This window comes from Geotrypetes seraphini, chromosome 12 (genome assembly GCF_902459505.1).
Source record: "Geotrypetes seraphini chromosome 12, aGeoSer1.1, whole genome shotgun sequence".
Lineage (NCBI taxonomy): Eukaryota > Metazoa > Chordata > Amphibia > Gymnophiona > Dermophiidae > Geotrypetes > Geotrypetes seraphini.
In genome coordinates, this window is record NC_047095.1 from 58,490,137 (window position 1) to 58,778,494 (window position 288,358).

At 44.9% G+C, this 288,358-nt stretch overlaps 4 protein-coding genes and 1 pseudogene across 12 annotated transcripts in view; 3 read left to right on the forward strand and 2 right to left on the reverse strand.

Annotated features, from left to right (window-relative positions):
* Window positions 1–12,963: 12,963 nt before the first annotated feature.
* GPX7 (glutathione peroxidase 7) lies at window positions 12,964–45,406 on the reverse strand. Its single transcript, XM_033917027.1, has 3 exons — window positions 45,128–45,406; window positions 17,251–17,512; window positions 12,964–13,600 (listed from the first exon to the last, which is right to left on the reverse strand). The coding sequence occupies exons 1-3, from the start codon at window positions 45,302–45,304 to the stop codon at window positions 13,437–13,439; spliced, it is 603 nt and encodes a 200-aa protein (XP_033772918.1). The 5' UTR covers window positions 45,305–45,406; the 3' UTR covers window positions 12,964–13,436.
* A 5,047-nt stretch (window positions 45,407–50,453) lies between these two features.
* TUT4 (terminal uridylyl transferase 4) lies at window positions 50,454–207,703 on the forward strand. 7 transcript variants are annotated; one of them, XM_033916100.1, is made up of 30 exons: window positions 50,456–50,712; window positions 51,696–52,307; window positions 60,064–60,230; window positions 69,790–69,906; window positions 83,976–84,153; window positions 85,721–85,809; window positions 87,021–87,072; window positions 90,697–90,766; window positions 93,588–93,714; window positions 97,213–97,332; window positions 105,153–105,377; window positions 105,958–106,132; window positions 107,804–108,528; window positions 125,902–126,052; window positions 128,043–128,129; window positions 129,378–129,481; window positions 132,820–132,877; window positions 139,049–139,152; window positions 157,764–157,853; window positions 160,226–160,339; window positions 160,965–161,042; window positions 161,142–161,319; window positions 165,371–165,418; window positions 165,515–165,597; window positions 166,245–166,360; window positions 170,041–170,195; window positions 174,288–174,388; window positions 193,920–194,457; window positions 203,266–203,451; window positions 205,995–207,703. In XM_033916100.1, exons 2-30 carry the CDS (start codon window positions 51,806–51,808, stop codon window positions 206,078–206,080), a joined length of 4,824 nt encoding a protein of 1,607 aa, XP_033771991.1. In that variant the 5' UTR covers window positions 50,456–50,712; window positions 51,696–51,805; the 3' UTR covers window positions 206,081–207,703. The 7 variants fall into 7 exon arrangements, with proteins under 7 accessions (XP_033771997.1, XP_033771994.1, XP_033771993.1 ...); XM_033916101.1 differs by lacking the exon at window positions 50,456–50,712 and adding an exon at window positions 50,867–51,136; XM_033916103.1 differs by lacking the exon at window positions 157,764–157,853 and having other exon boundaries at window positions 50,455–50,712.
* Window positions 207,704–227,244: 19,541 nt separating this feature from the next.
* Window positions 227,245–249,488, reverse strand: PRPF38A (pre-mRNA processing factor 38A). Its single transcript, XM_033915997.1, has 10 exons — window positions 249,309–249,488; window positions 246,814–246,973; window positions 244,823–244,944; window positions 242,397–242,482; window positions 241,037–241,147; window positions 238,428–238,540; window positions 231,661–231,687; window positions 231,470–231,567; window positions 228,180–228,228; window positions 227,245–227,447 (listed from the first exon to the last, which is right to left on the reverse strand). Exons 1-10 carry the CDS (start codon window positions 249,436–249,438, stop codon window positions 227,405–227,407), a joined length of 939 nt encoding a protein of 312 aa, XP_033771888.1. The 5' UTR covers window positions 249,439–249,488; the 3' UTR covers window positions 227,245–227,404.
* Window positions 249,488–288,358, forward strand: part of ORC1 (origin recognition complex subunit 1) — a 74,858-nt gene continuing 35,987 nt past the window's right edge. The window contains exons 1-11 of one of the 3 annotated variants that reach the window (XM_033915994.1): window positions 249,488–249,738; window positions 254,537–254,697; window positions 259,270–259,397; window positions 262,196–262,374; window positions 264,888–265,284; window positions 265,921–266,227; window positions 267,690–267,803; window positions 269,181–269,267; window positions 271,060–271,146; window positions 274,111–274,294; window positions 281,709–281,815. In XM_033915994.1, coding sequence (XP_033771885.1) covers window positions 254,600–254,697; window positions 259,270–259,397; window positions 262,196–262,374; window positions 264,888–265,284; window positions 265,921–266,227; window positions 267,690–267,803; window positions 269,181–269,267; window positions 271,060–271,146; window positions 274,111–274,294; window positions 281,709–281,815 — 1,688 coding nt within the window. In that variant the 5' untranslated portion in view covers window positions 249,488–249,738; window positions 254,537–254,599. The remainder of the gene's footprint in view (window positions 249,739–254,536; window positions 254,698–259,269; window positions 259,398–262,195; window positions 262,375–264,887; window positions 265,285–265,920; window positions 266,228–267,689; window positions 267,804–269,180; window positions 269,268–271,059; window positions 271,147–274,110; window positions 274,295–281,708; window positions 281,816–288,358) is intronic. The other 2 variants (XM_033915995.1, XM_033915996.1) reach the window with 2 other exon arrangements.
* LOC117346964 lies at window positions 259,673–259,836 on the forward strand (annotated as a pseudogene).

Sequence of the window (288,358 nt, forward strand, 5' to 3'; positions counted from 1 at the left end):
GTTCAGTACCTCCAACAAGGTTAAGAACCACTGATCTACCAGAAACAACAACCTGTTTGCATACCCGAAAATTCGTTGGCTGCAGATATCGAACCTTCCTGGACAGAACTTTCAAGTTTCAAGCTGGTAGACAGCAATCATGGCTAGACTATCTCATCGATACCGCTAGGTTGACCTATAGCATCTTCCGGAAAGAACTAAAGACCACTTTGTTTAAGAAATTCTTGTCCTAGCCAGACACTCTCCCACGAACAGTTTCTCTAATCTCTCACTGTACGGCAACTCCTCCAGTCCCTTAACCATTTTAATCGCTCTTCTCTGGACCCTTTCGAGTAGTACCGTGTCCTTCTTCATATAGGGTGACCAGTGCTGGACACAGTATTCCAGGTGAGGGCGTACCATGGCTCGGTACAGCGGCATGATAACCTTCTCCGATATATTTATGTAAAACACTTGTATCTATGTGGATAACAACACTACGTACATAATTAAAACAAAACATGACAGACTATTATAAATTAAAAACATACAGTAAACAGCCTTAAACCTATACATTACAATAATTTAAGCCAAGCAATTACAAGACTGCAAAGTGGCCAAATTTGAAAAGGCAAGTCGGGGGGGGGGGGGGGGGGGGGGAAAGGCTTTCAGGCTTTTTCGAAATGTCAGGAAATTATGCCCTGCTGGTCAGTGCTTTCAGATGAGAGCATGCTAGTCAGGCATGCTCCTGCCTCTTGTTTAATAATCCCTTTCTAGATGGATTCTGAGCACAGTCTGAGAGCAAAAATGCAAAAACCCTCTGTCTTATGCTTTGCAGTGTAAATTCAGTCTGGTGCTTCATGTGGTGATTGTTGAGAGGACCAGAAAAAAGAAGAATAGAATCTCAGCAGATATCCCAAGGAAAAACACAAAGGATGGACAAACAGAGACGTGGACCACAAAGCCAAATGACCCTCAGCTCAGTGTGTGGCAGTGGCTAAGAAAGCAAATAGAATGTTAGGAATTATCAGGAAAGGAACGGAAAACAAAGATGAACATGTTATATTGCCTTGGTATCGATCCATGGTGTAGCCACGCCTCGAATATTGTGCAATTTGGTCGCTGCATCTCAAAAAATATAGGGGTCCTTTTTTTAAGGTGTGCTAACCAATTTAGCGCACCCAGTCCCTCCTGCCGGGACCCCAAAGCCAGCTCCCCACCCCCAAATGTCCACAGCAAGAGTGCCTAATTCCTCCTGCTGCCACCCCAACACATCCCCAGCAGGAGGGATGCCCAGTCTCTCCTTCCAGACATCCCCGAACACCCCCAGAATGACCATGGCAAGAGGGATGCCGAGTCCCTCCTGCAGACACCCCCCACCCTCCCATAAAGGTAGGCCACCCTAGCTAGAATCCTAGCCCAGCCGGACCACTCCCCCTTAACCCATTCAAACCCCCCCATACCTTTAGTAGTTGGACAGATGGATGGATGTTTCCTCCAGTCGGCAGGCCCACCTTCATCTGAATGGCGGGCCTACCCCTTCTCGGTGAATTGTGGGATGAACCAGGGAGGGGCCTAAGGGCCTGATTGGCCAGGCACCTAAGGCCTCTCCCATAGAAAGGGCCTTAGGCTCCTGGGCCAATTGGAATCTTAGGCCTGTCTCCCAGTGCATTGTGGGATGCTCTGGGAGTGGCCTAAGATTCCGATTGGCCTGATCCCATAGGCCTAAGCAACCAGTTACCAATTTATCTTTTCTGAGGCCAGGATCCAGTGGGATAAAGTCAGCATCAGTAGGAACCTTAAAGCCAGGAAACACAGATTCAGAGCTTGCATGCAGGACAAACAATGCTACAAGCAGGAAGCCAGTTGAAACAGGCATACAACTCTCAGGAGTCAGCTGATTAAGGAAAAGGCCACACTCCTAGTAAAGGAAGGCAAATGGGAGGAACAGGGAGCAGCAATGGGCAGACTCAGAAGGTGAAGCCTGAAGCCATACCACATTTGGTGGAGAGAAGCATAACTCCAAAAGGAACCAGGTCAGACAGCTACATGAGTTTGCATTTTAATATCCTGAAATTGAAATGCAGGAAGATATCATGGCAGACTACTCGGAAAGTAATGGGTCTTTGAGTCAGGAAGAGCCCATGCAGTTTTCTGAAGCCAATTTAGATTACTCACATTCTGAAAACCAAATGGAAATTTTTAATGAGTAAATGTGGATAAGTTTGTTAAAGGGGAAGCATTGTGGCAATATTCAAAGCTGTGATTCACCTGAGTTGCTAAAAACAGAAGCTTAAAGCTTGAAGTTTTTGGTCAAGCATTGTTCTAAGAATGTCCTGATAAAATAGAGGCTGTTTGCTAACATTTTGCTAAAGCTGCTCATTCAGGAAAGGAGTATAAAACCAATGTCATTGTTTTCATGAAGAAGTACAAGAACTGTTTGTAACCTTACATCAGGGTGAGAATACAGGGCAAAGAAGACCTTTAAAAACAGAAAGGAACTATGAATAACGTCAAGCCTGCTGTAAGAACTTTGAATTATTAAAAGCCTGAATGGGATCTTTGGGGAGGGATCATAATAACTGGTCATTGAGGGAGGATGATCCCAAAGCCATTGAGTTTTGGCCCTACAATAAAACTCATTGGTGATTTTCAAGTAGTGCCTGCATTGAGCTATAAAGGAATTTAGAGGAAGGCATAATTTAGAGAAAGTTGGGATCCAAGATGGCGACAGCATAGGTTGGCTGTGCGCTTGCTCCTGAGAGTCTCCTCTTGCCAGTTACTTTTTTGGTATTCTAATACAATTTCCTACCTTAAGGATGCCGAAGCAGAGAGGGAGAAGAGTCACTGGGGCCTCGCGACGCTCCGGGACTCCTGTGATCTGCGGAATTAAGGAGCTCATCCGGCGCATGCAGGGCATGCCGACAGTGTCAGAGTTACCCCCGCTAGAGATGCTGCAGGGAAGCAGCATGCAGCAGTCCTCCTTGGGGCTTGAGACGACCTTCAGTCCTGACACGCGAGCACCGCCCCCGCATCCCCGGACAACCAGTTTCCCGAGGGAGGAGGAGTTTCCGGGAGCCGGAGTGCTTCCTCCTCTGGAGGCAGTAGAGATCGGTGCGGGGAGTGGAGATTCGGGCTCCCAGCTTTTTCAAAGGAGCCTGAACATGGAGTTGGATGCTTCAACATCTATGGGGGCTGGTTTGGTCCAGCCAGAACAGCAGTGGAAAGACTTGCCTGTGGGTGAGCATAAAACTATACATTTACAATTTCCTCAACTTAACAAGCCCCAGGAAGTAACTTTGGATGCTCTGTGGGACTTGGTAGCTACTATTCCTAAAACTATAGCCTCTCAATTTTATCAAGTGGAAGAACGACTTAAAGACCATGATAAAGATATTTCTGGATTGAAGAAAATTACATGTGATTTTAAATCACAAGTAGAAAATCAACAAGGCATTAAATCTTCTAAATTAGTACAGGAGACACTAATTAAGGACAATACGAACTTAAGAAGAAAACTTGAATCACTTGAAAATTTTTCAGGACGTAATAATCTTAGACTAATTAACTTCCCTAGGATTGTTACAACAACTCCTAGGGAAATGTTGAACCGGTATTTAACGGAAATATTGGAAATTCCTGAGTCCTCTATTCCACCTCTTATACAGGTTTATTATCTTCCTGTTAAAGACCTTAAGGACCAAAAGAATCCACATGAAGTGATTCAAGATCCACTGGACATACCAGCTTTATTAGAGGCTTCTGATAGGGAAGTAGCCACCCCGGCTACCTTGCTTCTTTCAGTCGCCCTTACCTTAGACAAAACATGGCTATTGAAATTATACTTTAAAAACAAACATAAAGAGTTCTTAGGACTGAAAGTTCAAATGTTTCCTGACTTGGCCAGGGACACACAGAGGCGTAGGAAATAATTTTTATTATTAAGACTAGCTATTGCAGCCTTGGGTGCTACCTTTTTTCTTTGATACCCCTGTAAATGTATTATTCATTACTAGTGTTTAAACCCGTTAGATTAGCGGGTGTTAGATGACCGCCTCTCCTGCTTTTGAACCTGGGCAGGGGCAGGGGCAGAGGGCAGAGCCGGGGCGGGAGGGAGTGACGGTGGGAGAGCAATTTCAAAGCCTCGGAAGCGGCGGCTCCTTGACCAATCCGTGCTTACAACGTCCCCACACTCGCGGTCTGGCTGGCTCCCCCACCAAAGTCCTTCGCAGTGGCAGCCCCTCCCGCATCCATCCCCTCGTCCCAAGCCTCTCCGAAGGCCGGCTCCCACAAAAATGGTACCCCTCTGTCCAAAGCCGCGGCGGCAGCCTCCCTCAAAACACATTTCAAATCTGACATATTGTAATCACAAAACAGAAAATAAAATTATTTTTCTTACCTTTTGTTGTCTGGTCATTATTCATATCATGTAGGGGTCCCAGGCTATGGTTGGCTTTTGATAACTCGCTTGCCAGGGCCCCTTCTTTCTTCTTCCCTCCCTCCATCCCAGCAGCTGAAGACAGGCACCTCCCCCCAGTGGTCTGAGACAGGAGGGAGCAGTTAGGAGAGGGTCTGAGGGCAAAGAGGGGCTCAACAGCGCCCAACCACCTTTCCTTCCCTCCCTCCATCAGGTGCAGTGAATCCACCAATGTTAAAAGGAGCCGCGTCGAAATCGGAGGCCTGCCACTGCTGTAGCACGTTCCCCTCTGCCTTGGTCCCTCCCCTTCTCTGACATATGGGACCGCGGCAGAGGGAACGTGTTACGGTGGCGGCAGGGCTCCAATTTCAAAGCAGCTGCTTTTAACATAGACGGAGCTGAACTGACCTGATGGAGGAAGGGAAGGAACGGTGGGCCAAATTTCGGCAACGGCAGGAATTGTTTGGCGGGCCAAGCACCGGTTTCTTTAGGCAGCCCCGGTTGTTTACTTGGATTAAATGTGAGCCGTGAGAGGAAGGCCGCCGCAGCCTCGCAGCTAGGTAGGGGGACAACAATGGCGCTTATGCTCAAGCCCCCACCGCAGCTCCTCTCTGGATCCTGGTGCGGTTCGAGAGAGGAGTCGTGGCGACGGCTTGAGCATAAGCGCGATTGTTGTCCCCCTACCTAGCGGCGAGGCTGCGGCGGCCTTCCTCTCACGGCTGGCGGCCGGCGAACCCTAATGCTGACATTGAATCCAAGTAAACAACCGGGGCTGCCTAAAGAAAGATGGTAATCATATTCTGTTCTGAAAGGCCCCGCCGCAGCTCCTAGGCGGTTGAGGGGGGAAGGTTGTGGTCGGAGTTGCTAGGCTGCAGCGGATGTGTGAGTTGCGAGTGTGGGGCCTGTAGCGGCGCGAGGTGGAGAGCAGGCTGTGGTGACGTAGTAGGCGCGCATGCGCACTCGTGTTTCCGCGACGGGACCAGGGAACACGATTTTTTTAGTGCGCATGCGCGTCCTATCATTTTATTATATTAGATAAGTCACATAAATTTGTTTTCTTTGAGCCCTCACAACTGACAACCAGTGTTCCCTCTAAGCTGCGCTGGCGTGCGCTGGCGCACAAAATATTGCCTCGCAGCGCACAATGTCACGTCACAGTGCACGGCGTACGGAGATGGCAGGCCGCGGCGAGAGGAGAATCGGGTGAGTTGGCGCTGGCGCCCGATATTTTTAGCGCACGGGGAAAAAATTTTGCTCACACCACCCGCCCGCTTAGAGGGAGCACTGCTGACAACATTCCTGTCTCTGTCGAGGCTGGAGAATGCTCAATGAAGGATAGATGACTGCCCTTAGCACAGATTAATCTATAACTGTTTTTTCTTCTTTTAATAATTAATTGCTTAAATTCCATTTAATTCAATTTTGGATCCTATATGAGGACTTGAGCGAGATTTAAGATAGGATTTATTTCTTTGAATTTCTATATCTTGTTTTAGATGGTTTTCCTTTATTTCTTGAATCTTGCTTTCTGTACAAGTTAAACTTGATTGTGTATATCTGAAAATTTATAAATAAATACATTAAAAAAAAAATTTTTTTTTGAGAAAGTTAACTTGCCTAAACCAGTTTTGGCTCAGCCTGCGTAGGCCAGACTAAAGCCTACCAAAAGGTTAGTGGAACTGTGATGGCAGAAAGAAAAGTATTTTTGTGCTGAACTCAAATCTGGGGGTTTTGAGCTTTAAAAGGAACCTAGATTGGAGAAGACGTTCTGGTTTGTTGTTTTGTGAAACTATTTTTGAACTGTTTGAGGAGACGCCTATGTTCCAAAATAAAGGTACGTAATTCAGGAAGCGTTTGTGACTCGGGATCTTATAACTTTTCCCCAGTACCATATTTTCTTCCAACTCCAATTAAGAAAAACAATCCACTCGGTTGAGGTTTGTAAGCTGGGCGGGTACAAGCCTCACCTACTGAGGCCTAGGTCACGCGTGGCCACAATATCCACAGATCAGATCCCTTGAAGGACTCCTCAACTTTAGGAAAGCAATCAAAACATACCTCTTTACCTAAATCCCCTGCCCATGACCAAAGAATTACAAAGAAACGTACACTGGGACCTGGCTTTTCTCTAATATATAACATCTCCTTCCTACTTCCCCCTTTTCATATGCCCTTGTAAACTCTCTCTCCCCTCTTCTTGTATTTTTAAGCTTTGTAAACCGTGTCGAGCTCCGCTTCCGTGGAGATGATGCGGTATATAAACTTAAGGCTTAGTTTAGTTTAGTTTAGTTTAGTTTAGATCCCTGGTATTGTCACATTAGGATAAACACTTGTATTGAAAAATCTTGCACGTTAACTGTGGCAAATTTAACCTGTAAACTGTACATTATGCGTGTTTAATCTGTAACTTGTTCTGAGCTCATTGGAGAAAACAGGAGCGAAAATGAATTAAATAATACATCGGTTTGGGTGTCATCACTGAGGCCCCGGAAGAAAAAAATACTAAAACAGTAAACTGAAGGTGTTGATTAGGGCAGTGTTGATTTTATGATTTGTTGCTTATAGAAAGCTGGCATTTACACGTAAGAAAATGAGTTACAGGTGTAAGTGCGCACCACACACTCCATGGTATTCTATAGGAGAGGCGTGTAACCCGCTTAGGACTAGATTTAATATATGGCACCCAAATGTGAGCACACACACAAAAAAAATTCACACCGAGCACTATTCTATACACTTCTCCCTCCGTATTCGCGGTGGATACGTTCCGGCTATAGGCGTGAATATGGAAAAAACCGCGAATAACTTTTCAATATGTTATTTGCGGTTTTGGAGAAAGTGACATCATTATTGCTATTGAAACCGCGAATAAGAATCCCCAGCGCTAATAGAATTGGTATGGGAGCTTAAATAAACTTACTGCACCTGCACACCTGCTATGAATCCCCTCCCCTCAGCAAAAGACTCCAAACTTAACTTTTGAATGCTGGTCAGGGAAAGCTGCCTCCAAAGCGGAGAAGAACAGAGAAGAGTGGAAACGCTTGGGCGGTGCAGACTACACTATAAGGCGGAGCAAAGACCTAAAGAGCCAATCAGAAAGACGAGTGAGGGAGGTGTCCAAAAAAATGAGGGAGCCAATAGATTGTTCAATCCACTAAAGTCCAAAGGTAGCTGTTCAATTACAGACCGCGCGCTGCTTCTAAACCAACTGCTCCACTCCACCCCGCTCGCCTCCTTTATAGGGACGGTGTCCTACGAGTCTTGATGTTAGTGTTGCCAGTGGGGAGTATTTCCCCCCAAATTGGGCTACTTTTGAGGACCTGAGGTAGAAAATTTGTGGCACTGGCGGATCAGGCTTTTTTGTGCTACTTTCCTGGAGCGTGTGTGTGTTTTGTTTTTTTTTGTCGTATTCAACCTGGTGTTTCGGTCGTCTCTCTCTGAGTTCTTGTTAGCACTGGGGATTCTTCTCCTTTAAAATTCATTATATATTATTATCTATTTGTTCCTGCTATGAGAACCTGAGTTTAATGATGATGCTTTGGGGGCGGAGTCAGCCGACAAAAAATTGCGAATAAGTGAAATCGCGAGTGCCGAAACCGCGATTACGGAGGGAGAAGTGTACATGGTGCTACAGGTTGGGCACTGGTTATAGAACACAAATACAATTTGTATACCGCTAATATCTCCATGAAGTTCACAGCGGTTTCCATAAGTAATTATGGTGATGAAAATTAAAAAAACTAGTGTTACAATATTTAAGAATTATTAGTAACAAATTCATGGAATAGATAGGTCTTTTTTGAAACATTTAAAATTAGATTGCTGGTTAATATTAATTGATAATGCTTTCCACAGTTTTGCGGCTTGATATACCCATATGGAGTTAAAAGTTCTATTGAATCTAATGTTCCTGTTGACTGGATACCCAAAAGTATCATTGTTTCGTAGGTTCAAAGATGGATTATTAGAAAATTCAACGAGATGTGGCATATAATCAGGAGTTTCTCCAAACCGTATTTTATTTAGATTGCAATAGAATTTCTAAAGTATTCTCCCTTCTTTAGGAAGCCAATGTAATTCTCATACATAAGGTGTAATCTTATCGCTTTTTTTCAGTCTGATGATTAATCCAATGGCGGTATTCTGAAGCGTTTGTAATTTTTCTTTAAATTATAAATTTAGGGCAATCTAAAAAGGTGACATTGCAATAGTCCAGTTGAGACAAAACTAAAGATTGTACTTATAGGCGGAATTGATCGTTATCTAAGTACTTTCTAATCCTTCTAAGTTTCCAGAAAAGACCAAATAAACTTTTATTAACAAGTTGACCTGAGGTAATCGTGAAAGGTTGTGATCAAAATGAACTCCTAATGTTCTTATTACTTTAGCCAGTGGATAACCCATCTTATTTATGGTTAATACTTTAGTTTCACAATTCATATTAGGAAGATTTAATAAACATAATTTTGTTTTAACCTTATTCAATTTAAGTTGATGATTTGACATCCAATGCTCTTAACAGCTTCATACAATAACTTAGGGCTCCTTTTATGAAGGTGTGCTAGCGTTTTTATTGCACGATACACGGAAAATACTAACGCAAGCTCTATGGAGGCGTTAGCGTCTAGTGCGAGCGGCCTTCGTAAAAGGAGCCCTAAGTTTTAATTTAATATGATCTAACGAGCAGGACAAAGGATACAATGGCAAGTAGTGCTGGGTTCCGTGCCCAACTTTCTGCGTGAGGATTTACGCCAATCGAGACCCGGTGTGAATTTTTAGAACGTTGTCCAATTAAGACCTGGGCTTCAGTGTCTCCCTCTTTTGTTTTTTAATTTTTAGTTTTATTTTGCTGTTTTTAACTTTATTTTGTAACTTTCATCTGCTTTATTTATAGTTTTATGTGGTTCTGTTCATTTTACTTTTAATTTTACCCTGGAGTTTAACCGTTATAGAACCTAAAGGCCTCGAACGGTTAATCTTTAGCCGAGGCCTTTCCTACCTGTGTTTGGTGACGGCTGAGGATCGTTGCAGGATCGCAGCTCTTCTTTTCTCTCTTGGATGCCGAGGTTGTGATTGTGAGGAGCGGCTGCTGTGTTTGGGCCCAGTTCTGCCCTGCGCTCTCTCTTCTCGTCTTCTGCTTGTTGGCTGCACTGTGGATGCCGCTGCTTGCATCGGGCACTGAGTTGGAATGGTTCTTGGGGACCGCAGTGTCCCTTTCATGCTGGCAGGATTGCGTTGTGCCTGATGGCTGCACTGTTGGCTCCTTCCTTCCGGCACCAGAGATTTCTGGCGGGCCGGGACCAAGCACAGTTGACGGAGGCTGTGTTGTTGGCTTGCATCGGTGGGGCCTGCCTGGATGGTGTGCAGTAGGTCGGATGACCTTTGGTGGCCTGCCTCTTCTTCCTGGTTTCTTTGCCTTCTGCTGTTAGGCCCCTCTGGCAGAGACGGCCCCACAGCCCAGCATCACTTCTCTGTGTCGATCCTTCCTTGCAGATGTGGCGCTCTATTGGTCCGGATTGATGACTGGACAGCACCAGACTGGAATTTATTTTGCTCAATCGCCAATCTCTTAAACTTATTTTATATTTTTAATTTAATTCCTTTTATTTCTTTTATTATTTGATTACCTTTCCCTCACAATTCTTGGAATTTTGTTATATCTTTTCTAGATTGTGAGCCTTCGAGACAGATAGGGAAGTTCTAAGTACCTGTATTTTATTGTAAACTGCTTAGATCTGTAATATGCTTAAGCAGTATATCAAATGTTAATAAAACATCAAACATATTAGACATGCATCCCCCAGATTCTCTAACACGGACCCTCCTATGGCCATGCCTTCTTTTCAGTTGTATGCGCATCTTTATAGAACAACTCTGAGCAAGAGGCCTGAGCAAATCCTACGTGGAACCAATTAACTGCAACCGTTGGTTGTTACCGCTCAATTCAATCGTGCACAAGGGGTTTTAGCTGTGCGATGGGGCTTGGATAGGGGATGGGTGGATCTCACTTTTGTATGCATAACTTAAGAATACTGTTGGGTTATGTGCTAAGGGGGAAATTCTACAAACGGTGCCCTCCTGGCACCTGTTAATTGGCAAACGCGGTTCATAGACATAATTGTGGAAGACAAAGGCGCACGCCAACAACTGAGCGCAAGACGGAGGCGCGCGCCGAAGAAAATTACTGTTTTTAGGGGCTCCGACGGGGTTTTTTGTTGGGGAGCCCCCCCACTTTACTTAATACAGATCGCGGCGGCGTTGTGGGGGGTTTGGGGGGTTGTAACCCCCCCCCACATTTTACTGGAAACTTAACTTTTTCCCGAAAAACAGGGAAAAAGTGAAGTTTTCAGTAAAATGTGGGGGGTTACAACCCCCCAAACCCCCCACAACGCGGCGCGATCTGTATTAAGTAAAGTGGGGGGGTTCCCCGCCACACCCCCCCGTCGGAGCCCCTAAAAACAGTAATTTTCTTCGGCGTGCACCTCCACGCTGCGCTCAATTGTCTGCGCACGCCTTTGTCCCGGCGTGCTTTTGACCTGACACCGGCAAACACTATTTAACATGGCAAAAATCCCCCATAAAAGCTAAAGTGCTTACTAGCACCTAAATACAAGGCACTGGAATCACACCTATATAGGCACTTTATGACACGTAATGCCACTATGAGCGTGGCTAACGCTGGAAGTGGCGTTAAGCGCCGTAAAGCACCCACGTGATTCACGACAAAAACAGGTGCCTGAAACGTAGGCCTGGAAAACCCTACATTTCTTGGGCTGGCCTACACTTCCGGTGCCTATCTCTCCTGAAGGCGCAATTCTGTACACGTTATTGACAAGTGTTATTGACAAGTCGCGTTATTGACAAGTGATCGGCAGCCACCGATATCGGCGTGCCTAAAGTTAGGCACCCCGATAGAACACTCTAAGGCCCTGATTCCGTAAATGACACCTAACCCCCCTTTTACTAAACCACGATAGCGATTTTTAGCGCAGGGAGCCGCGCCGAATGCTGCGCACGGCTCCCAACGCTCATCTCATAGGAACTCTATGAGCATCGGGAGCTACGCGGGGAGCATTCAGCGCAGCTCCCTGCGCTAAAAACCGCTATCACGGTTTAGTAAAAAGGGGGTTGGGGTTAATTATTTAGAAAGCTTAATCAGTGCCAGTAACGAGCAATTATCAGCTCATAATTGGCTTAGATTAAAATTAATTGGAAGGTAGGCGCCTACCACTTTCACGAAGGCGCCTCGTCCAAAGGCAACTACCAGAAAGTAGGCGGGGTTAGGGGGCAGATCACAGGTGGATTGTGGGGTGTTTTGCACCTAGGAGCCTAAAGTGGACTTGGGGGCTGGTAGGTGTATGAACCTTAGGCGCCCCCTATTTATGCCAGGGTTTTCTTGGCCTAAATACCGTCATCATTAGGCACAACAGCACCCAACTTAAGATTGGCATGCACTAAGCACCACGTTGCTAAGCGCCTATGATTTAGGTGCCTTTTACAGAATTGAGCCCTACGTGGAAATTCTATTACAGCAATTACAAGTATAAATTGTCATTATACTAAAGAATACATAAGTGTCCAATTACATGAGCCAATATAGACATAAGCACTTACACCAGCTCAATGGATGACTTAAGTGCACACGTCTACCTGATGTCCATGAACTCTACCGGCAACTAAGTCCAACATCCATCAACGCCTAACTGACTTAGCAGGGGTCTCCAAAGTCCCTCCTTGAGGGCCGAATCCAGTCGGGTTTTCAGGATTTCCCCAACGAATATGCATTGAAAGCAGTGCGCGCACATAGATCTCATGCATATTCATGGGGGAAATCCTGAAAACCCGACTGGATTGCGGCCCTCAAGGAGGGACTTTGGAGACCCCTGCTCAACAGACTCCCAGGTGCATAGGCGCGCCGAACCACTCTTCATCCATTACCACCAAGGAACCAAGTACTCAGCTAACCATTAGTTAATGACGGTAACAGACTCTATCTACCTTATGACATCTTTCATCGTACCATATTAACTCCCTTGTTGTATTTATTCCTCTGTATTGCACGGTGCGACAATCTCTACTTCAAAGAACCCCAAAGATCTTGATGTATCTCTAGTGCTTCCTTGTACTGTAATGTATATCTAACCTTCCTCGCTCTGTACTAAACTGCTCTCCATAAACTGCACTGTATGTCGCGTTGAACCTCTGTAGGTATAGAACAACTCATAAATCCCAGATTGGATTAGATGTCTGTTACATGCGTGATAGTATTCTGTAACCTGGGCATGCCCCTGACCACCCAAGCTCCTCTCATGTCCACACCCGTAGAAGTTACACACCATTCTGGTTGCAACTTCTAGAATACCAACTAAGGGTAGTTGTGCACTGTAAGTTATGGCCTATTATTGCTCGTTAACACCAATTAGCTGCTCATTAAATTAATTTGCACACACAATCGACCTTAATCTACAACTTGCATGTGCAAATTTGCATGCTAAGCGTAAATTTGGATGCCCACCTTTATAGAATTTATGTGTAAGAAAATATCCTTTAGAAATCCCAGAACAAAATGTAGTTACAGTATCTCGTTTATTTGTTGTGTGTCCATTTTTTAAGGTCTTGAAGGTTTCCTTCGGCTCCCCCGAACTCCTCAGTGGGAATCATGGCTGGGATCCAGGGCCTACAAGAGAACTTTGAATGCCACAGAATATTTCGTTTGTACATTTTGTAAAAGATTAATCTAAAAGAATGGATCTTGCATAAATCTATGAGCGGGATGACAGATATTGACGTGGTCCATTTAGGAACTTCTGATTATCTCAGGAAACTGCATTAGAAATGTTGTTGCAGAGCAATGGTTTCAAGCCCAGGGACTCGTGGAACAAAACATTCATATCATATCGTGGAGAAAGACCTTATCCTTGGGAACAATTTACTTCTAGAATAAGGGATAAGTCTGACACCTCTCTACAACTGAACGTCTGCTCCGTCTGGTTGCTCTGATTTCTGTCTAGGGGCACAGTGACATGTTTGCTGTTCACTGTTATAATTCCTGCTTCTTTCTGAGGATAAGTTTCCTCACCAGTTCTGTGACGTGGGGCCTTATCTCCTCAATGGAAATACTGGATCCCCAGGCCTTTACCACTTTCCCATCCTTGTCCACCAGATACTTCCAGAAGTTCCAGTCTGGTTCCTTTCCAGAGGATTCTTTAAAGACAAAAATGCAGAGACATACGTTAAAAAGACATCTCACATGAAACAAAAACAATGCTCTGCTATCAAGACAAGTTTTTATAAAAGAGGAGAGGAACAACCAGTTTCCTTCCACAGTGCAGCTTCCCAGATTATTCAAAGCCAACTCCAATTGGGACTACACCATCATGGGATTGAAGCCATTTGTAATCTCTTCCAGTCTAACCAGTCTTACATAGCACCCAAATGAATTGGCTTTGTGGCAGTTTAGATACCACAGGTGATGGCAATTGTGGGCCTTCCCTCGGCTGCAAAGCCTCCGAACACTTTTCCAACAACAAACAAATAAACAAAATCAGATGTTTTGCGAGTACCTTGTTCAGGCCTCTTTTCTTTCCTTGAGGCTGAAAGCTTTCCTTCCTGCTACGTTGTCAAAATGCAAAACCTAAGTCTGTTTGCTTTCAAGCCTCTCTCGCATTGTGCTGCCCTGGAGATCTCTCTCTCCCTTGCAGGCTTCGGGCTTTACACAGAGAGCACTTCTGCTCTCTCCCCTTTAGCCTTTTGGGGCTAACCTACCTCCCTTACGCCTAGGGTTACTAGACGTCCGATTTTACCCGGACATGTCCTCTTTTCAGATGATTGTCCGGGTTTTGAAAAGCTGGTAAGATCGGGTCACCCCGAAGAGACAAGGTTTGTGTGGGGCTGGGGTTGGGAGGTGAGGCAGAATGGGGCGGAGCCACGTGTCCTCCTTTACCAGATGCATAGTCTGGTAACCCTACTTACGCCGGCTTCCCAGGTATGAGGTTATTTTCTTCCTTTCCCCAAAGGCTGTTTTAAGCTTGTACTCCTGGTATGTGTGTGTGTGTGTGGGGGGGGGGGGGGGGCTAGGAGAACTCGTCTTATTAGAATTACTAAACTTTTCCACAGTTCCCCTCTCCCAACCTTTAGATAACTTTCTTTCTCTTATTCCAGGGCTGCCCAAATCCGATTCTCGAGATCTATTGGCAGGCCAGGTTTTCAAGATATCCACAATGAATATGCATGAGAGAGATTTACATACCAAGAAGGCAGTGCAGGCAAATTTCTCTCATGCATATTCATTGCAGATATCCTGAAAACCTGGCCTGCCAATAGATCTCGAGGACCAGACTTGGGCAGCCCTGCCTTATTCTATTCTGTGGCTGACTTTCCCTTTCAGCACCCCCTATGCACTGCTGCTGGCTAGGGAATACTCCCTCCCAATCCAGGGATTCCATTCCAGGTACCTCCTTCCACCCTGAGCTCTAAATCTCCCCAGAACTCTAAGGTCCACATCTCAACACACTCTTAATGTCCCTTCACTAAAAATAATTGGCACTCGCCATGCATACATTTTTTCGGTAATTTGGAACTCACTTCCTTTATACTTAAGAGCAGAACAAAGTCTGGATAAATTTAATGTTTTCTTTTTAAAGATGCCTACAATTGATTTATCCCATGCCTTTTTTAATTTATCTTCACTTTTTAAAATTTAAAGATTTCCCAATCCTACCCTTGTTTTTATCCTCTGTTTTTATTTTTTTTAAATTGTAATTTTGCCCCTTCTATCCTTTTTGTTATACCCTTTCCCCCACCCACCCCCACGTTAGTCTATCTTGTACGGTTTTTGTTTATTTTAAATTTTAATGTACAACACTTTGAAATTTTATGTTAAACGTTTAATCAAATTTTAATAAACTATAATAACTATATGTTAACCAAATGGGAAAAGACAACGGGGATGCCGCAACTGTGCCTTAATCACCACACTCTATTTTTACCTAATATGTGTACAGCTCAACCACAGAACAGATCAACCTGTCTCTAAAGTTCTTTTTTTTATTGTTGTTTCATGCTTTCTTTCTTTCAGTATGCATGTTGTGCCCTTTCTCTGGAAACCCTAAACCTTGATATTTAAACCAGGAACATAGCCAAGGGTGGGCCCAGGCCCACCTACTTTTTCCCCCGAGGCACACAGAAAACCGGTACACTCTGGCCACTCACGAACCGGCATCCCTGGCTGGCTCACTCCCTTTCCTCCACTTCAACCCCTGTCCCAACACATATCTCTGTTTTTCTCTCCCTTGCTTCTACCACAGTGACTCCAACTGGCATTACTGGTGCGACCCAGCAGCCATTCACTTAGGCGAACTCCAGGACCTTCCTTGTACTGCTCTAAACAAGAAGTTGCGTCAGAGGGAGCAGAAAGTGAAAGAAAGCATGCTGGAGAGAGATGGTCCTATTTGGATATATTGAACCAGTGTATTTCAGATTCGTGAAGATTAACCCGTTTCTGAACTTGTTGTGGCGGGCAGTGTGCTTGTAATTAGAAGACTGATACTTGTGCCTGGCTACACCCCAATCGGTTCCCCTCACAGGCCTAAGCAGCCTGAATGCCAGTTCTCCCTCGAAGGCCCAAGTTGGGCTGATAATTCCTACAGAATCCTGGAATCTCTGAAGAAACGCGTCAGAAGGGAACTGGTGCAGCAACGCCATTGATTAAGCTAAGTCTTGATTATAAAAACATATGATTATTATTGAAACAAACGATGAAATAAGAATGAGATATAGTTAATTAATGACAGTATACGAATCCACACACCTAAGAAAAGGGGAACCGGTGAGGAATGACTAGTCTGTTTTCAAACGATTGTGAATGTCTTCTTGTAACTCGTTCTGAGCTTCTGGGAGAACGGAATAAATATCAAAATAAATAAATAAATAAATGATCTTATGATCTACTTGCTTAGATGGTAATCTGGGAGAACGGAATAAATATCAAAATAAATAAATAAATGATCTTATGATCTACTTGCTTAGATGGTAATCTGGGAGAACGGAATAAATATCAAAATAAATAAATAAATGATCTTATGATCTACTTGCTCAGATGGTAATCTGAGGATCCCCGGTGTGATAAAAGGACTACAGTAAATAAAAACTAAAAAGAAGGCTGGTTGGAAGCATGAGAAAACCAGTGCTATTTAACCTGTGCTAATACTGTTATATTAGACTGCCCAATAATAGTGTGATATTCAAATACCTACATGGCATAAATGCGCATGAGTCGAATCTCTTTCATTTGAAAGGCAGCTCTGGATTGAGAGGGCATAGGATGAAGTTAAGAAGTGATAGGCTCAGAAAGGGTGATAGATGTGTGAAACAGTCTCCTGGAAAAGGTGGTAGAGACAAAGACAGTGTCTGAATTCTCTTAGGGAGAAGAGGAGATAGTGGATGCTGCAGATGGGCAGACTGGGTGGGCCATTTGGCCTTTACCTGCCTTCGTGTTTCTATTACCATAAAGCTTTATGACATCACAATGCAAGTGTAAAAAGCCTTAGCCAATAGGAAGAGCAGGAGATAGTGGATACTGCAGATGGGCAGACTGGATGGGCCATTTGGCCTTTATCTGCCTTCGTGTTTCTATTACCATAAAGCTTTATGACATCACAATGCAAGTGTAAAAAGCCTTAGCCAATAGGAAGAGCAGGAGATAGTGGATACTGCAGATGGGCACACTGGATGGGCCATTTGGCCTTTATCTGCCATCATGTTTCTATGTTACCAAGTAAGGCCTCATTTATCGAATAAGGCTTAATGCCCCTTGGTAAAAGGCCCCTAAATTCTTAGAACACTTGTTAACTCACCAATTAAGTACTTGAAAGCAGCGTTGGCACCCATGCCGGTGACAGCTACTTTGCTGAACATGGGGAATGTGGCGCCAAAGTTCTTACTGGCAAAGCTTTCAATCTCTTGGTTACTGCCCGGTTCCTGTTGCCCAAACTGGTTACATGGGAATGCCAGCACATTGAAATGATAAGAGCCCAGATCTCTCTGCAGCTGTTGTAGGGCCTTGTAGTGGCTCTCGGTAAATCCACATTCACTTGCCACATTCACCACCAGTGATATCTAGGGAGGAAGAAGAAAATGAAAAACTTCTCAGCACTTCATAAGTATTATGTTGCCATTGTATTGTATCTGTGCTATTGAATTTCAGAGCGGTTAAATAAATATTTTTTTTTTTAAATTGTTTCATGGAAGTCCTATTATTAAGTTTCAATTTGCTGATTTTGAGTTTACCTTGTTCATTATATTTGGTCATTTTACAGTTGTTATGCTGTTAACCAAAATTGTAAGTTTTAGGTCGAACTGGAACAGGCTGCCTGAATCGATACGTCGTGCTCCCTCCCTGGCAGCGTTCAAATCCAAGCTAAAAGCCCACTTTTTTGAAACTGCTTTCACCTCTTCAGTCCCACTCACTGCTGTCAGATACCTAGACCCACTGTATCATTTCCTCTACCTTAATCTCCCCAACCCTGAAATGTCCTGTCTAAATTAGATTGTAAGCTCTTCTGAGCAGGGACTGTCTATTCTATGTTAAAATGTCAGATACCTAGACCCACTGTATCATTTCCTCTACCTTAATCTCCCCAACCCTGAAATGTCCTGTCTAAATTAGATTGTAAGCTCTTCTGAGCAGGGACTGTCTATTCTATGTTAAAATGTCAGATACCTAGACCCACTGTATCATTTCCTCTACCATAATCTCCCCCACTCCAACCCTGTCTAAATTAGATTGTAAGCTCTTGTATGAGAAATAATTAATAGTAGTAGTGGTACTTGCTGTATATCACCTTGGGTGAATCTTTTCATAAAGGTGGTTAATAAAGCCAAATAAATAAATTTTAAACAAGTAGCACTAATTGGATTGTTCTTTAATTAAGTTGCATGCACATATTGGGCATATTTCCAAACTTGCACACACAACTCCACCTGCCATTTTTTTTAGTTTGGGAGGGGACAGTGGTTCGGGGGGGAGGGGGGGGGGCATGGCAGGAAGGAGTGAGCATCCCTCTTGCCTATTTTTGGAGAAGGGGAAGGGATTGGTTCGGGGGAGTCGGTGGTGCAGGGGGGGTGGCAGGACCAGGTGGGGGCATGGCGTGGGGATATTCAGCCAGGCAGGAGGGAGTAGGCATCCCTTCTGCCATTTTCACTGTCATGGGGGGGGTCATGGTGCCAGTTCGTGGGGGGGGGGGGTGTTGGGGAAAGGCATCAGCGCGGGTGAGGACTTTATTCTTTTTTTTTTTTTAATGGGGTAATTACATTTGTGCTATAAAAAAAATAAAGAAGCCCTGACAGCAGTGACAGGCTGTTAGGGCTCTGTGCATGTGTCAGTCGCTCACTGAGCAATTGATCTGTCGGGTATGCATGCAAATCACTTGCATGCAAACTTGATAACGCATCGATTACTCGTTGAGAATCGGCCAGAGAACTGGCCAGCAGCGATCCAGTCGGTATCTTTAGTGCATCCAGGCCAAAGACTTTTGCAAATATTAGTAGCTGGTACAAACTTCCAGAGGCAGATTGTTTTTTAACATCACTTGGTAGAGAACATAGCCCTGGGGCCTTGGTAACATTGCTCTGGTTACAGGTAGCAACTCGGATCAGGTTAAAGACGTTTTTATTACTTCTTAAAGTCATTGGCCCTGATTCTGTAAAAGGCATCTAAGGCTAGGCACCTGGATTGGTGGCACCTTGTCAATATCTGTGCAGAACATTAAACATTTTTTTAATTGGCCTAATTTGTGTCATAATTGAAAACACCATTAAAAACCAATTTGAAAACACTTAAAAAATGATTAACGTTCCGCGTGGAAATCAGCAAGGCACCTAATGGCGCCCACATCGGAACACCTACAGGCAAAGCAGGTGGGGTTAGGGGCGCAATTTGAGCAGGGAAAGTTTCCAAGTTTATTTTAAATTTTCCATTCCGCCCTAGGGAAAAACCTTCAGGGTGGCTTACAATCTAAAACATAGGGCTCCTTTTACTAAGCCGCGTTGGGTACTTAACGCGTGGAATAGCACGCGCTAGACCTTAATGCCAGCATTGAGCTGGCGTTATTCTAGAAGCGTACCGCACGGAATAGTGCGTGGTAATTTTGTGCGTGCGCCAAAAACGCTAGCACACCTTAGTAAAAGGAGCCCATAGTAAAATAACAGTACAGTGTACGAAATTAACCCATACAAATTGCAGACAATACGAAGTTATTCAGAGTAGTGAAGACGCAGGGGGATTGCGAAGATCTGCGACGTGACATCATCAGGCTCGAGGAATGGCCATCGACATGGCAGATGAGGTTCAACGTGGATAAGTGTAAAGTGATGCATGTCGGTAACAAAAATCTCAGGCACGAATACAGGATGTCCGGGGCGGTACTTGGAGAGACCTCCCAGGAAAGGGAAGTTCTGATCAACAAGTCGATGAAGCCGTCCGCGCAATGTGCAATGGCAAAAAGGGCGAACAGAATGCTAAGAATGATAAAGAAGGGGATCACATACAGATCGGAGAAGGTGATCATGCCGTTGTACCGGGCCATGGTGCGCCCTCACCTGGAATACTGCGTCCAGCACTGGTCGCCGTACATGAAGAAGGACACGGCACTACTCGAAAGGGTCCAGAGAAGAGCGACTAAAATGGTTAAGGGGCTGGAGGAGCTGCCGTACAGCGAAAGATTAGAGAAACTGGGCCTCTTCTCCCTCGAACAGAGGAGATTGAGAGGGGACATGATCGAAACATTCAAGGTACTGAAGGGAATAGACTTAGTAGATAAAGACAGGTTGTTCACCCTCTCTAAGGTAGGGAGAACGAGAGGGCACTCTCTAAAATTGAAAGGGGATAGATTCCGTACAAACGTAAGGAAGTTCTTCTTCACCCAGAAAGTGATGGAAAACTGGAACGCTCTTCTGGAGTCTGTCATAGGGGAAAACACCCTCCAGGGATTCAAGACAAAGTTAGACAAATTCCTGCTGAACTGGAATGTATGCAGGTAGGGCTGGTCTCAGTTAGGGCATTGGTCTTTGACCAAGGGGCCACCGTGGGGCATGATGGACCACTGGTCTGACCCAGCAGCGGCAATGCTTATGTTCTTAAGTATCTTTATTTTCTCTTTTGTTATGGTTGTACAATTCCAGGAGGCTTCTGCTGCCAGACAAAGCCCTTGAGAAGTGGTACTTCACCGAGTGCCACCAATTATTTCATCCATTAAATTAAGGAGTTGGCATTAATGAAAAAATGTACTGCACAGTATTAAGTGAATTGTTTAGCTTAAGACTTAAATGACTTCCAGTCTTGGCTTGTTTGTTTCCTGCTGGAAAAATAAACCAGTGGAAACAGGAGGTTCAGAGAGTTTCCTAAATTAGTGCAAATAGGAGGTTCACAAAGTTCATTGAATTATTGCTATATGAGTGTACAATACAGCAAGGAAGAATGTATTAAGCATTATTGAGAGAAAATATCTCTGTCCTGGAGGAAAACACTGACTCTTTATTTGTTCAATTTTCTATACTGTAGCTCAGAATGGTTTTACATGAATTTATTGAAGTACTCAAGAATTTTCCCTGTCTGTCCTAGTGGGCAATGGAGGGATTAAGTGACTTGTGCAAGGTCACAAGGAGCAGCGTAGCTTTGAACCCACAATCTCAGGTGCTGAGGCTGAAGCTTTAACCACTGCACCACTCTAAAAATCAAAATGTAGTAGAAGTGAGCCAAGTACAGTACAGGACAATCAAGCCATTGTGACATCACTGATGAGGTTGGCTCTTAGGCATTGGTGGAATGAGGCATTATGATGTCACAATACCAGCTCTGGTGATCAGAGGCTGAAACTTTTCACACTATTTATTTATTCAATTTTCTACACCGTTCTCCCAGGGGAGCTCAGAATGGTTTACATTAATTTATTCAGGTACTCAAGCATTTTCCCTGTCTGTCCTGGTGGGCTCACAATCTATCTAATGTACCTGGGGCAATGGGGGGATTAAATGACTTTCCCAGGGTCACAAGGAGCAGCATAGGATTTGAACCCACAACCTCAGGGTGCTGAGGCTATAGCTTTAACCACTTTGCTCCCCAATACTGTAGTTATTTACATGGCTATGAACTTTTACAGCAGTGTCTCTCAAACTTTTTAAGCTACGGCACACTAAAAGAAGCAAATGTTTTTCGCAGCACATTATAAATGTAATTCAGAGGCTGGGGAGAGAGAGAAAGGGGCAGGGGCCAAAGACAGGTCTGGGGAGGGGAGAAGGAGAGAGATAGCTAAGCAGATGCTGGAGAGGGAGGCAAACAGTGGGAAGGGAGGGAAGAAGGGAAGCAGAGGCTGAACAGAGGGTAAGCCAGGTGCTGGGGATGGAGGGAGGTAGACATTGGGAAGGGACAGTGCCAGATGCTGAAGTAGACGTAAGAGGATGGGAGAAGGGAAAGATTTGAAATGTGACAAACACAGAGCCATGAAAGCTTGTCTGATTCTCTTCCTGTTTCTCCAACCATTTCGTACTCCCCCACCCCTTCATCTGGCCAAGCAAGCCAGCATTAGACGAGGAAATATTTTTTCACTCAGAGAATAGTTATGCTCTGGAACACGTTGCCAGAGGATGTGGTAAGAGCAGTTAATGTAGCTGGTTTAAAAAAATATTTGGAAAAGTTCCTGGAGGAAAAGTCCATAAACTTCTGTTGAGACAGACATGGGAGAAGGCACTGCTTGTCCTGGATCGGTGGCACAGAATGCTGCTACTATTTGGGGTTTTGCCAGGTACTTGTGACTTGGATTGGCCTCCGTGAAGACAGGATACTGGGCTAGATGGACCATTGGTCTGACCCAGTTAGGCTATTCTTATGTGAGCCAAGTATAGGACAGGCAAGCCATTGTGACATCACTGATGAGTTTGGCTCTTAGGCATTGGTGGAATGAGGAATTATGACATCACAATCTCAGCTCTAGAATACTGCTACTATTTGGGTTTTTGCAAGGTACTTGTGACTTGGATTGTCCTCCATGAAGACGGGATACTGGGCTAGGCGGACCATTGGTCTGACCCAGTAAGGCTATTCTTATGTGAGCCAAGTATAGGACAGTCAAGCCATTGTGACATCACTGATGAGTTTGGCTCTTAGGCATTGGTGGAATGAGGAATTATGACATCACAATCTCAGCTCTAGAATGCTGCTACTATTTGGGTTTTTGCCAGGTACTTGTGACTTGGATTGTCCTCTGTGAAGACGAGATACTGGGCTAGGCGGACCATTGGTCTGACCCACTAAGGTTATTCTTATGTTCTTATTGAGGCGTGAGCATTTGAAGAGCAGAGTCCCTCAAGTAGTTCAGGGGATGGGTAAATATACATGAAAATGGATTGGGTGGGGATACAGAGTATAGAGAAGGCATTGAAAAAATGCAGGGCAGGGTATCGAAAGAGAGTGATAACAGCCTTGGTTTGTTACACAATTCAGTTACCTGACAACTGTGGTGAGTGAGAGAAAGCAAAAGCAGGATGGCCTAAGAATAATAAATCCATTCACACCTTTAAACCTGTCGAAGACAGTTTAATGTGTTACTTTCAAGGGGAAAAAAAAAGTAAGAGTGTCTTTTACACATATTTTGGAAGATGGATATCCCAAATGCCAACATGAAAGAAGGGATACCGGTTGATAGCTGTTGGAAGGAATTCTCTGCTGAAGATGTATCTGGGTGGTTGAGAAGGCTCTCAAAAATAAAATCCTATTACTTAGACATTTGCTCAGCTAAACTGCTGGAACATATTCCTTCTGGCTTCTTGCTATGGCTCAATTTAATCCGTGGGAGTAAAATTCTCAAGAATTTAATCTTCAAAACTTCACCGTAGAGGATTAATACACTAATACACACTGTCAAATACAATATAAAAACTCCATAAATTTTAAAGTATGGTGCTCAGTGAAAGCCAAATAGCTTGAAGTATGTTCTTGCTGTGGCTGACAGATTTTGTTAACATAGTGTGACAGGCAAGACTCTGTCACGTTCACAAACCCTGCTGTTAACCCAACCTAGGCCAAACCAATGCCCATGCCTAGGGAAAGAAATAGGGCTTTAAAATCTAGCAAATAGGCTGCAAACACATCAGAAGTGCAGGTGATAGGGAATAGTACAACAGGCCAAGGCTGCACTTAATTGCCCTATCATTCCTTTTATAAATTTTCTGAAAGAGGCCCCTTTAATTCTCCAGCAGTGCTGGCTGACAGAGAAAGGGGTTAAAGGGAGGGGTGGATCCAACAGAGATGATGCATTCCAGGAAGTGCTGGAACCCGGTAAGAATAAATCCCCTAGAGATGAGTTTGAGGGAGGAGAAGAAGCAGTGCACCTTTTACCTATCATCAGTCCAACTGATTCTATTACTGGCTTCTTGCTTCAAATATATCTAAAAAAAAAGTTTTTCCCTCTCTGACTGCCTCCTGCACCTCCAAGGCTGTCATTCTAGCCATTGAGATTGGACAATGCAGCCTCCTGCCAAAAAGGCAGGTGCTTGCATTATACAAGGGACCTTCAAAATGTTTCTGCACTTTTGGGTTTTTTTTAAACACTATTAAATATCTCAGAACCAAAATTACATCACTTTTCAACATAATCACCCCGTTTTGCGATACGTTTTCCCCAGCGTCCTACTAACTTCTTAATGCCACCAGAAAAGTTTTTTTTTTTTTTTGGTTGAGTGTGAAAATTTGAAAGTGCAGAAACTTTTTGAAGGACCCTCGTACATTTAGGGGTAGATATTAGCCAGCAGCAGCGAGTGGGGTTTTTTTTTAGTTGACGCTGGCATTTTCACCAGACGTTCAATGCTGAGCCATGTCCACTTTATGTGGCCATCTACCTCTTATGTGGTTAAGTGTGATATTCAGGACCTAACCACCTAAGGGACACTGCATAAAGACAGGACTGAGTTTTATGTTGTTTGATTTGGCCGCTTAGCTTAGGGGGTTAAGTGCTGAATATCACCCTTGGACTAAAATGGCCAGCTTTCAGTTTAGTTGTCAGATTTTCTTTTCCTCAATCCCCTAACTGGGAAGTAATCTATGTATTACAATTTGAGTTCTGCCAACTAAAAGTCCACTCTATCCTCTCAAAAAATCCCAGCGTGTATCCAATGCAACATCCTGTTATCACCAGTTGTGATGCCTGCAAGACCCAGTATATGCATATTTAACCCATGTATTTTCACTTTGGATACGGTATATTGAAAACCCAACTTGCTGTGAGGTCAGTCTAGGAATAACTACTTTAAGATTTCTTTTAGAATTTCACTAGGGACCTCATTTCCCTCACAGAACTTGCAAGGCAAAGGGTTATGTATTAATAAGGGCCTGACATCCTATAGGATTTGCTCTGTTGGTTTGTAGTAAGAAAAAAAAATAAAGAAATTTCTGAATCAGCCCAAAAACCTGCTTCTCTGAGTTGGGGTTTTTTTTCCCCCATTTTTCCTTTCTTCCCAGCTCTCACGGATTGTAAGACAAGATCGCCCCCTGGTGCTTGTCAGGTCAGGACATTATCAGCAGTATAGTTTATTCTGTTCGGAGAATGTTTGTTTTCTCTTTTTTTTCATGACCGATGCGTGATTAGTAATGTAGTAAATGATGGTAGAGAAAGGCCTGCATGGTCCATTCAGTCTGCACAACTATCACATTCATTACAGATCATAACCACTTTTAATTCTTAAATATGTGGTCTGGGCAGAATAAGTACTCAGGCTGAGATTCTCCTGCATTATAAAGTTTGCATTTATTTGTTTGTGTGGGGGGGGGGGGGGGGGGGGAGGAACCTTTGAAAACGGATTCCCTCTCTCCGCAGGGAAAAAGGGCACTGTCAGAGGTAGGCTCAGTCAAGCCTGCACGGGAGTTTCATTGCCTGAAATCCCTCTGCCTGCTTTATCTTGCATACTTTATCTCATGTATTTTGCAGGCGCAGAGCTCTTATGGCATCAATTCACCTCAGCATTTTCAAAGGGAGTCTCACCTTGAAAATCACCTGGCAGGCCCGCAAGTACAAAGGGCTAGATTCACTAACCTGACTCTCCGTGCCCGATCTGTGCAGGCCCGACCAATTCATGAACCCAAAAAAATTAAAATGAGGGCGATCGGAGGAACGCCCCCCTCCGACCACACGGATCGCTAGTGTGCGATCCTGACGCATGCGCAAACCATCTGCTTTCCCTGTAGATGGTCTGCGCATGCGTTTGGTGTCCGTTTTCGCTGGGTTGTTTGTTTGTTTTTTTACTGGCCTCGACTCTCCTGCTCTCCCAGGGAAGGGCGATCTCCGGCGACAGCAGCCTCTTCCCCTTCGCTGACACTACCCCGGCTAGATTCACTAGCTCTGCTCTCTGCTCCTTCACTGCGGGGAAGGGCGGCAGAGAGCAGGAGAGTCGGAGCGGCAAGAGCAGGCCTCGGCTGGAAGGGGCAGAGAGCAGAGTGGCATCTACAAAGACCAGGTGTATAGAAGGAAATAAATTAAAAGCAGATAGACAACTCTTACAATCTGTGGACAGCATTTGTTCTGTTCTAAAACCGCCTAAACAGGAAAAACACATCTAGACCAAGGAGAACTCATGCACACTTTATCCACCCCCCAATCAAAAGGTATACAAAGCAAAACAAATACACGATGGACTATTAGTCACCAGAGCAGCGAAACTAGACCGCCACCTCTCCAATCTGCTGGCTATAACGCCCAACTACAAAACATTCAGGAAAGAACTTGAAACCTTTCTATTCAAAAAATTTATCAAATGATCTATCTAAACCTGATCGACCCTCCACAGATCCCGACGCATACTACATCTGTTAACCATGTATTCTCCATGGAAATGCCCAGGCCAACTCTTGTTGTAAACCGCCTAGAACTGAAAAGGTATTGGCGGGATAGAAGACACCAATGTAATATAATGTAAAACACCTGAATTGTGAAACTTCAAACCTCAGGCTACAGCCTCTGAGACATCGCCAGACCCACGGCCTAATCTAAAGTTTAAGTAAAACTTTCGGATAAACCAGCCACAGTTTCAATACAAAATTCAGAACTGGCTGCCCAAGAGGGATTTCAGGCCGAGGACGTTTGCTTGCGACTGGCCCCCAGCAGTCGCTTCTTGTGTTGATCGGCCAGCCCAGTCGGTTTCCAAGATTTCTTTAGTGAATTGCGTCCCTGCTTACTTTGCATGCCGTTCCCCTTGTTTGCATGCACGGATTGGATCGGCACAAAGGTAAATGAATCGGGCCGGAGTAAAATTGGGTTGCAAACCAATCGGTTTGCTTGGTGAATCTAGTCCAGAGTATCCATGGGCCTGTGAGCAGCACAAGAAGTTTGAACGTGGAATGCCCACTTGCATGTATTGTATAAGTAACATCACCTCCTCAAGAGGCCACATCTTTTCCATTTCTACTACAATCATTTCTGTAGCACTATTAAAGTGCATTCTTGTTGCATTTTCTGTCTTTTCTGAACTGTAAGAGTACAGACTGGCCTCTGAACTTATAAGTAAATCCAGAAAAAGTCTTCTAGTGATGATGTGCTTTTTTAGGTTTATACCAAAAAAGATATAGTGGAATTAGAAAAGGTACAGAGAAGGGTGATGAAAATGGTAATAGGGATGAGATGATTTCCCTATGAGGAAAGGCTAAAGCAGCTAGGGCTCTTCAGCTTGGAGAAGAGATGACTCAGGGGTGATATGATAGAGGTCTATAAAATACTGAATGGAGCAGAATGGGTAGATTTGAATCACTGGGTTACTCTTTGCAAAAATACTAGGCCTAGGGAGCATGTAATGAAGCTACTAAGTAGTAGATTTAAAACAAACAGAAGAAAATATGTCTTTACTCAACGTGTAATTGAAGTCTGGAATTTGTTGCTAAAGAATGTGGTGAAAGCAGATAACTTAGCAGGTTTTAAAAAAGGTTTGGATAACTCCCAAAGAGTAAAACAGATTTTATGCTGCTTATCCTAGGAATAAACAGTGGATTTTCCCAAGTCCTTCTTAATAATGGCTTATGAACTTCTAGGAAATTATCCAAACCGGGTGTTGGTTTTATTTTTTTTTAACCCTGCTAAGCTAACTGCTTTCACCAAAATGTGCTTACTACAGGGTAAAAGCACCTGCAGGGCATGCTCAGGCATCCTGTGGTACTTTTGGGATCAGTGCATGCTTCCCATGCACTAAAAATACTTTATAGTTTTAGAATTGGGGGCGTGTTTGGGGGGTGGAGAATAGACCTGCCCAGTGCTAATCTGTTAGCACAGCTACATCGCTATGTGTTTAACCAATTAGTGCATGGTTTAGGCCGGAGCCCTTACTACCTAGAAAATAGGTATTGGCAAGGGCTCACACACCAATGGAAAAATTAGCTCATGGCCATTAATAGAATAAATGGAAAATGTTATTCCCTGCACAAGAGAATTCCCTGCTAAAAGTGGCCTCGGTGTGCAGGAAAGCCTCACGCTACTGATAACGCTGGCCACTTTTTAATATGTTTTGATTACCACTTAATTTGTTGCACCAATGATTTTCTTGAATCTGATTCTGCAGAAGGGTTTTTGTTCCTGGTGGACATGACAATGAAGCCGACGGCACAGTGCGCAGCGGCCGCCAAGAGAGCGAATAAAATGCTGGGGATAATCAAGAAGGGTATTACAACAAGAACGAAAGAAGTTATCCTGCCGCTGTACCGGGCAATGGTGCGTCCACATCTTGAGTACTGCGTCCAGTATTGGTCACCATACCTTAAGAAGGATATGGTGTTACTCGAGAGAGTTCAGAGGAGAGCGACACGACTGATTAAGGGGATGGAAAGCCTTTCATACGCTGAGAGATTGGAGAAACTGGGTCTCTTTTCCCTGGAGAAGAGAAGACTTAGAGGGGATATGACAGAGACTTACAAGATCATGAAGGGCATAGAGAGAGTAGAGAGGGACAGAAAGAGAGAGAGAAAGGGAGACAGAGAGAAATAGAGAGAGAGAGAGAGAGAGAAAGAAAGAGAGAGAGAAAGGGAGAGAGACAGAAATAGAGAGAGAAAGGGAGAGAGAGAAAGGGAGAGAGAAAAAGAGAGAGATAGAGAAAGATTGGAGAAACTGGGTCTCTTTTCCCTGGAGAAGAGGAGACTTAGAGGGGATATGATAGAGACTTACAAGATCATGAAGGGCATAGAGAGAGTAGAGAGGGACAGAAAGAGAGAGAGAAAGGGAGACAGAGAGAAATAGAGAGAGAGAGAGAGAGAGAGAAAGAAAGAGAGAAAGGGAGAGAGACAGAAATAGAGAGAGAAAGGGAGAGAGAAAAAGAGAGAGATAGAGAAAGATTGGAGAAACTGGGTCTCTTTTCCCTGGAGAAGAGGAGACTTAGAGGGGATATGATAGAGACTTACAAGATCATGAAAGGCATAGAGAAAGTGGAGAGGGACAGATTCTTCAAACTTTCGAATAATAAAAGAACAAGAGGGCATTCGGAAAAGTTGAAAGGGGACAGATTCAAAACGAATGCTAGGAAGTTCTTCTTTACCCAACGTGTGGTGGACACCTGGAATGCGCTTCCAGAGGACGTTATAGGGCAGCGAACGGTACTGGGGTTTAAGAAAGGATTGGACAATTTCCTGCTGGAAAAGGGGATAGAGGGGTATAGATAAAAGATTACTGCACAGGTCCTGGACCTGATGGGCTGCCGCGTGAGCGGACTGCTGGGCATGATGGACCTTAGGTCTGACCCAGCGGAGGCATTTCTTATGTTCTTATGCTTACAGATTTTTATCTTCGCACCAGGGCTGAAAGCAAATATCAGCCCTTCCCATTTCCGAGAAATCACGTTGAGAATCTCTGATGCATAACTTAATACTAAAGAGAAGTTGTCCAAGAAAGGGAACTAAAAGTGTTTTAAGAGTGAAACCTGACCATCAGCTGTGTATTACAAGACTTCCTGCTCTGTACAGGCAACAATTAGCACATGGATGAACCTTGTGAGCAGTACCAAAAATCTTTAAGGCTTAAACCTCGGTGATGCTGTTCACATTCACAAGGTTCAAACTTTCCTAATTCAATCTTTTTTTATTTTTTTTCCAACCCAATGGCTGTTGGAAAGAAATTATACATAAGGTATTGAGAATGTCTAACAGCAAAATAACTCTCCTAAAATTTAACACATTTGGCACAGTGGAAAACCAGTAAACTTACACGGAATTTGAAAATGTGCTACATCATATTGGGGATTCCAGAAAAATAAATGATTAATTGTAAGGTTACCAGATTTTACTTGAATAAAATCCGGAGGGCTACACAGATTCTCTGCACCATCTCACTGGCGTTTATACAGGCCTCTGCTTCAGGTATACCCCAGAACTGCAGATTACATCTTGAGCGGTTTTTGAAGTCTTCTAATGTACTCTCATTCTCGGCTTGTGTCATCTCCATCTCTCTGAGGGGTTCACTGCAACTGCTGTATGTTGGCCCCTTTCTCCTCAGCTCTTGCCTCCATCTCCTCCACTCTCCTCCACTCACCAATCATTACCTGGAGCTCAACTTTAACATTTGCCATTGTCTCTTTCAACTCAGCAAACCGCTATTTCAGGTCTGCACTGATCACTGACTCCCTCAATTCTTCTCTGTCAAATTCCCCCACTCTGGTCTGCCACCTGCTAACCCTGCCCATGTGGCTGGAGTTTCAGGAACTAACATTTAGGCTCACATAGCACCATACACATATGCGAATTCCTTAAGTTCCAACAGTCTCTGTGCCCTCATTTTTTGTTGAAGGGAAATTATAGATGTTTTACATCTTAATTCTTGGTGGTTTAGGTGTCCGCTAAATTGGTAGGTTTAACTGTGCTGATAGGGTCTGCTACACTGCAGTCAGCCTCTGATCACCAGAGCTGGTATTGTGACATCACAATGCCTCATTCCACCAATGCCTGAACCAACATCATCAGTGATGTCACAGTGGCTTGATTGTAGGTTTAACTATGCTGATAGGGTCTGCTACACTGCAGTCAGCCTCTGATCACCAGAGCTGGTATTGTGACATCACAATGCCTCATTCCACCAATGCCTGAACCAACATCATCAGTGATGTCACAGTGGCTTGATTGTAGGTTAACTGTGCTGATAGGGTCTGCTACACTGCAGTCAGCCTCTGATAACCAGAGCTGGTATTGTGACATCACAATGCCTCATTCCACCAATGCCTGAGCCAACCTCATCAGTGATGTCACAGTGGCTTGATTGTAGGTTTAACTGTGCTGATAGGGTCAATGTTGCACTGCTACACTACTAGCAGGGCGATGACATCACTGAAAGTCCAAAGCACAGGCATCATTTAGTCTAACCTCTCCTTGTGTACGTAGAGCAGTATATTGTAAAGGTTAGGCCTGAATACGTTTCTCCTGCTAGAGACTGTGCTCGAAGCAGAGGAAAACCTCTGGCCTACAGTACTTCTACTCCTTCAGTGTCTTATCAGTGACGAATCGAAGTGAAGCAACTGGGACGTTATCATCACGTGTTCCAGCTTGGAGCCTTATTTGGAGCACACTGGCCCTTTTAGGCAACTTGGAACCCAAAATTTCTGGTGGTGATCAGGAGGAGCCAAGGTTCCTGGAATTTCCCTGAAGTAATATCTAAAGAATATTTCTGGAGATGTTCCGGTCAAAAGGTTGGAACAGGAGGCATGGAAAGCATCATCTTCCCAGATAGGAACTGGGTCCAAAAGATTATAAAAATGAATTCCCAAGAGGGCTCATAGCTCCTGGCTATCAGTCTCTAAGAAGGGACCCCATGCTGGTGGTTCCTGACAAAAGACTCTCTAAGACAAGGGCAGGCTGCTGGCTCCTGATCCTGAGGCCTGTCGGCTATCTATGCCTAAGCTTCTATCCTTCGAGTATGGGATAGAGGTCTGAAGGGAGTGGCTGGACTCAGGCTACAGCTACTCCAGTGTTGAGCCTTCCTCCTCCAGAACAAGCTGACTGAGGTAGGACCTCCCCTACATGCACAGGTCATATCAGCTTCCTGTGTAATAAGGGGAAACTAGTTAGGCAAAACGTGTTTACTTTCCCAAATAATCCATACAATAGTAGGCAATTGTATTCCTTTTGCATTCCAGTTTGCTACGAACTAAGAAGTCCCATACCTGATTACTATTATTATTTGCCACTTGTAATATAAATAATATTCTATTCTGCTAACACCGAGCCTGGTCTATTTATTTGTCAGTAATCCTACTGGCGCAGGGGGTTTAGATTTGGATTTTTGAAAATACAGATAAAGAGATGTCATAAACCAGATTGCTACCATAATGTAAAGACTGTATTCCAGTGGCCTGGTTTTTCCGCCCAGCCACGTAGACGGACACGGGATTATATTAGTATTGTATTGTATTTTACTGAATTCTACTATATCCTGCATCTTCACTGATATGCCTCAGTTCTCTAGTTGTGAACCGCCTGGAACTTCTGGTTGGGTGGTATATAAGAAAATAAATTATTATTATTATTATATCGTTTTTGACACTACCTGTACTTGTAAATCCATTTTCTCTTTTTCAGCTCCTTCCATCTTGGACAAGAAAAGTCTATAGCCAAGTTCAAAAATCAAACCTTAAATCTTTCTTGTTTAAAAATGCATGCAATGTATGAGAAAACCAGATCAAGAATGGATTAATATTTCCCCCCTCCCGTTTGTGTCTCCCTCTATCTCTACTTTCTTTCTTTTTTTAATGGTATTTCTTTTCCCTCATTCCATCTGTTCCGTGTTGCTTGGTTGATTATTACGTTCCCTGCAATTGTCTTTTTAATTATTTAATTCTACTGCAAACCGCTCAGACTTTTTGATGAGCAATATATCAAGAATTAATTAAACTTGAAACATACATGACCCTTTTGATAAATGCAGAGCTTTAAATGCCATTTACAAATTTCTGAGCAGTTGGCTACTGGTATTTTATCATTTCTATGGTGTTATTAGTCATACTGGGGACTAGGGATTATACTGTAAATTGATTTGAGTACTGTTATATTGCATTACATTAGTCATTGTTTATATACTGCAAATGGCTTTGCAAAAAGTTCATTGTGCTTTACAAATATTTAAAAATGGAAACATATTCCAGAATTGCAGTCAAAATAAATAAAATACCTAAATTAAAATTAATTCATTGTAACACATATTTAGGATATGTCTTAAAACGCTCTTCTAAAACTTTTATAATTAGTCAAAGAAGTAAAATGAACTGGCAAGTTTTTTCAAAGATTTAGCAGTTTGATAGGTAAACATTGCAATTTCTTTCTTTCTTTCACCTACGGAAACTGAAATAGAGATTTTGCTCTTCAATAGTGCTTTCCGACCATAGGAAAACATATGAAAGAGATCATATAAGTTGGTGCGTTGTCATAATAAATTTTGAACAGACAATAACCCCCCCTTTTACAAAACCATGCGAGAGGATCGCTAAAAACCTCTTGCATGGTTTTGTAAAAGGGGGGGGGAGGGGGGTATTTAGGAATCCCATGCTACTTTAATAAATACAGTGAGATTCTGTCTCCCTTTCTTAGCCTAAAAATCAAACTGCTGTGTTTCATAAAGTCTGCAATCTAAGTACAGTATAATCTCATTATAACGGACTCACTTAAAATGGAATATCGTTTATAGTGGACAAGGTCCGCTGATCCCGGCCATGCAGAACATCACCGCATATAACGGACTTTCGCATATAACGGACAAACAATTTGGTCCCCAGAGCCTATTTTAGCTGTAGTTTTGTACGGCTATAACAGACATGCAGGCTCCGCCTACAAGGCGCGTGGTGTACCGGTGAAATAGTATCAAAATGCACACAAGGATAGTATGACGCAGGATCTGATCACGTTGGAAAACTGGTCCTCGACATGGCAGCTGGGCTTCAACGCTAAGAAGTGTAAGGTCATGCATCTCGGCAGCAGAAATCCATGCAGAACATACAACTTGAATGGAGAAGCACTAGCTAGGACTTCAGAAGAACGGGACTTGGGAGTAATCATCAGTGCAGACATGAAGGCTGTCAAACAAGTAGAGAAGGCCTCATCCAAGGCAAGGCAAATGATGGGATGTATCAAGAGAAGCTTCGTCAGCCGCAAACCTGAAGTCATAATGCCACTTTACAGAACCATGGTGAGACCTCATCTGGAATACTGTGTGCAATTCTGGAGGCCACATTATTGTAAAGATGTGCTTCGAGCCGAGTCGGTCCAGCGGATGGCCACTAGAATGGTCTCCGGACTCAAGGGTCTCTCCTACGAAGAAAGACTGGGCAAATTGTAGCTCTATACTCTAGAGGAGCGCAGGGAAAGGGGTGACATGATTGAGACATTTAAGTACGTCACAGGTCGTGTTGAGGTGGAAAACGACATATTCGTTCCCAAGGGACCCTTGTTCACAAGGGGGCACCCGCTCAAACTCAGAGGAGGGAAATTTAGTGGTGACACCAGGAAGTACTTCTTCACAGAAAGGGTGGTAGATCACTGGAACAAACTTCCAGTGCAGGTGATCAAGGCCATCAGCGTGCTTGACTTTAAGAATAAATGGGACATCCACGTGGGATCCCTACGAGGGTCGAGCTGAGGAACTAGGTCATCAACACTCAGACTTAATGGGGTGGGTCAGTAGAGTGGGCAGACTTGATGGGATGTAGCCCTTTTCTGCTGTCATCTTTCTATGTTTCTAAGAAAATGACAGATTATTTTTCTTTCCATTACAGTACGACAATGCTTTAGAATATCTTTTCGTGTTCTGGTTTTGCAATTATTTCGTGCCATACCAATGTTTTGCTGAGTTTTGTTCTTGATGTTGCCGATACGCTTGTGCAGTGACTGTTGTTCATTGATTGTACGTTGTTTCAAGTTGACCTAAATTAAATTTTTTATGTTTAAATCATTTTTATTAAAGCATAAACATAGCAATGAACAAAGCATAGCACAAATTTCAAATAGCAGACAAAGCCAATCCCCACCCACCCAACCAACCCCCCCCCCTCCCACCCTCCCACCCACCCCGGCAGCAGCGGTAACAAATCAAGAAAGATAAAGCAAAGGGGAAAAAAGAAGTCAATTAAGTACCCCAAAGTTGGTGTTGAACATAAGGAGTAAAAGTCAAGCTAAAAGGGTACCAGCACTGAGTGTATAAACGTCCAGCTTTAGTTGACAAATCCATCACTTCACGACGTTCCAGTAGCATTTGGTGTAACATTAATGCTCTCCATTGAGGGACAGTCGGAGGTTGTGGTGAAAGCCATTGCAGCAAGATACATTTTCGTCCCAGTAATACAGTTTTCCTTAAGAATGCTGCACAACCTGGTCTAGGTGGGTGGAATCGAATCTGCATCGTGAAAAGGAAAGTGGGGTGCAATCTCCAAGAGCAATGCCAAAGTCGTGCCACTAAAGACACTAGCTGCATCCAAAAGGAAGAGATCATGGGGCATGACCAAAACATATGTCCAAACGAGGCCATAGAACCAGCACATTTCCGGCAACTGTGGTCCGCACTTATCCCAATCACATGCGCCCTCTTGGGCGTACAGAAGGCTCTCAGCATAAATTTGTAATTTCTTTCCCTCTCAATCGAGGACACCGTCGTGGTCCTTCCTGCACGAATGCCTCTGCGAATCACATCCGCTGCAATTGGTAATTGAAGATCAGCAGACCACCTCTGAGCCAAGGCAAGAAAGTCCAATTCACCCGCCCGTTTCTGTAGCCCCTTATGGAAGAATCTGAGGGACATTGACTCCGGAGCAGTGAGTGCAAGCGCTTCTTGCAATCTGTCTTGTATATCCTCCTGCAACCTCCCCGTTGTCAAGGACTGTAAATAATGTGTAAGCTGTCGATACGCAAACCAGTCCATAGATGATAGCCGAAACTGCGTTTGTAGGTCTCTGAAGGGGATCGGTGAACCATTATCTTGTACGGTCTGTGACACATATTGGAGGCCCGCACTAGACCAGCGTCTGAACACTGCAGAGTCCATGCCAGGTAAGAAATCACCATTTCCAATCAATGGAAGGCAAGGTGTATGGTGAGGAGAAATCTGCAAGCCCTTACACAACAACCTCCACGCTGAGCGCATCGCTGGTAAAAGTGGATGGGACTTCAGCTGAGGTAAGTCTGGTAACTGAGGAGCATGGAGAAGATAGCTAAAATGATATGGCTGGAAGGAAAAATGTTCAATCACAGGCATAGAAAAATCAGAAGTGTCACAGAACCAGTCATGGATGTGACGTAATTGACATGCTAGGTTAAACCGAGATACACATAGTAATCCCAGCCCCCCTTGGTCCACAGGAAGCCTCAACTTAGCCAAAGAAATCCTCGCTCTTCTACCCTGCCATAAATATTTAGAGAGATGGGAGCTATGAAGTGCGGTGTGAGATGTGGTTAACATGAGAGGGAGCATTTGTAGGACATATGTCCATTGAGGCACAACCATCATGTTATAAAGAGCTATTCGGCCTGACAGGGAAATAGGGAATGTCCGCCAGCCATGCAGTGTATTAGCAGTGCGATGAAGCAGGGGTGTTATATTTGCGGAATAGAGTCTATTCAAATTTTGGGGGATAATTACACCCAAATATGTCAACGAAGAAGTAGCCCACTGTAGTGGAAAGTCCCCCGGCCAAGTGTATCTCACCTCTGGTAAAGTGGGAAGTGCTAAAGATTTTTGCTTATTCAACTCCAAGCCAGAATAAATGTGAAACTCATCCAATAGTTCTAACGCTCTTGGTAATGAGCTGTGTGGAGTATCCAATGCCAATAAAAGGTCATCCGCAAAGGCCAGCACCCGTAATTGCGACGTGCCCTCAGGTAAACCCACAAGTATATCATCCTTTTGTATAGTGCGCAACAATGGGTCTAAATACAGCAGAAAAAGCAAGGGGGATAGTGGGCAGCCCTGTCTTGTCCCCCTACCAATGGCAAAGGGAGAAGATCTCACTCCATTAACCAGCACCGAGGCCGTCGGGCCATTGTAAAGTGCTTGTACAGAGGAGAGGAAGCCCGCGGGGATCCCGATATAGTTTAAGACCTGAAACAGATAGTGCCAGTTAACTTTATCAAAAGCTTTTGCTGCATCTAACCCGACAAGCAGTCCAGGGCGTTGTTCTAATTGTGCACGGGAAAGAGCTAAAAGTATGCGCCGGACATTAATGGTGGAATGCCTGTTGCGAACAAATCCCACTTGTTCAGGCACTATTATGGAGGGCAGAATAAGGGCCAATCTATCAGCTAGGACTCTAGCTAGTATCTTAACATCAACATTCAGTAGAGATATTGGTCGATAGGATTCTATGTCGTCTGGGGGTTTAGATGGTTTTGGAATCAAGGTAATCAGGGCGTCATTACTGTGACGGGGAAAAACCCCCTGTTCCTGTATAGCTATGTAATAATTCAAAAGAGAGTTACCTATACAGGGGGATAAGATCTTGTAAAACTCGGGGGAGTAGCCATCCGGGCCCGGTGCTGTACAAGATCGCAGCTTTTGGATTGCCAAGGTCACCTCCTGTACATGTAGCGGCCTGTCTAATCTGGATGTCTGGGCCACTGTCAGTCGAGGCAATCCCGCATCTGCCAAATAGTCCTGTACATCGGGACCCGTGTACAAGCCAGGGGATGCATAAAATGCCTCAAAATATTTCTGAAAACCCCCCGCAATATCCACTGACGAAGTCAAAAACTTCCCCGAGCTATCCTTTATCATGGGTATGTATCTGGACCCCTTCCAACTTTTTGTTATAGCCGCTAGCAATTTACCCGCCTTGTTACCATATTTATGAAATTGAAATTTACGGTAAAACAAAAGTTTCTTGGTGCGTTCGTGGATGAGGGAATTAAGCTCCACCAACGCCGCCCTATATGCCTCAGTATTAGCCTCAGAGGGATCGCGCAACAAGTCCTGTTTCAACAGTGTCACTTGTCGTTCCAGGTATATTATGCGGCGTGCTATTCTACGGGTTCTAGTAGTGACATAAGCAAGAATATCCCCGCGCAATACCGCTTTGGCCGCATCCCAAAATAAAGTTGGGTGGTCAACATGTTGGGCATTATGTGTACAGTAAGCCTCCCATTTTTCTTGTAAGAATTCCTGGAAATGAACATCTTTGTGTAAATAGGAGGGAAATCTCCATCCAGTTCCCGGACCCCGGTGACCTCCCAGTGCCACGTCAATCCAGATCATATTGTGATCCGATATCTCTAAAGGGCCTATCGTGGCCTCCGCGACCCTAGGAAACAAAGTCTCAGAGAGTAAGATGTAATCTAGTCTAGAAAAAGAACCGTGTGCTCTAGACTGGTGCGTATAATCCCGTTCGGTTGGATGTAATAGTCTCCAGGAGTCCACCAACCCCAAGGCTCTACATAAATAGGGAATGCCCTTCGTTTGTTTCACTCTGGCCATACTCGGCAACCCAGAGCGGTCCATAGTGGGATTATGTACTTGATTCAGGTCACCCACCAAAATCAGAGGGCAGCCCTGATCCCGTACACAAATATTCACCAGATTCTGAAAAAATGCATGTTGATAGCTATTTGGACCATATCCCACCAATAGTCGGAACGTCCCACCAGGTCCCTCCACCCGCACCAATAGATACCTACCCTGAGGGTCACGTCGCAATACCCGCACTGTACCCAAGAAGCCCCTGCGAATCAATATAGCCACCCCAGCTCTCCTCCCTGGTGCAGAAGCAAAGTGTAAATCTCCGACCCATCCTCTCTGAAGTTTCCGGTGTTCACTATCAGTAAGCCTAGTCTCCTGTAAGCAAGCTATATCTGCAGAGTGATGTTTCAATTGAGAAAGTATTTTAGTGCGTTTTACGGGAGACGTTATTCCTGAAACATTCCAGGAAAGAATACGTAAGTTACGATCACCCGTAAGGATCCCTATCCCTTCTATCAATAACACCACTTCTAATAGTACTAAGAGTCCCGGGACGCCCAGCCTCGCCCCGAGACCACACAATCCACTCCCAAGCAAACCACCCTCTCCGCTGGAAACCATGCAATAAAACAAAAAAGGCAGTAAACATACAAACATCCCCAAACCATACCGCTGCTGCCCCCAAGATATCCCCAACCCCCTCTACCCCATTTACTAATCCCAGAACCCCCATCTGGAGGAACTAGAGGCACAAAATGATCACCCCCCAGGGCCTCCCTGACCTTCAAGTATCTGTCTATCTAACATAATGTATGTAGAATATTGTCCCTGCAAACAGCAATGAACACAAAAGTCTTATGCAGACACCAACCCTACCCAGCCTGTGTCCAAACCCAGGTTAGTCCGCTCCCGGCTTCTTGGAGCCCAGTTGCTGCATGTAGACATCCGCCTCCTCTGGGGTCTGAAAAGTTTTCCAGACTCCATTGCAGTGAATCCTCAATGTAGCTGGGTAGTTGAATTGAAAACGCTGTTTCAAATCCGCCAGGCGTGCACATAAGGGGTAATAAGGTCGTCGCCGCTCCTGCAAAGCTATCGAGAAATCCTGGCTCAGTCGGACTGGCTGACCATCGTAATTCAGGTCATCCTTCTTGGCTCTGTACTGGCGCAGCAACTCAATTTTGTGTTGGAAGTTTAACAATTTTAATATCACAACACGCGGGCGTCTATCTAGGCCAGGTCGGGAGCCCAGCCGATGCGCCCGTTCTATACGTAAGGGCCCCAGTGATGGTCTCAAAGTGAATTCGTCCCGCAGCCAGGTCTCCAGTAATTCAGGTAAGGCTCTCTCCGGCAACGTCTCCGGAATGCCCATCAGACGCAGGTTAGAGCGACGAGATCTGTTCTCAAGATCATCAATCTTATCATTCTGGGCCCTAACCTGCGCCTGCAGCGTGCTAATATCTGTGTCCCGCGCCGTCGAGGAGTCTTCCAGGTCAGACACTCTGCCCTCCAGCTCCGCGGTACGAGCCGCCGCCGTAGCCAGCAAAGTCTCAATGTTAGCAATTTGGGAGGTGAGAGTCTCCATTTGGGGCCCCAGTACCTGTGAGAGCGCTGCCTTAATATCGCTCAAAGCCGATTCAGACAGGCTGGAGACCGCCGCCGCGGGACTCGCCGCCATCTTGGGCTCCACCGGTCGTGCACGTGGTCCGGTTTTTTTCGCCGATTTCTGCTTCTTTATTTCCTGGGATCGGGTAAGATAACGATCCATATAAAGAGGGATCGTACCCGGCGTTTCACGCTGCGATCGGGTCGGCAGGGTGTCAGCAATTTTGTACGATTCGGCAGGGCTGCCCCGGAGTGAACGAGGAGACGTCCTCACTCGTTCATATCATCACGTGTCTCCCCTAAATTAAATTTAAAAAAAAAATGCAACTCTGGATATAACGGACTCTGGATTTAACGGACTGTTTTTCCAGGTCCCTTGAAGTCCGTTATAATGAGATTATACTGCAATAACAATTTTGAATAGTCTAAGTGAATAATGTTACATATATCAAAGACAAGAATAGAGATTGCATTAATAATGTTCTCCCAAAAAGTTTCTAATTCTCCTGAATTTCCAAAATAAACCAAATGACTTTTTTCCGCACTAACCCCCCCTCCCCCCTTTTACTAAACCGCAATAGCGGTTATTAGCGCAGGGAGCCACATTGAATGCTCCGCGCTACTCTTGACGTTCAGAGTTCCTATGAGCATCGGGAGCAGCGTGGAGCATTCAACACGGCTCCCTGCGCTAATAACCGCTATCGTGGTTTAGTAAAAGGGGGGAGGGTTAAATTAATATGAGGTTCCAGAGATAAATTTTTGCCTATATAGACACCCAAAATCCAAATTACTGATGAGATGGTAAAATCAGTATTATTTATGGACAATGGTTTTGGACATGTGATGAGGGCGAATTCACTAGAAAAGGAGGTGCTACTCGGAATGGTCAGTGGTAAGAGGAAGCAGGGGAGACCAAAGGCCCGTTGGCACGGGAATGAACATCAAGCCATTGAAAGAAGTCGTGGAAAACAGGGAAGCATGGGGAGGACTGGCCTATAGATTATACAAGGGTCAGACATGTCTGAATGGATAGGAGAAGTAGTTCATGTTTTATGATGTTTATCCTGTTGTTTTATTATGTATATATGGAAAAAGAAAGTGGAACTAGTATCTTGTTCATGCAATTTATTTAAAAAAATGGTACAAAGGTAACACAATCAAAAACACAATGACACGAGTTACACAGTATAATTGTGGCATAGGCTCGACACGGGCCATGTTTCGATCTTAACACCAACCTTCTTCTGTGGTCCGGTCTTGCTGTGAGCCACAAGCTTAAAAATGTAAAAACAATACAAAAATTGTGTTCGTAACAAACGTAGTATACCTGTTCTGAGCTCTTCTGGCAGGACGGGATATAAATCCAAAGAAATAAAATAGCTAAGCATACTGCGAGTATGGTGTGGGGCGTACTATTTTGAGGCCCTCGGTATGTTTATCATAATCACAAAAGTATGCAAAATTGTCATTTCTTTAATAAGACATTCACTATTTTTTTCTGAGGCCCTCCAAGTACCTACAAATCCAAAATCTGGCCCTGCAAAGGGTTGGAGTTGGAGACCTCTGGCTAAACTTTAACCATGACATCCTTTTTGTCTTTGAGAAGCAGAGCTGAGATTGTGATGTCATAATGCCTTGATAAGAGCCAGTCTCATCAGTGATGTCACAATGGCTTGATTGTCCTGTTCTCCCCTCTGCCCTCCAACCCAGCCAGCAGATTAACTGTTCCCCTTAACTCAGTGGTCTCAAACTCACGGCCCGCCAGGTACTATTTTGAGGCCCTCGGTATGTTTATCATAATCACAAAAGTAAAATAAAACCGTTTCTTGATCATATGTCTCTTTAGCTATAAATGACAATATTATTATTAAGACTTAGCCAAAAGGAAGGATTTATAAACTATAAAGAGTTTTACCTCATGCAAAATTGTCATTTCTTTAATAAGACATTAACTATTTTTTTTCTGAGGCCCTCCAAGTACCTACAAATCCAAAATATGGCCCTGCAAAGGGTTTGAGACCACTGTTCTATGCCTACCCACAGACTTCCATATGAGGGCGAGTAAAAAGAACTTGCCTACTGTAAAGGGTAAGGGGATCATGGATTTGATATACCACTTTTTTGTGGTACAACATTTATTATGTGCAGGTACTTTCCCTGTTCCTACTGGGCTCATAATCTTTAAGATTCTGTTATTTTGATAATGGAGGGTTATATATATATATATATATATATATATATATATATATATATACACTAGTCTTTAAGCCCGTTACATTAACGGGTGCTAGAATAGAGTGTCTGTCTGTCTGTGTTTCTTTATCTCTCTCTCCTTGGCTGCTGTCTGTGTCCTTCTGTCCCGCCCCCCCCCCCCGAGCAAAGCTGTCTGCCCCCAGCATACACCTCCCACCCAAAGCAGCCCCCTTTCCCTCTCCCTATCTCTCCATGGCCCCTTCTGTCTCCCCCCAGCACACCCCTCCCCCAAAGCAGCCCCTTTTCCCTCTCCCTATCTTTCCATGGCCCCTTCTGTCTCACCCTAGCACACCCCTCCCCCAAAGCAGCCCTTTCCTTCTCCCTGTCTCTACATGGGCCCTTCTGTCTTCCCCCCAGAGTAAAACTGTCTGTCCCCAGAATACCTCCCCCTCAAATCAGCCCCCTTTCCCTCTCCCTATCTCTTCATGGCCCCTTTCCCTCTCCCTCTGGCCCCCTGAATTAATCCCCCTGCTTACCTGGCCTGCTCCTCTTCAAAGCAGGCCGCGATCGTGGTGGCCGGCCCCAGCGAACTTCGCAGGCCGCTCCCCAACCTGGAAGCACGCTTCCCCCGACGTGATCCCATGCGTCAGAGGGAACGTGCCACCAAGGCCGGAAAGCGGCCCGCGAGGTCCGCCAAAGCCGGCCACGATCGCAGGCTGGCCCGAAAAGGAGGCTCAGCGGCAGCAGCGGTGAGCAAGGGAGGGAGGTATGGTTTCCAGCTTGGTGAGGTGAGGGCGGGAGGTCTGCTGAGCTTCCTTCGGGTTGGTGAGGGCAGAAGGAGGGGCGTGGCCAGAGTGATCATTGTCTGGGTTCTAAAATGGAACACGGCCACGGATCACACACCACGGCCACAGTAATCACGCTTTTTTAAAAGCGCATGTGCCACTAACCTTTTATTATATAGGATATATACATTTAACATGTGTTTTGTGAGGCTAGAAAAGATTAAACAGCCTTTGAACCTGCTGTGATGTGCACTTTTTATTACTAGAGGATTTTTTGTGGCCATCTATGCCCTGACTGGGTTACCCTCACATTGGGGTGTAGGGGGTGGGGAGGAAACAAAAAAGTCATCATCGTTTAAAATGCCCAGTAGCCAGATTCAAGCCTTATGATTGCTGGGTACCAGAAAAAGCCCTAGAACACAGCCCACAGTCCACCTCCACAGCCCTATTTTATTTTTGCTTCTGAAGTCAGAAGCAAGTTTGAGTTAGTCAGATTCAGTAAAAAATGCACCAACTGATTTCTGTTTAAAAATGTTTAAAAAAAATAATATATGGTAAATTTATATAATTTCATACTTATATATGCATATCTTTGTCCTAACCATAAAGTTATATTTATCAGTACTTTAGATCCAGAACAAAATATTTAATGCATAATATCTGTAGGAGTCGCAGTCGGACATTAGAAAAATGGAATCCGTCAAAGGCTTGGTATACTGACTCCACAGCCCTTACAAAATGAAGAAAATGCATTAAACTGCTAGATAGTTTGGGGTTTAGAGAAGGGGAGAGGCTGGATACTTGGAAGTATGGAAAGGTGATGATGGTGGACATGGACACAGGTATTGTGGGCAGGAGAGATAATGCACATGAGGGGGAAGGGCTTAGACCAGTGTTCTTCAATGCAAGGCCCGGGGGCCAATGGTGGACCCTGGAGATCTCTGGGGTGACCCCCAATAATATTTCATGGTTTTTTTCTGTTACATAGATCTTTTTGGACCCCTATTAGGTTGCATAAGTTAGACACTGGATCATCTGTTTTTCTATTGTCTTTTGATACTTAACTTTTGATCCCCTATGGATCAATATAAAGGCCATCTTTTCCTTATAATGACTGGGATAGCCATCCAGATGATAACTCAAAACTGGAAGAACTGTGATCGTTTCAATTTTCCTTTCTGGTGGACAAATCTTTGCTCCAGTTATAGATTTGAAAGGATGAACGCTGATAGTTTGGGGTATGGTAATATATTTAAATTGGTATGGGGCCCATTGACATCTTATGTTACCTCACTATAATAGGGTTTTTTTAAATTGCGAGTCAGTTCTTGTTTATTTTGATGCACATCCAGGGAAGGGGGGGGGTATTTCTGTCATAATTTGATTTTTAAATATTTACACTTGGGATGGGTGGGAGGATGGAAGAATATGGCTAACAGGGTAAGGTTATTGGGGAAATCTATATTTCTGCGTTTTATTAAATGATCATTAGATGGGTGGGAGGGAGAGAGAAATTGGATGGTTATGTATATTTGAAAGTTAAATGTGCTTATATTGACTTATTATATATGACATATTTATGTATTGCACTATTGAAGATTGGAAAATCAATAAAGATTAAAAAAAAAGATTTCTTTTTTTTCTGCTACAGCGTGTTTCTCTATTCAAGCTCCCTATGGAAATTAGAAATTGTATTGAGAAGAGCTGCATGCTTGAAGGACGAAACCGAACTAGCGTTTTTTAGCGCAGAGAGAGTGCGCTGCTCCCGATGCTCATTGAGTTCCTATAAACGGCGGGAGCAGCGCGGCTTCCTGCGCTAGAAACTGCTAGTAGACAAGGGGGTTAGCATTTCTCAATGAGAGAGAAGCATTAAGTGCATTTGGAAATGCTCACCCGCATGCTGATCGGTAATATCTCATGGGATGATATTTGGTGGCTCTCCTTCAGTTCATTTGGATCCAGAGTGGACCCAACTTAAAATCTTGGCATACTTCAGTGGGATTTTAGGACTAGGGTGAGGGGATTTCTGGACCATTGCAGATAGGATGGAGACAGGTTCACAGACAAAATGCATCCGTCCAACTTCAAACATATTAAACACACATATACAAATATACCATAAAAGGAATGGGGGGGAAGGGAATAGTGGGGGGGGATGTAGCGAGGAATGAAATAGGTCATATGGAAATATATTTTGGAGGAATGATAGAAATATGTCTGAATATATTATAATTGTGAATCAAATTATAATGAATATCTCTTTATTTTATTGTATATGTAGTTGATTCCTTCAATAAAAAACCCCACATATACACACACAGAAGTTTACATGAAAAAGCAAAAGTTAAAAGACCGATAGAAATGAATGTTCCATATGATCGATCACCAACTTTCCTCTGCAACAAACTCTTTGGCAAACGCAGGGGACGCCAGCTTTGACATATTTGCCAATGCTAATGCCACACACACTTTTGGAAACGACCTTTTTTTCAGAGGTTTGGCTTGAGATTTTGCGCATGCATTTCTTTTTAGGAAACTGGAAGATTTGCATAGAGACCCCGTTGAGAGAGGAAGAAACGTGCCACGTATGCAGGAAATGGAAACGAACGCGCACTAGAGGGTCAGTCAGCGCGCAAAGTTTGCGTTCCAATCCAGGTCGGGCGATAGACATCGCTCAGGCGAGCAGAGGTTGGCATGCAGGGACGTCAATCCGAACTTACCGATCCTCGGTATTTCTCCAGCGAGACTAATTTGCCCCTGATGTTCACTACTTTGAACGTATAAAAGTCTTTGCTTTTCTGCTCGGAAGCCGCGAACAGCAGGAACAGGAGGGCGGAGAGTGCGATCAGCATGGCGAAACTTAGGCAGAAGACTTTGAGTTTCGGCAGCCGTAGCATCCCAATCTCTCGGGGGAGGGGGGGGGAGGGCTCTCCCTTCCCGGCATGCCTCGGGCCTGTTGCTGCCCCTCCTGCTCCCTTGCAGCCACGTGCTCAGGTCCGGCAGCAACCCAATTTCTCTAGTGAGGGGGGGGGGCATCTTTCTCCCGGCATGCCTCGGGCCTGTTGCTGCCCCTCCTGCTCCCTTGCAGCCACAAGCTCACGTCCGGCAGCATCCCAATTTCTCTAGTGAGGGGGAGGGGGGGGGCTCTCTTTCCCGGCATGCCTCGGGCCTGTTGCTGCTTCCCCTCCTGCTCCCTTGTAGCCAGGTGCTCACGTCCGGCAGCAACCCAATTTCTCTAGTGAGGGGGGGGGGCATCTTTCTCCCAGCATGCCTTGGGCCTGTTGCTGCCCCTCCTGCTCCCTTGCAGCCACAAGCTCACGTCCGGCAGCATCCCAATTTCTCTAGTGAGGGGGGGCTCTCTTTCCCGGCATGCCTCGGGCCTGTTGCTGCTGCCCCTCCTGCTCCCTTACAGCCACGTGCTCACATCCCGCAGCATCCCAATTTCTCTAATAAGGGGGAGGGCTCTCCTTCCCGGCATGCCTCGGGCCTATTGCTGCTGCCCCTCCTGCTCCCTTGCAGCCACGTGCTCAGGTCCGGCAGCAACCCAATTTCTCTAGTGAGGGGGGGGGGGCATCTTTCTCCCAGCATGCCTTGGGCCTGTTGCTGCCCCTCCTGCTCCCTTGCAGCCACAAGCTCACGTCCGGCAGCATCCCAATTTCTCTAGTGAGGGGGGGGCTCTCTTTCCCGGCATGCCTCGGGCCTTTTGCTGCTTCCCCTCCTGCTCCCTTGTAGCCAGGTGCTCACGTCCGGCAGCAACCCAATTTCTCTAGTGAGGGGGGGGGGGCATCTCTTTCCTGACATGCCTTGGGCCTGTTGCTGCCCCTCCTGCTCCCTTGCAGCCACGTGCTCATGTCCGGCAGCAACCCAATTTCTCTAGTGAGGGGGGGCTCTCCTTCCCGGCATGCCTCGGTCCTGTTGCTGCTGCCCCTCCTGCTCCCTTGCAGCCACGTGCTCACATCCCGCAGCATCCCAATTTCTCTAATAAGGGGGAGGGCTCTCCTTCCCGGCATGCCTCGGGCCTATTGCTGCTGCCCCTCCTGCTCCCTTGCAGCCACGTGCTCAGGTCCAGCAGCAACCCAATTTCTCTAGTGAGGGGGGGCATCTTTCTCCCAGCATGCCTTGGGCCTGTTGCTGCCCCTCCTGCTCCCTTGCAGCCACAAGCTCACGTCCGGCAGCATCCCAATTTCTCTAGTGAGGGGGGGCTCTCTTTCCCGGCATGCCTCGGGCCTGTTGCTGCTTCCCCTCCTGCTCCCTTGTAGCCAGGTGCTCACGTCCGGCAGCAACCCAATTTCTCTAGTGAGGGGGGGGGCATCTCTTTCCTGGCATGCCTTGGGCCTGTTGCTGCCCCTCCTGCTCCCTTGCAGCCACGTGCTCATGTCCGGCAGCAACCCAATCTCTCTGGGGAGGGGGAGGGTTCTCTTTCCCGGCATGCCTTGGGCCTGTTGCTGCCCCTCCTGCTCCCTTGCAGCCACGTGCTCATGTCCGGCAGCAACCCAATCTCTCTGGGGAGGTGGAGGGTTCTCTTTCCCGGCATGCCTTGGACCTGTTCCTGCTGCCCCTTCTGCTCGCCTTGCAGCCATGCGCGGCATCTTTTTTGGTTCCATTTTAGGGGTGCAAGGGGCTTTCTTGTTTTATTTTTGCTCCCTTTTCCCAACGGCTAAGAGACGGGCATTTCGGCTTTTCTTCTCTCCTGCTGTTATGACTTCTTGTAAAATATCTGGTTCTTCTTCCGCCTCAGTTTCCAGTTCAATTTCCCCAATGTTATCCTCTTTGCCTTGTTGGTGTAAATTTTCCTCTAATTCTTTCCATCTCTTTTTAATATTTACTGGACTAGCACAAAACCGAATTGGTTTTAGATCTTCAATTCGTCATGTTGCTAGGACTCGAACATAAGAATTGCCACTGCAGGGTCAGACCAGTGGTCCATCCTGCCCAGCAGTCCGCTCATGCAGCGGCCCCAAGGTCAAGACCAGTGCTCCAAATGAGTCCAGTCTCACCAGGGATGTCGTTTCGGTGCTCGGGGGGTTGTAGGATCGCAGGGGGGGGATGTGAGTGGTGGGGGGGATGCCCGGTCGCTGGGGGGGAGGGATGCTGGATCGCGGGGGGTGGCACTCGTAAATCAAGTCAAACTCGGTTTCCAAGGCGCCGATTTTGCGAATGTTTTGCTCGTCTTGCAAAACACTCGCAAACCGGTGCACTCGTAAACCGAGGTTTGACTGTATTTAAATTAGGGATGCAGTCATGAACTTTTCAGTTCAGACCCACCCAGCAGCTGTGCATACAGTCCATCGTAAAAATACAGCTACACTCATTGCATTTTTTGTGTTGGAATTGGATTCTTCAGTTGTATTTTCGATTTAAAGATATTCAGTTTCTGGGATATTCAAGGCTCATTTATGAAGGTGCGCTAGCGTTTTTAGCGCATGCACCGGATTAGCAAGCGCTAGCCGAAAAACTATTGCCTGCTCAAGAGGAGGTAGTAGCAGCTAGTGCGGCCGGCAAATTAGCGCACACTATTATGTGCGTTAAACCGCTAATGCGGCTTCGTAAAAGGAGCCCTTTGTTGCACTATTCCAGTTACCACCACAAATCTTTGAGGAAAAGTATACCAATTAGCCAATTTTTAAGGCTGAGAAGATTGTGCTCTAATATTGAAGAATATAAAAGGCAAGCAAATGGGGAATAAGTTTGTTGAATGAGGTTATCTGATCGGGTAGTCAGGAACGCCTATAAGTGAACCTTAAATAGCCATAGAGACTGGTTAATTCCTAGAGAACATAATAAGGAACCCCAGCAGGTGTGTTTTACCATAGTCAGCTGAGTCACATAGAATTAGGAATACTGTATTCCCTCCCTTTTATGAAGCCGCATTAGGCTTTCTTATTGCTGGCCATGGTGGTAAAAGCTCCAACGCTCATAGACTTCCTATGAGCATCGGAGCTAATACCGCCGTGGCTGGCGAGAAAATAAAGCCTAACTCGGCTTCATAAAAGGGGGCCATTATTTGTAAATATTGGCCAGTACTTCATGCTCATCCACAACTGATTGAATATCCTAAGAGCATAAAGAGTTGCCATACTGAGACAGACCGAAGGTCCATCAAGCCCAAAATCCTGTTTCCAGCAGTGGCCAACCCAGGTCCCAAAGTACCTAGCTAGATCCCAAGTAGTAAAGCAGATTTTATGCTGCTAATCCTAGGAATAAGCATCAGATTACCCAAGTCCATCTTAATAATGGCTTATGGACTTTTGATGTAGGAAATTATCGAAACCTTTTTTAAACCCTTAGGTTTGGATAATTTCCTAAATTTGCATACCAAAGGAGTATAAATATAGGGAAGATTTTGACAAGCTCAGGTCAGTATAATAGGCAAGGTGAAAACAAGGGCTACTAAGAATAGGGCAATTGCATATATTGTGATTATGTTATAGAGACTGACCATGTCACCATCCCTCATAGCTGAATACTATTTTACTTGCAGACTTGTCCTAACTGCAATTCAGCACAAGTAGTGTAATGCATTATTTGTCCTCATGAGTTTCAAGTTTATTTAAAATTTCATATACCGCCCAATCAGCCTTCTAGGCGGTGTACACTGTCTTAAAAACATATATGAGATAACAATATATCATTTAAAACAATAATAGTTATTTAAAACAATTTTAAACACAAGGGAAACAGGGTAGAACTACAATTTTCAAGTAAAAAGAGAGAACATATAGGGAAAAAAACAAAAGAAGGTGGTGTCAAAAGGTAAAATAAAATTATGTAGCCCTGAAGAGGACATTTAGGTCTTGAAAGCATCAAGAAAAATAAATATTTTTAATTTCGTCTTAAAATGATGAAGAGTTGTTTCTTCCCGTAAGTAGGCCGGAATATATACAGTAGGACAGACAAAAAGATCCATCGAGACTTGAATAGCAGAGCATTCAAGTTGTATAAGAACTCGGTACATGCAGGCACCATTTGCTGAGCATTGGATGAAGCACAATCGTAGTGAACAGAGTTTAAGATATATAGCGTTGCTGCAAATATGTCGTCACCCCCTAATGAAGTTATCTTGATGTCTGGTATGTTAGGAACGACCATACCATATCGCCAAACTGCGTCAGACAAATATGCAAACATATCCACCTATTGGTTGTAGTCCCTCCGCGAAAACTGTTCAAATTGACATATGGAGCAGTGGTTAAAGCAAACAAAAAATTGACCCTTTAGTCCAGGAGTGTCAAAGTCCCTCCTCAAGGGCCGCAATCCAGTTGGATTTTCAGGATTTCCCCAGTGAATATGCATGAGATCTATTTAAATGCACTGCTTTCATTGTATGCTAATAGATTTCATGCATATTCGTTGGGGAAATCCTGAAAACCCAACTGGATTGTGGCGGTTTGGCGCGCGTTAAATCGCTAATGCGCCTTCGTAAATGGAGCCCTTGAATTGGAATGTTTGGAGATATGATGGAAACGATGTGCAATTATCTTTGTATATACATCTCTGCACACACTGGGAGTGGGGTTTGTTTTTTGGGTTTTGTTTTGTTTTTAATAAAAAAGTTAAATCATCCCATAGATGAAAGATTAAAGACAGATAAGATTTTGACTCGCCCAACTGAAAAAAAAAAAAAATACACTCAAGAATAATAATAATAAATAGAAAGAAAACATTCCTTTCCTACTTTGTTCAATGGTTGTGAACCACTTGTAATTTTTAATAAACAAATGTGAACCGCCTAGAACTCCCTGGGTATGGCGGTATACAAAATAAAGTTATTATTATTACTACTAACTCATTTTATACACGTGCTTTTCTTTTCATAGAGCTAGCTATGAAACACTAATGGGGCTTCACCTCTCCTACGCTTTTACTAGAGCTTTAAAGCCAACCGGAAAGAACCATCAGCACCCGGAAGTGCTAAAAGCAATACTTCCTCTACGCTTGCCTTTTTTTTGTCGTCGTTGTTGTTGTTTACACACTCCCCAAATCCCACAAAGGCGGCGGCGGCGCACGTCACACTGGCGCTGGAGGAGCCTTTGGTGTGACGTCAGCTCGCCCGTGACGTGATGCGTGCGTGCCCACGTTCAATCCCCTCCCCCTTCCCTCCCCCCTCCCCTCTCCGGTGTAGCAGAGGAGGAGAGAACGGGGCCCTCGGGCAGCCATTACCAAAAGCACCGGTGCTGCCGGCTGCCACCCCCGGGGGGGCCGTTGCCGCTGGCTGGAGGAGGAGGAGGCGGCGGCGGCTGCTGCTGCTGGCGAGCGCCTCGTTGTAATGCAACGAGGCGCGTCCTGGCTGAAGTGAAAAAGACGGGTGAGGGAGAGGAGTAAACAATGTATTTTTGCGCGGGGGGAGGGGCACTTACCTTCCTTTGTCCCCGCCCCTCCCGTGTTGGGTATTTTTTTTTTTTTTTTCCCCCGCGGGATGCGCGTTCTGCTGCTCGGTTATAACGGTGTTCACGGTCCGGGCCCCTGGGAGTGTTTCCAAGTGTCCCGTTTGTTTTGATCTGCTCGGGGAGATCAGGCTCACACGCAGCTCTTCGAGGCCTTCTTCCCACCCCCCCTCCACCTCCACCTCCTGATCATCTTCGTTCTTTTGTTTTGAAAAAGGATACCTAGAAGTGGGGGATCGGTACTTCCGGGCTAAGATTGAAGAAGACGAGTCAGTGACGCTTCGCTATTGTGCTTCACCAGGCAGGGAAGGCTGAGGACCATTGAATCACTAGGGCTTATTTTGGGTACCCTTTTTTTTTTCTTCTTCGTAGGACAGGTTAGCAGGGTGTATATTTTATGTCCAGTTTGGTAAAACTGGAGATCTATAGGAACTAAGTAACTTTTTGTGCTTCTCTTGTTGATGGCTTCATTATGGAGATGTTTGCAGTTTTGTTTTTTTTTAGGTTATCTGGATATAGATTTTTATTGTGTAGCTTTTTGAGCAATTCCAGCTTCAGATATAATGTATGTTATGGTTTTATGTGGGGTGCATCTTATTCAGATTTTATTCTGGATTGTAGGAAATGTTTGTAATTGTTTACAATGATGTGTGTCACAGTAAGCCTCTCTTGGTGAACTGTGATTCGTAAATTAAATTAATAAATCAGCCACAACCTAACAGGAAAGAAACCGTCTTCACAGATTTGCTTATTTAGGTGAAAAGTAAAATGTGAAATAGCTCAAACCCATTACACAGTGGACATCTTAATACATTCATCTTCATATTTTATATTTTTTCTTCAAACTATTTTGTATTTATGATTTCCCTAACATTAGAATAACTTGTATTGTTTTCTTCCTCAGGTATTGAACTACTTACCCTGTCTCAACTGTAGATCAAACATAATTCAGGTCATTGAAGAACTGCATTTTAAGCACTTGGACATTGGCAGAAGAGGTAGATCTTCACAATAATGGAAGAGTCAAGGAGCTCAAAAAATGGGAATCATGAATCAAAGAAGTCTGCCCGTGCTGGCCATGGTGAGGGCAAAGGTGTAAGAGTTGTAAGCAATCAGAAAAGCAAACAAAAGTCTGATAAATTGGTTAAGGACGCTGGGAACAGTAGCAACAAAAACAAACAAAATGATGGATTTTCAGATAAACCAGGAGGAATAAAATCATGTACAGTAAGTACTCTTAATTGTGTAACTGACTCAAATGATTTGGGATCGTACCTTAAGGACGAAAGCCGTGTGAAAGGAAAGAAGCTGCTGAATTTGTTGACCGAATCAGAAAGCACAACATTGATTTCAAAGAGAGAGGAAAGTGTCCTCAGCGGACAGGATGCAAAGAATGATGGCAGGAAGGAACTCCTAGAAGGCATCTCATCATCAGAAAGTGCCTCAGGAATGCACAAGTTAAAAGTTGAGAGTGTTGCAAATGATGACAAATCAGAAGACAAACTGGAAGATTCAGGTAAGGATTATGCTACATTATGTTCCCTTTTACTAAAATGCGCTAAGCAGTTAGCATGAGAATTGGCACATAGTAACTGCAGCAAGTAGTAAATTTTTAAAACAAGTTGGAGAAAATATTTCTTCACTGTAATTAAACTCTGGAATTCATTACTAGAGAATGTGGTAAAACCAGTTAACTTATGACGGTTTAAAAGAGGTTGGACAAGTTCCTAAAAGAGAACTCCGCAAGCCGTTATTAAGATGGGCTTGGAAAATCCTCTGCTTTTTTCTGGAGCAGCATAAAATGTGTTGGACTCTTTTGGGATCTTGATTAAAAAAAAAAACAGCAGAGAAGACCAAATCAGAGAGGAGAAAAAACTCTAAACCAAAGATTAAAAAAAAGAAGAAGAAACTTTTGATTTTTGGTGCAGTTTTTTCTTTCTTCTTTTTTGGGGTTTCTTTTGGGATCTTGATTTAAAAAAACAGCAGAGAAGACCAAATCAGAGAGGAGAAAAAACTCTAAACCAAAGATTAAAAAAAAAAAAAAAAAAGAAGAAACTTTTTGATTTTTGGTGCGGTTTTTTCTTTCTTCTTTTTTGGGGTTTCTTTTGGGATCTTGATTAAAAAAACAGCAGAGAAGACCAAATCAGAGAGGAGAAAAAACTCTAAACCAAAGATTTTAAAAAAAAAAAAGAAGAAACTTTTGATTTTTGGTGCAGTTTTTTCTTTCTTCTTTTTTGGGGTTTCTTTTGGGATCTTGCCAGGTACTTGTGACCTGGTTTGGTCATTGTTGGAATCAGGATTTTAGGCTTGATGGAACTTTGGCTTGTCCAAATATGATGATGCTTATGTACATAAAGTACCACATTAGCATGACAGCACATGCTGATTCATGCTCAGTCTAAGGCCTGGATTCTCTAAACCGCACCATTGTCGGTAGCCACCAATTGCGTGTCAATCATGCAACTGCGTCATTTAGAGAATCGTGCCTCCAGCAAAGGTATGTAGGCCAGGGTTTTCAAGGCCTACATTTCCAGCGCCTACCTTTAACATGAATCACGCCTGATGCTACTTCCGGCGTTACAGTGGTGTTAGGTGCCATAAAGCATCTTCAGAGGTATGATTCCAACGCTATTTTTTTAGACCAGGGCTGCCCAAGTCCGGTCCTCGAGATCTACTGGCAGGCTAGGTTTTCAGGATATCCATAATGAATATGCATGAGAGAGATTTGCCTGCACTGCCTTTTTGGTATGCAAATCTCTCTCATGCATGTTCATTGTGGATATCCTGAAAACCTGGCCTGCCAGTAGATCTCGAGGACTTGGGCAGCCCTGTTTTAGACGCTGGTCCAGGCCTTAAAAATAAGTTTAAATGGCGTTCATTACTGGTGCCTAAAAAAAAACAGCACACTTTAGAGAATCTAGGCCTAGACAGCTATTATGATAAGGGGAATAAGCTTTAACTGTGAATAAACTTTAATTGTGCATTGTAGTTGGTGCAGATTTGCTACTGTGTGCTAGTGATCACTGGTGCTTGATCACTGGTGCAAATATTTAGCGCTTCCCCTGCAACTACACTTCATGGTAAAAAGATTGCTGTGTGATAACTATATACGAATATGCTATTTGCTAAGAGTGTTCCCAGCAATGTGCAGTGCCAACAAAAAAGCAAACAAGATGCTAGGAATTATTAAAAAAGGGATGGTTCACAAGACTAGGAATGTTATAATGCCTCTGTATCGCTCCATGGTGCCACCTCACCTGGAGTATTGCGTTCAGTTCTGGTCTCCTTATCTCAAGAAAGATATAGCGGCACTAGAAAAGGTTCAAAGAAGAGCGACCAAGATGATAAAGGGGATGGAACTCCTCTCGTATGAGGAAAGACTAAAATGGTTAGGGCTCTTCAGCTTGGAAAAGAGAAGGCTGAGGGGAGATATGATTGAAGTCTACAAAATCCTGAGTGGAGTAGAACGGGTACAAGTGGATCGATTTTACACTGTCAAAACTTACAAAGACTAGGACAAGGGTAGGGAACTCCGGTCCTTGAGAGCTGTATTCCAGTCGGGTTTTCAGGATTTCCCCAATGAAAATGCATGAGATCTATATGCATGCACTGCTTTCAATGCATATTCATTGGGGAAATCCTGAAAACCCAACTGGAATACATCTCTCGAGGACTGGAGTTTCCTGCCCCTGGACTAGGAGGACACTCAATGAAGTTACAGGGAAATACTTTTAAAACCAATAGGAGGAAATCTTTTTTCACTCAGAGAATAGTTAAGCTCTGGAACGTATTTTATTTATTTATCTATTCGATTATTTAGCCCGTCCTCCCAAAGGAGCCCAGAACGGGTTACAAAGTACATCCACAATGTAATCGAGACAGGACAGAGATGACATAATTTACAATATAGACATGACAGTAAAACATATACACTAAGCAGCATCTGGTGAGAGTAGGTGGTGTAGGAGTGTTGACTCTGATGGCATTTCTGGGTGCATGTCCTTAAGGTGCTGGGTTTGTGAAAGGGAAGGTTTTCATGGCCTTCCTGAAGCTCCAAAGCCCATCTAGTGTTCTAACAGATGGGGGGATGGTGTGCCATAGCCTGGGTATGAAATGTGAGTAGGAACGTTTGCGGGCTGTTTCAGTTTTGAGGGAGCGGCCAGTCGTTTTTCTCCTTGGGATCTCAGTGGTCACTTTGGGAAGTAGATTTGTAGTTTAGTTTTCATGTAGTGAGGAATCGTTTCATGGAAGGTTTTGAAAGCGAGGACCCAGGGCCTTAAAGGTGCAGCGCTTTTAAATGGGCAGCCAGTGCTTGGAAGCTAATGAAGAGGTAATGTGGTCGTTGATGCCTGGGTTTTTCAGGAGGCGGATAAGTGATCTGTCATTGATAAGTTTGAGTTGAGAGTTACTCCAAGGCTGTGGATGTTATCCTTGGGTATAAGGGGGTTTGTGCCCCATGTAAAGGATAGACGGGGGTATACGCAAAGATCTTTGCAGATCCACTTGTTCCCGGTCATCTAGGTTTTTATTTCAGTTAAGCAGGACTGGAGATTATTGATTTGTGTGTCTCGGTGTCGGCCTAGGGGGAGGTAGGGTTGTAAGTCGTCTGCGAAAGAGTGGATTCTGATTGTGTTTTTCTGCTATGTTCAGTTCTGGTTTGACATAGAGGTTGAAGAGGAATGGTGATAGTAGGGCTCCCTGAGGCACTCCATATTTGAGTTGTTTAGGTTCGGATAAGGATTTTCCTAGTAGAATTCTCTGCGATCTATCGTTCAGGACCTTGGATAGTAGAGCGGTGAAATAGTCTTTTTTTTTTTTGCTTCATATATAGATAATTTGTAGTTTTGCAGAATGTTTTTTATTGCCAGAGGTTGTGGTAAGAGTGGATAGCGTAGCTGGTTTTAAGAAGGATTTGGACAATTTCCTGGAGGAAAAGTTCATAGTCTTGTTATTGAGAGAGACAAGGGACAAGCCACTGCTTGCTCTGGATCGGTAGTGTGGAATATTGCTACTCCTTGGGCTTGGGCCAGGTACTAGGGACCTGGATTGGCCACCGTGAGAACAGGCTACTGGGTTTGATGGACCTTTGGTCTGACCCAGTAAGACTATTCTTATGTTCTTATGTCCATTGTGGTTTATCAATTCCAGGAAAAGATTGTATTCTGCTGAGGTTAGGCCGGTACCAAGGGAAACAAGCATGGGATTTGGATGTATGTTGCTGTTGTGATGCAGAACATCAATGCTTCAATGCAGAGTGTCCATGCTTGGATGTAAATCGTCGATGCTTTGAAGGAGAGTGCTGATAAGATGCAGAGCGGAGCCTCGACCTGGATCGGCCATCGTGAGAATGGGCTTCTGGGCTTGATGGACAATTGGTCTGACCCAATAAAGCTATTCTTATGGCAATCTAATATTTAATAATTTGATATTTAATTATAATCAAGCAAAACCCAGTATTCCAGAGAATATACATGACTATTGTCATTTTATATTCTCTGACATGCTGGGTTTATTGCATGTTAAAATTTGACAAGAGTGATCTTTTGTTTGATCATTTTTATCTTGAAATTAATGCACTACCTAATAGCGTCATGCACCTATACTTTGTTCTGTAGAGGCGTGGTTTAAGCTGATTGTTAGCTGGTGGTCATTTTACTCCTGATGGAATTCTGCGCAAAAATTTTGAAAATTCTGCAAAGTTTATATGTCGTGTTTTGTATAGAGTTCTATCCTGAGGCCTGAAATTCCTTCCTGTCTTTTTCCTCTCTCAGATTCCAGCCTCCTCAGTTCTCTTTTTAACTCCAACTGCAGTACCTTTATCCCTCTAAAGCCCACCCCTCTCTCACTTGCGCCCTGAATCCCCTACTTGGCATCTCTCTCTCCCTCTCTCCACTGACTAAGAATATATTTCTCCTTTCCCATCCCATTTCTAGTCTTGGATCACTCTCTCTTCCTCTGTCTACCATCCCCCCAACCCCCACCTTGCAAGTCCAGCATCCTCACCCCACTTTACCACCCCGCTTGCACTCTGAATCCCTTCCCCATTCCCCTTGGTCTGACATCTCCCTCTCTCTTCCTCTCTCTATGATCAATCATCTCTTCCTCTTCATCCCCCTTTCTAGCCTGGGTTTCCTTCTCATCCGCTTTCCCCTCTACGTACTGGTCCATCATCCATGTCCCTTCCACTCTCTTCTCCCTGTAGGTTTAGCATCTATGTTCCCTTTTCCCCTCCCCGACTTGCAGTCCAGCATCCATGTCCCCTCCTTTTCCCCCCTCTTGCAGTCCAGTATCCTCTTCTCCCCCCCTGGTTACAGGCCTAGCATCCATGTTCCCTCCTTCCCACCTCAAATTGTGGTCTAGCATCTATTCCTCCTCCCCCACAAGGGTCTGACCTCTCTCCAACTGACCGAAACACCCCTTCCCCCACTCCATGAGATCCAACATACCTGTGGGCCTCCCAGAACAGCAGTAGTGGTGGCAGCCGGCTGGCAGAGGCAGCACTGTGAACAGGCTGCTCACAGCCGGCCCTGCCATGTCTTCCCTCTGCCATGCCATCCATCTACAGGAAGTGATGCGGCAGAGGGAAGGCCTTGGCGGAGCCGGCTGCGAGCTGCCTGTTCGCAGCGCTGCCTCTGGCGGTCGGCTACTGCTGCTGCTTTAGAAGACCCGTAGGTATGTTGGATCTCCCAGTGGGGGGGTTGGTTGGAGGAAGAGAGACCAGATTTGCGCGGGGGGGGGGAGGAGGGGACAGGAATATGGGCAAAATGGAAGATTTGTGCAGAATTCCACCAGGAGTAACATTCCTAATGCGTGTTGAACATATGCGATATGCTGCACATGCACAGGTTGTGTGTGGTCCCTTTGCGTGTTGTCCCTTTTCCTTTTGTGAAACATGTAAGACAGGTCCTATCGTACTCAGGAAGCACTGCTTAAGAATATTTTTATTCAGCCGGAGAGAAAGAAAACCACAAAAAAGATTGTTTCATTTAAATTTTATCGCTTATCAGCATTTCTAAGCATTGTACATTAATAAAATGTGGGATACAGTTAAATACATACGACAAACTCATGTAGACCTAAATAAACTTACAAAAAAGAAACATAAGGGAAGGGGAAAGAACTACAATATTTATAGTAAGAGAGACATTTAAGGAATGAATAAAGGGTTGGGAAACGTAAAATAGTATTAAAAAGGATTGCTAAAAAAAGATTTTTTTTTTTAATTGACTGGGCTCTAGTCGTATATATAAAAACCATCCTTGAAAAGAAAGGTTTTAAGGGAACCTTTAAATCTATCTAGAATGGTCTCTTCCCTGAGATGGGTAAGGCGTTCCAGAGTTGTGGAGCTTTAACTAAAAAGATCTCTATGGGCTCCTTTTACAAAGGTGCGCTAGCAGTTTTAGCGTGCACTAAAGTGCCACGCCCGCTAGCCGCTACCGCCTCCTTTTAAGCAAGCGGTAATTTTTCAGCTAGCGCGCGCTAATCTTGTGCGTGCGCTAAAAACGCTAGCGCACCTTAGTAAAAGGAGCCCTATATGTCTTGTATTGATGATTTTTAAGGATGGAATTGATAGTTGGTGGTGTTCATTTGACCTTAAGGACCTAGAAGGAGTGTGTGGAAGAAGAAGTCTATCAAGAGGGTTTGAGTTAGAAATCTAGTTAGAATTTTTTTTTTAAGGGTTGCCATACTAGGATAGATCAAATGTCCAACCTGCCCAGTATCCTGTTTTCAATAGTGGCCAACACATGTCACAAGTACCTGACAAGATCCCAGACAGTAAAACAGATTTTATGCTGCTTATCCTAGGAATAAGCAGTAGATTTCCCCAAGTCCATCTTAATAATGGCTTATGGATTTTTCTTTTAGGAAATTATTCAGCCCTTTTTTAAACCCTGCTAAGGTAACTGCTTTCATCACATTCTCCTGCAATGAATTTGAATTTAATTACACGTTGAGCGAAGAAATGTTTTCTTCAGTATGTTTTAAATCTACTATTTAGTGGCTTCATTGCATATCCCCTAGTTCTAGTGTTTTTGGAAAGAGTAAATAAGCAAATTATTCATGGTGAGAAAGACTTAATGTGCCTATTGGATAGAGCACAGAACAGGGAACAGGAACCCATTCCATAGAAACAGAAAAGGTAAATAAAGACTCTAATCACTAGATGCACTAAAAATGGTGGTTAAGACCATGTGGATCACTGTGGACTGATGTTTTTTGGGGACCGATTTCCAAATGACAATCAAAGTTCAAACAGATGGGCAGACTAGATGAGCCATTTGGCCTTTATCTGCTGTCATGTTTCTATGACTTCCCACACAAATTTTGTGGAGGGCAGCCATAATCCCATATGATCGCGCATTTTGAATGTGACTCTTGCACATGTGCAGAGCCGGCATGGGAAGTCTCAAAGCAGTCTCCAGCCACTCAGCTGTTTGGGTCTTTTTTTCTTTCTGGTTTTTTTTTATGGCACAGATGTTGTGTGTTTGTGTTACAAATGTACAGTACCTGTCTCCATTTACAGTTCCTGTCTCCATTTTAAAAAAAAAAACATGCTGGCTACCTCCCAGATTCCCCAACACTCCTGACTCCTCTCCCTCCAAAGATCACAGGCCCCTCACAAGGATCCCTGGCAGGAGGGATGCCCACTCCCTTCTGCCTTGGCACATTTTAATGCATCCGGCTCCCCCAACATGAAGGACTCCCTTCCGACCCTTCCACCACCCTACTAAAGTTCCCAAAAGAAGGGTGTGGTGGGCTGTAGGGGGTCAGGTCAGATACCCTCAGCTCAAGGATACCTCCAACCCCCACACTCCCTTCTCACCACCCCACCAAAATCCCCAAAAGAAGGTCCTGGTGTGCATGTTTTATTTTTTGGGGTGGGTGTGGTTAGGGGGTTTCCTTGAGCAGGGGGGGTCTGGCCTGATGCCCACCAGCCCACCAGGGCTTTCTTTTGGGGACCTTGGTGGGGGGTCGGAGGGTCAGAAGGGGTGTGTGGTGGGAGTGGGCATCCCTCCTGCCAAGGATCTTTGCGGGGGGAGTCGCGATCTTTGGGAGGGGAGGGTCAGGATGTGTGTGTGTAGGTCCAGATGGCACGATGTTGTGGGTGGAGCACACTTTGGCACAACCTTTTTTAATGGGGACAGATATTGTATATGTGTAACACACACATCTGTGGCCAAAAAAAGAAAAAATAGGGCAGACCTATTGGTAACACAGACAGTGTGTTTGCTCTTTGACTAATCTGCATAATTTTCATTTTCCATATGCAGCTAAAATGATGAATTCAGGATCAAGTAACAGCGTATCTAATTCAGAGACTGATAATTCAGCAAATGAATGCAAGACTAGTGAATCTGCTTCTATGGCAGAACAACAATTGGGCCTGAAACAAGCCGAAGAGAGACTGGAAAGAGATTATATTTTCCGAATAGAAAAGGTAATACAGCTTTGCCAAGCTCTCTAAATATAAAAAACCTAAGGTATGCAATTTGGAAAGCGATTACTTTCCATAGCTTCACTCTGTCAACAATGTATTTAACATATTTTCAATCACTAATGCCAATCATAATTATGTCATATATTTAAAGCATCCAAACTGTTCTCTTCAAACATTAACTTTGACTTTCTGGCACATATATACAATATATCTCATACACTTCTCCCTCCGTATTCGCGGTGATAGGGGCATATCAAGAGCGCAAATACCGAAAAACTACAAATAACTTTGTAGCCATTGTGGGAATCAGCGATTTTCTTTTTGCATCTAGGAATCAGCGATTTCTCTGTGCAGTTCTGGGAAACAGAGATTGCTCTGTGCAGTGCTTGGAATCAGCGATTTTATCTTTAAATGCTGGGGATCAGTGATTTTCACTGTGAAACTTGACATCAGTGATTTTCTCTGTGCATTACTGGAAATCAGCTGTGCATGCTGGGAATCAGCGATTTCTCTGTGCAGTGCTTGAAATCAGCAATTTTATCTTTAAATGCTGGGGATCAGCGATTTTATCTTTAAATTCTGGGAATCAGCAGTTTTCTCTGTGCATTACTGGGAATCAGCAATTTTTTCTTTACTTGTTGGTAATCAGTGATATTCTCTGTGCAATTTGGAATCGGCGATTTCAGTGATGTAATTGGGGGGGAGGAGCCAGCATACTGAAAACCGCGAATAATCAAAACCTCAATTGACGAAACCACAGAGGGAGAACTGTATTAGTATTTTAAGAAGCCCTCAGAAGTGGCTCTCTACGGGAAATACTTTAGCTGCTGGGATTTTCACAGGTCCACAAGCCTCCTCATCAACTTCAGATTTTAACATTAATATGTCATACTTTATTCTTATTTATCGTGTTATTTAGTTTAAAATGTGCACCTATCTTTTAGCCATCATTTATCAGCTACTGCCAAACCCTTATGCCGACATACATGTTTTGCAATCTGCGTCAGGGCTAGGGTTTGTTTGGTTTTCACCCTAGTTTCCTATTCAACAATATGGCAATAATGTACTAATCTCACTAAACAAGGGAACTTTAATAAGCAAAGGTGATCACCTTAAAATATCATAATATATAAATAATAACTTCACAATCTGATAAGTGCTTAATAGTGAACGCTATGACCCACAACTATAACCCAGTGAAAAATCAGTAGCTGTGTATAGAGACCATAAGAGCTTGTTCATAGTCTAGGTGTCAGGTCAAAAGCGCGCCGGGACAAAGGCGCGAGCAGACAACTGAGCGCAGCGTGGAGGCGCGCGCCAAAGAAAAAGACTGTTTTTAGGGGCTATAGGTCACTGTTATTAGTATAAGAGTAATTTTGAAGTGTCCAAAATCCTTTATCCAGGCAAATAGTCTTGGTTGAAAATTGCTCACCTTTGGCCAACTTCCATGTTGTGCATACTTTTGTAAAATTGAGGAGATATGTTCCCAGAGGCAGAGAGAGTTATATAGACTAGCTTGCTAAATTACAAGTACATTTTTTTCCTAGTGAATGACAGGTGTGAAGTGTGTGGATGCTTCAGCTCATGAACATTGAGGCAGCTTTTACATAGGTTCTTTGCAATAATGCAGGTTATTTGAAAAATTGTTCCATGTTCATTAATGGATAAATTTGTATGATCTTGAATTGACTTTTTTGGGCTGATGGAAGTAGATGCTACTAGAGAAGTGATCTCGGGTAGCAGGAGAACCATGAAACCTTCAGCCTTCCAGGAAGCTTCTTGTCCATTCCTTAGAAGCAAGGCATATTCTCACAGCAGGGCTATGGAGTTGGTACACAAAACCTTCCGACTCTGACTCCTTTATTTATGGTATCTCCTCTTCAGCTCCTTTATTTATATATCTATATAGAAGCTCGGAAGGATGGGGGTCAGAGCTTGCAGGGATGGAGCGGTGACAGGGACAAACTTTGTCCCTGTGTCATTCTCTAGGTGCCACTTTCACTGATATTATATCATTAAATATATTAAATTTGTAATCATCAAAGAACTTGATATCAAAATATATTCTAAAAGTAAAACATATCTTAAAACAAATGGGCTAATCAAATTTATTATCTGTGAAATACGAAATTTTAAGTTTTATAATATTTGTATATAACACAGAGAAAAGACTTCTCAGAATGAAGGTCATAGTTAAAGATTTAAATAAAGTTTAAATACTATATGTAGATACACTTTAGCATACACTCGGATATGTGTAATCCGGCCAAAAGCCTCAGCTCCTATAGTCGGACCCACCATCCCATCACTGTGTATGACAATTAAGTGGTAGAGTAGAGTAATATTCTTAAATATCTACAAAACTTTTCAGTGGCAAAATAATTCCTACTTAACTTGGAAATGTATTAATAGGTCCCGACATGGGCCATGTTTCGGAATCTTTTTCAAGGAACCCAAAGAAAAGGGTTAATAAGTTCAAATGCCAAAGAAACGCTGGGTGATGTAGACGAAATGATTCTAAAAAATAACAGAGAAATAACAGAACTTTAGAGTGATTGCAGTGTATTAGTATAATAACATATTTAAGAAACTGCAAAAGGCTACACAGGTTAGGTACTTGCTATAGGTTGAGAAGGCAGGTACCTAACCTGTGTAGTCTGCACAAATCTATTTAGCAAAGTTGCTTATTTGTAATGGAAGCAGGGAAATGCAGCCAGAAAACATGCAGGAAGGATGTTGATGTACATACTCAGAGGTAATTATCTGTAAATCACCCTCACTCTCATGCAGTCCCACCCCTGGGGTGCCCAGGGAGGGAAGCTGAAGCTTATCTGGATTACATCAGCAGTTCCCAAGAAGGGGGTTGGGAGGTAAGAAGCCAAGCTGGTGAGTCCATGGTGGTAATGAATGAATGGGATTACAATTCCAGTGATACAAGATGGGAAATGAATAGTGTGTATGAAGAAGATTTAAGTTCACCTGAGGAAGGAATGGAGTTGTAGCCTAAAGTTAAACAGAGGTAAGGTTATGCCACTGTTGTAAAGTTTAAGCCTGGGATAGTGTGTGTGCACATTGCATTGCTCACAGGAAAGGGGGGGATGGGCAGCGGTCCTCTTCAATGGAACCTTTCCTAGCAAAATAGCCACACAGTCCCTGAGCTACTGCTCGCTGGGGGTTTTCAGGGAACAGTTTGGGAGGGCCAGAAAATCTGTGGTATAAGGGTGGCTTGTTTCCACACAGTGCATAGACCAGGGCTGTGAGTGAATCCTGAGCAGGGAAAGAAAGTGCTTGGAGTAAAAGTTGCAAGAAGTTGTTTGGAGGAAAAGCTGCAAGAAAATGTTTTGAGTTGGTTACGAGACTAATTGTTTTGGCCCTGGCTGGGACTGTGAGAGTAAGGGGCAGCCAGCAACCCAAGCGCCTCAGGGGAGAACCCAAAGGGGGGGGGGGGGCATTCATAAGTTTGGATTTAGCCATTGGCAGAAGAACCAGGGGTGCGGAATACCCCAAAGTATGAAATAATGGTCAAGTGCTAATAATCTTGACTGGATGAAACTGAACTATGAAATATGTTTTGGGAAAGCTGAATTCTTTTGTGCTTTTATACAATAAAGGCAACAATCATTTTTTTCTTCCTTTCTGTGGTCTGGGTTAGGTTTCCTCATCGCTGGGGGACCCCAGTAATGAACACCCCAGTAACAGTCCCTATCATAATATATTAAGCAGGTTAGAGGTCTCAGGGAGGGAAAGCGAGGCAACTGGCAACTTTTCTTTCTCTGAAGAACTAAAAATACAGCCATGAAGGTTGATAATTCCAAAGCTGAGGGGCAAAGAAAATTAAGGCCAAGAGGATTTGGAAAAAGATGTCTAACTGAAGAAATTTCAGGGGACAGATTGCCGAAATGCACCATGAAATCTTGAAAAGATATCTAGACAGTAGTGTTTTTGCAAAGGTGCGAATCGAGGCTTAGGCTGTGTGGCATCCAGATTAGCCATAGATTCTGCTTTCGTTTTACCTGACGATTTGTGACTCATCCTGGAAATTCCAAATCTGCCCAGTCTAGCAAAATTCTATACAATGTTCATTCCAGTTGGAGAGAGTGCATTTCCTAACATGCAAATCCAGATTTTTCTGGCTGATGCAAGCAATTGAAAAGTTGTTAAGAGATGTTGTATATTTTAAATGTAGTAGAGTAAGGTATGTTTGCAGCTTAACTTGTTTAATGGGTCCACTTCTTTGTAAGAATGTGGTTTAGGAAAAAGTATGGTATTCTCAAACAAGTACTACTTGTTAGGGAAGAACTGAATATATGAGAAAATGTACTAGAGCTTTGAAGTTCATTATCATGGTTTATTGAAGTAATCAATTAGGAATAGTGTTAGGAATTTCACAGATGCTTGACCCATAGTTCAAAAGGAGTGCTTAGTGAAAAAGATAACGGTCATGGATTTGATATACCACCTTTCTGTAGTACAACCAAAGCTTAGCTGTCCCCTATTTATAACAGGGTACACACATCCCCCTCCATATTCACGGGGAGGGGGAGGGGGGGGACACAAAGCCGGCACACAAATAACTTTAGGGTTAATTCAGACCCACTCCCTCCTGCCTCCCAGACCACTCCACTATACTACCGTATTTTCACGCATATAACGCGTGCGTTATACACGATTTTTACAAACCGTGCATAACCTTGCGCATTATACGCGTGAGCGCGTTTTACAACGTTTTTTTTACATAGTTCCTCCCCCCCCCCGACGTCCAATTCACCCCGCAGGACCGCTTTCACCACCCCCCTGACGTCCGATTCACCCCCCCCCCCCCCCGCAGGACCGCTCGCACCCCCACCCCGAAGGACTGCTCGCACCCCCCACAGCCTCCCCCCCCCATCATGGAGAAGCTCCTACCGTTCTCCTGCTGCTTCCTCTGCCGGCGGTCCCGGGCCTTCTGTGAGCCCTGCTCTGAAATGCTTCCTCTTCCGGCGGTCCCAGCCCTTCTGTGAGCCCTGCGTCTGCGCTGCTTCCTCTTCCGGCAGTCCCGTCCTTTCTCTGACGTCATAAATTACAGTTTCCCGCGCGCTATACCCATGTGCGCGGTATATGAGTGAAAATACGGTATAAGATCTAGCAGTAAAGCAGGGCAGGCGCGATCTTCCTGCGTCCCTGCCCCGTGCAGAACCGGGAACAAAAATGGCAGCCTAGCAAGCAGATTAACCTTAACTGTATCCATGGCATCATGTTTCTGTTTTGTCTGTTTAGATTGTTAACTCCTTCGAGCAGGGATTGTCTCTTTTGTGACTTTGTACAGTGCTGCATATTGCTATAGAAATAATTAATAGTTAGTTTTAGGATTCAATTTAAAATATTAGTACTTACTCATGAAGCACTTCATACCTAGCTATCTGAACTCATTGACTATTCCTTATACTCCAGGGCGTACACTAAGTTCATTGCAAGATAATAGATTGGTTTTGCGTGCAGTTTGTAGACTAGGATGGGAGTTTATTCGTCACAAGGCTTTTTTTTAGTTTGGCACCCAGTCTGTGGAATCAACTTCTGAATTATATTCAGTCTGAAGTAAACTTTAAGGCCTTTAAGACATTGTTAAAAACCTATTTATTTTTCAATGAGCTTTCGAACTGACTCCCTTCCAATTGACCATATTCATTAATTGAAAGGTTATCAGGCATCCCTTACGTATCAAGATATAATTGCACGTTACTTTTATTCTCTTGTACAATTGTATTTTCTGTTAGGACTGTCCTATTTTTTATGGCGTTCCTTTCTTTCATTTTTATTCTTGTAAGATTTGGCGGGATATCAAATTTTAATAAACATGAACGTAGTGGTATCTAAACGCTATGTCTGTAAAACTATCTCATTAGTTTATTGAATCTGCACCCAAATCTTGAGAGTTTGCTACTTTTGTATCTAAGGGCTCCTTTTATCAAGGTGCGCTAGCGTTTTTGGCGCACGCACAAGATTAGCACGTGCTAGCTGAAAAATTACCGCCTGCTTAAAAGGAGGCGGTAGTGGCTTGCGCGCGCGGCATTCCGCTAGTGCACCTTTGTAAAAGGAGCCCTAAGTGCTTGGGAGATTTTTGAAACGGAATTAAATGCTGCAAATTTTCAGGAGAAGATAGTTGAGCAGTCTTATCTTGAAGTAATTTCAGGACAACCAGGAGCAATAGCAATTCTGTTTATCAAACTGAGGCATCAAATATTGGTTCTGCAAGTTATTTATATACCACTTATAACCTAAATGGTGTACATTCAGGTATTCAAGCATTTTTCCCTATCTGTCCTGCAGGCTTACACTCTTATCTAATGGGGGATTAAGTGACTTGCCCAGGATCACATGGAGCAGCATGGGATTTGAACCCACAACCTCAGGGTGCTAAGGCTGTAGCTCTAACCACTGTGCCACACACTCCCTTCAAGTTGAGAGTGATAGCTAGATTGTGAGCCCACCGGGATTGTAAACCGCTTGCATAATAACCTTGATAGGTGGTATATAAATACCTAATAAAACATAAAAGATCAGTTTCTGGGGTTCCTTTGCCATTAACTTGTTTTAATTTGAAAATTAATTGGGTCCAGAGCATGCATTTTAGATCTACAGTGGTACCTTGGATTACGAGCATAATCCATTCCAGGAGCATGCTCGTAATCCAAAATGCTCGTTTATCAAAGCGAGTTTCCCCATAGGAAATAATGGAAACTCGCTTTGATAGGTTCCCCCCCCCCCCGAGGCCAGCAGCGCTGCTCCCCCTCTCCATGAGAACCGGCATTGCTCCCCCGAAGGCCCCCCCGCGAACCGGCACCCTCCCCCCCCCGCGATCCGCATCCCCCCGCCACCATCGGGCACCCCCCTGCCGCAACCTGAGGTCCCCCCAACCCACCCGAACCCTCTTCTTACTTTGCTGTAGCCTCCGCAGCGGCACCGGCACCAGCATGTCCTGTGCGTTGTGCTGGTGCCTGAAGATCTGCTTCCTGTGCTGGGCCTTGAGAGTTCACGTTCGATGTAAGAGTTCACGTTCAACGTGAACTCTCAGGCCTTTAGCATACGCTCATGCTCAAGGCCCAGCACAGGAAGCAGATCTTCAGGCACCGGCACCACACACAGAACATGCTGGTGCCGGTGCCGCTGCGGAGGCTACAGCAAAGTAAGAAGAGGGTTCGAGTTGGTTGGGGGACCTCATGTCGCGGCGGGGGGGTGCCCAATGGCAGCGGGGGGTGTCCGATGGCAGCGGGGGGGGGCCCGATGATGGCGGGGGGGGTGCCGGATCGTGGGGGGGAGGGTGCCGGTTCGCAGGGGGGTGCTCGCAAATCAAAGCGCGCTCAGTTTCTGAGGCGCCAATTTTGCGAATGTTTTGCTCGTCTTGCAAAACACTTGCAAACCGGTGCACTCGTAAACCGAGGTATCACTGTATTTAGTAAAATGTAGTCCTACAAAAGATATCCAAGTTAAGTGCTGCTTGTGTAGATTCTGTGAGTGCAGTGGTGATCACACAACCAGGTTCTCGGATGGAAATGAATTTTTTGATCTTTGACACAGTGGGATAGATGTATTTGTACTTCTATTTCCTTAGCGCCGGCAACAAATGAATCCAGAGACAAGTGGGATAGCACACATCTACCAGCAGGTGGAGATAGAGAACTGACTTGCAGGTGTATATCTTGGATGGAATCCCTCCTGGCCAGCCAGTATGCTCTATCTACAGATGGCTGGAACGAAAAAGCCTCTTAGAGCCTTCCCGGTGCATGTGGCCCTGCAGGGATTAATATCGGATCAATGGACCGCTCCGGAGTCAGGTGTCAAGGTAGCTAAAGTTATGAGGCAGTTGTATCCTGTGACTTAAAGATTCACAGGACAGAATGCTCGAGTCTACCTTGAATGCTTCATTCAGTGTGGCAGCCCTGACTTTGCAGATGGCTGTGTGCAGCTATGCGGCACAGGCCTGTCTTCAGTGGGTCCAACAGATCACGGATGGTATGGTAGAGTCCGGGGTGGATCTAACCCTGGACTTTCCGGATGTGGAGTCAGGGCTGGCAGCAGATGCCTTATATGATGATATTAGGGCCTCAACTAAGCAAATTTCCGTGGCTGTAGTGTCTAGGCGGCATTTATGGCTGTGGCATTGGGCTGTGGACACGGCCTCTAAATTCTGTTTAGTACATTTGCTGTTTAAGGGTCAATTGTTGTTTGGAGAGGACCTGGAGAGGTTAGTTAAGGAATTTGAGAACTCTAAGTCTCAGAGGTTACTGGAGGCTAGACCAAGGATTTTGTCTTGGTCGCCACCCTCTAGGCCACGTTTTAGGGATACCAGGAGGTATAGCCCAGGGAGATTGACGTATAGGGCACATCCTACAGTGACAGGTCAAGGTTTGCTCAGAAGCGATTGGTCGTCCACCCAAGCTGCCTTCTGCCCAGTCAGACAGTCTGCTAATTGAAGGATCAGGGGATCCTTCTGTTGATTGGGTAGGGGGGACGGCTGGCCGCCTCTGGAGCTGGGGGCCAGTTGGTATAGGACATTAGGTCCTCATTGTTATTTTTGCGAGTTAAGTGTTGAATTCTTCTCTCGCAGCGTAGATTGTGTTGGGATCCCCCATCTTCTGATTATCTGGTGGGATACAGGAGGTCAAGCAGGTCTTACTTCCTCCTAAAGCTTGGGTTTTTGTTTTTTCAGAGTTTTTTGATGAAACGACTTAAAGCGCTCTATTACTACTATTAATTATTTCTATAGCGCTACCAGACACACGCAGCGCTGTGCAGAGAGTCACAAAGAGTAAGAAAACAGTCCCTGCTCAAAAGAGCTTACAATCTGAACAGGCAAGATAGACAAACAAGATGTCATGGATACAGTTAAGGGGAACAGTTAATCAGCTGGCTGGGTTGGAGGGCAACGGAGTAGGGTTAAGGATTGAAAGCTATATCAAAAAGGTGGGTTTTCAGTCTGCTTTTAAACTATCTGTATGTTCTTTATGATTTCGGAGATCAGTTCTCCTCTTTATACTCTTCCTGGTAGTAGGAAGGGCTGTGCGGCCTCTGAGGCCTTAGAAGTTTTCATCTGTCAGGAGGCGGTAGGTTTTTCCCATCCGGTTTCAGGTTTGCTTTGCTACATCCCACTGGTCTCTAGATTCATCTGCTGCTGGTACTAAGGAAGGTAAAATTATGTCCTACCTGTTAATTTACTTTCCTTTAGACACAGCAGATTAATCCAGAGCCCCACCCTGGTGTGTTCTCGGAGCTGGGGGGAGGGGTGGTTTTTCTCTTGCAGGTTGGTTTCCTTAGTGGATCAGGATGTTCTTTTTGCTTATGGGAAAGAAGTTTGTTGATATGGGGCTGAATTGTTCCTGATGCTTTGGCAAGAGCAATACTGGCTGGGCAGGAGGGATTCCATCCAAGATATGGACCTGCGAGTCAGTTCTCTATCTCCACCTGCTGGTAGATGTGTGCTATCCCACTTGTCTGGATTCATCTGCTGCATCTAAAGGAAAGAAAATTAACAGGTAGGACATAATTTTACCTTAGTTAAATGTCTTTTAATTTTTTTTTTCAGCGCCCTCCAGAATACAACAACTGCCAGTATCTATGCAAACTCTGCCTAGTTCACATTGAAAATATCCAGGGTGCTCATAAGCATATCAAAGAAAAACGCCACAAGAAAAATATCATGGTAAGTGACTGATTATGAGAAGAGCAGCTAATGGTAAATCATCACTGTACATGTATGTCCCACCCAATTAATAGTATAAAGACATGCAAATATAATAAAATCGTTCACACATTGTTAAAAGCAAGCTCAAACATGGAACAACCTTCCCACATCAATAAGGACAGAGACTAGTTACTGGTTAGTAGAGACTAGTCAGGAAAAAGCTGACAACGTTCTTGATTGATAAATACCTTCCTACTCAGTGACTCAGCCTCCCTTTAATGCTACAAGCCTTCTGCGATTGTTACCACTTCTAATGTAACGATTACAGTCCCCATTCTCCACTTGCCATCCCGTGATTGCCTACCTCTCCACTGTCTTTTTACCTCCCGTCAATGCGGCATTTCCTTTCCCTGCCTCCCTTTCTACTTGCAACATTGTATTCTTCTCTTTCATGTGATGTATCTGCCATTCCCCATGCTTCCTCATGAGAATCTCAACATATAAATTGCCTTGAACCTGTACTGGATAAGTGTATTACAGAAAATTAGATTAGATTAAGCACATGATGTTGTATAACAAAACTGCACAAAGGGCTAGATTCACAAAGCAAATTGTTCGTGTACGGATCGGTTTGCGACCCCTTTGTGACCAGATTTCCCTCCGGACCGATTCACTAACCTCTCCTGCGATCCGCTTCCAATCTGTGCATGCAAATGAGGGGAAACAAATGCAAAGTAGACAGGGATGCGGTTCACCAATGACATTTTTTAAATCGACTGGGCTGGCCGACCAGTCGCAAACAGCTTTCCGACTCTCCAGCTCCATTGAAGCCTTGTTCTCTGCACGCCCTGCTCTCTGCTGCCCTGAATCTTTCCTGCCTGCCGCCCTGATGCTCTTCCCCAGATCTTTCCTGCCTGCTCTGCTTTGAATCGCTGCCCTGCTCTCTCCCAATCTCCTGCCTGCTCTGCCCTGAATCGCTGCCCTGCTCTTCCCCGATCTCTTCTGCCTGCTCTGCACCGAATCGCCGCCCTGGCCTGCTCATCCCCAGATCTCTCCTGCCTGCTACCCCAAATCTCTCCTGCCCTTCCCCGCACTGCGAGCCCGTGGTTTTAACCTGCGGGTTTAAAGTGGGTTAAAACCACAGGCTAACTGGGCTAAAAAGTTTTTAAAAAATTGCTGCTCGGACAGGCATGCGTTGGGATTGCACACCAGCGATCCATGCCGGCAGATGGGGGCATTCCTCCGTTCGCCTCTATCTGGATATTGAAGTTTGAAGAATCCATCGGACCTGCCTGGATAGGACACGGATCGTTCCCGATCGTCAGGTTCGTGAATCTAGCCCAAAGAGATGGAACAACAAAAGAGTAGCTAGTGTAGATAATAATAATAATAACAATTTATATACCGCAGGACCATGAAGTGCAAACTGGACAGTCAAAATACAGAACCAGCTTGAAAGCAACAGTTGGAGGTGATAGACCAATAAAAGATTTAAAAATCATTACTGAAATCCTAAACAACATGGGAGGGGACTGGCAACCAATGCAACTCAATAAAAGCCAGAATAATAGGATCAGTAAGGGCACACCCAGTTAATTCTCTGGCCATTGATTTTTGCACCACCCGCAGTGCTCATAAGGTAGACTTTGGTAAGCTTAAAAAGAAATCATATAATCTATATAAGGAAAAAGAAAAGCTTAATACAGAACAAAAGAAAAGATAAGTTCGTACTCAGCACAGCATTTGCAATTTATAAAATGTCTTAACATATGCCTCAAAGCCACATGGCAGTGCCAAAGATTCCCCAAGAATTTCACCTATTCTTTAGCACTCTCCAGACCAGTAGAGGTTAATCTTTACAAATGGGTATATATCCAATCATGACCAGCAGGTGGAGACTGAAAACAAAACTGTGGGACAGTATATAATATACTCCCTTCTCTATTTACCCCAGTCTTCTTTCAGTCTCCAGCAGGTGTTGATGTGATCTGTACCCATCTCCCTTGGTAGGGCTGTTGGAATTTGTTTAGGGGGTTTATAGTCCCTGTTTTTAGCCGGATGGAGCTTGGGCGGGCCCTGTTTGGGGGTCCGTCCGACCTCGGGGGTGTCAAACCCGGCGGGTCTCGAGCGGGGTCCCTCCCCCCACTTCCTCCACCTCCCCACATTTTTCTAGAGGAGCCTCAGCAGTAAGCCTTGCCCCCTAAATCAAGCAAGGCATATTGCTTCGAAAGCCTGTGGAGTCTGTTCTGTAAAAAAAAAAAAAAAAATCCTGAGGTAGTGCTGGTCTGGAGGGTTGTTTCCCTTTAAGAAAACTGTATTTTACTGTATTTTTTCATCTAACCGGCACTTTTTTATAGCTAGGTCGCGTATGGAGCAATGAGCACTTCTAAAGGGAAAAAGTGCTCATTGTGCTCCAGGCGCGAGGCACTCGCGGCCGGCCTGTGCAAGCGGTGTTCAGGCCGGTGCGGTGGAGGAGCTCCGTCGGCAGCGGCTGCAGGCGCCCAGAGCTCCCCGCCGATGGTGCCTCGCGGGTCGGCTGGGAGCAGTGGGGAAGCCCGGTCTTCCCCAACCACCCACGGAGGGATTCCCCGAGCCGCCGACGGTCGGGTTGTTGGGGATTCCCTCTCAGCTGATATTTTGACAGCTGATGCCGGCTTGCCTGCTTTAGCGGCTGGGACTGTTTAGGCTTCTCAGCCGCTACAGGCTATGGAGGGAGCATTTTTGGCGGGAAAGCCGCCATCTTCTCAGTCTGGCCCCTCCATTTTGTCTTCCACCTCAGGTGACCTTCCCCCTGTATTGGAAAAACAGGGGCAGGTTTCTGCTGGGTCCCCTGCTGTGGCAGGGAGTCCCTTGGGACCCTCGGGGGGGTTTTTCTCCTGATTTCTTTTTTTCCTTGTGCAGAGCCTATTTTCAGGCGTCTGGGGGTCCCGGATGCGCTCAGGGGGTTTCGGGGAGTGGGGTTTCTCCGCGCTCCCTGCGGCTTTGCCTCTCTCGTCTGTTGTGGCGTCCCCTCCTCCTCCTCCCTTGTCCAAGCGTCCGCGGGTGTCGTGGGACGAGGATTTATGGTCGGAGGAGCGTGTCGGTCTGGATGAGGACCTGGACCTTTCAGAGGATTTCCAGGACCCTCTCGAGGGGACGGCCGCTGGCGGCGGGTTGTCGGGTTTCCCGTCCTCCGGCGAAGAGGCGTCCGTGGTGCGCCTTTTTCAGAGAGATGAGCTGCCGGACCTGATTCAACAGGTTTCTTCGGTGTTGCGTTTTGAGGATGCGCCGCCGGAGACTCCGCGTGTGGGGGACCCTCTGCTACGGGGGATCCGTTTCCCGCTCTTTTCCTATGCATCAGGATATTCGGGATATTATTCTGGAACAGTGGAAAACGCCGGAGGCGCCGTTTCGGTTGGCGCGCAGCATGGCTCGTTTGTATCCCATCCCAGAGGGGGATCGGGCTACTTTAGCATCGCCAGTCGTTGACACGGTGGTCTCGGTGATTTCTAAGCGGCATACCGTGCCTGTTGAGGGCGGTTCTGCCTTGCGGGACTCTGAGGAGCGCAAGTTGGAGAACATCCTTAAGCAAGATTTTCAGGTCTCTGCCTTTGGGGTCCAGGCGGCTATTTGTGGGGGGCTGGTCGCTCGCGCCGTGTTTCGGTGGGCTGAGCGTGTCCTGGATCGGGAGTCTGATGACTGGTCTCTGGTGGATCAGGAGGTAGCGAAGATTGAAATGGCTGCCTCGTTCCTCTCAGATGCTCTTTATGACTTGGTGCGGATCTCGGCTAAGTCTATGGCCTTTGGCGTGGCCGCGCGGCGTATTTTGTGGCTGCGCGCTTGGGCGGCGGATGTTGCGTCCAAAGCTAAGCTTACTAAATTTCCCTTTCGGGGGTCTTTTTTGTTTGGGGAGGAATTGGATAAGTTGCTTCAGACTCTGACGGACTCGAAGGTGCCCCGTCTGCCTGAGGACCGTGCCCGCCCTGCGTCTCGGGGTGGCGCTGCCCGGGGGCGTTTGCGGGAGTTTCGCAAGTATCGCCCTGGGCGTGGGGCTGCTTCTTTCCAGGCTCCGGGGTTTTCCCGGGGTCGGTTCTTCCAGCGCATGCAGCCTTTTCGGGGGGCCCGTCGGGGGGCAGGGAATCCCTCCACCGGTTCCCCCGCTTCCTGTCCTGCACAATGACTCCTTGCTGGCGCCCCCTTTGGTTCCGGTGGGGGCCCGGCTGCGCGAACTTTTCCCCAAATGGGCCGAGATCACGTCCGATCAGTGGGTCCTGGAGGTGGTGCGGGACGGTTATGCTCTGGAGTTCGCCCGCTCTCTGCCGGACCTTTTCCTCGCCTCTCCATGTCAGACTCCGTGGAAGATGCAGGCTTTTCGCCAGACCCTTCAGCGCTTGCTAGATCTCAAGGCAGTTGTTCCAGTGCCCCCTCCGGAGTGGGGCACCGGCAGGTACTCCATTTACTTTGTGGTGCCCAAGAAGGAGGGGACCTTTCGGCCCATCCTGGATTTGAAAGGGGTCAACAGGGCTCTCAAGATTCCCTCTTTCCGCATGGAAACTCTGCGCTCGGTCATTCTGGCGGTTCAGCCGGGGGAGTTTCTCACTTCTCTCGATCTGACGGAGGCCTACTTGCATGTTCCCATTCGGGCCTCTCATCAGCGCTTCCTTCGCTTTGCGATCTTGGGTCGGCACTATCAGTTCGGTGCACTTCCCTTTGGTCTGGCCACGGCTCCCTGGACGTTTACCAAGGTGATGGTGGTCGTCGCGGCAGCCTTGCGGTCGGAGGGCATTCTGGTACACCTCTACCTGGACGACTGGTTGATTCGGGCAAAGTCGTTGAAGGAGAGCTCCTGGGTTACGGCTCGGGTGGTGGAGTTTCTCCGGTCGCTGGGCTGGGTGGTCAACCTTTCCAAGAGTCGGTTGGTCCCGGCTCAGCGTCTGGAGTACCTTGGGGTTCTGTTCGACACCTCCTTGGGGAAGGTCTTCCTTCCAGAGGCCCGGGTGAGCAAATTGCAATCTCAGATTCGCCTGCTTTTGGCGTCCCGGTGTCCTCGGGCGCGAGATTTCCTCCAAGTCTTGGGGTCGATGGCGGCGTCCCTGGACGTGGTGAGGTGGGCGCGGGCCCACATGCGTCCTCTTCAGTATGCTCTGCTCCGGAGGTGGTCTCCCCAGAGGCACGGTTTGGATGTTCCTGTTCTCCTGCGAGGCATGGCGCGCTGCAGTCTGCGCTGGTGGCTCCGGACCCCTCACCTGGTCCAGGGGGTGGGTCTGGATTTCCCGCAGTGGACGGTGCTCCTTACGGATGCGAGTCTCCTCGGTTGGGGGGCTCAGTGTTTGGGTCACTCAGCTCAGGGCACCTGGTCCACGGAGGAGGCCTCCTGGTCGATCAACGTGTTGGAGACCAGAGCGGTCCGTCTGGTGCTGTTAGCTTTCCACTCCTTTTTGTTGGGCAAGTCGGTCAGAGTCCTGTCGGACAATGCCACGGCGGTGGCTTATGTCAATCGTCAGGGGGGCACCAAGAGCACTCAGGTGGCGCAGGAGGCGGCTCGGCTCATGGTTTGGGTGGAGTCCCATCTTCTGGACCTCTCGGCCTCTCACATAGCCGGGGTAGAAAATGTTCAGGCAGACTTCCTCATTCGTCACTTCCTGGATCCAGGAGAGTGGTGTCTCGGCGCCGTGGCATTTCGGTTGATAGTGCAGACTTGGGGGCAGCCCCTGATGGACCTGATGGCCACGAGTGGCAACGCCAAAGTGCCCCGCTTCTTCAGTCGTCGCAGGGACGGTCTGGCCGAGGGTCTGGATGCTCTGGTCCAACCGTGGCCAATGGAGGGGCTGTTGTATGTGTTCCCTCCTTGGCCATTAGTGGGCAGAGTACTTCTTCGCATTGTTCACCATCCGGGTCTGGTGGTTCTGGTGGCTCCGGATTGGCCTCGACGTCCGTGGTATGCGGATCTGGTGAGGCATCTGGTGGCGGATCCTCTTCCTCTGCCTCTCTTGGACGATCTTCTGACGCAGGGTCCCATTCCCATGTTCGACCCGTCTCCCTTCTGTCTTACGGCTTGGCTCTTGAAAGGGGTCGCCTTAGTAAGAAGGGATATTCAGATAAGGTGATCTCTACACTCTTGGGGTCCTGGAGGCTTTCTACCTCTCGGGCTTATGTGCGGGTTTGGCGTCTCTTTGAGGGGTGGTGCCGGGCGCGGGGAGTGGTCTCTTTTCGCGCTTCCCTGCCTAACATTCTAGAGTTCTTGCAGGATGGACTGGATAGAGGCCTGGCTTGGTCTTCTCTCCGGGTTCAACTTGCGGCCCTGTCGGCTTTTTGAGGGTTGGTGACAGGTCAGCGTTTGTCGGCCATTCCTGATGTGATACGCTTTTTGCGGGCGGCCAAGTTGCTCAGGCCTCCCCTACGGCCCTCTGTTCCCTCGTGGGATCTCAATCTGGTTCTCTCTGTTTTGGTGCGCCCGCCTTTCGAGCCGTTGGATGGCTGTTCTTTGAAGGACCTTATTCTGAAGGCGGTCTTTTTGGTGGCCATTACTTCCACTAGGCGTGTTTCTGAGCTACAGGCTTTCTCTTGTAGGGCTCCCTTCTTGGAATTTTCGAGGGAGCGGGTTGTCTTGCGGCCTGTTCCTTCCTTTCTGCCGAAAGTAGTTTCTCCTTTTCATGTCAATCAATCGGTGGTCCTCCCGGTCTTGGGTAGTCGGGAGGGCTCTTCTGAGCAACTGCAGCTGCGCAAATTGGATGTCGGTCGGGTCCTCCGCTCTTATGTGCAGCGGACCCGGGAATTCCGGAAATCCGATCATCTCTTTGTCCTTCTGGCGGGTCCTCGTCGGGGAGCTGGCGCTTCTAAGGCTACTATTGCGCGCTGGATCAAGGAGACGATTGCTTCCGCTTATCTTCTGAGACAGAAGCCTGTTCCGGAGTTTCTCAAGGCTCATTCCACTCGGGGTCAGGCAGCTTCTTGGGCTGAGTCGTCGCTCGTGCCTCCAGTGGATATTTGTAAGGCTGCGGTTTGGTCCTCCTTGCATTCCTTTGTTAGACATTATCGGGTAGATGTTCAGGCGTGTCGGGACGCGGTGTTCGGTGAGCGTGTGCTGGTATCAGCCCTTCGGGGGTCCCGTACTGCTTTGGTACGTCCCATTTGTAAAGATTAACCTCTACTGGTCTGGAGAGTGCTAAAGAAGGAGAAATTAGGTTCTTACCTGCTAATTTACTTTCTTTTAGCTTCTCCAGACCAGTAGAGGTCCCCACCCTGTCTGTTGTTGTTGTTGTTGTTGTTGGGGCTGTTTCGCGGGCAGTTTTTGTTTTTTGCTGCGGGTTCTAGTATTTTTCTAGGGCCGGGGAGAATTGAAGAACAGCGGCTGTGGCTCGGCTGGCTTAGCTGGCAAGCTGTGGGGACATTTTCCTTCGGGTATTTCTCCTCTGCATTTTCCAACAGCACTTGGGTATGTTAATTGTTACTCCTGTTCGGAGTATTGTTTTCTTTCTGTTTTCCAGTTCTTGGTTCTGCTTGGCTATTGGGCAGACTGAGGTAAATAGAGAAGGGAGTATATTACCGTATTTTCACGCAAATAACGCGCACCCGTATAAAACGCGCACACGGGTATAGCGCGCAGAAATCACGATGATATGTACAAAAACTTTGGTATACCGCGCTCACGGGTATACCGCGCATGCTGCCCGACGCTCCTTTCGCCCGCCCTGACTTTCCGTGCGCTGTCCCGACTCTCCGTTCACCCCCCCTGACTTCCGTGCACTGTCCCCCCTTGAAGGTCTGTCCCCATCCTGAAAGCCTGATGCCCCCCCCCGACGTCCGATACATCCCTCCCCCCCCCGAAGGACCGCCGACTCCCCAACAATATCGGGCCAGGAGGGAGCCCAAATCCTCCTGGCCACGGCGACCCCCTAACCCCACCCCGCACTACATTACGGGCAGGAGGGATCCCAGGCCCTCCTGCCCTCGACGCAAACCCCCCTCCCCCCAACGACCGCCCCCCCCCCAAGAACCTCCGACCGCCCCCCAGCCGACCCACGACCCCCCCACCCCACTTCCCCGTACCTTTGGTAGTTGGGCCAGAAGGGAGCCCAAACCCTCCTGGCCACGGCGATCCCCTAACCCCACCCCGCACTACATTACGGGCAGGAGGGATCCCAGGCCCTCCTGCCCTCGACGCAAACCCCCCTCCCCCCCAACGACCGCCCCCCCCAAGAACCTCCGACCGCCCCCCCAGCTGACCCGCGACCCCCCTGGCGACCCCCACGACCCCCCCACCCCCCTTCCCCGTACCTTTGGTAGTTGGCCGGACAGACGGGAGCCAAACCCGCCTGTCCGGCAGGCAGCCAACGAAGGAATGAGACCGGATTGGCCCATCCATCCTAAAGCTCCGCCTACTGGTGGGGCCTAAGGCGCGTGGGACAATCAGAATAGGCCCTGGAGCCTTAGGTCCCACCTGGGGGCGCGGCCTGAGGCACATGGTCGGGTTGGGCCCATGTGCCTCAGGCCGCGCCCCCAGGTGGGACCTAAGGCTCCAGGGCCTATTCTGATTGGCCCACGCGCCTTAGGCCCCACCAGTAGGCGGAGCTTTAGGATGGATGGGCCAATCCGGCCTCATTCCTTCGTTGGCTGCCTGCCGGACAGGCGGGTTTGGCTCCCGTCTGTCCGGCCAACTACCAAAGGTACGGGGAAGGGGGGTCGGGGGGGTCACCAGGGGATCGCGGGTCGGCTGGGGGGCGGTCGGAGGTTCTTGGGGGGGGGCGGTCGTTGGGGGGGAGGGGGGTTTGCGTCGAGGGCAGGAGGGCCTGGGATCCCTCCTGCCCGTAATGTAGTGCGGGGTGGGGTTAGGGGGTCGCCGTGGCCAGGAGGGTTTGGGCTCCCTTCTGGCCCAACTACCAAAGGTACGGGGAAGGGGGGTGGGGGGTCGTGGGGGTCGCCAGGGGGGTCGCGGGTCGGCTGGGGGGGCGGTCGGAGGTTCTTGGGGGGGGCGGTCGTTCGAGGGAGGGGGGTTTGCGTCGAGGGCAGGAGGGCCTGGGATCCCTCCTGCCCGTAATGTAGTGCGGGGTGGGGTTAGGGGGTCGCCGTGGCCAGGAGGGTTTGGGCTCCCTTCTGGCCCGATATTGTCGGGAAGTCGGCGGTCCTTCGGGGTGGGGGTGCGAGTGGTCCTGCCGGGGGGGGGATGTATCGGACGTCGGGGAGTCGGCCGGGCAAGAGGGCTTGGGCTCCCTCTTGCTCCGATCGTGGATGCGGGTGCGGGTGGGAGCGCGTGCGAGCGGTCGTTCGGGGTGGGGGTGCGAGCGGTCCTGCTGGGGGGGTGAATCGGGCGTCGGGCGGGGTGGGAACTATGTTTTAAAACTTTTGTATACCGCGCTCACGCATATAACGCGCGAGGGGTATGCGCGGTAGGTAAAAACGCGTATAACGCGCGCGTTATATGCGTGAAAATACGGTATATACTGTCCCACAGTTTTGTTTTCAGTCTCCACCTGCTGGTCATGATTGGATATATACCCGTTTGTAAAGATTAACCTCTACTGGTCTGGAGAAGCTAAAAGAAAGTAAATTAGCAGGTAAGAACCTAATTTCTCCTTCTGTGATAGAATCGCAAAGATCAGACAATTTAATTGAATAATATGAGACCATTCTTTAGAGAAATAAGAACCTGTTTTCTTAATATTAATGATTAACTCCTGAACAGCATTCGGTGTCTGCAATGCATCAAAGATTGATGAGTTCACAACCACAAATTGGTGAAAAAGAAACTTAACAATATCCCTCACCTAAAAATAAAATGACGTATCAGGATCTAAGAATGTTTCATAAAGGTCATAGTAAACAAGAAAATGCAAGGCAGATGAACAAGAACCCTAATGGACTGTTGCACTCGATCCAATCAGAACGAAATGAACCAATCTTAATCTGATGCTGCCTATTTATTAAATAAGATTGGAACCAAAGCCAAAACAGTATCACCTGTCTCAGGGGCAGTGGAATGCCTTTAGGTTTGAGGGTGCCCTACCTCCACCCCAGACCCCGCCCCCATAGTAATAGTACTAATTATAAGGCCATTTCTTCCATTCATTCTTCATGTACATGCAATATAATCTTATTAACAATATATAATGGTAACCAGAAAATTAAACTACACAAACATCTGCATTCCTTAATGACAAGTTCTGAAAGGAGTTTTTTTCCCCTCCCTCTCTCTTAACGCAGCTAATACAACAAGGTTAATCAACCCCATTCTACCTGTTTAAAATGTAATAAAATTCACACCTAGATCGTCAAATAAAAAAGTCTCTTCTTTTTCAGTCCCCAATGAATGCTGCTGTAATAGGAATTCCATCTGCTAGTTTAACAGTATTTAATTCAGCTGTACCATTCCGTATCTAATTAACTCAAAAAGGTGTATGTGACACTTGAAAAATGAAAATGAAAAATGTCAGGCTACGGAAACATTTCTTTTACTATTGATAACTTATGGGCAGACTGGATGGACCGTTCAGGTCTTTATCTGCTGTCATTTACTTTGTTACATTCTAGACAGATGGGTTGTGTCCACTCTGGATTTTCTTTCTCTGTGCTTCTGCTGTACTTCACTGGGATCCTTAGCTCCACCTACAGTTTTTCCCTTCTGCATGCTTGCCAGCAAGAGTGTGTTTGTTCTGCTCTTTCCCTTTTATTATTTTGTTCAGTGGTGTTTTTTTTTTTGGTGTCCCTTTTTTGGGGGGGGTTTCTTGTGCTCGGAGCGACTATTCAGCTCTGCCTGCATTGAGATCACATAGACTTTGGTCTGCAGCTGATAGACCATTCCCTGGCGGTACCTGTTAGCCAGCCTGCATTTACTTCTCAGGAGCTCAGGGCAATCCCCTTCTTTCTCCTTATGCCAAAGGTTTGAGCGCAGGCTGTTGGGCATTCGTAGGAGAATCGGTGGTGTCTCGCAGGGTGCTGGCTGCGTCTTCTCACCTCCGCCTATCCCTGAGCGTGTCCGTCGGTCCGCAGGAGTGGAGGTGCAGTCAGGCATGACTGGGAACCTGAAGATCAGCGTTGAAGAGGCAGTCTCAGCATAAGGCAATAATTCTCTGATTCCAGCTACTATTAGAGAGTTGAGGCAGGCTGCAGCACATTACGAGCACAGGTCAAAGTGAGTAAAAGACTCGCAGCTTGTGAGGTGAATTGGAGGTTTCTGCATGTCTCCTTGTGTTCCATCACCTGAAAAAATCCTAAAATCTCTTTTTTGTGAACAGTGAAAAATATTGAGATTTTGGTGTGAATTTCTTAGTGGCAGCCATCTTGGATTTTTAGCAGTCTTTTTTTCTAAAGCTCCCTGCTTCTCCAAAACTGCAGTTTTTTCCTCAAAACTTGTTGAGATAGAGTCCTTGCGCTCTCATAATGTGAATTCTTGCTAGGATTACACAAATTGAGTGCCTTAAGAGCATCCTTGCATCATGTGCTCTGTGGTACAGCCAGGATAGGCAGCAGCATCAAGCTTAGCCTCTCCCATTCTTAAGCAGGTGACAAAATGCTCAGCTAGCCCTGTAGGGTGACCTTCTTTATTTTCAGGGCTTGGCATGGCTGCTAGTTCCATGTGCCTGGCTGTGGATCCTCCACAGCCTAAGAAACACAAAGTTAAGTCATCTGAAGGTGACTAAACCTGGGAATTGGAGGCTTTCTCAGAATTTATAAAACATGTGTGAAATGAGTTTCAAAGCTGCCGTTCTTCCCCTGCGCAGTCCTGCTCCATCTCAGATGCATCTCTCATTGGTGTTGCTTCTATGGGCACATCTTCAGCTCAGTTAGCAGCTGTTCTTGTGCTGCCTGATTCTATTCTGGGAGATCCTTATGATAATGACTAGCTTGCTGACCCCAGGGTTCCAGGGACTATGTGCTGGATCTGCGGATCCCTCAGGGGTTTTGGAACCTGGGGATGTTCTCACGTCTCAGTGTTTATTTAAGTCAGCGGCTTTGCTGGTTCTTATTTCAGAGTCTTTGCAGGAGTTGAATTCAGTCACTCTGCTGGCTCCATCCACTTCTTCCTCCTGGCTTTGTGCTGTGCACTCATAGTCTTCTTTCTTTCCCTGTCACCCTGATATGAACGTTCTAATCTCAGAGCAGTAGGACTCTCTGGAAAGTGCTCTTAGGATAGCATGAGCCAAGTCTTGCTTCTATCCTCTGGCACAGGAGTGCCAGCAGCTTCTGGGTCACCCTAGAGTGGATTCTTTGGTTGTGCAGATGACTCATGAATTCTGTGGTGGACCATCACCCTAAGACCCTAAGACCCAGGACTTCTAGAAGTTCAGTCGATCTTAATTTTCATGGCTCCTGTCGATCCCACCCGTATGTGAGTGCCACATAGCAGAGATTTTTCAAGGACTCCTAACAACATTATTACATCTACAGGCGATCCCAGTCCTCCGCCTCCCATTCTGCACCTTCTGCCAAAAAAGCTCCTCTACAGATAGGGGGCAGACTCTCAGCATTCCTGCCCTCTTGGGTTTGCATTTTGTCTGACCAGTGGGTCTTGGACATTATTCGGTTGGGCTACAAGCTGAAATTTGCCAGCCTAGTGCTGCCTGACCTGTCAGACTCAGGCAGATACTCTATATACTTTATCATGCCAAAGAAAGGCTCCAAAAATTGGAGGCCTATTCTGGATCTTCAGCACTTGAATGCGGCTCTTAAGGTTCTGCGCTTTCGCATGGAGATGGTGCCATCGGTCATTGCAGCGGTGGCCCTGGGAGAGTTCCTCACCTCTCTGGATCTCACAGAAGCTCACTTGCACATTCTGATATTTCCAGCCCATTGCAATTTCTTGCAGTTTTATGTATTGGAACATCATTACCAGTTCTTGGCTCTGCCCTTTGGACTGGCAATAACTCCCTGTACCTTCACAAAGGAGATGGTGGTCATGGCAGCTTACTTATTTACTTGGATGACTGGCTAATCAGGGCTCCCTTGTTGGCTGAGGGTTGGTGCACGGTGGTTAACCAGCCGTTCCTTTCCTGGGACCTCAATCTGGTGATGTCTAGCCTCACCAAGGCTCCCTTTGAGCCCCTTCGTGATGCTTCCCTCTTGGACTTGATGCTCAAGACCGTGTTTCTGGTTGCTATTTGCTCGATGTGTCTTGGAACTTTAGGCTCTTTTTTGTAGGGAATCATTCTTCCACATCTCAGAGACTGGGATTTCCCTATGTATGGTTCCTTCCTTTTTCTGAAGGTGATTTCGGCTTTCCATGTTCCTCAGGAAGTGCTTTGTCAGCCTACTAGTTCCAGAACACAAGATCGCTTTTTGAGGAAATGTGATGTGCGCAGAGTACTTCTTCTCTACTTGGAAGTCACTAACAAATTTAATCTATCTGATCATCTGTTTGTGCTGACTCATGTTCCTCCTGCTTCCAAGGCTACAATTTCCAGATGGATCTGTAGGACTATTTTGTCAGCCTATATTCTTTCTAGGAAACAGTCTCCCGTTTCCGTCAAGGTGCGTTCTACCAGGAGTGTTCAAGTTCAATTTTTTTCATATACCACAAATATAAAACTGGGATTAAAATCTCAGCGGTTTACAATATAAAAAAAAATATAAAAGGGGAGGAGATCTGCAGGGCGGCAACATGGTCCTCTCTACCCACGTTTGCCAAAGTTTACAGAGTGGATGTGGCAGTGAGTCAGAACCTCTGCCTTTGGGTCCTCGGTCTTAAGGGCCTGCACAGTAAGCCCATCCTAGCTTTTTAGGAACTGCTTTTGTACATCCCATCTGTCTAGAATGTTTCACCTATTTAACTGGAAAAAGATTATGTACTTTCCCTGGATTCAAAGGATAAAAATTGTAAAAGGACAGTGTTTATGGCTAAAGGCTTTACTGTAACTGTAACAGTCTATTGCTGTTATGATTTTTTTATGAATGTTTTTTGCAAATTAAATGTGTTTGTATAACACTGGCTTATTTTGTTTTGTATTTGGAGTTTGAAAATGACATTATTAATAAAAATCTCTTTTATGTAGACAATGGGCAGTTCACAGAATAGAAACATATCATTTATTTAGCATTTTTATATATAAATGAAATACTAATTTCTTTCACCTTTTTGAAACACTGAAGTGGTGCGTTTGCTTTGTTGCTGTTAGGAAAAACGAGAAGAAAATGAGCTACGCGCCCTTCCACCTCCTACTCTTGCACAGGTGATTGCCCTGCAGTCTGCAGTGATGGAGGCAGCAAAAGAGCAAGGCATCTCAGAAGATGACTTCAAAGTGCGTGAAGAAATTGTCAAGCAGATGGAAAAGACTGTTCAACTGCATTTAGCAGGTATTATGAAAGGCCTTTTATTTTGTCCACTTTTGAATTCCCAGTGCAGCACAGAATTTGTACAGAATTCTGCACATGCTATGCAGAATTCTGTGCAAATCTTCTGTTCTGTCTCTGTCCCTGCCCCCTCCTACTCCCCTAACTGACCTCCCACCTCTGTGGGTCTGCAAGGAAGCAACAGTCACGGCAGCCAGCCAGCAGAAGCCACGCTGTGAACAGGCTGCTTGTGGCCAGTTCCGCCAGGGCCTTCCCTCTGCTGCATCACTTCCTGTATATAGAAGATGTGGCAGAAGAAAGGCCCTAGCAGGGCTAGCCGCATGCAGCCTGTTCACAGTGCTCCTGCCGGCAGCTGCTGCTGCTGCTCTGGGAGATCCGCAAGTATGTCTGATCTCGTAGGGGGAGGGGGGTTTGGTCAGAGGGAGAGAAACCAGACCTACACAAAGGAGGAGGAGAGGATGGGGACATGGATGCTGGACCACAATTTGGGAGGTGAAGCAGGGAACATGGATGCAAGGTTGGAGGAGAGGAGGGGACATGGATCCTGGACTTGCAGGGGGAGGAGGGGACATGGATCCAGGACTGCAAGTGGTGGGGGAGAAGAGGGGACATGGATGCTAGACTTGCAGGGGGAGGAGGGGAGGAAACATGGATGCTGGATCCTTAAGTAGAGAAGAAAGGGAGTAATAAGGAAACCCAGGTCAGAAAAGGGGGGGGGGGGGTGAGAAGGAAGATATGTTTGACTGTAGAGAGAGGGAGAGAGTAGGGAGTAGGGAAGGGATCTAGGGTGCAAGCAAAGAGAGGTGGTAGGTGGGGTGAGGTGACATGGATGCAGGACCTGCAAGTGAGGGTAGGGGAATGGTAGAGAGAAGAAGAGAGAGTGACCAAGACCAGAAAGGAGATGGGAAGGGAGGAAGTGATTTTTAGCCAGTGGAGAGAGGGAGAGAGAGATTCCAGACTATAGAGGCCAAGGAAAAGATTCAGGGTGCAGGTGAAAGAGGGGTGGGTTTTAGAGGGAAACAGAACTGCAGTTGGAGTGAGAGGGAACTGAGGAGGCTGGAACCTGAGAAAGGAAAAAGGCAGGAAGGAATTTCAGGCCTCAGGATTGAATAATTCTATGCAAAACACTGCAAATAAACTTTGCAGAATTTTGAAATATTGTGCGCAGAATTTTCGTGCAGAATTCTGCCAGGAGTAACATTATTTCCTTTGCATGCAAATTTTTAATGAATAGAAACAGAAATCCCCTGAACAATCTGTTTGGTCCTATATATTTTATTCATTGGTGCTATCGATGTACAAAAATCCAAACGGGACACTGTCTGCTGAAATGTGACATAAAATCCTGCTCTTTAAAAGTACAACTTGTGTAATATTGGCAGGGAAATCATTTGTGTGAATGTAGGTTTATCCTCATGTGCCTTCCTTTTTTCTCAATTACAAGCCGTCAAAATTCATTATAAACACTAGTAAAATTCATTAAGAAGTTTGTCAATAAAGTGTGTGTTACTCGTATTATTGGACTTCATATAAGTAATGTGGTTGTTTTTTTTTTTTTTTTCTTTTTCAGATTGTTCATTAAGAATGTATGGCTCCTGTTTGACTAGATTTGCTTTTAAAACCAGTGACATCAACATAGATATAAAATACCCTCCTAAGGTATGTGGATTGAGAAACTGTATGTATCTTTTATGTGTTCTTTGTTTTTATTATCTAATATTTAACTAGCTGTAACCTGCAGAACATTTTACATATCCCTCTATCCTGCACTCTGTGCCCACTGCACCTTTTGTCCTCCCTCCCACATTCTCACTTCCCCCAGCTCCGCACTGGCAGTATGTGCTGCCTGGCATGGCAGTATTGTGTGTCCTGGGGGTATTTTCCTTTAACAGCTTACAGGAGCCCCATGGCAACCACAAGAGAACCACCGCTAAGGCTATTATTTGTATGGATAATATGAAATGGCTAGGTTTGGGAGAGGGCAGTCTGAGCAGCTAAGGGCCAGCAAAAAGCATCTAAAGACTCTTGGCACATCACTAAGGGGAGGTGGGATGGGGGGAATAGGTTGATGTAGGGGTGCAAGGGGAGTTCAGGGTGTTTTCTATGTCTATTTTGCCAGATGCCGAAGAATGACAATATGTACTGTTTATTTTGTGACCAACAAACCATTTCTAACCGCTTTTGTTAATATTCTGAAAATTTAATAAAAGTAAGAGTAACTAAAAGCTAACTCACAAACTGGACGCCAGAATTTCACCTTGCAGCACAGGAGACCCATTATCTTCTGTCCAGGGTTAGAGGGGGCAGGGAGTGCCATAAATATGGCACACTTGTAAGGGGGTTCCTTGATTGTTCCTGCTGGCAGTGAATGGCACTCTAAAGCATGAGCCCACCCGGCTGTCACATGAAGGACTATAGAAGTCTTTTTAAACCAAAGAGAGCTGGATAGCTGGTGGAGTGCTTCTAGGACGAAGAGGGACCATTGTCTGGCCTTTTCAAATGCTAGAGAAGGAGGGTCTAAGCAGTGGGGAGAGCTCAGTAGCAGGAAAGAACACCGAGGCTGGGTTTCTTACAATCCATGCACTGAGGAAGGAGAGAAATAGGCAGATGGAATATATGGGTAAAGAGCCTTTTAAAAAAACCCTTACTCCAGGGGTTTGTTCTGATGGGGGACAGGAAGACTTGCTCCAAGGGTTTTAGTGTAGGGGTCCCCTAGCTAAAGGGTCTGTGTCACTTGATCAGTGATGCAAAGGAGGGAGGTATTCTGCTGTAGATAATTTTCTTTGTTTGCTTTCATCATAGTTTTCAAAGAGAAATAGAACTTTGTACAAAAAGAACCTGAAAATGTCATTTTCTGATCACTTTTTTAGATGAGCCAACCAAGTATTCTGATACAAGTGCTTGAGATTTTGAAAAACAGTGGTGAGTTTTTTTTTTTTTTCATTTGTTTGTTTCGGTGTGTTCTGTTTCTGCTTCTCCGTTTTAGGATTGTTTTTTTCATCTTTAGTCAAAACCTCAGGTGTTCTATCCACTAAAGTTGTTACTCATTATAGTAAGTGCTTAGTTGAGAACCAAAATTCTTTTGGGCATATAATAAAAACACTTTGCTCCAGACTGTTTCTTCAACTTGGGTGGATGCCAACTAATGAAACTTGGCAGCCAAACCTACGTTCCATTGGTCACCCACTCCCTAAATTGTACCAGCTTATCTTCAGCTCCCTGATGCGTTTCATCGTACTTTCAATAGTAACTCTCGCCCTTGCTCAGATACTCACGTGACCCAGAACACAGAGCAGCAAGTGTGCTGTAGTACAAGTCTTTTATCATACCAGTAGAACATAATTAATTGTAATTAAGTGTGTGTAAATCTGATTGTTACTGTTATCTGGGTCTTGCCACATCTGAGTAAGTGGAACATTCGTACCCAAAATTCAGTTTGTAACCGATGGCATTTCCTGTCTCCAGTGTCCTGCAAAAATTTCCCACCTTCCTGAGGAAACCAAATGCTCAGGTTTGAGAACTTGCTATTTAAAAAAACAAATTGCAGACCTCATAGCATACTCTAAAGAAAGCTATAGCACAAGGGCTGAAAAATCGGTTGCACTTACTCAGACACGGCAAGACCTCGTCAACTGGAACAATTATCCTACCAGCCATGGAAAAGAGCTTGTATAAACCTACCATTCCTGCGAGGACTTGTAATGCTGTGGTTCAGTAACTCACAAATGCTTTTTGTTATACCATGTATGTACTAGTGCTGCCCGATTTGACGATTTGAATCTATTCATTTTCTTAAAAAATCGGGCTCGCTGATTCAGTGACCAACCCTCCTCCCCGCATACCATTGGGCCTCCGAAAGCAAGGGCAGCAGCACTCTAGCAGCGAAAAAGCCTGTCCTAAGTGCTGCCTCTTTCTGGACATCCACTACCGCTGCTGCTCCTTCTTTAGGAGGCCCAATGTTAGAGCTCACGGTGGTGGTGGTGGTGGGGTGTCAGTCGGGATGTGCGGCATAGGCACCAGCGCTGTGGGTGCCCGAGCACCCCCAATATTTTGGGGGCCTCACGTGACACGTTACTCTCGGCCCCATAGGTTTAGGGGGGCTCCCTGAAGGCCGGCATGTTTTCCCCCTTCTCTCCACCATCATCCGGTTTCCCCCTGGCCTCCCGGTCTCGCTTTAAAAACTAATTATGGGCTGTAGAGGATTGCCAGTGCTGTCGCGATTCTAGAAGGCTGCCGTTGGCCTCCACTGCATGTTTCCTCTGCCAAGGTCCATCCCAGACCAAAAACAGGACATCACGTCAGTGTAGGGGCGGGACTGCAGCAGAGGGAATGTGCGACAGAGGCCAACTGCAGCCTGCTAGAATCACTATAGCACCGGTAATCCTCTGCAGGCCATAATTAGTTTTTAAAGTGAGACCGGGAGGCCAGGGGGATGACGGTGGAGAAAAGGGGAAACATGTTGGCCTTCAGAGGGCCCTCTGGTGTAGCTATTAGAAGTACCTGGGGAGGGAGGGGGAATCCAAAGAGAAGGGCATATGCCGGACAGAGGGTGGGGGAAGGGGAAAGGAAAGAAATAATGGGTCTGAAAACAGAGGAGAGGGAGAGAGATGGTTGACAATGGGATGAAAGGAAGGAGGGAAAAGAAAGGGAGAGAAGTTGGATCCAATGGGTGGTGTGGAGGGAGGGGGATAGAAATACTGGATAGGAGGGTAGTTGGGAAGAGAAAGGGAGAGATGGTAGACCCTGGGGTGGTGGGGAAGGAGGAGAGATGCTGGATGAAAGGGTAATTAAGAAAAGGAGAGATGGGGATGGTGAGATCTATCGCTACAGCCGCTCTTTTATTCTTAGGGCCATCAAAGCATGAGTGAAATAAACACACTGCCTTCTGCATCTGGAAGCTTTCCCTCTGCTACTGTTTCCTGGTCCCGCATAGGCGCAAAGCAGTAGCCAAGGGAAAGCTTCATTCATGGTGCCGGTGGCCTAAAGGTTCAAGTTTACTGCCTTATCAGATCCCATGGAGGAGTGGAACACAGGGGTGGGGTGTCGCTGGAGGATTACCGGGGGGGGATGGGTGGGAGTGGTCATTACAGAAATGCTGGACCATGGGGATGGAGACCAAAAAAAGGAAAAATGCCAGACCTCCGGGGGAGAGAAGGGAAACAGAGGGGGAGGACAGAAATGGAATATGGATGGGGATCATGGAGAAAGAAGAAAATGTCAAATGGGCAGGAGACCCTGGCAAGCGAGTTAACAGAAAACAAACAGAAACCAGAGCCTGGGACCAACATGATTTGAATAATGACCAGAGAACAAAAGGTAGAAAAAATAATTTTATTTTCTGTTTTCTGATTACAATATGTCAGATTTGAAATCTGTATCCTGCCAGAGTTGATGTTAGACAGCGAGCGTGAGCTAGGACCTAACAGAGAAAGGAAAATGCTTTTTTTGTTTATTTTGTTTACACCACAGTGCCAGCGTGGGTAGGAGAAGGCAAAAGGAGTGGGGTGGGTGAAGAGGCTACAAAATAAACCTGCCAGGACATTTGAAAAAAACACCCAATTGGGCAGGAAAATCAAATTGAAAAATTGAGTCAGTAGGTTGAATCTAATTGAAAAATGTTTCTCTGAATCGGGCAGCACTAGTATGTACTGTCTAGAGTATTTTGAGTTGAAAAGTGTCTGCTTTTAACTCCTAACCTCACTTGCTTATATATTACCCATACCTGAGAAATTCCCTAACCCTCTACTTTCCCATCCAAGCTAAAAGCCCACTTTTTTAATCTTTTTTTTTGAACTTCTAACTCCCACTCACTTCCGTCAGATACTTAGACCCACTTGTATCATTTCCTCTACCATACTCTCCCCAACCCCGAAATGTCCTGTCTAAATTAGATTGTAAGCTCTTCTGAGCAGGGACCGTCTATTGTATGTTAAAATGTACAGCGCTGCGTAGGCCTTTCAGTGGTTTAGAAATAATAAATAGTAGTAGTACTTGTCCTCTGTCTGTTGATTAGATTATTAGCTCTATTGAATGTTTTAATGTACAGTTCTGCATACATCTAGAAACGCTATAGCAATGAGTAGTAGTAGTAACAAGAATCCTGCAGAATTGAAAGAAAATATAAGATTGTATGACCCTTTAAGTATGAATGTAAGGTTCTGTTAATTGTATTGCCATTGTAGTTACCAACATAAACTTATTTACCACATGTATTGGACATTTTACTTGTAGATAAGCTAAAGTTACATACCCAAGAAACTGAAGAATTGAAAATTGGTATTGATTTCAGTTAGAATTTTATTGGATGAACTAGAGCATCGGTTATATATGTTTAAAAATATTTAAATTAATATATGAAAGTTCATCTCTACCAGAACAATCATTATGAACCATAATCCATTCCTACATATCAATGCACTTAGTTAGGATATAAAATAAGCCACACTAAATCAGACCCTGACCCATTGAACCCAGTATCCTGGCTCCAATAGTAGCCAACTTGATTACAAATTGACTAATTTTTTTCCCCTTCTCTCTTTTGTGCAGCTCTGTATTCAGATGTGGAGTCAGATTTTCATGCGAAAGTTCCTGTTGTCTTTTGCAAAGAAATTAACAGGTTTGTGCAGTTAAAAATCAGATTGTGGAAAACTACCTTGATTTTCTGATTGTCAATCAGAGCAGAAGAAATGGGTTTTGCCCTTCTACTAGGACAGGGGTAGGCAATTCCGGTCCTCGAGAGCCGGAGCCAGGTCAGGTTTTCAGGATATCCACAATAAATATGCATGAGATAGATTTGCATCTCAAGGAGGCAGTGCATGCAAACCCATCTCGTACATATTCATTGTGGATATCCTGAAAACCTGACCTGGCTCCGGCTCTCGAGGACCGGAATTGCCTACCCCTGGACTAGGAGATGAAGACAGAATAAACACGTGTGAATCCTGCCCTTTATAGGCTTTGTGCAGCCAGTTCCTCCTCAGTTTTTTCTCTTGTCTCCAGAACATGGTAGAAAAAAAACAAAAGGAATTGACCCCAAAATATTAACAAAGAAGAAAATCCAGAGAAAACCCAAAAAAACTCTGTGGAGTGATGATGTTCCTAAATGGACTTTATTTGAAAGTATCAAAGTTCCAAAGGTACACTGAAATTATCTACATAAAATAATTCCATCCACATAAAAGTAAATCATCCACATAAGAGCCTTAAAGGACCTAGTCCGCTAGGGATACAGGACCCAACACGGTCCGCGTTTCGACATAAAGTCTTCTTTAGGGGTCACTTCGGCTCACCACACAATTGTTTCCCACGTACTCACCTTTATAGGACCCCCCAGGGACCCCTGAAGAAGAGATTTTGTCGCAACGCGGACCGTGTTGGGTCCTGTATCCCTAGCGAACTAGGTCCTTTAAGGCTCTTATGTGGATGATTTACTTTTATGTGGATGATTTCAGTGTACCTTTGGAACTTTGATACTTTCAAATAAAGTCCATTTAGGAACATTGTCACTCTACAGAGTGTTTTTGGGTTTTCTCCAGAACATGGTAGACCAGTATTCAATGAATGGTTGTACTAGATCTGGGTATAGTCATGGGGCCATCTGGAGAACTGATTGAGAACTGGTTGAGTTCAGACAGTCATGAGATACTTCAATTTCCACCATGCTTATCTGTCATATTAGCAAAGTTTGGTGTGAAAGATCTCAGAACTGCGTGCTGTATATCGAGATCTTTCATGTCAAACTTTGCTGATATGACAGCTAAGCATGGTGTAAATTGAAGTATCACTCTCCATTGTGTAAAAGTCAAGCACATTGGGACACTTTACAGCTGTAGGTGGTCTATGTCGGGACCCGTGAGACCCCCATAAGCTAAGTTAAATTCATATTATTATTTTTTGTTTTCATTGGGAACTTAAGGGCTCCTTTTACAAAGCCGCGCTAGTGGGTTTAATGCGCGTGACTTTTCAACACACGCTAATCCCTGCGCTGGCCAAAAACTACCGCCTGCTCAAGAGGAGGCGGTAGCGGCTAGCGTGGCTTTGTAAAAGGAGCCCTAAATAATTAAAAAAAATTTTTTTCTTGTTTTCAGATAAATAATTCATACACAATGATTGGGTGGTGGGTCTGGCTATAGGGACTTCGGCCTTTGGTCAAATTACACAATTCTGAGAGTATGAGTTTTCATTAAAATCAATAGCATAACAGTTAATTTTCTTTAGAGATCTGTTAGTTTTTTGTATATTGTGGTCGAGACTGATGGCGTGTGACTATTAGGGACCCAGCCTTGAAAAAGCTTTTTGTAGCGAAACATGTTGGCGAAAGAAAGTCCCTAACAGAGACCACAACAATAAATCTAAGTCTTAATAACTTAAGTTATATATTTAACTATTTATCAAGCATTAAAATTTAGAAAGTTTATAATTAAAACATGATGAATTAAAATATAAAGTTGATCCGGTGAAGATAATGCACATCAAGCTTAACGTAATGAAATAAGTTTGAACGTGGAGTGGTGCATCTGAGGATCGACTGGTTTCTAAAGAGGAACGAGTTAAAAGAGAAAGTCATATGTGAATGAATGCTCATTGAATTTATAGAATAAGAGTGCAGTAACATCGATTAATTTAAAAAAGGCCATAGGCAGAGGGAATACACTGGTGATAAGGTGTTCCGAGGGATTTCCTGCCTCAGGAGAAAGGTGAAAGTGTGTTTGGAGCAATGGGTGTTCAAACTTAACTGCAGTTGCCTCTTACAATAAGAGCACCAGTAAAATAATATGGGAGTAATTTAGGGGTCCTTTTACTAAGGTGCGGTAGCCGATTTAGCGTGCGCTAAATGCTAACGCATCCATTGTATTCCGTGGACGCGTTAGCATTTAGCGCGTGCTAAGATGGGGTTAGTTTGCAATTAGAAATATGAGTTTTGGAAGATTCATTTTAATATCAACAAATTGAAGCCGAGATACTTACCTAAATCCTAAGCAGGCATCACACTGAGTAATAAATTTAGAATAAACAACTGGGGATCCAACGCCAAAATAATACTGAATAATATAGAGGACAAAATTGTAAAGATCTATGAAACAGGAGAAAAAAAAAAAGGGGGGGAACACGTTAAAATAAGAGATGAGGAAGCCATGGAGGCCAAGATGGAATATAAATTAGAATAGACTAGTAGAGCCTAGTTCCAGGAATCTCTGAGCACAGGCATAAATCCAAAAGAAAACTACTTCTGCTAGGATACCAGTGAATACCCTGGCCTTGGCAATTTGGTGTGAGCGAGATGCTAAATTGCAGAGTCTCTCTCACACACACACACACACTGCTGACTGCCTTCTCTTCAGAAAGTAAGTTGAAAACATGATGAACTGAACTAGTGCCACTGCTCTGGCATGTGTCTTTATGCTCTGAAAACCTTTTGTCCCCCTCTTAATTGGCAGTGGTTTAACATGCAAAGTGAGTGCTGGAAATGACGTGGCATGCCTTACAACCGATTTGCTGTCTGCAGTCGGCCAACTGGAGCCTGTTCTTGTGCCCCTTGTGTTGGCTTTCCGTTATTGGGCTCGGGTAAGTTTCATAATGAGAGACCACTAGTTCAGACCAGTTTATTTTATAATTCTGCCATTCGGAACAACATTTTGTATGTTGGGCTAGCCTTTTTTATTTTACAAGCCAAAAAGAATAATTAAATGGCAATTATAGAACTTGACTTTTCAAATTCTCATTGATGCTACAAGATACATTTAAGATTTTTTGTCCCTTTATGTAATTGGTTTAGTTTGTCAGATAATAATATACAGAATTATGAGCCAGTGTTAAATTTGAGATCAGTTGAAATATTTAAACGGTTACCCTGAGATTTTAGGTTAGAGGTCTCAGGATAAAACATTTTCATGGGCAATACTAGAAGGGGAACAGTTTGCCTTGGGAAATGAGTGACTGGAAGATACAGACAACTTGATAGTTTGAGGAATGGGAGAGAATTTATGGTGTGGATAAGAGATGCATAAATCATATATTTTGTTCATAAACTGAAGGTTGGTAGAAGAGTAGAAAGTGAATTATCGGGGATTGATTAAAATTGAAGCTGATAATTCATTTTTCTTGTTTATGCTTTGACTAAATATAAATCCTATCTTTAGGTGAAGCAGTGATTTTTCATTTTTACATTTATTCAACTTATTTACAAGAAATGTGGTTGAAGTACGAGTATATAAATTATCATTTTTAAAAATGGTCATGCCGACGTGGCCCTGGCACCACCCAGCGGCTTTGAAGGCAGAGTTGTCCTGAGCTTCCTTCACTTTCCCTATGAGATACTTCAGCAGGACCTCAAAACTAAAGCCAACGCCTGCAGTTCCTAGCTTTATTTAACATAAACATATTAAAAAAAAGAACCCAAAATACAAACCAGAATTCTTCCCCCTCAAAACTTTGGTATTTTCCACAGCCAAACATATTACTTAAGCACAAATATTATAGCAAAAATATCTCTTCTTTACAAATGTGGGGTGTATTTTCTTGTGTATATGATGCCTCTTTGTATCTGCGCTTTTGCTATTATGGTTGTTCCTGCTACCCGGTTGTACCGTTTCTAATAAAAATGATTACCAAAAAAACCCCAAAAACAAATGTGGAATAAATACTTGAACCTACCCCTCATAACACATATTCTCCCCCACTGTAGCTTTGGGGTTTCTGCTTTTAATCTTTAAAACTAGGCATCATAACTTTACATGGTTCTTTTTTCACCTGCAGTTCCAACTTAACCTGCAGTGATTGAGTATCCACTATTCTCACCACTTTTCATTTTTCCCATCTTATTAATGAGACAAACTCTTATATATATATATATATATATATATATATGTCATATATATAAAATGGAAAAAGTATTGGCATTACAACAAGGTTATATTAAAAAATTTAATAAAATATGGGGACCATTGACAAATTATTCTACTGATCAGATATAATAACACATGTATAGAACATATAGAAGGGGTAGGGAGGGAAAACTATTGTAATATTAATAAGATATAAAATTCTGATAAAGGGTTTATTTAATTCACATTGTAAGAACATTTAATAATAATTTCAAGTGTTTTTTCATAATTGAATGTATTACATGTATTTCACTTGATGTAAGAATTTAAAAAAAGAATAAAAAATATTAAAAAAAAAAAAAAATGAGACAAACTCTTACAAGACTGAAATAGTACCGAAGGAATTGGGGTGCCATGCAGTTCAAATTCACTAAAAAGTCATGTGTTGCTGGTCAAAAGTATATCAGGTCTTCAGGGACCAAGGAGCCTCTGCAGAAAATATAAAGTGACTAAAACTGGAATGAGGGTCACTTTGAAGTATAGGAAAGATAACAGTTGGAATTGAGACTGGTTTGGGTGGAGGGAGTAGACTTTGTAACACTGGCTTCCCTTCTGTTCTGTTTCTAATTTATAAGGGTTGATATTCATAGTGATTTAACCAGCCAGAAATGGCTCCTGACTGATTACATTGAATGTTTGGGGCTATCTGCTGATACTTGGGTTAGTGCCACCGAATATTACCACAGACTGCTAAACTCCAAAGTGGGCTAATCTGTGCTCCAGCTATGGATATGAGAAATTAAATGCAGAAAGTCTGGGGCACGGTATTCTTTCTCAATTGGTTTGGGGGGTCCGTTGGTATCTTATGTTACTTCTCTATAGCAGGTCTCTGATTATAAGTCAGGTTTTGTTTACTTACATACACATCCAAAATAGGGTGGAAGGGGGGGATATTTCTGTCCTAATTGGACCCTAGAGTAGTTACACTTGGGGTGGGAGGAAGGGTGGGAAGATATTAATAATATGAAGAGGGTAAGGTTACTGGGCAAATAAATGTCTCTATGTTTTATTGTATAATCATTGAGTGGGGGGTGGGAGAAAATGAGTGGTTATATATATATATATAATTGTAAGTGGATGTGCTTAAATTGATGTTTTATGCGTTATATATTCATGTATTGCGCTTTTGAAGTATGGAAAATCAATAAAGAATTATCAGTGAGACAAACTTGTTTTTTTCTGTTGCATAGAGCATTCTGGACCCCTGTTCGTTTACAAAAATTGGATAGCTCTAAGTCTAATAGATGTTGGCATTGTCATCTTGAGGCAGGGACTCTAGATCATTTATTATTTTATTGTCCATTCATTTTGGCTTTTTGGAAATCAATATGAGGCCAAATAAATTCTTTATTAGAAAATCCGGCGGCTTTATCATATGATACTATTTTATTTGGAATGTCAATGAGGAAAAAAAGTAAAATTTCTGCAAAAAATAATAAGTTATTACTTATTATGACAGGTGTAGCCATTCAACAAATTACGTTTAATTGTAAAAATTGGAGTAGACTTAACTACAGTTTCTGGTGGAACTCTTTGTGTCATATATATAAGATGGAAAAAACATTAGCTACGCTAAAAGGAAATTTCAGTAAATTTGAGGAGGTTTGGGGTCCATTAATAGAATATTGTGATGAGTAAATATCATTTTTCCCTTATTGGTACAATTGTAAAGTGAGGGATGGGGAGGGAGGGCTTTCTGATTTGATCTGATATTAAATGTTTAGAGTATTAGAAATATTATACAATATATTATATGATATATAAATTAGTAGGGATGGGAGGGATGGTTTAAATTCTATAATTTAAGTTGTACATGAAAGCTAATCAAATGTTATTGTATAAGTTCAAATGATATTCTCTGATACATTTGTTGTAAGATGTAAAAATGAATAAAGAATTATAAAAAAAAAAAAGAAAAAAGAATTATGCATATGTACCAGGTCCCAAAGTTGGCTCCTTGCTGAGAGGATTTTCATGGCGATGGCCGAGTGGAAATCTCAGGAAAACTTTGGTGACCATGGAGAGGGGTTGGGTGGCAGTGCATGTTCTGTGGAAGGATGCAACTGGGCTGGAAACTCCACTGTGCACAGATGTGAGCTGAGCTCAGAATAAAGGTAGCAAAACTGGTTGTCTATTTTCCTTCTGTAAAAAGCACTGCTGTTTTTGGATTTTTTTTCAGTTATGCCATGTGGATTGCCAGGCAGAAGGAGGAATTCCCTCATATTCTTTTGCCTTAATGGTCATGTTTTTCCTTCAACAAAGAAAACCACCAATTTTTCCAGCATACTTGGATACTCGGGTGAGTTGCCATAAAAGAAAACAAGAAAAACAAGGTGAAAATTGCAGAACAAGCGGTTTGGCCCTGATTCTATAAACCGTGCCGAAATCATAGGTGCTGAGGAACATGACACAGTGCATGTCAGTCCTAAGTTAGGCGCTATTTATTGAATTAGGCACTCCCTATTTATGCCAGGGTTTTCTTGGCCTAAATGCTGATGTCTTAAGTCCAGTTTAGGCACCTACCATGCCAAATATGGCCATGATCCATCCCCTAACCATGCCTACTTTCTGGTAGGGGCCTAGCATCCAGTTAATTTTAATTTTTCCCAACTATGAGCTGCTAATTGCTCTTTGGCGCCAATTAAGTTTAAAAAAATAAAGGTTAGGTGCCTCGATTGAGTGGGCGCGCTGATCTAGGCACCTGGCTTTAGGCATCTTTTATAGAATCTAAGCCTTTGTGTTCACGCTTGGATTGACTGCAGTGCTCAAGTTCAGAAGTGAACTCATTACTGTTCTGCCATGTCATTCTTTGGATACAGCATACCTTGCACTGAATGATTTGAAAACCCATCTGATCAGATTTTTAAATTAGAAAATTCACCCGTTTACTAAATTCTACAGCTGTCCTTTGCAATTAGTATGAGAGAGTCTACTATATTCTCTTGATACCTTGCACAGTGTGTTTTTCTGCAATTAAATTAAGGCTAAAATTGAATGAACTACATTGTCTGAGCAGACTTAAAAGTGCATATATCATTTTAGGAGGAGTGATTGGTGGCATTGCTGTCCTGGGACCACCAAGCATGTAAACAGGAGGATAACTCGCACAGAGTTAATCTTCTTTGGTTATTAAAATGCTCTTCTTTAGCACTCTCCAGACCAGTAGAGGTTAACTTTACGATTGGGTATATATCTAATCATGACCAGCAGGTGAAGACTGAAAACAAAACTTTGGGACAGTATATCCTAGCCCCTCCTCTCTATTTCCCTCAGTCTTCTTTCAGTCTCCAGCAGGTGTTGAGTGATCTGTACCCATCTCCCTTGGTAGGGCTGTTGGAATTTGTTTAGAGGTTTATTGTCCCTGTTTTTAGCCGGACGGAGCTTGGACGGCCCCTCCATTTTGTCTTCCACCTCAGGTGACCTTCCCCCTGTTTTGTCTAAGCAGGGGCAGGTTTCTGCTGGGTCCCCTGCTGTGGCAGGGAGTCCCTTGGGACCCTCGGGGGGTTTTTCCCCTGATTTTTTCTTTTCATTATGCAAAGCCTATTTTCAGGCGGCTGGGGGTCCCGGTTGCGCCCAGGGGGTCTCGGGGGGTGGGGTTTCCTCCGCGCTCCCTGCGGCTTTGCCTCTCTCGTCTGACGTGACGTCCCCTCCGCCGCCTCTCTTGTCCAAGCGTCCGCGGGTGTCGTGGGACGAGGATTTGTGGTCGGAGGAACGTGTCGGTATGGAGGAGGACCTGGACCCTTCTGAGGAATTCCAGGACCCTCTGGAGGGGACGGAAGCTGGCGGCGGGTTGTCGGGTTTCCCGTTCTCCAGTGACGAGGCGTCCGTGGTGCGCCTTTTTCAGAGAGATGAGCTGCCTGACCTTATTCAACAGGTTTCTTCGGCTTTGCGTTTTGAGGACGCGCCGCCGGAGACTCCGCGTGTGGGGGACCCTCTGTTACGAGGGATCCGTTCCGTTTCCCGCTCTTTTCCTATGCATCAGGATATTCGGGATATTATTCTTGAGCAGTGGAAAACGCCGGAGACGCCGTTTCGGCTGGCGCGCAGCATGGCTCGCCTGTATCCCATTCCTGAAGGGGATCGGGCTACGTTAGCTTCGCCAGTCGTGGATGCGGTGGTCTCGGCTATTTCCAAGCGGCATACCGTGCCTGTTGAGGGCGGTTCTGCCTTGCGGGACTCTGAGGAGCGCAAATTGGAGAACATCCTTAAGCAAAATTTTCAAGTCTCTGCTTTTGGGGTCCAGGCGGCTATTTGTGGGGGACTGGTCGCTCGCGCCGTGTTTCGGTGGGCGGAGCGGGTCTTGGATCGAGAGTCTGACGACTGGTCTCTGGTGGATCAGGAGGTAGCAAAGATTGAGATGGCTGCCTCATTCCTCTCGGATGCTCTGTATGACTTGGTGCGGATCTCGGCTAAGTCCATGGCTTTTGGCGTGGCCGCAAGGCGTGTGTTGTGGCTGCGCGCTTGGGCGGCGGATGCTGCGTCCAAAGCTAAGCTTACTAAATTTCCCTTTCGGGGGTCGTTTTTATTTGGAGAGGACTTGGATAAGTTAATTCAGACTCTGTCGGACTCGAAAGTTCCCCGTTTGCCGGAGGACCGTGCCCGCCCGGCGTCTCGGGGGGGTGCGGCCCGGGGGCGTTTGCGGGAATTTCGCAAGTATCGCCCTGGGCGTGGGGCTGCTTCTTTCCAGTCTCCGGGGTTTTCCCGGGGTCGGTTCTTCCAGCGCATGCAGCCCTTTCGGGGGGCCCGTCGGGGGGCAGGGAACCCCTCCGCCGGTTCCCCCGCTTCCCGTCCTGCACAATGACGCCTTGCCGGCGCCCCCCTTGGTTCCGGTGGGGGCCCGGCTGCGCGACTTTTTTCCCAAATGGGCCGAGATCACGTCCGATCAGTGGGTCCTGGAGGTGGTGCGGGACGGTTATGCCCTGGAGTTCGCCCGCTCTCTGCCGGATTTTTTCCTCGCTTCTCCGTGTCAGACTCCGGGGAAGAAGCAGGCTTTTCGCCAGACCCTTCAGCGCTTGCTAGATCTCAGGGCAGTAGTTCCGGTGCCCCCCCCGGAGTGGGGCACGGGCAGGTACTCCATTTACTTTGTGGTGCCCAAGAAGGAGGGGACTTTTCGGCCCATCCTCGATTTGAAAGGGGTCAACAGGGCTCTCAAGGTTCCCTCTTTCCGTATGGAAACGCTGCGGTCGGTCATTCTGGCGGTTCAGCCGGGGGAGTTTCTCACTTCTCTCGATCTGACGGAGGCCTACTTGCATGTTCCTATTCGGACCTCTCATCAGCGTTTCCTGCGCTTTGCGATCTTGGGTCGGCACTATCAGTTCTGTGCGCTTCCCTTTGGGCTGGCCACGGCTCCCCGGACGTTCACCAAGGTGATGGTGGTCGTCGCGGCAGCCTTGCGGTCGGAGGGCATTCTGGTACACCCCTACCTGGACGACTGGTTAATTCGGGCCAAGTCGTTGCAGGAAAGCTACCGGGTTACGGCTCGGGTGGTGGAGTTTCTCCGGTCGCTGGGCTGGGTGGTCAACCTTTCCAAGAGTCGGTTGGTTCCGGCTCAGCGTCTGGAGTACCTCGGGGTGCTGTTCGACACCTCCTTGGGGAAGGTCTTCCTCCCAGAGGCCCGGGTGAGCAAATTGCAGTCTCAGATTCGCCTGCTTTTGGCGTCCCGGTGTCCTCGGGCGCGAGATTTCCTCCAGGTCCTGGGGTCGATGGCGGCGTCCCTGGACGTGGTGAGGTGGGCGCGGGCCCACATGCGTCCTCTTCAGTATGCTCTGCTCCGGAGGTGGTCTCCCCAGAGGCACGGGATGGATGTTCCGGTTCCCCTGCGAGGCTTGGCGCGCTGCAGTCTGCGTTGGTGGCTCCGGACCCCTCACCTAGTTCAGGGGGTGGGTCTGGATCTTCCGCAGTGGACGGTGCTCCTTACGGATGCGAGTCTCCTGGGTTGGGGGGCCCAGTGTCTGGGTCACTCTGCTCAGGGAACCTGGTCCACGGAGGAGGCCTCCTGGTCGATCAACGTGTTGGAGACCAGGGCGGTCCGGCTGGCGCTGTTGGCTTTCCACTCCCTTTTGTTGGGCAAGTCGGTCAGAGTCCTGTCGGACAATGCCACGGCAGTGGCTTATGTCAATCGTCAGGGGGGCACCAAGAGCACTCTGGTGGCGCAGGAGGCGGCTCGGCTCATGGTTTGGGCGGAGTCGCATCTTCTGGACCTCTCGGCCTCTCACATTGCCGGGGTAGAAAACGTTCAGGCGGACTTCCTCAGTCGTCACTTCTTGGATCCGGGAGAGTGGTGTCTCGGCGCCGAGGCGTTTCAGTTGCTAGTGCGTGCTTGGGGGCAGCCCCTGATGGATCTGATGGCTACAAGTGGCAACGCCAAAGTACCCCGCTTCTTCAGTCGTCGCAGGGACGGTCTGGCCGAGGGTCTGGATGCTCTGGTCCAACCGTGGCCAACGGAGGGGCTGTTGTATGTGTTCCCTCCTTGGCCATTAGTAGGCAGAGTACTGCTTCGCATTGTTCGCCATCCGGGGCTGGTGGTCTTGGTGGCTCCGGATTGGCCTCGTCGTCCGTGGTATGCGGATCTGGTGAGGCATCTGGTGGCGGATCCTCTTCCTCTGCCTCTCGAGTGCGATCTTCTGACGCAGGGTCCCATTCCCATGTTCGACCCGTCTCCCTTTTGTCTTACGGCTTGGCTCTTGAAAGGGGCCGCCTGAGTAAGAAGGGATATTCCGACAAGGTGATCTCTACACTTTTGGGGTCCCGGAGGCTTTCTACCTCTCGGGCTTATGTACGGGTTTGGCGTCTGTTTGAGGAATGGTGCCGAGCGCGGGGAGTGGTCTCCTTTCGCGCTTCTCTGCCTAACATTCTGGAGTTTTTGCAGGATGGCCTGGATAGGGGCCTGGCCTGGTCTTCTCTTCGGGTTCATCTGGCGGCCCTGTCGGCTTTTCGGGGGCTGGTGACAGGTCAGCGTTTGTCAGCCATTCCTGATGTGATTCGCTTTCTTAGGGCGGCCAAGTTGCTCAGGCCTCCCATAAGGCCCTCGATTCCCTCTTGGGATCTCAATCTGGTTCTCTCTGTTCTAGTGCGCCCTCCTTTCGAGCCGTTGGATGGCTGTTCGTTGAAGGACCTTACGCTGAAGTCGGTCTTTTTGGTGGCCATTACTTCCGCTAGACGGGTGTCGGAGCTACAGGCTTTCTCTTGTAGGGCTCCCTTCCTGGAGTTTTCAAAGGAGCGGGTTGTTTTGCGGCCTGTTCCTTCCTTTCTGCCGAAGGTAGTTTCTCCTTTTCATGTCAATCAATCGGTGGTCCTCCCGGTCTTGGGTAGTCGGGAGGGTTCTTCTGAGCAACGACAGCTGCGCAAGTTGGATGTCGGTCGGGTCCTCCATGCTTATGTGCAGCGGACCCGGGATTTTCGGAGCTCCGATCATCTCTTTGTGCTTCTGGCGGGTCCTCGTCGGGGGGCTGGCGCTTCTAAGGCTACTATTGCGCGCTGGATCAAGGAGACGATCGCTTCCGCTTATCTTCTGAGTCAGAAGCCGGTTCCGGAGTTTCTCAAGGCTCATTCCACTAGGGGTCAGGCGGCTTCTTGGGCTGAGTCGTCGCTCGTGCCTCCGGTGGATATTTGTAAGGCTGCGGTTTGGTCCTCCTTGCATTCATTTGTTCGGCATTATCGGGTAGATGTTCAGGCGCGTCGGGACGCGGTGTTCGGTGAGCGTGTTCTGGTATCGGCCCTTTGGGGGTCCCGCCCGTGAGAGGGACTGCTTTGGTACGTCCCAATCGTAAAGTTAACCTCTACTGGTCTGGAGAGTGCTAAAGAAGGAGAAATTAGGTTCTTACCTGCTAATTTACTTTCTTTTAGCTTCTCCAGACCAGTAGAGGTCCCCACCCTGTCTGTTGTTGTTGTTGTTGGGGCTGTTGCGCGGGCAGTTTTTGGTTTTTGCTGCGGGTTCTAGTATTTTTCTAGGGCCGGGGAGAATTGAAGAACAGCGGCTGTGGCTCGGCTGGCTTAGCTGGCGAGCTGTGGGGACCTTCTTCCTTCGGGAATTTCTCCTCTGCATTTTCCAACAGCATTTTTTGGGTATGTTATTGGTTACTCCTTTCGGAGTATTGTTTTTTTCTCTCTGTTGTTTCCAGTTCTTGGTTCTGCTTGGCTATTCGGCAGACTGAGGGAAATAGAGAGGAGGGGCTAGGATATACTGTCCCAAAGTTTTGTTTTCAGTCTCCACCTGCTGGTCATGATTAGATATATACCCAATCGTAAAGTTAACCTCTACTGGTCTGGAGAAGCTAAAAGAAAGTAAATTAGCAGGTAAGAACCTAATTTCTCCTTTTTGCAGGGCTGGAGTAAATGATTCGGTGGTAGAAGAACAAGCAATCATGCAGTAGATTTTGTTTGCTTCTCAGACTATCCTGATCTGAAGATTTCCCTGGATATTTATGAAAATATGTTGCTGTGAAATATAGGAAAATATACAGGGTGCAGGAATTTAAATTAAGCAAAGATTGGCAAAACACATAAAAATACATAAAATAATATCCAAATTGCTGGTCCTAATGTTCGCGTGGACTGGACCCGACACGGTTCGTGTTTCGAAGAAACACTCCTCCTTCAGGGGTCCCAATTGTTGGTATGTAGAATATGAGAAAACCAGATTGGATAAAATAAACAATCTAAAATGAATCGGCGTGAAGATATCCTGTATGAAGCACTGCACTACAAAGCGCTTCATACAGGATATCTTCACGCCGGTTCATTTTAGATTGTTTATTTTATCCAATCTGGTTTTCTCATATTCTACGTACCAACAATTGGGACCCCTGAAGGAGGAGTGTTTCTTCGAAACACGGACAGTGTCGGGTCCAGACCACGCGAACATTAGGACCAGCAATTTGGACATTATTTTATGTATTTTTATGTGTTTTGCCAATCTTTGCTTAATTAAAATTCCTGCACCCTGTACATTTTCCTGCAGTTTTGTTTTGTTTGCTTGTTGTAACTGTACTGCAGGTTGTGTTGGTTTTTCTTTTGCTTTGCTTTGAAATATAGTCAGTAGTTTATAATATCAGATGCAAATAACTTCTTGGCTAATTTTCCTTTATGAATGTATAATTCTATAACTACAGCCTCACAAAAATGATAGACTTCTTATAATTTTATAAGTAACCATTAAGAAGTGCAGCTATTAACGTCTTTATCTTTTGCTAGTTGTAACTGTTGGGTGGTATGGTGTTTTTTTGATTTCGGTACTTTTTATCAGGAATTTCATTACTGGTCGATTATTCAACCTTTGTGGGTCTATACGCTGCTATTCAGTGGCATTTGATTGGCTAATGTACTGACGGCTAAACTGAAAGACAGCTAATTTGTGGGTGAGCCATTTTGTGGGTGAACTAGGGGCAGATTCGGCACTTATGCGTTTAAATGCTGTTAATCAACACTTAACACCTGAGCTAAGTGGCCAAGTCAGACTGTGTGAAGGTGCATCTTATGTGGTGTCACTTAGGCGGTTAAGTGTCTGTCTGTGATGATTGAAATCGTTCCTATCAATTGATATTATTCCATTTCTCCAACATCTGTTTTTGTTTCAGTTTTGTAAACCACTTAGATACTTTGGCAGGACAGGTGGCACAGTAATTTAAATAAATTATAATAACTTAACTGCATAAGATAGCAGGCTGCATGAACCAGGATATTCACTTCTGGTGCCTAGACATGGCCTGGCATTGAATATCAGGGCCTGGAACAGACTTCCTGAGTCAGTATGTCAAGCTCCTCTGGCAGTATTCATATCTAGGCTAAAAACCCACTTTTTCAAGGCTGTTTTTAACTCCTAACTCCCACTCACTTGTAAAGTACCCATGTCTGTTTTATCTTTTTCTCTGTGAATAATTCTCTAACCCCTATTTATCCTGTTTCTCTGTTTTAATTAGATTGTAAGCTCTATTGAGCAGGGATTGTCTCTTACATGTTAATGTACAGCGCTGCGTACATCTTGCAGTGCTTTAGAAATGATAAGTCGTAGCTGTAATAATGTTGTTGGCAGTTAAAAAAGCACTCATTACCATTGGCTGAATATTTACTCCATAGTTTATAATACATGTAGCTTGTGTGTTTCTGTTTTTGTTTTTTCAGATGAAAGGTTTTGATTTAAAGAGGGTAGATGATCTCCATCTGAAGGGCATAGAAGACGAGAGATTCTTAAAATGGGAATATAAGCCATCTGGTTGTGGACAGTCAAAAAATTCTGATTGTGCAGAAGGCAAAGCTAAACCAGAACAGCAGGAAGGCGGTTCCAGGAGGGCAGCCAGCTCGGAGATTAAGAACCAAAATAATTCTGTAAAGGAGAGGCATGGCAAAGTGAGTCAGTTCAATGTATAAAGTTGGAAACTTGGTATGCCTGGTTAGGTGACGCGTCAAAACCGCAGAGGACAATGGTGCGCTGACATTTGAGAGCAGGAGAAAAGCACACTTCTACTTCTACCACTTTGAGGCCTTCCCTCACACCCACACCACTACACTTAGCTCCCGTTGGGGGGGATGTGAGGGGGAACCTCTTCCCCACTACACTGAAAACTCACGAAGACCAAAAACGGGAAGGAGAACGGGAGTTTTCAGTGTACTGGAGGGGTTTCCTCCCCCAATCCCCCCTCCCGGCAACGGGAGCACGAGGACTTAGTTGGGGGGGTTTCCCCCCAAACCCACACCCCCTCAGAGCATAAAACGGAACACCTCAAAGCAGCGGAAGCAGCGGCGTGCTTTTCTCCTGCACTCAAATGTTGGCGCGCCATTGTCCTCCATGCCTTTGACGGCGTACCTCCTGGTTATATAAGCGAAGATTGAAATGTGTGATCTAGGTCAAATTATTCTGCCACTATTGGTGCGTCAGAATCTACAGCAGTTGCTTATTTCAACTTTTTCTCTCTCCCGCACCCTCCAGTCTCCTTTGGTGTTTGAAAAAGCACATCGGGTGTCCATTGGCCAGTTATGGCTGGAGCTGTTAAAGTTCTACACGCTGGGGTTTGCTTTGGAGGAGTATGTCATCAGCATCAGGGTACAAGAACTGTTAACAAGAGAGAACAAAAACTGGCCTAAGAGGCGAATAGCTATTGAAGGTAGGACAGCATTTTTAATCAGACGCAGAAATACTAGAAGACTCGGTATTTATTTTCTACTATTTTCACTTCTGTAGCCCTACTTGGTGAATGCATCATTTTATACTTAAGTATACAAGTTCCTGCTCAGCAGAGTTTAGTGTAATCCAGATAACCATATAAGACATGATGCAATGCAATGTAATGCAATGTAATTTATTTCTTATATACCGCTAAACTCCGTTAGGATTCTAAGCGGTTTACAGAAAATAGACAATAGTATGCATTAAAATTATAAGTAATATAGGTTTACAGAGAAAATATACATTAAAGGACATGACATGACAGAGGTTAGAAATTAAGTTACTGTAAGAGTTGAAACAAGGCTATAAGTGGTAGTTGAAATATATTCCACAGTTCATTTAGACCCAGCCATCAAGTAGTAGATTTAAAAACAAACCGGATAAATTATTTCTTCATAAACATATAATTAAACTCTGGAATTCGTTGCCTCTGAATGTGGTGAAATTAGTTAGCTTAGCAGGGTTTAAAAAAGGTTTAGAAAATTTCCTAAAACAAAGGTCCATAAGCCATTATTAAGATGATTTGGGGAAATCTGCTGCTTATTCCTAGGATAAGTAGCTTAAAATCTATTTTACTCCTTGGGATCTTGCCAGGTACTTGTGACCTGGGTTGTCCACTGTTGGAAACAGGATACTGGGCTTGATGCATCTTTGGTCTGTCCCTGTATGGCAACTCTTATGTTCTTATGTAAGCTACACAGTAGCTGTCACTTCAGAGTGATTACTGGGGCTCTTTTGAACACTGCCTAGATACCATCCCGTTTGACTCAAGCAGCTGGAGTTATTATTGGGAATGTCAGTGCTGCTTATGGGTTATGACGCTCAGAAGGAACCATTTTAATCTTTATCCTGAAAGGAGACAATAGATACAAAGTAGAGGAGTAGCCTAATGGTTAGAGCAGCAAGGTTTCAAAGTTTTATTAAAAATTTGATTAATCGCATATAAATTAAAATAATTAACAAGAACCAAAGCCTGGACAAGACCAACAGACAAACGGGAGACAAGGGGACAGAGGGTGAAATACAATATTATCAGAAAAGAAAACAGTTAAGGGTAGGGAAAGGTTATTTGAGAGCTGCCTTTTCAAAGATTGTGAAAGAATGCTGAGTTATGGAGTAAAAGCATCTCTATAGAAATCTTGGGGAAACGGGTTCAATTCCCACTGCAGCTCCTTGTGACCCTGGGTGAGTCACTTAATCCTTCATTGCCCCAGGTACAAAAAACTTAGATTGTGCCCACTGGAGACAGAGAAGATACTTGCATATAATGTGTACAGTGCTATGTACATCTAGTAGTGCTATAGAAATGATTAGTAGTAAAGATCCTTTCAAAGAAAGTGAACAAATATGGTTTTGGATAATAGATTTGATGGCAGACTTTAAAAAATGGATACATGAAACAGTAGTTAGAAAATGATTTAATTTTGTTATCAGTTTTGACCAATAAAACTTTTCCCGATCTTCCTATTTTTCCTCTTTCTTTCTTTTTGCAATGTAAAACTACTTATAGGCTTTAAAATATATAAAGATAATGTGATTTGTAGAGAACAATGGTTAGCGATAAAAATCTGGAATGCAATTAAATCATGTTTCATGTCACCTGTTGTAGATCCTTTTGCACTAAAGAGGAATGTTGCACGGTGCCTCAACAGCCAGATGGTATTTGAATACATTCTGGAACGGTTCAAGACAGCATATAAATATTTTGCCTGTCCTCAAACTAAAAGTGGAAATAAATCTAAACCCGATATCCGGAAAAAAGAGAAAACAAAATTGGACATCAAGAAAACGTCAAAATCTGATGACAATGTGACCGAGGATTGCCTCGTAAAAGTGGAAAACACTTGTGGGAAAGAGAACACAGAGAATGGACATGGGACAAGTGTGTGTGAGCGTGTTGAATGTAATGAACTGGAATGCACATCCAGCCAGTGGAATGATAAGCAGACAGACAGTTTGGTGATCAGTAACCTGGATGTAGGGAGTTCTGATACTGATGGACTGGAAATCATGCCTCTTACTTCTCACGGATTCTGTGAAGGGGAGCAAAAAGCACCCCAGACAGGGGGAAATGTAGAGACTTCAGGAATGGAGGAAAAGCCAAGTCACAGCTATAATAAACATAGCTCCCTTGACTCAAAAGCTAGTGAATCTGCCGTTAATGGTCCTAGTTTAGAACTTTTGTATTCTCAGAAGGACTCCTCGGCCTGCTCGCCAGCTACCTCACACTATCACAAAGTCACAGAAGAAGCTCAAGACCTTCAAGATGAAGAAAATTTCTCTGATGAAGAACTACATTATGTGTTTGATGAGCTTATTTTAACATCTGGAAAGGTAGGCTATTGTTTTCTAAACTTTTGAAGTCGGCTTCTGTGAAATTAGTCTATTTGCATAATAGATACCTAGCTTACAAGCAGAAACAACCTCTAGAGCAGGGGTGTCAAAGTCCCTCCTTGAGGGCCACAATCCAGTCGGGTTTTCAGGATTTCCCCAATGAATATGCATGAGATCTATTAGCATACAATGAAAGCAGTGCATGCAAATAGATCTCATGCATATTCATTGGGGAAATCCTGAAAACTCGACTGGATTGCGGCCCTCGAGGAGGGACTTTGACACCCCTACTCTAGAGGGTTCTTAAGCAGTATGAGCTAGATTCACAAACCTGCTTGATCGGGACTGATCCATGTCCAATTCAGGCAGGTCCGATGGATTCTTCAACCTCCAATATGCAGATGGAGGCGATCGGAGGAACGCCTCCATCTGCTGGCATAGATTGCTGGTGTGCGATCCCATCTGTAAATGATCTGTGCATGCGTCTAAGACCTGTCACTTTTTTTTTTTTTTTTTTTTTTACTTTTTAGCCCAGCGAGCCTGTGGTTTTATCCTTCTTTAAACCCGTGAGTTAAAACCATGGGCTCGCAATGCAGGGAAGGGCAGGAGATATTCGGGACAGCAGGCAGGAGAAAGCCGGGGACGAGCAGGGCGGCAATTTGGGGCAGAGCAGGTAGGAGAAATGGGGAAGAGCAGGGTGACGATTCGGGGCAGAGTAGGCAGGAGAGATGGGGACAAGCAAGGTGGTGATTCGGAGCAGAGCAGGCAGGAGAGATCCGGGGAAGAGCATCGGGGCGGCAGGCAGGAGAGAGCAGTGCGTGCAGAGAGCAGGGCTTCAATGGAGCTGGAGAGTCGGAAAGACTTTTTCGACTGGTCCCCAGCAGTCGCTTCTTGGGTTGATCGGCCAGCCCAGTTGGTTTTAAAAATTTTGTTGGTGAATCGCGTCCCTGTCTACTTTGCATGCATTTCCCCTCATTTGCATGCACGTATTGGAAGTGGATCGAAGGAGAGGTTAGTGAATCGGGCCGGAGGGAAATCTGGTCACAAAGGAGTCGCAAACCAATCGGTATGCTTTGTTAATCTAGCCCTATGTCGGGACACTAGTGTATCACCAAAAATTTGACACAAACAGCAAAAACCTCTGCTTATCTTAACAATCACATGTGCCAGCAAGCTGGGGAGAGTACAAAGCAGGGAGCCAGAAACTTGAAATCCTTACAACGGTTCCCTTATTCTCCTTTCTCTCACCCCCCCCCCCCCCAACCTTCAGTGATCACTGTTGCTGCCAGCCCAAGCTGGAAATGCTCCACTGGCAAACTATACCACTGCATGCTGAACCACTGTGATCACCACTACCACCAGCCTGGGCAGGAAATGCTACATCTTGGTCCCTCCCCTCTGGCCACAATTGCTTTTAATTAGCCTGGCCTAGAAATATGGGGTTCAGTTCACTCCCCTGTGACTGGCTGCAGAATAGATGACCTGAGAATTCACCCTCCCCTAGCACTCCTATTTCTTCTGCCTACTCTGATAATTGGGTGGAGAGGGTGAGGTGTTTTTTTTTTTAAAGTGGGAGAAAAAGAGCATATATGAGAGAGGTGTGGACCATGAGGGGGTTGAGAGAGATGTGAGCCTAAGATAAATGAGAGATGATATGACCCAGGTGTAGTAGACTTGCTATAAGAGAGCGGCTCTTAAGAAAACATAAGAATAGCCTTACTGTCCATCTAGCCCAGTATCCCATCTTCACAGTGGCAATCCAAGTCACTAGTTTGTGGCAAAAACCCAAATAGTAGCAGCGTTCCATGCCACCGATCCAGGGCAAGCAGTGGCTTCCCCCATGTCTACCTCAACAGCAAACTATAGAGTTTTCCAGCTATGTTAACCACTCTTACCACATCCTCTGGCAATGCATTCCAGAGTTTAACTATTCTGACACCCTACTACCGGCAGCTGCATTGGCTGCCAATGGAGGCACGCGTAAAGTTTAAATTTGCCTGCTTCTGCTTCAAAGCACTACACGGACTTGCCCCTAAATATATAACTGACCTTTTCGTCTTCTCAGCCAACAGACACAAGAGAAGCTCACTTTCCAACTTCGTTTTCCCCCCAGTGAGAGGTTGTAAACTGAAAAAACACCATGAACATCTTCTCTCACACCAAGCAGCATCATGGGGTAAAGACCTAGAACAATTGCTTTCGCCCACTACTTATGAGGAATTTAGGAAACCTGTTCCTAAAGTATCTAGACAACTGATCCTCTCTTCTCTCTTCCCTCTCCCCTCTATAGCGATTAACTTGTTCTATTGATCACTCTCTCCTCAAAAATGGATTTCCTGTCCTATTAACCCTCTTTCTTCCTCCCCTCTTAAAGTCAATCAATTTGTACCTTTGCTTAATCTTTGTAAACCGCATAGAACTTCACGGTATTGCGGTATATAAGCTGTTAGCCATCTCTTTTCCAAACTGAAGAGCCCTAACCTCTTTAGTCTTTCCTTATACGAGAGAAGTCTCATCCCTTTTATCATCTTGGTCGCTCTTCTGTGAACCTTTTCTAATTCCGTTATATCTTTTTTGAGATACAGCAACCAGAATTGAATGCAATACTGAAGGTGAGGTTGCACCATGGTGTGATACAGAGACATTAAAACATCCTTAGTCTTGTTTACCATCCCTTTTCAAATAATTCCTAGCATCTTGTTTGCTTTTATGTCCACCACTGCACATTGGCAGCCAAAAAAAGCATTTGCATCTGTCCACATTAAATTTCACCTGCCTTTTGGATGCTCATTCTTCCAATTTCCTAAGGTCTGCCTGCACTTTTTCAGTCTACAAGCATTCTAACAATTTTGAACAGTTTAGTGCCATCTGCAAATTTAATCACCTTACTTATCATCCTGATTTCCAGATCATTTATAAATAAGTTAAATAGTACCAATCCCAGTACAAATCCCTGTGGCACTCTACTATTTACCCTTCTCCATTGAGAAAAATAGCCATTTAACCTCTGGTGAAGGGAAGAAGGAGAGGAGATGCCAGGGCGTGGATGGAGAGGGAGAGAGAGAAGGAGAAGAGAGAGATGTCAGGTCATGGGTGGGGGAGGTGAGGAGATAGAGATGCCAGACTGTGGGAAGGAAAAATGTAAGAGGGGAGAGATAAGAACATAAGAAGTTGCCTCCACTGGGTCAGACCGAGGTCCATCTCGCCCAGCGGTCCGCTCCCGCGGCGGCCCATCAGGTCTGCGACCTGTGAAGTGGTTTCTGACCACTTCTATAACCTACCTCAAGTTCTATCTGTACCCCTCTATCCCTTTATCCTCCAGGAACCTATCCAAACCCTTCTTGAATCCCTGTACAGAGTTCTGGCCTATCACTTCCTCCGGAAGCGCGTTCCATGTGTCTACCACCCTTTGCGTAAAAAAGAATTTTCTAGCATTTGTTCTAAACCTGTCCCCTTTCAATTTCTCCGAGTGACCCCTAGTGCTTGTGGCTCCTCTCAGTTTGAAGAATCTGTCCTTATTTACTCTCTCTATGCCCTTAAGGATTTTGAAGGTTTCTATCATGTCCCCTCTAAGTCTCCTCTTTTCCAGGGAGAACAGCCCCAGCATTTTTAACCTGTCAGTGTATGGAAAATTTTCCATACCTTTTATCAGCTTAGTCGCCCTCTTCTGCACTCCCTCGAGTACCGCCATGTCCTTCTTGAGGTACGGCGACCAGTATTGAACACAGTACTCCAGGTGCGGGCGCACCATTGCGCGATACAGCAGCATGATGACTTCCTTCGTCCGGGTTGTGATACCCTTTTTGATGATGCCCAGCATTCTGTTTGCTGTCTTTGAGGCTGTCGCACATTGCGCCGATGGTTTCAGTGATGAGTCGACCATCACCCCCAGGTCCCTTTCCAGGTTACTCACCCCTAGCAGTGTTCCCCCCATTTTGTAGTTGAACATCGGGTTCTTTTTCCCTACATGCATGACCTTGCATTTCTCTACGTTAAAACTCATTTGCCACTTTTTTGCCCAGTCTTCCAGTCTCATTAGGTCCCTTTGTAGGTCTTCGCAGTCTTCCGTGTTTCTAACCCTGCTGCAGAGTTTGGTGTCATCAGCAAATTTGATAACCTCACATTTTGTCCCCGTCTCCAGATCGTTAATAAATATGTTGAATAGTAGAGATCCCAGCACCGACCCCTGCGGAACTCCGCTCGTGACCCATTGCCAATCTGAGTATTGGCCTTTAACTCCAACCCTCTGTTTCCTGCCCGCTAGCCAGTGTTTGATCCATCAGTAGATATCCCCTTGCACTAGAGAGTTGCGCGGGGACAGAAATCCCACCCGTCCCCACCCGTCCCCGCCAAAATCCCACCCATCCCCACCCGTCCCCATGAGGAATCCCTCCGTCCCCGTGAGGAATCCCTCCGTCCCCACCCGTCCCCGCGAGGAATCCCCTCCGTCCCCACCCGTCCCCGCGAGGAATCCCCTCCGTCCCCACCCGTCCCCGCGAGGAATCCCCTCCGTCACCATCCTTCCCTATAAACTTCAGAAATAGTTATTTTATTTAATTATGCTACTGAATTAAAGGCTCTGGTAGAGACCCATTTACAAATAAGCAAAGAGACTATTAATTTGGAAATATTAATTGGGAAGAATACATACTTTGTAAATGGGTTTCTACCAGAACCTCTAATGTAAATATAAAATATAAATACTCAGCTGATGAGAACCCACAAACTGTCAGCTGAGGACTTCCTTTGCAGTTGGCCTGGGGTCCCTTTTGCCAAGCTTGGCAGGCAGCAGTAGCGTCCCTGAGTCACAGATGCTGGCACCTCAGTGGCTCATGGATGCTGCCAGCGACTGCTGCGCTTGGTGGAGGGGAGTTCTGACCATCTCTAGAGGAGGTCCTCTGCTGGCGGTGCTTGGGGATCCCCACCAGTCACAGCAAGGGCCAACAAGTACTTCAACACTGTAGAAATAAAACCAGAAATGCATTTCCTTTTCTTTTGAACACAAAACAAAGATATCTGCCATATACATTTCCCAAGGCAGATGACTCTATGCAATGTCACCTCGGTAACAAAATACAAAAATAGACAAATACACCCCCTCCCTTTTTACTAAACCACAATAGTAGGTTTTAGCACAGGGAGTTACGCTGAATGCCTCGCGCTGCTCTCAATGCTCATAGGCTCCCTGCGCTAAAAAACAATATTGCGGTTTAGTAAAAGGGAGCCATTGTGCAAAATATAGACAGCAGATATAAATTCTCAAAACAGACACATTTTGATCACTAAATTGAAAATAAAATCATTTTTCCTATCTTTGCTGTTTGGTGATTTCATGAGTCTCTGGTTGCACTTTCTTCTTCTGACTGTGCATCCAATCTTTCTTCCTTTCTTTCAGCCTCCTGTATGTTTCCTCTCCTCCAGACCTCATTCTCTCCCCCAACTTTTTCTTTCTGTCTCCCTGTTCCCCCTTCTTTCTGTCTCTCTGTCTGCCCCCTTTCTTTCTTTCTCCGTGCCCTCCCCCAAGCCACTCGGTTTGCTGCCACCGCCATCGGGGAATAGTCCCCAAGCCACCGCTGTCCCAAGCTTTCCCTGCAGAAGCGTCGCGCTGACCAGCATTCCGCTCCCTGACGTCAATTCTGACGTAGGAGAGGAAGTTCCGGGCCAACAAGGCATTTCTCCTCATTCCATCCAGCCTGAGCCCCATCTCTCCTTGATCCAGCATTTCCCTTCTGTGTCTGTCAGAATTACCATTCCACCTATTTTCCAGCATCACCCTTCTTTGTGTCCATCTCACCTATATCCCTATCTCACCACTTTTTCAGAATCTTCATTTGTCTCTGTCCTTGTCTTTACCCCATATTCACCATTTGCCCTTTCAATGTCTTTATCTCCCCCCCCCACACACACACTTTTTCAGCATTACTTCTATGTCTCTATTTCACCTCCTCTTCATGTCCCCTCTGTATCTCTATCCTTATTCAGAAGGTCCTGCTTACCCTTTCTCTTCTTTGTGTCACTATCTCCATTTTCAGCTTTCCCCCCTTTTCCTTTGTTACTGCACCCTGTAGCCAGAATCTTTCCACCCTCTCTCCACTCCGGCCCAGCCCAGTATGAAATATTTCCTTTTGTTTCTCTCCCCTCTCTCTTCTCCTCCCTCACCCACGAGTCCTGCATCTGGCCCTCTCCCTTCTACCTGCACCTGGCAACACCCCCCTGCTCCGCGGCTCTCTTAAGCAACTCGTCAGCAGCGGTGATCAAGACAAGCTGCCGACATCGAGGCCTTCCCTCTACGAGTCGCACCTTTGTGGAAAAAGGAAGTTGAAACAAGCGGGACTCGCAGAGGGTAGGCCCCGACGTCAGAAGCTGCTGCTGAGTTGCCGAAGAGAGCCGCGGAGCAGGGGAAGGGAGAGGGAGATAGGAAGGCTGTAGAAGCTCCGGAGCATGACACCGAACCCGGCCAGGATGATTTCTTTTTCAGGCTGCTGCTGCCGCTGCCATCCCCCACCCGAAATGACAAAAAACAGCCTAATGCCCGCGTCGGGAAATAGCCATGCTGAGCAGTGAGCTCAGCACGTACACAGATGAAAGCCTTGCTTGCTGATTGGTCCGGCGGCACGGTGGGGCGGGGCCGCCGGACCAATCAGCAAGCAAGGCTTTCATCTGTGTACGTGCTGAGCTCACTGCTCAACATGGCTATTTCCCGACGCGACGCCAGACTTAGCTGCATCGCCAGAATTTAGGTAGGTTGTTTTCATCCCCGTGGGAGTCCCGTGGGCAAGGGGGCGTCCCCGTGGGTCAGGGGGGCATCCCCGTGGGAGTCCCGTGGGCCAGGGGGCGTCCCCGTGGGAGTCCCGTGGGCCAGGGGGGGAACCCGCGGGATCCCCGCGGGATCCCCGCGATCCCCGTTCCCGTGCAGACCTCTACCTTGCACCCCGTGGTTCCACAGTTTTTTAAGTAGCCGTTCGTGAGGTACCTTGTCGAAGGCTTTTTGGAAGTCAAGGTAAATGATGTCTATGGATTCACCCTTATCCATCTGACTGTTTATTCCCTCAAAGAAGTACAGCAAGTTCGTGAGGCACGACCTTCCCTTGCAGAAGCCATGCTGGCTCGCCTTCAGTTGTCCATTGTTTTCTATGTGTTCGCAGATTGTGTCCTTTACCATTGCTTCCATCATCTTTCCAGGAACCGAGGTCAAGCTCACAGGCCTGTAGTTTCCCGGGTCACCCCTTGATCCCTTCTTAAAGATGGGCGTGACATTTGCTATTTTCCAGTCCTCTGGGATCTCCCCAGTTTTTAGGGAGAGGTTACATATTTGGCGAAGTGTCTCTGCTATTTCGTTTCTCAGTTCTTTTAGTACCCTTGGGTGGATGCCGTCCGGGCCTGGTGATTTGTCGCTCTTTAGTCTGTCTATCTGTCTGAGGACATCCTCTTTGCTTACCTCTAGTTGTACCAGCCTTTCGTCGTGTTCTCCGTTTATAATCACCTCGGGTTCTGGGATATTGGATGTGTCCTCTCTGGTGAAGACCGACGAGAAGAATTTGTTTAACCTATCAGCTATCTCTTTTTCCTCCTTTATCGCTCCTTTCCTGTCTCCGTCGTCCAGTGGTCCCACTTCCTCTCTGGCTGGTTGTTTCCCTTTCACATACCTGAAGAAGGGTTTGAAGTTTCTTGCTTCTCCTGCCAGTCTTTCCTCATATTCTCTCTTTGCCTTCCTGACCTCTCTATGACATTCTTTCTGGTGTTTTTTGTGCTCTTCCTGGTTTTCCTTAGTTGGATCCTTTTTCCATTTCTTGAAGGATGATTTCTTGTTGCTTATCGCCTTTTTAACCGCAGATGTTATCCATGCTGGGTTTCTAGTTCGATTTTTTTTGCACCCTTTCCTAAACCTTGGGACGCACAGGTCTTGTGCCTCGAGCACTATGCCTTTAAGCAGTGTCCAGGCTTCCTTTACGGTCTTCACCTTCCCTGAGTTGCTGCTGAGCTTTTTTCCTACCATTTTCCTCATGTCCTTGTAGTTTCCCTTTCTGAAGTTGAGTGCTGTCGTTTTGGTTCTTTTCACCTTTGATGTTCCCATGTTTAATTTGTACTGGATCATGTTGTGATCACTGTTCCCTAATGGTGCTATTACCACCACTTCCTTTGCGGGTCCTTCTAGCCCGTTGAGGATTAGGTTTAGAGTGGCATCCCCTCGCGTTGGTTCTGTGACCAGCTGCTCCATGAAACAGTCCCTTATCGCCTCCCTTATCCATGCCAGAGCATGGAGGACAGGGTGGAGACAGAGGAAAATAGAGGGAGAGTAGCTGAAATGAATCATGTATAAAGGAGAGAAGGGGCACAGGATAGATAGTTTATGAAAGAGGCATAGAAAGAGGGAAAATGCCATATGGAAGGGGGAAAAGGCAGTCATCGGATGGAAGGGAGAGAGAGAGAGTGGACAGTGGATGGAAGGGACAGAGAATGAGGGCAGATGCTACATTGAAGGGAGAGAGTGGACAGATGCTTAATGGAAAGAATAGAGTGGAGAGAAGGTAAGAAAGCACAAACCAGAAGTGACAAAAGGTAGAAAAAAGATATTTTTTGTTGCTTTAGAATAAAGCAGTATTGTAGCTGTAAGGATAAACATTTATAACTAGAAAACGGAAATAAGGTAATCTTTTTATTAGACTACTAACTTTTTGAGACCAAAGCCCCCTTCCTCAGGTCAGAACAGGATATCGTAATCTGAGGAAGGAGGTTTGGGCCTCTAAAAGCTAATTGAAAAATGGATTAGTCTAATAAAATGGTATTTTCTTATATTCTATTTGTTAATTTGTAAAGTATTTTCAAATTTACATCTGCTATCTTTATATTTTAGCACAGTATTAGTGGCCAAGTGTCACTGTTTCTGTGATGCTGCATTGTATGCAAAGTCTGGCCTCTTGGTGGTTCAGTTGAACTTTTGTCAACTTATTTCTATTTTTAGTTTGTGATTACTTATTCCATATTGGGCAAGGATGCATCTTTGTTCTGTGTGTATGAAAAGTACATGGTTTTCCGTTAACATTGACTTTGCACAACTGATCTATATTAGTCTGGCTTGTTTACTTTTACAATGGGTGTACTGATATTCTAGTGCTCGCTGCAGTGTTTAAGATGACGCCTTTTCCTAGGTGCACCCTTGATGTGTGACTTGTGGATTATTATGAAAAATAATTTGTTTATATAGAAGAGGGGGGTGTTAAGAATGATCAACCCCGGGTGTCAAATATACTATGTACATCACTGGCAACTGGATAGAGGTGCGTTTATGTGTTAAATGGGCTGAGGTATGTGAGACAAATCATGGAAAGGGACCTCCCCCCACTTAAGTTAGTACTGTTGCTGCTGCCATTGGGGGGTGTGGGTGGGGTGGATGTTTTTCCCTAAAAAAAGGGGAAAATGCCTCTTCCCTCTATAATGGGGGGTTCCTCCCCAAACACCCCCACCCAACGGCAGCGCAAACAGTACTAACTTAACTGTGGGGGTTCCCTCTCCAAACCCCCCCTTGGAGCACTTTAAAATTAAGTTTAAGTCCAGCGCGCTGATGTCCTGCGCGCGATTGTCTGCTCCGTATTGTCGGCACTCGATTGTTCTGCGCGTTTTTGACTATGAACCAAGTATAGTAGGTGAAACCAGGGAGTGGGGATGAGTAAAGGGCTAGGAAGGGGGGTTCAGTATAAAGGGCTGGAAATGGGGTTCTAGAGATTAAGGACATGATGCACTAAGCTCTGACACCATGGTAAAAAAAGATCCCTTGGTGGGAACAATTTTTTCTTAATGAATGATACTCGGCATGAATAACATGCAAATTATATGCATGCTACTCATGCAGTGCAGTCCTGGTAAAAGGGGAGGAATTGTTCCTGGGCACAACTCCTCCTCCCATCTCTCCTGTAAAATCTTTTTCTTCTGCTGCTGCTGCCGGCTCAGTTGATCGGGGATTCCCTTGCCGCATCAGCTCAGCTGTCATGGAGAGCAGGGAGTGACCCCTCCCTCCTGAGCCTCCCCCCAGCTCAAAGGCCTTCCCCCCCCACACCTGGCTGTATGGACTGTGCCCCCCCCGACCTACCCCCTGCAATCTATACAAAACTCTGCTGCATGCAACCTCGCTGCACTCACCTCACCCCTCTCCTCAAATTACTTCACATATAATTCAGACTACTGTTACTAACCTACAAGTGTGTTCATTCTGCAGCCCCTCAGCATCTCTCCTCTCTTGTTTCTTTATACACCTCTCCGAGAACTCCGTTCCTCAGATAAATTGCTTTTATCTGTACCCTTCTCCAGTTCCAATTCCAGACTTAGTTCCTTTCATTTTGCCACCCCAGCTGCCTGGAATAAACTATCTGAGTCCATCTTCCATGCCCCTTCTCTTGTTGAAAAGTAGACTGAAAACCCACCTTTTTGAGACAGCCTTCAACTCATAACCCGACTCCCTTCTACCCTCTGCTCACCACCCTAACCAGTAGTTTAACCATCCCCTCTAACTGTAACCCCTACCCTGACATCCTGTTTGTCTGCCTTGATTGTTTAGATTGCAAGCTTAATCGAGTGGGGACTATCTCCTTTGTAACTCTGTACGTCTGGTAGTAGTAGGATGCCCACTTCTTCCTGCCTCAAGGCCCGCCTCTTCAAAATGGCAGCCCTACCCGTGCAAACTTTAACTGGGAAGGACTTAAATACCTCATATGGTATTTAGTCCCCTGCTTTTGCTGCCTTTGTAGCTGAGCCAGCAGCCCTGGCCGACTCAGCTGCAAAGGATTTTTTTTTTTTTTAAATGGGGGCAGCTGTTGTATGGGTATTGTGTGCTCGTAGAACACACGCATAGCAGGAAAATTTTGACTCCGATTATTCAGTCCTGGTGGGCGTTCCTGTTTGTGCATCACAAGGAAGTTCTTTGCGGTGGGATCTATGATGATCAGTAGTGGCCACAGAGAACCATCAGGAGGAGAGCTTTCCTTGCCAATAAGACTTCTTTAATGAGTCTTACTGCCACAGAAAGCTTTTGAGCATCGGGGCCTGAGTGAAAAATGAAGAATAGGCCAAATTTTGATGTTTACGATTTGAAGAGAGAATTGAAGTCTAATCTTAAAGTAAATGAGGATCAAGATATGAAGATGAAGATATTAGGATGGAATTCAGCTTTGCAAAAGTCACTAGATGGTTAATCATGGTTAAGCCAGGATATAAACCTAAGCCATGGATAACTGCGCCCCTTAGACAGTTGAGGCAGGAATTACGACAGAGTGAAAGGGTGTATACGAGATCTGGTGATTCAGATGATAATGAGAGTTACCAAATTAAGTTGAAGGAATATAAATGGATATGTGATGAAAGAGGAATAAGTTCTTTAAAAATAAGATCCATATGGCAATGCATAATACAAAGGAATTATTTCATATGGTACATATGATGGAACAGTTGTAGAAGGTTTGGAACCTGTTGATTATGCAAGATATTTGAAGGAGAAGATGATGAATGTAGACAGATGTTTAATAAACAAACTGAGCCCTTAGGATGGACCTCAAAGTGATAAGCTGGGTCAGAAACTGGTTGAATGGAAGACAACAGAGGGTAGTGGTCAGTAGAGATCGCTCTGAGGAAAGGGATGTTACCAGTGGTGTATCTCAAGGTTCTGTTCTTGGGCCTGTTCTTTTTTAACATTTTTATAAGCAATATTGCTGAAGGGCTGTCAGGTAAGATTTTCCTCTTTGTGGATTGATACCAAAATCTGCAATAGAGTAGACATCCTGGATGGTGTGAATAATTATTTCTATAGTGCTACCAGTCATACACAGCACTATACAGAGTCACAAAGAAGAAAACAGTCCCTGCTCGAAAGAACTTACAATCTAAACAGCCAAGACAAGCAAACAAGATGTCATGGATACAGTTAAGGGGAATGGTTAATCAGCTGGCTGGGTTGGAGGGCAGAGGAGTAGGGTTAAGGATTGAAAGCTATATCCAAAAGGTGGGTTTTCAGTCTGCTTTAAACAAGGGTAGGGGCTTGGCAGACAAACTCAGGTAATTTATTCTAGACATAGGGGGAAGCTAGATGAAAGGAAAAAAGTCTAGAATTGGCAATGGAGGAGATGGATACAGCTAAGAGCAGCTTATCTGAGGAACGGAGATCAATGAATTCTGAGGTTTCTTTAAGAGCTCAATTGTTTCCTGTTGAAAAATTTTAGGCATAAGTTTCTGCTTCAGTAGGACATTTTGGGTTTTTTGGAAAAATACTGGAGGTTCCATTTTTTCTAGAAGGAGTAGCCTAGTGGTTAGAGCCACAGTCTCAGCACCCTGAAGTTGTGGGTTCAAACCCCATGCTTCTCCTTATGACTAGGGTTACTAGATGTCCAGATTGCCCTGAACAAAGACCTAGCGAAGCTGGAAGAATGGTCTGAAATTTGGCAGCTAAGAAATGCAAGGTCATGCATTTGGGCTGCAAAAACCTGAGGGAACGGTACAGTTAGGGAGTGAAGAACTTATGTATGCAACAGAAGAGCAAAACTTGGCTCTGATTGTATGTGATGATCTTAAGGTGGCCAAACAGGTTGAAAAGGTGACAGCGAAAGCTAGAAGGATGCTAGGTTGCATATGACTAGTAGGAAAAAGGAGGTATTGATGTCCCTGTGTAAGACTTCGATGAGACCTCATTTAGAATATTGTGTACAATGCTGGAGATCGCACCTTCAAAAAGATCTAAAAAGGATGGAGTTGATCCAGAGGAAGGCTACTAAAATGGTGCAACATTAAGGCGTATGGGGACAGACTTAAAGATCTCAATCTGTATACTTTGGAGGAAAGGCGGGAGAGGGACGAGATATGATTGAGATGTTTAAATACCTATGTGGTGTATATGTGCATGAGTTGCTTCTCTTTCATGTTTCTATGGATGAATTTTTGAATGATATGGAAGATGATGTGGATCAATATTCTCATACTCACGGGCCACATACAGCCCTCCCCAGGTACTATTTTGGGGCCCGCGGTCTGGCCGGCTCCCTTGCTGAAGACATTTTTCAGTTCAAAGCCGCCGCCACGGCTCCTCGCACAATCCATGCCTGCATCAGAAGCCTCTCTGACATCATCGAAGCGGGCTGGCCTAGCAAAGGCCCCGAGGCTGCCTGATGGAACCACTTCTAAACTAATGCTAGCGGCAGCTGTGTGGCGAAGTTAAAAGCACACTGAGCTGCGCTGCTGGTCTGGGGCTGGGGAGAGAAGACGAGGAAGGCAGGAGTCCTGGCAGATATGCGACAGCAGCAGAAGGCAGGAGTCCCGGCATACGTGACGGTAGCAGGAAGTTTGGAATCTTCAGGCAGCCACTGCACAGCACAGGCCTGCCCCAGAAGTAGAATGAATTGTTCCAGGGCAGGCTTGCTCATTGATGTGGCAGTTGCCCAAAGATTTACCAGGAAGTGGGTGGGTGGGTGAATGGACAGTAGGAGTTCACCCTGGTGCGGGCCGCAGTGAGAGCCGTATCGGGCCGCATACGGTGTGCAGGGCTGATTTAGATGTATGGAATTTAGGTAATTATAGACCAATTTCAATAATGCTTGTTGTGTCTAAAATTATTGAACGAGTGGTGTTAAGGGAGTTGGTAGAATTTGTAGAAAAAAATGAATTGGTTAGATAAACATTAGTATACGGCTCATAATTAAAACATAAATACGTCTAAAAACTCACCCAAATCGGCACTTGGTTGTCCTAAAAGACAGGTCGTCCAAATGCTGCTAATTGAAACAGCTTTTTGGACGTATCCAGGGACATTTTAAGCCTTTAAATTCCACTGTGTGCCCAGAGCTGAAAGGAGTGTTTTTGGAGGAGTAGTTAGGGCGGAATGTGGGCCGACTTAGACTTAGTCGTCCTGTAGGGATAATCGAATGTTTGACGAGACTACCTAGATGAAACTTATACAATGTAAAGACAGGTATAAGTGCCCAAAAGGTATCCAAAGTAATCAGATAACCACTCGGAGAACAGGTGTCGGGCAGGAAGGCACTCACGCATGTGCATTGCGGACAGTCTCAAAACTTTGTTAAAAGCTTAAAGTGACAGTATATTTACTAGTGCTGCCCGATTCAGTGAAAAATATTTTGATTCGATTCACCCTGTTGAATCGATTTTTCGATTCAGTTCATTTTCAATGACACAGCTTTTTAAGTTTAAACATTTTATTTAAACAAGGTAATATCAAGGAAATCGGGCAGCACTACCGTATTTCCCCTCCCCAGCCCCCCTCACCGATTTTCAGCTTCCCCAGAGCATCCCCAAAGAAAGGACCCTATATTCCCCCTCCCCAGCTCCCCCGATTCTCAGCTTCCCCAGGCCCAGAGCATCCCCAAAGAAATAGGCCCCATATTACCCCTCCCCAGCCCCTCTCCCCAATTCTCAGCTTCCCTATAGAAAGGTCCTCAGCTTCCCCCCTCCCCCAATTCCATGGCCTCAGGAAAAGAAGAGAGCACTGCAGCAGAGAGATCTTTTACTTATGCTAAAAGTTAGATGCGGGGACTCGAGAGGAGAAATGCTTTTGGGAACAAGCCGGCCAAGAACCAACAACTACAAAAAAAATCAACGTGCTTGCAAGTTGCTGTTGCTGCCGCCACAGATCACACACTCACACAGGCGCATGCCAACGTCCTTTCTTCTGATGTAATTTCCAGTTTCGCAAAACCGGAAGTTACATTAGATGAAGTACTCCGACAGCCGCGGCAGAGGGAAAGCCCGAACGCGAGAGGGTCTCAAGGGGGCCGACCTTTGAATTGGTGAGTTCAATTTTTTTGTGCAAATGAATCGATTCGAACCGATTCACCCGAAGTGAATCGGTGAATCGATTCAAATCGTGAATCGGACAGCACTAATATTTACCACTGTCTGTACCAGGCTCCGTGGATGACATCACCAACCACATGTGAGAATATCTGCCTGCTGTTTCTGGATAACACCCTACATGCCTCTGGACATTCCAGACTTTATTTCATATGCTGTGCATCCACTCCCTCTTGGCATGGGGAACGAGACATTTCTTAAGCTGCTCAGTTTTACAAAACTCTATGCCTGTATCGAGCAACTTAACGCAACCTCCATAGACATGACTCATACCATCACTTATGATTTGGACAGATTGCACAAACTGTTGAAAATTTGCTACATTTTTCTACTTATTTCTCTATTTGGGAACTTTTCTTTGGGTATTCACCTACTGCTGATCATGTGTTTAATATTTTTATTCACCTATCATTATCTTAACTGTTGTACAACTTTTTGCTATGCATTATTATGATTTTCCTATGCTGTAAAATGAATCACATATACAGTGGTGCCTCGCATAACGGACGCCTCGCACAGCGAACGCTGCGCATAACGAACTTTTTGTCTTGCTCCCTATAACGAACTTCGTTTCACACAACGAAGTCGCCCGAGGGGCCCGGGGGGGGGCGGAACTACTCTCGCCGCTTCCTAATGTGAGCCGGGAACAGCAGCACCCTCCTGTCTGAATGCAGTGTTCCATCATCTCCCTCCACCTTACCTTAGATACCGAGTTTTCCGGCTTTCTTTTTCGGCCAGCCACACACTTTCAAAGAGCAGCACATGCGCGCATGCTCTGTTGTTCAATCTTCTCCTCTGACGCAACCGGAAACCGGAAGTTGCAGGAGAGGAGAACATTGATCAACTTCAGCAGCTGCGCGTGCACAGCTTTTTGAAAGCGTGCGGCTGGGTGAAAAAGAAAGCTGGCAAACTCTGCATATAAGGTGAGGTGGAGGGAGGGAAATGTAGGGCTGCAGAACGAATTATTTTGTTTTACATGTATTCTTATGGGAAAACAGGGCTGCAGAACGAATTATTTTGTTTTACATGTATTCTTATGGGAAAACGCGTTTCACACAACGAACGTTTCACATAACAAACTTGCTCCTGGAACGGATTAAGTTAGTTGTGTGAGGCACCACCACTGTACATCAACCTTACAGCGCATTTCCTACAAAACGCCATCAACATTTTAAGATAGTTAAACTTGATTTTCCAGCATCTGTATCTGATACCTAACTAATTTGGCTAAGTTGGCATTGTCTACTGCATTGCACATCAGAGTCAACTATAGTATATGGCTTCTTCCCACACCCTAATATTCCCACTCATGGCATCCTGGTACCTTTAGGCCTTAACCTTCTCAGAAACTTGCTTCATACCATATACACTGTTTATTCTCTCTGTATCGGGTATTGAGGTGGCATATTGGGTTTTCCCGCTCAGTAGTGGCTTCCTTACCTAAGATACAAGGTTTGGACTCATAATGGGAATTGACTATCTCCATAGCCATGGAGACAATACTGTGCAGTAAAACAGTCCAGAAGCATAGAAAACACCCCCACGAATAGACAAGGCAAACCAAAGGAGTGAGGAAGGGACTGAACACATCAACTCAAGGAACAAATACAATTTTATTATAAGCAAAAATAAACATCAAATCATATATGTAAAACCGTGTTTCGGCTTCTGAAGAAAAGCCTTCCTCAGGGGTCGGCCCATTTTTGATGCTGTGTGCAGATTTCCACGGCGTCTTTGGTAGCTTATATGCCCTATTTGATCCTGTTTTACCAGTCTTTAAGCCTTGTCATTTGAAGAGTTTTTCATTGAGCGCCACCTACTGGGCCGACCCCTGAGGAAGGCTTTTCTACAGAAGCCAAAACACAGACCATGTTGGGTCCATTCAATCCACAAGACTTGGACTTTTTATAAAGCTTGGTTTTACATATATGATTTGGATGTTTATTTTTGCTTATAATAAAATTGTATTTGTTCCTTGGGTTGATGTGTTCAATCTCTTCCCCACTCCTTCTTTGGTTTGACAATACTGCGCAGAACAGGGGACCTGCTGATATAGCAGGATACTATTGGAGGAACGAGAGACATCATATTGCGGTATATAAGCTGTTATTATTATTAAATGGCAACGTGTGTTTTCCAGTATTTTTTTACCCAACTTTACTGAGTAGATTTTTTTTATCCCAAAACTGAATGGAACCTATTTACTAAAAGTTTGTCCTCAATTCGTGGGCTCCTTTTAATAAGGTGTGCTAGGGCTTTAACGCGTGGAATAGCGCGGCCTACATTGCCGCGCGCTAGACCTTAACACCGGCATTGAGCTGGCGTTAGTTCTAGAAGCGTAGCGCGCGGTAATTTCCTGCGTGCGCCAAAAACGCAAGCGCACCTTAGTAAAAGGAGCCCCGTGTCTCTGAGAAGTTTGATAAATAGGACCCATATACCTTATGACTTTCATCCCACCTTCTGGAGCATAATTGAAAACACTTGCCGTCATCTGCTATTTATTCTACTGTTTATTCCTCTCTTGTGTAGCTTCCAACCATAGTATGCAGCATCTGCAAACGTGAAGGCCACTCCAAGACAGACTGTCCTGAGGATTTTAAAAAGATTGATCTAAAACCGCTGCCACCAATGACAAACAGATTTCGAGAAACACTTGATAAAGTTTGTCGAAGATGTTTTGGTAAGTTCACTAGAGTTAGTTACAGATGTTTTAAATATTCAGGCCTTTTAAATTTTGAGAATGGAATGGTTTTCAGACTTTTGTACAGTCGTATTTTGCTCCAAGTCTGCCAGCAGCAAAATTGGCATATTGTGTTACCAACCCATCAAAATTGAATCAGACAATATCAGCAATGTTTGGTACTTGTGCAGAGAACTTCTAATAATGCTTTTTTTGGTGACTGGACAAAAGCGCGCGGGACAAAGACGCGCCGACATTTGAGCCCAGACAATTGGGCGCAAGACTCCAGCGCACCGCCAGAAAAGTTAATTTTAAAGATCTCCGGTGGGAACCCCCCACTTTACTTAATATTGTTCGTGCTGCCATTGGGGGGGTGCAACCCCCCCATTATACAGCAAACTTAACTTTTTCCTAAAAAATCGGGAAAAAGTTGTTTCCTCTATAATGGGGGGTTCCAACCCCCAAACCCCACCTAACAGCAGCGCGAACAGTATTAAGTAAAGTGTGTGTGGGGTTCCCCCCACACCCCCCATCGGAGATCTTTAAAATTAACTTTTCCGGCAGCGTGCTGGAGTCTTGCGTCCAATTATCTGGGCTCAAATGTTGGTGCGGCTTTGGCCCTAAACTAAACTAAACCTTAGGTTTGTCAATCGTGGAGCTCGGCACGGTTTACAGGGCTGAGATAAAAAGGAACTCCAATGGAGGGTTATAGGATTAAGTGTAAAGAAGAAATAGAGGGTTTTAGGGTGCCAGAGAGGGGGAGAAGTGTTACATTTTTGAGAAAAGCCAAGTTTTCAGATGTTTATGGAAGAGTTGGAGGGAACTCGAATTTCGGAGTGGGGATATAAGGTTGTTCCAGAGCTCAGTGATTCTAAAGGGGAGGGATGTCCCTAGTTTTCCAGCATGGCATATATCTTTTATAGAAGGGAAGGATAGTTTTAATTTTTGGGAGGATCTGGTGGAATTAGGATTTGAGGAATTCCAAGATAATGGGAGGAAGGATGCCGTGTAGGATCTTGAAAGTTAGGCAGGCACATTTGAAGTGGACCCTGGAGATTACTGGAAGCCAGTGAAGTTTGGACAGGAGTGGTGAGACATGGTCAAATTTACTTAGCCACGGCATTCTGAATCTGTTGGAATCTATGGAGGCTTTCTTAGTTAGGCTTAAGTAGATAGAGTTGCAATAGTCTAATCTGGAGAGGATGATGGATTGTACAAGGACGGCAAAGTTTTTTTGATGGAAACAGGATCTCACTTTCCTCAGCATATGAAGGCTAAAGAAGCATTTTTTTTTACCAAGGAGTTGAGGTGGTCATTGAAGGATAGTGAAGAGTCAATGAACTTTGCTTGAGAACTTTGCTTGAGAACTCAAGCTGTAGTGTGGAGCCGGAGGACAATGGGATGGAGGTGGGTAAATGGTCTAATATTGGGCCGAGCCAGAGTAGTTTTGTTTTGGATTCGTTTAGTTTCATTTGTACAGTGAGGGCCCAGGATTGGAGGTTCGTTATACATGAGGATATGTTCTCAGAGAGGTTAGTGAGGTTCGAGTCGGTCTCGAGGAGGACAAGGATGTCATCAGCATAAGTGTAAAGTGTTTCTAGGGGGGATAGATGAAGGAGTTTCAGAGAGGACATATAGACATTGAATTAGTCTCCGTTAATAATAGAATTTGAAGTGTACTCTTGCTTGTACTGGGAGCCAGTGTGAGTCATGGTGTGCCTCTATGATGTGGTCATATTTTTTCAATTGCTGGATTTGTACTTTCTATGACTTTTGTACAGTTTTTGCACATTTGGTTCTTAATAAAAAAGATTTATGATGAAATACTTTTTTTAAAATGGAAGGACATAAATTCTGCTAATTTTTTGTTTATTTCAAATGCTAACTGGAAATATTGAAGACCTTTTGGTTAATACCACTTTTTTAAATGTTAGTCTTTCATATGTGAATATAAACTTTTTCTTTTCTTTTTTTTTTTTTTTTTGCATAGAATTATTATCACCTCATACCTCAGAGCAACAAAGCAGGGAGCAAATCCTAATCTATTTGGAAAGGTTTATTCAGAAGGAATTCAATGGTAAGTAGTGATATTTAAAGTTTTCATTATCCCTTATTGAGATCCACTGCTGCAATAACTAGGCTGTAGCTAAAAGAGGCAGAAGATGGCTTCGGCAGAAAGCACTCATAAATTTATTTACGGTATTTTAGCCCATCCTCCCAAAGGAGCTTAGAACGGATTATAAATCCAGTACTCAAGTATTTTCCCTCTCTGTCCCAGCGGGCTCACAGTCTATCTAATGTACCTGGGGCAGTGGATGATTAAGTGACTTGCCCACGGTCACAAGGAGCAGTGCTGGTTTTGAACCCACAACCTCTGGGTGCTGAGGCTGTAGCTCTAACCACTGTGCCACACTCTCCTCGAATGCAATGCCAGAAGTGAACCAAGTATAGAATAATAAAGCCATTGTGACATCACTGATGAGGTTGGTGGAATGAGGCATTATGATATAAGGGACTGGGACTTGTATACTGCCTTTTTGTAGTTTTACAAGCACACTCATAGTGGGTTACTGACAGGTACTTCTAGCATTTTCCCTGTCTGTCCCGGGGGGCTCACAATCTATCTAATGTACTTGGGGCAGTGGAGGATTAAGTGACTTGCCCAGGGTCACCAGGAGCAGTGCGGGGTTTGAACCCACAACCTCTGGGTGCTGAGGCTGTAGTCCTAACCACTGTGCCACACGCTCCCTTTAAGTTGAGAGTGATAGGTAGATTGTGAGCCCACCGGGACAGATAGGGAAAATACTTGAGTACCTGATTGTAAAACCGCTTAGATAATAACCTTGATAGGTGGTATATAAATACCTAATGAGCTGCTGTTATCTTTGTATCACATTCCATGCCTCCCCCAGCTTGCACTAAAGTTCAGCTGTGTTCTCCCTTTTACATTCCATATCTCTTCCCTCAGCCTCTTCCAGCAACAGTGTCTTAGCAACTTTCAGTCCTGCTTTTCCCTGCAGCCCTATTGGCTGGCTAAAAGAAAAGTAAGTGTGCCATAAATTGCCCTTTACTGGAGAATAGGCAAACCTGGAGGAACCAGAAATGAAAGACAGCCATTGTCATCCCAAATTAAAATAAAATTCAATGCATTATGCCTCAAGTTTGCTTTCTGCAGCTTAAGACATGCCATTTATGGCCGATGCATAAGCTAGATGCAGTATATGGTATGATTTTGTCTGTGGGGTGACATGACGCCAGCCAGAAGAATGTGATTTAATTGGGTTTTACACTAACCTAACATTTTTATTTTTGCTTTTTTAACCAGAGAAGGCCAGACTGTGTTTGTTTGGCTCTTCAAAAAATGGATTTGGATTCCGTGACAGTGATCTCGACATCTGCATGACTTTGGAAGGCCATGAAAACGCAGAGGTGGGCTTTAAGACACTTTGTATGAAGATCAGACTGCACTCGGCACTGCTACATTGTCACCTCAGCCTGACATACGAGTTGTTTTCTCTGATAATTTGGGGGCCAGATGCAGAACTGGACTTTTCACCTTTCTTGGGATCGCCTGATTCTCTGATATACTACAATTTCTACTTCTCCATAGGAGGTGCCTTAGGTGTCCGGGCCAATCAGAGCCTTAGGCCCCTTCCCAGTGCATCCAGGGAGGGGCCTGATGCTCTGATTGGCCCAGGTTATATAAGACCCATTTTGAAAGAGCCAGGCCAGCTGGCTGGAGGCAGTAGGCATCCTTCCAGTCAGCCACCTAATTAAAGGTATGGGGGACAGGAGTCAGAGGCAAGGTGTGGGGGGGGGGGGGTGTTTTGATGCAGCAGGAGAGACTGGGCATCTCTCTCGCTGCTGGGAGGGGGGGGTTCGCTTGGCAGTGGGAAAGAGTGGGCCTCCTTCTGCAGGGGGGGGCGCTTGGCAGCGGGAAAGAGTGGGCATCTTTCCCACTGCAGGGGGGTGTTGTGTGTCAGAGGAGAGAATGGGCATCTCTCCCACTGCTGGGGGGGGGTTGCTTCTCAAAATGGCTTTTCTAGCAGTCTCTGACACTGCCATGCCGGGGTTTTAAACAGTGCTGTCACTGTACCGGCAACCCTGGATCAGTCACTGATTTTTGTCGCCAGAAGCCGATGCCGTTTTTGGAGAATAGCTCGGCGATTTTAAAGAATCCACCAGAGTGCTAATTTTAATGTTGATGAGCCCATTTGCATGTCAATGTCAGAGACTGCTAGAAACCTCGCTAAAAACAAGAGATAATCTGCCGCTAACATGCATGCAGGCTAAACCATCGGAAAACAGTTTAGCAACGGCGTTAAACTTTTGAGAATCTGGGCTTCAGTGATTACTACAGTTAGAGAGCGGTTGCTGGGCTGGGTCTGCCTTTGGTCTTAGTTTATATATATAAACAGGAGAGACTGACTCTATTATGTTAGTACAACCCAAGAGCAGGACCTGCTGTGCAAAAATATGGCTCAGAAAAATGTAACTCTAAAGAGGGAGAAGCAACCCCCTCTTAAGACAAGAGTTTTATCTTTTAATCATTGCTTAATAAATGCAAAGGCAAGTCCCACTTAAGGTTGTGAGTTGTAAAAAACTGGATAAATATCTTAATGTGTATATTCAAAAAACTTCTGAATAATTTCAAATCTTGCATTCGGGTTGACACTAGACACTTTTGCAATCAAAAAGGTTGAAAAAATAAAGGTACTTATCAGGGTCCCGACGCGGCCCCGTTTCAGTATCTGCCTCAGGAGACCCCGTCTGATAAACTGCTAGAAAGGGTAACAACCATGAAAAAATTCCAAAAAGTGTCTGAAATGCAAAGACAAACATTTTAAAATGCAATAGATGTGGACTAAGACGTTCAAAAGCCACAACCCATGCATATTTCATAAGAAACTTGCGGCTAAACTTAAGGACAGGAGCAAAAAGCAGTACATACCGTTCTAGAAATGAAACATCTCTGTGCAACACAGAACGCCGGCAACCGCCGCGGTATTTAAACCGGCAAAAAGGCGGGAAACCGGACGTGCAGAACGTGATGACGTCACAATAATGCTGAATCGGACAAAAAACTTCAAAAATACATCACAAGTGCCAGACATGATCAGAGGAACGCTGCCCACTCGATCTCATTATTGAGACCATTTGGATGAAGGGTGTTAAGATCATAGATCCATTTTTGTTCCTTTCTCCATAATGCACGAGCTGTGTCTCCCCCCCGGGTGTTACTGTAATGATCCAAAACTGTAAATCTCAGATCTGTTATGGCATGATGTGTTATTTGCCAATGTTGTACAAGGGGGGCTTCCTGCACTGCAGTGCGTATACGGCTCATATGTTCACCAATCCGATGTTTCAAGCTGCGGGTAGTGTTCCCCACATAAACAAGCTGGCACGGGCAGGATATGGCATAAATGACATGATGGGAATCACAGTTAGTAGCATGCTGAGTATACTTGCGTCGAGAAGGCAGTGACATTTGTTGAATAGTGACACTGAACTGGCAATATTTACAATGGCCACATGGTGAATGCTGACCTCCAGTACAGTTAGAAGCTGCAGAACTCAAAAATTGTGAGTGAGTAAGTTGTTGTTTTAAGTTGAGAGGTTTGGAAAAAGCAAATCTCGGAGCTTCTTGAAAAACCTCATGATACTGTAAAATAGGCCAATGCTGTTTGATGATTTTCTTGATTTGAAAGGCATGAGTCGAATAAGGCAAAACACACACCAATGGGTTGACATCAATTTTTTGTTGTGGTTGCAACAGTAGCGATCTATTAGCATATAACCCACGTTTATAAGCTTTCTTAAGCACAGATGAAGGATAGCCTTTTACTAAAAATCTGTATTTCAGTTCATCCGCCTTAACCACATATTCCTCCACCGTAGAACACAGTCTGCGGAGACGTAAAAATTGTCCCGTGGGTATGTTGTTTCTCAAGTGTTTGGGATGAAAGCTATCGTATTGCAACAAATTGTTTCTGTCTGTGGGTTTGTCTGTGGTCTTAGTTTGGCATCTTTTACGTTCTTATTAAATGTCTCTTAAGTGGAAGGAGTGTGACATTTAAAGAATATCTCTGCATCTGACTGTTCTCTTAGGCTTCCATAGCTGGTATCATGATTGTTATAGTTGTCCAGGTCTTGCCACATCTGACTAAGTGAAACCGACATTTCAGCCATCATGCTGTGGCTTTCTTTGTGGTTCCACTTAGTCAGACATGGCAAGACCTGACAAAGGCAACAATCTGCATCTATTTGTTATTGATCTACTTGTTTCCAGCGAAGCTTTATTGAGACATTTCCCTGGTAGGTTGTGTGCATGAGGTTAGGGACTTGTTGCTTTCTGCTTTGTGAGAAGCGGCTACAGAATAAAACTGGCCTAGATTATTTACATAAAGTCGAGCAGTTGCAGTGCTAGTCCACCTGAGTACACGGAAATAAAGGGTAACAAAACCAAATATGATACCTGTTCTTTTTACTTACATGAAATGGATCTTTGAAAACTGACAAATTACAAAGTTAGTAGATTTACTGAAATATCAGTTGCACTGTTTTCCAAGTACAAGTTAATCTGTGGAGTAGCCAGTTTTGTCATGAATGGAATTGTATCTGAGCTATCAATTTGAAAAATGCTTGTAGCTAATTATGTTGCTTGGTTCTAGTAAGATAAAATGCAATGCTTTTGTTTGGAAAATAATGGGGGACTGCTGTGACGCACCTTTTCATACCCGTTTTCTTTTCCTTTTTTATCTTAGAAATTAAATTGTAAGGAAATAATTGAAGGTTTGGCAAAAGTTCTTAAGAAGCATCCAGGTATGTTTTCTGGTTGTGTCGATGACATGACATTTGCTTGTACTGTATTTGTTTTTTTTCTCCTGAGGGAATTCTGTGCATAATATTTTACAATCTTGCATGCACTATTTGCCAAAATAACACATTGTCAAGCAGAACGGACTCAGACTCACGAGAGAGTGACATCATCTGATGGCATCAGCTTTCCCAGAGCTCAGAGCTAGTGCAAAGTTTGGAGTTTGCACAGTCCTTCTCATGCATAGTAGAGCCCTTGGTCTCCTTAGTTTTGTGGCCCCACTTTTGAACAGATGCTGAATCAAAACTCTGCTACTTTTTCTTTAGTCTTCTGTTTCTGACATTGTTTTTTATCAGGTTTGTCTTTTAATTTATAGACATTTCTCTGAAAAAATAAATTCTCTATTTGAAACGAGGGGACAAAGGCTCAGGGAAAACTGGACTTCCCCGTCCAGTGCTTCAGGAGAAAGATAGCCTACTATTTATTTGGGTTCAGAATCACTTCAACCTGCTTCATGTCCTCCATGAGCTAGAGGAGATAACTCTTAAAAAGGAAGGAAAATAGTGTAGTTAAGCAACTCCTTTTCTCTGTGTTACATCCTTCCTCTCTCATATGAGGAAAGACTAAAAAGGTTCGGGCTCTTCAGCTTGGAAAAGAGACGGCTGAGGGGAGACATGATTGAAGTCTACAAAATCCTGAGTGGAGTAGAACGGGTACAAGTGGATCGATTTTTCACTCCGTCAAAAATTACAAAGACTAGAGGGACACTCCATGAAGTTACAGGGAAATACTTTTAAAACCAATAGGAGGAAATTTTTTTTCACTCAGAGGATAGTTAAGCTCTGGAACGCATTGCCAGAGGTTGTGGTAAGAGCGGATAGCGTAGCTGGTTTTAAGATAGATTTTGGACAAGTTCCTGGAGGAAAAGTCCATAGTATGTTATTGAGAAAGACACGGGGGGAAGCCATTGCTTGCCCTGTATTGGTAGCATGGAATATTGCTACACCTTGGGTTTTGGCTAGGTACTAGGAACATGAATTGGCCACCATAAGAACAAGCTACTTGGCTTGATGGACCATTGGCCTGACCCAGTAAGGCTATTCTTATGTTCTCACACAGTGGTTTCAAAAGTCTCACTGAGACACAGCAGCACTAATAATAATAATAATTTATTTTCTTGTATACCGCCCCACCAGTAGTTCTAGGCGGTTCACAACAAGGAAAACAGACATTTCAGTGAAAAAATACAGTTTCAAAAAACATTGCTACTTTTAAATACAATATCAGTTAAAAAAGTACAATTAAAATGCATATTCCTAAATAAAATACACCATTGTAAATATGCTGTTAAAAAAAATTAACATTCTTGCTTATCATATAGGTACGTTTTCAGTAATTTCCTAAATGTAAGATAAGAATAAGCTTGGGCAATCAAAGGGCACATCCAGGAATTCATCTTCCCTGCTTGATATTCTAGTGGTCTCCATAATTGCACACAATATTCCAAATGGGACCTCACTAGAGACTTATATAACGGCATTATCACCTCCCTTTTCCTACTGATCATTCCAAGCATCCTACTGGCTTTAAACATCGACTATTCTACCTGTTTTTCCACCCTGAGATCATCAGACACAATCACCCCCAAGTCCCACTCTTCTTCCGCACACAGAAGTACTTTGCCTCCTATACTTTACTGTTCTCCTGGATTTTTGCAGCCCAAGTGCATGAACCTGCATTTTTTAGCATTAAATCTTAGTTACCAATTACCAGACCATTCTTCAAGCTTCCCCAGATCCTGCCTCATTATATCCACACCCTCCAAAGTGTCTACCCTATTACAGAGCTCAGTATCATATGCAAAAAGATAAACTTTGCCAAACAGTCCTTTCGCAATATCACTGACAAAGATGTTAAATAGTGGGTTGGGCACAGTTTTTTCCCCACACAGTTGAGAGAAGATATCAGTCTGCTTCCTACACATTTCTCCCCAAAGACCTCTCATTTTGTCTTGCTTATTACAGTTCTGTTCCCAGCTTCTTCAGGACAAGTTTTGTCTATTGCTACAAGCCAATGTCATCCTGTGTCATTGTCAGAGATTTCTTTAGAGACATTCACACTGTTAGGAAAGAGGATATGCTATTTGATAGGTAATTTCAATTTGCCAGTGTCATCTAGAAGTAGGGCGACCCTAGATTCTCTACAGGGAGAACTATTCCAACGATATAAAACGGAATCTCGGTCTGGTGCTTATGAATGGGGAAAGTATTTTTGATGTCAGATTGCTTCCAGAAATTGCTGGATGGACTGGCTGAATATTAGCCCACAGGTGGAAATGGTTCATTTTGTTCTAGACTTCAAGAAGATTAACTCTGCCAAGATGAAGGAAAGAGCTGTTAGCAGGGTGGGGGCATCTGGAGGAAGTAGAAAAAGCAGTGGACAAAATTGAAAGGAGATACTTAAGGGCTAAGAATCTTTTCATTAGAGTAAATAAAAGTAAGAGGAAAAGGAGGCAATTGTGTTCATAAGAAGTAGCTGAATAGATAAGGAAAAATAAATTAACTTCTCATACAAAGAGGAAGACTTAACAATATCCAGATAACCTAAGAGAAACTGATAAAAGTAATCAGGAAACAAATATGCAAATGGGGTGGGGGACCCTCAAACAAGATTTTTTTTTTTTTTTAAGATATGTACTGACAAGAGGAAATGCAAAAGTGGCAGCGCTGCTCCGGGAACCTTCTTGCCGCCGAGTCCCTCCTTCCGATGTAACTTCCAGCCGCCCTGGGAAGTGTGAAGGGGCTGTCCCAGGAGAGTTGAGGGTTTGTTGTGTTTGGGGTTTTTGTTTTGTTTTTTGCCACCAACGTTCAGGGAGGGAGGGTGTGAGGGCTGTTGGATCCGCGAGAAGGAGGGAGGGGGGCTGCTGGACTTGTGAATAGGGCTGGTGCTGCACCCACTATCGCGAGGGGGTCTGGTGACCAGGAGGAGTGGGAAGGGAGGCAACTCATGGCAGATCCTTTACCGTGGGAACAAGGCCATTCACCGCTATACAGGGCTAGCCGCGGGAAACAGTCACCATGTCATTCTCTAGTCTGTCCCCCTCTTTCTCCACACAATAAATCTAAAGCGCCATTCAACCTTTTCCCCTTATCGGGCCATCTCCCTCCCCCTCACCTTTGCAGACGCTTTCCAAAACCAAAGTTCTCTCAGACGGGCCTTGACGTGGAAGCCGTTCTCACTAGTTGCACGCGGCTGCCTCAAAGCTTCTCCTTTGATGCAACTTCTGGTTTCTGCCGAATCGCATCAGAGGACAAGCTTCGGTGCAGCTGCAAGCATGCAACTAGTAAGAATGGCTGCCGTATCAGGGCCCCTCTGAGAGAGAAAACTGGTTTGGAAAAGCGCCGTGAAGGCGTGAGGGGAAGGGAGGGAGATGGCCCAAGGGGAAGAGATGCCCAGACATCAGGGAACAGGGCAGGTGCCCTGTTTGCCCTCACCTAACGTCAGCCCTAGTCATAGCATTGCATCAGCCGGGCCCCCTGATGTTTTTGGGCCCGAGGCACGTACCTACTGAGTCTACCCTTTAATCTGGTCCTGTCTATGCTCAAAATTTTAAACTGGTTTTGAGTTCTCAAAGCTGTTCTGACTTTGGCATTGTCTGATGATGTCATTTACTTGTGTGATTGATCCTGCTGTCTACAGAGAACATCCGTTACAGGTAAGCAACTTTTCTGTCTCTTCATTGTCTTTGAGTAGAAATTAATTAAAAATATAAGTTGGAAGTGCACACATAGGGTGTCATAATAGCATGCTTCCCCTTCCACTATTGGTAGATGTAGGCTTGTCTGTGTGAGCAACTTGATAAGGTGTGGTATGATAAAGTGTTTCTGCAGGGTGACAGGAGGGTTTAAGTGGCAGCATGTATGTTTGTGTCTTTGAGGAGTGTGTCACTAACTGTGTATTAGGTAAGAGGGGGTGGATATGTGGAAGAAGAGATGGGACCCAGTATTTATGAAGTAAAGTGGCGTGGGAAGCTGAGTGAGAAGGTTATGTCTGACTCTCGGTGTGCAGGGTGGGGTAATGTGATATTGGGGAGAGGAGAGAGTAGAGAGTTGCACGGGGACAGAAATCCCACCCATCCCCGCCCTCCCCACCAGGATCTTCTCCGTCCCCACCCGATCCTGCCAGGATCCTCTCCGTCCCCGTCAGGATCCTCTCTGTCCCCACCTGTCCCCGTCAGGATCCTCTCTGTCCCCACCCGTCCCCGTCAGGATCCTCTCCGTCCCCACCCATCCCTGCAAGGAATTACCTCCATCCCTGCCCGTCCCCATAAAAAGCAGCAATTACTTCTGACAGGATCATCAATTCCACAGTTTCTTTTGCTGTTTTCCTTGTGGAATCTCTTTGGCGGAACCCTTTTTTTGTTTTCTGTTCAGGTAATTAACTTATAAACCCCCTCTTTTACTAAGGCTGATGTGTCCATTATATTATATGGATGAACCCTGCTTCCAAAGCCTTCCATCCCCATGGGAGTCCCGTTGGCTAGAGGGGGGTCCCCGTGGGAGTCCCGTGGGTTAGGGGGGGATCCCTGCGGGACCCCCGCGATCCCTGTTCCCTTGCAGACCTCTAGGAGAGAGGTAGGATGTGAGGAACATGAGCCCCAGGCAGGTGGGATCTGAGGGATATACTTATCCTTAGGTCTGTACTGGCTGTAGGAGGAGGAAGTATGCCAGCAAGTTAATTGCTGCTCTGCCAAGCCAGGCCTCCCTATCAGAGTGCTTATACCTATGTTTAGGTTCTGTTGTGAAACACACCTAAAATAGTTTCCCTAAGAGTGCATCATTTGGCTTGGTATTCCCCCAACTTTAGGTTTGAACCCTCAGCTAGATCTCTTGTTGTCTTTTCCTACAACCCACGATTTAAAATTAATCCCACAAGCTTGTACTCTTCCTCCTCTGACTCAAATCCGGCTCACTCTCTTTTTCATTTGCTTCCCCATCAAGTTTCTCCCTAACCCATCTCTTTCACCTACTCCAGATTGAAAAATCTCTGCTCTGACTTTGTTCCTCACTACCCCTATTTCATGCTCAATCCTTCTGTCCCTCTCTTTTTTTAATTCTCTTCCACAACCTAACCTTGTGCATAACAGCGTATCATCACCCTTCCTCCAACTCTGTCTTCTTCCCTACCTCCCATTGCCCCCTTCTGACTAAAATGTCCCCCAGCCACCCCAGCATCCTCTTCTTGCTTCCTAATCTTCTTCCCCAGGCTCACACTTCCACCAAGTTCAGCTCCCATACAACAAGAAGATTTAACCCCCACCCCCCTCCCAAATTCATATACAACTAAAATATACCACATGAAAATAATATTTTATGTCATTCATAAATTCATATTATGTTGGGGGTTTTTTTTTTCTTTCCCTCCTTCCCTCCCTTTAGCACTCCTCTCTCTGCTTCCTCCTCTATTCCAGCAATATGGAGCAATGCAGAAGCTGAGGCTGCAGCTGGGTTCATAGACAACCCCGCGAAAGACAAAGGTGCGCGCCGACAACTGAGCGCAAGACGGAGGCGCGCACCGAAGAAAATTACAGTTTTTAGGGGATCTGACGGGGGTTTTTGTTGGGGAGCCCCCCAGTTTACTTAATAGAGATCGCGCCGGCGTTATGGGGGGGTTTGGGGGTTGTAACCCTCCACATTTTACTGTAAACATAACTTTTTCCCTAAAAACAGGGAAAAAATGAAGTTTTCAGTAAAATGTGGGGGGTTACAACCCCCCAAACCCCCCACAACGTGGCGCGATCTCTATTAAGTAAAGTGGGGGGATTCCCCCCCACGCCCCCCCGTCGGAGCCCTAAAAACAGTAATTTTCTGCGGCGCACACCCCCGCGCTGCGCTCAATTGTCTGGGCGCGCCTTTGTCCTGGCATGCTTTTGACCTGACACCCTGCAGCTGCCTTCATCTAACTTTCTCGAGGCCAGTATGCACCAGTGCTGTTACCTTTCTTCTCATGCAGTTGAGGCAGGCAGTTAATCCTGTTACTGCTTCCTGACCTCCCACCAAATTTCTGCACACAAAATATTAAATTCTGTGCACATTTGCACAGAATTCCCTCAGGATTTAGTATTTATATATGTAGCACTGTGGTAAGCTATTTTGCATATGCATATTTTATGTTAGGTTTAAGAAATATTCTGCCTATAACAACTGCCAAAGTGCCTATAGTAAAGTTTGAACATCGAGAAAGCGGTTTGGAAGGAGATATCAGCTTGTACAATACATTGGTAAGTACTTTCAATTGTAGAAACTAAACTGACTTTCCATTAACATGTTTGTCTGTGAATTGAAAGCAGAAAATCACTTGAGCACATGGTTTGGATCTAGATATGTACAAAAGATATCTGAATAAATAGGAAATAGGAAAAAATATAGAAAAAGTTGATTTTAAATTATTTATTGTATTTAATTCATTTCTCTCTTGCTCATTGCACACTTTTGAGAGGGCTACAGTGAGACGTTTGAAATAAAATGTGTGAATATACTGGGTTGTGGAAATAAAAGTGCATTTTGGTGTCTGTATGTAAATGTCAGAAATCTAAAAAGTAAGTTTTCGAAAAGATGAAGTTCATAACACTAGAGAAAATATTGATAAATGTGGAATCTCTAAAACCAGATATTCTTGGTAAACCAAAATATTTGCTACCGTGGAACTAAATATCAATTAATAATAGCTCCAGTGTTTATAAACTACTGCCCTAAAAGAAGCTATTAAATGTTACAATGACACTTATCATTTATTGTTAATATTATTAATAAATTATATTCACATCAAATATATTTTATAGAATCATGTCAATTCATGGTAATACAATAACATTGCACAAACCCTACATCAGAAACCTTCTTCCCTTAAGTGTTCCCCTCTCTCTCCTTCTTACTGTAATATCCCTTCCCACCACCCTCAACCTTTTACTTCCCTTCTCCAGCTAACCTCAACGACATCATTCTATGTCAATTGTTCATTATTGTTCGTGCACTATTTGTAATCTCTAATATGTTTATAACTTTGATAAATTGCTGTGAACCGCCTAGAACTCCTGGGTATGGCGGTAAACAAGAATAAAGTTATTATTATTATTCACATAAAACCCAACTTTAAAAAAAAAATTCTTTTTTTTTTTTAATTTCTTTATTCATTTATAACTTACATCAAGTGTACAGTAAATATCAAACAATTATAATACAACATCACTTGAAAATCTATAATATCATACAACAAGAAGATTTAACCCCCACTCCCCTCCCAAATTCATATACAATTAAAATATACCACATGAAAATAATATCTTATGTCATTCATAAATATATTATTAGTGGAAAACCAAGAATCCCCCTCCCCACCCCAAATCCACATGAGTATTAAAATTGGGAAAAGTGTAAATTATTCATTATAATACTTTAATAATGGTCTCCACACATCCTTAAATTTATTATAGTAACCTTTTTGAACTGCCAACGCTTTTTCCATTTTATACACATGACAAACTGAATTCCACCAGAAACAATAATTCAGTCTTTTACAATCCTTCCAATTATATGTTATTTGTTGGATGGCAACTTCTGTCAATATCATCAAAAGCTTGTTATTATTAGCAGATATTTGACATTTAGTTCTCATAGACATGTCAAATAAAATTGTGTCATATGACAATGCTACATGATTTTCTAACAAGCAATTTATTTGATCCTAAATAAACTGCCAAAAAGCCTTAATGAATGGACAATAAAACAATAAAAGATCAAATCATACAGTTCATAAATTCTTCAATTGTGTTCATCCACTGTAGAACATATAGTCTGTATTCAATGTTTTTATCCACTCATTGTGATTGGCCCAATCCTGAAATTCACTCTCTTGTACGCTATTTTATTATCGACAGCTTTTCAGCTCAACACAAGCTGTGTTTCGCCCGGAGGCGTCTTCAGGAGCTGTAAGGGAACAAGGTTCCCAATGGATTCTAAGCATACATAAATACAAATTGCTACCATATAAATTTGTATCATAATACATTTGTAATAATGTTGTGAGCCCGTGACACTGAGAGAGAGACCCCCCTTTTCAAAACCCAGCATGCATCCAAAATAAGAGGGAGAAAAAGCCTCAGATTAACGTATCAGTGTGAAACCAAAAGGTACAAAATAAACTGCCTTCAATACTTTCACTGGGGAAAAAAACTCCCTCACGTAACAGCACAGGTTTAAGAAAAAGGTCAAAGTCAAACAGAAGCACGTTCAAGGACTTAGCTGAAAAAGACGACTCTGAGCTCCGCTGTCATGTCTTTCAAAACTTCCCAACAAGCGACCTTGTTTCACCAAAAAACTTGGCTCATCAGGGGAACAATCCAGCCTTGAAAAGTGCAGCCACACCGTAACCAGCCCCGAAGCAACTGAATACAGACAAACGTGATCAGCACAAGATGAACGTCATTTCCGGTTTGTATTGACCAATCAATAGTCACGCTGACTCGCTTCGAAAAACAGCTGATCCATTCACAAAAAAAAATGCTAAAAACCTACTAACCATCAAAAAAATGCTTGCCACTCTACTCTTTGATTTAACCCCGATGGCCATACCATTTTCAATGAGAAAATCCAGCGTTGTTCACTCTGATAAAGCTTCTTCTTAATATCTCCTCTGCACAACGGCACAGTCACTGAATCAGTGACCGCACATCGAAGATCTTCAAAGTTGTGCTTAACTTGCTTACAAAGCCAGATCAATGCATCGACAACCAATATGATGAGATATGTTGTGCTTATGTTCAGAGAGACGGACTTTAATTGCTGTCGAAGTATGGCCAATATAACATAGCTGACATTGGCAAATCAGCACATACACCACACATGACTAGAAATGCAAGCTGTTAGTCTCTTCAGAGTAATGAATATTCCTTCGTTGTGGGATATCAAAGACAATTCCCTCAATCATAACATCACACAATGGTTGCATTTAAAATGCAATGTTATTGTATTACCAAGAACTGACATGATTCTATAAGAGCTATTTCATGTGAATATAATTTATTAATAATATTAACAATAAATAAGTGTCATTGTAACATTTAATAGCTTCTTTTTGGGCTTAGGTGGCCTACAAACTCTGAGATTGTGATTAAATTTCAAGCTCAGACACATTGCCCATAAGTCTACCTTTGGCATCCCTGGTTTTTACCAGAGCCAATGAAAGGTAAATAGACTGGGTCTAATTTTCAGACCTTTGCTGAAATTACTAAGCCGTCCACTCAAAGAAATTGATAATACAGTGTCCATGCTCAATCACAACATATTCTTGTACAATCCCACTTTATTCCAGGAACAGTGAGTTATTTCCATCTATCCGTCAGGACTTTGTAGGAAGCCTCAAACTTCAGAGACTTAAACCCTCCCCATCTTACCTCATCACTGTCCCTGTAACCTCAGTTTTTCTTCCTAATAGCCAGGCTATAGGAGCTTGTTTTTTTCTGCCTGTGTTTTATTTTGTGTAATTTCAGCCTTTGCGTTCGCAATTTTCGTCCTCGTGCTGCGGAGGTCCCTGCAGCTCCAACTGCAGGAGATCGCAGATCTTTGGGAAAAGTCTGCTTCTGGAGGGTTCCCTGCTTGTCAGTAAGCCCTCTGGACAGCTTGCACATCAGATCAGAGTTCAGGGACCTTTCCCTTGGGAGCTAGCTCACCCCAGGTTCGTCCACTAGTGGGTCGAGTGCAGGCTGCATGATTCCATGGAGGCGCACTCGTGATTGAAGCCAGATTTTGGTCCTCCGCCAGGCGTACTGCGTGGCATGTCCTAGGGTGGCGGAGGTTACTGACCATGGACGTCAGGCCGGTGGGGTAGTCAGAAGATTCAAAGGTCAGCTTCCCAGCAAGTCTGAGGCAGAGGATCTTCCTGTGAACTGTTTTAGCTCTATCTGCAGTGTTTTCCTGTCAGCACATGTCTCTGTAAGTACCAGCTGACAGCTTGAATCAGAGATTTGGGGGGGTCTTTAAAAAGGGAGTTTTAGGTGGCTTCCTTGCATGCCATAATCCCCACCCCTAAAATAGCTTTTATTGAGGGTTTTGTGTGGTTTTCCTAGGCTATTTTTAGTCAAAACAGGCCCTCAATAGCCATCTTGGATTTTTCCACATTTGATTTTAAAGTCCTCTTTGCTGCTCCTTGTGACCCTGGGCAAGTCACTCAGTCCTCCATAGCCCAGGTACAGATAGGGAAAATGCTTGAGTACCTGATTGTAAAAACTGCTTAGATAACCTTGATAGGTGGTATATAACTATGTTAACCAAGTTTTACAGGATCGATGTGGTGGTCAAGCAGGATACTGCTTTTGGTGCCTTCGTTTTGGCATTGGGCTTATTAGTCCCACCCTGATTTTTAGATACTGCTCTGTTATATCCCACTGGTCCTGGAATAAAGTGGGATTGTACAAGAACGCAAGATTAGGTTCTTACCTTTGCTAATCTTCTTTCATGTAAATCCACACTTTATTCCGGGAACCCACCCTGTACCTTGTTGATGCACCGATTATCTGCCTTTCCAAGTACTGGTAACTGGATTTATCCCAGGACAAGCAGGCAGCTATTCTTGACTGATGGGTGACGGCACCGACGGAGCCCCGGTACGGACAATTTTAGAGTGATCTCACTCTAAGAACTTTTAGAAAGTTCTAGCTCGGCCGCACCGCGCACGCGCGAGTGCCTTCCCGCCCGACAGAGGCGCGCGGTCCCTCAGTTTCTTAGTTTCCGCGGAGCTAAGAAGACGCGTTTTCAACGGCTGTTGAAATTTTTTCCTTAACTTGCCTTCCCGCTCGCGTAAACGTTTGATTTCTTTCACCTTTCTTTTATTTTGAAAAAAAAAAAAAAAAAAAAACAATCTTACATTTTTTTCTTCAATTTCGGTTTTTCCCCGGCGGGGCCTTCTGCCACCATCGAAGCCTCGGCCTTCGATTTGGCGGAAGCCGTTTTCCCTTTCATGCCCCCTCAACCGGGTTTTAAAAAGTGCCAGCGGTGTGCTAGGCCTATATCTCTCACGGACCCACACAACTGGTGCTTGCAGTGTTTGGGTCCTGAGCATCAGGCCTCTTCTTGCACCCGCTGTGCTACTTTAAAGAAAAGAACTTTAAAAAATCGCTTAATTCAACAGCGTTTGTTATTCGGTGCCGAGATGTCCGACCCCGTTCCTTCGACTCCGGCTTCGGCACCGCTTCAGTCGGCACCCTCGTCTTCGACGCCGCGTGATTCCACACCGGCATCCCAACAGTCAGGTAAGCCGGCTAAGAAGCCTTCCCCGCTGGAACGTCTTCCGGCCTCGAGTGCAGTGAGCCCAGTCCTGCCGCCGGTTAGACGCCAGCGGAAGCGCTCCGCCCCTATTGAGGTGAGTCCCTCGACATCGGGCTCCTCATCTCCGGGGCGTAGAGCGGCACCGCAGGTACCGCAGAAGAAAAAAGCGGTACCGGTGCCATCCCTCGATGACCGCATTACGGCCATCCTTCATGTGCAGCTTAAGGAGCAATTAGAACGACTCCTTCCTGCTATAATGACACCGAACCTTCCGGTGCCAGTCCGCACCGAACCATCGGTACCGGTTGTACATCAACCCGTGTCGGTACCGGTTGTCGAACCTGTCTTACCTGCTTCTACTGTCTCGGTACCGCTTCACCTAACTTCATCGGTATCGATGCCAGTCCTTGCACCGGAGCCGACAGCTCACCATCAATCGGTACAGACTTCGGCACCGGTGCGACCGATAACATCGCCTGACTCGGTATCGATGAGGTCGGGTAAGTCGGTACGCAAAACCCGACACATGCAAACATCGACACCTGAGTCTCGGGACCATTCTTCCCATGTCAGAGACCCTGATCTGTGGGGGGACTCAGAGGAACCCTTTCTTTCTGAAGGAGAATGTTCCTCAGAGGAGGAGGATTCGGCTCTCCCTGACCCATCCTCCAAACAGACCACTTCCTCTTTCTCCAATTTCTTGAAAGAGATGTGTGAGTCTTTGTCCATTCCTTTGGAGGCTGAATCCAAAAAGTCTAAAGCTTTTTTGGATGCCCTTGATTTTGATCAGCCTCCAAAGGAATTTTTGAAGCTTCCCCTTCATGACATCTTGAGGGAAACTTTCTATAAAAATTTAGAGACTCCTTTAACTGTTCCAGGGGCCCCACGTAAACTGGATTCTCTATACAAGGTAATTCCCATTCCTGGGTTCGACAAGCCTCAACTTCCACACGAATCCTTATTTGTCGAATCCACCCTTAAAAAGACTTCAGGAGCCAGTGTATATGCATCTGTCCCTCCTGGCAGAGAAGGAAGGGCCATGGATAAATTCGGTAAGAGGCTCTACCAAAACGCTATGTTAGCAAATAGAGCTAGTAATTATGCTTTTCATTTTTCTTTTTATTTAAAGCATCTCCTTACCACCATGGCTTCCTTCGAGAAGTATCTTCCTTCAAGAAAACATCCATCTTTTCACTCCTGCTTGTCGTCTCTATTCCAACTTCGTAAGTTTATGGTTAGGTCCATATATGACACCTTTGAACTTACATCCAGAGCGACAGCTATGTCGGTGGCTATGCGCCGTTTGGCCTGGCTTCGGGTATCCGAGCTTGATGTTAACCATCAAGATCGGTTAGCCAACGCCCCATGCCTAGGGGATGAGCTCTTTGGGGATTCCATGGACTCTACCACCCAAAAGCTCTCGGCTCATGAGACGCGCTGGGATACCCTGCTCAAGAATAAAAAGAAGCCTCCTCCACCAAGACCATACAGGCAGCAATCGGCTTATCAACGCCGTTTCACAGCCCGTCCATTGCCTACCACTGCTCAACAACCTCGACGTCAGAGGCAACAGCAACGTCAGCCTCCCCGACAGCAGCAACAGCAGCAACCTGCGAAACAACCTCCTCAGCAGAAGTCACAGCCCTTTTGACTTCATTCTCCGCAGTATAGCCAGTATCCCTGTTCCTGTTCTCCTGCCTCAACCAATAGGAGGTCGACTTTCTCTGTTCTTCAGCCGGTGGGAAGTAATCACTTCGGACCAATGGGTCCTCAACATCATCCGCCACGGCTACTCTCTCAACTTTCAGACTCTCCCACCTCAAAGCCTGCCAAAAGAGTCTGCTTTGAACAGTCCTCAATCAGCCCTCCTTATTCAGGAGGTCCAATCCCTCCTCCTTCTGAACGCTATAGAGGAAGTTCCTCTAGATCAAAAGGGGCAGGGATTCTACTCCCGTTACTTTCTAGTTCCCAAAAAGACAGGAGATCTCAGACCCATCCTGGACCTTCGCGATCTCAACATTCATCTAGTAAAAGAAAAATTCAAGATGCTTTCTTTAGCCATACTTTATCCCCTTCTAAATCAAAACGACTGGCTATGCTCCCTCGATCTCAAAGAGGCTTACACTCACATACCGATCAATGTAACCTCAAGACCATATCTCCGATTCATGATCAATCATTGTCATTACCAGTACAAGGTGCTGCCCTTCGGTCTCGCCTCATCTCCAAGGGTATTCACCAAATGTCTCATTGTGGTGGCGGCTTTTCTGCGCTCTCACCACCTGCAGGTATTTCCTTACCTGGACGATTGGTTGATCAAAGACACTTCTGCCCAAGCGGTCCTTCTGGCCACCAACCAAACCATCCAGTTTCTGCAACTTCTGGGATTCGAGATCAATCTACCCAAATCTCATATCATTCCCACTCAGAGACTTCAATTCATTGGAGCGATCCTAGACACACTCCTCATGAGAGCTTTCCTGCCATCCAATCGGCTTCAGACCCTTCAGTCTCTATGTCACCAGGTACTTCCTCTGCCGTCCATCTCAGCAAGACAAATGATGGTGCTCTTGGGACACATGGCATCCACAGTTCATGTCACACCTCATGCCCGTCTTCACCTGCGCACTCCTCAATGGACCCTTGCGACCCAGTGGTCCCAAGCGTCGGACTCTTGCTCACGACACATATCTGTGACATCATCTCTTCGTCAGTCTCTGCAATGGTGGTTGGTATCCTCAAATCTATCCAGAGGTCTTCTGTTCCATCAGCCTCCTCATCAACTAGTCATCACCACCGACGCCTCTCTGTACGCATGGGGAGCTCACTTGAACGAGTTCCAGACTCAGGGTCTTTGGTCAGCCCAGGAAAAGAAGCATCAAATCAATTTCCTGGAACTCAGAGCGATGTTTTACGCCCTCAAGGCCTTTCAACACCTTCTCTTTCCTCAGGTCCTTCTGTTGTGCACAGACAATCAGGTTGCGATGTACTACATCAACAAACAGGGTGGGACAGGCTCTCGCCTTTTATGCCAGGAAGCCCAAAAGATCTGGAATTGGGCCATAGACCATCATCTCTTCCTGAAAGCTATTTACATTCAGGGGAAACAGAATTCATTAGCGGACAAACTCAGCAGAATTCTCCAGCCTCACGAGTGGACACTCGACCCTGTAACTCTACAGTCTATCTTCACTCAATGGGGCACTCCTCAGATAGACCTCTTTGCAGCTCCTCACAATCACCAGCTGCCCCGTTTCTGCTCAAGACTTTACTCTCCACACCGTCTCACAGCAGATGCTTTTCTCCTCGACTGGTCGAATCTGTTCCTGTACGCCTTCCCTCCTCTACCTCTCATGTTGAGAACCTTGTTCAAGCTCAAGAGGGAACGAGCCACCATGATTCTGATTGCTCCGAGGTGGCCCAGGCAACATTGGTTCTCCCTTCTACTTCAACTCAGTTCCAGGGAACCTTTTCTTCTTCCTCTGTTTCCTTCTCTGCTTACGCAACAGCAGGGAACCCTTCTGCATCCCAACCTCCAGTCTCTACACCTGATGGCTTGGTATCTCTCGGGCTGAACTCGACTGATACTCTTTTGTCTCAGCCCGTTCGTTCCATTCTGGATGCCTCCAGGAAACCAGCCACTCTACAATGTTACCATCAAAAGTGGACGAGGTTTTCTTCCTGGTGTCTTCTTCATCACCTTGATCCCACTTCCCTAGCGGTGGAGACGTTGTTGGATTATCTTCTTTCTTTGTCTGATTCTGGCCTGAAGTCCTCTTCCATCAGGGTCCACCTCAGTGCCATTGCAGCTTTTCATGAGCCAGTCCATGGAAAACTTCTTTCAGCTCATCCCCTGGTATCCAGGTTCATGCGTGGGCTTTTCAATGTGAAACCACCTCTTAAAGCCCCTCCGGTTATCTGGGATCTCAATGTGGTTCTTTCCGCTTTAATGAAACCTCCATTTGAACCTTTAGCTACCTCTCCTTTCAAATTTCTCACTTGGAAGGTACTTTTTCTTATTGCCATTACCTCTGCCAGGAGGGTCAGTGAGCTTCATGCACTGGTTGCAGATCCACCTTTTACGGTTTTTCACCATGACAAGGTGGTTCTGCGTACACATCCAAAGTTTCTCCCCAAGGTTGTTTCTGAATTTCATCTCAACCAATCTATTGTTTTACCTGTTTTCTTTCCAAAACCTCATTCTCATTCTGGGGAACAAGCTCTGCATACTTTGGATTGTAAAAGGGCTCTTGCTTACTATCTGGAGCGTACGAAACCCCACAGATCAGTTCCCCAACTCTTTCTGTCCTTTGATCCGAATAAATTGGGACGTCCTGTTTCTAAACGTACGTTGTCTAATTGGCTTGCAGCGTGCATTTCATTCTGTTATGCTCAGACCGGACTGACACTGGAAGGTTCTGTCACAGCCCATAAAGTCAGAGCAATGGCAGCATCTGTAGCTTTCCTCCGTTCCACTCCTATTGAGGAAATCTGCAAGGCTGCTACTTGGTCCTCAGTTCACACTTTTACATCTCATTATTGTCTGGATACATTCTCCAGAAGGGATGGTCACTTCGGCCAATCTGTTTTGCAAAATTTGTTTTCCTAATGGCCAACCTTCCCTCCATCCCTCTTTTTGTTAGCTTGGAGGTCACCCATCAGTCAAGAATAGCTGCCTGCTTGTCCTGGGATAAAGCACAGTTACTTACCGTAACAGGTGTTATCCAGGGACAGCAGGCAGATATTCTTGCGTCCCACCCACCTCCCCGGGTTGGCTTCTTAGCTGGCTTATACTAACTGAGGGACCGCGCGCCTCTGTCGGGCGGGAAGGCACTCGCGCGTGCGCGGTGCGGCCGAGCTAGAACTTTCTAAAAGTTCTTAGAGTGAGATCACTCTAAAATTGTCCGTACCGGGGCTCCGTCGGTGCCGTCACCCATCAGTCAAGAATATCTGCCTGCTGTCCCTGGATAACACCTGTTACGGTAAGTAACTGTGCTTTCTGTTTTCTGACCAGCCTTTATAAGAGTGCCATCAGAATGGATTTAGCACTTAGTTTGGGGGAGGGGGGTCCCTGGTTCAGGCGCTCCCTTCTGACAGTGCAGGCTGTCTCCTTATAGCACTGTTTTGTCGTTCAGGTTACTAATGTTACATGACCTGTTTTCTCGTTTTTCATTGTTTGCTATTTTGCATTTGTTGATATGAGCAGAATTGACTTACTTGCTGGGGAGTTTCCCTGTTCCCCTCTCTCCTGTTATTATCCTCTACAGATGTTCCTGGCTGCTTTAAGACTGACTAAAGTTACAGAGACAGTGAGGAGGTAAGAGGAGGAGGGGTTTAAGTCTCTGAAGTTTGAGGCTTCCTACAAAGTCCTGGTGGGTAGATGGAAATAACGATCCCAGAATAAAGTATGGATTTACAAGAAAGAAGATTAGCAAAGGTAAGAACCTAGGGCCAGATGCTCAAAACTTTAACGCGGTCGCTAAACTGGTTTCAGATGGTTTAGCCTGCAGGCATTTTAGCAGTGGATTATCAAAACGGTTTATCTCTGTCTTTAGCGAACTTTCTAGCAGTCTCCGACATTGCCATGCAAATGGGCTCTTCAACATTGAAATGAGCACTCCGGTGCATTCTTTAAAATCGTCAAACCATTCTTCAAGAGCGGCGTCAACTTTTGGCAACAAAAACCAGCGACTGGTCCAGGTTGCCTGTACAGTTATAGCACTGTTTAAAACCCCGGCAGCAGGAGAGATGCCCACTTTTTCCCACTGCCAAGCAAACCCCCCAGCCCCTCCGGCACCCTCTCCCCCTTATCTTTATTTAGATGGCTGACCGAAGGGATACCTATTCTCTCTGGCCAGCTGGCCCACCTCTTCAAAATGAGCCTTCCCCTGAGGCTCTGATTGGCACCGGGGAGGGGAAGGCCCATTTTGAAGAGACGGGCCAGCTGGCCAGAGAGAGTAGGCATCCCTCCGGTCAGCCATCTAAATCAAGGTAAGAGGGAGAGGGTGCCGAGCGTTGGAGGCAGAGGGAGGTGTTGTGTGGCAGTGGGAGAGAGTGGGCATCTCTCCCACTGTGGGGGGGGGGATTCACTTGGCAGTGGGAGAGAGTAGGCATCGCTCCCGCTGCAAGGGGGAGGTTCGCTTGGCAGCGGGAGAGAGTGGGCATCTCTCCTGCTGCTGGGGGGTGTTGGTTGGCAGCGGGAGAGATGCCCAGTCTCTCCCACTGCCAAGCAACCTCCTCCCCCTCCTGCAGCGGGAGAAATGCCCACTCTCTCCCACTAACAAGCGAACTCACTCCCCCTACATTTCTCCCACTATTGTGTTTGTCTTTTTTCGTTTGTTTTTTTCTTTTTGCGTTTATTCTGCGCATGTGTCCATTGGTATCACCAGTGATGGGCACATGCAAATTTAGCGAGTCTTCACTATTCTATGCCAACCTCATTTGCATGAGCATTTTTTGGAGAATGACTTGCGTTTTTTAAATTGCTACCAAAATGGCTGCAATAGCAACCCGTCATTTTTTAACACTTTTTTTGAGAACTGAGGCCCTATTTTTTTTAATTTTTATTTTTTACTACCACTGTGCCTGAAACTAGGCCCTGCCATTTCCCTATACTATACTATTCTGAAAAGAAGTGTGGGAAGGCCATAAACAAAGATTATCCCAGGACAAGCAGGCAGGTATTCTCACTAGTGGGTGATGTCATCAGACAGAGCCCCGGTACGGACGTCTCACAAGCACGTGTTGCTTGTAGAAACTTAAAGTTTCTAGATGCCCGCACCGCGCATGCGCCGGTGCCTTCCTACCCGGAGATCCGGGCGTGTCTCCTCAGTTCTTTCTTTTCCGCGGAGCTGAGAAGTTCAACTTCATCATGCGCTAGCTGAATTCAGTTAAATTTGCCTTCCTTGTCCGCGTTTTCGCCTTTCTTTTAATTACAGTTAACAGTTCTTTTATTTTCGTAAAAAAAAAAAAAAAAAAAAGAAGATTATTTCCTCCGGCGGGTCGAACGGGCCGGCCACGTGGCTCAGGCCCACTGGCTTCGACCTCGCGGCGGAGATTTTCCGGCCTATGTCCCGGCCAACCACCGGGTTTAAAAAGTGCAGCAAGTGCCAACGCGCGATTTCACTCACGGACCCTCACTGGCGCTGTTTGCAGTGTTTGGGCCCTGACCACATCCCGAAATCGTGCGGGCCTTGCTCTACCCTTACGGCACGCTCTTTCAAGCGGCGTTGCCTATTGTGGGAATCGATGTTCAAGATGGACGCAGCTAAGGATCCCACAGCCTCCACTTCATCTGATACCTCCCCGGTTCGGGCGAAACCGGCATCGACCACCCCTGCATCGAGTGTGGTGAAACCGGCATCGCTCGCCCCGACACCATCCACGAGCTCGACGTCGGTGCCTGCCCCGGTCTCCTCGGTTCAGGTACCTCTTCCTTCCACAGTGCCACCAATGGTCATCAAAGTGCCGAAAGCTGCTAAGCAGAAGCACTCGACCTCGAAGGAGCGCGATGTCCGTGCAGGAGGACCCCCTTTCGGTGCGGATCCCTCCCTATCGGCTTCGCTACGGTCCGTGCTAGAAGCTCAATTCGTTGAGCTCATGCAGACCATCGGACCCGGGCTCATCGCTGCCATACAGGGTGACCTCCCGGTACCGACCCAAAGGGGCGGTCCGCCCCCTCCCCCTCCCCCACACCGTTCGACCTCGACAACCGACGAGGACGAACGGGGGAGGGCGGCGATGCCCACGCGGCAAACCTCGCTCACCGATATGCCGCCATTAGAACCCATTACGCCTCCGCGCCAACATGGGACCAGACCCCCGCTCGATACTCGAAGCCCTGGGCATAGTCAGGAAGAGTTCTTCCGCACTCCTTACCAGACTTGGGTAGCATCGCAAGAATCCGCATCGCAAACCCAGTTGCGATCCACCGCTTCCAGCCCTATCCACTTGGGGGCCTCGGGAGACCATGCGATGCACAGACGATCCCGATCCCCGTCCCGCCACCGAGACGGGCACCGATCGAGACACTCATCCTGGCACTCCTCACGCCATTCGGAGGTGTCACCGCAGAAAAAACTGCAACGTAGGGGATACTCCTCAACAGAGGCGTCCCCTCCGAGGGGCCCGGAGTACGAGGAGACACCGGTACCCGATTCTCCTTGTCACTCCCCGATGTCCACAGACCTGGAGGCCTCATCCTCCTCCAGCCCGTCCCACAGACCGACGCTGGCGGAACAATTGTCCTTCTCATCATTCCTCCGACAAATGGCGGATGATCTGGACGTGACCCTTGACACGGGCTCCAGATACTCCAAAGAGTATCTGGACACCATGCACTTACCTAACCCTCCAACGGAGTCGCTCCGGCTCCCCTTGCATAAATTACTGGACCAGACCTTCATGCAGTGCTTCGAAACGCCGTATTCCATACCGGCGATCCCCAGCAAACTCGATGCTCGATACCGCATCGTGCACCATAAAGGGTTCGAGGGCCCCCAACTCTCCCACCAATCCCTATTGGTCGAGTCCTCCCTCAAACGCTCTCATCCCTCCCAGGTCTACGCTTCTGTACCGCCGGGCCGAGAGGGAAGAACGATGGACAAATTTGGTAGAAAATTCTACCAAAACTCCATGATGGCGTCACGGGTGCTAAACTACAACTTCTTTTTCTCTTCCTATCTGGAGTTCTTCTTGCCGGTACTCCGCAAGTTCACTCCGTTCATAGACAACCAAGCTCGATTCGAGTTCGAGGAAGTGGTAGCCTCCCTCTCCCAATTACGCCTCCAGCTGATGCAATCCTCCTTCGATGCATTCGAACTCTCGGCACGCGCCGCCGCAAGCGCGGTAGCTATGCGTCGCCTGGCATGGCTCCGTACTATCGATATGGATCCCAACCTACAGGACAGACTCGCCAACGTACCATGTGCTGGAGCCGACCTGTTCGATGAGTCTATCGAAACTGTTACCAAGAAGCTGTCGGATCATGAAAAATCCTTTCAATCCATCCTACGGCCCAAACCCAAACCTCAACAGTCTCGACCTTCCAGGCCACCCCTGATTTACCAGCGGCGTTACATGCCCAGACAAACGCCCGCGGCGAGACAGCCTGCGAAGAGACAACCCCCCCAGAAGTCTCAGCAAAAAGTCCAGCCACCCGCTGTACCTAAGGCTCCCCAGCCCTTTTGACGCCCCTCCCGGGAGCATAACCTCGGCCTCTCCCATAGGGGGCCGCCTCCATCTTTTTTACCACAGATGGGAGGCCATAACCACGGACCTATGGGTCCTCTCCATCATAAGAGAAGGATACTCCCTTCAATTCCACCGGGTCCCCCCGGACCATCCTTCAAGAGAGTATCCTTCAAGCTCGACGCAGACCTCCCTTCTTCTTCAGGAAGTCCAAAACTTACTCCAGCTTCGGGCGGTCGAGACGGTCCCGTCAGACCAATTGAACCGAGGGTTTTACTCCCGGTACTTCCTCGTCCCGAAGAAAACGGGCGACCTGCGACCCATTTTAGACCTTCGGGCCCTCAACAAGTTCCTGGTCAAAGAGAAGTTTCGCATGTTGACTTTGGCTTCTCTATACCCCCTCCTCGAGCAGAACGACTGGTTATGCTCCCTGGATCTCAAAGAGGCCTACACTCACATCCCCATTCACCCGGCCTCCCGAAAGTTCCTCAGATTTCGGGTGGGAAATCTGCACCTACAGTATCGAGTGCTACCATTCGGCCTATCTTCGTCCCCCAGAGTCTTCACAAAGTGCCTGGTGGTAGTGGCCGCAGCACTCAGGGACAGGGGTCTACAGGTCTTTCCATACCTCGACGACTGGCTCATCAAGGCCCCGTCAGCCCCAGAGGTCACTTCGGCGGCCTTGGCTACAACCTACTTCCTCCAGAATTTGGGCTTCGAGATCAACTTCTCCAAGTCCCATCTACAGCCTACCCAGTCCCTCCCCTTCATCGGAGCGGTCCTGGACACCACCCGACTCCGAGCATTCCTGCCCCGGCAACGCATGGAGTCTCTTCTTCACCTCTGCCAGTCGGTGATCACTCACCAAACCATACCGGCGAGACAACTGATGGTGCTCCTGGGCCATATGGCCTCCACAGTACACGTGACACCCTTTGCCAGACTCCACCTCAGGATCCCCCAGTGGACCCTGGCATCACAGTGGAACCAGACAGCCGATCCACTATCCAAACGCATCGTAGTCACACCTGCTCTTCGGCAGTCTCTACTTTGGTGGATGACCTCTTCGAATCTATCCAGAGGTTTGCTGATGCACTCTCCCCCCCATCAGAAAGTTCTCACGACCGACTCGTCGAATTACGCATGGGGGGCCCACCTGGAGGGTCTCCGCACCCAAGGATTCTGGACCAGTGCGGAAAGACTACACCAAATCAATCTATTGGAACTCAGAGCCATCTTCAATGCGCTCCAAGCTTTCCAACACCTACTTCACGACACGGTAATCCTCATTCGCACAGACAATCAGGCTGCCATGTATTACATCAACAAGCAAGGGGGCACGGGCTCGTCCCTCCTTTGCCAGGAAGCTCTACGAGTCTGGGACTGGGCGGTGCGCCACAACGCCTTACTCAGAGCAGTATACATCCAGGGGGAGAACAACGTCCTAGCAGACAAACTAAGCCGTCTGCTACAACCGCACGAATGGACTCTCCATTCCAACCCCCTTCACCAAATCTTCACGCAATGGGGGACGCCTCAGATAGACCTCTTTGCGGCTCCCCACAACGCCAAACTGCCTCAGTTTTGCTCCAGGATCTACACTCCTCATCGCCTCGAGGCAGATGCTTTTCTACTGAACTGGGGGAAACGATTTCTATATGCGTTCCCACCATTCCCGCTGATCCAGAAGACTCTGGTCAAGCTGAAACTCGAACGGGCCACCATGATTCTAATAGCCCCTCGGTGGCCCAGACAACCTTGGTTCTCCCTCCTACTTCAACTCAGCAGCAGGGAACCAGTACCACTTCCAGTGTTTCCTTCACTACTTACTCAACATCAAGGATCACTACTTCATCCCAACCTGCAGTCTCTCCACCTGACAGCTTGGTTCCTCTCAACGTAACCCCTCACCAATTCTCACAAGAAGTGAGGGAAGTCTTGGAAGCTTCCAGGAAGCCCGCCACTCGTCAATGCTACTCCCAGAAATGGACCAGATTCTCCTCATGGTGCGTTTCTAAGTCAAAGGAACCCCAGCGAGCTTCCTTATCCTCCGTGCTGGACTATCTCCTGCACCTATCTCAATCTGGGCTCAAGTCCACATCCATACGAGTCCACCTGAGCGCTATTGCGGCGTTCCACCAGCCTCTACAAGGGAAACCCCTCTCGGCCCATCCGGTGGTCGCCAGATTTATGAAAGGACTCTTCCATGTTAACCCTCCTCTCAAACCACCCCCAGTGGTTTGGGACCTCAATGTAGTCCTTTCCCACCTCATGAAGCCCCCGTTTGAACCACTCAACAGGGCCCCTCTGAAGTATCTCACCTGGAAAGTTCTTTTCCTTGTAGCCCTTACGTCCGCTCGCAGAGTCAGCGAACTCCAGGCATTGATGGCGGACCCACCATTCACAGTATTCCACCATGACAAGGTGGTCCTCCGCACTCACCCGAAATTCCTGCCTAAGGTGGTCTCCGAATTTCATCTCAACCAATCCATCGTACTTCCAGTATTCTTCCCTAAGCCTCATTCTCACCACGGAGAATCGGCCCTTCACACTCTAGACTGTAAACGTGCCTTGGCTTTCTACCTGGATCGCACCAAGCCACACAGAACCACTCCTCAACTTTTTGTCTCCTTCGACCCTAATAAGTTGGGAAGACCCGTATCAAAGCGCACCATCTCTAATTGGATGGCGGCTTGCATCTCTTTCTGCTATGCCCAGGCTGGATTATCACTTCCTTGTAAGGTCACAGCCCATAAGGTCAGAGCAATGGCAGCCTCAGTAGCATTCCTCAGATCAACACCAATCGAGGAAATTTGTAAGGCTGCCACCTGGTCCTCGGTTCACACATTCACCTCACATTATTGTCTGGATACTCTCTCCAGACGGGATGGACAGTTTGGCCAAACAGTATTGAAAAATTTATTCTCTTAAGTCGCCAACTCCCCCTCCATCCCACTGAGGTTAGCTTGGAGGTCACCCACTAGTGAGAATACCTGCCTGCTTGTCCTGGGATAAAGCAATGTTACTTACCGTAACAGTTGTTATCCAGGGACAGCAGGCAGCTATTCTCACGTCCCACCCACCTCCCCTGGGTTGGCTTCTCAGGCTAGCTACCTGAACTGAGGAGACACGCCCGGATCTCCGGGTAGGAAGGCACCGGCGCATGCGCGGTGCGGGCATCTAGAAACTTTAAGTTTCTACAAGCAACACGTGCTTGTGAGACGTCCGTACCGGGGCTCTGTCTGATGACATCACCCACTAGTGAGAATAGCTGCCTGCTGTCCCTGGATAACAACTGTTACGGTAAGTAACATTGCTTTGTAGTGGTGGGGGGTTGAGAAAAGATATAAATAGGGGTCCGTGTTATGGGCTCGACATAGTGTTAATATACCCTTGATAGGGAATGGTTGTTTAACCGTTCAAATAGTACTAAATAGAAGTGATACTCCATGAAACTTACAGATAGCAGGTTTTAAACAAATTGAAAAGATTAATTGTGCATTGGGTGAAAAAATAAGGTTGTGGCTGATACTTGAAGCTTGGCCAAAGGGGTTTGGACAAGTTTCCAAAAGAAAAATCTATAAAAAAAAATATTAGATAGAGTTTGTAAACCAGTTCTTATTTTTGGGAGTGAGCAACAAGATTTGAAACTATCTGAGAACTGCCAGGTACTTCCACTAACCCAAGTTGGCCACAGTTGGAGACAGAGTGCCAGGCTCAATGGACCTTTGGTTTGACCCAGCAGATACATTTTACTTTTTTAGACATAATCGTAAATAGTGTTTAGTCTATTTTATGATTTACAGCTTTAACAATTGTATAAAATTATGACCTGGAATTAGCTTCCACTGTTTTCTCAGGACAAATTAGTAGTTGCATACATAGTTAGATTCTTTCTGGCTGCATTTTCCGCAGTTTCTACACTCTTGCAGCTTTTTGATTAGCTGTCATTAGACTATATGTACTGTACTTGGAAGCTTCTCTTTCAGTTTCATCATTTTTTAGCATCATCAAGGAGATTTAACACCAATCGCTCCTGATAGAGATGACTTCTTAAATTAGGAATTCTGCTAGAGTCAAAGCACTAAAATATGGAACCATAAAACCAACCTGTTCCATGCTCTCTTGTAGCTTCATTAGTGCTGACTCTTTTCAGAGTTTTAAAAATAATTTTAATACTGATATATCTTATTGGCTGTAGAAAGCAGCTTATTTCTGCCATTTCTTAACTGGAATAACTGTGACAGAAACATGTTGCTTGCTATTGCAGTTTTTCTTCAAAGTCAAAATCATTTTTCACTTTTTTTTTCTTTCCTGCTCAAATTATAAAATCTTTCTGAATGAAGTGTATCTTGTTTTCTCAATGGTGACGTATTTCCAGGCACAGCATAACACCAGAATGCTTGCCACATATGCAGCCATTGACCCAAGAGTGAAGTACCTGGGATATACAATGAAAGTATTTGCAAAGGTAATATTTTTCTGTCCTCATTTTCTGATGCGGCCTCTTTTATTTAGCTGTGTACAGAGTATTGACAGCAAACAACTTTTTCAGAAAACTTGCAATATTGATACATAAGGTGCTCTGAAATAGGGACTTTCCCAAGGACACAGCAAAATATGCTAGAGTCCTGGTTTGGGTTCAGGTCTGTTGGTTCCCACTTTGTTGTTTTAATCACTTGCACAGTATCTGTAGTAAAGTAGTTTAGTAACTCGTCCAGAAGTCAGAATAAGCAAAAAGGAAGAAAAAGAGATTAGTATGACATCACATCTTGTCTTTAATATTTTACAGTCTCAACATGTTTGTTTAAAATCTTTCATTCAATCACACTGTCCTCTTTAAATTTTCTCATTGTGTATTCTGCAGTTTCTGAGGAATATTGGCTGTACATTATGTGTATAAGTAAAGTACTGCATACATCTTCCATGTGCCATATTAATCATGGTGATAGTTATTATGATGTAGCAGTAATGCTACCATAGTTATGATTTTGGTGACATTCCTCTAAGTCCCAAATTTCACTTATTTGGCAATGTCACCAAAACAAACCATTCTGCATAAAATTATTTACACATCTCCTTTCATATTCGTGAGGGTTAAGGGCACAGCTCCCTCATGAATATTAAAAAATCACGAATGACTTTAGGGCCCCCACCCTGACTCCCTCCCGTCTCCCGGACCCCTCCACAACTTACCTTTAAAGTCCTGATGGTCTTCCCCTTGAAATGGGCCAAAGGCTCAATTTGTGTACTTGGGAGTCCTAGTATTGGCAGTTGCAGGTAGGGTAGATTTTGTGTTTGGGATAGTTCTGAAATAATGGAACAGTTGTATGGGGTTAGTTTTTGGGTGTGGTTTTGAGTGGGTACTTTTGAGGTGGGAGACTTGCAATGCAAATGAGCAGTTTTCAGATGGTGTGATGACTGGGAGGCAGTTGCAGGTTGGTAGTTTTTGGACTGTGGGGCATTTGGGGGAGTTGGAATGGCAGGGAATTCTACCTTTTAAACTGCCTTACCCTGTTCTCTGTTAGCTACATGTCACTTATTGCTACAAAAGCTTGAACTTCTTTTTCCATAGAAATGCATTGCTCCATTTTTTGGAGAGGGAAGCCTTATTTCTCTGTAACCTCTGGCCTGATTTGGCCTATTTTTGAACTCCATGTGTCTTTTTACTAGGTTTTCACTACATGTCAAGTTTCATCCCACTCCATTAAATTTTAGAGAATTATTTTGTCCCCGGACAGACTTTCTTTACCCCTTTTGTATAATCCTTTCCAATTTTCATTGGGTTAGAAAGAGCAACACTTGGAATTCTAAAATCTGTTTCTAGTTCAATAGGAACGTAAGTTTTGAACCAGTGGGAACTCCCTTCTTCCAAGCATGTCAGTTGCTAGCAGCATATTTGAACCACTGAGGCTATGGCTCTGGCTCAGAGATGTTGCTATTGCCTCCCAAGCTTGGAAAAAGGGAGTTTGAGGCACCTTCGGAGGAAGTCTTCAGCTGACAGAGCTTGACAGGAATACGTTTAACATATTACAAATATATTTTTATTTACAGAATACTCTTGAATTTTTGTTTGTGGTGGTATGTAATTCTCAAAGATGGTTTTGGCTTCTTTGGTCTGTAATCTACTTAGAATTGCAAAGGTGTTGACAGAATACAAATCTCAGTGTTTTAATTAGACGAAGTTTGCCTTCTGTTGTGAGGTCAAGGCTTTAGATCCATTTTCCTGCCCTACACAAAACTGCTTGAGTATCTGCTACACCTTTCAAAGTCAGGTCTGAAGACCAACTCCGCACACTTTAGTGCAGTTAGAGTTTACATTACATTAGTGATTTCTATTCCGCCATTACTTTGCGGATCCAAGGTAATTGGTTTTCTGGTTTTCTCTAGAGCTCTCTGCATTAAGCTCCAGAACTAAAACAAGTTCTCCATTTTTCCTATGTTTACTTTTGTTGAATGAGTAGGAAGGATAAAACCAGGGCCTATGAACTAGACTGGGGCTGAGTTGGCAGCACTGCAATGCAGAGGCATTTGGGTTTAATTTCCAGCTTAGGTCTTCTGTTTCCCGGGTTATACAGTGGTAACACCTAGTACCTGGACTTACGATCAGTGACAAGGTTCCAGAAAGTTCCCTTGTGCATAGATCTCATTTAAGGATTGTTACTGCAACTAATGGAATTTAACATAAGTAAGAAGGGGAACTCAATGTAGAGAAAGTCAGTAAGAGCAAACAGTGCCACCTCAACTCATTACATAAGCAATGGTTTTATGGTAATGAAATATTTTGAATAATTTAACTAACAAAGGAAGCTGAATTCCTTTTTCCCTTCTGCCCTCATACAGCGTTGTGATATTGGCGATGCTTCTAGAGGAAGTTTATCTTCCTATGCATATATCCTGATGGTTCTGTACTTTCTGCAGCAGAGGAAGCCACCTGTCATCCCAGTCCTGCAAGAGGTATGTTTTCTGCAAAGGTTTGGTGCTACAGTGACAGTTGGTGTCTTTCAGTTCAGAGTACAATCGGAGGAGCTTTTACTGAGGAAGTGGGAATTATATGCCATGATGCACCTTCTTGGCCACTTTGTCTGTCTTGACTAGATTGTAAGCTCTTTTGAGCAGGGACTGTCTCTTCTATGTTTTAATGTACAACGCTGCATATGTCTAGTGGTGCCGTAGAAAAGATAAGTAGTAGGACGAATTGTTTTAGGCATTTTCCTGTCAGTGTCTTCACTGTAACAAGATGTTTTGGAACCAGCAACTGTGGTCTAAATTAAGGAGATTTCATTGAGCAGGTGCCAAACATGCTTTTTCTGAATTTATATTTTGTATTCTATGTTGTGTGATTACCTACAATTTTAAGATCATTTGATTTGAACTTGGATTTTAGATCTGAATGCTTAGATTTCCAAATCCAGGTAGCATCAGTTTAAAACTTCCAATTCTACCGAACTGAATTTACCTTTTATAATATTTTTTATACCGCCAAATAACTAATGTTTTGCCAATTTAAAATGTTTAAAACTAATGTTTTGCCAATTTAAAATATAATATATTGTTTTCTTTTGAATGATTTCTTTTGCAGATATTTGATGGGAAACAGATTCCAGTAAGAATGGTAGATGGCTGGAATGCATTTTTCTTTGATAACTTGGAAGAGCTGGTAATGGTTTCTTAATTTGCAGATAGTGAAATATTGTTGACATTATACTTACAGTCTGGTATATTTCTTCATGGGGATATTGTCTTCTATTGCTTGCAGAAGAAGCGCTTGCCCTCACTTGGAAGGAACATGGAATCGGTTGGTGAGCTCTGGTTGGGGTTACTGCGATTCTACACTGAAGAATTTGATTTTAAGGAACATGTGATTAGCATTCGACAGAAAAAGCTTTTGACAACATTTGAAAAACAGTGGACTTCCAAGTGTATTGCCATTGAAGGTACTGGCAGATTACTAACAACTAACTGAAAGAGAAAGTCCTGTTAATTTAAGAGAGGTTACACAGTATTATTTTGTAATCCTGTTCCCATTTTGGCCTAATATTTAGACTGCTTCATTAAAGCACTATTGTTACTCCTCTTCCTCATGTAGCTCATTTAGCAAAGCTGGGATATTAACCCATTTTTTCTCAGGGTTGCAAACTTGGCTTAGAAGTCTAGGATGAAAATAAAATGTGAGCAAAAACAGGTTAACAACATCTTCATTTGTATAGTGCATAACAGATGTACCATGTCTTGTAAAAGCCTTCACATCTTTGTAGGCTTTTCACGTTGTTACACAACATACTCTACACTTACCATTCGAAAGGACAGCTATTTTTAAGACATCAAAAAGCCTTCATTTGCAAAATGAGCTTCATTGCCTTAACAAGGCCTTTAATGAGGTCACAGTAGCTGAGCTAATTCCAGTACTTCTACATGAACATTTTAGCTGTTCCTAATCTATGAAGTGAATATGACTCAAAGATCTGAACATGCTGATTATGGAACTTGAAGATAATGCCATTCAAAGGAACAGATTGGGAGAAGGCTATAAGAAAATTTCACTGCGTTTTGAAAATCCTTGCGGCACTGTCAAGTCCATGATTGTAAACAGTTTGACAATACCAAGGCACTGCCTTAATCAGGCTATCCCTCTAAGGCCAGTATCGGTGGGTCAACGAAACTGCTGAGGATGCAGACTGTGTGATCTAAGGTTATTTTCAAAGAGCCACATACGTTTCTGGCTGAGACTTGACAAAAATGTTGACTGTTCAACAGTTTAAACATTACTTCATAGATGTGACCTGTATGGGAAGGTGAAAGGAAAGAAGTCACTGCTGAAGAAATATGCTGTGTAGCATTAGCAGAAGAAATGGGACACTACACACTTTTGGGAGAAGGTTTAGTAAAACATTTTGGTCTCCCTGCTAGGCGTTGTATATATGGCATGAAAAAAAAAGGTCCAGCACATCTCCCTGCTGCTACTTGCAATCTTACAGTAAAGTTTGGTGGTAGCAGCATTATATTTTGTGGATGGTTTGCAGCAGTGGGGACAGAGAGGCTTGTAAAGATTGAGGGAAAGATCCTGGAGGAAAATCCCACACCAGTAGGAAGAAGATTCATTTGTCTGCAGGACAATGATCCTAAAGTAAAAGCAACAATGAAGTGGCTCAGCAAGGACAAAGTGAATGTATGAGTATTTGAATAGCTTGATCAAAACCTAGACTTGAATTCAATAGAAACCCAGTTGCAGTACTCGAGGACTGCAGTTCAGCTTGAGCTTTTTGCTAAGAACAGTGGGTAAAACTGTACCTTCCTCATTCTGCCTCCAGACTAGTCCAGATGGAAACCGAAAACCACTGGTTTAATGGCATCACCCTTTAAAATGCCCTGTGAAATCCAACAGCTAGCCAGTATTTATCAATCTCCAGCAGATGGTGGGTGAAGCAGTGGATTTTGTATTGGTCTGGCCTGAGGGTCTGTGAGAAAAGCATTCATTTCTTACAATTCTCTTCCCATTACAGAATCCATTTGTACTGATTTGGGGGAAGTTGAAGAGGCAACATTTACAACTGAACAAGTTTGGGTTTGCTATAACAAAGGGTGTGAAAACATATGCCATCAGAACTGTTTGGTTTCTTATTTTGAAGTACTTTTTAAAATATTTCTATAGTCTTTCATTGTGAATGTATAGAGTTTATGTAGGTCAGTGAAACAAGCTCCTACTTTAATGCATTTTGAATTATATTTTTTTAGACAATATGAAAAGCATACAAGAGGGTGAAAATATTTGCAAGGCATTTGTGACATCTGAAGTTACTCAGATAAATCTTGCTCTCATAATGGGCAGTCTTTATTCCTTGGAGGTTATAGTTAGACAAGATACACAGCAGGTTTTAAGTTGAACCTAGAAGGCTGTAACTGTAAGACTGAAGATAGGATTAAACTGAAGAGTGACAACTTTGAATATTAACTTGGAATGATCTCTCAGAGACAATAAGAACAGAAGCCAACCACCCCAATTCTGGAAAAAGCTGAAAACTCTTCTCTTCACCACACGCACCTGTTCTTTTGCTTAGTACAATTAGGTTTCCACTTCCTTTCTTCCCCTTTCCTCCTTACTTCCCTCTTGCCCATTCTACCCTTTTCAAGTTACCTAGAGCCTGTTTAGGTTTGTGCGATTCACAAATACTAGATTAGATTAGATTCTTTATGCTGGTTGATGATCATGTCCGGTGTCCATACTTTCACATTTCTTGTATGTAAGTAAGCCATCGTGTTAGCTATATATCAATCATTTTGTCCTTTTTCTGGAAAGCGGAAGGCTCCTTAGAATCTTTAGTCTTTTGTAATTATCTTTAAACAGCAGTACTGTGTACACACTGAATTGAAATAAAAACAAAACACCAAAATTTTTTTGTTGTATCTTCCACAGAACTTGGCCGATTCCTATGAAATTTAATGTGTCGTGTTCTGAATGAAGTTGATGTAAAATGTTGTAAATATTTCCCACTGCACCACAACACTACCTTATGAAACTGAAGTGTTGCTATGGAATACGCACAGAAACATTACCTTGTGAAAATGAATTGCTGCTATGGGATATGCGCAGAAGCGGACAACAGTTTGTAAACAGTCCCTGTATCAAAATGGTTTTCACTGCAGAAGACTGCATTGTGATAAAGAACTTGGTACTGCTAAAAGGTTACAGCAGTTGACGATTGGTGAAAGAGTTCCCATAGAAGGATTGGAATAAAAACATCCTTGATGTGCTGCTACACAAGATCCGAGCAACAGGCACTGTGAATCATAAGCCAGGCAGAGGACTACTGCACTCAATTCGCACACAAGAGCACATTGACGTTGTACTTGATCTTGTACTGAGCCAGGAGGATGTGCCATAAACACACCGAACAACTCGGCAAATAGAAGAAAAGAAGGAATAAGCCAGATCACTATGGTTAGGATAATTCATGACGATCTGAAATTAGTGTCTTAATAAGCATCATGCCCAAGAGATAACTTTACATAAAAAAGATATACGCCTGAAGCAGTGCAAGCAGCTTTTGACCAAGTACCCAGAGCACAGCATCAGCTTCATCTGGTTTACAGATGAAAATATATTTTCAGTAGCTCCACTGATTAACACACAGAATGGTTGCCTGTATGTACCTTCAACAACACAAAAGCATGAGGTTAATGCCAAACACCTACTATAGACCTGCTCGACCTTCAGCCATTCAGTCATGGTCTCAGTTGCAGACTCGAAACTTGGATTCACAGATCTGTTCTTCATCGATCCTGTGGTTAAGATCAATGGCAAATACTACTGGGACATACTCTTGACACAGAAGCTGTTGTCGGGAGACTACTTTATTTTCCAACAGGACAATACCCCAGCACATCGGGCAAAGGACACCATAGAACTGCTACATTGGGAGACCCCAGACTTCATTGGTCCAACGCTCTGGCCTGCAAATTCACCAGACCTAAACCCAGTTGACTACTGGATCTGGGGGCTGATACAGGAACACGTCTACTAGACAGCAATATCTGATGTCGAAGACCTTAAATAGCACCTCATCTCTGGGCTGAGCTGAAGCAGCGCACCGTTGACAAGTCCATAGATTAGTGACGGCCAAGGCTGAGGGCGTGCCTTCGTGCAAAGGGAGCGTACTTCAAACATCATCTTAATTGAAACATTACTTTTTGACTTTACATTTTTCTGCAAGATATGACATAAAACGTTTCGATGTGTTTTTATTCAATTCACAATTCATTTTCACAAGGAAGTGTTGTGGTGCAGTGGAAAATATTTACAACATTTTACATCAGCTTCATTCAGGACACATTTTGATGTTGTTTTTTGGTTCACAGTGAATTTCTCTTTCATAGAATTATATCTGCTTCATCTCATAATGTGAGAGCATTTATATAACTGGCAATGAATTTTGTATTTGCAGTAGATATTTATGTTCAAGAACTTCAATCTTGTTTTATATTTTTTAGATCCGTTTGACTTGAATCACAATCTTGGTGCTGGAGTCTCAAGACGAAGTAAGGATTATATGAACATATTGCATCAGTCTTCATTTCTTAAGACTTTTGATTGTCTAGCTTTTATTACTTCTTCTTTTGTGTTTTATTCACTAGTGACCAATTTCATTATGAAGGCTTTTATCAATGGGAGAAAACTCTTTGGAATACCATTCTATCCACAGCCTGGAAGGGAAGTTGTAAGTTTCTTTTTTTTCTGTATTAGAGCATTGAGTTTATGATCTTTCCTAACCTAAATGGAACAGTTCAATATTTTTAACTGTGATGTTTACAACACATGTTCAGTAGAAGATGTAGTATGCTTTGAATTAACACACACAAATATATATATGTGTATAGGTGTGGAATAGGTAACATGAACCTTAAATAGTTTGTCATAAAGCTAATGAGAATTATAAAGGAAAGAATCATGTATGACGGAGGGTCACAAAGCAAACAAAGAAGGTGAATGGTTGAAAATACAACAGGTCTTAATGGTATTTTCCGATGAGGTCATACATCATTTAGTATTGTATCTCTGTATATAATTTGCTATAGCTATTAGAAAGACTTGGGCTGTATCCTGGTTATTGTATTTGGCATTCAGCATTTCATTAGGTGAGAATAAGATGCCATGAGCTTTGGCAGACCAGTACAAATACAATATCCAGAGGTCTTTCTAGTAGCTGTGCTTTCTATGTAGAGATGCAATAGACCTTTATAGTGGTCCTGCTTTCCATTCAACGTTTAGATAGGTTGGGCTTCTTTTGAATAGAAGTACCCTGATTAAGTTCTAGGTATTAACTTGTACCTTTTGCAATAAAATGCTTATGTATTTTTTATATAGGAATATTTTTTTGACTCAAAAGTATTGACAGATGGGGAGCTGGCACCTAACGATAGATGTTGCCGTGTTTGTGGAAAGATTGGTCACTACATGAAGGACTGTCCGAAGAGGAGGAGGTAAGGAAACATGATTTCAGCAGGGCACAAGAGGCACTAGTATCCAGTTGACAGGGTTGCTAGCAGCCTGGGAGAGGACATAGGAACAACCTCCCAGCTAGAGAATCTTCTTTTTTGGAGTAATGGAGAAAGAAAAATGGTAAAATTAGAGTGCATAATTTGAGGTTTAAGAAAGGAAGACTTGGGAGCAATGTTAGGAAATTCTTTTTCATGGAGAAGTAGGTAGATGCCTGGAATGCCCTCCCGAGGGAAGTGGTGGAGAGGAAAACGGTGATGGAATTCAAACAAGCATGGGATAAACATAGAGGATCTCTAATTTGAAAACAAAGGATGTAAATTAAAAAATTAAGACCGGTACTGGACAGACTTGCATGGTCTGTTTCCCATATGTGGTGATTTGGTGTAGGATGGGCTGGGGAGGGCATCTATGGGAACTCCACTCACTTGGAACATGAGGATGTTTACTGGCCAGACATTATGGTAGATATCCTGCAAACAGGATGGTTGAATAGGCTGGAGTGAGCTTGGATGGCAACTTCAGCATTTGGAACCTAGGACAACACCAGGTGGACTTTACAGTCTATGACCCAGAAATATCTAAGAAGAGACAAGTTAATTTAATCATGTATTTGTAATGGGTATAACTAATGGGCAGACTGGATGGATGGTTCAGGTCTTTATCTGCCGTCATTTACTATGTTACCTGGCAGGAACCCAAAGAGTAGCTGAGCTGAGATTGTGATGTCATAATGCCTCATTCCACCAATGCCTAAGAGCCAACCTCAGCAGTGATGTCACAATGGCTTGATTAGATGGCAACTTCAGCATTTGGAACCTAGGACAAAACCAGGTGGACTTTACAGTCTATGACCCAGAAATATCAAAGAAGAGTCAAGTTAATTTAATCATGTATTTGTAATGGGTATAACTAATGGGCAGACTGGATGGACCATTCATTTACTATGTCACGTGTTGCTCATTGTCCTTCCAGACCAGTCCAGATGTGTGTGTGTGTGTGTATGTCCCTGTATCAACAGATGGAGACTGAACAAATGATTTGTTGATAGCAGCCTCTGCATACCTCACACACCTAACTTGGTGTTTCTGTATCCAGCAGATGATAGGTTAGTAGACTTATACAGTTTCAAATAATAAGTGAGTGAGCTCAGGAGGATTTTGGGGGAAGAATGGTCTACCTGAATTGCTTTTCCTGGAGAGCATTATGGTTGATCAAGAGTGTTTGGATTTGGTTGATTTTCAGGTTTCGGGCCCTGGTGGTGTAAAATCTACCTGGGTCAAGTCTCTTCGTCTCTTCACCTTCAGCTCTGTTTGGGCATCTGTTTTCTCTTATCTTTTAGGGGTGACCAGTGCAATTTAGGAATAGATGCTTAGAAGAGTAAAGCCCCCCCCCCCCCCCCAAAAAAAAAAGAAAATGTAGAGACAAGAAGGTGAATTTTACAGTTCTCTATATCATTGTGGATGGAAAAGCAGCCTGTGAATTCACAGGAAGTAAGTGACTGGCTCGAGAAATGTCAGGCATGATTTGTATAGCATCTGCTGTATAACTTGGCATCTGAGGAAGATCAAGTGCTGAAATGGTTTAGGAAATTTTCTAAAGCTTTTCCAATTCATGTCCTGGAAGATGAGGCTATAGAGTTGTTCTATGAACAACTTCAAAATAAAATAGATCAAAGCCGAAACAAGATCTGATCATTATGGGGGATTTCAATGCAAAAGTAGGAAGTACACCTACAGTGGTTGGAAAGCACGGCATAGAAGAAAAAAAAATGAAGCTGGTGATAATTTAGTACAGTTTTGCAAAACGAACCAACTTTCAATCGTGAATATGTATTTTCAACACCATAAACATCGCCAGTACACGTGGACCTCTCCAAATGGCATGTATTGAAATCAAATTGAGTACATCTACCACAGGACAGAGATGGACATTGCAGTTTTGACTGCAAGGACTAAACCAGGAGCTGATTGTGGAAACGGCTACAAGCTTTTGACATGCAAGATCAAAGTAAAGCTTTGCAAGAAGAAGATCATTAGAGACCTCCCAAAATATGTCATTGGAAATATTCCATCAGACTATTGGATAAAACTAAATAACAGGAGACAGAGAGTCCAAAGAGTTATGGAATGACATCAAAACCATAATTAGTGAGAAGCTAAAAATAAAAAAAACCTCCAGAAGAGAGAAATCACCTTGGATCACAGAAGAAACCAGAAAATTAGCAGAACGAAGAAGACAAGCAAAACTTTCCAGTGATAGAGAAAAAGTATCATAGATATACCAAGTGTTTCAATGTCAAGTTCATCAAGACAAAGAACAATATCTAAGGATATTTGTCAGAAAATTGAATTGGAACATGTAAAAGGAAAAACCAGATTAGTGTATCAGGAGGTTAAGAGATTGTGATAGAAATCCCAGCCTCGGTTGGGGATGCTTAAAGATGCCAATGGAATGATATTGAATGATCCAGAAAGCATTAAAAAGAGATGAAAAGAATATATGGAAAATCTATACAAAAAAGGCAATAAGGATAACATTGGGGAAATTGAACAGGAAACTGTCGCCGAAAAGGAACCATCTTATTTTGATCACACTGTCAGAAGAGAAAGGTCATTGGAGAAGGACATTATGTTTGGGAAGATCGAAGGAACCGGTGAAGAGGGCGACCTGCAATCAAATGGCTGGACATGTTGAAAACAACCATAGAAATGATGCTGGAGGACCTTACTGGACTAGCACAAAACCAAGCTCTTTTTAGATCTGTAACTCATCAAGTCTCTAGGACTCGAGCACAAGTCGATGCATCTAACATGTCAGGCAGGTGTTGTGGCACCCACTTCTGAATTCGCCATTTTGGAATTAACCTGTTGTTCCTGCGCCAGCCCTGTGTTTGTGAAAAGATTTTAAGTCCACCAGCCATTGTTTGCAGGCATTTAAGCACTGTGGTGTTCTCTCTTCAGGATTTGCCCAATACCCCACAATTGCTCTTAATTTGGGAATAGGTTTATTTTTCTTTTTTTCTTTTTTTTATAATTTCTTTATTCATTTTTAAACTTACATCAAATATCAACCAAATATAATACAACATCACTTGAAAAATTTTCAATATCGTACACCAAGAAGATTTAACCCCCACCCCCCTCCCAAATTCATATACAACTAATATATACCACATGAAAATAATATCTTACGACAATAATCTATATATTCTTAATGGAAAAACAAGAAATCCCCCCCCCCAAATCCACAGGTTTATTTTTCATACTTCTCAGGTAGCCAGCCATTCATCATAGTGACATCACTTCCTCTCCTAAACATATTCTTTTAAATTTACCTATTTTTCATATGGTAATCAGCTCCTGCTATTTCCGACTAGCTCCTTATAGTTTTAGCAGCTTTTTTTTCCTCTATATTATAGACACAGATGGGTTCAGATTTTTCCTTTGGGGAAGTTAGAGGATCGGTGTGTTCTCTTAAATGTCTGGACGGAATGATGATGACATTTCCACTGGCAATTTTTTTATTTTTAATTAATTTCTCTGCAGTGTTCCCACTTGTAAACAGAAAACAGTCTTCCATGCAAAAAGAAATCATAAGTTCTCTGTCATGGAACAAATACAGATTTCTTAGAGTATGCATTAAATATTCTTTCATTGTGCAGAACCAAGAAGAAAGAGAATGACAAAGATGATGACAAAGATGTAAAAGAGGAAGAAAAGGAGCCCAGAGAGAAGAGATGCTTCACTTGTGGAGATGCTGGCCATGTGCGAAGGGACTGTCCAGAGAACAGAGTGCGACAGAGAAACAACAGTCTTGGTGAGTACAGATCCTTGGGAAGCTCTGTTTTCTCTCTTTAATTTTACTGATATAGTGAGGAACAGTGTTTTCACAATTAGGCTCCCATTTGCTATTGCTTAATAAAAAATAATGGTGTTATACACACAAAAAACCTTTAACTACAAATAAATATTAGTTGAACCATCAGAAGATGAGTATGCAGCAGATAAAGTTTTCACCACAAGTTCCTCATTTTTGAAATTACTTTAAGCACTTTACAATTTTATAGAGCCTGTTAAAAATAAATTAAAATAAATTTTCACACGTCACTTTACTAAGACCGATGAAAAAAATCAAAAAGTAGTTCCTTGGGTGTTTGACGTCTGGTAATAAAATTCACTTGATATGAGTTTTTCTCTATCCTATTGAAAACAACTGCCACAATAAACAAAGATTCAGTCGGTTGCAATACCAAGTATAATCCCCCAATAGCCCCCTTCACAACACCTCCCCCCCAACCAGTTACGCTCCCAAATGATAGAACCATATACCATCAAGCCCACCCTAAACATAAAAGGCCAGGAATCTAGTTTCTGATAATTCTCAGAACCCCAACAAAGAAGACAGGACATGATTCCATCCTGTACCAAATACACACATCAGCAATATAAAAGAAAAGCGCACTAGACAATAGAATCATCCCCCAAAACCCCACCAAACTCCCCTCACCCAACCCCTCCCCATCTCCCTCCATCCCTTTCCCCCCACCTCCCATATCCCCTCCAGTCCCATAAATGGCTGGATTATTCTAGACAAAGAAGGCCATCAGTGGCAAGGCCGCCTCAGGAACTCACACTTGCCCCACGCGTACTCCGCCTTCACCCCCCACTCCCCCTTACCCCATCACACATCCAAAATAACTGCCATAAAGAACTAAACCTGACCCTAGCTACTCCTCATACACAATAAAACACCCAATCTTCCCCATACCCAGAGAACTCCAAAAACTCTCCCAAACAAGGATAGAAAAAGTTCAGTCTAACACTGTTCCAAAGCAGCAGCATCATGGTGGTCTCCCAACAGCAGACCCGGTTGCCAATCCACCCTGCTTTCCCGCTGGGTGCACTCTGTCATTTGGCTTTTCGATCACCATCAGGTCGCCCTCCTGCCACACTGCACACTTCCTCTGGTAGAGTATCTCCCAACTGCTCCTTTAAAGCACTCCAGGCCTCCGCCGTGGTTTTAACACGCTTATGCACTGTCTCAATGGTCATCAACATAGCAAAGGGAAACTGCCATCTATATTTGTATCCGTCTTGCCTCAAATATCTGGTAACTCCTTGGAATTCTCCGTTTTTTCAGCGTGATTGCTGCTAAATCCTGATAGACTGTAACAGGCAGCCCATTCCACTTGTAATCACTCTGACGCCTGGCAGTTTGCAAAATGGTTTCTTTCACCCCTTAGGACGTTAAGCAGATAACAATATCTCGGGGAAGGTTCCCTTGTTTCCAGCCCAGTGCTCTGTGTGCTCGTTCTATCTACCCAGCAGGACTTCCAGTGGTCTCCCCCTGGGCCAGGCACAACAGGTCCGCACATATGTCCTGCACATCTTGACATCTTTGTATTTCTCCTCCTCTGGCACTCCTCGCAGCTGCAAATTACATCTATGAGTGCGGTTTTCAATGTCCTCTAGTTTCTCCCAAATATCCGGCCCATCCTTCTGGAGAGAAGCCACCTCACCCTGTATATCAGTTAAGTCCTCCACTACTACATCCACTCTGGTTTCCAATTCTTCCTGCCTCCGCGATACTTCTTGCAGTTCCTGCTTGATATCCACCACTGCTTGCCTGAATCAGTTGTGGGATCTTGCTGCTTGAAAATGTGAGAATATAAAGTATCTGCTTATGCAGATGACATCTTGCTTCATTTGAGGAATCCGGAAACAACAATTCCATGTCTACTGAAGGTAATAGATACATTTGGAAAATTCTCAGGATACAAAATAAATTGGACTAAATCAGAGATTTTACCTTTAAATGTGCATTGTACAAAAGGTATATTTGATTCTTTCCCTTTTATATGGAAAGAGGATGGAATAAAGTACTTAGGTATTTGGTTGAATAAAACACTCGAAGAGACAATGAGAATAAATCAAAAAATTTTATTACAAAAAGTAACAGAGATGTGTGAGCAATGGAATCCTTTACATTTGTCCTGGTGGGGAAGAGTTCAAACTGTTAAAATGATGATTTTGCCTGTGGTTTGCTATCAATTGGGAATGATACCAGTGTTTTTTCAGGGGTCTTTCTATAAAAAATTAAATAGTATTCTGGTTAAATTTATTTGGCTGGGTAAAATTGCAAGAGTGGCTTTAGTGTCTTTGCAAAGACCAATTGAGGAGGGTGGGGTAAATTTTCCCAATTTTTATAGGTATCATCAGGCCTATATCATGCGCCAAGGTATGTATTGGGTCCTCCCAGAGCTTTTGGAACAATTACCAGAGTGGTTAAAGGTGGAGAGATCACTTATCTTTCCACTTAGGCTTGATCTTTTGCTTGGTATAAAAGTGCCTAGAATACGTAAGGACAATAGAGTATTAATGGATACTTGGAAAACATTAAGGTTTATAGACAAATTAACTACTGATTCTATTTTAAAATCGAAACAACAGACTATTTGGGTAAACTCCAAGATACAAATAGGCGGGTTTAAGGTTGTCTGGAAAGATTGGATTAAAGCAGTTATAAGATCATTAACGGAAGTAATTGATAATGGTAAGATGCTTGAATTTTCACAATTGCAACATAAATATGGTCTGAATAAAAAACAAAGTTTTAAGTGGTTGCAATTGAAGCAGGCTATTCAGGTGGGGTTCCCTGAATGGAAATCTTTAAATGATCATTACAGCTTAGAATTCTTATGTTTCCAGGCAGATTTTCTGGGTCATCAGGCCGCAAAGTGGTATAAAATTATATCTAATTATTTGAATAAGAAGCCTAAAAATGGATTAAGAGATATTTGGAGCATTGAGATTAAGCATCAGATTAATGCATCTCAATGGCCACGTATTTGGTCTTGGAGAATTAAAGGTACGATGTCAGCATCTATTAGGCAAACATGGTTCTTTTTGTTGCATAGAGCATTCTGGACCCCTACTAGATTACAAAAATTAGATTGCTCTAAGTCTAATAGATGCTGGCATTGTAAAATTGAAGTTGGAACTTTAGACCATCTTTTATTTTATTGTCCATGTATTCAGGCATTTTGGATATCAATCTGGGATCAAGTCAACATATTGATGGAGAGTCATGTGGCATTATCCTATGACACAGTGGTTTTTGGAATGTGTATGAGGGCCAAATGCCAAATATCTGCAGCAAACAATAAATTATTGATGATTCTTACTGGTGTGGGAATTCAGCAAATAACAACTAATTGGAAAGACTGTTCTAGACTGAATTGTAGTTTCTGGTGGAACTCAGTTTGTCATATGTACAAGATGGAAAGATTTCTTGCAGTACAAAGGGGGTATTTTAAAAGGTTTCAAGAGGTGTGGAGGCCATTAATTGATTATTATAATGATTAAGATTTATTCTTTTTCCTTAGGGGATAATTTATAGAAATGGGGTGGGGTGGGGGGGATAGGATAATTTAGTTAGCTAGCGGTATATTTCAACTGATTAATGGATATAAGAAACATGGTATATAGGTATGAATAGAAAAGGAAAGAGGGTAAATTTATTGGAAATATGTTGTTATGAAATATAAGGGGATATATGTACTATGATGAGATATATATTGTTGTGCATTACTTTGTATAATAAAATGAATAAAGAGTTTGAGGAAGAAAGGGTGGGGGGAGGGACAGATTTAATGTAAGATTAATTGTATTATGAAAGAGGGATGTACAAGTATGTATAAGTTTGGATGAAATATTTTGTTGATATGGGAAGGGATGGGAGGTGGATGGGGGGTATTAAAACATGTATAATAATATTGTTTAAGAATGTCAAGTGAGTTATGTGAATTAATTGTAATAATATTGTACACTTGTTGAAAGAAATAAAAAGGAATAAAGATTAAAAAAAAAAAGAAAGAAAGTGAAAATGACTTTGTTCTTCATGTTTCAGCCTCCCAGTTCTTACTAAACCTGATGGGATCACAGCCGGTGCTTATCCCGGTACCACAGCAACTGGAACGGCCTTCACGGAGCAGACAGAGCTCAGAATGTGTAAGTAGTTCTCCTGAATTTTTTCAAGTTTGCTTGGTGATTGTTTCAAAGGGTGCAATTCCTTTCAATACTATGGTATAATAGAGACAGCTCTAATTTAACACATGCATTACATTACTTTGTACTTGTTAACCGCATATCCATAAGTTTGACGCGGTTTACAAAAGATTATTAACTGTAAACATAATACTGGAATAGAATAAGTTAGTTAGTCAAATGCTTGGAAAAGAGATAACATTATACTTATAGACCGCGTTACCAAAAAGTTCTACGCGGTTTACAAAAGATTATAAACATGTGTTTTAAAATGTTTATAAGAGTGAGCTGTGAGCAGTAGTGCTCGAACTTTTTTGTCATGAAAAGCTGCTTGGGACGCTAAAGTATGTTTAAGAAATTTCTTACTGTTGCAGCTCTGGATAGGAGGAAAGTTAAACAGGGCATGAGTCTTTCTGCTATGTTTGTATGAAGCTAAAGAAAATCTGTTAACCAAATAGAAAGGGGCTGTTCCATATAGAGCCTTATAACAGAGACAACCCAACTTAAACAATACCTGGGCCCCCATAGGCAGCCAATGTAACTCACAATAATAAGGTCTGACATGATCGTATTTCTTCAGGCTGTAAATCAGCCTGACTGCTGTATTCTGTATTAATATCAGTCTCGCTAGTTCTTTCTTGGCGATTGTCAAGTAGACAATATTACAATAATCAAGAAGACTTAGTAATAATGATTGGACCAATAGTCTACCAAAGGCATCAAATTCAAAATAGGATCTTATTGTTCGTAGCCTCCACAAAGTAAAATAACTTTTACGTACTACTATCTGATTCTTCATAGTGAGATGCTTATTTAACACAACTCCTAATATTTTTTTTTTAGATCTTTATTGAATTTCCAAACATTGGCAGTGCATCCTATATAATAAAACGCTAGCCGCGCATGCGCACTCAACTGCGTGCTTCTGTTTTCCCTGATCTGTGAGATGTAGGTCCGTGGCATTGCAGGAGTGCGCATGCGCGCCTAGGGTTCTTTTCAGTTCATCTTTGTCGTCATCATCACCCCTCCCCCCCAATCCCCGTTGAGCCTCCCACCCAATTTTCCCTTCTCACGGTTTGGCCGGCTCCCTTAGTCCCTTGCTGCCACCACCCCCTTCCCATGGTCGACAAACCTCTTGGCTCCAGCAGCGGCCGCAGCACTGTAAACACGCTGCTTCGCGGCCTCTACTGCCTTGATTTGCTCTTCCGTGTCCCTGATGACATCATCAGAGACGCGGCAGAGCAAATCGGGGCAGTAGAGGCTGCGAAGCAGCGTGTTTACAGTGCTGGGGCCGCTGCTGGAGCCAAGAGGTTTATCGACCGCGGGAAGGGAAGGGGGTGGCGGCGGCGGCGGCAAGGGACTAGGGGAGCTGGCCAGACCGCGGGGATGGCGCGCATCTTCAAAAATGTGTAGGCGGGAGGCGAGTGAAGGAGTTTCAGCTCAGAGGAACGGCTGGAAGGTGCTGCAGGTGGCCCATGCAGGTAAACATTCTCACAGGAGAGGAAAGGGGGCTGCTTCGGGGGGAGGGGTGTGCTGGGAGGCAGATCATTTTGCTTAGGGGGGAAGACAGAAGGGGAGCCACGGAGAGACAGGGAGGAACTGGAGCGGGAGAGGGAAAGGGGCCTGCTTTGGGGGAGGGGTGTACTTGGAGGCAGACAGCTTTGCTTGGGGGGGAGACAGAAGGGGGGCCAAGGAGAGACAGTCAGGGAGGAACTGGAGGGGCAGAGGGAAAGGGGTCTGCTTTGGGGGAGGGGTGTGCTGGGAGGTAGATAGCTTTGCTTGGGGGGGGGAGACAAAATGGGGGGCCACGGAGAGACAGTCAGGGAGGAATTGGAGGGGTAGAGGGTAAGGGGTCTGCTTTGGGGGAGGGGTGTGCTGGGAGGTAGATAGCTTTGCTTGGGGGGAGACAAAATGGGGGGCCACGGAGAGACAGTCAGGGAGGAATTGGAGGGGTAGAGGGAAAGGGGTCTGCTTTGGGGGAGGGGTGTGCTGGGAGGCAGACAGCTTTGCTTGGGAGGGGAGACAGAAGGGGGGCCACGGAGACACTGTCAGGGAGGAATTGGAGGGGTAGAGGGAAAGGGGGCTGCTTCGGGGGAAGGGGTGTGCTGGGAGGCAGATCATTTTGCTTAGGGGGGGAAGACAGAAGGGGGGGCCACGGAGAGACAGTTAGGGAGGAACTGGAGGGGGAGAGGGAAAGGGGGCTGCTTTCTAGCACCCGTTAATGTAACGGGCTTAAACACTAGTTACAGATAATATAACATTAAAAGTTTGAATAAAATGCATCTAATATTTTGATCGTTGGATGGATTGTGTACACAGTTTAATTTATACTAATGGAGGGTTCAAAAAAGGATTTTACTGGAAGACGCCACAAAAAACTTTGTTTTGTCAGAATTGAGTTTAAGTTTGAATTGCTGCATCCAAGAATTCATCTGTTTCATTACGGTCTCAATTTTGGTGGTAATCTGGGACAGGGCTGAATTGAAGAGTATGATGATAGTAATATTATCAGCATAACTAAACATTCCTATATCCAAATTGCTCAAACACGATCCCAACGATGAAAGGTAAACATTAAATAATGTAGGTTAGGGGTAGGCAATTCCAGTCCTCAAGAGCCGGAGCCAGGTCAGGTTTTCAGGATATCCACAATAAATATGCATGAGATAGATTTGCATCTCAAGGAGGCAATGCATGCAAATCCATCTCATACATATTCATTGTGGATATCCTGAAAACCTGACCTGGCTCCGGCTCTCGAGGACCGGAATTGCCTACCCCTGATGTAGGTGAAAGCGGAGATCCCTAGGGAACACCACTTGGATTTGGCCTCTTTTTTTTTTTTCTCGGAGTGTGGAAACACTAGTTGCTTTGACCAAAATCCTTGGGGTTCTGAAACCACTGGCAGAAAAAGGAAAGGATGATGGTGCTGTTTTTCTCTAATCCTTCATGTGATCTCTCCTTGGTGCATTTCAGCCTGAAGGGTTCAAAAAACAAGAGATATTTCCTCCTCCGCATCCCTCCCATGCTGCATCTGACATCAAGCAGAAGCCACAGTTGTACTGAATAGAGTACAGCCACCCTAGATAGAAGTTAGGGGTAAATATTGGATAAGTGAGAGAGAAGTCAAAACAGAGACAACCAACATTCAGAAAGGCTTGCTGTTCAAAATAAATGCATGAGCAGGCCTAGGAGGACAGGTTGTTTTTTCTGCAGAGGAACTGTTATGTTGGATAGTTGGTGTGTGGCCTTTCAGTCAGATGTAAGAAAAAGATTTATAAAGGCAATGGCCATGACCACAAATATAGGGTTTATCATATTGGTAGTGTTGTTTGCAAAAAAAAAAAAGGTGCTGTGTTTCAAAACTGTCACCAAGACAAAGAGAAAAATGTAAACATAGAAAGATGGTGGTTGCAGTCTTTGGATAGCTCCCGTTTAAAATCTTTAAAAAAATATCTCTTTTTAAAATCTAGATAGCAAACATACACAGCATAACAAATTCTGATGTCTCTTTCTTGAAACTGAAAGCAAAACAAACAGTTCCCTCGATATATTATACACAAGGAAATGTACCCTAGAGCAGTGTTTCTCAACCTTTTCAAGTCAAGTACCCTCTAAGCCTGCCAAATACCAACTGAGTACCCCCGCCCAAATTCCATCCCAGACCTGCCCAAACTCCGCCCCTAACTCCACCCCCATAATAATAATGCTAATTGTAATGCAGTTTCTTCCATCTATTTTTCATATACATAGAATTTAATCTTATTAATACATAATGGTAACCACAAAATTAAAAAAATACAAAGCATACTGTATTAAGAGAAAATGTTAATTATCATTTATATTTGGGGGGTTTTCAAAGAGGTCAAGGCAGATTACTTTAATGTCACCTCAGTAGACAAATATAGTGCAAAATATAGACAGCAGATATAAATTCTCAAAACTGATACATTTTGATCACTAAATTGAAAATAAAATCATTTCTTCTTTAGCACTCTCCAGACCAGTAGAGGTTAACTTTACGAATGGGTATATATCTAATCATGACCAGCAGGTGGAGACTGAAAACAAAACTTTGGGACAGTATATCCTAGCCCCTTCTCTCTATTTCCCTCAGTCTTCTTTCAGTCTCCAGCAGGTGTTGAGTGATCTGTACCCATCTCCCTTGGTAGGGCTGTTGGAATTTGTTTAGGGGGTTTATTGTCCCTGTTTTTAGCCGGACGGAGCTTGGGCGGACTCTGTTTGGGGGTTCGTCCGACCTCGGGGGTGTTAAACCCGGCGGGTCACGAGCGGGGTCCCTCCCCCCACTTCCTCCACCTCCCCACATTTTTTTAGAGGAGCCTCAGCAGTAAGCCTTGCCCCCTAAGTCAAGCAAGGCATATTGCTTCGAGAGCCTGTGGAGTCTGTTCTGTAAAAAAAAAAAAAAAAAAAATCCTGAGGTAGTGCTGGTCTGAAGGGTTGTTTCCCTTTAAGAAAACTGTATTTTACTGTATTTTTTTCATGTAACCAGCACTTTTTTATAGCTAGGTCGCGTATGGAGCAATTGTGCCCTTCTCCGGGGAAGTAGGACACAATTTTAGTCCAGCCGCGAGGCACTCGTGGCCGGCCTGAACTCGGCGGTTTGGGTTGGTGAGGTGGTGGAGCTCCGTTGGCAGCGGCTGCAGGCGCCCAGAGCTCCCCGCCGATGGTGCCTCGCGAGTCGGCTTGGAGCAGTGGGGAAGCCCGGTCTTCCACAACCGCCCACGGAGGGATTCCCCGAAGGATTCCCTCTCAGCTGATTTTTTGACAGCTGATGCTGGCTTGCCTGCTTTAGCGGCTGAGACTATTCAGGTTTCTCAGCTGGTTTAGGCTATGGAGGGAGCTTTTTTGGCGGGAAAACCGCCATCTTCTCTGTCTGGCCCCTCCATTTTGTCTTCCACCTCAGGTGACCTTCCCCCTGTTTTGACTATGCAGGGGCAAGGTTCTGCTGGGTCCCCTGCTGTGGCAGGGAGTCCCTTGGGACCCTCGGGGGGTTTTTCTCCTGAATTTTTCTTTTCTTTATGCAGAGCCTATTTTCAGGCGGCTGGGGGTCCCGGTTGCGCCCAGGGGGTTTCGGGGGGTGGGTTTTCCTCCGCGCTCCCTGCGGCTTTGCCTCTTTCGTCTGGCGTGACGTCCCCTCCGCCGCCTCCCTTGTCCAAGCGTCCGCGGGTGTCGTGGGATGAGAATTTGTGGTCGGAGGAACGGGTCGGTCTGGAGGAGGACCTGGACCCTTCTGAGGAGTTCCAGGACTCTCTGGAGGGGACGGAAGCTGGCGGCGGGTTGTCGGATTTCCCGTTCTCCAGTGACGAGGCGTCCGTGGTGCGCCTTTTTCAGAAAGATGAGCTGCCTGACCTTATTCAGCAGGTTTCTTCGGTTTTGCGTTTTGAGGACGCGCCGCCGGAGACTCCGCGTGTGGGGGACCCCCTGTTACGGGGGATCCGTTCCGTTTCCCGCTCTTTTCCTATGCATCAGGATATTCGGGATATTATTCTGGAGCAGTGGAAAACGCCGGAGACGCCGTTTCGGCTGGCGCGCAGCATGGCTCGCCTGTATCCCATTCCGGAAGGGGATCGGGCTACGTTAGCTTCGCCAGTCGTGGATGCGGTGGTCTCGGCAATTTCCAAGCGGCATACCGTGCCTGTTGAGGGCGGTTCTGCCTTGCGGGACTCTGAGGAGCGCAAATTGGAGAGCATCCTTAAGCAAAATTTTCAGGTCTCTGCCTTTGGGGTCCAGGCGGCTATTTGTGGGGGACTGGTCGCTCGCGCCGTGTTTCGGTGGGCGGAGCGGGTCTTGGATCGAGAGTCTGACGACTGGTCTCTGGTGGATCAGGAGGTAGCGAAGATTGAGATGGCGGCCTCATTCCTCTCAGATGCTCTATATGACTTGGTGCGGATCTCGGCTAAGTCTATGGCTTTTGGCGTGGCCGCAAGGCGTGTGTTGTGGCTGCGCGCTTGGGCGGCGGATGCTGCGTCCAAAGCTAAGCTTACTAAATTTCCCTTTCGGGGGTCGTTTTTGTTTGGAGAGGACTTGGATAAGTTGATTCAGACTTTGTCGGACTCGAAAGTTCCCCGTCTGCCGGAGGACCGTGCCCGTCCGGCGTCTCGGGGGGGTGCGGCCCGGGGGCGTTTGCGGGATTTTCGCAAGTATCGCCCTGGGCGTGGGGCTGCTTCTTTCCAGTCTCCGGGATTTTCCCGGGGTCGGTTCTTCCAGCGCATGCAGCCCTTTCGGGGGGCCCGTCGGGGGGCAGGGAATCCCTCCGCCGGTTCCCCCGCTTCCCGTCCTGCATAATGACGCCTTGCCGGCGCCCCCTTTGGTTCCGGTGGGGGCCCGGCTGTGCGAATTTTTCCCCAAATGGGCCGAGATCACGTCCGATCAGTGGGTCCTGGAGGTGGTGCGGGACGGTTATGCCCTGGAGTTCGCCCGCTCTCTGCCGGATTTTTTCCTCGCTTCTCCATGTCAGACTCCGGGGAAGACGCAGGCTTTTCGCCAGACCCTTCAGCGCTTGCTAGATCTCAGGGCAGTTGTTCCGGTGCCCCCTCCGGAGTGGGGCACGGGCAGGTACTCCATTTACTTTGTGGTGCCCAAGAAGGAGGGGACCTTTCGGCCCATCCTCGATTTGAAAGGGGTCAACAGGGCTCTCAAGATTCCCTCTTTCCGTATGGAAACTCTGCGGTCGGTCATTCTGGCGGTTCAGCCGGGGGAGTTTCTCACTTCTCTCGATCTGACGGAGGCCTACTTGCATGTACCCATTCGGGCCTCTCATCAGCGTTTCCTGCGCTTTGCGATCTTGGGTCGGCACTTTCAGTTCTGTGCGCTTCCCTTTGGGCTGGCCACGGCTCCTCGGACGTTCACCAAGGTGATGGTGGTCATCGCGGCAGCCTTGCGGTCGGAGGGCATCCTGGTACACCCCTACCTGGACGACTGGTTAATTCGGGCAAAGTCGTTGCAGGAAAGCTCCCGGGTTACTGCTCGGGTGGTGGAGTTTCTCCGGTCGCTGGGCTGGGTGGTCAACCTTTCCAAGAGTCGGTTGGTCCCGGCTCAGCGTCTGGAGTACCTAGGGGTGCTGTTCGACACCTCCTTGGGGAGGGTCTTCCTCCCAGAGGGCCGGGTGAGCAAATTGCAATCTCAGATTCGCCTGCTTTTGGCGTCCCGGTGTCCTCGGGCGCGAGATTTCCTCCAGGTCTTGGGGTCGATGGCGGCGTCCCTGGACGTGGTGAGGTGGGCGCGGGCCCACATGCGTCCTCTCCAGTATGCTCTGCTCCGGAGGTGGTCTCCCCAGAGGCACGGGATGGATGTTCCGGTCCCCCTGCGAGGCTTGGCGCGCTGCAGTCTGCGTTGGTGGCTCCAGACCCCTCACCTAGTTCAGGGGGTGGGTCTGGATCTCCCGCAGTGGACGGTGCTCCTGACGGTTGCGAGTCTCCTGGGTTGGGGGGCTCAGTGTTTGGGTCACTCAGCTCAGGGCACCTGGTCCGCGGAGGAGGCCACCTGGTCGATCAACGTGTTGGAGACCAGAGCGGTCCGTCTGGCGCTGTTGGTTTTCCACTCCCTGTTGCTGGGCAAGTCGGTCAGAGTGCTGTCGGACAATGCCACGGCGGTGGCTTAGGTCAATCGTCAGGGGGGCACCAAGAGCACTCAGGTGGCGCAGGAGGCGGCTCTGCTCATGGTTTGGGCGGAATCCCATCTGCTGGACCTCTCGGCCTCTCATATAGCCGGAGTAGAAAATGTTCAGGCAGACTTCCTCAGTCGTCACTTTCTAGATCCAGGAGAGTGGTGTCTCGGCGCCGAGGCGTTTCAGTTGATAGTGCAGGCTTGGGGGCAGCCCCTGATGGACCTGATGGCCACGGGTGGCAACGCCAAAGTGCCCCGCTTCTTCAGTCGTCGCAGGGACGGTCTGGCCGAGGGTCTGGATGCTCTGGTCCAGCAGTGGCCAACGGAGGGGCTGTTGTATGTGTTCCCTCCTTGGCCGCTGGTGGGCAGAGTGCTTCTTCGCATTGTTCACCATCCGGGTTTGGTGGTGCTGGTGGCGCCGGATTGGCCTCGCCGTCCGTGGTATGCGGATCTGGTGAGGCACCTGGTAGCGGATCCTCTGCCTCTCTCGGACGACCTTCTGATGCAGGGTCCCATTCCCATGTTCGACCCGTCTCCCTTCTGTCTTACGGCGTGGCTCTTGAAAGGGGTCGCCTTAGCAAGAAGGGATATTCAGACAAGGTGATCTCTACACTGTTGGGGTCCCGGAGGCTTTCTACCTCTCGGGCTTATGTGCGGGTTTGGCGTCTCTTTGAGGAATGGTGTCGGGCGCGGGGAGTGACCTCTTTTCGCGCTTATCTGCCTAACATTCTGGAGTTCTTGCAGGATGGCTTGGATAGAGGCCTGGCTTGGTCTTCTCTCCGGGTTCATATTGCGGCCCTGTCGGCCTTTCGAGGGTTGGTGTCAGGTCAGCGTTTATCGGCTCTTCCTGATGTGATTCGGTTTTTGCGGGCGGCCAAGTTGCTTAGGCCTCCCCTACGGCCCTCGGTTCCCTCTTGGGATCTTAATCTGGTTCTCTCTGTTTTGGTGCGTCCGCCTTTCGAGCCCTTGGACGACTGTTCTTTGAAGGACCTTACTTTGAAGGCGGTCTTTTTGGTGGCCATTACTTCTGCTAGGCGTGTTTCTGAGCTGCAGGCTTTCTCTTGTAGGGCTCCCTTCTTGGAGTTTTCTAGGGAGCGGGTCGTCTTGCGGCCTGTTCCTTCCTTTCTGCCGAAGGTTGTTTCTCCTTTTCATGTCAATCAATCGGTGGTTCTCCCGGTCTTGGGTGGTCGGGAGGGCTCTTCTGAGCAACGGCAGCTGCGCAAGTTGGATGTCGGTCGGGTCCTTCGCTCTTATGTGCAGCGGACCCAGGAATTCCGGAAGTCCGATCATCTCTTTGTCCTCCTGGCGGGTCCTCGTCGGGGAGCGGGCGCTTCTAAGGCTACTATTGCGCGCTGGATCAAGGAGACGATTGCTTCCGCTTATCTTCTGAAACAGCAGCCTGTTCCGGAGTTTCTCAAGGCTCATTCCACTCGGGGTCAGGCGGCTTCTTGGGCTGAGTCGTCGCTCGTGCCTCCAGTGGATATTTGTAAGGCTGCGGTTTGGTCCTCCTTGCATTCCTTTGTTCGTCATTATCGGGTTGATGTGCAGGCGCGTCAGGACGCGGTGTTCGGTGAGCGTGTACTGGTATCGGCCCTTCGGGGGTCCCGCCCGTGAGAGGGACTGATTTGGTACGTCCCATTCGTAAAGTTAACCTCTACTGGTCTGGAGAGTGCTAAAGAAGGAGAAATTAGGTTCTTACCTGCTAATTTACTTTCTTTTAGCTTCTCCAGACCAGTAGAGGTCCCCACCCTGTCTGTTGTTGTTGTTGTTGGGGCTGTTGCGCGGGCAGTTTTTGGTTTTTGCTGCGGGTTCTAGTATTTTTCTAGGGCCGGGGAGAATTGAAGAACAGCGGCTGTGGCTCGGCTGGCTTAGCTGGCGAGCTGTGGGGACATTCTTCCTTCGGGAATTTCTCCTCTGCATTTTCCAACAGCATTTTGGGTATGTTATTTGTTACTCCTTTTGGAGTATTGTTTTTTCTCTCTGTTGTTTTCCAGTTCTTGGTTCTGCTTGGCTATTCGGCAGACTGAGGGAAATAGAGAGGAGGGGCTAGGATATACTGTCCCAAAGTTTTGTTTTCAGTCTCCACCTGCTGGTCATGATTAGATATATACCCATTCGTAAAGTTAACCTCTACTGGTCTGGAGAAGCTAAAAGAAAGTAAATTAGCAGGTAAGAACCTAATTTCTCCTTATCTTTGTTGTCTGGTGAGTTCATGAGTCTGAAAGAAAGACAGATCTTTCTTTCTCTCTCTCTCTTTCGCTTTCTTTTTTTTTTTTAAGATTCTTTATTCAGTTTTGCACAAAAGATGATGCATTTACATAAAATATTATCATTCTTTAGCACTCTCCAGACCAGTAGAGGTTAACTTTACGATTGGGTATATATCTAATCATGACCAGCAGGTGGAGACTGAAAACAAAAACTTTGGGACAGTATATCCTAGCCCCTCCTCTCTATTTCCCTCAGTCTTCTTTCAGTCTCCAGCAGGTGTTGAGTGATCTGTACCCATCTCCCTTGGTAGGGCTGTTGGAATTTGTTTAGGGGTTTATTGTCCCTGTTTTTAGCCGGACGGAGCTTGGACGGACTCTGTTTGGGGGTTCGTCCGACCTCGGGGGTGTCAAACCCGGCGGGTCACGAGCGGGGTCCCTCCCCCCACTTCCTCCACCTCCCCATATTTTTTTAGAGGAGCCTCAGCAGTAAGCCTTGCCCCCTAAATCAAGCAAGGCATATTGCTTCGAGAGCCTGTGGAGTCTGTTCTGTAAAAAAAAAAAAAAAAAAAATCCTGAGGTAGTGCTGGTCTGAAGGGTTGTTTCCCTTTAAGAAAACTGTATTTTACTGTATTTTTTCAACTAACCGGCACTTTTTTTTACAGCTAGGTCGCGTATGGAGCAATGAGCACTTCTAAAGGGAAAAAGTGCTCATTGTGCTCCAGACGCGAGGCACTCGCGGCCAGCCTGTGCAAGCGGTGTTCAGGCCGGTGCGGTGGAGGAGCTCCGTCGGCAGCGGCTGCAGGCGCCCAGAGCTCCCCGCCGATGGTGCCTCGCGAGTCGGCAGGGAACGGTGGAGAAGCCCGGTCTTCTCCGTCCGCCCACGGAGGGATTCCCCGAGCCGCCGACGGTCGGGTTTTAGAGGATTCCCTCTCAGCTGATATTTTGACAGCTGATGCCGGCTTGCCTGTTTTAGCGGCTGAGACTATTCAGGTCTCTCAGCCGCTGCAGGCTGTGGAGGGAGCTGTTTTGGCGGGAAAGACGCCATCTTCTCTGTCTGGCCCCTCCATTTTGTCTTCCACCTCAGGTGACCTTCCCCCTGTTTTGGCTAAGCAGGGGCAGGTTTCTGCTGGGTCCCCTGCTGTGGCAGGGAGTCCCTTGGGACCCTCGGGGGGGGTTTTCCCCTGATTTTTTCTTTTCATTATGCAAAGCCTATTTTCAGGCGGCTGGGGGTCCCGGTTGCGCCCAGGGGGTCTCGGGGGGTGGGGTTTCCTCCGCGCTCCCTGCGGCTTTGCCTCTCTCGTCTGACGTGACGTCCCCTCCGCCGCCTCTCTTGTCCAAGCGTCCGCGGGTGTCGTGGGACGAGGATTTGTGGTCGGAGGAACGTGTCGGTCTGGAGGAGGACCTGGACCCTTCTGAGGAATTCCAGGACCCTCTGGAGGGGACGGAAGCTGGCGGCGGGTTGTCGGGTTTCCCGTTCTCCAGTGACGAGGCGTCCGTGGTGCGCCTTTTTCAGAGAGATGAGCTGCCTGACCTTATTCAACAGGTTTCTTCGGCTTTGCGTTTTGAGGACGCGCCGCCGGAGACTCCGCGTGTGGGGGACCCTCTGTTACGAGGGATCCGGTCCGTTTCCCGCTCTTTTCCTATGCATCAGGATATTCGGGATATTATTCTTGAGCAGTGGAAAACGCCGGAGACGCCGTTTCGTCTGGCGCGCAGCATGGCTCGCCTGTATCCCATTCCTGAAGGGGATCGGGCTACGTTAGCTTCGCCAGTCGTGGATGCGGTGGTCTCGGCTATTTCCAAGCGGCATACCGTGCCTGTTGAGGGCGGTTCTGCCTTGCGGGACTCTGAGGAGCGCAAATTGGAGACCATCCTTAAGCAAAATTTTCAAGTCTCTGCCTTTGGGGTCCAGGCGGCTATTTGTGGGGGACTGGTCGCGCGCGCCGTGTTTCGGTGGGCGGAGCGGGTCTTGGATCGAGAGTCTGACGACTGGTCTCTGGTGGATCAGGAGGTAGCGAAGATTGAGATGGCTGCCTCATTCCTCTCGGATGCTCTGTATGACTTGGTGCGGATCTCGGCTAAGTCCATGGCTTTTGGCGTGGCCGCAAGGCGTGTGTTGTGGCTGCGCGCTTGGGCGGCGGATGCTGCGTCCAAAGCTAAGCTTACTAAATTTCCCTTTCGGGGGTCGTTTTTATTTGGAGAGGACTTGGATAAGTTGATTCAGACTCTGTCGGACTCGAAAGTTCCCCGTTTGCCGGAGGACCGTGCCCGCCCGGCGTCTCGGGGTGGTGCGGCCCGGGGGCGTTTGCGGGAATTTCGCAAGTATCGCCCTGGGCGTGGGGCTGCTTCTTTCCAGTCTCCGGGGTTTTCCCGGGGTCGGTTCTTCCAGCGCATGCAGCCCTTTCGGGGGGCCCGTCGGGGGGCAGGGAATCCCTCCGCCGGTTCCCCCGCTTCCCGTCCTGCACAATGACGCCTTGCCGGCGCCCCCCTTGGTTCCGGTGGGGGCCCGGCTGCGCGATTTTTTTCCCAAATGGGCCGAGATCACGTCCGATCAGTGGGTCCTGGAGGTGGTGCGGGACGGTTATGCCCTGGAGTTCGCCCGCTCTCTGCCGGATTTTTTCCTCGCTTCTCCATGTCAGACTCCTGGGAAGACGCTGGCGTTTCGCCAGACCCTTCAGCGCTTGCTAGATCTCAGGGCAGTAGTTCCGGTGCCCCCCCCGGAGTGGGGCACGGGCAGGTACTCCATTTACTTTGTGGTGCCCAAGAAGGAGGGGACTTTTCGGCCCATCCTCGATTTGAAAGGGGTCAACAGGGCTCTCAAGGTTCCCTCTTTCCGTATGGAAACGCTGCGGTCGGTCATTCTGGCGGTTCAGCCGGGGGAGTTTCTCACTTCTCTCGATCTGACGGAGGCCTACTTGCATGTTCCTATTCGGGCCTCTCATCAGCGTTTCCTGCGCTTTGCGATCTTGGGTCGGCACTATCAGTTCTGTGCGCTTCCCTTTGGGCTGGCCACGGCTCCCCGGACGTTCACCAAGGTGATGGTGGTCGTCGCGGCAGCCTTGCGGTCGGAGGGCATCCTGGTACACCCCTACCTGGACGACTGGTTAATTCGGGCCAAGTCGTTGCAGGAAAGCTCCCGGGTTACGGCTCGGGTGGTGGAGTTTCTCCGGTCGCTGGGCTGGGTGGTCAACCTTTCCAAGAGTCGGTTGGTTCCGGCTCAGCGTCTGGAGTACCTCGGGGTGCTGTTCGACACCTCCTTGGGGAAGGTCTTCCTCCCAGAGGCCCGGGTGAGCAAATTGCAGTCTCAGATTCGCCTGCTTTTGGCGTCCCGGTGTCCTCGGGCGCGAGATTTCCTCCAGGTCCTGGGGTCGATGGCGGCGTCCCTGGACGTGGTGAGGTGGGCGCGGGCCCACATGCGTCCTCTCCAGTATGCTCTGCTCCGGAGGTGGTCTCCCCAGAGGCACGGGATGGATGTTCCGGTTCCCCTGCGAGGCTTGGCGCGCTGCAGTCTGCGTTGGTGGCTCCGGACCCCTCACCTAGTTCAGGGGGTGGGTCTGGATCTTCCGCAGTGGACGGTGCTCCTTACGGATGCGAGTCTCCTGGGTTGGGGGGCCCAGTGCCTGGGTCACTCAGCTCAGGGAACCTGGTCCACGGAGGAGGCCTCCTGGTCGATCAACGTGTTGGAGACCATGGCGGTCCGGCTGGCGCTGTTGGCTTTCCACTCCCTTTTGTTGGGCAAGTCGGTCAGAGTCCTGTCGGACAATGCCACGGCGGTGGCTTATGTCAATCGTCAGGGGGGCACCAAGAGCACTCTGGTGGCGCAGGAGGCGGCTCGGCTCATGGTTTGGGCGGAGTCGCATCTTCTGGACCTCTCGGCCTCTCACATTGCCGGGGTAGAAAACGTTCAGGCGGACTTCCTCAGTCGTCACTTCTTGGATCCGGGAGAGTGGTGTCTCGGCGCCGAGGCGTTTCAGTTGCTAGTGCGTGCTTGGGGGCAACCCCTGATGGATCTGATGGCTACAAGTGGCAACGCCAAAGTACCCCGCTTCTTCAGTCGTCGCAGGGACGGTCTGGCCGAGGGTCTGGATGCTCTGGTCCAACCGTGGCCAACGGAGGGGCTGTTGTATGTGTTCCCTCCTTGGCCATTAGTGGGCAGAGTACTGCTTCGCGTTGTTCGCCATCCGGGGCTGGTGGTTTTGGTGGCTCCGGATTGGCCTCGTCGTCCGTGGTATGCGGATCTGGTGAGGCATCTGGTGGCGGATCCTCTTCCTCTGCCTCTCGGGGGCGATCTTCTGACGCAGGGTCCCATTCCCATGTTCGACCCGTCTCCCTTTTGTCTTACGGCTTGGCTCTTGAAAGGGGCCGCCTGAGTAAGAAGGGATATTCCGACAAGGTGATCTCTACACTTTTGGGGTCCCGGAGGCTTTCTACCTCTCGGGCTTATGTACGGGTTTGGCGTCTTTTTGAGGAATGGTGCCGAGCGCGGGGAGTGGTCTCCTTTCGCGCTTCTCTGCCTAACATTCTAGAGTTTTTGCAGGATGGCCTGGATAGGGGCCTGGCCTGGTCTTCTCTTCGGGTTCATCTGGCGGCCCTGTCGGCTTTTCGGGGGCTGGTGACAGGTCAGCGTTTGTCAGCCATTCCTGATGTGATTCGCTTTCTTAGGGCGGCCAAGTTGCTCAGGCCTCCCATAAGGCCCTCGGTTCCCTCTTGGGATCTCAATCTGGTTCTCTCTGTTCTAGTGCGCCCTCCTTTCGAGCCGTTGGATGGCTGTTCGTTGAAGGACCTTACGCTGAAGTCGGTCTTTTTGGTGGCCATTACTTCCGCTAGACGGGTGTCGGAGCTACAGGCTTTTTCTTGTAGGGCTCCCTTCCTGGAGTTTTCGAAGGAGCGGGTTGTTTTGCGGCCTGTTCCTTCCTTTCTGCCGAAGGTAGTTTCTCCTTTTCATGTCAATCAATCGGTGGTCCTCCCGGTCTTGGGTAGTCGGGAGGGTTCTTCTGAGCAACGACAGCTGCGCAAGTTGGATGTCGGTCGGGTCCTCCATGCTTATGTGCAGCGGACCCGGGAGTTTCGGAGCTCCGATCATCTCTTTGTGCTTCTGGCGGGTCCTCGGCGGGGGGCTGGCGCTTCTAAGGCTACTATTGCGCGCTGGATCAAGGAGATGATTGCTTCCGCATATCTTCTGAGTCAGAAGCCGGTTCCGGAGTTTCTCAAGGCTCATTCCACTAGGGGTCAGGCGGCTTCTTGGGCTGAGTCGTCGCTTGTGCCTCCGGTGGATATTTGTAAGGCTGCGGTTTGGTCCTCCTTGCATTCTTTTGTTCGGCATTATCGGGTAGATGTTCAGGCGCGTCGGGACGCGGTGTTCGGTGAACGTGTACTGGTATCGGCCCTTCGGGGGTCCCGCCCGTGAGGGGACTGCTTTGGTACGTCCCAATCGTAAAGTTAACCTCTACTGGTCTGGAGAGTGCTAAAGAAGGAGAAATTAGGTTCTTACCTGCTAATTTACTTTCTTTTAGCTTCTCCAGACCAGTAGAGGTCCCCACCCTGTCTGTTGTTGTTGTTGTTGGGGCTGTTGCGCGGGCAGTTTTTGGTTTTTGCTGCGGGTTCTAGTATTTTTCTAGGGCCGGGGAGTATTGAAGAACAGCGGCTGTGGCTCGGCTGGCTTAGCTGGCGAGCTGTGGGGACCTTCTTCCTTCGGGAATTTCTCCTCTGCATTTTCCAACAGCATTTTTGGGTATGTTATTTGTTACTCCTTTCGGAGTATTGTTTTTTTCTCTCTGTTGTTTTCCAGTTCTTGGTTCTGCTTGGCTATTCGGCAGACTGAGGGAAATAGAGAGGAGGGGCTAGGATATACTGTCCCAAAGTTTTTGTTTTCAGTCTCCACCTGCTGGTCATGATTAGATATATACCCAATCGTAAAGTTAACCTCTACTGGTCTGGAGAAGCTAAAAGAAAGTAAATTAGCAGGTAAGAACCTAATTTCTCCTTACAGCACAATATGCTTAATAGAATAAAAACAAGACTTATTTTTTCCCACCCACTTCCCATTAACCAACATCTCATAAAAATATTTGTAATCAACCCTTCTATACTTCTTAACAAATGCCAAATATACCCCCTCCCCGGATGTGCATGTTTTCCTCAGTTATACAAATAAATCGTTCTTTCTTTCTTTTTTTTTATTATAATTTTGAATAATACATTATCCAATAATACAAAGATAAAAAAGGGATCTCCAAACACAATACATAATCAATCATACATAATTCTTTTTAAGCCCATGTAAAAGGGGAGACATGATACAATTTCAACAGAAAAGTATAAGAAAAGATAAAGGAAATAATTCTCAGTTCACCTTCGCAAACCTTGAATCATTCCTTACTATAATAGGGATTCATTTAAATTCTCCTCTTATTTCTCAGCAATGAATCTTAAAGAAAATTAAACTTATTTCTGTTCTCGAGCAACTAAAAATTGTTGTAATTGAATGGGATCCCAAAAATCATATTCAACATCTTGTAACTTGACTAAACATTTACATGGAAATTTCAGATAAAAAGATGTCTCTAGAGCCAAAACTCTAACTTTTAACCTCAAAAACTCTTTCCTTCTGAATTGAGTAGCTCTAGAGACATCAGGAAAGATTCTAACCAAGTCTCCACAAAACTTTGTTAACCTATTTTTGAAGTAAAGTTTCATTATTAACATCTTATCTATCTCACTCATGCATGTTATCACCAGGGTAGTCCGACTCTGAATCACATCTTGAGTATCTTCCAAAAATTCGGTTAAATTAATTTCGGTTGTGACCAAATTATTTATTGGAAAGTTCTCCGCATTGGGCAATCTCAGTATTTCTTAAAAAAATTTCCTTAACAAAATTTCCATCTCTCTCTCTCTTTTTCTCTTTCTCCCTCCTTCTCTCTTTCTCTCTCTCCCCCTCTCTCTTTCACTCCCCCTCTCTCTTTCTCTCTCTCTCTCGCTCTCTCTCTGTCCTCCAGACCTCATTCCATTCCCCAACCAACATTTCTCTCTGTCCCTCCAGGAGTCCGTTTCTTCCTCTCTCCCTCCATCACTCTGCCCAACATATCCAACATTTCTCCCTCTCATCCTTCTATTCCCCATGCATCTCTACCTCACTCCTCTCTATGTCCAATTTTCCTCTTCCTTTCCCCATGTGCTCCATTCAGTTATCACCCGCCGCAAATTACATGCTAAACCATTCGATCTCAGAATTAAGCCCTTGAGGTATGAACCTTTGCTCCCTCATCAAAAGATACAGAGAAACATTACTGTTACTAGACTCATACATTCTGTATAACATGGTGTACTTTAAGTCCAGCTCATTATGACCCAATTCTATCCAGTGAAAGACAAGGGGGAGGGCTTAGATGTTCAGCAATTCTAATTTTAATCATTCTCTTAGTATGCCCTATGTAGTATTTATCACATGGACACTGAATGCAGTAAACAACCGCAGAAGAGCAACAATCGGTGTTAGTTCTCAAAAAATATCTACGCCCATTGCTTTTGGGGATGACAGTGCTTGAAACATTCAGTATGTGTTTACAGTAAATATATCGGCCACATGGGTGGTGAGGGACCTTTAAACTCCTAAACCTTTCAGCTGTGCCTCTGTGGAATGCAAATTTTGTCCATGAGGAGTGGGTTTTGTTCCAGATAGAATGTAGGAGAGATTATAATGATTGCTCTGGGCGAGTGTAAGCAGAAGAACATTTTTGCCACAGGGAATACTGTTCTGGCGTCTATCCACCAAAAGAAAATTTGATTCTTTTGCTTGGTTTTACTTCTTGACCATGCTGCACTATAGTTAGGATCCCTCATAGTTTCTCACCCATAAATTCCAGGATTTCTGCAAAGGTGTTTTTTTAGATGTTTATTTATTCTTTCCTATATTTATGGAGTTCATTTAATTTACATAGAATAGATAGCTCTAAGTCTAATAGATGCTGGCATTGTCATCTTGAAGCAGGGACATTAGATCATCTTTTATTCTATTGTCCATTCATATTAATATTTTGGAAATCGATTTGGCCTCAAATTAATAGGATGTTAGAAAATCCGGTAGCCTTGACATATGATACGATTTTGTTTGGTACTGCAATGAGAGCTCGAAGTCAAATTTCATCAAATAACAACAAACTTTTATTTATATTGACTGGAGTAGCAGTACAGCAAATTACACATAATTGGAAAAATTATGACAGATTGAACTATAATTTTTGGTGGAACTCAGTTTGCCATATATATAAGATGGAGTGTACATTTGCAACACAAAAAGGATATATGGATAAGTTCAAGAAGATTTGGGGACCATTAACAGATTTTTGCAATGACTGATTTTAATTTTTTCCCATAATAAGATAATGGTTAAAGAAGGGAGGGAGGGAAGGGGTAAGGAATTTATTCTCTTTATTATACATTATAAAAAATATATCATAATGAATGAATGATAGTCTTATGAGAAATTAATGTGATAAAGGGAGGGAAAAGGGTTCATAATTAAATAATAATTGATAAAATCATTACAATATATATGTTATATAAATTCATAAGAAAAATAATATAAAATATGGTTTATATAAAATACATTATAGAGATATCAAGTGTATTGTTAAGATAAATGTATGGAAAATTTATAACACTTGTTGATATGTGAAAAAATCAATAAAAAACTTAAAAAAAAATTTTATTTTATTATTGGTATTGTGAACCGCTTTGCATGTGTATTGATAAAGCAGTATATCAAGTATTAATAAACTGGAAATTGATTAACATAAGAATTGCCACTGCTGGGTCAGACGCGCCCAGCAGTCTGCTCTCACGGCGGCCCCCAGGTCAAAGACCAGTGCTCTAAAATGAGTCCAACCTCACCTGTGTATGTCCCAGTTTAGCAGTAACTTGTCCAGCTTAGTCTCGAAACCCTGGAGGGTGTTTTCCCCTACAACAGACTCCGGAAGAGCGTTCCAGATTTCTACCACTCTCTGGGTGAAAAAGAACTTCCTTATGTTTGTACGGAATCTATCCCCTTTCAACTTTAGAGAGTGCCCTCTCGTTCTCCCTACCTTGGAGAGGGTGAACAGTCTGTCTTTATATACTAAGTCTATTCCCTTCAGTATTTTGAATGTCTCAATCATGTCTCAGCTCAGTCTCCTCTTTTCAAGGGAGAAGAGGCCCAGTTTCTCCAATCTCTCACTGTAATAAACCTGATACGTTCCCAGGAAATATAAAAGAAAACCAAAAAATGAAAATCCTTAAAAATAGTACATGACGCTACATCTCTAAAGCGTCTCCATAACTGATGCTAGTTGCTCAAGCTTTTTGTATCTTCATACAGTGAGAAATTCAAACTGCTGTATCACGAATAGTAATCCTGATTGTCTGAATAAACCATGTGTGTAGTTTTCTAAAAGTTATAGATTAAGGTCTCCTTTGTACAAAGCTGCGGTAGAGGTAAATGCTCCGATGTTCATAGGAATTCTATGAGTGTCTGAGCCTTTACCTCACCAGCCTGCAGTTAAAAAGCTCTACCCCAGCTTTGTAAAAGGAGCCCTAGGCTTTTATTGTTGACAAACCCTTGCAGAAACTCAACAAGTGAACTAATATGGCATTTCATTTTTTATTTTTTTTTCTTCCCTCAGTCCGAATCACATCAAACATCGTATTCTCCACAGCCTCAGCAGTTTCCTCAGAATTCCTCCCAGCCAATTTCTATAAACCAGTCTCAGCCACCACAAAGTACATCTCAGCCTAAGCATGTCCAGCAGCAGTCTTCTCCGCAGCCTCCCCATCAGGTCCAGCTGCCTTTGTTAACTTACCCTCATTCTCCCCCTGGTCAGTTTTCTACCTTGCACAGCCTGGGCTTACTTCCTTTGCACCCCCACCAAATTCAGGTTCCAAACAGCTCGTGGCCTGTTCGTGGCCCGGTTGTCCGTTCTTCACCGGGTAACCCTTACTCTTCTGGTATCACGTTTTCTCTGAGGCCTGGCAGCGGCAGCAACAGCAGCACCACCTCCACCAGTAATCAGAGCAATGTGAGTTTGAATGATCCTAGTATCATCTTCGCACAGCCTGCTGCCAGGTCCATGGGAATACCCAGCACTTCTCACGAGGGCCACTGGCACAGTCCCATGACTCCTCCTACATCACTGCTAAGTAATGGCACTGTGGGGAATCCAGGTAATTCCTTTTGTTTTCATATGCTTTTATATGGTAGTATTCAAAACAGCAGAGCCCTCCTTTTGCTTCAAAAATATAGTATTCAGCCAGTAATATAGAATCTTAGAAATTATCTGACACTCGGCTTTTACTCCCTTGTTTGTGGCCCAAGTCATTCATTGGGAGTATCTGCTGTTATCACCCACACAAAGATAAGAACTTAGCTTTTTATCTCCTTTGGCTGATACATATTTAAGCATGAGTTGGTAGTTAGACCAGTGGTCTCAAACTCAAACCCTTTGCAGGGCCACATTTTGGATTTGTAGATACTTTGAGAAAAAATAGTTAATGTCTTATTAAAGAAATGACAATTTTGCATGAGGTAAAACTCTTTCTAGTTTATAAATCTTTCCTTTTGGCTAAGTCTTAATAATAATAATTAATAATAAAGAGACACATGATGAAGAAACTTGTTTTATTTTACTTTTGTGATTATGATAAACATACTGAGGACCTCAAAATAGTACCTGGCGGGCCGCAAATTTGAGACCACTGAGTTAGATACTCTTTAACTATTTTGTTTTTTACCAAAAAAGTAGCCATCTTGGCTTACATATTACTGAGCTTGTTATATTGCTCCTAGTTAATGTTAAGTTTTGTTACAAGTCAGAAGGCACTGCTGTTTAATTTATTATTTGAAATTTCATTCTTAGCAATCATGTTTTAACTTGGGTTTTTCTTAGCCATACATGAAATGTTAATATGAAAATGCTTCTGTTGTAGTTCAGTCTCTCTTCATATTTTGTGGTCTTAAGCCTCACAACAGATCTAAGTTATTTGTAGGAACTGTTTTTACTACTTTTTTGCCTAATTACTCAGTTTGTAAGTATTTTGTGAGATCAGTGTAAGCACGGCTCACCTCTGGAGCTCAGTCTGCCTTATTCAAGTTGAGCACTGCTTATCACAACTAGATTTTGTTTTATAATGAAACTTCCTTTTTATTGTTTATTGACAGCTTCTGTACCGCTATTGATAACTGTATAACTAATTCGGAGCGGTTTACATTAGCTTCAGTAATGGTGTCATTGTACCAGACCAGTCCAGAATGAATAGTTATGCCCCTCAGCCAGCAGATGGAGACACCATACAGCAATGGTCTCAAACTCAAACCCTTTGCAGGGCCACATTTTGGATTTGCAGGTACTTGGAGGGCCTCAGAAAAAAAAAAAATAGTCAATGTCTTATTAAAGAAATCACAATTGCATGAGGTAAAACAATTGCATGAGGCAAAACTCTTTATAGTTTATAAATCTTTCCTTTTAGCTAAGTCTTAATAATAATTTATAGGTAAAGAATCATATGATTAAGAAACTGTTTTATTTTACTTTTGTGATTATGATAAACATACCAAGGGCCTCAAAATAGTACCTGACGGGCCGCTAGTTTGAGACCACTGCCATACAGCTCTTTTGTCACCAGCAGGTGGAGCAGGCATTCTGTGCAGCAGAAGACTGGTCTGGTGAGAGAGCTCTTGGGTCCAACTCGGCTTTGACAGTTGAAAGGGTTTCCAAGTTTCTGCCAGAGGTGGCTGCTCTCTTGGAGGATACCTGGAGGACTCCAGGTCCCCTTGCCTTTCCCAGCAGATCCCAGGAGATGTATTTTCAAATTAATTTCCTTTTCCATAATTAATTATATGTATAACTGATTTGGCCGCACTGCAGGGAAGATGGAAGTGCTTTTAAAATGTACTCTCAGTGCAGTGGTCACTGGAGCAGCTCTGGGCAATGTAACTCCTGCTGTGGGGGAGAATTGGGGCAGTATGCTTTTGTGACTGAAGTGTTAAGGATGCAATTAGAAGAGACAGAGAAACTGCCTATTATGGAGGCAGAGGTTCCTCAGACTCTGCTCAGGGGCACATATCTAGATGGAAAAGCACTAGAGATATCATTTTCTCTCCTTACTGCCTGGAAGCTCAGATCTCTAACCTTCCCCCATTCTGACTCTAGAGTGTGCCTTAATGCAACCATGTTACGTCAAATATTCACCAATTTGGGGACCCCAGAAATAGATCTCTTTGCTTCTCCCCACAATCACAAACTTCTGCTTTTCTGTTCCTGAATATACATTCTGAATGCCTTCCTCCTCGACTAGATAGACAAGTTTCTATATGCTTCTTCCTCAGTTTCTGTAATCAGGAAAACATAACATAATATCATGCTTATAAACCGCGTGACCAGAAATTCAACGTGGTTAACAAAAGATTAATAATAAAATAACAAGGAACGCCTAAAACTAGTTAGCCAGATACTTTGAAAAAAGATTGGTTTTCAGCAAAGTTCTAAAATGTTTGTAGGAGCAAGCTTTACATAACAGCGATCGGAATTCTTTATCGTAGGAGGCTGCCTGAAATGCTAATGTATGATCCAAGTATTTCTTACTTTTAACACCTTGGAATAATGGAAAAATAAACAGGGCATGAGATTTTCTACTATATTTATGAGATGCTATGAGAAATCTATCAATCATATAGATAGGAGAAATGCCACTTACGATCTTATAACAAAGACAACCCAACTTAAACAATACCCGAGCCTCCATCGGGAGCCAATGCAACTCACGAAAGAATGGAGTCACATGATCATACTTCTTCAGACCATAAATCAATCTCACTGCCGTATTCTGAATTAATCTAAGTCTAGTCGTCGCCTTTTTAGTACATGTCAAATAAACTATATTACAATAATCGAGAAGACTCAATAGTAATGATTGAACCAGAAGTTTGAAAGCAGAAAACTAAAAATATCAAGAACCAGCTACCATGCTCCTCATAATACCTAGGTGCCCGTGACAACCATGGTTCCCTCTTCTTCAACTCAGTGTCTGGGAATTCATCCCACTTCAACTTTTTTCAACCTTGATAACTCGGAACTAAGGGCATTTTCTTTATCCCAATCTACGTTCCTTGACTCTCACAGCATGGTTTCTCTCTCCCAGCAAGTAGATGAATTTACACTATCTGCACTATTGTCCACCATCATTGAAGCTTCTAAGAAACCTTCCACTCAACGTTGTTACCACTCAAGTGGACTAGATTCACACTTTGGTGTAATCGCCACTCATTGCATCCATACAAATGTCCTCTGCCATCAGTCCTCGAATATCTCCTACACCTTTCCAACTCTTGTGTTCAGACAGAGTTCATCTTGGTGCCATTAGTGCTTTTCATACATCACTGTGCATCCATTGATATCCAGATTCATGAAGGGCCTTTTTCATACCAAATCACCAATCAAATCTCCAGTTGCTTGGGATCTCAGAATTATACTTTTAACACTGATGAAGCTACCCTTTGAGCTGTGAGGCTTCATCTCTCAAACATTTCATATGGAAAGTAGTATTCTTAATCTGCATCACTTCGGCACGCCGAGTCAGTGAACTACAAGCAATTATCTCAGATCCTCCATATACAACATTCTACTACAATAGGGTGGTTCACTGCACACATCCAAAATTTCTTCCTATGGTCATCTTGGATTTTCATTTGAATTAATCTATAGTTCTTCCTGTCTTCTTTCCAAGACCACATTCTCTCCCTGGTGAAGCTGGACTCCATACATTGGATTGTAAACGTGCACTTGCTTACTACTTAGATAGAGCCAAACCACTCAACTGTTCCTCTCATTTGATTCAAACAGACTTGGACTCCCTGTCACCGTTCTTTCTCTACAAGGCTCACAGACTGTATCTTTTTTTGCTATGCTCAGGCTGGGCTGCCGCTGGAAGGCTGTGTCACAGCACATAAGGTTAGAGCAGGGTTAGAGCAGGGTTCTCAACCCTGCCTGGGGACCCCCCCAGCCAGTTGGGTTTTCAAGATATCCCTAATGAATATGTATGAGAGAGATTTGCATATAATGGAAGTGACAGGTATGCAAATATTTCTCATGCATATTCATTAGGGATATCTTGTCAACCTGACTGGCTGGGGGGTCCCCAGGACAGGATTGAGAACCACTGGGTTAGAGCAATGCAACTTCAGTAACTTATCTACGAGTACATTCCACTCCCATTGAGGACATCTGTAAAGCAGCTACTTGGTCCTCGGTTCATATTTTCATATCCCATTACTGTCTAGAAAATCTTTCCAGACAGGATAGTCTGTTTAGCCAAGCAGTTCTGCAAAATTCTCTACATAAAGCTAACTTTCCTCCAACTCATTCGGTTTCAGCTATTTGTTCTGGGATAAAGCACAGTTACTTAGTTGTAATGGGTGTTATCCAAGGACAGCAGGCAGATATTCTCAGAACTCTCCTTCCTCCCCTAGTTGGCTTCTTAGCTTATTTACTGAACTGATGTGAGCCAACGTCCGATGAGAAGGCACCGTCGCATTCGTGGTACAAGCATTCGTGAGACATGCAAAAAGTTTAAAGTAAATGTACACTTTTGCACTGTCCGTACCGGGTTCCGTGGATGACGTCCTATATGTGAGAATATCTGCCTACTGTCCTGATAACACCTGTATCTTTCTGCTATATTTTCTTGGTACTTGAGGATCTTCTCTCTCTCCACAATTCACACAGAGTAGTCACTTGGGAATGAAACCTAAGTTCTGGTGGCATCTTTGTATCCAGCTTTATCGGTTAGAATGAGGATGTCCCAGGTTATCAAAACCTCTTCATTCTTCATAATTCTCTTAGAACTACAGTCCCAAGGCTTTTCCAGTATAGTGATAATGTCATGTTTACCAAGTTTGCAGTGAATGAGAGGTGCTACTTTGTTGTGCCTTTCTGTATACAAATATTCTGCAATGAGGACTTCGCAGGCAGTGACGAGAAGAGCAACCATTTCCAGGTTTTTTTGTTTCTTTATAGAACCTATTGTACCAATTTATTTCCAGTGCATGGTTGTTTATGGAACACAAAGGGTACAGAAACTATAATAGTATATGTACATAGGTAAGATATACATATATTTAACTCATGTATCGTAACACCATTACTGAAGCTCGTGTATTGTATCACCTTTACTAAAGCTCAAGTATTGTAACACCGGTACTGAAGCTCTTGCAGACCTCTCTGAATTGATTCCCTCAGTCATTAACAGTGGTATAGAAGTTTCCAATAAACATAAGCATACAGAACTCCAGAGAGATTTGTCTGGCATTACTTACTATTCAGAAATGCTGAATAGTAAGTGGCTACGTAGGGCTTCTTATAGAGCAGGATCCATAACTATTTTGCCCCATCTGCAGGCTGAGGGGCATAATCCATTTTTGTTCTGGACTGGTTTGGTGGAATTGAGGAAAACAAATTGGCACTTAAGATCCACTTTCTCCTTTCTCTCTCTCCCTAGGAGCTTTGAATCAGTTTCTCTCATTTTTTTAATTTCATTTTATCCTTATTTTTCACATTTTTTAAAAATACTCCTCTACCGTAGATGGTACATTCAGGCCACATAGATGCCATCACCAGCCCTGAGAACTTCATAACCTGCAGGATCCACCATAGCTGTAATAACATGAGTTAGTTATGAGCCTGGCCCTTACTTTGTACAGAGGAGGGAGTTAGTAGTGGGTAAAATAAAGGTTTCTTATCAGGCTTTGTAATGACTTAACAATAGGGATTGAGTGTTTTAAAAGATTACTACACACCACAGGAGCACTCCAAAAAATGATTTAAGAAGTACAACTTTTATTATTGCAAGAAAATATTCTAGTCTCAAAAAATATGGAGGAAAAAGACCTCATTTAACACATTCTATCAAACAACTTTCAAACAGAATAGAATATATTAAAAAACTCCTCTTTATTCTTCTATAGAATAATCCAACAGAAAGATTGTGCTCTCCAAACCCCCCCCCCCTAAAATCCTTCATTTGGCTTCAATAAAATAACAAAAATGCAATAAAGCCATGTACTTATCTTCTCTTCAAAGTAATTATATACACTAGGAATTATTAGGAAGGGGATGATAAAAAAATATTTGTGAGGGGCGTGTGGCAAGTTCAAGTTCAATTTATTTGATATGCAGCAAATGTAAAGCCAAAGTAAATCTAAGCGGTTTACAATAAAATATAATAATCAAATGCCTCAGCACCTCTTACCACTTCAGTTCAGTCCCAGCCTGCTCCGTGTGACTCTGGGCAATTCACTTAACCCTTCATTGCCCCAGGTACCACAGTTAGAATGTGAGCCTGCCAGGACAGATAAGGAAAATGACTATTCAATGTATTGTAAATCGCGATGGGTGAATCTCTTCATGAAAGGTTCACCTACCTTCAGATAACCTTCCCCCAAATTACCCACCTTAACACCTTCCAATTAAACAAATACCATAAATAGATTGTAACCTACCCTCTCTAACTGCATTCCATATGTATTTTTCATACAGTTCTTCACTGTCAGTTTAATTTCCATCCTATAAATTCACATAGAATTTTTCTTTTTTCAACCATCTTTATTTTCTCTTCTTTATTAATTTCCAGGTACTTTAGTTAGATTGTGAGCCTTCGGGACAGTAAGGGAATTTTTTAAGTACCTTCTTACTTCTCATTTATAATCTTAATGTATATTTTCTTCAAACCGCTTAGAACCTAAAGGATATAGCGGTATATAAGAAATAAATTACATTACATTACATTACATTAATAAATTCCAATAAATAAATAAGACCAAGATTTTTATTTATTTAACAATTTTTTTCCAAATTCTTTATTCATTTTTTCATCTTACATCAAGAACACAATATTACATCATTTAAACCTTGTAAACATCACTTGTATTTCTTTTAACATCATCTTAAAAACATACATTTATACCCTCCCCACCACCCTTCCCACAAATATTTTAATCAAAAATATCATATAAATATTATCAATTGATCGAACCTTAATATAACTTTATATCCTCCCCCCTCCCCCCTATGAATAAGTGTACTTTCAATGGATAATGGTATCTAATCATTGCAATAAATTGTCAATGGCCCCCAAATCTTTTTAAAATTATAATTCCCTCTTTGTATGGCAATTACTCTTTCCATTTTATAAATGTGGCATAACGAATTCCACCAGATGGTATAGTTTAGTCTACTGTAATTTTTCCAATTACTGGTAATATGTTGTATGGCGACTCCTGTCATGATCAATAAAAGTTTATTTAACAATTTATATACCGCATAAAACTATGTGGTTTACATATTATCCTGAGCCCTTTAGTCGCTACATTTAATACAAACAAGGACAAACAAATGTCCTATCCCCCAAAGAAAAATGATACAATACAGATATTATCAAATCATAAAAATCAGTATGAACATTACCAAATCATAACTTCCACAATTAAAATGCAGAAAAACATTAAGTATTACCTTCGAGACAGAAGTATTTTAACACTATCTCTTAAAACTGAAGAGACTACTAAAACATTAGCATAAGAAAGCATTGACAAAGAGCTGCGTTTTTGAAATTGATTTTCCCCACACAGAATCGCAGAATGCCAGGTGTAGGGCATTCCAAAGTTTCACACCGGCCACAGATTATTATGAAGCCTCTGTGTTGTTCCATGGTGCGACCTCACTTTGATTTCTGGTCGCTGTATCTCAAGAAAAATACAACGGAATTACAAAGGTTCAAAGAAGAGCAACCAAAATGATAAAGGGGATGGAACTCTTCTCATATGAGGAAAGGTTTAAGAGGTTAGGGCTCTTCAGTTTGGGAGAATATGAATGAAGTCTACAAAATCCTGAATGATGTAAGAAAAGGTAAAAGTGAATCAGTAGAAAGATCAGAGGACACTCTATGAAATTTTTTATAGAAATACTTTTAAAACAAATAGGAGAAAATATTTTTTTCACTGAACGAATAGTTAAGCTCTAGAATAGAGAATGAGAGGAACTCAATTTCCACGTCCCATCCCTGCGAGTTTTGTCCCTGTCCCATTCCTGTAAGCTCTGCCTTTACCGCACAAGCCTCGAACACTTATGATTTTAAAGTGTTTGAGGCTTGTGCAGATGAGGACGGAGCTGGGGCAGGAATAGGAAAAAAACTCGTGGGGAGGGTACGATAGATAGATTGTGAGCCCGCCGGGACAGATAGGGAAAATGCTTGAGTACCTGATTGTAAAACCGCTTAGATAACCTTGATAGGCGGTATATAAAATCCTAATAAAACTTGATGGGAAAATGAGTTCCCATGGAAACAGAGAAAAATCTGTCCCCATGTCATTCTCTACTCTGGAATTCATTGCCTGAGAATGAGATAATAGAGGTTAGCATTTCTGGATTTGGACAAGTTCCTGGAGGAAAAGTCCATAGTCTGCTATTGAGACATACATGGGGGATGCCACTAGTTGCCCTGAGATCAGTAGCATGGAATTTTGCCAGTATTTGGGTTTCTGCCATGTACTTGTATCCTGGATTGGCCACGACTGGAAAAGGGATACTGGGCTAGATGGACCATTTTGTCAGGTTTGTCATATTTTATTATGTATGTGAGGTTGTAAAACGCCTAGTTAAAAGGTGGACTATAAATAATAAACTATTGGCCTGACCCAGTAGGGCTATTCTTATGTTTTCCTGTTTGAAAGTTGTTTGATAGAGCATGTTAAATGAGGTCTTCCCCCCTACCCCCCCTCCCCCACACATCTTTTTTGAGACTAAAGTTTTGTTTTTTGCATTAATAAAAGTTGTACTTCTCCAAATATTTTTGGAGTGCTATTGTGGTGTGTTCTTATTAGGCTTTACCACCCAGGTATTTGCATTTTGCTTCTGCTGTATATTACCACTTTTTAAAAATTGAACTGCTGAACGGTGTGTTCTGTTTTTAACTGGAAAACAGATCAGAGTTTTCAAGGACAATTTGGAAAACTGAACCCTCCTTCCATTCCTTGGGATCAGTTCGGAAAGCTGAACCCTCCAACTGCTATTCCTCTTCTTCCAGCATCGTGGCCTTACAACATGCCTCAGAGCTATATGCAGCAGGGAAATGCCAGCTATCAGGCCAACAAAACTTTCTACCCTCAAGGTACCATCACTGATGTTGCAATCACCTTTTTTAAAGCAGGAGATATACTGTATTTTCATAACATTCTTTTCCTTTCAATAGTATGTCAGAGTAGTGGAGACCTGCAAATTATCAGTAGTCAAATTAATATCTTTTATTACAATAGTACTTCTATAATCGCAGAATTTCAATTTATTCTTTCATTGAAGACTATAACAGAATCAAAACTACAGGGGAACATAAAGGTTGGCGCTAAGGAAGGGACATTCCCCCCCCCCCCACACACAAACACTGCCTCTTAACATCAGCTTCCCCTCTCTTTCTCTAGTATTTTCTTCCTTTTCACCTCCCCCCCTGAGCCCTCAGTCACCCCCTGCTATCAACCTTCCAAGTACCCTTTTTTACCTTCTCATGTGTTTTCCTGGCACCCACTCAAATACACACCCACCTGTGGTGCCCACCCTCTCTCATCACCTTTCTCTCCAGCCATCACTGACATCCTCTCTCCCTCTCCCCCGAAGCAGAATGTGGCTGTCGCTGCAATCCTGACCACCACCAAGCCATTGCCAGTGCACTTAGGGGGAAATTCTATAAACGGCACCCACTAGCACCTAAATTAATTGAGAAATGTCATTTAAAACGGCAAAAAAAATCATTAAAGTTAAAGCACCTACCAGTGCCTAAATAAAAGGTGCCGGAATCATACCTATGTAGGTGCTTTATGGCGCTTAACGCCACTATGGGCATGGCTAACACCCGAAGTGACATTATGCCCCATCAAGCGCCCTACGTAGACACGATTCATGACAAAGATAGGCGCTGGGAATGTAGGCCTGTAAAATCCTGGCCTACATTTCTGGTGCTTATCTTTTCCCGGGGGTGTGATTTTCTATACTCGACCTTCACGTGATTGACGGCCGCCGATATCTGTACCGGCCTTAGTGCAGACCACTTCTGCTGCTGTAATCAATATTACATGACCTACTTCACATCACTTACTTTCTCTACTGGACATAATTTCTGGGGCTCCTGCTTATGATGCGACCCATTACCCAACATGGCCTTTAAACCCTTGGCCTGACAATACATGTAAGGCAGATAAAATCAACTTATTGCTGATATTGGAGTTTCTCACATTTTCCAGAAGAAAAATATTGGTATTGAATATAAACAGATGGCTAATATGTATCATATGTTGTCAGTGCTGCCTCCTGACAAACATGCTGAAACATAGCTCAGCTTCCTTGCACTATTGTCATGGGAACCATTCTGACCTCTAAAACTAATGAATTATGCCCTATTGGAAACTATAGGAGGGACCTACCTAGACACTACCAGGTCTACCCACTGCACTCATACAAAGACCCACTCATTCACTTAACACAAAAAAAGGAAAAAAAAGTGGAGAAAAAGCCTCAGTTCATCTTCATATGGCAAAAAAACTCCACTTATAAATCACTATTAAGCAAGGTCCAAAATGTATCAGTTCACTCAGCAGTGAGAAACACTATAGTAGCCCTCGTAGGAACCACCTTAAAAAAACTCTAGCACGCCAAATAACAAAACTTCAAAAAAATGTGAGTAAAGCAAGCAACACATATATGAGTCTCAAACACAGTCAATGGTAAGCAGACGGTGTCCAGGCTGTCTTCCATGCATCCAAAAAGTCAGGGGAATGATTCCAGCCTATTCCACCAGCAACTGTAGAGGCTCTCCAAGTGCTCCAACTGCTCACATCCACACACATAGAAGCCTCAGCTTGGAGCAGCCTTGGAGCACTTGGAGAGCCTCTACAGTTGCTGGTGGAGGAGGCTGGAATCATTCCCCTGATGCAGCTCAGCGAAACGGAGGTTTCCCCGTCGGGAAAGAATGGCTGTGGGTCCAGGCAGCCTTGCACTTTTTGGATGCATGGAAGACAGCCTGGACACCGTCTGTTTACCATTGACTGTGTTTGAGACTCATATGTGTTGCTTACTTTACTCACATTTTTTTTAAGTTTTGTTATTTGGTGTGCTAGAGGTTTTTTGAGGTGGTTCCTACGAGGGCTACTATAGTGTTTCTCACTGCTGAGTGAACTGATACATTTTGGATCTTGCTTAATGATTGTTTATAAGTGGAGTTTTTTGCCATATGAAGATGAACTGAGGCTTTTTCTCCACTTTTTTGTATGTTAAGTGAATGAATGGGTCTTTGTATGAGTGCAGTGGGTAGACCTGGTAGTGTCTAGGTAGGTCCCTCCTATGGTTTCCAATAGGGCATAATTCATTAGTTTTAGGAGTTTTGTATGTCCTTCCTGAGATTGGGTAGTAACCATTCTGACCTCCCAGACATTATCAGGGTGTGTTGATGCAGTATCTGGCCTGAGTCGTTCCTCCTGAAAATAAGACCTTGTTGGAAGCTTCATAGAAAGTTATAATTGAGGCCATTTCAGTATCTTTCTTGCCTGATTTTTTTTTTTAAATTGTCATTGGAATGGCGCTTTGTAAATATTTCTAGAGATAGCTTGTGAAATGTTTTTATTTCAGTGGATGTCTTCAATAATTGTAGCTCATTCTTCCTTGCAGCTGCTCCTCTGATACAGAACAACCAACGCTTCTCACTGCTTTCACAAGGGCACCCACACATGAACTATGTTCAGCAGAAGAAGTGACATTATTGTTTTGGGGTGGGGGGGAGACTCTTCAATCAGGTCTTAGTTTCAGATTTTAATCTGTGTTTAGGTACTAGACTATTTAAGACTGTTTTTAAACTGTACCATTTGTACATAGATGAGCTATAGTTTTTATCAGTATCATAATTCTAAGTGATACAGATTTCATCTATTTTACTACCCGATTTTTAAGGGTAATCTTGTGTTTTATCTTGATAAACTGTAAAGAGAGAATTTAAAAATTAAGTTCTTTATTTTCTATTAGCTGTATTCATACTTTGGTCATTGCAGATTTTATATATTGAATATCTTTTAAAGACAAAGAAAAAAATATGACTTATAAAAGGGATGTTATGTTTAAGAAAAAAAAGTCACTTTTATTGTTTACTAGATTATACTGTGCCAAAAACTTTTTAAAACAATTCAACCAAGTTGGGGGTAGCTTTATGAAGACTGAAATTTGAATGCAGCTTTTATTGTTCACCTTGTCCCGTTTCTTTTATTATGGAAAGGAAGAATATCAAACAAGATAGCTTTCTGCATTTGAGGCAGCCTGGCTGACACTAGAAGGCAAGATTGAAAAGCTACCCATTCTTGTTTCAAGCGAAAAAAATAAAGCATTCTGTGTTTTCAGGAGAAAATGCCTTTCTCCTGATTTTGAAGCTGCACCGTTTGCTGGATATTTCAAGTTACTGCTGGGGAAGATATCACGGAGGCAAAACAAAGAGGCTGTGCGAACCTTTTGAGTTGTTTTCCCCTCTTGAGAGTGCTTAGCATATAGGCTGATACTCTCTACCTGAAAGTAGTACCATAGCCTATCCTGGCTTCTCTGTTCCCTTGATCAAAGTCCAATTTACCAAAATAAGGCCACTTCCTATTAAGGCAGACCCTTGTAGTTTTTCAAGAAACAAATTTAAAAAATATGTTGGATAAATGTGGCTTCTTCAAATAAAGCTACAACACTCATCATTGTTTTTAGATTGTTTGTTCGTAAAAGGTCCTGTATTTGTAGGGCTTATATGGTTTAGCTAGGACTATTTCTTCCTAAGCCCTGGTTTACCAGTTTACTACTGCCTCTCTTCCCTTAGGTGCAGGTTTTTCACTTCGTTTTCTAACCTTTGCTAGTACCAAATCAGATGTCAACAAAGCATTACGATATTTTTTCAGCCATTTTGATGAGTTTCTAGAATAGTTTGTAGAAAATAACTTATTACTTGCACAGAACAAATGAGTAAACCTGTCCTGCCTCCTAATTTCAGTGCTAGAGAATGAAATAATTAAAAATCTCTAGTATTTGCTAGACTAGAAATAAGATATTTATGTAAAAATTGCAATAATAAAAACCCTTTGTCATAAGGTGTTACAGATTGTAGAAAAATATTTATATTCTGTATAATTGAAGAACTCGAACAACAAACTTTCTAATAGCACTCACTGTCTTTCTTGTTAAGGCATTTTCCCACTTTGGACCAAGGCACAAACAAGTAATTAAACCAAGAATTCAATATGTATACTCTAGGCCCAAGCCTAGGATTAAAGGCTTCATTTGCTGAAAAAGCATAACTTGTTTTATCCCAGGACAAGCAGGCAGCATATTCTCTACACGTGGGTGATGTCATCCACAGAGCCCCGTCGCGGACAGCCTTTCAAGCAAACTTGATTGAAGATCTCAAGTTTGCTAGCACTGCCCACGCATGCGTGCCTTCCTGCTCCACTAGAGGGCACATCCCCTCCTCGTGGTCTTCAGTTCTTAGTTTTCCGCGGAGCCAGAAAGCCCTGTCTTTCTTCTCTGCATTCTCTAAGTGCCTTTCTAGCACCGCGGCTTCTTTATTTTCTTTGGGAGTCGCTGTGCGGTTTGTTGTTTATCTTTTTTCCACGTTCGTACAAATTTTTTGTTTTCCTTTGGCGACCGGGGCTCCCGGTTCACTGAGGCCGCCTGGCCTCGCGTAGCCGCGGCCATATTTTTGACTTATGTCCTGGCCTCTCACAGGGTTTAAAAAGTGTTCCCAGTGCGGTCGGGTTATTTCAATCACAGACCCGCACCGCTGGTGTATTCTCTGCCTCGGAGCGGACCACCCGATGGACTCCTATCCTCACTGTGCCACTCTCCAACCTCGGGCTCTTCACCGCTGTAGGGCCCGGATTGAGGAGCTCTTTGCTATGGAGAACACTCCTGCTTCGACCCCGGTCTCGGCCTTGGTCTCGGTCTCGACATCGACCTCGACACCGGGCAGGTCTCCCTCGACCTCGAAGGCCTCTGCCTCGAAGACGGCTCCGGGTAAGTCTCCTCTTTCTTCTTCAGGTTCAGTTCAGCTGCAGAAGAAGCCTTCCTCAGAGTCTCTGGCCATCCAGGCGGTGAGTGTAGTCCCCAACCTCGAAGTCCTCCAAGCATGCTTCCACCATACGGGAATACTCTTCCTCGAGGTCGCCCCCGGTGGAACGCACTGCTGCACCTACTCGGCCTTCCATGGTCACGGTGCCAATGTTTGAGGAGGTATTGAAGGCGATCATTTCCTTGGAGCTCTCCTCGGCGTTGGCTCACCTTGCGCCAGCCTCAACTTTGTGCGCTGTTGGCCAGCCTGAGCGCCCGGTCGAGGTTCCTCGGGAACGGGTGTGCCGGTCTCGGCGGCTCTCCTCGTCGGATTCCTCGCCTCTTCCCTCGAGGCACGCTTCTTCCTCGGATCGACCTCGATCGAGGCATCCCGCGAAGCGTCCCCGGGCAACCCCCTCGAGGCAGGGTAGGTCCCCGGGTCCTCGCACTACCGGGTCCATTAAAGCTTCGGACCTTACATTGTCCAACCGAGTCTGCTGCGCTCACCTGTTCGCGAGGCGCCGACCTCAGGGGATCCGGCCTCTTTCTCGAGGGGTTACGGAGCCTAGGGGTCCTCCCCCCGGGGTACCTCCAAACGCAGGTTTTCGTTGCCTCCCCCCTCCCGCTCCTTTAGCGGGGCTTCTTCGGCGTCTCGGAGGGTGGATTCCGATGTCCCTCCGCAGTATTCCAGGGAGGCTTCCCCCTCCTTTTCTGCTGCCTTGCGGTCTCGCTTGACCACCTCCCAGGGGAGCCAATCTGAGAGCAGACCTTCTTACTTCACCCGTTTTGTTCTGGATATGGGGAAGGCATTGAACTTGGACTTCCAGTCGGATTCCAAGTATACTAAGGAGTATTTGGAGAAGTTGGAGCTTCCCTATTCTCCCGGGAATCCCTGCGGCTTCCCTTGAACCCGGTGTTGCAACAGACTTTCTTTCGCAACTTGGAGACCCCGTATGCTATTCCTGCCATCCCATCTAAAATGGAATCTCGATACCGTACGGTGCCCTGTAAGGGTTTTGAAAAGGCTCAGCTTTCCCACCAGTCCTTGGTGGTGGAGTCTACCCTTAAGAAGTCTCATCCCTCCAAGGTGTATGCGGCTGTCCCGCTGGGCAGAGAGGGCCGGACTATGGACAAATTTGGGAGACCACCTTTATCAGAACTCTATGATGATGAATTACAGCTTTACCTTTACCTCCTATCTCAAGTGGTGTGCTAAGGCTCTTCCCTCTTTTGAGGTGGATTTGCCTACCGAGCGCCGGGCAGATTTTCTCCGGTTTGTGGATATTCTAGCGCAGCTGCGGCTGTACATGTTCCAGGCCTCCTATGATGCATTTGAATTGTCATCTAGGGTCTCGGCCTTTGCGATCGCCATGCGGTGCCTGGCGTGGCTCTGCATCGTTGATATGGATCCGAACCTGCAGGACCGGTTTGGCCAACCTTCCCTGCCTCGGGAATGAGTTGTTCGATGATTCCATCGAGGCCGCTACTAAGCGTCTCTCAGAACATGAACACTCCTTTGCTTCCTTGGTCCGACCTAAGGTGAAGCCCGCTCCGCCCAAGTCCTACCGCCCTCCTCCGTGGCGATACCCACAAAAGTCTACGCCTGCCTTTTCTTGCCCTCCTCCTCGGAGGCCGCAACAACAGCGGGCCCCTCCTAAACCTCCTTCTTCTACGGCGACCAAACCCTCGCTGTTTTTTTGACTCGCTGGATGGGCGGAGGCTGGCCTCCCCCGCCCTGGCGGTTTCCCCTCTGCCTATAGGGGGACGTCTGTGCGCCTTTGCGCATCGTTGGGAGGAGATTACTTCGGACTTTTGGGTCCTCTCCATCATTCGGGGAGGCTACTCCCTTAACTTCCGTACTCTTCCACCGGACAGGCCTCTAAGAGAGTCGCTTACGGAAGGAGATCAGCTGCCTCTGCTACTTCAAGAAGTGCATGCCCTTCTTCGTCTGCGGGCGGTGGAACCGGTTCCCCCTTGTCAACAGGGCTCGGGAGTGTATTCCAGGTACTTCCTGGTTCCCAAAAAGACCAGGGACCTTCGTCCTATCCTGGATCTCCGAAAGTTGAACAAGTTCCTGGTTCGGGAGAAGTTCCGCATGCTTTCGCTTTCCATCTTGTATCCTTTGATGGACGAGGGGGACTGATTGTGTTCCCTGGATTTGAAGGAAGCCTACGCTCATGTTCCGATCCATCCAGCTTCCCGACGGTTTCTTCGCTTTCGGGTGGGGAACCTTCACTTGCAATATCGGGTCCTCCCGTTCAGGCTCGCTTCTTCCCCATGAGTCTTTACGAAGTGCCTCATGGTGGTGGCGGCGGCTGCTCTACAGTCGCGAGGCCTTCAGGTTTTCCTGTACCTCGATGACTGGCTTATCAAGGCCCCGTCGAGGAAGGGGGGTTATTTCAACGACCCGTCAGACTATTACCTTCCTCCAGAGTCTGGGGTTCGAGATCAACTTCCCCAAGTCCCAGTTGTGCCCCTCTCAGTCCCTGCAGTTCGTCGGGGCGGTGCTGGACATGATCCACCTCCGGTCCTTCTTGCCTCCGCCGTGGCAAGCCGTTCTCCTGCGGTTGAGTCAGCTGGTGCTTCAGAGATCGTCGGTTTTGGCCAGACAGATGATGATCCTTCTGGGGCATATGGCCTCCACCGTTCACGTCATGCCGTTTGCCAGGTTGCACCTGCGTGTTCCTCAGTGGACCCTGGCGTCTCAGTGGCGGCAGGATCGGGAGCCCGCTTCCAAACTCATTGCGGTGACTCCCTCCTTGAAATGCTCGCTCCTTTGGTGGACCAACTCGTCCAGTCTGTCCAGAGGTTTGCTTTTTCTCACGCCCCCGCATCAGAAGGTTCTGACGAAGGACTCCTCGGCGTACGCTTGGGGTGCGCACCTCAACGGCCTTCGGACTCAGAGTCTGTGATCAAGTGCGGACCATCGCTGCCACATCAACATTCTGGAGCTCTGGGCCATTTACTGCGCCCTGGTGGCCTTTCGTCATTTGCTGCAGGATTGCGTCGTCCTGGTGCGTACGGACAACTAGGTGGCGATGTATTACGTGAACAAGCAAGGGGGGACGGGTTCCCTATCGCTCTGCAGGGAGGCCCTACGTCTTTGGCGGTGGGCCCTGCGCCACATCTTTCTTCGGGCGGTGTATATCCAGGGCGAGCAGAATTGTCTGGCAGACAAGTTGAGTCGCCTTCTTCAGCCATACGAGTGGTCACTCCATTCTCAGACTCTGTGGCAGGTGTTTGTTCGGTGGGGAACTCCACAGGTAAATCTGTTCGCTTCGCCCCTCAATCACAAGTTGCCTCGCTACTGCTCGAGGATGTTCTCCCAGGATCATCTCGAGGCAGATGCTTTCCTTCTCGATTGGACGGGCGGGTTCCTCTATGCGTTCCCACCCTTTCCGCTGATTCTCAGGACTTTGGTACACCTCAAGTTGGTCCGCACCACCATGATCTTGATTGCTCCTCGGTGGCCCCGGCAACCGTGGTATTCCCTGCTCCTCCAGCTCAGTGTCAGGGAGCCTCTGCTTCTGCCTGTGTTTCCTTCTCTGCTGTCTTATAGTCAGGGTTCGCTGTTGCATTCCAATCTGCAGTCTCTACACTTAACAGCTTGGTTCCTCTCCACATGTCTTCCGCCTTAGACTTTTCTCAGGGATGTTCTGAAGGCCTCTCAGAAGAGCTCCACGTGTCAATGCTATTCCCAAAAATGGTCCAGATTTGCTGCGTGGTGTACTGAACACTGCATGGAACCGCTCTCTGCTTCCTTGCCGTCAGTGTTAGATTAGTGTTCCACCTGTCTCGGTCTGGCCTCAAATCGACATCTATTTGAGTCCTCCTCAGTGCGATTGCTGCCTTTCATCGGCCGCTTGATGGGAAGCCGCTTTCCGTCCTTCCGACGGTTTCCCGCTTTATGAAGGGTCTCTTCAATGTTCATCCTCCTCTCAAGCCCCCTCCAGTGGTTTAGGATCTGAATGTGGTTCTGGCTCAATTGATGAAACCTCCGTTTGAATCCATTGATAAGGCTCATCAGAAGTTCCTCACCTGGAAGGTGATTTTCCTGGTTGCTCTCACGTCTGCTCACAGAGTCAGTGAGCTGCAGGCTCTGGTTGCGGACCCGCCTTTTACTGTATTCCATCATGACAAGGTGGTCCTCCGTACTCATCCAAAGTTCTTGCCCAAGGTTGTTTTGGACTTTTATATCAATCAGTCCATTGTTCTTCCGGTGTTTTTTCCGAAGCCCCACTCTCATCCTGGGGAGGTGGTGCTCTTGATTGTAAAAGGGCATTAGCCTTTTACCTGCGACGCACCAAGTCTCATCGGACGGCTCCTCAACTGTTCATCTCTTTTGATCCTAATCGATTGGGCTGTCCAGTTTCCAAGCGCACCTTATCCAGCTGGTTAGCTGCTTGTATTTCTTTCTGCTATGCTCAGGCTGGTCTCTCACTGCACGGTCGAGTCACGGGACATGAGGTCCGAGCGATGGCGGCCTCTGTCGCTTTCCTCCGAGCCACGCCTATTGAGGAGATCTGCAAGGCTGCCACTTGGTCTTCGGTTCATACCATCACCTCTCACTACTGTCTGGACGCCTTTTCCAGGCGCGACGGCCAGTTTGGCCAGTCGGTTTTACGTAATCCTTTTTCATAAATTACCAACTTTCTCTCCGTCCCTTTTTGGTTAGCTTGGTGGTCACCCACATATAGAGAATATGCTGCCTGCTTGTCCTGGGATAAAGCACAGTTACTTACCGTAACAGATGTTATCCAAGGACAGCAGGCAGATATTCTCGCAACCCTCCCACCTTCCCGAGGTTGGCTTCTTTGCTAGCTATCTAAACTGAAGACCACGAGGAGGGGATGCGCCCTCTAGTGGAACAGGAAGGCACGCATGCGTGGGCAGTGCTAGCAAACTTGAGATCTTCAATCAAGTTTGCTTGAAATGCTGTCCGCGACGGAGCTCCATGGATGACGTCACCCACATGTAGAGAATATCTGCCTGCTGTCCCTGGATAACACCTGTTACGGTAAGTAACTGTGCTTAATCTGATTGGATAGCTCAGTCTCTTCCAGCACATAGAGTCCTGCTGTTATTGTTTAAATAGTCTGAACTGGGATTTTCAGTTGTGCTTATATTGTAACTAAACCAATTCTGAATGCTTGAAGTAAATTAAATCTGTTTGGGTCTTCGGATTCTCCAAGGACAGCAAGGACTCGTGATGGTGACATCACTGGGACATAGCCAAGTTGGGTGTAGCTCTTGGAAGAGTTTTCTGAGCTGTGCTCCTTCCTTTAATAATTTCTTTCGGTCATGTTTTATCCATGGTTGCAATCAGTTCTAATTTCTATTTTCAGCTTATTTCTTTTAATTGAATTCAGTGTAACTAGTTTGTTTAATATACCAGGCTGAGACAAAGATTTAAATTCTTTAATTATGACTTCAAACACTTACTTGGATTTTAGGAGGCATCTGAAAACTTATTTGTTTACCAAATACTTAGGTAATTAAGTTAATCCATCTCATTGTTCAAATTCTTTTGTAATACCAGAGAACAAAACCAGAATAAAAAAAACACATCTTGCCTATGACAGAGAATAGGTACCCATGAATGGTATGACCAATGTATGTGGCAAATGTCTGTTATAAGTAGGTTTGGATGTCGCCCATGGCCTGCAGAATGAGAGAATTGAAACTTAAGCACCTTGAAAGAAAATGGAAATTCTGAAATGAAACTTTAAGTGAAGGGGGGAGGAGGGAAAAGAAAGCATTCTCAAAAGCATGCCCAAAGCTTCAACACATCCAACCAACAAAACTAAAGGTGCTGAAGTGCTGTAAACATTCCTCTTCCTAGCACCAGAGACGCTGTCCCTGATGTGTTAAACCTACCAAATAAGGCAAGTGATTCCCTAGTGCAGGAGTAGGGAACTCCGGTCCTCGAGAACCGTATTCCAGTCGGGTTTTCAGGATTTCCCCATTGAAAGCAGTGCATGCAAATAGATCTCCGTCACTGCAAATAGATCCCCATCACCGGACCACTGCTCCGTCCCCACCCTTCCCTCTCACCACCCTTCAGCAGCCCGACTCCCCCTTACCTTTGCGGTGCGTTAGTAAAGAAACTTACTGAAGCCGGCGGAGACTATCTGCTTGTGCCTGCAGTCCCGTGTGTGTGGGCGGAAGCTTCTCCTCTGAAGCAACTTCTGGTTGCGTCAGAGGAGAAGCTTCTGCCCACACACGCGACTGCAGGCAGGCTTCACCTAAAGTCACTTCATTGGCTTCCCATCCGTTTCCAAATACAATTCAAACTCCTCTTACTGACCTACAAATGCACTCGCTCAACTGCCCCTCACCATCTCTCTACACTTATCTCCCCCCCCATGAGCACTGCTCAGCTGGTAAGTCCCTCCTATCTGTGCCCTTCTCTTCAACTGCCAACTCCAGACTCTGTCCCTTCTGCCTTGCTGTACCATATGCTTGGCACAAGGTGCCTGAATCCCTTTGGCGGGCTCAATCTCTGGCAGTGTTCAAGGTCCAGTTAAAAGCCCACTTCTTCAAGAGTGCTTTTAACTCCTAACTCCTCTCACCTTGGGTTCTTCATCCTCAACCCTATATGTCATGTCTGTCTGTCCAAGTTAGATTTTAAGCTCTTCTGAGCAGGGATAGTCTATACGTGTCGAAATGCTGCATATGCCTTTCTGTGCTATATAAGTGATAAGTAATAGTAGTAGACAGATTGTGAGCCCACAGGGACAGGCATGGAAAATGCGTGAAATACCTGTATGTAAACTGCTTTGAGTATGGTTGTAAAACTACAAAAAGGCAGTATGTAAGTCTCAATCCTTTTCCCTAAAAGTAGGAGTCCTAGAGCATATCATACACAAGCATTTAGATGGTGAGGATAGAAGAGATAAGGTTTATCAGCCCATTTCAAGATCAGATTCTCCAACTTGACTTCTCAGCCCATCTGGTATTTACAGAATTATGGATGGAATGGCTTAAAAAGTGGTATGGGGTGGACAACTTAAGACCCATCACTACAAGCAAAGCATTTCCATTGGAAGTGCAGAAAATCATCAGGGGGGGAAAGTACAGGCAGTCCCCAGGTTAAGAACGAGTTATGTTTTTAAGTTGGATTTGTATGTAACTCAGAACTTGTAGATTTTAAGCTTCTTGCTGCTTCCCTCTGCTCCCAGCTGACAAAAGGGCCAACTGTCCCTAACAGTGGTCCCTCTAAGGTCCAGCATGCACAACCACACACTGTTCTTAATGTGGCCATGCATCACTCCTGAATCTGCTACAGGTGAAGTGTAGGAGTCTATGCCACTGGAAATACTGCTCAGTGAAATCAAATGAAGCCACAACCACGTTCTTAAGTACAAGTTGAGCGTCTGTAACTTGGGGACAGCCTAGTCTAGATGCAAAATTTACCTCACACAGCTGGGACTTGAACATAAGTCTAAGTTCATCATGTTCACTTTGGAATAACTCATCACCAAGGCTACCTTCACATCCCTCTTTGTGACAGCCAAACCCAGGTTTCTTCAAAAAATGTCTGAAGAACTTTCCTTATTTTCCCAGGATAAATCTGATCCAAAATTATAATTTTCAGGAATCTTAAAGTCTTTGGATGCTTCCAAATATTGTATTGCAGTTGCCCTGATGATTCCTAAGAACCTTCTCAAGCAGCAAGTAAAGGTTTGGTAGGGTGTGGAATAAAAGGAATATATCTCCAAGAGGTTGGAAACAAAATATAGAATGCAGCCAGCTGTAGGTCATGGTAAGTTGCACTTAACTTACCACTCAGTAGTGGTTCAATCTGCACTAGAGAGAGATAGGAGGTGTAGAATGCACAATAATACCACTCCAGGAAAGAGCAGAGGCTGCTGGATATGAGGGGCAAACAATGTTCCAGAAATGGAGATGGTGAATGATTGGTTCCAAAGAATTCTGCAGTTTTTCTGTGCCATTATATAAAAAAATTATTATTTACCTTCTACTTCTAAAGAAATGTCTGGAACAGCCCGGGCAATGATTCACAAACTATGTGTTCTAAATAACTTTTTAGATTGGCGTATGACCCTTGTGACACAGCATCAGGAAGAGCTGCGATTACTATCTTGACAAGGAGACCAGCTGAGCTTAAAAGCTTCTTGCTCTAGGAAGATGTTCATAATAGGATAGTGGATGTACCATATGCTGGGACAAATCTTTTTGGAGAGAAAGGAAACAAGTTTTCTTGGTTAAGAATGCTCAACTATTCAGACTGGCCACAAAAATGTTGCAGGAAAAGCAGACCAGAGGGGAAACAGCAACAAAGATGCAGTGGAATGTGCCCAGAAGGGAACAAAGAGGTGGAGTCTTGGATGATAGGTAGCAAAAATTTATTGATAGGACCTGACGCAGCTTATGTTTCGGCTGGATGCCTTCGGCAGGGGTTTACATAAAAACAATAAATACAGTACAATGATATAAAATAATTTTCAAAAATAAACATATGGATGGAGATTCTGTATCTTTATGGGCTTCTTTTAATATGCTTGTGCAAGGACAAAAAGTTACATATCAAAATCCTATACAGTAGAGAATGACATGGGGACAGAGTTTGTTCCCACCCTGCCCCATGAACTCTGTCCTTATTTGCACAAGCCTGGAATACTTATTACTTTTTATTTAAATCTGTTTATTAAGGTATAACAAGGGACACTATTCTATACAACTGTTTATAAATCATTTTGATCTGGTTTTAGTACAAAGATTCAGTTGCCTATGTTTTTACATAATCTGGGAAGATTGTTGGATTGTCTTTCAGACATGGATGTAGACAAGAATCTAAACAGTGTAGTGGATGAACAGGAAAATAAGAGTCTATTAAATGTTGGAAATGTACCTTGATGCCAACAACAATAGATGAATCTATTGCAGTAACAGTAAGATGCTTGAGCAGCTGGTCACATGATGGAAGACTTGTTGCCACACAAGACACAAAAGATATCATTTAACGGTGTAGTTAATTTAAATCCCAAAGCAGCATCTGCAGTTTTTTTAAATCACTGAATTCAGTTGCCAGTTGTCCAAGATGTGTTAAGTTTATACACATTGATACTGGTCTCAAGGTTTTGGGGTGTTTTTTATATTTCAAAAATTTATTGAAACAAAGTGTAGCTCATACAATATCTTCACAATCAAAATAGGGTAAAAACCTAAGTGCTCAACTATTAATATTCTACAAAAGGTTTTTCAAATAATATACTCTCATCCTTCAGCATACTATAAAATGTCACCCCCCCCCAAAGGAAATAAAGCAACTTAATTCCCAAAATGTCATACCCAGAAGTACCCTATGTATTCCCATGCAACATATGTGGCAATGTCCCAAGGGCAGCAGATACAAAATATCAGGATGGAATGTTGTGGAATGTCTCAAGCCAAGTAGAGCTAGACCAAATCTTTTGAAAGTACGGAAGTCTATTTCTTTTCAAGGCAGTCAACTTAAGACATTAAGAGGGGCATAATCGAATCTTTAAAACGTCCAAAACCCTGCCTAAGTCGGCACTTGGACTTCCTAATATCAGAGACGTCCAATTGCCGATAATCAAAACAAACTTTCTGGACGTTCAGCAGCACTTCTAAGCCGCTGTGTGTCCACAGATCAAAGGGGGCATGTTGGGAGGTGTATTATGGGCGGGAATCAGGCAGGTTTCTATTTGGACATCCTAAAGCAATAATTGAAGCTTTTCCAGGACATCCTAGACAGAATTTACATGCCAGGACTTAGACCAAAGTAAAACAGGTCTAAGAGCCCCAAAAGTGACCAAACTGACAAGATGACCACTGGAGGGTTTAAGGCATGGCCCCTCCTTCCCCAGTGGTCACAACCCACTCCCATCACTCAAAGATGGGGGGGGGAACAGCCCATTGAGGACTTGCCATCAGCTGATCATAGCAGAGAAATCCCCATCAGCTGAGCTGGTTTCCAGATTCTTCAGGACTGGTGCCCTAACATAGACTGAACAGACGTATGTAAAACTTTGCAGCAACTAAACAAAGTGTATTTTTTAAATCTGAAGTGGAGCCAGATGTGCACACAACTTCTGCCTTCCCCTCTCCCAGGAGCTAATTGATTACCTATGTATACATATTGGAGGAAGACTTTTTTTTTCTATAAGAATGGATAATCAATATCATCCAGAAGGTTTACAGATAATCTAAGAAGCCCTTTACCGTTGAATAGGAAACAAACCTTTTGTCCACATGTGAATCAAACTCAGTTTTTCCAGCAAGCAGCTGGTGCCCCTTTTATTTATATGGTGCGCCCGCATCTTGAGTACTGCGTCCAGTATTGGTCACCGTACCTTAAGAAGGATATGGCATTGCTCGAGAGAGTTCAGAGGAGAGCAACACGACTGATTAAGGGGATGGAAAGCCTTTCATATGCTGAGAGATTGGAAAAACTGGGACTCTTTTCCCTAGAAAAGAGAAGATTAAGAGGGGATATGATAGAGACTTACAAGATCATGAAGGGCATAGAGAGAGTAGAGAGGGACAGATTCTTCAAACTTTCAGAGAATAAAAAAACAAGAGGGCATTCGGAAAAGTTGAAAGGAGGCAAATTCAAAACTAATGCTAGGAAGTTCTTCTTTACACAACGGGTGGTGGACACCTGGAATACAATTCCAGAGGAAGTTATAGGGCAGAGTACAGTACTGGGGTTTAAGAAAGGTTTGGACAAATTCCTGCTGGAAAAGGGGATAGAGGGGTATAGATAGAAATTTACTGCACAGGTCCTGAACCTGTTGGGCCGCCGCGTGAGCGGACTGCTGGGCGCGATGGACCTCGGGTCTGACCCAGCGGAGGCATTTCTTATGTTCTTATTTATATCCTACTGTACTGTTCTTAATTTTAAGGCCTGCGAGCCAGTGGCAGCCTACAGGGACCTCTTGTGCGGCTCCCCACCGGGTTCATAAACTACAAGGAGGGCATTGGTGCAGCTGCAATTCTCCAGGGCTGCCAGTGGCCTTCTGTACTGTTCTGCCATAGTTCAGCGCCCTCTGAAGCAACATCCTGTTTCTGCAGAGGAGACCGCAGGCAGTGCTAGAGAATCACTGCCATGCCGGCATCCTCCTAGTTTTCGTGGTGAGGGAGCTTTGGAACCAGGTGAAAAGAACTAGGAGGGAGAAGGGAGAGATGCTGAATGGGAGGGACAGAGAGGAAAGGAAGGGGGGGCACACGGATGGAGAGAAGGGGGAAGGAGATAGTGGCACATGGATGGAGGGAAGTGAAAGAAAAGATGGATGGAGGGAATTTTAAGAAAAAGGAGAGGGAAAAGGTGGTGCACATGGTTGGAGGAGAGAGGAAGAGATGGAAAGATAGATTTGAGATGAAGGCAGAAAAAGGAAAAAAACTTAAGAAAATCGGTGCCAAAGATGTATGGATGTGCAAAAAGGAGAGGAAAAAAACAGCAAATTCATAAGGAGGCCTTGGAAACAGAGTTAAGAGCACAGAAGGAACAAGATCAGAAAAATAAAATCGCCAGATGACAAAGGTAGGAAAAATGTTTTTATTTTCAATTTAGTGATTGAAATATGTCACTTTTAAAAATTTACATCTCAGGAAGAAATGCATTTCTTTCTATTTCTCTTGTGATATATGTGTGAAAAGTCTGGCATATTAGGGTTTCGTTTGTGTACAATAGTTTATTTTATTTACTACATTATAAACCGCCTAAAATCTAAGCAGTTTCCAGTATCATAAAAATTTCCATAAAATATATAGACATAAAACCAATATCCATTATCTACCTCTCCATATATGGTGGCCATATACCTAAAGTAACATTGGAACTTTTCAGCCATATTGCATATAGGCATCAACAAACAGCTGTGTCTTTAATAACTTCTTGAAGTTATATAGGAATAAGAATTGCACATAGCCCCCTTGGATGGTTTTCAGAATCTGCCCATCCAGCATAGGTGCTGAATGTAAGCAGACCCCCCCCCAAATTATCAATTCCTGTTTTATTTCCACTTGTGCCCCCAACACATTCAGGAAATCCACCTGCAATTCCTCCAAGTTTTGACCCACAAACATGACTTCAGTTTTGTTAACATTCAATTTCAAACCTTTTTCTTACAATAATTCAGTATTTTGCTCAATCTCCTTTTTATGTTTTCCAATCAGGAAGTAAAACAGAATATCATCCACATATATTCTGTATTCAACCCCTAATAGTACAAAAACCATATGGATATTAAACAGCAATGCAGATAAAGCTGACCCTTGTGGTACACCTTTCTTAACCAACAATATACAGTGGTACCTCGGTTTACGAGTGTTTTGCAAGACAAGTAAAACATTCGCAAAATCAGCGCCTCAGAAACCGAGCGTGCTGGGGCCGAGGACCAGATGACAGTAAGAAGTGTGCGTTGGTGCCGGTGCCCGAAGATCAGCCTCCTCTTCTTGCTGGGCCTTGAGCATCTAAGCATGCTCAAGGCCTGCGAGTTCACGTTCTCTTTGAGAATCTCGGAGAGAGCGTGAACTTGCAGGCCTTGAGCATGCTTAGATGCTCAAGGCCCAGCAAGAAGAGGAGGCCGATCTTCGGGCACCAGCACCAACGCACAGGACATGCCGTTGCCGAGGCCCAGATGACAGTAAGAAGGGGGGGGGGGGGCGAGTGCAGGGGGGAAGAATGCCAGTTCTCGGGGGGGGGGGGGGGGGGGATAGAGCAGCACCGCTGGCCTCGGGGGTGGGAAAGTATCAAAGCGAGTTTCCATTATTTCCTATGGGGAAACTCGCTTTGATATAACAGTATTTTGATTTACGAGCATGCTTCTGGAACGAATTCTGCTCGTAAACCAAGGTACCACTGTACTCTCATCCTTCAGCATACTATAAATGAATATCATTCTTCTGTTATTCTAATGCTTCTACGTTGCACAGAGCTACAACGGGGGTGCTGAAAAGTTTTCAGCCCAACCAACCAACTTCCTAAATTCTGAGAGTTATTTTGCTATTGGAGCTGAAGAGTTATATTTTGTTAAGTGCCAATATGCAGAAACAAAATTCTATGTTTAGACATTGTTTCAGATCAGTGACTGAACCATATCCATGTCATCCTCTTCTTGATTGGGCTGAGAACTTTTCAGCACCACCTCATATTGAACAGATTTGTACAAGGAGGGTGGTTTTTTTTTTTTAAATTAAAATTGTTTATTGAGGTTTACTCCAACAAGCCTGACACCCGATCTCTGTCGGATGGGGGAGGGGATCGGAGACTTTTTCCTCCCCATTTTGTTATTAATTTTTCTTTTTCATGGCTCTGTGCCTTGATTGGTTTGTTTTGATTCCTCATAAGTAAGTCACCTGTTTTTGACCGGTAAAACTGTGAGTATTGATTGAGAAATGATGTCATATTTTCTGTTCTTGTTGCCCAAAATGAAAGAACAGCCTCAACTGCCTTCAGTAGAGGACTTTGTAAGGCTGCAACATTGGCCTTGTACTTACCTTCATCAGGAACTACTGCTTCAATCAAGCTTCCTAGTCAAATTCTGCTTTTGATTAGGTGGTGCTTAACTCTTTCTCCATCATGCTTCAACAGTCGTTCTCCTCCCTATTGGACCATGGGTTGCACTAGGTGAGGTCTAAGTGGTTATCGAGCTCCTTGCTGCCTATGGAGAAAACATAGTTACATACCTGTAATGGAGGTTCCCTGTAGCTGGCAGGAATCTGTAGCCACAAAATCCTTTCTACCTGAGGTTGAAGCAGCCCATGAAAAGACGGAAGGAATGGTTGCACAGGCTCAGCAACCTTTCTCAGAAGTTAGAGCCCTGTAATGTTGTCCATGGAGAACTCCCAGAGCAGTGACTGCCCAGAGAAAGCTGCCCAGTACTTTTCAGCAATAGAAATAAAACGCTGTAACAACAAAGCTGCCAGTGGAACACATCTCAGCTGCTAATAAATGTGTGGGATGCTTGTAGCTTTATTTCAGGTTCATCTCCAGGACTGCAGTATGTCCTCGCTTTGGTCCATCATTTTCTGTTTTCTTGGGCTCTGTTCTCAAGCCTTACCCAAGATGCAGTTTTCAGAACAGCAGCTATGGTTTTTTTGTTGTTTTAACATTTGTGCTAAGATCTTTCCTGTACACCAAGACCACTTGTGCTGTGGCCAGAAATAGACCGATGTTTCCGATTTCTGGAATTACTGGCTATGCACTAATTGTGTAATTAGCATGTGGCCATTAAAAATATTACCGTTTAAGCCCTTATTGCCAGCCACTATGTAAGGCAATGCCCCACATGGTAACTGATTTGTGATATCAAACCCACCCCCTTCCCAGAAAATACAAATATATATATATATTTTGAGTGTGGTATGCATGTACAAATTTCCAAATTTAGCATGGGATGCATCAGCATGTTCCACAGTAACCCATTAGTGCTTTCTGCAACCTAGTAAAAGGGCCCCAACTAAAATTTTTGAGGAAAAATCTCTACTTTCCAAATTAAATATACCTGAGAGTTGCATCGTCTCCATTGTGGATAACCTGAAAACTAGATTGGGTTGTGAATTACTGGTTGAGTTACCCATAACTCAGAATTGCTGAGGGTTAAAATGCTCTAAACTTATTTGTGATTCTATTGTCACCAATAAGCCATGAGATTGGAGATGGCCAGGGAAGAAGTAAGACCCAACCAATTAATACTGGAAGTAGCACTTTAGTTCTTGGCTTAAAGCTGGTTTTAAATTAGAGTAAACCTATGCAAAAGAAGCCAATCTTGGTACATGAAGATGGGTAAATTTGATTTGCCTTTCCACTATAACATGCTTAAAATCTCACACTTCCCATTTGTTCTTGAATAAATTGTGCAAATGTAAAATTGAATTTAATGAGAAAAAAACTGGTTTACCTCTTCTACAGTTTACAGTACACTCAGATTATTGGTTTGTCACTGGCTACACACAGTGTTGGTAATAAAAGTGAGTATAATCATTGAAGCCAGCCTGCTGTTACTTTGGTCATCTCTTCAAAATCAAAACTAGTATTTTATATAGTGGAAGAGTTCTGCTGTACTAAGATAAGTAAAACAGAATAAATCTCTTAGGGATCCTTTTACTAAGCTGTGGCCTTGGTGCAGCAAATTGTGAGGTTTTTTTCCTGTACATTTGACCATTTTTTACCACAGCTGTAAAAATGACCTATTTGTATTTCTTATATTAAAAGCCACTATCTACTGCTGCTAATATTAGCACACAGTCATTAAAAAAGATAAATTAGGGCTCATTCCAGCCCTGTGCTAATCAGTTAATGCTGGGTAATGTAGCTGTGCTAATCCACACACGAACACCCAGTCTCTGCTCCTAACCATGCCCCCTAAAAAAAATAATAATCATTTTTAGCTTGTGGTTAGTATTTGCATATTTGGCACTTACTGCAGGATGCCATTCTAAGCTACCTTAGTACCAAACACAGCAAAGTTTGGGCAATGCTGCTCTTGAACTGTTGCTTATATTAGAGCCTTTTTTCCAGTACCCACCAGGTATATCCAAGAGCTAAAAGGCGGCCGTTCTCAAAGATCCCCAGCTCAACAGAATCCAAGGAGCAGGCCAGAAACCAGCACCAAAGTGAGCTAGACAGGATGTGAGATCAAGAGAATAGTGAAGCGGAAGCTGCTGCACAGTGTCCTATACGACAGAGCTTGGTCATTCTCTCTATCTTCACCCGCTAGTCTCTGGCTTGAGTTGTGGGACAAAGTGGAAATGTTGTTTAAAGGCTGTCCAATTGATATTTAGGTTGAAGAAAAATGACCATATTAGTCCTTACTACTGACTGCTGCATTGGCTCCCGGTGGAGGCACGAGTACTATTCAAATTTTCTTGCATCTGTTTTAAGCTGGATTGGGAATGTGCCCCAAATTACCTTTTATCTCATTTTGTATTATACAGTCCAACGAGGATAACCAGGAATTCCAATTTATTTGCTTATCCAAAAATTACTGGCTGAAGCTACAAGACTTTCTTAGATAGAACCCTTGCATTTCAAGCAAGTAAGCAGCAGACCTGGTGGGGTAATTATATTGGTGGAGTTATGTTGTCTTATGGTGCATTTCAAAAAGTAATTAAGTCAGCGTTGGTTGATAAATTTATTTCCTAAATGAGGATATCATTGTTAATCCAAATTCTATGTTGAATATATTAGGAAAACTGTTGTATTTTAATCATTTGTATTTTCGCTGATTGATTTTAATTATTTGTATTTCACTGATTGTCCAGTCTTCTACTGTGTAAACTGCCTAGAAATTGTTTGATTATGGCAGTATAGAAGAATAAAGTTATGTTATGTTAGATAGTCCTGGAGGGCAGATAAATGTTCAGTCCTGAGAAGAAAGGGACATGTTAACTCCTTATTGAAGCAGAAGTGAGAGTAGCTGTGTCTCTGGGTTATGCACTAAAGGGAGAAATTCTACAAACGGCGCTTAAGTTAATTAAGAAACGCACCTCCTTAGGCATGGCTAACGCTGGAAGTGGCATTAGGTGGCGTGAAATGCCTACGTAGGCATGATTCACAACAAGAGAGGTACTGGAAAACCCTGGCCTACATTTCTGGCACTTATCTTGCCCAGAGGCGCAATTTTGTATTCGGCACCATCACATGATTGACATGCGATTGGCGCCCGCTGCTATCAGTGCCGTATAGATAATCCGGGCCTAAGTGAAGAGGTACAGCTAGCCATGCTATAGAAATTCCTAATCTCAACCATCTAGAAACAGCTTCTCTGAGCAGGCGAAGGAAACAATGAATGTGACCATGCTGCAAGGAAAATCCTAAAACCATCTCTTCCGTGTACATGTGACTGCTATATTGGTGGTGGCACTGTTTAATCATGACAAAGTGTAACCTGCATGGTGTGACAGATGCAGCTCTGACCACCTTACTGGAAAGACTACACTTCTCCCTCCATATACGTGGGGGTTAGGGGCAGAGCCGGCCCGCAAATATTGAAAAACCGCAAATAGCTTTTAGGGCTGATTCTGACCCACCCCCGCCTCCCTCCTGGACCTCTCCCCTGCCTCCCGGATCTCCACAGACCTTACCTGGTAGTCTAGGGGTGAAGCGGGGCAGGAGCAATCTTCCTATGCTCCTGCCCCCTGCAGAGCCGTCATCAAAAATGGCTGCCGTGAGTTCCCGTTGTAGTCTCGTGAGACCACGGGAACTCACAGCAGTCATTTTTGATGATAATGATTTTTGAGCGTAAGAAGATTGCTCCCGCCCCGCGCCACTGCTAGACCACCAGGTAAGGTCTGGGGAGGTCTAGGACGCAGGAGGGAGGCGGGGGATGGAAAAAAAACACGAATAACCAAATTCACGAGTACTAAACCCGCGAATTTGGAGGGGGAAGTGTAGACGGACAATGTCAGTCTTTGCGTGCCGTCATATATTATACAGTCGACCACCTAAGTGAATGTCGGTTAAGCGCACACTTAGGTTATCCACAGCCTACCACCACGGTCCCATTTTTTTTTTTTTTTTTACATTAAAGTCAATGGATGTAAACTCCAGATATTTGCAATTCGGATAAGCACACAATCCGCTTATGCGCACTGATGTCATAGGTCCCACCTCTATTCTTTCACATTACATTCACTCCGGTTACATGCAATCACGTTCTGACTGGGAGGAAAGCCAGTTGGCAGAACAGATTGGCCACAATGGCTAGGCTTCATGCAGCGCTGGGACAGCTGGGAAAGTGAATGCTGAGCTTCCACTCCAGCTGTGGGGCATAGCTGTACTTTAGGCTCCAGCAGCCCATGTGCCATATTTAAACTGAGCTGGCTTAACTATAGTCTCCCCCTCCCCTCCCCCCACTCCTATTAAGTGCACCCTCTGTTTAAGTGCATGTAGAGACCCGGTCCAAAGGGCATGCACTTAAGCGGAGTCGACTGTACTATATATATGGAATAATAAGAAAAAAAAACCAAAAACAATAAGAGGGGTTAAATCATTTTTACAGCACTGTCCATTACCGACAGACTAACAGTACTTGTTACAGCACAGGTGTTTGAGCTGTCTAGAGTAATACTACAAGAATTAAATCATTTTGGCTATTGTAAAATAGTACTCATCATACAGTAAACATTCACACCACCCCCTTTTACAAAACCATAGCGTGATTTGTAGCACTGCCCATGGCGGTAACAGCACCGACACTCAGAGCCGTTACCTCTGTGGCCGGCACTAAAAATGCTTATGGTTTTGTAAAAGGGGGGAGGGGTCAATAAATTAGCTTATTTTAGGGAATTAGAAAGAAAAGAAAATGTGAGCACCACTAATGACTTTATTTGTTTAAAATATAAAGGGGCTTACCTTTTATTCTAATAATACACTATTAACATTAGCTGTTCAAAAAGGATATTTTAATAAGTTTCAGGATGTGTGGGGGCCATTAATAAATTATTGTAATGAATAGATATCATTTTTCCCTGATTATCATAAATGAAAGAATGGGGAGGGGGTGGATTTTCATTATTGGTTATGAAGGGAAGGAATGATTTTATTATATTGTATGTATTAAATGATATTAGAATGGTGGGTGGGAAGGGGTTAAATCTTATTTGGGGAGAAATTGTGGTATTTCAATTGATGTACTAAGTTAATATGTTGTTACTTTCTGTGCACTTGATGTAAAATATAAAATGAATAAAGAATTAAAAAAAAAAAAAAATAACCAGTCTTTTTCCTAAACTGGGTGTAGATTTTAACGGCCCATTATCCTCAGCCCCAGACCCACGAGAGCTATTCGCACTCCTCTTCTGCCCCCGAAAGGAGGAGCACTTAAGGATCACTTCACTTATTTAAGGGAAAAAAAATCCCACCGGCAACACAGCACGTGTCTTTAATATTTAGTTTCAGATTTTTTTCCCAGAATAGAATTAAAAGAAAAAAAGTGTCTTAGGGTAAAAGAAAAGTTTTTAGAAATAAACCAGTCAAGCCGTTCCAAAGTAGATCCTGAAGCTTGGCTCCACTTATTCTGCTATTCATTAGCACGCCGACTCCTCTTGTGACTTTTCTTTGACCTATAATACAGATAAAATTCTTACTGTAAGTAATTCTTTGTATGAATTGAAAACGCACATTTTCCACAGAGACAACGTCAAAGCCTTCTTCAGGGGTTGCCATTCAGCATATAACCAACAATTGGAAGAATTATAGAAACCTAAATTATACATTTTGGTGGAATACAATATGTTATATATTCAAAATGGAAAGAGCAATAGCAATACAAAGAGGGACATATACTAAATTTATAAAAATATGGGGGCCATTGACAAAATATTGTAATGAATGAATAGTAGGATTTCACTTTCTTCTTTTTAACATCTTCTTTGTGACACACATGGAGGGGGGGGGGTAGTGAAAATAATTTTTACACAATATGCTATAATATGATATACAATATGTAATATATGATTGAAAAGTACTTGAAGGGTGGGGGGAGGGAGAGGGGATAAAAATATGTTAGAATATTATGTATTAGATATAAAAGTGATATTGTGTATTCATTAATTGTATTTCAATATTTTGTACACTTCATGTAAAATTTGAAAATGAATAAAAATTATAAATGAAAAAAAAAAAAAAAAAAGCCTTCTTCAAAACCGAATACTAGAGTCGAGTGCTCGGTCTGTCAGTATTCCACACCTGCTTGCAAGCTACTTTTCATCTGCCAATTATGCAACTGTCATTTTTCATTTGAGACAAGGCATTTAAAAACTTTAGGGGAAGGAGGAAGGGAAGAAGCACGTTACCTTTCAGGTGATTTAGAATGGCTTCTGTGTCTGTGGCTTCGATGATGCCCTGTTAGAAATACAAGTAATCCTATTGTTATCAGCAGCAGTTTTACCTATTTTTACAATTCTACAATAAGAAATTGTGGAAATGGTACTAATTGGTTAATTTCAAACTTTTTATATAACTACTCATTTCTGACTTCAGGTGCATAATTTGGTTAGGGGCATCGTCTCCAAAAAGATTAATTTTCCACAGTGATGAACCTCACTTTTAAGCCAGAGTCTATAGAGCAGGGGTGTCCAACCTGCAGCCCTGTGAAGTATTTTGTGTGGCCCCAGTCAAGGGTGATGCAGTGTTTTCCTTTGCTGCCTCTAGGTGTTTACCGTCTTGCCGGCTCCCTCCTCCGTCTTGCTGCAACGTTTGTGCGGCCCCAGAAACATTTTTTTTGGCCAATGTGGCCCAGGGAAGCCAAAAGGTTGGACACCCCTGCTATAGAGCATGATTCCAATCTCTTTCTCTGTGACCATTACATATATAGAATAGAGTTGGGGTCTTGTATAGTGTGAACAAGTAGGGAATATTATGTTCTTACCTCAATCTTCTTTCTGGTAACCTGGCATACAAGACTTGGCAATTGGGTTAACTTCCCCTAACTGCAGGCTGTGCATAAGGAATCATAGTAACATAGTAGATGATGGCAGATAAAGACCCGAATGGTCCATCCAGTCTGCCCAACCTGATTCAATTTAAATTTTTTAAATTTTTTCTTCTTAGCTCTTTCTGGGCAAGAATCCAAAGCTTTACCCAGTACTTTGCTTGGGTTCCAACTGCCGAAATCTCTGTTCAGACTTACTCCAGCCCATCTACACCCTCCCAGCCATTGAAGCCCTCCCCAGCCCATCCTCCACCAAACGGCCATATACAGACACAGACCATGCAAGTCTGCCCAGTACTGGCCTTAGTTCAATATTTAATATTATTTTCTGATTCTAAATCCTCTGTGTTCATCCCACGCTTCTTTGAACTCAGTCACAGTTTTACTCTCCACCACCTCTCTCGGGAGCACATTCCAGGCATCCACTACCCTCTCCGTAAAGTAGAATTTCCTAACATTGCCCCTGAATCTACCACCCCTCAACCTCAAATTATGTCCTCTGGTTTTACCATTTTCCTCGCACACTTTTTCTTCAACTCTGCCTCTTTCCTCAGTGGGCTGTTCTGCCTCTCTTCAGTTTGTACCAAAGCATTTGATAACCACTACAACAAGAAACATAAGAAGGAGGGTTACGGGGAACTTCCCCGACAAGATAGTTTTGTTCTGCTTTGTAGAAAGTATAATGAACAATGTTAATCAAAACACAACATATAAAACAAAGTGGCACAACCAAGCCACCTATCCGAGTGCAACCAGCACTAACATTTATGGAGTTTGTATACTCTCAATTGCATTTATAATGATAATATGGTATTATACTCAACAATACCTGACTGGCATGAGAAGATCTGAAGTTTTGGACAGATAAACTTATCCTAGACATTATGCAGGCAAATAATTATACTGACATGGTGGGGTATCAGGACTCCTATGCCATGTTACCAGAAAGATTAATTTTCCCTTCTGGGGCACATGACATACGAGTCCTGATGTTTGGGACATATCAAAGCAGTCCCTAGGTCAGGACAGATAAGCCCGGCCTTAACACTGAGGACCCAAACATGGTGTCCTTTTGCACTGCTATTTCCACTCCATAAAACTTGTAAAAAGTATGAAGTCTGGACCATGTAGCTGCTCTGCAAATCTTCGGCAGGATCACCCAGGCCTCCACCCTTGAAGAAGCTACACTTCTTATGGAATGTGCTCTCAAAGAAACTGACATCTGTTTAACAAAGCCAACATATGCTGACGAAACCACCAAACCTGCCAACCCGAGACACCCCCCCACACACACGATTTTCCCATTGAGTCACTGTACTGTGTTGTGCTGTACTGGTACTATAATATGCTTCAACTCACACTGCAGCTGGATAGTGGAGAAGACCACCGCCTCAAACAAGTATATCCCCAGTCCAGGATGTTGCAATCTTTGGACTGCCAGTTGTGCCAAAGCCAGACTGATATCTCAGACATTCATGAATCCATGCGCGGCAACGGGGGGCGGGGGAGAAATACAGCCAGCACCCATCAAATCCAGACCCTTGTGGGGGTCAAACAGCCTGCACTCAAGTACTTTATAAATCAGGGGTGGGCCTTGCTCCCAGGGGGAACAGACCCGAGCTCCTTAAGTGTTAGTGCAGGCCGGCTACACAGGTTCCTTAAAAGGTTGCCTTGTTAGTTGCAGACTGCCACTCAAAGGGTCTGCGTCTTCTCCCAGGCAGAGCTGCCCCAGAGCTACTGGGGACCTCTTGAGCACCGAAAACCTCAAAATTTGGATAAAAAAAACCCTAAATGTAAAATTTCTCACAGCAGATCAGAAAGACACCTTCCAGCTCACATGCAAAAGAAAAAAACTGGAGAGAGGCAATAGAACCCACTGAGAAAGGAAGCGGAGTTGAATTTAAAAAAAGTGTACGATTCCTTCTAAACAGCCCACAGTTAGGGGACGTTAACCCAGTCGTCACCAGAAGCAGTGGTTGATGTTAACCATATTGTGGCTCTTCAATTTTACATGACAGCAAACTTAAAAGCTCGTAGCCCATGAAGATTTTCATAAGCTTCCACAGCACATATAATTAAGGATGCCACTGCTGTAAGATGTAGTGACCCAACGCATGCTTCTCATGTAGCAGGATCTATATAGTCTCACCGGAGGGATCTTAAACCAACTTTCAGCACCAAGCAGACCTAAATCTGCACATTTAGGTTCTCTATTTTCCACAACACAGATAAGCCACAATCTGAATCAGATTTAGGCTTATTCTGTAAAAAAGACACACCTACAGTTAGGAATGCAAGAAAAGCCTGGCCTAAATGGCAGTGCTTCTAAAGATTCAATGTCTACCAGCACCTAAGAACGCTTAGGCATCACTAGGTGCAATTCTAAACGCCTAGCGCAGGGGTATCAAAGTCCCTCCTCAAGGGCCGCAATCCAGTTGGGTTTTCCCCAATGAATATGCATAAGATCTATTAGCATACAATGAAAGCAGTGCATGCAAATAGATCTCATGCATATTCATTGGGGAAATTTGCGGCCCTCGAGGAGAGACTTTGACACCCCTGGCCTAGCAGATGATTTGACAACTGGGCCAAATGGTGCCTAGGAGTTAAGACATCATTTATAGACTCGGGCCCTTACTATTTAAGCAGTACCTGGAGATTTGGATCTTGATCGGTGGCGCCTTTCTCTGGATCTGCTTCTGTGGCGCCTTGGACTTTTACTGCGATGTCGTTCCCGGCGTGGTGAGGGGCTGTAAAGAATATATGAATGAATTCAGACAATTTCAAATGAAAAAAAATATATATATATCCTAGAGTCCAATAAAAAACATTTCACATCTTACCTCCTCCGCTTTGGAGAGCGGCTTCGCCTATAATTGAAAAAAGAAAAACAAATGAAGATTTTGGATTTCTATTTATAGAGAGTGTTCACATGCGGGGTGTTAAAAAGCAGCCCCAGCTCAAAGAATCTACTATTCCTTTGGATTCACCGTCTTGTTTTTGGAGGCTTATATAGTGTAAAAAAAACACACACCTGGGAATGCTTTTTTTTTTTTTTTTAATTACTTTATACTGTTGGAGTAAGGCCTCCTTTTACGAAACTGCAATAGCAGTTTCTAGCACGAGGCCATGTTTAATGGCCCACGCTGCTCCCAATGCTCATTCAGTTCCTATGAGCATCGAGAGCAGCGCAGCCCATTTAGCGTGGCTCCCCACGCTAGAAACTGCTATTGCAGTTTTGAAAAAAAGAGGGGGGTAAATCTTTTATGAAGTATAAGGAGAAATTAGGTTCTTACCTGCTAATTTACTTTCTTTTAGCTTCTCCAGACCAGTAGAGGTTAACTTTACGAATGGGTATATATCTAATCATGACCAGCAGGTGGAGACTGAAAACAAAACTTTGGGACAGTATATACTATCCTCCCTTCTCTATTTCCCTCAGTCTGCCGAATAGCCAAGCAGAACCAAGAACTGGAAAACAGGAAGAAAACAATACTCCGAACAGGAGTAACAAATAACATACCCAAATGCTGTTGGAAAATGCAGAGGAGAAATACCCGAAGGAAAATGTCCCCACAGCTCGCCAGCTAAGCCAGCCGAGCCACAGCCGCTGTTCTTTAATTCTCCCCGGCCCTAGAAAAATACTAGAACCCGCAGCAAAAAACAAAAACTGCCCGCGAAAACAGCCCCAACAACAACAACAACAACAGACAGGGTGGGGACCTCTACTGGTCTGGAGAAGCTAAAAGAAAGTAAATTAGCAGGTAAGAACCTAATTTCTCCTTCTTTAGCACTCTCCAGACCAGTAGAGGTTAACTTTACGAATGGGACGTACCAAAGCAATCCCTCTCACGGGCGGGACCCCCGAAGGGCCGATACCAGAACACGCTCACCGAACACCGCGTCCCGACGCGCCTGAACATCTACCCGATAATGTCTAACAAAAGAATACAAGGAGGACCAAACCGCAGCCTTACAAATATCCACCGGAGGCACGAGCGACGACTCAGCCCAAGAAGCCGCCTGACCCCGAGTGGAATGAGCCTTGAGAAACTCTGGAACAGGCTGCTGTTTCAGAAGATAAGCGGAAGCAATCGTCTCCTTGATCCAGCGCGCAATAGTAGCCTTAGAAGCGCCAGCTCCCCGACGAGGACCAGCCAGGAGGACAAAGAGATGATCGGACTTCCGGAATTCCTGGGTCCGCTGCACATCAGAGCGAAGGACCCGACCGACATCCAACTTGCGCAGCTGCCGTTGCTCAGAAGAGCCCTCCCGACCACCCAAGACCGGGAGAACCACCGATTGATTGACATGAAAAGGAGAAACAACCTTCGGCAGAAAGGAAGGAACAGGCCGCAAGACGACCCGCTCCCTAGACAACTCCAAGAAGGGAGCCCTACAAGAGAAAGCCTGCAGCTCAGAAATACGCCTAGCAGAAGTAATGGCCACCAAAAAGACCGCCTTCAAAGTAAGGTCCTTCAAAGAACAGTCGTCCAAGGGCTCGAAAGGCGGGCGCACCAAAACAGAGAGAACCAGATTAAGATCCCAAGAGGGAACCGAGGGCCGTAGGGGAGGCCTAAGCAACTTGGCCGCCCGCAGAAACCGAATCACATCAGGAAGAGCCGATAAACGCTGACCTGACACCAACCCTCGAAAGGTCGACAGGGCCGCAAGATGAACCCGGAGAGAAGACCAAGCCAGGCCTCTATCCAGGCCATCCTGCAAGAACTCTAGAATGTTAGGCAGAGAAGCGCGAAAAGAGGTCACTCCCCGCGCCCGACACCATTCCTCAAAGAGACGCCAAACCCGCACATAAGCCCGAGAGGTAGAAAGCCTCCGGGACCCCAACAGTGTAGCGATCACCTTGTCTGAATATCCCTTCTTGCTAAGGCGACCCCTTTCAAGAGCCACGCCGTAAGACAGAAGAGAGACGGGTCGAACAAGGGAATGGGACCCTGCATCAGAAGGTCGTCCGAGAGAGGCAGAGGAAGAGGAACCGCCACCAGGTGCCTCACCAGATCCGCATACCACGGACGTCGAGGCCAATCCGGAGCCACCAGCACCACCAAACCCGGATGGTGAACAATGCGAAGAAGCACTCTGCCCACCAGCGGCCAAGGAGGGAACACATACAACAGCCCCTCCGTTGGCCACGGCTGGACCAGAGCATCCAGACCCTCGGCCAGCCCTTCCCTGCGACGACTGAAGAAGCGGGGCACTTTGGCGTTGCCACTCGTGGCCATCAGGTCCATCAGGGGCTGCCCCCAATCTTGCACTATCAACTGAAACGCTCCGGCGCCGAGAAACCACTCTCCTGGATCCAGGAAGTGACGACTGAGGAAGTCTGCCTGAACATTTTCTACCCCGGCTATATGAGAAGCCGAGAGGTCCAGAAGATGGGACTCCGCCCAAACCATGAGCCGAGCCGCCTCCTGCGCCACAGGAGTGCTCTTGGTGCCCCCCTGACGATTGACATAAGCCACCGCCGTGGCATTGTCCGACAGGACTCTGACCGACTTGCCCAGCAAAAGGGAGTGGAAAGCTAACAGCGCCAGCCTGACCGCTCTGGTCTCCAACCCGTTGATCGACCAGGAGGCCTCCTCCGCGGACCAGGTGCCCCAAGCTGAGTGGCCCATAAACTGAGCCCCCCAACCGAGGAGACTCGCATCCGTAAGGAGCACCGTCCACTGCGGGAGATCCAGACCCACCCCCTGAACCAGGTGAGGGGTCCGGAGCCACCAGCGCAGACTGCAGCGCGCCAAGCCTCGCAGGGGAACCGGAACATCCAAATCTTGCCTCCGGGGAGACCACCTCCGGAGCAGAGCATACTGAAGAGGACGCATGTGGGCCCGCGCCCACCTCACCACGTCCAGGGACGCCGCCATTGACCCCAGGACTTGGAGGAAATCTCGCGCCCGAGGACCCCGGGACGCCAAAAGCAGGCGAATCTGAGATTGCAATTTGCTCACCCGGGCCTCTGGAAGGAAGACCTTCCCCAAGGAGATGTCGAACATAACCCCAAGGCACTCCAGACGCTGAGCCTGGACCAACCGACTCTTGGAAAGGTTGACCACCCAGCCCAGCGACCGGAGAAACTCCACCACCCGAGCCGTAACCCGGGAGCTCTCCTGCAACGACTTTGCCCGAATCAACCAGTCGTCCAGGTAGGGGTGAACCAGGATGCCCACCGACCGCAAGGCTGCCGCGACGACCACCATTACCGTGGTGAACGTCCGAGGAGCCGTGGCCAGACCAAAGGGAAGCGCACAGAACTGAAAGTGCCGCCCCAAGATCGCAAAGCGAAGGAAGTGCTGATGAGAGGCCCGAATTGGAACCTGCAAGTAGGCCTCCGTCAGATCGAGAGACGTAAGAAACTCCCCCGGCTGAACCGCCAGAATGACCGACCGCAGCGTTTCCATGCGGAAAGACGGAATCTTGAGAGCTCTGTTGACCCCTTTCAAATCCAGGATGGGCCGAAAGGTCCCCTCCTTTATGGCCACCACAAAGTAAATGGAGTACCTGCCGGTGCCCCACTCCGTAGGGGACACCGGCACCACTGCCTCGAGATCTAGCAAACGCTGAAGGGTCTGACGAAAAGCCTGCGTCTTCCATGGAGTCTGACATGGAGAAGCGAGGAAAAGGTCCGGCAGAGAGCGGGTAAACTCCAGAGCGTAACCGTCCCGCACCACCTCAAGGACCCACTGATCGGACGCGATCTCGGCCCATTTGGGGAAAAATTTGCGCAGCCGGGCCCCCACCGGAACCAAAGGGGGCGCCGGCAAGGAGTCATTGCGCAGGACGGGAAGCGGGGGAACCGGCGGAGGGATTCCCTGCCCCCCGACGGGCCCCCCGAAAGGGCTGCATGCGCTGGAAGAACCGACCCCGGGAAAAACCCTGAGCCGGGAAAGAAGCAGCCCCACGCCCCGGGCGATACTTGCGAAATTCCCGCAAACGCCCCCGGGCAGCCCCACACCTAGACGCAGGGCGGGCACGGTCCTCAGGCAGACGGGGCACCTTCGAGTCCGTCAGAGTCTGAATCAACTCCTCTAATTCCTCTCCAAACAAAAAGACCCCCTAAAGGGAACTTTAGTAAACTTAGCTTTGGACGCAGAATCCGCCGCCCAAGCGCGCAGCCACAAAATACGCCGCGCGGCCATGCCATAGACTTAGCCGAAATCCGCACCAAGTCATAAAGAGCATCTGAGAGGAACGAGGCAGCCATCGCAATCTTCGCTACCTCCTGATCCACTAGAGACCAGGCATCAGACTCCCGATCCAGGACACGCTCAGCCCACCGAAACACGGCGCGAGCGACTAGCTCCCCACAAACAGCCGCCTGGACCCCAAAGGCAGAGACATCAAAATCATACTTAAGAAGAGTCTCTAACGCACGCGCCTCCGAGACCCTAAGAGCAGAACCGTCCATAACAGGCACGGTATGCCGCTTAGGAAGTGCCGAGACCACCGCGTTCCCCATTGGCGAAATTAAGGTAGCCCTACCTCCCTCCGGGACGGGATACCCAAGAGCCAAGGCGCACACCAAACGAAACTGCGCCCATAGGCCACTGCGCCAACACAAAATCCCGCAAATCCTGACGCACAGGAAAAGAGCGGGAACCAGGACAGACCCCCTGAAGCAGAGGGGCCCCCATACGCGGGGTCTCCGGCGGCGCCACTGCAAAAATGCAGCACCAAGGAGACCTGCTACACAGGTCTAAAAGCTCATCCCTCTGAATAAAAAAGCGCACCACGGACGCATCTGCTCTGGAAGACGGGAAACCCGCCGCCCCGCTGCCAACAGGCGTCCCCCCTAGAGGATCCTGGAAGCCCGCCAAAGCAGCCAGGTCCTCAACCAGGCCAACACGCTCCTCCGCCCACCAATTCGCAATCCAAGCCCCCCCGCGGGCGCTTGGAAGAGGGAGGAGGAAGAGGGGACGCCAAACGAAAAGAGGGAGGCAAAGCCATAGGGGGCGCGGAGGGAAACCCCCCCGAAACCCCCCAGGCGCACGTGGGACCCCCAAAAGTCCGCACAAAGAAAGAAAATAAATTGGGGGCAAAAAACCCCTGGGGGTCCCCAGGGACTCCCTGCCCCAGCAGGGGTCCATGCTGAAACCTGCCCCTGTGTTCGCCATACAGGGGGAAGGTCACCTGAGGTTGCAGACAAAATGGAGGGGCCAGACAAAGAAAATGGCGAAGTTCCCGCCAAAAATGCTCCCTCCATGGCCTGTAGCGGCTGAGAAGACTGAACAGTCTCAGCCGCTAAGACAGGCAAGTCGGCATCAGCTGTCAAAAAATCAGCTGAGAGGGAATCCTTCGGGGAATCCCTCCGTGGGCGGTTGTGGAAGACCGGGCTTCCCCACTGCTCCAAGCCGACTCGCGAGGCACCATCGGCGGGGAGCTCTGGGCGCCTGCAGCCGCTGCCGACGGAGCTCCACCACCTCACCGACCCAAACCGCCGAGTTCAGGCCGGCCGCGAGTGCCTCGCGGCTGGACTAAAATTGTGGCCTACTCCCCCGGAGAAGGGCACAATTGCTCCAGACGCGACCTAGCTATAAAAAAGTGCTGGTTACATGAAAAAATACAGTAAAATACAGTTTTCTTAAAGGGAAACAACCCTTCAGACCAGCACTACCTCAGGATTTTTTTTTTTTTTTTTTTTACAGAACAGACTCCACAGGCTCTCGAAGCAATATGCCTTGCTTGACTTAGGGGGCAAGGCTTACTGCTGAGGCTCCTCTAAAAAAATGTGGGGAGGTGGAGGAAGTGGGGGGAGGGACCCCGCTCGTGACCCGCCGGGTTTGACACCCCCGAGGTCGGACGGACCCCCAAACAGGGCCCGACCAAGCTCCGTCCGGCCAAAAACAGGGACAATAAACCCCTAAACAAATTCCAACAGCCCTACCAAGGGAGATGGGTACAGATCACATCAACACCTGCTGGAGACTGAAAGAAGACTGAGGGAAATAGAGAAGGGAGGATAGTATATACTGTCCCAAAGTTTTGTTTTCAGTCTCCACCTGCTGGTCATGATTAGATATATACCCATTCGTAAAGTTAACCTCTACTGGTCTGGAGAGTGCTAAAGAATAACTCTTACTTTAATTTTTTTGTTCACACCCGACTCTGTTCTTCAGTTGTTTGTTACACTAACTCTGTGCGACCTCTTACAAAGATCAGTACAGCTGCGTCCTATTGGATGTAGGCATCTAATGCTAGAAAATGTGCAAACTTTCAAACTCCAAGATCTACTTGGGATTGAAATAAATATTAAATATATATTGGATTGGTTAGTACAATGGACCAAAAAGAGGGAGAGGTGTAACCAGGTTCAATTTCAACCATGATTTCCCATGACCCTGGGAAAGTCACTGAACTATCCATTACCCCAAGTACAAAAAATTAAAAATCGGCACACTAGGGACAGAGATAGAACCATATGCAATATCTAAACCACTTTGATTGTATCACAGAACGGAGGTAAGAATATAATCCAATAATCTAATTATATTAATTTTATTACTGCTGGATTAATCCCAAACCATTTTGCTGGTCCTACAGGTGATGCTGACACACTGGAAATACATATATTCTTGCAGTGTTTCACCGTTACCTTCTTGGAGATCTGCTTCGACTCCTCCGATAGCGTGGTGAAGGAGATCTGCGTGGTCTGTCTAAGTCTCGATAACTTCTTCTGTGGTGATCAGGTGATGGGACTCTGTCCATCTGAAAAGCACAAGGGAACAATTCTATCATACAATTTCACTTAACTACACAATACAATTCTGACCGACTTCAAGAGGACTGATCAATGTTTATTGACAAAACATTCCTTTGCTGCAAATCCATCAAGATGATACAAACAGAAAGCTATACCTACTATAGGTGTACCATATCGCTTCTGCTCCAAAATGGACACCAATAACCTGTGAAAAGGAGATGGTGAAAGCTAGAAAGATGCTTGGGTGCATAGGGAGAGGAATGGCATTAGGAAGAAGGAGGTAAAGATGTCCCTGTATAAGACTCTGGCGAGATCTCATTTAAAATATTGTGTACAATTCTAGAGACCACACCTTCAAAAAAAAAAAAAGGATAGTCCATGGTCATCATAAAGTGCATGGGGACAGACTTCAATATTATGGAAGAAAGGTAGAAGGAGATACAATAGAGACGTTTAAATGCCTACATCTTTCTACTGAATGAGGGGGCACAGGATAATGATGAAAAGGAACAGACTCAGAAGTAATCTGAGGAAATACTTCTCGGAAAGGATGGTGAATTTATGGCAGGGGTGTCCAACTTTTTGGCTTCCCTGGGCCACATGGTAAAAAAAAATGATTCTGGGGCCGCACAAACGCTGCAGCAAGACAGAGGAGGGAGCCGGCAAGACGGTAAACACCCAGGGGCAGCAGAGGAAAACACTGCATTGCCCTCGACCGGAACCGCACAAAATACTTCACGGGGCCGCAGGTTGGACACCCCTGATTTATGGGATGGCCTCTCATTGGAGGTGATGGAGACAAAAACAGTATTTGAATTCAAGAACACTAGGGACTGGTACATAGGATCTCTAAGTGAGTGATAGGGAGAGTAGACGGCATGGATGGGCAGACTGGACAGGTCATATGGTTTTTATCTGCCTTCATTTTTCTATATTTTGATACATCTCTCAAGTTCTGGTCCGATCAGGTGAGAATGCAAAGGAAGGAGAAATTAGATCTTACTTGCTATTTCTCTTTCCTTTAGTCTCACCAGACCAGTCTAGATACTTGCCTGATTCAGTATTACAGAGTGGGCCTACTTAAGAAAAGACAGTATTATAGTGGATGCTGAATATCATTACATTGACTAGAAAATTAAACAAGCCAGATTAGTACAGATTAATCCTGCAAACAATGATGACAGAAAGTCATGTCTTTCTCTTTCACACATGCAGAACACAAAACCTCACCCAGCATAGAATAAGTAACCATGAACTAAAAATAGAAATAAAAATTAAACTAAACCCCCTAAGAAGCCAGACTCTGCATACAGTGCAACACTAGGGAAAGAGAAACTGTGATGCTTGTTCCCTGGTATTTTACAAAATATATAACCTAGTGATGATTGGAATATGTCAGTTTTTGAAATTCACATCTGGTATATTTAACAAATACAAAAACAAAAACCAAAACAAGCCCAACCCCCAAATTGAAAATATTATACCATTTTAATGGACTAAAAACATTTTTAAATTAGTTTTCCAAGGCCAAAACCCCTTTCCTCAGGTTAGGACAATACACTGCTGTTATGGTACCCTGCTCTGACCTGAGAAAGGAAGTTTTGGTTTCTGAAAAATTTTGTCAAAAAGGTATTAAAATTAGTCCAATAAAAAGATAAAACCTTATTTCTATTTTCGTGCCCCTTTTATCAAGCCGTGGTAGAGCATTTTAGTATCGGAAAATTTACCTCACCAGCCTGCGCTAAAACACTCTACCACAGCTTGATAAAAGGGGGACTTTATTTATTAATGTTTATTAACACAGCTACCATACTACTTTATCTTAAATGGCAAATCATTTTTTTTTTTTTCTACCTTTGCTTTTTCTCAATTGTGTTGATCCCAGTCTCTGGTTTCTGCTTTCCTTGTTTTCTCTTAACCCTTGCCAGGATTTCCTATCAGCTTTATTTTCTGCCTCTGTCTAGACCAGACATGGGCATCTCTGGTCCTCGAGGGCCGGAATCCATTCGGGTTTTCAGGATTTCCCCAATGAATATGCATGAGATCTATTTGCATGCACTGCTTTCAATGCATGTTCATTGGGGAAATCTTGAAAACCTGATTGGATTCTGGCCCTCTAGGATCGGAGTTGCCCATGTCTGGTCTAGACTAAATCCTCTCTTACCATCTAGTCCTCAATTTCCCTCTTTTCACTGTGTCTACATGCAGCTTGCCACCTCTTTCCCTCACCACAGCTCTCCTATTTCATTTCCTCTTATGCCCCCAGTATCTCACTAACTATGCTCTTCCCCATCTGCCCTTTTTCTTATCCCCTCCTTACATCCAGCATGTGCTCTCTTTCTATATCCCCTTCCATCCAGCATCTGCACACCTCTCTTTTTCCTTCATCAGTACCTGCCTTCTCCCCCCACCCCACTTCCACCAGCGTCTGCCCCCTAGTATCCCCACAGCAGCTGCTGCATGCAATTTGGATTAAAAAAAAAAGTTCAGCATCTACAAACCTTTTCATCGTCATCATCATCATCTTCACTGGACTCCACGTCATCCATATCTTCTTCTAAAGCGCTAATACGAGTCTCCAGCTGCTCAGCTTCTTCTAGCACATAACGTTTCTGGACAGGGGGCGGGGTGTCAGATTAAAAAGACAGGATATCAATTTAGATACATCTGCACCTAGATTTCTGAAAAATCAACGATTTACCTCTAAGAATCAGTGCTTCAAACTGCAAACTCAGAAACCAGTACCAAAACGATGTGTTCCAAGAATAAGAGTAAGCTCGCCACAAAAAAAAAAAAAAGTGTAACTATATACAAACTGAAATTAGCTAAAGTGTGTATTAAAATGCCATGAACAACATGTGCCGAGGGTTTTTTCTCAGTTTATATCTATGAAAAACTTCTATCCTGAAATCGACAAGGAAATGATTAAATATCTAATACTTGCAGTTTCAGATCTCTCTCAACCGGTCACTGCTGAAGCATATTAATATTACCACCAAATCAAGTAAAATCAAAGAGTGGAAAATGGCTTCAAGGGCAGGGGAGGTGACCACATACGTTTAAGACCATGTACATATACTTCTTTTGGAAGAGGCATGAGATGTGGTTGGCAAAGGCAGTTAACAGGACCCCCTTCCCAGTGCTGTCTCCTTATTCTTTTTACGGAATGTTTTCAAACAAATTTAGTAATTTGATTCTAGTATTAGAGACAATAGTCACTAGAAAATGGATTTAGCTTATGGCTAGATCTTGGGGGCCCTATTTTACCAAGTCATGGGAATAATGCAGCTTAATACAAAAAAAAAAATAATAATAAATTTAAAAGTAAGCATCCAGTGCACATTAAAAAAAAAAAAAAAAAAAAAAATTACGTCAGCTCATTATGCAAATTGAATAATGCTGTTTGTGAAGGCCAACACCTCTACACATAACACTGGCTAATGCGTAGCCAGTGCCCCTGGGATAAAGTAAACAGGTTATGCAGTTATCAATCTGGGCTACCGTTAAAACGTGTTATTTCACCAAATGTCCCATTTTATGCAATGAGACTTAGTTACTAATATCTGGAGTTTAAGATGTGTTATTTAACACGTCTTAAATAGCCCATGTTTATATTCCCCCCTAAATATAGCTGTTCCCAACCATTTAATCCCATATGAAAAATACCAGAATCCTCTAAAGTACTGCTATCGCACTGCTAGACATATGCGGCACTGTTCATGAAAACATTTAAGAGATTGTAAGCTCTACTGAACATGGACTATCAAAAAAACAAACAGGACAAGTTAGGGGTCAGGTTGCTCAAGTGAGAAAACATATCCTTCCAGTTAGAAAGTGGAAGAGCAGCCATCCTGTACCCACCTGCAGCCGAGGTAAAATGATATCACAAACACGCTCACTATGCAGGAGTTCGTCTATGAATTCATCTACGTGCATCAGTTCAAATTCTGAAAAAGAAGCATCCAAATACAAGTCAGTCTCATGCAGTTTATCCAAATAATTCCCACACCAGGAGAAACAAAGGAAGGAATTATACAGGCTAATGTCTATTTTCTTGAATTAAATTGAAAATTCTCGGAACTCAAGTATATGAGATAATCTAATGCCACATATGATAAAATAGTATTTAATTTCACATTTATAGCCTGCTTATCCACAAAGTTCCAAGCGGTTTACATGTTAAAATCTAATATTTTCTTATAACAAAAGTATGTCATCAACGTGAATCTTAAGAAACATAGAGACATGATGGCCTATCCAGTCTGCCCATCTGCAGTAACCATTATCTCTTCCTCTCTCTAAGAGATCCCAAGTGCTTATCCCAGGCCCTCTTGAATTCAGTCTCTGTCTCCACCACCTCTTCCAGGAGACTGTTCAACGCATCTGCCTCCCTTAATTAATCAAGGTACATCTAAAATAATGATCAAAAAGTAATTTACAAATCTTTAACAAATGGTATCATTAATCAGAATTCTCCTGAGGAACGTAAATCTCTTGTTGGTTTGCATACAATTATCAAGTTTGTCAAATAACTAGGACATAATTCATATAAAATCAAGCTTTAAAAATCTATTCTTGCTGCAATTGGCAACCAGTATAATTCTCATAACAATGGAGTAGCATGAGCATATCTAAAATTTCCTCTAAAACTAATTTAGCTGCAATATTCTGCAATCATTTCATCTGTTTAGCAGAAATACCTAACAAGCAAATAATACAATAATCCATGGAGGTAAGTACAAGAAACTGAACAATAAATAATCTGTAAATGACTTCTCTCTAAGAAATGTTTAATTCTATATAACAATTATAACTTGAACCAGACTTTCCTAATCAGATTATTAATCTGAGTTTCCATTGTTAGGCCCCATTAATATAATTTCTTCTTTAAAATTTCACATCTGTGTTATTAAAGGTGGTAGATGCATGGAATAGGCCTCCTGATAGAGGTGGTGGAAACAAAGACTGTGTCTGAATTCAAGAAAGCGCAGAACAGGCACATGGGATCTCTTAGGGAGAGGAGATAGTGGATGCTGTGGATGGGTAGACTGGCTGGGCCATTTGGCCTTTATCTGCCATCATGTTTTTATGTTTCCACAAGTATTTACACCAGCCACTGTGTTGGTATGAACACTCACACTTACAGTTAGTTAAGCACAAGTCTGTGCTTATGTGTCTAGTAGGGAAATGCAAGGCCATGCATATAGGGAAAAAGAACCCGATGTTCAGCTACCAAATGGGGGGATTAGTACTAGAGGGAAGTAACCTTGAAAAAGACTTAGGTGTGTTGGTGGACACAACAATGAAGTCAACAGCACAATGTGCAGCAGCCTCAAAGAAGGCAAACAGAATATTGGGTATTATTAAGAAAGGTATTACAACCAGAACGAAGGAAGTCATCATGCCGCTGTATTGTGTGATGGTGCGACCACTGTGTCCAATATTGGTCGCCGTACCTAAAGAAGGATATGGAGATACTTGAGAGGGTTCAGAGAAGAGCGACAAGAATGATAAAAGGTATGGAAAACCTTTCATACCTTGAGAGGCTAGAAAGGCTGGGGCTCTTCACCCTGGAAAAGCGGAGACTCGGAGGAGACATGATAGAGACTTACAAGATCATGAAGGGCATGGAGAAGGTGGAAAGGGACAGATTCTTCAGCCTATTGGGAACTACAAGAACAAGGGGGCACTCAGAGAAATTGAAAGGGGACAGGTTTAGAACCAATTCTAGGAAATTTTTCTTCAGAGGGTGCTGGACACCTGGAATGCGCTTCCGGAGGCTGTGATAGGACAGAGTACATTAAGGGGATTCAAAGATGGATTGGACAAGTTCCTGAAGGATACAGGGATTGAGGGATATAGATAGAGGTAGAGATAGGTTCATAAAAGGTTATAGATAGAAGAATAATGAGGATTGAAAGGTTTTAGTCAAAGGATCACTTACAGGTCATGGACCTGATGGGCCGCCACGGGAGCGGACTGCTGGGTGCGATGGACCCCTGGTCTGACCCAGCGGAGGCAATTTCCTATGTTCTTAGTGCATTTTGATGCGAGCCTACAAAATACAAACCATTTGCACCCACTGTCTTAACATTAAAAAAAAACCAACCAACCATTAAAAGGTTGACCCTATTTGAGCATTCCTTGTTTTTATGACACTTTTTTTTTCAACTTTATATTCTATTTTCCAAACAATATCCTCCAACAACCGGGTGCCTAAACTGACATGACCCATAGAGAATTAGTCCCTGTGTGTGCACAACTGTAATTAAAGATTAGCAGCATACCTCCATTCCTGTTTTGGCTCTTTATTTTCCGATAATCATTGTACAGTGGTTCAAGGTATTTGTAGCAATCAGTGGCTATGCCTGTTAGTCTCATATATAAGGCCCCCAACATTCTGACATACCTGCAGAGCAAATGGATACAAGACATTTAGCAAGGGATGAAAAATGTAATCCTTTATAAGAAAAGAGCAGTTTCCTCAAATATAAACTTATTTTATCTATTTTAAAAATTTATACACCGCAATTTAAAGGAGTATAAATTTTAAAAAAGCACCCCCCAAAAAACCAAAACAGTCCTGCAAAAGTATGCTGTTCCATTCTGGCGGGTGTTTCAGTGATTTTGGTTTCAGTATTCAGCAGTTGGTTCCTGAGGAAGGGGGCTCTTCAGACCCCCAAAACGAAGTTCCATTGGACCAGTGTAGACAAGCCTTTTGTGCTGCCTTGTGCTTTTGACTAATGGAGAAGCTAAGTACCTTTTAGACCAGTGTTCTTCAACCTTTTTACACCCGTGGACCGGCAGAAATAAAAGAATTATTTTGTGGACCGGCAAACTACTAGGACTAAAATTTTAAAAACCCTGTTTCCGCCCCATCTCCGCGAGCTCAGTCACCTCAGTAACTATAGAAAAATAGACAAATATAGTGCAAAATATAGACAGCAGATATAAATTCTCAAAACTGACATGTTTTGATCACTAAATTGAAAATAAAATCATTTTTCCTACCTTTGCTGTCTGGTGATATCATGAGTTTCTGGTTGCGTTTCCTTCTGTCTGTGTATCCTTTCTTTCTGCACTCAGGCCCAAGAATTGTCCCTTTTTATTCCCTCCCTCTTTCCTTCCTATGTCCTTAGTGCCCCCTTCCCATGTCTTTAGTGCCCCCAGTGCCTTCTTCCCATGTCCTTAGTGCCCCTTCCTGTCTTTAGTGCCCCCAGTGCTCCTTCCCATGTCCTTAGTGCCCCTTCCTGTCTTTAGTGCCCCCAGTTCCTCCTTCCTATGTCCCTCTCACTGCCTTCCATACTTTGTCCCACCCCCACCCCCGAAGCCAGCCTGCCTGCCTGTCTAACTCTCTTCCTCCCTCCCTGGCCAAAAGCTAGCCTGCATACCTCCTTCCCTCCCTGCCCCACAAAAAAAAAACCAAGAACCTCCCTCCTTCCTTTCCCCTGCCTGCTGTTAAAGCCGACAGGAAGTCTTCTTTCCGACGTCAATTCTGACGTCAGAGAGGACGTTCCGGGCCAGCCAGCGATTGGCTGGCCCAGAATGTCCTCTCTGACGTCAGAAAGAAGACTTCCTGTCGGCTTTATCAGCAGCGGCAGGGCAATAAGAGAAGGGGACCCGGGGCTGATTTTGGTTGCTTCTGCACCCTCGGATAAGAGGCAGAGACTGCTCCAACCTTTTTTGCATGTTTTTTGGTTGATTATCATTTTGCACCATTAGCACACTGGTTTGTGCACTAGGTACACGTTTGAACACACACGGGTGAGCCCGGGGATGTAACACTCTTGTGGGTGTATGTATGTGACAGCTGGCGCATTAGGGGTTTTGTCCCCATTGTGAGCTGTGTGATCGAGGGCTCCCCGTTTATCACAAAAATGATTAACCCTTTTAATAGTACTTTCAGGAGTTTGTTGGTTAGAGCTGTCTCTACCTTTCATCCCTGTTTCAGGGTTAGGGAAGATTTCCTTTTTCCCGCTATAAATTTACAGCAGGCATAAACCCAAACCAGCGGCTGCTGAGGACAGTCTTGATACAATTGATGAGATGCATCAAAACTCTGCTCTGGACAAAATTGTTGAGCCTATTATAATATACAGAAGTATTTTAATAGGCAAAACTATAAAGCAATTTTTGCACCAGAACAAAAAATAAATAAATCCTCTGTCCTACTGAGTGAACTGATGTAAAAAAATTTTAGCATTCACAAATTTCCCAGAGTCTGCAAGAGACACCCAGACATCCTCCTGCCTCCCACCCACACAAGAAAAATTCTCACTTGAAATCTTCATTCTTTATAAACTCAACAATGATATCTTTTTCTGGTTGAATCTGGAGCATTTTCAGGGTCAAGCATAGGAAAGGAGTAGGTTTTATGTTTCCTCCATAAACACCACCAACGTATTTCAGCTCCATGGCTTTGTCCACGACAAGTTCAGCTGCAAGAAGAATAAAACATTTGCAGAATGTGTGTTAAACCACAAATAGATGTGAAAAAAAAACAAAACAGCGTTCCGTTTACATAATTTTGACCTGTGTCAAAAAATGGCAAATTGTTAATAGCCTGGCCCAATGCTAACATGAGATGCTGGTTTGATTCCCAAGCTTTGTTTCTGCTCCTCTAGCTAGTGATCTTAAAGGGTTGCCATTCAGTCTGTAATATTCATAATGTCACACAATGAATACCAGCAACTTATCCCGCAGAGGAGAGAATCCTGCATTCACCGTGGGCCTCATCTGGGGCAGCCTCCTTGGAGCGGCTGGGGCACGGGCAGTGTGTCTGGGAGGGAATGCATGGATGGGAGAACATCGAGGGGAGGAGACATAGGCATCCTGGGACTGTCTGCCAAGTCTCTTCCCTGAAGAAGCCCTTTCTGGAAACGTCAATCGCTCCTCCTAAACTTACTTGCTCCACTTCATCACTGACCCTGAAACCGTGGATTGAAGACAAAGTTTTATTTTATTTTTCTTTCCAGCTTATGATTTATCTTTAATCTTATCTATTGTTTTGCCTTTCGTCTTTGTTTTGTTCTATTTCTATCATTTAAATTTCTCCAGAATTCTACTGTTCAACGGCTCCCCCTTCTGCTTCTATTCCTTTCTCTCCTCTCTTCTACCTTCCAAAGTATTTAGATCAATGCTGTCTTGTTAAAATGTTTATTTTATTTTTATTTTTCCTCTAACTCTACTTTTCACTTCTCTATTACCCTCCAGGTACTTTAGTTAGATTGTGAGCCTTCGGGACAGTAAGGGAATTTTTCAAGTACCTTTCTTATTTCTAATCTTAATGTATATTTTCTGTAAACCGCTTAGAACCTAACGGATGTAGCGGTATATAAGAAATAAATTACATTACATTACATTATCTCATACAAGCTAAAAATGTTCTATTAAAGTCCATCATCTCTGAGATGTCCTCATGATGTAAACACCCCCATAAGAACAACAAAATTGTCTTCAAGATGTAAAGAAGTAAAAACAAGAACGTATCTCAAAAAGCTTTACAATGATGTCCTCAATCTCTTCACATAAGCAGTATCATCTATTGTTCATGAAATTACATGCGATCCAAAAAGTCAATGCAAATCCAGATGAATCTTCCTCCAAACATTTATAATTCCAGCAATGCTTTTCTATTGATGTATCAAACCCTCATCTTTACATGAGCCCATATTTCACAATAAGCATCATCAGGAGTTTAAATTTACCGATATGCATCAAGACTATGCCTTATAAAAATATACACAGTACAGGGGAGGTTAAACTAGAGGCCTCCTCCCACCCTATCCAGGTACGGATAAAACGCATGGTACTACGTTCCCAGTCGAGGGCAATTGAGCTGAATGTCAGGGGAGAGAGGGAGGAAGAAAAAAATTATTTAAAAGGAGAGCGGTACTTGGGGTGATTGTGTGATGATCTCAGGGTGGCAAAATAGGTAGAAAAAGCGATAGTGAAAGCTAGGACGATGCTTGGATGCAAAAGGAGAGGAATGGCCATCAGGAAAAGGGAGGTAATAGTGCTGTTGTATAAATCTCTGGTGAGGTCCCATTTGAAACACTGTGTACAATTTTGGAAACCATGCCTTCAAAAAGACATAAATAGCTGCTACATAATTGGTTAGTGGTCTTTGTCATAAAGCATATGGGGACAGATTTAGAGACCTCAATATATTTACTCTGGAAGAAAGATGGGAGAGAGGGGATATGATAGAGACGTTTAAATATATCTGTGGTGTTAATATTCAGGAGGTGAGTCTTTTTTAAATGAAGGAAAACTCCAGAAGGAGAGGGCATAGGATGAAGGGGTAATTTAAGTTAACACTTCTTTACAGAGAGGGTGGTAGATGCGTGGAATAGTCTCCCGGTAGAGGTGGTGGAGAGACAAACCCTGTATCTAAATTCAAGAAAGCATGGGGCAGCCATGTTGGACCTCTTAAGGAGAGAAGGAAATAGTGGATGCTGCGAATGGGCTTTCCCCTGCCATCATCTTTCATAACCCTGCTCCCCGCCCAGGCCAGCAGTTTAACCCTCCCCCGGCATCCTATTTGTCTTGATTGTTTTTAGATTGTAAGCTCATTCGAGCAGGGACTGGACAGCGCTGCGTAGGCCTAGTAGCAGTAGAGGTTACCTACGGTACAGCCACAAACTGAATTACCCGGAGGACAGAATGAGAGCTTTTTGCCCTGAACGTGCTGTAGCTTCCTGGAGGCCCCTTTGTTCCCTCTGCAACCTAACCAGAACATTCTCCCGCTGTCTTGCGTTTCTTTCTGCTCACCCGTCAGCCCGAAGCATTCTTCCTTCCAATATTTCGACTCGTAGATCCGCGTACGGATGATCTTCTCCACCAGGTACTGAGGATTAGTGCCATGGATACTGTGGGCATCTTTCACCGTGCGATTCGCCATGTTTACGGAAGCCCCGACTACGCACAACGCCAGCTTCCGGCGCCGAATATTGACGTCAGCACCTTGGCGGGCGGAACGGTGTGACGCAATTGGAGCGAAAATCCAGTCTGGAAAACTGAAGCAGGTTTTAGTTTTAAGCGCCGTAATTTGTTTGAGTGTCTTTTTTGTTTTAGGCACGTGTTTACTTTTTCTTCTCTATTTGGAGAGATTCTACACAGTCTTTTACTTTTTAAAGGTTCTTATTGTGTGGGTTCGTACGGCGATCTCTTTTGGTGAGTTGTTTGTGCTGGCAGGCATAGGGTAAGTGTAACTTTAGTGTAAAAATCATTTTTTTATTGTTGAGCATCACATAACCACTGGCAAAACACAAATAGCAGGATCAACCAAAAAGATTCAACAAATACAACATTTTCACTGTTCACCCCCCCAAAAAAAAACAACAACAACTATCAGTGGCATAATAAGGGGGATGCTGGTGGGGGTGCGGTCTGCCCCGGGCATGGTCTTTGAAAGGGGTGCAGGCAACTGTCCTCTCTGCACCCCTGCTGCGTGCTTGCGCCCCTCCCCCGTACCTCTTTAATTTACCCTGCGTGAGCAGCATTACAAACTTGCTGCCTGTGTTGGTGTCGCCTCTCTTTGACGTCACTTCCAGACCCCGCGCCTAATACATGATGTCGGAGGGATAGCCGACATGATGTGGGCAACAAGTTCATAAGTCTACTTGCGCAGGGAAAATGAAAAAGGTGTGATGGAAGGTGGGGAGGTGGCACAGTGGTTAAAGCTACAGCCTCAGCTCCCTGAGGTTGTGGGTTCAAACCCACTCTGGACCTTGTGACCTTGAGCAAGTCACTTAATCCCTCCATTGCCCCAGGTACATTAGATAGAGTGTGAGCCCATTGGGACAGACAAGGAAAAATGCTTGAGTATCTGAATAAATCCATATAAAACTGTTCTGAGCTCCCTGTGGAGACCACTGCCCCGGGCACTACTCATCCTCGCTACACCACTGGGTGCTAAATTATTCCACTTGTGTAGGTGGAATTCAGGGTCAATTAACAAGCTATAGGTGAGGCCTTTTTGTTGATCTAGGTTAATATATCTGCCCATAGGCAGCAGAACACTTTTGTTTGGGGGGGCCCGGAGCTCTGCCCTAGCCCCGGTGGAATTCTGTGGCATGGCCTGTCACCAGCTCCCGATTCCACCTCCTCCCGGCGGTGTATTTTAAATCTTTGAAGCAGCTGCTGCGCAGCGTCGTTGAGCAGGCCTGCCCCTGGAAGTAGAATGAAGGGTTCCAGGGCAGGCCTGCTCATTGATGCTGATTGGCGGCTGCCCCTAAATATAAAGTACAACACCAGGAAACAGGTGGGAGGGCAGGCACCAACCAACCACCAATTTGGAGGGAAGGCTATGGCCCATGTGACCTCCCCTGTTCCAATGCCTATGTATCTGCCATATACCTTTAATAGTTAACTTCTCTATCAGATCAGTGAAGAAATGGTGCAGATATGGTGGGTTTAAGTTCACTGTATATGCCATTATAGAGGACTGACAGAAAGGTGATGAGCTAGTAACCCTTTATAATTTAAAGGCTATGCAGATGATACAATGTTCATCACCAGCATAAAGAAGACGTGCTGTATCGACAGAGAAAAGACAAAGCTGAAAGTCATAACATGGGATTAGAACTGAACATAAACAAAACGAAGAACATGAAAAATGATGAAGATTTTGAACTTGAAGGCAATAGAATAGAAGTTATAAAGGATTTCAGTCTCCTGGGCTCTTCCAAAAACAAAAAAAGCGACTAGCAGGGAAGAAATATTCATCAGACTGGCACTGGGTCTCTCATCAATAAAGGCTCTTGGCAAAGTATTCAAAGGCGAGGAAATGACACTCCAAACAAAGATCAGACATGCCCACACACTCATTTTCTCAGTGGTCAATTACAGATGCAAAAGCTGGATACTACGGAAACAAGACAGAAAGAAGATTGACTTATTTGAGCTTTGGTGCTGGAGAAGGATTTTATGTGTGCCATGGACTGCCAGAAGAACTAACAAATCAATTCTGTAAGAGATCAAATTGGCTATGTCACTTGAAGCCCAAATGATGGAGTTATGACTGTCTTATTTTGGTCACACTGACAGAAGAGAAATATAATTGGAGAAGGACATTATGTTTGGGAAGATTGAAGGAACCAGGCAAAGAGGGTGACCAGCAATCAGAAGGTTGGACATGTTGAAAACAACCATGGGGATGATCCTGGACGACCTTACCGGACTAGTACAAAACCAATCTCTTTTTAGGTCTGTAATTCATCAAGTCACTAGGACTCAAGCTTGAGTTGATGGCACCTAACTAGCTGACTAGTCCCCCCTTTTACAAAACTGTAGCGTGGTTTTTAGCACCAGCCATGGCGGTAACAGCTCTGATGCTCATAGAATTCCTTTGAGCGCTGGAGCTGTTACCACCACAGCTGGCGCTAAAAAACATGCTACGGTTTTGTAAAAAGGGGGGTATATTTGATAATGGGTAAGAAAGCCGATGTTTCTCTAAACTGGTTGGTTGGTTTTTATTTCAAACAAAAAGTCTCTATGAAATTTGCATCCTCACTCCAAAAACTAGAGAAAATCTACTGCAATACAAGGACAGGGGAACAATGAAGCATGTACCACTTGCAATAAAATACAATCTGGAGCTAGAAAAGTTTGTTTCTTGTAGAGACATACAGGGGATGTTTAACTTTAACAAATAAATAAATTGTAAAAGACCATCAATTACTATTTTTGGAGGATGAATTACTAAAAATATATCCCCTGATTTTCTAGTTCTAGCCTTTCAGTAACCCAGGGTTTCTCAAGAGAATATGGGAGAGATTTGCATAGAATAGCGATAGTGCATGCATATTTATCTATACAAAGTGATTATGTAAGAATTAAAATAGCCTTACTGGGTCAGACCAATGGTCCAACAAGCCCAATAGCCCGTCCTCATGGTGGTCAATCCAGGTCACCAGTACATGGCAAAAACACAAAGGGTAGCAACATTCCATGCTACCGATCCATGGCTTTCCCCATGTCTGTCTCAATTACAGACTATGGACTTTTCCTCCAGGAAATTGTCCAAACCTTTCTTAAGACTAGCTACGTTAACTGCTCTTTCCACAACCTCTGGTAATGCATTCCAGAGCTTACCTATTCTCTGAGTGAAAAAATATTTTCCTCTTATTGGTTTTAAAAGTATTTCCTTGTAACTTCATTGAGTTTTCCGTAGTCCTTGTAATTTCGACAGAGTGAAAAATTGATCCACTTATACCCGTTCTACTCCACTTAGGATTTTGTAGACTTCAATCATATCTCCCCTCAGCCGTCTCTTTTCCAGGCTGAAGAGCCCTAATCTGTTTAGTTTTTCCTCATATGAGAGGAGTTCCATCTCCTTTATCATCTTGTTCACTCTTTGAACCTTTTCTAGTGCCGCTATATCTTTCTTGAGATAAGAAGACCAGAATTGAATGTAGTACTCCAGGTGAGGTCGCATCATAATATTCTTAGTCTTGTTAATCATCCCTTTTTTAAATAATTCCTAAAATCTTATTTGCTTTTTTGGCTGCTGCCACACATTGGGAGGAAGGTTTTTTCAAATTGTCTACAATCACACCCAGATCTTTTTCTTGGGCACTAACCTCCAAGGTGGACCCTAGCATCTAGTAACTATGATTTGAGTTATTCTTCTCAATGTGCATCACTTTGCATTTGTCCACATTAAATTTCATCTGCCACTTGGACGCCCAGTCTTCCTAAGGTCTGCCTGCAATGTTTCACAATCTGCATGCGTTTTAACAACTTTGAACAGTTTAGTGTCATCTGCAGATTTAATCACCTCACTCGTCATTCCAATTTCTAGATCATTTATTAATACGTTAAATAGCACTGGTCCCAGTACAGACCCCTGGGGCACTCCACTGTTTACTCTCCTCCATTGAGAAAAATGACTATGTAACCCTACCCTCTGTTTTCTGTCTGATAACCAATTCCTGATCCACAACTGGAATTTGTCACCTATCCCATGACTCTTTAATTTTCTCAGGAGCCTCTCATGAGGAACTTTGTCAAAGGTTTTCTGAAAATCAAGATACATTACATCAACCAGCTCAACCTTTATCCACACCTTCAAAGAAGTCAGGCAAATTGATGAGGCAAGATCTCCCTCGGCTGAACCCATGCCGACTCTGCCTCATTAAATCATGTTTGTCTACGTGTTCCACAATTTTATTTTTTATAATTGTTTGTACCATTTTGCCTGGCACTGAAGTCAAGCTTACCAGACTGTAATTATGGATATCCTGAAAAATCTGACTGGTTTAAGCGTGTCATGAAGACTGGGTTTGAGAACTGCTGTAGTAACTTACCATATATACTTGAATATAAGATGATCCAAATATAAGTTGAAGTACCCTTTTCCCCCAAAAAAGAGGAAAAAGGTTGACTCGAATATAAGCCGTGTGTGTGTGTGTGTGTTAATATTCATGTGCCCTGCCCTGCCAGGCTCTGCATCTAGCCTACCTCACCCCCTGCCCTGCCAGGATCTCCACCCTGTTCCCCCTCCCTCCCTGCCAGGCTCATCACCCTTTCCCACCTCCCTGCCCTGTCCCATGTCTCCCCACTCTCTCTTGATGTCCTGCATGGCAGGGCCTGTGAAGCTCTAGCCTTGCAAACTACTAAAGCATAGCCAGACAAAAAACCTGCACCGATGTAGATTGTGAAATATGCATGTCGGCAGTTCGCGACAACAGCTCAAGATGATTTTTTTCAATTGAATTTTCAAATTGGACAGTTTGTTTATAGCTCAAGAAAAGTTTTTAAAATTGAATTTATGAGACATGAAATACATACGAAGCAGTGTTTATATGAAGTAATTACAGAGCCTACGAGGAAGCTAGCGGCGGAAACCATTACTCAACGTGAAAGCTTTTTCCATTTTGAGTGCCGCTTCTGAAGGCATTAGTAACTAGAATAGAAATTAGTAACCAAGTTTAAGGGATTTATTATGTTTTGCTTTGCAGCATATATAAACCTATTCTGTAATTCCTTACTTATAGATCTGTGGAATCCAGAGTTTTTGCATTACCTAGTCTGCTGTCTGTGCTTGTAGAGGGAAAACTATGACCAGGTACTTCACAAGGTTAAAGAAGAGACGGATTTATTCCTGGGTTGGGGAACCAACTTCAAAAGATAGAAAGCTGAAGACCTTGCACTATAAGTAAGTATATGAGACCTTGACAATTTTTTTTTTCAAATCAACATCATAACATAACATCATCATAACTTCTTAACCCCGTAACCATGAGTTCTATGTGGTTTACAAAAGATTATAAACTAAAAACAATTTAAGAATGACAGAAAGACATTATTTAACCAAGTATTTTGAAAAGAGATAAGTTTTCAGTTGAGTTCTGAAATGTTTATAAGAACAGGCTCCAAGCAATAACAATCGAAATTCTCTGTCGTGTGTAGCTGCTTGGAATGCTAAAGTATGGTCCAGAAATTTCTTATTTTTACAGCCCTGTACTGATGAAAAGGTGAATAGGGCATGAGACTTTCTTTTTTTTTTTTCAAATCTTTATTCATTTTAACATATACATCAAGTATACATTAAAATATGAACACAACATATTACATTATCACTTGATAATTCCATAACAATATATAACTAAAAGATTTATATCCCATCCCCATCTCATATCTATACATGAATAATATAATTCCTATGTATATTAATCAATTAAATTATGCACATATATATTGAATTATCATAACCCACCCATCCCCCCTTCTTTCAATTATCATATAAGGAAAAAGAATAATAAATTAACATTAATCATTATGATAATTTATTATTGGCCTCCACACATCTTTAAATCTATTAAAATGACCATTTTGTATTGCAAGTAAACGTTCCATTTTGTACAGATGACACACTGAGTTCCACCAGAAGCTGTAATTTAGTCTAGAACAATTTTTCCAATTCAATGTTATTTGTTGTATCCCTACTCCTGTAAGGATCATCAAAAGCTTATTATTTACTGCAGATATTTGGCTTTTATTTCTCATACACATTCCAAATAAAACTGTATCATATGACAATGCCACATGATTTTCCATAAAGAGGTTAACTTGATCCCATATTGATAACCAAAATGCTTGAATATATGGACAATAAAATAAAAGATGATCCAGAGTTCCAACTTCAATTTTACAATGCCAGCACCTATTAGACTTAGAGCAATCTAATTTTTGTAATCTAGTAGGGGTCCAGAATGCTCTATGCAACAAAAAGAACCATGTTTGTCTAATAGATGCCGACATCGTACCTTTAATTCTCCAAGACCAAATACGTGGCCATTGAGATGCATTAATCTGATGCTTAATCTCAATGCTCCAAATATCCCTTAATACATTTTTAGGTTTCTTATTCAAATAATTAGATAAAATTTTATACCACTTGGCGGCCTGGTGTCCCAGAAAATCTGCCTGAAAACATAGGAATTCTAAGCTATAATGATCATGTGAAGATTTCCATTCAGGGAACCCTACCTGAATAGCCTGCTTCAACTGGGGCATGAGACTTTCTACTATTTTTATACGATGCTAGAGAGAATCTATTAACCATATCAAACGGAGCGGTACCATACATGACCTTTTAGCAAAAGCAACCCAACTTAAACAAAACACGAGCCTCCATTGGCAGTCAATTCAATTCACAATAAAATGGAGTCACATGGTCATATTTTTTAAGACCATAGATCATTCTAATCGCTGTATTCTGAATCAGTATGAGTCAAACCATGTCTTTCTTGGGAAAATACACAATATTACAATAATCCAAAAGACTCACTAATAAAGATTGTACCAGAAGCCAACGGAAAAAAATACAGAGGCCAGAGGCTGAGAGCTCCCTTAACATCTCCCTTTCTAACAAGTATGAGGAGGACCCTTTCAAGAACACTGCTCAGGAAAAGGATCTAGGTGTTATTGCTGAGGATACGTTGAAACCCTCAGCTCAATGTATGGCAGCAGCTAAGAAAGCAAATAGAATGTTAGGAATTATCGGGAAAGGAATAGAAAACAAAGATGAAAATATTATAATGCCCTTGTATCGCTTTATGATTCAGCCGCGCTTTGAATAGTGTGTGCAGTTCTGGTCACCATATCTCAAAAACGATATAGCAGAACATAAGAATAGCTTTACTGGGTCAGATCAATGGCCTATCTAGCCCAGTATCCTGTATTTGTGGCAAAACCCCAAAAAGTAGCAGCATTCCATGCTACCGACCCATGTCTGTCTCAACAGCAGAGTATGAACTTTTCCTCCCAGAACTTGTCCAAACCTTTTTTAAAACCAGCTACATTAACTGTTCTTACCAGATCCTCTGGCAATGCATTCCAGAGCTTAACTATTCTCTGAGTGAAAAAATATTTCCTCCTATTGGTTTTAAAAGTATTACTCTGTAACTTTGAGTGTCTCCTAGTCTTTGTAAATCTTGATGCAGTAAAAAATGGATCCAGGGAAGAGAAGGGAGACATGTATGGCAAGCGGAGATGATGAAATGTTGCACATGATAATGGAGGGGAGGAAGGTAGAGAAGGTGCATGGAGTGGGATAGAGAGGTCTGGCTCAAGGCACGGGGAGAGAGAGAGATGGTGGACAGTGGGAAAGAAACAGAAATTTTGGATATGGCAGAGAAAGGGTGAGAATGCTGTATGGGGGAGGGACGCAAGGGAGGGTGAGAGAGAGAGGTGTTGGACATGGGGTGGGGTGGATGAGAGGGAGATATACAGAAGGTGTAGGGGGAGAAGGATGAGCTGTTAGATCCAAGAGCAGAATGGTATGATGGAGAGATGCCTGCAATGGGAGTGAGGGAAGAGAGTGGGAGAATTGCTTGGCTATAGGGGAAGTGCAGGAGGGAAGAGAGAAGAAAGAGGGAGATGTCAGGCTACGTGGGTAGGGAGGGAAGGAAGAGGGAGCAGATGCTGGGCTATAAGGATGGAGGAAGGAAGATGCTGAGAATGGTAGAACCCTGAGGGGGAGGAGAGGGTGTCAAAGAAATGGATGAGAGGATAGATATTACATAGGGTAGAAATATGGTAATAGGGGGTACGTTGAAGATAAAAGGGAATGGAGGTCTGAGGAAGGAATGAGATGGAGAATGGAAGAGAAGATGGAAATGTGATAGCTGAAAAGTGAAAAAGAGGAGAAGGGTAAGAAAGAGGCAGAAAAGAGGAATGATCAATATGTCAGAAGCAGGTGTAGTGAGGGAATAGACAGTAGAGAGGAAAAAAGATAAATGGATAGCAGCCACTTGAAGGAGAATTAGCAGACAACAGGAAAGCAGAAAAGAGAAACTGGAACCAACAAGATGGGAAAATAAAACATCCAGACAACAAAGATAGAAGAAAAACATTTTTAAAATGTTTTAAATGCAATATGGATAATTAGCAAAAAAATATTATTTACATTTTGACAAATAAACTTGGAGAATCTGCTAATTTTGTGCACAGAATTTTGAATTTTTTTTGTGCAGAATTCCACCAGGAGTAATATAATGATCATTACACAAAACCACATTTCTCCATATACCTGATTTAAGCCCCTTTCACAAAGCCGCATAGCAGAGTGCTGCACGGCAAATGCTAAGACGTCCATTCAATTCTAAAGGGCATCGGAGCATTTACCACGCTGGCCTATGCTGCCGGCTTTAGTAAAGGAGGGGGGGTTGAAGAATTATGGTTTGACCATCTTCTGGAGAGATAACTGTATTAATATTTTTGAACTGGCCATCCTAGCTTTCCAAAAACTGTCTCACTGTAATTAGGCTTATGAATTTCAGTTTTCCCTGTTGGGTTTGATTTCTTGTATTTTATTACAAACAGATTTCCACTATGCCATAGCTGTTTCTCTGTGCAGCACCAATATTTGAATTGTACCTTATATACTTGAATATAAACCGAAGTAACCTTTTTTTCCCCCTCTGGGGTGGGGGAGGGGTAATATTCAAGTGCCATGCCCTGCCAGGCTCTGCACCCAGCCCCCTCCGTCCTTCCCTGCCAAACTCTGTCCCCCTCCCTCTTGTTGCTTTGAAGGCCTCCACCAGGCCGCCTGTAACACCTGGTGGACCAGCAGTAGGCCGGGACAGAAGGGATCCCTCCTGCATCTTGTCCCAGTCAACTAAAAACTTGCAACTTTTACCCCTACTAATGACAAGTGCTGCCCGATTCAAATCAATTAATTGTCTGAGAAAATCTTACTCATTGATTCAACGAACAACACCTCTGCCCCCCTCGGTGAGACCTTACATCCCTCCGAGGCCTCCTAAAGCACTGGTGGCGGTGGATGGTCAGTAGCGGCGTCGATCTGAACGGACCTAACAGAGGAAAAGTAATTTTTGTTTTGTTTACAGCACCGCGCTGGCATGGGATTGGAGAGGTGCCGGTAGGAGCCAGCCGGTTTTGCCAAGATAGTGCAAAACTAGTATTGCTTTGTCTGCTGAAAGGTATTTCCTCACTTTCCTTTTGCTTGGGTTAGTCAGGTCTGAGCCAAGAAGTGAGGAAATAATTAGGCTAGAAGTTGACGGAGACGTTACTGAGATCTCATTCATGTTTACGTTGGAAATAAAATTTTAAAAAAACCCCAGTGATAACACTCAACCTGTTCACTAGCCCTCTCTCCCTGAGCAACCAGGCCTGGGTTAACTTCTAACTATATATTATATTCAAGTTCTCTGTATTGATGTCTGATCCTGGACAGGTAACTTCTATAAAAGCTTTTTTGCAGGGGTCTCTTGGTAAAATCTGAAGACGATGCAGTTGGCGTTCGCATAAACATTGAAGATTTTATTTTGGTGGAAGGAGAGGATGATGATCGGCCCTATGTTGCCAGGCTGCTTCAGCTGTATGAAAACGGTAGGCAGTACATGGGTTGCGTGTCCCTGATGTGGGATCTGAGAGAGATGTATGAACTGGATTCAGCAAAGTTGTAGAATCTGCTACAAAATCAAAGGATATCAGAATCCAAATTGAAAAGTATTCCTTGCTGTTGCCTAATATCAAACTGCTCTTCCGTTCTACATTTCATTTTCCTGGTCACATGAGTATGGTGGAGCTTTTATCATGTGATCTGTACCAGAGTCCTTTAGGATACACTGGAAACCTTGGGCTTAATGAAATTATTGGATTCCAGCTTTGCGCAGTGGCAGGATCATGGCCAATGAGGTTTATCAGAAGTGTGATTATTGCTAATTGAAACATTTCCCAAGATATCGTATTCCTGCTTCTCATGCTCTGGGCTAGAGAATGACATGGGGAAAAAATTTGTCCCCATCTCTGCCCTGTCCCCGTGAGTTTGTCCTGGTCCCTCTCACATCACCCTGAGCTCCATCACCGCAAGCTCGGTCCATGTCCCCGCCACCACATATAATCCCCTCTCTACCCCCTTCACCCAGTTCAGCAGCCCCTTTTCTTCCTTCCTTCCCCGTACCTTCGCTGGCTTACTTTAATTTTCATCTTAACAAGCAGCCGGAGCCTTGAGGTCCCGTGCGGCTACCGGAAAGTCCTCTTCTGATGCAATTGGAAACAGGAAGTTAGAAACATAGAATATGACGGCAGAAAAGGGCCATAGCTACTATTATACTTACACACGGACTTGGACACGAATCCTTGAAAAAATCGAATCTCTGTTTTAAGCTTCTTTCTGGGGGGGGGGGGGTGGATGGGGGGACTCTCCTGCAGAACCAACAGGGAGTCCCTCTTTGCTAGTGGTAGTGCGGGGGGGTATGGTTGGGAGCACTTTTTGATGATTGTATTGTTGGGGGAGCATTATGAGACTTATAGATCTCTTGTTGTGGTTTTGTATGCTTGTTTGCACCTCTGTTGTCTCTGCTATGCAATTTCTGGTGTGTATAATTTTTATACCCAAAATCTTTTAATAAACATTTATTGATAAAAAAAAAAAAAAGAAAAGGGCCATAGCCCATCATGTCTGCACACCCCAATGATCCACCCCCTGACTTTACTCCCCTAGAGTTCCCACGTGAATATCCCATTTTCTCTTAAAATCTGACACGCTATTTGCCTCAATCACCTGCAGAGGTAGACTGTTCCAATGATCAACCACTCTTTCTGTGAAGAAGTACTTCCTGGAATCACGCGACTTCAAGGCTCTGGTGGCTTGTTAAGATGAAAATTAAAGTAAGCCAGAGAAGGGAAGGAGGTAGGGAGATGCCCAGACCATGATAGGGAGGGAGGGGGCTGCTGAACTGTGTGATCTTCAGCGCGATCCTCAGTTAACCGCGGGGACAAGGCCATTCACCGCTCCACAGGGCGGTGAATGGCTTTCTCCCTGTCCCACGGTGACCTTTTTTTCACATCCTACCCGTGGCTAGCCATGGGCAACACTCACCGTATCATTCTCTACTCTGGGCAACCTGGAACATGATTTAGGTGTCCTGAAAATTTAGGCTATTTCCTACCAAGTAGGAAACTGGCAGGATGGGAGCCACCTAAACAAATAGGATGTTGTAGCACTAAGAGGAAAAGTTCATTTTATTTATTTAATATACCGCAAATATAAAACAAAAAAGTTAAAATCTAAGCGGTTTACAATAAGTATAAAATAAGGGAATAAAACTCTGTTATGTTTAAAGGGAATAACGATGAGGTAAATTACAAAAAAATTTGCAAAAGGATACTAGGGAAACGGAAGCAAAAAAGGGTCCCCATATAGCCCCCCCAACCCCAAACTATGAGCAAAATGCTTGAGAGAAGTAAAATGCCTTTAATCGGGTTTTAAATATAATGAATGATTTTTCTTTGCATAGGTAAGTGGGGAGAGAGTTCCAAAGAACAGGGGCCATAACTGAGAGCGAGGAATTTCTGTGTACGTCAAGAAATATTTGGCTTGTTGAAATAGGACCATATTTTGCCCTGTCTCCAACAACTGCACTGGTTACCAGTTGTTTGCAGGATACAATACAATACGTTATTCATTACGTTCTGAGAATTTAGCTTTACTGGAAACGAATGCTAAGCCGAGGTTGGTGGAGACTGGTAAAATGACTTTCTGTTGTGCAGGAGTTAAAATGCAGAACTCCCTTGAGGGACAAATACGAAACTGTTTAGAAAATTGCTAAAGACACAATTATTTGTAGATGCCTTTTTCGAGTCAGTAATTTTTCTCTGGTTTAGCTGAAGAATTATTCATGATCTTTTTATTTACGCTTTTGCTGCTATTTTGCAGACATGTTTTTGCGATTGTCTGTTTGTTTTATTATGTTCTTTTCTAATTGATGTAAACCGTTTAGTATTAAACGGTATAGAAAATTTTTTAAATAAATAAATAATTGCCTAAAAGAGGTACACTCAAGAGACGTTGGTTTGATGAACCAAGGGATCTCCGTGCAGTATAATGAACCCAAAAAGTGCGCAAGAAAGAAGGAAGTCCAGAGGACATAGCTAAAAAAAGAGTGATTGTATTATGAGCTCCTTTTACTAAGGTGCGCTAGCGTTTTTAGCGCACGAAGGAAATTACCGCGCGCTATGCTTCTAGAACTAATGCCAGATCAATGCTGGCGTTAAGGACTAGCGTGCGTGGCAATGTAGCACACCTTAGTAAAAGGAGCCCTTTATTTGTAAGGAATTAGGTAAGCTATAGTCTGGCAACCAGATGCGTGTAAAACAAAATCGCTTTCTCCTCTGCTCTCTAGTCACCGAGCACCAGTCTGCCCGGCATGCCATAGTCCAGTGGTTCATCCACTTTGAGGAGATTCCCATCAGAAAACGGAAGCTGCTTGAAAGGGAGGCTCATCCCCAGGAGATCTTTCTATACCAAGTCCCTGGCTGTGAAAATGATATTGATGCAGAGACCATTCTTGGCACGGTCCAGGTATGTTCTTGTCTGAGGTAAGGAAGTACGAATGATGCTGTATGCTGTCTAATGTTTCACAGGGACATGCAACAAGAGTTGATGCACAGAAATTGCATTTTTCAAAAGGTTGATGTTTCTATTATTTTTAAAGCGTGCATCCCTTAAACTGGTCCCCCCTACAATTACCCCAGGTCCTTGCCTGCAAGATTCACAGATTGTTTAACTGATTCTGATTGGTCTGTTGGGTTTGATTTACATGACAAAATTTAAAATTATCCCCCTTGCAGATGTTTGATATCAGTCTGGGCAAGTAACAAGTTGGAATGGGGCATTGCTGGTCCCACGTTGTTCTCCTGTCTGTACAATGTGAATCCCTTGAAAACTAAGCACAGGTTCTTGACCAAAATTTAAAAAAATAAAATAAAATGGTCTCCTTTTTCAATAAGCAAGATCAGAAGGAGCCAGGTCTTCAAACTTTAACATCAACCAAAAGTGCAATGTAAGTCAATAAGACAATCAATCGGTCCTAAAAACATCAGACAAGTCTTAGTGACATACATTGCACTTTTGAAGTTTGAAGACCTGGCTCCTTCTGCTCTTGCCGGTTGGATTTCGCTTGTGCAGGGGTGTCTGTCTCCTTTGGTTTATGCCTGCTCCTTTTTCAATACCACTTGGTCTCCTAGAGGTAGAGGTAGAGTAGGGTCTGCAATGGGGAGGTGGTCGTTGATTTCATCCTCCTCCAGTGCTCCCCTCCCAGTCTTGCTTATCTGTAGCAGCAGGTCCCAGACCCCTCTCTGCCTTGCTCATCCATTGGCTGCAGGCCTTTCTTCTTGCAGCAAGAGTCATTCTTGGGACCCAATTATGATGGCAGTGACAATGATCAATTGTGATGAATTTGCAGGTAAGACCCAAGTTAATATAAGAACATAAAGCTAGCCTTACTGGGTCAGACTAGAGAATGACACAGGAACAAATTTGTCCCCGTCCCCACAGGAACTGAATTTCCCCATTCCATCCCGTCCCCACAAATTTTGTCCTGTAAGCTCTGCCTTTAACCACACAAGCCTCAAACATTTATGATTTTAATGTGTTTGAGGCTTGTTCAGATAAGGATGGAGCTTGCAGGAATGGGGACGGGATGAGAAAATGAGCTCCCCCTGGTACAGGGAAAAATTTGTCCTTGTGTCATTCTCTAGGTCAAACCAATGGTCCATCTTGCCCAGTAGCCCGTCCTCATGGTACCCAGTCCAAATCACTAGTATTTGGTCAAACCCAAAGAGTAGCAACGTCCCACGCTACCAATCCAGGGCAAGCAGTGGCTTTCCCCCATGTCTCTCTCTCTCTCAGATCCCACCCATCTCGCCCCCTTCCTTGCTTGTATCAGGGAACCATAACACAGGACTGGAACGCAGACTGTGACTTATTTCCTCCTAGTAGATCACCACCTCCGTCGCTGTATAGCGACCCCTGCTCTTTCTGCCAAGAGAAAGGTTCATGATGACACTTTGGGGAAAGATGAGAGGATGCCATACTGTGTGTATATGTTTCTTTCAAGTCCCCTAAGGGTGGGTACACATATCCTCTCTCCCTCTCCACCTTGTCTCCCAGTTGAAAATCCTGTGCTAGCAAACGGTGCAGATTGTATGCTTGTGTGTTCCTAGAGAGAACAGTTTCATGGCAGTTTCCACAAGTAAAAATTCTTTTATCTACATAAATCAGCTGTTCTGAAAATTACCTGCAGTGAATGCAGTAAAAGTCCATGAACGGTCCCACAGTCTATGTCATTGTTTTTATATACTTTTAAGCAGTTTTCTAAATTAAAGCAAGCCTAGATATCCTGTAGGAGGTTTAGGGCCTGCCCCTAGCTCTGCCTTCTCCTGCCCACAGCTCTGCCCCTGGAACTCCCCAATCTGTGGCTGTGGCAACCGAAGTTGCCGCCCCTTCTAATGGCAGCAGGAGATGAGTTTTATGAGGGCATCTCTTGCTGTCGCGAGAATGGAAAGTGGCTGTTTGGCAAGAATGCAGGAGACGGCCTGGAAAAGTAGGAGGACTCCCTCCAAGTGCAGGAGACTTGGTAGGTCTGTATAGGTGAAAAAAATACCCTCAGACTTTGCGGCAGTTTTCACCCTTTGAAAGACAGGCCCCCAAATGATTTTTGGGCATAAAAATAAAAAGGAAACCTTTTTGAAGCTGGATACTTGGTTGCTATACAAGCTAAGCTGCAGAATACAGCATAGACTGGTGTGAGGGACAACTTTGGATCTATCTATCATACCTAAACAGTTTACGTTCAGGTAGTCAGATATTTTTTCCCTATCTGTCCCAGTGGGTTCACAATCTGACTAATCTGCCTGTTAAGTGACTTACCCAGGGTCATAAGGAGCAGAGCTAGGCTTGAACCTGTAACCTCAGGGTGCTGAGGCTTCAGCCCTAACCACTAGGCCTTAGAACTGTCACATTGTGGTTTCATCTTCTAGGTCTGTAAAATAGTGAAAACACAAAGGTGGCTCCTAACTTCCTTCTTGTTTCAGGTGGTACAGCTGGCTCCAAATGCACAGTCGCCAAGTCGGAAAAGAGGAGAAAATGTGCTGTTTGTTAAGCAGTCGTGGAATGGAAAGAACTTTCAGCCATTACCCTCTGATCTGCTGACTGGCAGCAATGTGAACAGGGTGAGCACTGCAAGCAGCACTTCATCGAGGCTTTCTCCTTACCCTGTGCTGAAGAAGAGAGCAGACTTGGACATAATTTGCGCACTAGAGATGGAGACGGGACAGGTCAACTGCAGAGCCACAAGATGGAAACAGGGTGGGACAGACATTGAACCCAAACTCTCTGCTTCAAAATGCTTTCTTTCTAAGGAACAAAGCACTTGGAGACCAGAGGATAGAAGCTGCACTCCTCTGGCCAGGAAGAAACTGCAGCTGACCAGTACGTAGCCTAAACCGCTCCAGATTTTCTGCTTTGATCTCAGTAAATATAACAGATGTGGGTGTGGGTGGAGGTGGAGGTGGAGGTGGGGGACCTTACCTTTCAGCTCCAATAAAGTGTCTACATTCATCTAATATTTAGGATCGAAAGGAACTTAAGGTAATTTTGCTCCCTCTCCCTAGAAGACTGTATGCCTCTCTGACTATGTTTCCATAGGTTCTTGGGTTCTGCTAAGCTTCCCACGTTCTTGATAAAGTGCTCTATAGCAGTGGTTCCCAACCCTGTCCACCAGGCAAGTCGGGTTTTCAGGATAGCCCTAATAATATGCATGGAGCAGGTTTACACGCCTATCACTTCCATTATATGCAAATCTCTCTCATGCATATTTATTAGGGCTGGCCTGAAAACCCGACTGGCCTGGTGGACAGGGTTGGGAACCACTGCTATAGAGCACTTTATCAAGAACGTGGGAAGCTTAGCAGGACTCAAGAACCTATAGAAACATAGTCAAAGAGGCGTACAGCTTGGTTTAAAAGTCAGACCCTTGCATGAGCACAGCTAACATAATATTGTAAGCTCGGGATTGAACTGTTGAGTTTTTGAATGTTTTCAGCTTTTCCTTCTACTGGTTTCTAGGTCCTCCGAAATCTCAAAGGAGCAAGCTGACGCGGCAGGATGTCTTGGAGCAGCTGTTGGATGAGGATGCCGGGATCCAGGCCCTAGAGCCGGGAGCCAACAAGCGGCACATAGCTCTCACTGAGTTGTCGGGGTTTCCCAAGAGAGCCCGTAGTGAAGAGGAAGCTATCCCTTGCCTAAAACTGCGACCCCTGAGGCTCACAAGAGACCATAAGGCAGCGATAGATGAGATAATACTATCACCTCGCAAGAAGAGCCAGACGTTGACTCCAACACTCAAGACAGAGAGGGAACCAGAAAGCTGTCCGTAAGTAGTGGGAAGCTTTATTACAGCCTGGGTGGATAGTCTTCCTCTTTTTAATTTTATTTTTCTATTTATCCTCCAGTAAATGTTTCTTTCCTCTGGTGAGCACATTTCAGCACTTGTGAATTGTCCTTGGCAAGATCCTTCATTGTGCAGGTGGTTTCTGAACATGGCTGTCCCTTTCAGATAAACGGAGCTGGCTTGACTGCTCAGTGAAATGAACCCACTATGAAAAAAGAAAAATTCTTTCAATGGAAAGAGAGCAGAATTATTGGAGTATCCACTAAAAAGCCCGTAACCAATTATAAGAGGCTTAAAAAAAATCATCATCTCACTGTGCCACGATTATTAAATATAAACGATAAATTTGTATTGATAAGAGAGTCCTTGGTTTTCACAGCTCATTAAATGGGCACAGAGCCCCAGAGTTGGAGTTGTATTCCGATGAGCCCAAACAGGTATTCATTTGTGAAACATCCCTGGACCTCTTTTAAAATGTGTCTTGTGTTTTAAACAAAAAGTGCTCAATACTGTGATACTGCAATAAAAGCTACAAGCTCGGTATTTCTTTAGAAACTTTTAGCGTCAAAAGTCTTATCAACTGCAGTAAATATTCTGTCCACTTCACTGTGCATTATGCTGCTCCACACGTGAAAAATCTAAGGGCTAGATTCACGAATCCAATCCGATCCGTGGCCGGGGTTCTAATTCACGAAGTGATCGTAATTACATCCCCAACCGACCACACGGATTGCCTGAGAGTGATCCCGACGCATGCGCAGACCATCTGTGCTTGCATTTGCTGTCTGTGTTTGTTTGTTTTTTAACTTTTTATTTACTCGTGAGCCCGTGGTTTTAACTCGTGGGTTTAAAGCAGGTTAAAACCATGGGCTCGTGCTGCAGGGAAGGGCGACAAACAAGAGAATCGAGGCAGAGAGCCAGCAAGAGTCAGGACAGAGAGCAAGGTTTTTGCTCAAGCAACTGGTCCTCACCAGTCGCTTGTTTTTGGATCGGCCAGCCCAGTCGGTCGGTGTTCCTTAAATGATTTAGTGAATCTGCCTTCCTACATTTGCATGCCATTTCTCTCATTTGCATGTGCGGATCGGATCGGAGGTTGATCGGCACCAAGGTTAGTGAATCGGGTTGGGGAACAATCGGGTTGCAAAGTGGTCGGGACACGATCAGTGTCCTTAGTGAATCTAGCCCTAAGTGTTTTAATTGTCTCCGTTGTGTTCAACGATATGCTATGAATACTTTCAAAATCCAACGGCGTGCTGCTTTTAGTGGCGGTGCTTGGTTCTTGGGACAGCGGGAAATACTGTGAGAGCACCTAGTTAAACCTGTAAATTGCAGGAGTCTGGGGAATGCTGAAACGTTGGGACCATAGCATGAGAAAACAGCATCTAGTATCCTTCCAGCTGCAGGATCCTCATTGAAACATGCAATTATTTTTCTTTTTTGTCAGGAAACCAGAAGGAGAAAATGCAGTGGAAGAAGAAGTGGGGAGGGCAAGCAGAAACAAGAGAATCAAAACCCCCCTGAAGCAAGTCACCACCCCAAAAAGCCATTCTAAAACCTGGTAATACAACAGGAGATGTTATGTTTCTTGCTTCCTTTGGCATCTGCTCAGCCTCAGCTCAGGGCTGCATAGCATAGCCTCTTATGTACTGTTTTAAAGTATTATGTATGTGGATACATGCATAATAGGAATTAGACTGTATGGAAATTTTAAAAATAAAATAAATAATAACCTGAGTAACTTGAGTAACCTGTTTCGCAAAAGCAGCATGTAGCAAGCAATTAAAGGTCATATATACGAAACAGAATATAGATCGTGTGGAATGGACCTTCATGTATCAAGCAAAGGATTGGTTTGGTATAGGCTCTAGATTTATACAAATGATTCAAACCTTGTACAGCTCCCCCTCTGCCAGATTATATATTAATAATACTTTTTCGGAACATTTCTGTCTGGAGAGGGGAGTTAGACAAGGGTTTACGCTATCGCCTTTGCTTTTTGCTATCGTACTGGAACCCTTATTATTGGCTATTCAGCAGGCAAAGGAGATCCAGGGTATTCCTTATGCAGGTTGGGAATATAAGTCTCTGCGTATGCAGATGACATTTTGCTTCATTTGAGGAATCCTGAAACTACCATTCCACATTTATTAGATCTGATTGATAGATTCGGGAAATTTTCAGGATATAAGATAAACTGGAGTAAATCGGAGGTGATTCCGCTGAATGTACATTGTACAAAAGGATTGTTTGATCCATTTCCCTTTCTTTGGAAAGAAGAGGGTATAAAATATTTAGGTATCTGGACTCGTAAAGCGTTGGAGTAATCTATGCAAATAAATGAAAGATCTTTATTGTGAAGGTCATAGAAATGTGTGGGCAATGGGAACCCTTTAAATAGCTTTATATTATTTGTTGGAATAGAGTGCAGTATGTTATACAGTATTTAAAAATGGGACAATGTGGTGTTGAAAAGAGCTGAAACTTAAAAGGCTTTGCTGCAGTCCAGGGGTATTCCTGTTGAGCTATTTTATAAAGAAAACAGTTGTGTAGTGTGATTTGTTCACAGAGAGTGTGGTTTGGTAATATGTTATTTAAATCAGTGTGATGTAAATATATTTATTATGTGGTAATAAAAAACAAAACATGATGATAATAATAATTTTATTCTTATATATCGCCATACCGAAAAAGTTCTAGGCGGTTCTCAACAAGATGAGCTAATACATGGGATGCAGATAAAGAAGTAATACATAGAACAAATAATAGAACAGATAAAATAATACAGTAATACATAGTGCAATAGAAGGCTTCTTAAAGTTAGTAGGTATTTATTGCTGGTAATGTAAGAGATGGAAGGCTGGGCTGGGCTCTGGTATTTTGTCCCCTTGTGAAGCCCTCTGATGAGATTTTTTTTTCCCCCCCCTTAACTCTGTAGTGCAGATGAGGAAGATGTAATAGAGACTCCACGATCCCAGCGGAAATCTGCCCAGAAGTCATCTGCCCTAATCAGACAGCAGCTCAGGTAGGAAGTGTGTGAGAGGCCTTCTCTGGAAAGAGCTATCCTTGCTTATTGCAATTTTTGCCTGGGGGTGATCAGACACTAGGGACTCCTTTTACAAAGGTGCGCTAGGGCTTTAACGTGCGGAATAGTGCACGCTAGACCTTAACGCCAGCATTGAGCTGGCGTTAGTTCTAGAACCATAGCATGCAGTAATTTCCTGCATGCGCTAAAAACGCTAGTGCGCCTTAGTAAAAGGAGCCCTAGGTGACATTGGGAAGATGGTCACTTTAGGATCGTGCGTCCCGGTAAGGACATAGGCATTGCTTATACTGGTTCAGACCGAATGTCCATTAAGCCCCAATATCCAGATCACAAGAGTAGTAAATTCATGCTCCTTAATCCAGGAATAAGCGATGAATTGTCCCCCAAGTCCACCTTAATGCACTTTTCTTCCAGGAACTCGTCCAAACCCTGCTAGTGGCTTTTATCACGTTCTCTGGCACTCAATTCAGCCTACATCCCCCCCATGCACACATGTGGGAGGGTGGGAGTGCCACTGTCAACAGCTGGAAACACACTGATCATTACTGTGGGGATGAGTTTGCTTGGGAGACTCCATGATTCCAAAGAAGACTTTTCAGCTAGCAGGCACTATGGATCCCCACCAGCTATATTTTCAATTTGCATCTCCACTGAACTATATTTTACAAGGGTTTTACTGCTTTGTTAAATAAAATACTGAAGAATGGGAGCTGCACAGTATCCTTATGGAGCAGAGTACACTTCTGCAGGCCAATAGATGCAGCACTCTTGTTTCTTGGACTGATCTGGTGGGACTAAAAGAAAGTAAGTTAGTAGGTAAGCTTTAACTTCTCCATCTTTCAGAAAAAAAAGCACAAAGCCCCCCCAAAAGTCAGGCTCCTTTACTTTTTTATTGCCTTTTACTCCTCTAGGGGTTTCACAAGAGAGTATCTCTAGTATATATGCTTGCCTACTACCTCAATCTTAGGCAAATATATCTCATGAATATTCATAGCACACCGGGACTTATAAATTATATTTCAATAGCTCTAAGTAACATTATACAAACTCAACAAAAAAGAGAGCTATAGCTACAAACTATTAAATTTCATAAATATTAATCATTTATTATAATTTTACATAGCACCGTCACATTTAAATTTTTTTTTCCAACATTATCATTTTATATAATACATACATACAATCAACCTCCAATGATCAGGTTGGACTGATGTGATAAGAACAGAGGAGATATCATGAACAATTGATTGAAGAAGCAAAGCAATTGAAAATTGATTCAGTGAAGAAGACTACGTATTTAAAACAGCACTTTACTCTTTAACATCTATCTAGCCCCTTTGCTCACTTTAGTGCCAATCAATTGGTTTTACCGCATACGCTTACGCGGATGATATTCAGATTATTTATCCTATAGACACGTCTAATGCTGATGACAGTCTTATCAATTTAAAGCTCAACAAGATTGCCCCCTGGCTTAGTGACAATATGCTTTCATTGAATATCACTAAAACTAATTGTCTTCTCTTACCTTGGAAAAAAAATATTAGTCTAACTTCCTCGATAACTATCAACAATAAACCTTGTAATACATAGAACAAATAATAGAACAGATAAAATAATACAGTAATACATAGTGCAATAGAAGGCTTCTTAAAGTTAGTAGGTATTTATTGCTGGTAATGTAAGAGATGGAAGGCTAGGCTGGGCTCTGGTATTTTGTCCCCTTGTGAAGCCCTCTGATGAGAATTTTTCCCCCCCCTTAACTCTGTAGTGCAGATGAGGAAGATGTAATAGAGACTCCACGATCCCAGCGGAAATCTGCCCAGAAGTCATCTGCCCTAATCAGACAGCAGCTCAGGTAGGAAGTGTGTGAGAGACCTTCTCTGGAAAGAGCTATCCTTGCTTATTGCAATTTTTGCCTGGGGGTTATCAGACACTAGGGACTCCTTTTACAAAGGTGCGCTAGGGCTTTAACGTGCGGAATAGTGTGCGCTAGACCTTAAAGCCAGCATTGAGCTGGCGTTAGTTCTAGAAGCATAGCGTGCAGTAATTTCCTGCATGCGCTAAAAACGCTAGTGCGCCTTAGTAAAAGGAGCCCTAGGTGACATTGGGAAGATGGTCACTTTAGGATCGTGCGTCCCGGTAAGGACATAGGCATTGCTTATACTGGTTCAGACCGAATGTCCATTAAGCCCCAATATCCAGATCACAAGAGTAGTAAATTCATGCTCCTTAGTCCAGGAATAAGCGATGAATTGTCCCCAAGTCCACCTTAATGCACTTTTCTTCCAGGAACTCGTCCAAACCCTGCTAGTGGCTTTTATCACGTTCTCTGGCACTCAATTCAGCCTACATCCCCCCCATGCACACATGTGGGAGGGTGGGAGTGCCACTGTCAACAGCTGGAAACACACTGATCATTACTGTGGGGATGAGTTTGCTTGGGAGACTCCATGATTCCAAAGAAGACTTTTCAGCTAGCAGGCACTATGGATCCCCACCAGCTATATTTTCAATTTGCATCTCCACTGAACTATATTTTACAAGGGTTTTACTGCTTTGTTAAATAAAATACTGAAGAATGGGAGCTGCACAGTATCCTTATGGAGCAGAGTACACTTCTGCAGGCCAATAGATGCAGCACTCTTGTTTCTTGGACTGATCTGGTGGGACTAAAAGAAAGTAAGTTAGTAGGTAAGCTTTAACTTCTCCATCTTTCAGAAAAAAAAAGCACAAAGCCCCCCCAAAAGTCAGGCTCCTTTACTTTTTTATTGCCTTTTACTCCTCTAGGGGTTTCACAAGAGAGTATCTCTAGTATATATGCTTGCCTACTACCTCAATCTTAGGCAAATATATCTCATGAATATTCATAGCACACCGGGACTTATAAATTATATTTCAGTAGCTCTAAGTAACAATATACAAACTCAACAAAAAAGAGAGCTATAGCTACAAACTATTAAATTTCATAAATATTAATCATTTATTATAATTTTACATAGCACCGTCACATTTAAATTTTTTTTTCCAACATTATCATTTTATATAATACATACATACAATCAACCTCCAATGATCAGGTTGGACTGATGTGATAAGAACAGAGGAGATATCATGAACAATTGATTGAAGAAGCAAAGCAATTGAAAATTGATTCAGTGAAGAAGACTACGTATTTAAAACAGCACTTTACTCTTTAACATCTATCTAGCCCCTTTGCTCACTTTAGTGCCAATCAATTGGTTTTACCGCATACGCTTACGCGGATGATATTCAGATTATTTATCCTATAGACACGTCTAATGCTGATGACAGTCTTATCAATTTAAAGCTCAACAAGATTGCCCCCTGGCTTAGTGACAATATGCTCTCATTGAATATCACTAAAACTAATTGTCTTCTCTTACCATGGAAAACAAATATTAATCTAACTTCCTCGATAACTATCAACAATAAACATTGTTTGTTCAATCAATTTCCTTGGGGTATTAATCAACAATAAACTCTCCTACTACTTTCAAATTAGTGCAGTTGTTAAGAACTGTTTCTGGAAACTTGGAATGATTAAATCCATAGCCAACATTCTTGATTCTCAGTCCCTTAACATTTTAATTCACTCCCTCATAATTTCCAAACTTGACTACTGCAATTCTCTGCTCAAAGGAGTTTGCCAAAAAGATATCAGACGTTTACAATTAATCCAAAACACTGCCATAAAAATTATAACTAACAAAAAAAAATTTGATCATGTTACTCCCATGTTAAAAAGTGCTCACTGGCTACCTATCCATCACCGTATCACTTACAAAATTGCTTTAATCTCCTTCGAAACTGTGAAAACCAAAGAACCCACTTTTATCCATAAATACCTGATTCCACATGATCTTCCGAGAACCTTAAGATCTGCATCACAGCATCTTCTTCATGTCCCATCCCTAAAAATCGTTAGTACCCATAGGGCTTCCTCTTTTGCAATAATAGCCCCAACAATATGGAATTTGTTACCATCTTTATTTAAGGTCTAAATAAATTCAAGGGTGGCCTCAAAAGCTTCTTATTTAAAGACACATATGACTGTTAATTGATCTATGGGAATTTCCAAGCTCATTTTATACTAAAATTGATTTTTCCTTTTCCATGTTATTATACTTAATTGTTCTCTCTTTCTTTCAAATTGTATTTCTCCCCAATATCCTATTGTTTCATGTAAGTAAAGTTATGTCACTAATAGTTTAACTGGACCCCTTTTTAAATTTTTTACTGTAAAATGCTTAGAATTTATGATTAGTGTTTTATCAAATTTTTAATAAACTTGAAACTTTAAGTGATTTGGGTGATTGGGTGAGCTTTATGTTTGGGGAGGTTGATTGGATGTATGTATGTGTTATATAAAATGAAAATATTGAAAAAAATAATTTAATGTGATGGTGCAATATAAAATTATAATAAATGATTAATATTTATGAATTTTAATAGTTTGTAGCTAAAGCCCTCTCTTTTGTTGAGTATGAATATTCATTAGGGATATCCTGAAAATCTAACCAGTTTGGAGCACTCAGGGACTAGACTTGTGCACCTCTGTAATATTCTTACTGTAACTACCACAGGTTTTTTTGAGACAACTTTCTTACATTGCACTCTGTTAAGACAGCAATTTTTTTTTATCCTAGCTCAGTTCTATAAAGGACCAGTGGCAGCCTTGGCTCCATTTTAAAGCAGAATAAGTTTTGATTATGGCTCAGCCTGTTAAAGTTCAATGGGCTTTGTTTCTGGTTTCTGTAAAGCAGTCAGATCTTCCATTCTAACTTGAGTATTTTCCTAGATTCATGGGGAGGAGCGCTGATCTTACAGAGAATGATACTACTTATGTGCCTGGCAAGAATATACCTGATTCCAGCAGTAGTGAAGCGGAAGATGAATCTGAGAGTGATGACAAAAGTACAAGGAAGTCCAGGCCCATCCCCAGAACTCCCTGTGCAAGGACACCTGTCAAAACTCCCAGGACGGTATGTATCCAGCATCTGTCTGTCCTTCTGCACTTTAGAGCAAACTGAGTTATAGACAGTTATTCACCATGGAATAACACATCTGTTTCTTAATCCCACAATCAATGTTGTATAATAACAAAGTAAAGACATGCGGTTGAGAAGACGCTGAAAAGCACTGCTCCCGTCCTCGTGAACCCTATTGCCTTTCTAATTCATCTTTTCAGCGGCCCTATTCATCTCCGGGGCAGTGGTTGGGCGTATTGGCGGCACCCATGGATTCCAAACCCGTCTGTCCAATGCGGGATTACGGTCAGCTAACCGATCCCAAGATGGCATCGGACCTTAACACGCCTAGTCCTTCTTCTTGTCCTGCGTGGACAGCGGACATCATATCGGAAGTGACTGCAGCGGTGGAGGCTGCACTCGATAAAAAAGTTGGAGCAGTTCTTTGAGAAGCTAAATACAGCTCATGAAAGGCTGTTCAGCAAGGGGCTCGAACTTGATGAAACCCAGCATCGGGTTAGTGTCTTGGAGGACCGCGTGCAGCCAGTGGAAGCAGGAGCCTTCCATATGGAAAAACAATTGGCCACCCTGACTCAGAAGGTAGAAGATCTTGAGAACAGAGCACGGCAGAACAACTTACAGCTGGTGGTGCTGCCGGAGCGGATTGTGGATGCAGACCTGCCTGCTTTCCTGGAAACCTGGATTCCGCAGTCTCTTTCTTGGGGCGCCCGGTTGGGCCGGTTTAGAGTGGAATGTGCCCATCGTTTGGGGCCTCGTGGCCCTGAGGGTTCCTGACCGCGGGTGGTCATATTCAAGATTTTGAATTTTGCTCATAAGACTGCCATATTGCAAGCTCTTAAAGCAGGAAAAGGTCTGTGCCACGATAACAAGAACATATTTTGTTTTCAGGATTATTCTGTGGCTGTGGCAGCCCGCCAACGGGAATTCACCCCGATTTGTCCGGCCTTATATGCCAACAAAGTGAAGTTTGCCCTGCTCTACCCCGCCAAACTTCGGATTCAGAAAGAGGGCCGCACGCAGACCTTTGATTCCCCTTCTTCTGCATTGCCCTTTGTGACTATGCTTGGGATCACTCTGGTCCCCCCGACAGAAAGCAGGAGACCGCCACGGACCTCGGTGGACACTGAGGGGACCCCTTAAAGCCTCGTGGTGATGGGCTCTGGTGGTTTGAAGGGGCCTTTGATGGAGCTGTCTGTTTGATTCTGGTGGGGGGTGATTTGCCTCTTTAAAGTGCTTGATTAGTACAGTTCGCTAGTTTTGTTTCATTCTAGTAGGTCTGTATGGTTGAATGATTGGTGTGGGGCTGGGGATTAGTTCTTTGTTTGGTTTTACTTCAGGTTGAGTTTTCATAGGGTGAGGATTGGGATGTGACTGGTGAAGTGGTATCTTTGGGGGAGATAGTAGGGGGTGGGGACTGGGGGGGAATGGTTGTCCCCTGGGTGGGGGGATTTGAGGTGGGGAGGGGTCAGCACTCCAGTGTCCGGTTTATTTTGTTTAGGAGGGCTTTTGAGAGTTGTGTCACTGGGCCTATGGGGAAGGGGGGTCTGGTGAGGGCTGGGCATTGGACCTCTGGGTTGTACTGTTTGTATCAGCTGTTGTTCTTATTCCATGCTGACTATGGGTGATTCTGTCATGCGGGTGTGTTCGTGGAATGTGGCGGGTATTAACTCGCCAGTAAAGTGATCCAAGATCTTGCAGACTTTACGAAAAAAGGGGATGTTGCCTGTCTCCAAGAGACGCATCTCTTGGATATAAAACATGAGAAGTTGGGTAGAGGATGGGTTAAAGAGGTTTATTATTCCACAGGCACTACCCACAGTGCGAGGGTGGCTATTTTACTTAGCAAAACTCTCCCATATACTGTACATAGGGTGGTCAAAGATACAGGAGGGAGGTATGTGTTTCTTCATATTGATATTCAGGGCCAGGCGATGGTGTTGGCCAATATTTATGCCCCAAATGTGTTTAACCTTGATTTTTTTAAAGAGCCTGGTGGGTCTGTGTGCTACCTTTCCGGACATACCCCTGGTGTTGCTAGGGGACTTTAACGCGGTTTTAGACCCCAACATGGACCATCTTGGGGGGGCTTCTCCAGCAGATGCTCGATCAGTGAGAGTTCTTACTCGGTTTTGTAGTGTGTTGGACCTTGTTGATGTTTGGAGATTATATCATCTCCTGGACCAAGACTTCACACATGTAGCCCGTGCTCATTCTACTATGTCCAGATTAGATTATGTTTTGGTTGCTACTGCTTTTTTGCCCCGGGTGTCCCGAGCTGAGATTGATACCCCGACAATTTCGGATCATGCTTTAATATGGATGGAGGTCCAGGGTATGCAATTTGGCAGTCGACGTGGTCTTTGGTTTTTGTATTGGGATAAGCGCTTTTGGGTGCTGGGAACAGTTTTTGTTGGATAATGCCTCTTCTACGTCTGACCAGGTTTTGCTGTGGGAAACTGCAAAGGCGGTCCTCCGTGGTGAAACTATAGCCTATGTAGCCCAAAAGCGAAAGGAGCGCTCGAGTGCCCACTTATATTTACATAAAAAGGTGGAGTTGTGTAAACGTCAATGGATAGCTTCCGGTTCCATGACGGATCATGACTCTCTTCAGATGGCTCGTGTGGCCCTGCAGTCTAAGATTCATGAAAGTACCTTGAGGTCCCATCTTTATTTTCGCCATCATCCGGTAGACTGCTGGCTCGTTTAGTACACCCTTGACAAGGCCCTCATTTTTGTAAAGGTTTGTTTCATGAGGGTTCTTTTGTAACCAATAGGGAGTGCCTGACTGAGATATATTTCCAGCATTTTCGGGAGTTTTATACTAAGCAACAATCCACCCCGGCTGCTTTACACTCATATCTGCAAACTCTTCATTTGCCACAATTTCCTGGAGAGTCCAGTCAATTGCTTCATGAGCCTCTTACTGCTTTGGAGATTCATCAGGTAATCAAAGACTCTCCTTTGTCCAAATCCCCAGGACCTGATGGTTTCTCTTCTGAGTTTTATAAAATTTTGCAGGGTCACACTGTTGAGCACTTGGAGGCTTATTTTGCTAGGGTGGTGGCAAATGGGACCTTTCCTGCCCATGCAAATCGAGCTCACGTAGTGTTGATCCTTAAGCCTGACCGTAACCCCACGTCAGTGGATTCGTATCGGCCCATCTCACTAATTAACTTTGAATTGAAATTGATGGCAAAGATGTTGGCCTTACGCTTGTCTTCTTTGTTACCTGGGGTGATTCACCTGGACCAGGTTGGTTTTGTCCGGGGGAGACAGGCAGTGTGGAATGTGCGAAAAATCATGGCTGCTTTGGGGCATAGTGTTACTCACTCTCTCCCGGCTTTATTGATCAGTTTAGATGCTCGCAAGGCTTTTGATTGTGTGGCTTTGGGATTATTTGTTTTTGGTCTTGGATCAATATGGTTTGGGGGGCCCCTTTCTGGACATGGTGCGGATTCTTTATGCCAACCCTAGCGCGGCGGTGCTGGTGAATGGAGTTGTGTCGGCCGGGTTTATGGTAGAGAGGGGAATGCCTCGGGACTTCCCACTTTCCCCCTTACTATTCATATTATCTTTGGAGCCTTTGTTGCAACATATTAGGGAGGACAGCTCTATCTTGGGTCTTTCGGTGGAACAGGAAGAGGTACGCTGCCTGGCCTTTGCCGATGGTGTTTTACTGTTGCTGACCCAACCCCAAAGGTTCTTTTCAACAGGTTTTGCAGTTGGTTGATCTTCATGGGGGGGTATCAGGTTTTGAATTGAATCTAGATAAAACAGAGGCTTTGCCAATTAGTGGGTATAATTATGCGGATTGGATTTCCCCCTTTCCTCTACAAAAGGTGGCGCACAGACTCAAATATTTGGGGATTTATATTACAGCTGACCTAAAGAAAGCTTATGCTGCAAACTTCTCTGTATTGTTGGGAAAGTCACGGGATGTATTGGCGCTTTGGACCAAATTCCTGCTGACTTTGAGGGGCAGAATTGCTTTATTTAAAATGGTGTCGTTTCTGAAATGGGTTTATGTGATGCAAACTTTTCCTGTATATGTGACTAATAAAGATCTGGGACAGTATCAAAAAGTTTTGCGAAAATTTCTTTGGAACAATAAGAAGCCTAGATTGTCCTTGGCGCAACTCTCTTCACCAGTGGGGAGAGGTGGCTTGGCCTTGCCGGATTTGAGACGTTATAATGTTGCCTGTCTCCTCCGCCATCTGGTTGATTGGATCAAGAACACTCAACACTGGATCAAGAACACTCAACACTCAACCCTGTTTCACTTGAACAGCAGCGTATGGCACCAACACACTTGTTATATTATGTCCATGCCAAAAGACCTTATAGGATTTTTTCTACCCGTTCCCACCCCTTGTTGAAATCTATGCGACAGTGCTGGCAATGGTTATGCAAACGTACGCATTTGCCTTTCACCTCTACAGTATTGTTGCCTTTATGGGGGAATCGAGACTTGGATCCAGACGGCTCTAAGCTGTATTTGCAGAGATGGACAGGCCTTGGTTTATGCTATGTGCGGGATGTGGTGTCAGAGCAAGGATTTCCTTTGTCCTTTCAGGATCTCCAGTCTCGGGGACTTTTGCAGGCTCGAGATTGGTTTTCCTATGGTCAAGTCTCGCATTAACTACACTCCTTGGACCATAATACTTTGAATGAGAACATGGCAGATACAGTGCAGGAAACTTTGACCTTGTCTCGACAGCCTAGAACCCGTTTGTCCTTTCATCAGGTCAGTTTGGGCAGTTTCAGTGCTCCTTGGGACTCTGAAGCAGTGGCGGTGGTGTGGAATCAGGATCTTGCTTCCTCTGAACAGATAACTGGAGATGGTCTGCGTCTTCTTATGAAACATCTCCCGCGTTTGACTCGCTCTGTGACCCTGCAAGAACAGTACTATAAATTCCTGTTACGCCTTTATATCTCACCTTATAGGGCGTATGTGGCAGGGTTTGCTTCTCATGCTAAATGTCCCAAGTGCCATTCAACGCCAGCTGGTCTTTTTCATATGTTCTGGTCTTGTGACAGATTGCAAACCTTTTGGTCATTTGTTGGTCTTCACCTGCAGACAATCATGCGAAGGTGAGTTCCATTGCGGGCAAATGTCCTGCTTTTCTCTCAAATCTCTTCCTTGGGGCTGTCTAAGGGTAATTCTTTGTTATTGCAAAAAGCTTCTTTATTGGCCAGGAAATGCATACTCTTATTGTGGCGCCAGGAAGAGGTACCTACTATTACTATGTGGAAAAATGAACTGTTTACTCTGTTAAGGTATGAATATTTGGATGTTAAGAATTGTGGGCCTAGTCATTGGAGAAAATTCCAGGCTATTTGGGCTCCTGTTTGGGATAGTTTGTCCCATGGAGCCCGAAGTGCCTTGTTGAATTTTTGAATTAAAAAAAATTTTTTTTTTGTGTTTTGACACTGGAGTGCTGGGGAGGGTATAGGGTGGGATTGGGATGGGGAGATGGTTTTTCAATTGTGTTGTTGAGTTCTTTCGTCTCCGTGCGGAAACCCCGTGGATGACTTATCTTATCTTTAGTTTTGAACAAGTTTTGTATGTGCTCTGACTGTTCTATTTAATTTGTATGTGTCTTTGTTAAAATAAAAATTTTGAAAAAAAAAAAAAAACCCCAAAGTAAATATTTATTTATTTATAACCTGTTACAATACTTAAGTAAATAGAAAATTTTGAGGACCCCCATTGGAGGAAAGGGGGGGATGTCTGAGCCATGTAAAGAGGAGGAAAGTTGAGTTCTTCAGCCATTTTACTTGTAACGAAACTGCAATGAGGTCAAAGTAAAGAGGTGAAGTACTTAAAACTTGTTCGGATAATACTTCAATACAAGTAAAAATGCTTACTGTTATTATGAACTCAATAATGAGTAAAAGTAATGAACTATTACTCTCCCTCCTCTCATGTGATCCTTAAAACTTGCCTTCCATACTAGCAAGCACAGTCAGTAACACAAAAACATACGAGTAACATAAGAGTTGCCATACTGGGACAGACCAAAGGACCATCAAGTCCAAGATCCTGTTTCCAACAGTGACCAATTCAGGTCCCAAGTACCTGGCAGAAACCCAAAGAGTAGCAACATTCCAGAGCTGAGATTGTGATGTCATAATGCTTCATTCCACCAATGCCTAAGAGCCAGCCTCATCAGTGATGTCACAATGGCTTGATTGTCCTATACTTGGCTCACATAAGAATTGCCGTAATGGACTGACCGAAGGTTCATCGAGCCCAGTTTCCAGCAGTGGCCTACCCAGGTCCCAAGTACCTGGCACGATCCAGAGGAATAAACCAAATTTGATGTTGCTTATTCGTTGTTAATGAGTTCCAGAGCTTAACTGTTTGTTGAGTGAAAAAAAAAATTCTATATAACTTCATTAAGTGTTCCCTAGTGTTTGTAATTTTTGAGAGCGTAATAATCCTGTTCCAGGCTGCAACTGACTCTGAGCTCATATTTTGTTGTTGGCTGTCATTTGGATATTTCCACTGGCAACTTGTGCCACAGTTTCTCAATTAGTATTCTTTTAAGTGTTTGATTTAATTTTAATTGATGTTAATTTACTGTGCTCAGTGCAGTGATACAACTTTAATTATCAAATTTACCTCCCCTCCCATAGCGGTTTTTAGCGTAGGCCGGTGCGCTGAATGCTATTCGCTGCTCCTGACGCTCATGAGTGTCGGGAGCCGCACAGAGCATTCAGCGCACTGGCCTGTGCTAAAAACTGCTATTGTGGTTTTGTAAAAGGGGGGTGTTAATAAACAAAAGCATAAGCTTATGTAGTTGCAGTACTTTTTTTATTTTTACTCAAAATGTATGGCATTTTAGGTACAAAATGGAAAGAATAATTGCTTTGCAGAAAGGGAATTATAATAATTTTAAAAAGATCTGGGGGCCATTGGCAAATTATTGTAATGATTAGACATCATTTTCCACTGACAGTATATATATATATATATATACACACACATAGGGGGGAGGGGAGATGATATAAAGTTATATTTAAAGGTTAATCAATAAATAAGAATACAATATTTATATGACATTTTTGATTGAAATATTTGAGGGAAGGGTGGGTGGGGAGGGAATAAATTTATGTATTTACGATGACAATAGAAAGAATTTCAAGTGATGTGTAAAAGTTTTAAATGATGTAATATTGTGTACTTGTTGTAAGATGAAAAAATGAATAAAGAATTTGAAAAAAAAAAATTTTAGGTGCTAACTTTTTTTTTTTTTTTTACTTTTACTTGAGTAAATTTTTTAATGTGTGTTTCATTATACTTTTTACTTTAGTTACTAAAGTATCAAAGTATGCAGTTATCTTTACTTTTACTTAAGTACTTTAAACAACACTGTCCACAAAACATATTTTTGTTTCCTCATAGCCAGTTTCGAAATCACCCAGAACTCCCCGTCTGGCTACTCCCAAAATTCCTGAACGAAGCCAGCCTCCCCGAAAGCCTGGCAGTGTACTGGAGGAGGCACGGTTAAGGTAAACCACTCCGAGAAACTTGCCCTGATGTTTCCTGTAGTAGCAGCACCCTTGGATACATGGGTGGGGTGGGGGGGACATTAGGGAGGGAGGGATAAGGCTGGTGCTATGCTTTAAGGGACTGATTCTGCAAAGGGTGTCCTGATTGTAGGCGGCGGTAGGCATCCTACCATGTCTGGCAGCCAATTGGAATGGATTTTTTTTTTTTTAACTCCCCAAGGCAAGACGCCTACACTGTAGGCCAGGGCTGCCCAAGTCCAGTCCTCGAGAGTTACTGGAAGGCCAGGTTTCAAGATATCCCCAATGAATATGCATGAGAGAGATTTGCCTGCACTGCCTTCTTGGTATTCAAATTTCTCTCCTTCATGTTCATTGTAGATATCCTGAAAGATCTCGAGGACCGGACTTGGGCAGCCCTGCTGTAGGCGTTTGTTGCAGGTCTACATTTCATCCTTAAACTAGACGCCAGCTTAGCTGGTCATGACAAGGGAATCCCTGATCAGCTGAGCTGGCTGGACTCCCCCAAACTGTGGCTTTGGGGAGTCCTAGCGGCTCAGCTGATTGGGTCAAACAGCCCCATAATAATAGTACTAATTGTAATGTTATTTCTTCCATTCATTCTTCATACACGCACACAATATAATCTTATTAACAATGCATAATGGTAACCACTAGAGAGTGAACCAAAGAACAAGGCAAGAGAAAGGTCCTCCCAACTTGAACAAATGTTTATTGTCCCAAACAAGGATCCAGATTTTGGCATATGGATATGCCTTCCTCTGGGGACACTGATCGTTACTCCATACGAATCACAATTGGAGTTGAAGTAAAAAGCTGCTTACTTTTCCTCACTGGGAGTCCCGTCGTGAAGGAAAAAAAAACCCCCAAAATAAAAATAAAAATCCACAAGATTACATTGTATATTCCAAAGCAAATAACTTTTTATTCTAGTAATTAGTATTATAGCAGCATTTGTCAAATCAGAAATAAATCAGTTTGGACATATACAATGGAGAGAAAAACCTCATACGAACAGTGCCAGCATTTTTTCTGTAAGTATAGTGCGGTCTCTCTAAAGAAACTCTGCCAGAGCATGGGGGTTTTATACAGAAGGTGTCATAGTGTTAGATAATACCCCTGGCTGGGAATATATATCACCCTATTGGAGAGATCAAATGCCTACTTAACCCTCTCCTAGTCCACGCCTCCATTCTTCCCTGGGGGGCCCTCGAGAGGCATAGCTTCTAGAACTTTCTTCTTCTTGAAGTTTCCATTTTTCACACGGGTACATCAGTGCCTGAGCTCATTAGCCTGGCATCACTTTATCAGTTCCTAGGTTCCCGGATGGAGAAGTGTCTTGCTGACTGGTATTTTTCTTTCAGCGCTGTTAAAAAGCTCATTGTCTTTCCAGCACTGGTTGGTGTCCTTGAGAAACTCACATGCCACACAGTAGCATCTCAGCATCTCAACTGAAACCAGTTTGCACAAGCCCGTGACTTCAGCAACTTTAGCAAAATGTAGGAATAGGTCTCACAATCTGTAAAAGTCTCCTGCCATCTATCTCAGAGTGTAGACTGTTTAAACGCGCGTCGCTTAGGAAGCGTCGGCAGTTAGCAAAAAAAAAAAAAGCATTTCTAAGCGACGTGCGTTTAAACAGTCTACACTCTAGTTGCCTGAGGAAGGCATATCCGTATGCCAAAACCTGGATCCTTGTTTTGGGATGATAACGCACTTTAAAGAATAGACATTTGTTCAAGTTGGGAGGACATCTCTCTTGCCTTTTTCTTTGGTTCATTACGACAGTAAAGCAGGATTTTCTCTTGTTTAACAACCACTAGAGAGTGACATGGGGACAAAGATTCATCACCAAAATCAAAAACAATAATGTGCTTAGGCTTGCTTATGGATAGACCAATACCCGTCTATATACATAGTAAAAGACCCGAGTGGTCCATCCAGTCTGCCCAACCCTACATGCTCCATAAATTGTTTTAGTTTAAAAGGTCCTTTCTTTAGCACTCTCCAGACCAGTAGAGGTTAACTTTACGAATGGGTATATATCTAATCATGACCAGCAGGTGGAGACTGAAAACAAAACTTTGGGACAGTATATCCTAGCCCCTCCTCTCTATTTCCCCCAGTCTTCTTTCAGTCTCCAGCAGGTGTTGAGTGATCTGTACCCATCTCCCTTGGTAGGGCTGTTGGAATTTGTTTAGGGGTTTATTGTCCCTGTTTTTAGCCGGACGGAGCTTGGACGGACTCTGTTTGGGGGTTCGTCCGACCTCGGGGGTGTCAAACCCGGCGGGTCACGAGCGGGGTCCCTCCCCCCACTTCCTCCACCTCCCCACATTTTTTTAGAGGAGCCTCAGCAGTAAGCCTTGCCCCCTAAGTCAAGCAAGGCATATTGCTTCGAGAGCCTGTGGAGTCTGTTCTGTAAAAAAAAAAAAAAAAAAAAAAATCCTGAGGTAGTGCTGGTCTGAAGGGTTGTTTCCCTTTAAGAAAACTGTATTTTACTGTATTTTTTCATGTAACCAGCACTTTTTTATAGCTAGGTCGCGTATGGAGCAATTGTGCCCTTCTCCGGGGGAGTAGGACACAATTTTAGTCCAGCCGCGAGGCACTCGCGGCCGGCCTGAACTCGGCGGTTTGGGTCGGTGAGGTGGTGGAGCTCCGTCGGCAGCGGCTGCAGGCGCCCAGAGCTCCCCGCCGATGGTGCCTCGCGAGTCGGCTTGGAGCAGTGGGGAAGCCCGGTCTTCCACAACCGCCCACGGAGGGATTCCCCGAAGGATTCCCTCTCAGCTGATTTTTTGACAGCTGATGCCGGCTTGCCTGCTTTAGCGGCTGAGACTATTCAGGTTTCTCAGCCGCTTCAGGCTATGGAGGGAGCTTTTTTGGCGGGAAAACCGCCATCTTCTCTGTCTGGCCCCTCCATTTTGTCTTCCACCTCAGGTGACCTTCCCCCTGTTTTGACTATGCAGGGGCAAGGTTCTGCTGGGTCCCCTGCTGTGGCAGGGAGTCCCTTGGGACCCTCGGGGGTTTTTTCTCCTGAATTTTTCTTTTCTTTATGCAGAGCCTATTTTCAGGCAGCTGGGGGTCCCGGTTGCGCCCAGGGGGTTTCGGGGGGTGGGTTTTCCTCCGCGCTCCCTGCGGCTTTGCCTCTTTCGTCTGGCGTGACGTCCCCTCCGCCGCCTCCCTTGTCCAAGCGTCCGCGGGTGTCGTGGGACGAGAATTTGTGGTCGGAGGAACGGGTCGGTCTGGAGGAGGACCTGGACCCTTCTGAGGAGTTCCAGGACTCTCTGGAGGGGACGGAAGCTGGCGGCGGGTTGTCGGATTTCCCGTTCTCCAGTGACGAGGCGTCCGTGGTGCGCCTTTTTCAGAAAGATGAGCTGCCTGACCTTATTCAACAGGTTTCTTCGGTTTTGCGTTTTGAGGACGCGCCGCCGGAGACTCCGCGTGTGGGGGACCCCCTGTTACGGGGGATCCGTTCCGTTTCCCGCTCTTTTCCTATGCATCAGGATATTCGGGATATTATTCTGGAGCAGTGGAAAACGCCGGAGACGCCGTTTCGGCTGGCGCGCAGCATGGCTCGCCTGTATCCCATTCCTGAAGGGGATCGGGCTACGTTAGCTTCGCCAGTCGTGGATGCGGTGGTCTCGGCAATTTCCAAGCGGCATACCGTGCCTGTTGAGGGCGGTTCTGCCTTGCGGGACCCTGAGGAGCGCAAATTGGAGAGCATCCTTAAGCAAAATTTTCAGGTCTCTGCCTTTGGGGTCCAGGCGGCTATTTGTGGGGGACTGGTCGCTCGCGCCGTTTTTCGGTGGGCGGAGCGGGTCTTGGATCGAGAGTCTGACGACTGGTCTCTGGTGGATCAGGAGGTTGCGAAGATTGAGATGGCGGCCTCATTCCTCTCATATGCTCTATATGACTTGGTGCGGATCTCGGCTAAGTCTATGGCTTTTGGCGTGGCCGCAAGGCGTGTGTTGTGGCTGCGCGCTTGGGCGGCGGATGCTGCGTCCAAAGCTAAGCTTACTAAATTTCCCTTTCGGGGGTCGTTTTTGTTTGGAGAGGACTTGGATAAGTTGATTCAGACTCTGTCGGACTCGAAAGTTCCCCGTCTGCCGGAGGACCGTGCCCGCCCGGCGTCTCGGGGGGGTGCGGCCAGGGGGCGTTTGCGGGATTTTCGCAAGTATCGCCCTGGGCGTGGGGCTGCTTCTTTCCAGTCTCCGGGATTTTCCCGGGGTCGGTTCTTCCAGCGCATGCAGCCCTTTCGGGGGGCCCGTCGGGGGGCAGGGAATCCCTCCGCCGGTTCCCCCGCTTCCCGTCCTGCACAATGACGCCTTGCCGGCGCCCCCTTTGGTTCCGGTGGGGGCTCAGCTGCGCGAATTTTTCCCCAAATGGGCCGAGATCACGTCCGATCGGTGGGTCCTGGAGGTGGTGCGGGACGGTTATGCCCTGGAGTTCGCCCGCTCTCTGCCGGATTTTTTCCTCGCTTCTCCGTGTCAGACTCCGGGGAAGACGCAGGCTTTTCGCCAGACCCTTCAGCGCTTGCTAGATCTCAGGGCAGTTGTTCCGGTGCCCCCTCCGGAGTGGGGCACGGGCAGGTACTCCATTTACTTTGTGGTGCCCAAAAAGGAGGGGACCTTTCGGCCCATCCTCGATTTAAAAGGGGTCAACAGGGCTCTCAAGATTCCCTCTTTCCGTATGGAAACTCTGCGGTCGGTCATTCTGGCGGTTCAGCCGGGGGAGTTTCTCACTTCTCTCGATCTGACGGAGGCCTACTTGCATGTTCCCATTCGGGCCTCTCATCAGCGTTTCCTGCGCTTTGCGATCTTGGGTCGGCACTTTCAGTTCTGTGCGCTTCCCTTTGGGCTGGCCACGGCTCCTCGGACGTTCACCAAGGTGATGGTGGTCGTCGCGGCAGCCTTGCGGTCGGAGGGCATCCTGGTACACCCCTACCTGGACGACTGGTTAATTCGGGCAAAGTCGTTGCAGGAAAGCTCCCGGGTTACTGCTCGGGTGGTGGAGTTTCTCCGGTCGCTGGGCTGGGTGGTCAACCTTTCCAAGAGTCGGTTGGTCCCGGCTCAGCGTCTGGAGTACCTAGGGGTGCTGTTCGACACCTCCTTGGGGAGGGTCTTCCTCCCAGAGGGCCGGGTGAGCAAATTGCAATCTCAGATTCGCCTGCTTTTGGCGTCCCGGTGTCCTCGGGCGCGAGATTTCCTCCAGGTCTTGGGGTCGATGGCGGCGTCCCTGGACGTGGTGAGGTGGGCGCGGGCCCACATGCGTCCTCTCCAGTATGCTCTGCTCCGGAGGTGGTCTCCCCAGAGGCACGGGATGGATGTTCCGGTTCCCCTGCGAGGCTTGGCGCGCTGCAGTCTGCGTTGGTGGCTCCAGACCCCTCACCTTGTTCAGGGGGTGGGTCTGGATCTCCCGCAGTGGACGGTGCTCCTGACGGATGCGAGTCTCTTGGGTTGGGGGGCTCAGTGTTTGGGTCACTCGGCTCAGGGCACCTGGTCCGCGGAGGAGGCCGCCTGGTCGATCAACGTGTTGGAGACCAGAGCGGTCCGTCTGGCGCTGTTGGCTTTCCACTCCCTGTTGATGGGCAAGTCGGTCAGAGTGCTGTCGGACAATGCCACGGCGGTGGCTTATGTCAATCGTCAGGGGGGCATCAAGAGCACTCAGGTGGCGCAGGAGGCGGCTCTGCTCATGGTTTGGGCGGAATCCCATCTGCTGGACCTCTCGGCCTCTCATATAGCCGGAGTAGAAAATGTTCAGGCAGACTTCCTCAGTCGTCACTTCCTAGATCCAGGAGAGTGGTGTCTCGGCGCCGAGGCGTTTCAGTTGATAGTGCAGGCTTGGGGGCAGCCCCTGATGGACCTGATGGCCACGGGTGGCAACGCCAAAGTGCCCCGCTTCTTCAGTCGTCGCAGGGACAGTCTGGCCGAGGGTCTGGATGCTCTGGTCCAGCAGTGGCCAACGGAGGGGCTGTTGTATGTGTTCCCTCCTTGGCCGCTGGTGGGCAGAGTGCTTCTTCGCATTGTTCACCATCCGGGTTTGGTGATGCTGGTGGCGCCGGATTGGCCTCGCCGTCCGTGGTATGCGGATCTGGTGAGGCACCTGGTAGCGGATCCTCTTCCTCTGCCTCTCTCGGACGACCTTCTGATGCAGGGTCCCATTCCCATGTTCGACCCGTCTCCCTTCTGTCTTACGGCGTGGCTCTTGAAAGGGGTCGCCTTAGCAAGAAGGGATATTCAGACAAGGTGATCTCTACACTGTTGGGGTCCCGGAGGCTTTCTACCTCTCGGGCTTATGTGCGGGTTTGGCGTCTCTTTGAGGAATGGTGTCGGGCGCGGGGAGTGACCTCTTTTCGCGCTTCTCTGCCTAACATTCTAGAGTTCTTGCAGGATGGCCTGGATAGAGGCCTGGCTTGGTCTTCTCTCCGGGTTCATCTTGCGGCCCTGTCGGCTTTTCGAGGGTTGGTGTCAGGTCAGCGTTTATCGGCTCTTCCTGATGTGATTCGGTTTTTGCGGGCGGCCAAGTTGCTTA

Excerpts from the sequence above, each read along its gene's own strand:
- PRPF38A (XM_033915997.1), bottom strand. The coding sequence starts at position 249,438 with ATGGCGAATCGCACGGTGAAAGATGCCCACAGTATCCATGGCACTAAT. Across the intron at positions 244,945-246,813 it reads ATAAAGAATGAAGATTTCAA|GTATGTCAGAATGTTGGGGG; the intron begins GTGAGAATTTTT and ends TTTGCTCTGCAG. Across the intron at positions 227,448-228,179 it reads CATTCTAAATCACCTGAAAG|GTCAAAGAAAAGTCACAAGA; the intron begins GTAACGTGCTTC and ends TCTGTATTATAG.
- TUT4 (XM_033916100.1), top strand. The coding sequence starts at position 51,806 with ATGGAAGAGTCAAGGAGCTCAAAAAATGGGAATCATGAATCAAAGAAG. Across the intron at positions 97,333-105,152 it reads CAGCATACTTGGATACTCGG|ATGAAAGGTTTTGATTTAAA; the intron begins GTGAGTTGCCAT and ends TTGTTTTTTCAG. Across the intron at positions 203,452-205,994 it reads CAAAACTTTCTACCCTCAAG|CTGCTCCTCTGATACAGAAC; the intron begins GTACCATCACTG and ends TCTTCCTTGCAG.
- GPX7 (XM_033917027.1), bottom strand. The coding sequence starts at position 45,304 with ATGCTACGGCTGCCGAAACTCAAAGTCTTCTGCCTAAGTTTCGCCATG. Across the intron at positions 17,513-45,127 it reads TGGAGAAATACCGAGGATCG|ATATCACTGGTGGTGAATGT; the intron begins GTAAGTTCGGAT and ends CTTCCTCCCTAG. Across the intron at positions 13,601-17,250 it reads TGCTTTCAAGTACTTAATTG|AATCCTCTGGAAAGGAACCA; the intron begins GTGAGTTAACAA and ends TTGTCTTTAAAG.